Source organism: Rhipicephalus sanguineus, chromosome 8 (genome assembly GCF_013339695.2).
Source record: "Rhipicephalus sanguineus isolate Rsan-2018 chromosome 8, BIME_Rsan_1.4, whole genome shotgun sequence".
In the NCBI taxonomy this organism is placed as follows: domain Eukaryota; kingdom Metazoa; phylum Arthropoda; class Arachnida; order Ixodida; family Ixodidae; genus Rhipicephalus; species Rhipicephalus sanguineus.
Genome location: NC_051183.1, coordinates 49,564,037 through 49,825,105, shown reverse-complemented (window position 1 = coordinate 49,825,105; position 261,069 = coordinate 49,564,037). Strand labels below are relative to the sequence as shown.

At 45.0% G+C, this 261,069-nt stretch overlaps 13 protein-coding genes and 2 long non-coding RNA genes across 19 annotated transcripts; 1 reads left to right on the top strand and 14 right to left on the bottom strand.

Moving 5' to 3' along the window:
- Positions 1-20,016: 20,016 nt before the first annotated feature.
- LOC119403216 (uncharacterized) lies at positions 20,017-27,921 on the bottom strand. Its single transcript, XM_037670162.2, has 5 exons — positions 27,575-27,921; positions 25,260-25,400; positions 22,611-22,692; positions 21,942-22,037; positions 20,017-20,163 (listed from the first exon to the last, which is right to left on the bottom strand). Exons 1-5 carry the CDS (start codon positions 27,910-27,912, stop codon positions 20,017-20,019), a joined length of 804 nt encoding a protein of 267 aa, XP_037526090.2. The 5' UTR covers positions 27,913-27,921.
- An 8,429-nt stretch (positions 27,922-36,350) lies between these two features.
- On the bottom strand, positions 36,351-60,262 carry LOC119401863 (uncharacterized). Of its 3 annotated transcripts, XM_037668860.2 has the most exons (7): positions 59,734-60,262; positions 56,578-56,613; positions 53,561-53,701; positions 52,149-52,224; positions 50,955-51,053; positions 45,013-45,086; positions 36,351-41,067 (listed from the first exon to the last, which is right to left on the bottom strand). In XM_037668860.2, exons 1-7 carry the CDS (start codon positions 60,072-60,074, stop codon positions 40,935-40,937), a joined length of 900 nt encoding a protein of 299 aa, XP_037524788.1. In that variant the 5' UTR covers positions 60,075-60,262; the 3' UTR covers positions 36,351-40,934. The 3 variants fall into 3 exon arrangements, with proteins under 3 accessions (XP_037524788.1, XP_037524791.1, XP_037524789.1); XM_037668863.2 differs by lacking the exon at positions 45,013-45,086 and having other exon boundaries at positions 59,734-60,260; XM_037668861.2 differs by lacking the exon at positions 56,578-56,613 and having other exon boundaries at positions 59,734-60,259.
- A 6,154-nt stretch (positions 60,263-66,416) lies between these two features.
- Positions 66,417-69,255, bottom strand: LOC119401867 (uncharacterized). Its single transcript, XM_037668875.2, has 3 exons — positions 69,235-69,255; positions 67,286-67,785; positions 66,417-66,506 (listed from the first exon to the last, which is right to left on the bottom strand). Exons 1-2 carry the CDS (start codon positions 69,238-69,240, stop codon positions 67,288-67,290), a joined length of 504 nt encoding a protein of 167 aa, XP_037524803.1. The 5' UTR covers positions 69,241-69,255; the 3' UTR covers positions 66,417-66,506; positions 67,286-67,287.
- A 9,101-nt stretch (positions 69,256-78,356) lies between these two features.
- Positions 78,357-111,120, bottom strand: LOC119401866 (uncharacterized). The gene is made up of 4 exons (XM_049418412.1): positions 111,057-111,120; positions 90,091-90,223; positions 79,346-79,688; positions 78,357-78,457 (listed from the first exon to the last, which is right to left on the bottom strand). Exons 1-3 carry the CDS (start codon positions 111,060-111,062, stop codon positions 79,348-79,350), a joined length of 480 nt encoding a protein of 159 aa, XP_049274369.1. The 5' UTR covers positions 111,063-111,120; the 3' UTR covers positions 78,357-78,457; positions 79,346-79,347.
- Positions 88,890-109,503, bottom strand: LOC125756210 (uncharacterized). The gene is made up of 2 exons (XM_049418411.1): positions 108,982-109,503; positions 88,890-88,978 (listed from the first exon to the last, which is right to left on the bottom strand). The coding sequence occupies exon 1, from the start codon at positions 109,491-109,493 to the stop codon at positions 108,984-108,986; it is 510 nt and encodes a 169-aa protein (XP_049274368.1). The 5' UTR covers positions 109,494-109,503; the 3' UTR covers positions 88,890-88,978; positions 108,982-108,983.
- On the bottom strand, positions 103,875-105,920 carry LOC125756181 (uncharacterized). Its single transcript, XM_037668867.2, has 2 exons — positions 105,733-105,920; positions 103,875-104,374 (listed from the first exon to the last, which is right to left on the bottom strand). The coding sequence occupies exons 1-2, from the start codon at positions 105,736-105,738 to the stop codon at positions 103,877-103,879; spliced, it is 504 nt and encodes a 167-aa protein (XP_037524795.1). The 5' UTR covers positions 105,739-105,920; the 3' UTR covers positions 103,875-103,876.
- A 4,998-nt stretch (positions 111,121-116,118) lies between the features above and the next one.
- LOC119401868 (uncharacterized) lies at positions 116,119-119,290 on the bottom strand. The gene is made up of 3 exons (XM_049418410.1): positions 119,061-119,290; positions 117,151-117,858; positions 116,119-116,217 (listed from the first exon to the last, which is right to left on the bottom strand). Exons 1-3 carry the CDS (start codon positions 119,064-119,066, stop codon positions 116,170-116,172), a joined length of 762 nt encoding a protein of 253 aa, XP_049274367.1. The 5' UTR covers positions 119,067-119,290; the 3' UTR covers positions 116,119-116,169.
- A 5,338-nt stretch (positions 119,291-124,628) lies between these two features.
- On the bottom strand, positions 124,629-138,173 carry LOC119403215 (spidroin-1-like). The gene is made up of 4 exons (XM_049418230.1): positions 137,852-138,173; positions 135,063-137,083; positions 134,662-134,961; positions 124,629-125,367 (listed from the first exon to the last, which is right to left on the bottom strand). Exons 1-4 carry the CDS (start codon positions 137,855-137,857, stop codon positions 124,629-124,631), a joined length of 3,066 nt encoding a protein of 1,021 aa, XP_049274187.1. The 5' UTR covers positions 137,858-138,173.
- A 3,803-nt stretch (positions 138,174-141,976) lies between these two features.
- On the bottom strand, positions 141,977-142,694 carry LOC119401865 (acanthoscurrin-2). Its single transcript, XM_037668864.2, has one exon. The coding sequence runs from the start codon at positions 142,680-142,682 to the stop codon at positions 141,978-141,980; it is 705 nt and encodes a 234-aa protein (XP_037524792.2). The 5' UTR covers positions 142,683-142,694; the 3' UTR covers position 141,977.
- Positions 142,695-150,919: 8,225 nt separating this feature from the next.
- Positions 150,920-193,323, top strand: LOC125759532 (uncharacterized). Its single transcript, XR_007417099.1, has 3 exons — positions 150,920-150,945; positions 156,478-156,628; positions 193,170-193,323. It is a non-coding gene; the product is annotated as an uncharacterized LOC125759532 (long non-coding RNA).
- Positions 156,452-194,991, bottom strand: LOC119403213 (acanthoscurrin-1-like). Of its 3 annotated transcripts, XM_037670158.2 has the most exons (3): positions 194,971-194,991; positions 193,513-193,714; positions 180,022-180,557 (listed from the first exon to the last, which is right to left on the bottom strand). In XM_037670158.2, the coding sequence occupies exons 1-3, from the start codon at positions 194,974-194,976 to the stop codon at positions 180,040-180,042; spliced, it is 726 nt and encodes a 241-aa protein (XP_037526086.2). In that variant the 5' UTR covers positions 194,977-194,991; the 3' UTR covers positions 180,022-180,039. The 3 variants fall into 3 exon arrangements, with proteins under 3 accessions (XP_049274366.1, XP_049274365.1, XP_037526086.2); XM_049418409.1 differs by lacking the exons at positions 180,022-180,557; positions 193,513-193,714; positions 194,971-194,991 and adding exons at positions 156,452-156,932; positions 172,238-172,554; XM_049418408.1 differs by lacking the exons at positions 180,022-180,557; positions 193,513-193,714; positions 194,971-194,991 and adding exons at positions 156,452-157,004; positions 172,265-172,554.
- Positions 194,992-198,455: 3,464 nt separating this feature from the next.
- LOC119403211 (acanthoscurrin-1-like) lies at positions 198,456-200,514 on the bottom strand. Its single transcript, XM_037670157.1, has 2 exons — positions 200,509-200,514; positions 198,456-199,067 (listed from the first exon to the last, which is right to left on the bottom strand). The coding sequence occupies exons 1-2, from the start codon at positions 200,512-200,514 to the stop codon at positions 198,456-198,458; spliced, it is 618 nt and encodes a 205-aa protein (XP_037526085.1).
- Positions 200,515-220,692: 20,178 nt separating this feature from the next.
- On the bottom strand, positions 220,693-230,301 carry LOC125759653 (endothelin-converting enzyme homolog). The gene is made up of 6 exons (XM_049418677.1): positions 230,235-230,301; positions 229,333-229,463; positions 225,883-225,948; positions 224,651-224,746; positions 222,992-223,059; positions 220,693-220,876 (listed from the first exon to the last, which is right to left on the bottom strand). The coding sequence occupies exons 1-6, from the start codon at positions 230,269-230,271 to the stop codon at positions 220,771-220,773; spliced, it is 504 nt and encodes a 167-aa protein (XP_049274634.1). The 5' UTR covers positions 230,272-230,301; the 3' UTR covers positions 220,693-220,770.
- A 5,345-nt stretch (positions 230,302-235,646) lies between these two features.
- Positions 235,647-254,103, bottom strand: LOC119401862 (membrane metallo-endopeptidase-like 1). Its single transcript, XM_037668858.2, has 8 exons — positions 253,956-254,103; positions 252,661-252,791; positions 248,908-249,118; positions 247,374-247,472; positions 244,363-244,440; positions 238,717-238,826; positions 237,525-237,586; positions 235,647-235,702 (listed from the first exon to the last, which is right to left on the bottom strand). Exons 2-8 carry the CDS (start codon positions 252,672-252,674, stop codon positions 235,647-235,649), a joined length of 630 nt encoding a protein of 209 aa, XP_037524786.2. The 5' UTR covers positions 252,675-252,791; positions 253,956-254,103.
- A 3,961-nt stretch (positions 254,104-258,064) lies between these two features.
- LOC125759531 (uncharacterized) lies at positions 258,065-260,052 on the bottom strand. The gene is made up of 3 exons (XR_007417098.1): positions 259,901-260,052; positions 259,533-259,619; positions 258,065-258,174 (listed from the first exon to the last, which is right to left on the bottom strand). It is a non-coding gene; the product is annotated as an uncharacterized LOC125759531 (long non-coding RNA).
- Between the last annotated feature and the right edge of the window lie 1,017 nt (positions 260,053-261,069).

Genomic DNA, 261,069 nt, shown 5'->3' with positions numbered 1-261,069 from the left:
CGTGACTAAAATCACGTAACATCACGTTGCATCTATTCGCGTGACTAAAAATCAGGCAACATCGCGGAAAAAACTATTCACGTGACTAAAACTTGGTAACATCACGTAAAGTACCACGTGAACATGTTCCCACCATAAACCACGTAAAATAACTAACGCGACTAAAATCACGTAAGAGCTAGTCACGTTACAGATTCCTGCCAGAAACAATGTAGCAGCTTGTCACGCGACTAAATCACGTAACATGTAGTCACGTGAATAATCACGTAACACACGTAACATCTAGTCACGTGACTAAAAAATCACGTAACGCCACATAACAAATAGTCACGCGACAAAAATTAGGTGACATCACGTGACAGCTAGTCACTTGAGTAAAACCACGTCACATCCGGAACAGCTAGTCACGCGAATAAAACAACGTGACATCACGTAACAGTTCGTCACCTCACTAAAATAACGTAACACCACGCACCATCTAGTCATGTGAGTAAATTACGTAATATCACGTAACCACTAGTAACGTGACTAAAATCGCGTAACATCACGTAACAATTAGTCGCGTGACTACAATCACATTACGTAACAGCTAGTCACGTGACAGTTCCTGCCAGAAACACGTGCGTAGTGTTGGGAAGCGACCGAATCCAAAGAATGGCCAAGCCTAGCCATACCTAGGGCTGCTAGCAGGAACTTGAAAAAATCCGTAAACGGGGTGGGTGCTCCAGCCGACTTTTCGACAAGTGGACTTTTCTTCAAGGCTGGAACTGGTTTCCTTAGCGCTCGTGTGTATATGCTTCGTGCCCTCCACACCACAGGGAGAAGGGGAGGGCAACTGCGAAAGTGAGGGTGAGGGGGGGAGGTCGTCTCATTAGAGTCAGTTGAGACTCCGGCAAGGATCGATAGAGGAGGGCAGTCTCCCATGCCTCATGGGAAGGGGTAGAAAAATAGGGCAGGTGGGAATTTTTTTGTACATGCCCACCAGCATGTGGAAGATGTCACAGCTCTCCCCACAGTGTGGGCCCCGCCCATCTGTGTTCGGATCAAGATGTTTTATAATGGCAGGACAGAGTAGAGTGCCTGTCTTCAGGCGCCTTAAAGTTCGCTCCTCCGCCTTACTCAGCCCCTTTGCAGGAGCCGGGAAAAGGCGGTGAGTGTCCCGATAATAGGAAATAATTCCTCTGAACCGCAGCAGCGGTTTATCGAGTCATAAAAGCTGGGGTGAGAAGACCGGTGGATAAGCGCTCGGGCGGCCGCGTCAGCGGCCTTATTACCTCGTAAGCCCTGATGGCCAGGAACCCAAGTTATGCGTTTCGGGTTGGATCAGTGGCAGCCTGTCTTAGAATTTGGCTGGCTAAGGGAGATATGTGCCCTGCCGTAGGGAGAGCTCCGTAAATTCTGACCTCCCGGGGTTCTTTAACGTGCACCTAAATCTGAGCACACGGGCCTCTATAGAGCATTTTGCCTCTATCGAAATGTGGCCGCCGTGGCCGGTATTCGATCATGCAGCCTTCGGATCAGCCGTCAAGCACCCAAACCACTAGTCCACCGCGGTGGGTGCAGCGCCAACTCCACTGGCGCATTACAAAATGTGGCGTTAACTGACACACCAAAAAATTTAAGGCAGCTTCGCCCTAGTGGTGCCAAGCCTTAAAGGACCCCTGACACCAAAATTGAAACCTCGAGATGTTTGTGTTGTTGACTTCCTGTATACGGGGACACATCTGACCGATTATTAGCGACGAACATTGCCTTTAAGATATCTTAATTGGTTTTAAAGTAAGGATGAGTGCTCACTTGAGTTGGCTGCACTTGCGACATCCTGGTATGACGTAGATAGAGGCCCCGCGTGACGTTCCACGAGTAAAGCGAGTATTGTGGACGTCACAGAAGGTTTGCGGGGCGCACGTGCACAATACGACGACTGGCACCCGGCGAGGCCCATTGTTCCGCACCCCTCTCGCTCTGTTGTCGGGCTGCTCTCGAGGTAGTTTTCGTGAGGGGTCACCCACATACTTTCAATCTCTACCGCGCGCGGGGCCCCGATTTGAAAACCGCGCCTTCTACGTCACCACAGCTTGAGTGCACGTGGTCTTTGACGCTCCCCGCATGGGTCGCTAGTTTCTTGTGGTATTTAGGCGGGCGTTTTGAAGTGACGCTAAAATGCTCACAATTAACTACGCTAGAATTAGTTATAAGATACGCTAGAGCATTTACGATTTAACTTAGGGATTACCAGACCCAAAGCTACAAATTACAGTAAAAAAGTCACCAACAAAAATTTTGCTGTCAGGGGAAGTGCGGAGCCGGACGGCCTGCCTTGATTCTCTTTATTTTTCTGTTTCTTTCGTTTTCTCTATTCCTCGCTTCCTCTTTCATTCCATCTCCTTCTCTTATTCTCTATTTCTTTCTCTCTTTTTTTTTGATTATCTCTCTTTCTCTCTGCTTTTCTCTTTCTGTGTTGCTCTCCCTGTTTCCTATCTCTTTTTAGATGCGAAGTATCTTATGGCGGAGTTCAATCCGGTGGTGGTGGTGTGCGGCGTGACCACCCTTACTGCGCATGCGCATACCCTCTCCACACACCTCCTCTCCACTCCCCCTCACCATTCCGCCTGTCCTCTTCCCCTCTCCCCTTTCTTCTCTCCACACGCCCTCTGCACTTCCCCTCTCCCATTTCCACCTCCCCTTTCCCCCCTCCACTTCCCCTCTCCCCTCCCCTTTCCGCTCTTCCTCTGAAACGCGGGCTAGACATGCCGAAATTCTCTCCTGCGCAACGCCGCCATGAGCACCAGCGCATGCGCGTCCCCTCCCCCTCTCTCTCCTCTCTTACGCTGCCCCCCTCTCGCACGCCTGTCGACCGCGTTCCCCGCTAGCCCTGTGACAATTAACGGCCAGGCTAGAGGGAAGACAAGACGCGCGTAGCGTCCCTCTTGGCGTTCCACGACGCGAGGTCATGTAGCATGCCCAACGAACGCCAACGGAGCGCGATCGTGCAAGTGCTCCGGCTTCGCATCGCCTCATGGTCCCCTTTAGCGGTAAATGGTGTAATTTTTTGTGTGTGTTTCTCTCTCTATATCTCTCTCTGTCTTTCTCTCTTTTTCTGTCTTTCTTCCCTTTCTTTGAGTTGCGAAGCACCTCAAGTGCTCGGCTTGTCGGCGCCTAATGTCGTCACGGTGTGTCAGGCAATCACGGTCCATCAAAAAACGGATATGCGGCACAAATATTTCGTAAATCCGGTCCACTAAAGGTGAAGAAGGCAACAAACCGGTCCACTAAAGGTGAAGAAGGCAACAGTTAGTCCAACAAATAGCCGACGACGTTATTGTAGCTAAAACGCCCTTCCCTACATGCCGTAAGGCACTGAAACCAAGCATGTAGGGGAGAAGGAGAAGAAGAAAAAGAAGAAGAAGCACCGCCTTACCCCCGAATGCAGAGATATTACTTGTCTCGTACTTGACTCTTACTTGACTCAAGACAGCTTTGCCGCTCGCCATAAATCGTTCTCGAACTTGCGGACGACTTGCGGGCGACTTGGCTCGGTCGAAGTCAGGACGAGTTTCAAGTCTGCTGCGGGGCTAGCTTGAAACAGTCTTGATGCGTTATTCCAACATGGCCGCCTCTCGAATGGACGTCGCGCGGAGGTTGTCCGCTTTTGAATTTGCTTGCCACGCTATGGACGTAGCATTTTCTGCGGTACATTGCCTGCCGAAGATTCCGCGACCCGCCTTACGTGACCGAGGAAATCCGATGGAGTTGTACGACGAGGAACAATTCCACGCTCGCTACAGGTTCGCCAAGAACGCCGTGCGGCATCTTCTGGCTATGTTGCAGCTCCAAGAAAGCGGGAACAACCGAGGACAGCCTCTGCCTCCCATGTTGCAGCTACTGATGGCGCTCAGGTTTTACGGCGCTGGCACATTCCAGACAGTCACCGGGGATCTCGTCCGCATTCCGCAGTCGACAGTGTGCCGCGCAGTCGGAAAAGTGACCCTACTCATCGCAAAGCGCTTGTACTCGATGCTGGTGCGCTTCCCGCAGCCGGCGGGATTTCCTAAAGTTATGCGGGACTTTTATGAAGTGGCCGAATTCCCTGGCGTTACAGGATGTGTCGACTGCACACACGTGCGCATTAATAGCCCCGGTGTATTTACGCTCACCAATCACTCATCTCCCGAATACAAAACATGTGGAAGGTCACAAGAATAATAGCTCAAGTGAACGCAAAAAAATGGTGTTCTTACCAGTTTTGTGGCGCTCTCGCTTTTCTCTTGCAACTTCCTCTTTCCATTTCTGCTTGAGGTTATTCCAGCATTTCTTGAGCTGCAGGTGGTGGCGCCTGGTAATCCCGTGGTTGGCGTTGTAGCGCTTGGCTATTTCTTTCCACGTTTCATTTTTTTTCGCCACTGACGCAACATCAGTTTTTTTCCCACTCGATAATGTGCCTGAACTGCCTCACACGATCGATCAGCACACTTTTTTCGTCCTCAGTGAAGCGCGGGGCCGCCTTGCGCTGAGGTGTCTCTTGGGACCACAACGTGCCTTGCTGCGACATCTCAGCGAATGGTTCTTTCTCCTTGATTCGACGACTTCGCTTCGAAAAGTGACGTGGGGGACGTAGCATGAGCCGAAAAATGTTTTCATAGTACACAACATTTTACGTCGTTTTTGTCTCGTTCGGTGCAGCTGTGTGGGATTGACAAACTTGACAGGCATCAGTTTGCAGCACAACGATACGAAAAATTCTTAAGCTATTCACAGAAGAAAAAAAAAAGCTTCCCCTAGTGCGGGTTTAATCCACGGACCAGCACAACTTTTTTGGTGACAAGGCGAAGCTTTTCTTGGGACTTCCTCGTAGCTTTGTATTACAAACAGGTGCTCTCGTACAAATACGTGGATGAGCTCTTCGTTCACCTAGCAGGACGCACATGACAGGCCTGTGTCTTTTTCGTTGTTCGCGACAAAGCTTCCAGAAGATCACATATCTTGACCATGTGCGTACCCCCCCCCCCTACCCTCACCAACATGCAGCGCGGCATTGCTGCACCCGCGAGGCAAAATTCCGCCGAGGCCCATGATCCCGACGCCCGCTTCTTGTCTTGTTTACCAAGAATCAGATGTTCAACGAAAGCAGACAAATAATTAGCATTTCCAGTTCTATTCTTTAGCTTCTTTTGTTGGGTGGCGGCACCCACATGGGCCTGAACAAGGACTTTGTACACTTTGTTTCCAGAGCTTGTTGCATTTTTTATTTATTCATATATAACTGCGACCTAGCTCGCTAAGTACCTTGAAAATTCGCGATACCTCGCTTAAAACTTGTGAGCCAGGGCAGCGCATATACACTCCGCGTTCGATAAGAAAAAAAAAACGACGAAAAGACACAACGCAAACCATGCCTTGTTTCGCATCTTTATGGGAAATTCTATTAGCGCGCAGACCAAAACAAGCAAACTTGGAGTAACGCGCCGCGCTTGGGCGGCCATTGAAACCAGCGGGCAACGGACCCTTTACACAAGCAACACTGCGCATCGCTGCGGCGGCGGGAACCACGTGCCGCTCGTTCGCAGTAAAATGACAAAAATATGCTTGTAGCACTTTGATGTGACAGTTCTTTTCAAATATACAAACTTTTCTTGCTGTAACACGTGCCTTACGCCAACAACTCCATTATTAACCTCGGTACCAGGCGAGCAACGTGTTTCTGCATTGAAGCTCGTTCTTGACTTGACCAAGCAAGACAGCCTAACGTCTACGAAACGCGAAGGCCGACTTGGGCGTTTTCAAGTCCGCTGCTTGCTTCGGGCCGACTTGCTCAAGTCAAGTTGAAGGCACGAGCCAAGTAACATCTCTGCATTCGGGGGTAAGGTCGTCGGAAAACTGCGTCGGAATGCAGCTTACCGTAAGGTGCTCCTTCTCTGTCTTTTTCTTCTTCATCTTCTGCTTCTCTACATGTCTGGTTTCAGTTAAACTCTAACCCCCGAATGCAGAGATGTTACTTGGCTCGTGCCTTCAACTTGACTTGAGCAAGTCGGCCCGAAGCAAGCAGCGGACTTGAAAACGCCCAAGTCGGCCTTCGCGTTTCGTAGACGTTAGGCTGTCTTGCTTGGTCAAGTCAAGAACGAGCTTCAATGCAGAAACACGTTGCTCGCCTGGTACCGAGGTTAATAATGGAGTTGTTGGCGTAAGGCACGTGTTACAGCAAGAAAAGTTTGTATATTTGAAAAGAACTGTCACATCAAAGTGCTACAAGCATATTTTTTGTCATTTTACTGCGAACGAGCGGCACGTGGTTCCCGCCGCCGCAGCGATGCGCAGTGTTGCTTGTGTAAAGGGTCCGTTGCCCGCTGGTTTCAATGGCCGCCCAAGCGCGGCGCGTTACTCCAAGTTTGCTTGTTTTGGTCTGCGCGCTAATAGAATTTCCCATAAAGATGCAAAACAAGGCATGGTATGCGTTGTGTCTTTTCGTCGTTTTTTTTTTCTTATCGAACGCGGAGTGTATATGCGCTGCCCTGGCTCACAAGTTTTAAGCGAGGTATCGCGAATTTTCAAGGTACTTAGCGAGCTAGGTCGCAGTTATATATGAATAAATAAAAAATGCAACAAGCTCTGGAAACAAAGTGTACAAAGTCCTTGTTCAGGCCCATGTGGGTGCCGCCACCCAACAAAAGAAGCTAAAGAATAGAACTGGAAATGCTAATTATTTGTCTGCTTTCGTTGAACATCTGATTCTTGGTAAACAAGACAAGAAGCGGGCGTCGGGATCATGGGCCTCGGCGGAATTTTGCCTCGCGGGGTGCAGCAATGCCGCGCTGCATGTTGGTGAGGGTAGGGGGGGGGGGTACGCACATGGTCAAGATATGTGATCTTCTGGAAGCTTTGTCGCGAACAACGAAAAAGACACAGGCCTGTCATGTGCGTCCTGCTAGGTGAACGAAGAGCTCATCCACGTATTTGTACGAGAGCACCTGTTTGTAATACAAAGCTACGAGGAAGTCCCAAGAAAAGCTTCGCCTTGTCACCAAAAAAGTTGTGCTGGTCCGTGGATTAAACCCGCACTAGGGGAAGCTTTTTTTTTTCTTCTGTGAATAGCTTAAGAAATTTTTCGTATCGTTGTGCTGCAAACTGATGCCTGTCAAGTTTGTCAATCCCACACAGCTGCACCGAACGAGACAAAAACGACGTAAAATGTTGTGTACTATGAAAACATTTTTCGGCTTATGCTACGTCCCCCACCTAACTTTTCGAAGCGAAGTCGTCGAATCAAGGAGAAAGAACCATTCGCTGAGATGTCGCAGCAAGGCACGTTGTGGTCCCAAGAGACACCTCAGCGCAAGGCGGCCCCGCGCTTCACTGAGGACGAAAAAAGTGTGCTGATCGATCGTGTGAGGCAGTTCAGGCACATTATCGAGTGGGAAAAAACTGATGTTGCGTCAGTGGCGAAAAAAAAATGAAACGTGGAAAGAAATAGCCAAGCGCTACAACGCCAACCACGGGATTACCAGGCGCCACCACCTGCAGCTCAAGAAATGCTGGAATAACCTCAAGCAGAAATGGAAAGAGGAAGTTGCAAGAGAAAAGCGAGAGCGCCACAAAACTGGTAAGAACACCATTTTTTTGCGTTCACTTGAGCTATTATTCTTGTGACCTTCCACATGTTTTGTATTCGGGAGATGAGTGATTGGTGAGCGTAAATACACCGGGGCTATTAATGCGCACGTGTGTGCAGTCGACACATCCTGTAACGCCAGGGAGATCGGCCACTTCATAAAAGTCCCGCATAACTTTAGGAAATCCCGCCGGCTGCGGGAAGCGCACCAGCATCGAGTACAAGCGCTTTGCGATGAGTAGGGTCACTTTTCCGACTGCGCGGCACACTGTCGACTGCGGAATGCGGACGAGATCCCCGGTGACTGTCTGGAATGTGCCAGCGCCGTAAAACCTGAGCGCCATCAGTAGCTGCAACATGGGAGGCAGAGGCTGTCCTCGGTTGTTCCCGCTTTCTTGGAGCTGCAACATAGCCAGAAGATGCCGCACGGCGTTCTTGGCGAACCTGTAGCGAGCGTGGAATTGTTCCTCGTCGTACAACTCCATCGGATTTCCTCGGTCACGTAAGGCGGGTCGCGGAATCTTCGGCAGGCAATGTACCGCAGAAAATGCTACGTCCATAGCGTGGCAAGCAAATTCAAAAGCGGACAACCTCCGCGCGACGTCCATTCGAGAGGCGGCCATGTTGGAATAACGCATCAAGACTGTTTCAAGCTAGCCCCGCAGCAGACTTGAAACTCGTCCTGACTTCGACCGAGCCAAGTCGCCCGCAAGTCGTCCGCAAGTTCGAGAACGATTTATGGCGAGCGGCAAAGCTGTCTTGAGTCAAGTAAGAGTCAAGTACGAGACAAGTAATATCTCTGCATTCGGGGGTTAGTGGAGCGGAAACAGCCTTCGTGCCCGGTTTCAGGCTTGACACCACTAGTGCCTCATCAAGGAAATCTCTCTCAAAATACTGCATGCTTCGCACCTTCCCAGGTTTCACGTTAACGGAGCTGAAACACCCTTGCCTGCTTGCTTCGCACCTCCTTAGTTAAATATAAGCCTGTAAAAAAATTTCTTTCAATTTCTCTCTTTTTATTTTTTTCTATCTCTTTCTTTCCCTCTCTCTGTACTCGTTCTCTCGCCCATCAGTTATTGCATCCCACGCCGGACAAATCGACGCACGTGTTCTGGGAGCGAAGCAGAAGATGGCGCGATTTTTTTTATACTATGCTATGAGCTGCTTGAGTTTTCTGGTGACGCGAACCGGCCAAACGAAAAGCTTAACAGCTGCGCTTTTGAAACGAATTGCTCTACGTCTCTTCCCAAGAAGATTCTGAAATAAAGTATTTTTTTTTTCAACAATGAGGTCTGCGGAATTCTGGTAGTTAGCTTTACTTTTGTCGGAACCTTATAAACCAAAAGCACCAGTGTAGCAATTCTGCTGCCTGTACATGTGTTGCTGTAATATACTTACGAAACCGCAGTCTTATCAAGGCTCATGTCAATTAAAAGCGTATTTGTACATATAACATGCACTATTGAAACACGGTGATAAGGCATTCGTTTTGTTTCGCTACACTCACATTATTCAGCTGCAGCGTTTCGTTTCTTCTGGAACACGATGTGTTATGTCATCAGCTTTTGCCAGAAAGCAAAAGCAACTTTCACCGACCTCTAACACGGTGATCACGTAAATTTCCGCCTTCTACAGCATCTTTTTTCAGCAGCATTAGCACTATGAGGTTAAGTGAAGCCGGTGGACCTCGCTGGGTCTCTAACCAATGCACATAATGGCGCGGCCGCTAGGGTGAGTTCGTCACATTTGACACATTATAATTTGTTAGTCGCGGAGTAACCGCGGAGCCGAACCATGAGAGTGAAATAACTAGAAGAATAAGGATGGGATGGGGCTCATTCGGCAAGCATTATCAAATCATTAATGGTAATCAACCACTATCCCTCAAGAGGAAGGTATATAACAGCTGCATCTTACCGGTACTTACCTACGGAGCAGAAACCTGGAGACTTACAAAGAGGGTTCAACTTAAATTGAGGACGACGCAGCGAGCGATGCAAAGGAAAATGATAGGTGTAACCTTAAGAGACAGGAAGAGAGCAGAGTGGGTCAGGGAACAAACGGGGGTTAAGGACATCATAGTTGAAATCAAGAAGAAATGGATGTGGGCCGGGCACGTAGCACGCCGGCAGGATAACCGGTGGTCATTAAGGTTAACTGGCTGGATTCCAAGAGATGGCAAACGCGTGAGGGGGAGACAGAAAATTAGGTGGGTAGATGAGATTAAGTTTGTAGGTATAACGTGGCAACAGAAAGCACAGGACCGGGTTGATTGGCGGAACATGGAAGAGGCCTTTGCCCTGCAGTGGGCGTAGACAGGCTGATGATGATGATGATGATGATGATTATGATGATGATGAATTTGTTAGCAACCGAAATAACGCAAAGTTTTTTTTGTTTTTTTTTAACGCAGAATGGTAGACAACGTCCTTGACTTCAGTAAGATACTAACAAAAAATAAAAATGGCCTTCTTGAGAAAACACTTTTTAAACTTCGGCATTTTTAATAAACCGCATACGTTTCAGCAAAATTTCGAAGTATAACGGTGAGAGCGAAAACCATGAACCTTTTTTATAAGAAGGCTTGAATACCGAAGTCAGCACCTACCAAGATTTATTGTCCTTAGTTTAAATTGTCTGCCGCAATAATTTTCTGAAAGGTAGGTATTTGGTGCAGTTCACCATGCGTGTGATTTTTTTTCTCGATAGTACTTCGTCAGCAAAGGGAAATAAAATAGTCGTAAGATTGAAATAAGTACACCGCTTTTCTCTTTTTCGGTAGGTGTGCTCGCGACTTTGGCCGTGAGCGCTGGCGCACGCGCTAACTCGACAGACATCGGTAGGTGCCTCGTAGACCCTTGTACGTGTTGCGCTTTTGCCGCTTACATCGCGTTGACAAGACAGACAGCACGAAAGCCGCTTCGCTCCTTGAAGCGGCCGTATTGTCTTACACCAGCGTTTTGTAGAGTTACGCGATATCGGATCCAAAAGAGTTAGCAGCTAGCCTTACTTCGTATAACATTACAATTTCTTGCTATAGCATTGTTTCACTCTTGCGTCCAAATTGTATTTTTTTAACAAACGTAAGCTTTCTGGCTCTTCTACATGTTTCCTGAGTTTAAATAAACATCTTTCCATTCTATCATAACAAAAAGTCACAGTTTCGCCGCAAGGGCGAATCAATAAATGCTATAGCAACAAAAGCGGCCCGCGAGGGAAGCGCTGCTACGCTGCAGAAACATCTGTCCCCCGGCAGCAACTACCACGCGAGCATACAGCGGAGGAACAAGGTTTCCCTGCGCAAATAGTAGAAGTACAGTGGCTAGAATACTAGAAGTGTGATCACCGCCAAGCGGCAGCAATGGGAGGTAGTGAAGCCGCCTTACGATGTTTCCGCTAGGTGGCGCGCGCTGTCGTATACACGACAGCGCGCGACAAACGAGTTTTAATAGGGAAGTTCCCCGGACATAGGCTGGGATCAGTGATGAGACAAGCTAGCGCAAAACTCGCAACTAAGGCTAATGGACGTAACCTCGTGATAATCGCGGGAGGTCTAAACGACGTCTTGAATAAAGAATCAGCCGAACTAGCGACCACATTGGCGAAAGGGGTCGAGGACATGCGCGCCATTTCCTCTCAGGTGCAGATAGTGGTATGCACAATACCGGAAGTACCAGTAAGAAATATCAACTTGCAAAGAGCGGTTGTCGACGCAAACAAAGAGATATGGCGAATTAGTCGAGAGAAGGGCTTCGAGGTAGTGGATATAAACAGGGAGGTGCACAGGTGGGGCGGTTTCCAAAGAGACAGAATTCACTTCGATAAGAGGCTTGGTCATGAGGTGGGCTGGCGACTGGCAGGACGCGCAGTAGCTTTTTTGGGGGGCACGCGGGCCCTTCGGTGCCCACGGTAGCTTGTAATGAGGAAAACAACCAGGGGGACTCTTTGACAGGCAGTATAGAGAAAAACCAGAGAAAAAGTAAAAGAAGGGAGAAGGCGCGTGTTGCAATTAGTTACATAAACAAGCAGGGTGGCAGAAAAAAAGGCAAAATGGTTAGAGATTGAGGAGCAGTTAAGCAAGGAACAGATAGGTGTTTATGCGGTTACAGAAACACACCTTAGAGACTTGGAAGAGCCACCACATATTGACAATTATATTTGGGAAGGATGTAACAGGATCACCTCAGAAAGGAGAGGTGGGGGTGTTGGAATGCTAATTCATAGCAGAACAAAATTGGATAGAGTGAAACAAACGTGTTCAGAGCACATGTGGGTTTCGGGCACAGTAGGTGGAAAGAAAACGTGGCTAGGTGTAGCTTACTTGTGGACAGGCAATAACTGCAGAGAAAAGAATCTGGAGATAGTGAAATGCATAAGCACCGATATTAAAGAATTTGGTCATGATGCCGAAATAATCCTTCTAGGGGACATGAACGCTCACATTCATGACCTTGACGGATATTCAGACACCAATGGCAAGTTATTGCTAGATCTCTGCGAGCAACGTAGTCTTGAGATAGTTAACTAAGTGTGAGGGGCAGATCACGTGGGAAGTCGGAAACCGGCAATCGAGCATTGATTATTGTCTCATGACAGAAGGAATATATGACAAACTTAGAGAGATGAGAATAGGCGAGGAAGGCATTAACAGCTTGGGTAGTGATCATAAACGCATAATATTACAAATGGGATATAAAACTGAAAATAAGAACATAGAATCAAAGTTTGGCAGCTTGTATCTAAATGACAAACAGATAACAAATATAGCCGCAAGAGTCGAGGAAAAAGTAGACGAACTACCAGGCAAAGACTGGAAGTATAGTGAGCTGCTACATGTAATCACGAAAGAAATGGAAAAAGAGAAGAAAACTATTTGTTGGAAAGGAAAGAGAAAGCCAAAACGTTGGTGGAACAAAGAAATCCGGGAGGCGATCGAGAAGCGACGTGAGGCATCACGGGAGCACAGACAAGCAAAAAAGGAGAAGCGGCCACAGGACGAAGTCAACCAAATATGGGAAATATATTTAGAGCAAAAATCCATTGTGCAGAAATTAGTCGAGGCAAAAATTAAAGGTGAAAGTGAACGCTGGATGACAGAGATTCGCGAAAAGAAGAAGGCCGCGCCTAGGATATTTTGGAGCCACCTAAAAGCGCTGGGTAGGAAGTCTGTCATAATGCAACAACATATGGTAGATGAAGGAGGAAATCAATTGGAAGGGTATGAAGCGCTAGGTTACATCCGAAAGATAACAGCTGATTCGTTTAAAAAGGTCGCCCAGGGGATTCCCCCAGTGAGTAAAAGTACGCAAAGGAGTGCAACCGACGCAGATGTAGTACTAGAGAATTTCAATTGGAAGAAGGCCGAAGGAAAAATTCCTAAGCGCACTACTCCGGGCTTAGATGGGGTTCCCGTCAGCCTCATTAACGAACTCGGACATAAAACTAAAGAAGCACTGCTGAAAGCCGTAGAAAAGTGCTTACAGGAGAGGGAAATACCAGACAGTTGGCGAAAAAGTAGAATGAACTTAATCTATAAGGGCAAGGGAGAAAAGGATAACATTCGCTCGTATAGACCGCTAACCATTACATCGGTGCTATACAGGTTGGCGATGCAGGCAGTAAAATTAAAAATAGAAGCGTGGGTAGAATAAAATGATATTTTGGGAGAACTTCAGAATGGATTTCGAATTGACAGGCGGTTAGACGATAATCTCTTTGTTCTTACCCAGTGTATAGAAATATCGAAAATAGAAAACAGGCCCTTATACGTAGCTTATCTAGATATTACCGGGGCGTATGACAACGTTAATCAGGAAATTTTGTTGGATATACTGAAAGAAGTGGGCATAGGTGACGACTGTATACAGCTTTTGAGGGACATATACCGAGAAAATACAGTTTGTATAGAATGGGAAGGAATAAGTAGTAAGGACAGCGTTGAAATTAGCAAGGGGCTGAAACAGGGATGTCCTTTGTCCCCGCTGTTATTCATGCTGTACATGGTGAGGTTGGAAAAAGCGCTAGAAGGTAGCAACATTGGATTTAATTTGTCACACAAGCAGGTCGGCACGATGGTTGAGCAGAAGCTTCCAGGTATATTTTATGCTGACGATATTGTCTTATTTGCGGACAGTCAAGATGATATACAGCGACTGGCAGATATATGCGGAAGGGAATGTGAGGCTCTAGGACTAGGATTTAGTGCAACAAAATGTGGATTGAAAGTATTCAATGATCACGAGGACCATGCGGTCTTTATACAGGGCCAAAAAATACCGAGGGTAAGCGAGTACAAGTACCTCGGAGTATGGGTAAATGAGGGGGATAGATATATGGAGGTACAAGAGAAAGCATCGGTAGCAAAGGGAAAGAGGAATGCTGCAATTATGAAGCACAGAGCTTTATGGGGATACAATAGGTACGAGGTGCTTCGAGGGCTGTGGAAGGGTGTGATGGTCCCGGGGCTTACATTTGGGAACTCAGTAGTGTACATGAAGTCAGAGGTACAATCAGGAATGGATGTAAATCAAAGGACGGTGGGCCGCCTCGCGTTGGGCGCTCACGGGAAGACGACAAATGAGGCTGTAAAGGGTGATATGGGATGGACAGGCTTTGAAGTGAGGGAAGCTCAGAGCAAAATGAGATTCGAAGAGAGGCTGAGGAAAATGAACAATAGATGGGCAGAGAAGGTTTTCAGGTATTTGTATAGAAAAAGCGTTGACACGCAGTGGAGAAAAAGAACTAGGAGGCTCACCAGTAAATATACGGCTGGCAGTGTGGGCGATATGGCAACAAGGAGCATTAAGCGGAAGGTCAGAGAGGCGGAGAGGACTTATTGGATGGCAGCGATGGAAAAGAAGCCGGCTCTGAGTAACTACCGAAAGGCAAAAAACGAAATAAGGAGGGAAAGGTTTTATGATAATTCAAGGGGAAGCGCTTTACTGTTTGAAGCAAGGTCGGGCTGCCTTAGAACGCGTAGTTATAAAGCGAGATTCAGTAACGAAGAACAATGTACATGCTGCGGGGGAACTAAGGAAACGATGGAACATGTACTGATTGAATGTGGCGATATTCACCCAGGTATACGTGTGGGCACGAGTCTGCATGAAGCCTTGGGTTTTAGGGACAACAATGGAAAGCTGCACACGTCCGCGATAGAAATAAGAGACGGTTAGAGTATTGGTGGCAGAAAAGTAGAGATAAAGAAAAATAAATAATGGGGGAAAAATAAGGTCATTCTGCCTTAAGAGGCAGAGAGATGGACCGTGAATTTATATTTTTTTTTTGGTATAATAACATAGATTTAATCAATGTAGATAAGGTATTAGGCCAACATGAAACAAGGAAGCTTTTTTTTTTTTCTTCGAGCCTGGTGGCAGACATGTCACCGCCCCGTTTTAAAGGGGACGCTCATAGCATCCATCCATCCACGTCAGGCTCTCAGGCTGAACACGTTGTTCAACGCTGCATCTCGCCGGTCAAACGTGATTCTCTTGCATGTTTACGCTGTTCTTTCGTGCTGCATTTGCTGGTCGGACAGCCTTGTCATGTTTACGTTATGTCTTTTGCGGGGTGTGTGCCACGAGCAGACGTCAGAGCCACTGTTTTGTGCCCAGATGCTCAACTGGGTAGAAATCGTGCAAGCAGAGGCATTCATTGCTTGGAGTTCCGACAGACGACCATTTGTTCCAGCAGTGGCAGCGTAATATACCAAGAGCAGACAAGCCTTTGGAAAAGAATGCTGTCGTTCCAATCGCCAAGATCCAATCGAAAAGCTATTCGGCATAATTCGTCAGTTATCCGGGTGCAATGATCATCCCACATCGACCCAGTTCCTTACTGCCGTGAATTCCCTTAGCTTTTACAATTTGGTAAAAGCAGCAGGCACGGGCAACTGTGCAGGTGACATACTTACGTCATTAGTTGGAACTGATGAAGTGGCCATCCATGTCTACAATTTACTGGACACTGGAAACCTGGACGAATGTTCAAGTCTACTACAGGCATCGACTCTCCTTTCTGACCATGTGTATCCTGTGCAAGTCAGTGACGGAAGACTGGTGCACTATTTGGCCGGCTATGTGGCACGGAGGAAAGTTATGGCAACGAAATGTCGGGACTGTTTTGAGCAGCTGCTCACATCCCTCGACAACGCAGATAAGGATCTTGCGTCATTCACAGCATTCTGTGATGTTGGAGGGCTTTTGTACCTGTCACCGGAACTATTTTCATTTGTGGAGGCACTGGAGGACACGTTCACATTGTGGTTCAGTTATAATAAGCTCCAAAGGGACACTATAGTCGAACTTTCTAACTCAATGCAGACCGTACCATCCGTAGGGTGCGACTTGCACAAGCAAGATCTGACGAGCAACATATAATCAAGTTTTTTGTTCTCACACGGCTTCACTTCTTCACGAAACCTCTAAACAAACAGAAAAGTTCTGCAAGAGGAAGATAAAAGCACCTCAAGCTTCGAAGAGCGATGCTATGTGCATCACCCTGTAGTGTGCTAGCTTTCTTCCCTACTTTCACTTTAAATAAAATGTGTGAGAAGAGTGAAATGCTCTCCGATTTTCTGTGCAGTTGTTAATTGAAATATATTTCCAGTGTGAATACGCAAGAATAATTAAATCCTTAAGAACTATCTCATGCAAATTTTAAGTATACTGTATAACAACATGAAGAAAATGAATATCAATGTCATAGTAGCGTTTTTTCGTGCTGCTTGAGGTTGCGTATAGCCTTGTGAAATGGCAATCCCCTCAATATGTTAATCGGTTACATTTCTCAGCATCAAGGAATGATCACACGCAGTGGCAAGCTTAGCTGGCCGCGATGTTTGCGAATGTAAAGCTTCACTTATGATACTGTGCGTACGGTCCATGGGCGTCCGGAGGGGGTGCAAGGGGGGGCGGCTGCCCTCCCCTGGAATTTCGGATAATATCTTTCTATGCAGTAGCAAAAAGCTGCACACGTTGGTTAGCACACAAAAGGTCCGCATATCCGTGTGAAACGGCATTCAGGACTGCCAGCCAACTTTGCACGTTATTACACATTATTGATTAACCTTGCCGGTCAAGTCACGGTAGTGAACACCCCCCCCCCCCCCCCCATGGATGCACCCCCCTGGAAAAATTTCTGCGGACGCCCTTGGTACGGTCATACCATACGGTGATAATGTTTGATAACATCTGCCGCGAATTTCATTTATTTATGAGACTCTTACGCCCAGCAATAGAGTATAGTAAATTTACGGCGCAAACTAAACCATATCCGCCACAAATCAGCCTTGACATGGCAGCTTCGCTGCAGCGAGCCGAGCGAGCGATGTGTAAGCTACAACCAGCGCCACCTAGACAGTGCCGGTCGAGGCATCGGTGGAGAGCGTCAGCGCAGGCGGCGCGGTCTTCACACTTCCCTATTCTAGCCACTGTAGTAGAAGCGAGCGAGCTGCCCGACGCCCGTTGCGCTCCTCGCGCCATCTCGCTAGTAATGAAGAAGCGCTTATAAGCGCCTGCCGTCTCTGAGTACTGCGGTAAAGGGTGTGTACATAACGCTCGCCGTTAGCTACCTGAAGGATCTGCGTGTTATGGCGTAGTGGTTAGCGCCACGCGCTGCGGAGCGAGAGGTCGCTGGCTCGATTCCGCGCTTCGGGAGCATCTTTCTGACTTATTTTTCTTTGGGACTTTTATATACACGTACTTATACATATACGGTGCATGACGGGGGTGACGACGACGGCAAAAACCAGCCGAGACTGTGCATATAATTGCTATCGCACTAAAAAAAGTACGCCTGTTGGATATTGCGAAAACAAAGCTGTTCTTGATATTTATAAAATAAGCACTGCTTACAATCACCTCCTATTTTGCGGTATCTAACCTTTTTCGCCTGAACTAAGGGGGGCTGCATGATTGTGAGCTGCTGTTCAAAGAAAGTACGCTGCACAAGTACCTTACAGCAGCCAGACACAATGTCGTAATCACTACATTTAAAAGAAAATAACACGTGATTGGTAATGCATTTCCTCACTCTTCTTCGTTAAATTTGCGCTGTCACAACCAGATACACAGCTAGCAAAGAGACCATTTGTATTTCGACATGTCAGATCTTGTAGTTAAACCAAAGACATGACTTAACAGTGTCTTGAGTGACGCAGTTATTTCACTTGTACGCGCCAGAAGCTACACTTTACAAATCAGACAACACCCTTGCGTTTAACTCGGCATGTTGGTATAAGGAACCTCTGGAGGTTTCCGTGAATTACGAGAGAAATATGCAACGACATCACTTCAGTGAGGAACAAGATTTCTTGTATTTACATGACGCCTCGTGGCCTAACAACTTCTTTGCGGTAATCACACATTGATGTTAAGAAAAAGCACGAATCTCAATGTAAAATAGCGCGTCCAGGACGCTACAAATCTACAGAGCTTGCAGCATCGTCTACACCCTGGCACAGGATTGGAACGAGTCTTCCGATTCCTCGACTGTTGTCACCTAGAGAGGCGAAAAAGAGAGAGAAAGAGCTTTATTAGTTTAAGGAAAAGCCGTAGGGTCCTTCGGCCATCTCTGGCCGTGGGTGGAGCCCTGAGTCTAAAGACCAATGAGTAGCAGCCGCCCGGCGCGCTCTCCTTGAGAGATCTACCCTGTCCCAAGATTTGAAGCTAGGCAGCGATGCTTCCCACTGCTACGTGCTGCTGATCATCATCAGCAGCAACAGCCGCATTACGTCCAATGCGGGGCAAAGGCCTGTGCCATGTTTTGCCAGTTAACCCTGTCCGGAGCTTGCTGCCGGCCACGCTGTCCCCGCAAACTTCTTAGTCTCAGCTGCCCACGTAACTTCCTGCCTCCCCCTCGCGGCCCTGTCTTCTCTTGCAATGCAGTTTGTAGCTCTTCATGACCAGTGGTTATGCCCTGCACTAAAGAACTGGCATGCCATGAGGTATGGTGTGAGAGGTAACGGTGCACTACAATTTCGCACTTGCTGCGGGTATTTTGTCAGGCACATGGTAAGATATATTGTGCTGTGTGGAGAGATGTTAGGAAGTACCTTCGTCGAACTTCGGTGTGCGTGAGGAGGTCACACACATCCTCGCTGTACTCCGAGTTCGTAGTGTTGAAGTACGACGTGATATTATTGTGTGTGGATCGGTTCCGACCTCTACACATGACAGGTGTCTCGCAGCGAGGTTCAGTGAGCGTCAGCAAAAATAAAAATATTACGAAGGCAGCGTTTTTAATTGTTCTAGATAGCTTTATCAAAATTCGTTGAACAGGGAGCGTCGCTAGAACAAACGTTTTTCACAGGGCAGCAACTGACCAAGGCAAGTTCACTTATCGAAACATTTTCTCGAGCAACATTATCTGTTCAACGATTTCTCATTGCTTCGAGCCTCAGCTTCCCCCGAATTTCTCTCTTGCTTGGCTTCCTACAACAAAGTATTCTCTATCTCTATCTTTCCTGTGTGTAGCGTGTGCGATGGCCTACACAAAGTGAACGCCTAACAACTACCAAAAAGAAATCTGCGCTCGCTGGGTCACTGGAGCATACACAGCAAGAAGAGCATCTTACCTATTGTACGTCTGGTCAGGACGGCTCATTTGTGTAAAATCTGCAGACTTGCAATGTCTATGCGTGTACACGAGCTTTGTAGCAGAAAGAGTTATTCTCAAACGTGAGTAAACTTTGAGAAGCAGATTTTTCGAGCCACGCTGTTCTTGTACCTTGCACGAGATATCTCGCACAATCAAGGGCGTTCGCAGAACTTTTTCCAGGGGGGTGCATCAGCAGAGGGTGGGGGAGGGGGAGGGGGGCATACAGCATAGGTAGCTTTTGTTTCATTGCCGTGACATGACCGGCAAGATTCGTCCATAGCAACATGTAACGTGCAAAGTTGGCTGGTAGTCCTGAATGATATTTCACGCGGATATGCGGGACTGGAGTGTGCTAATCAAGCTGTGTAGCTTACTGCTACTGCATAGAAAATTATTATCCAAAATTCCAAGGGGGCGCAGCTGCCCCCCCTTGCACTCCCCTCCGGACGCCCATGCGCACAATGTAGAATATCTTGTTTGGAGAACAGGCCCTAGCAGGGCACCGGTTGCTTACTTTTGTTTGTGTTTACAATTCTGTAATTTCGTATATACGTTGACTTCGCGTGCATTACGACTCCATCAATTCGTTCACTATCTCTGCCACCTGGACGGGCATGATGGGTGCACTGCCAGACGAATAGCTACATTGAAGTGCGTACGTGTATCTATCTCAACTCTGTCAGTTCTTAACCATGTTTGCAGGAAAAAGCTTACATGTCCCTGTGTAGCTATACGCTGTAAACACCGCTAAATATGACCTGTTGCTGTTCTGTAAGCACGGCAAAAATAAAGAGGTGCACTGTTCTTACTCACACCTGCCCTCGCTGCTCCTGCGTAGGACGCGGCCTGGCGGTCACCTGGGCGACGGCAACTGTGGGCTGCCGACCGGCACGGTAGAGCGAAGACACAAGGCCACCCAAGTAGGTCACCATTTCGCCACCAGGGTGCTGAGTGCTCTGCGGCGCGCACAATGGAAAAAATGCGACAATGCGACAATCTAGTATCAACCAACTCAGTAAATCCAGAGACTTACTCCGACTTTTGTGTCATTCCTCTTTGTTCTTTTCCTAAGAGACCAGTCTAACCCCCTTCGAGCGGCACGGGCTGCTGCCATCATCATGTCATCAGTTAGAGTGTTTGTATAGTGTAGATGTGCATTTATATAGTCAAGACTCGGGATGAGTTCCTCATTGAATTTGACTTTGACGGTGACAAATAGTCCCGTAGCCCGTTAAAGCTGATCAGGTTTTACCACATCTATGGCAGCCTATAATTTTCGTTCCCTCTGCAGTCATATTGTTTCTTTATTCTGGGGTACACACTGGTCTGTGAGGTGGAAAAATTTGCAGAAAATCACTTTTCTAAAACATTTGTTTTTGCGTGACCTAGAAGAACTAAAAAGCATTTCTAAAATATTACAAACATTCATTGCGTACTTATTAGGTTATTTGGTTCTTAGGTAATGTTCATGGCCACTTTTGCTCACCAAAGAACCTCAAAAAGTGATATTCTACAGTGCACTGGGCAGGAGCCATGCTAAGTGACGCGGCCATTCGGTCTCATTTCAAAGGCGCTCTCTTCTACGGGGTTCTAGCTTTATTCTAATCAATCATTTGTTGACGCTCCATGATCTCTGAATTCAAGTGCTACTGGAAAATGAACGTTCCCCATGGCCTTGGCTGGGATAACATTCTATCACTTCATTGAAGTGTCACGAGTCATCCCTGGACTGCACATGTGCCGCAGTGGTCATCCATAAGACAGAAAGCTTGGACCAAGTTTCGTGTTCTGATTCGTTGATCATAGCCTTAGTAAATCTGACCTGGAAATTCTGGTTTCTAAATTGTGCACCCGATTTACAGCCTCCTATTCTATAACATTAAGCCTCCAAGTAGTATTATGACGGTACACATTGACAGGCGCCAGTATGCGAAAATTAAAATTAAACGTAATACATCACAGAAAAATTTATAGCAGTGTGAACAAAGTGCAACAGGAACATAGAAAATGAAAGCATTTAATCCGTAACCAACTATTCAATACGAAATCAAAGGAACACGAAATGTAGCGACTTAAAACAAATTAATAATTGATTCCGCCTTATAGACTACGTAAACCTATGTCTTCCTGCACTGTGCTTACCTTCGATATAGGCATTCATTTTCATCGAAGCTATCAGGTACTACCATTTACTAATTTATACACGTCTTTCTTCTTGTGTCATTTAATATTACACTCAACTCTTTTTTGTTGTACCGCTCACTGTACGATCTTCAGTAAGCCCTTGTGCATATTTGTCGATTTTTCAAGTATAACTACACCTTCAAGGTTTCGCTCAAACATCAATCTGCCTCGTACCTCAACAGCTTAGTGGAATCAAACAATTATATTCACGGGCATAGGCGTGCGCAGGGTTCCCCTTCAGAGGGGGCGAAGGTTCATCGCGGCGTCCCCCTCCCTAATAAGTGAATGCATGGCGCAGACTTTGCGCCCCCCTCTTCTTAGGTGACTGGGGGGAGGCGCCCCCCTGCCCCCCTCCCCCCCTCTGCGCACGCCTATGTTCACGGGAGTTGCGATTTCGGCGAGTTGGAACGAATCATTTATAATGGTACTAAGCGCAAACATAAGACGATAGACGTCCTTGTATCACTTGTCTATCGTCTTGTGTTTGCGCTCGATCAGCACCACTATGAATGAACTATTCTCGATTCGACAGAAAGCCTCCGTTTCTCACATCTCCGCTTGTGCCGAAGTCGGCAGCCGTCATGCAGCGGCAGACAAGGGACAGGGTCGCCATCACCCAACACAGCACGATCAGCCACACGAAGATCTAAGATGAAAAAAGAGAAAAGGGTATCACTAGCCAAATACGCAAGACTACGTTGGCTTTCCAAGACATTCATGGTTGGAAAACTGTACCATCGGCGAGCAGCCAAAGTAGAGTTCCCTCGCGCAAAATCACATTGGAAGTATGTAAAGTCATGTACAAAAATTTTTTCCGAGATGTAGGTTCCAGAAGATATGCGCATTTCTGCTCTTCTAAAGCGTGGCGCTTATTTAAGTGGTCGCTGCGTAGACCGCTAAATATATTTACATGCAGGAGCTTTGAATTGCAGACTGTGTGGCCCAGAGTTCGCAAGTGTTTCGTTTTCTCAGCACGTGATGAGAAATTCGCGACTGAATGCATGTATGACTGAGCGATCAACATAATCTCCTTTAGAACAAACAGGAGAAATATAGTGATTGGCACTTTATTGAGTGCCCATGAACTGTTTGAATGAACGGGATATTTTCAGATACAAAACATTTATACAAAGACAGGTCCCACGAATGGAACACGAAGAGCACATCGAATAACTCTGCAGCTTATCACTGCTATCTCTGTATTCGGCTTGCAACGCACCTGCGTGGTGAGTCTCTCGTTGTAGAGTGTAGCCACGCTATCGTTTTCCCAGGCTGCAGGTCCGCCCGCACGGGTGGTGCAACTGGAGTAGAATTGGAAAATCAAAACAAAACTCGCTAAAGGGGAGAAAACTGTCAACATACACAATGTGCTAATGTGAAATTTATCATGTTCCTGTTCTCAAAAAATCATCTTGAAGAAACATTTTCTCGTCTATTTTAGCACAGGAGTGCAGAAAGTTGTGCACCGTAAACAGAACCGGGATTATAATAACGTTTACCAAAAGGCTGAACGTCACAATATACGTGCCCGAAAGTGGTGGTACCACGATCATGTGACGCTGACACGTTAACTATCGCAACATTTATTTTTCTACGTACCAGCTAGTTTAAGGGAACAATCATAGTGCAGATCTTTCTCCGTACTCTTTGTGAGAAACCCACGATAATGCTTGCCCCAGAACCGATGATACGACAGACTTCACTCCTCGTGCTCAAGATACAGGGAAAGTTGGTTGAGGAACAACACCAGGCTGAATTGGAGCAAGGAAAGAAACGGGCAGGACATAATGTGGAACGTCTGCATTAGCAGACAGGAAGTGAGGTGCGATTGGCAAGCGTGGAGAGCCATCTGCAGGAGTTGTCCTAGGCAGTGGGAACGCACGATCAATTAGGCATTCAAGACCATGCGGCCATCCGGCAGATGTGAGAGCGTCTCGCGCAGCTCGTCCAAAAACAGGGATCCTTAGATAATGTATTGTGGGCCGCGATACCAAGGCGGCTGTACTCCCTTCCCATGACAACAACCTGGATATAGGAGTGCGTAGGGTTCCCCATCAGGCGGGCGGCGAAGGTTCATCGCAGCGCCCCCCCCCCCTACGAAGTCAATGTACGAGGCAGATTTTGCGCTCCCCCCCTCTTGGGTGACTATACTTCGTTTCATACATCAGGTGCAACGCTGTGGAAGCTATGCAAGTAGTTCGGCCAGCAAAATGTGTATATCCGCGTGTCTTTTGCTTGGCCTCCGCGATTAGTTCCTGCAGCGCGCTGCCAGTGCCAATCGCGGAGGCCACGATACCAAAAAAGAGACGCTAAGCGATGCAGAACAAACTATCGACAGTACTGCAAATAACGGGGTACGTTGATTTCTTGGGCACAAATCACCTTCTTTTATTATAAAGCCCAAGGAGGGAAACAAAACCACATTACGGGTGGTAAATTCAGTGAACTGTTTCTTCGCGCGAAAGCATCTACGGCAAGAAGTCTCGCTAGCTTCCATAGCTTTGCACCTGATGTATGAAACGGAGTATAGGGGGTCATTGTATGGGGCAGATTTTGCGCCCCCCCTCTTAGGTGACCAGAGGGGCGGCCGCCCCCCTGCCCCCCCCCCCTCTCCCTTCCCCCTGTGCGCACGCCTATGAACCTGGACATGAAGGACTTCCTGGAATGTTCTAGCAAGAAGCGGCTGCTGCTGAAAGACAGCAGGATAAGAAGCCTCGTGGCCTGAATGCCTACTTCAGCGAGCTGGCAGGAAAGGGAGTCCTCGGTCTCGTGGAGTCTCGACGAAGCTTCTTTCGGCCAAGTGCCGAGAGAAGCTTCGCCAAATGAAATACGAGTTTGAGCAGAAGAAGGCTCATAACAATTCGACAAGGTAGCATCGAGGAAACAACGATCAACGCGTGCGGAGGCCGTCCACAGAATGCAGTAGAGACAGCGCCTGACTGAAATCCTTTGGAAATGAAAGAACAAGCTAAAACGGCTGCTCGGGCGAGTTGGTTCATGATTAAGATTAAGCAGCGCTATGTGTGTGTGTCCTTCCTAAATGTCCCGTCTTTTTTGCGCTGGTAAATCTATAGAAAGAACAAGGAATGCTAACTCCAACGCCAATCTGAGTCGACCAGCCACGGATTTAAAGAAAGGCGACGTCGTTATCGTGCATTCCCAGGCGTCCCGTTAACTATGGAAACTAGCAAGAATCATTCAGTTCTATAGAAGTCAGATGGTCATGTCTATCTTTGCAAGATGAAACTGTAAAGGGGCCTTATCATAACAAGGCCTGTAAAAAAGCTATATCCGCTGGAACTCCGTGATTAACTTCACTGCGTGGCCGGGAATGTTTCCATCGCAAGCACCAGCTCTTCAGCAGAAGAATAGGCGTCGGCAAGCACGAGAGGAGAAAGCGGGGACTCTCAACTGCTAGCAGGGTCTTTAAGGCCTCATTATATGTGGTACTGAAACTTGCTGTACGCCCTATTCCGCATCTCTGTTACCTGATTGGTCACTTGGATGTGGTCTATTGTAAAGAACCCCTTCCTAAAGCCGGCCTACTCTCTAGGTTGGTTGAAATCTAGCGTTGCTCCTATCCTGTTTGAAAACATTTTCGCAAATATGCGCATAATACTGAAAGTAAGCTGATGGGTCTGGAGTTCTTTAAATGTTTAACATCTCGTTTCTTGTGTATAATGCTGGCATTTTTCCAACCAACTGGTGCACTTGAAGTTTTAAATGACACTGCCTCGTTCTTCTTTGATTGGAATGATAACAAATACCTGCTTTCATTCAAGCAACCTTCTGGGAGTCAGGAACAGTTATCGTATTTTCGTTAATGTTTTGTTCTTAATCGAAACTTTCTTGTCTTGGCACTGCTCACTTCCTCAGGACGCGTAGCTCGAGCTCGTAGAAGAAGGTGTTCACACCGCTTGTCACCAGCCAGGCCATGATGAGAGTAAGTAGCGCGAGCACGGTGCTCAGAGTCGTGGCCGGTGGCACTATCTTCCACACGTGCACGATGCTGCGAGAAATCAACGAAACTCATCTAATTAAGTACGTCATACACGTTTCTCCATTCCCACCATGTTACGGTAATGTACTCGATGCGAGGAATAAATTGCCATTAATGAAATGAATTGAATTGATTTTTGTTAAAGTAAATATGGTTAAACAAAAACATGCTACAAGCATCTGAATCCTTAGCAGAATGCTAGTATGGATCCATGCAACTATAACTATACAACAGTTTAACGGTATTTTAGTTTTGCATGCGAAACATAATTAAAACATAATATTTTTAACATCCATTCAATTGCATTTCTCGTTACCACACAAAACAATTTAGTTTAACAGCGTGTCATGTTATATAGCAAAACGTGTGCATATGCTCATACAGTTCCCTGTTATGAGGTTTAACCATAAAATGAAAGCATTGTGTTGTTTTACATTGACTGGTAGGTCGTTCCACAATGGCGTGCCAACACTAGAAGGTCGCCTTTTCCTGTATACATTTTTAACCAGTGGTTTTAGGATTATCGGCAACTAGCGGGAAAGTACTCGTTACATCAGAGGTATGAAACAAACGGAAGAACGGAAATGACGCAGGTTACCATAGTGGATTAGGTGATGTGGAGAAGTTGGAAAGTTTGCAATCCCATGACACTCAGCAGGCACTATGCAGGAGCACTGTGATCCGAAATCAACGTCACTGAACGTCGCTTAGGGACAACTTGGCTAGCGGTAGAGTATTATAATGACGATGATGACAGTGAAGACGATATTGTTAGGGTCGATTCCTATTACTTACACCCATTCGTCATGTAATACTTCGCACAGATGTTATTCGGATGTAATGAGTGGTTATTGATTATTTACTGACGCCCCAGTGTAAGAAACGCATTATTCCGGAAGTAGAAGGTTTCAAAGTAACCATGATATTGTCCCGATGGTAAACAAACACTCGCCTCACGACACAAAGAGCAAATAATGTTTTGCTTTTGTTTCATTGCTAAGCATTATCGAAGAATCTGTCCCCTATGCCGGATCAAGATAGTTACAGAATAAGCGTGCTTTTACCCTGACTGTAAACGAGCACTCGCCACAAAAAACAAAGAACAAAGAAAAAAATATAATTTCCCTTTCTTGTTGTGTTCTCTGTAGCCAAAATTTGTTTACCGTCAAACAATGTATACACCCCAGACAATATTTTATACAATGATTGGATAAGAAACACGGCGCTTGCGCGCTCTGTGAAGCAATGCAGTCGGCCGATTGAACTAAGAGAATAATTTCTAATGATACTTTATGATACACGTGGAGTGCGTCAGCAGCTCTGAAGTATGTCCTCTTTTGATCGAGGCGAAGTCGCGACGGTGAAGATCGCAGCAGTCAAACCAGGAAATATTCAAATATTAATTGGGAAAATATGTGCCCAGCAAAACTAAATGCTCACAACTGATGGCGGCGAGCATGGTCGCCGGTCGAAAATAACAACTGACGGTCCCCTCATCTTTAGTGAAATAAGTAAGCTATTATACGTGCGTCATTGCACGCTCTAGTGTTTCTGCACGTACCCGCGTGGCAGACATAATAATAATTGTTAGGGTTTTATGTCCCCAAACAACGATATAATGAAGGGCTCCGGAAATTTCGAACATCTGGTGTTCTTTAACGGGCACCTAAATGTAAGTACACGGGCCTCTAGCATTTCGACTCTATCGAAATGCGGCCGCCGCGGCCGGGATTCAAATCTGCGACCTTCGGGTCAGCAGTTGAGCACCATAAACCGCTATACCACCCTCGCGAGTACGTGCCAGACATGGCAGTAGTGACATTACAGTAATGAAGTTACAGGAATTAATTACTTTTGCTGTAATGAGTTGTACAATGAATGACTGTTGCAGCCTGATACTTTAGCTATGTAATGAATTGTATTAAGCGAGTAACTTCATTAAAGTCACTCATTACTTTCGCCATTACTCGTGAGTGAAATATAGCGTCTCCGCTTATTCTTATTCCATAAAATGCTGACCGGAAAGGAAGAAAAGAATAACAAACACAACTTCATCTGAGGACCGGACTCTACCATCAATGACAAAACCCAGCGTTGGAGGAACAGCGGCATCGCTGAGCTGTCCATCCACGCCATCTGCCTGGACCTCACCCTAAAAGGTTGCCGTAAAAAGCTCGTCTCACCTGTCGTCCTCGGGTAGGTGCCGGCTGGGCGCGCACATGATGAAGAACCAGACGGAGATGATGCCGTACACGAACGAGGCGAGCATGGAGAAGAGCACGAAGTTGCAGAGCACGTCGCCTCCCCACTCGGTGCGCGCCAGGTCGATGCGGCAGTTGCCCGTCTTGACGTTCAGCTCGACCCAGGGCTGCGTGTAGAGCATGCATTTGCCCATGGTGGTCTCCAGGCTGGAGTTCATGTTGCGGTAGCTCAGCAGCGCGCCCAGCGACGTCCCGATCGAGCAGATGTAGATGAGGATGTGCGTGGCACGCCACACGTTCAGGTTCCGGTGCTCGGCCATGGTCTGAGGATGACGGGGGTGTCCGACAGCGAGACCACATCAGAGCCTCGACCGACCAGGACGGTGCAAATCTTCTTCTTCTTCAATGATCGCAGCCGCGAGCGCGTGACAATGATGATAATTTTCTATCTCACGTGACAGCAACCCACAGTGCGAGATAGCCAAAGAATGGGGTTGCTGAACTTTCTTTTAATAACATAAAATAACGATAACATCAAAAATAAAAAAGACATATGCAGGTATATAACAACGTGTGTTGTCCAACCTGTCGAACCCCACATATGGAAGTTAATCTCTAACGCATAACTAAATACTGATTGCAGAAGTTCCGCAATAGTCCGTCGGATATCCTAAATATACCTCTACATCACGAGCCCGAACTGGTCATTCAGTAGACGAACGCGGGACATTCTTTTCCGGCATACAATAAAGCCCCATTGCTTGTTTCAGTAGAGGTCCGATGCGTTGTATATCCCGTGATTTTTGCGCCCTTGATTGTTCGTCCATTGTATATCGGCATTTTCTTTCTACAAATAATATTGCGTGTAACTCTGCACCCGTCATCAAAAGTTTACGGGACGCAGGCCCCACTACAAATGAGAATTTCTGTTCCGTTATTGCGCAACACTTCTACTTCTACTCGAGCTAATGACTATCGGTTGCAATATGAACTACAGGCTGGGGTATTTATTAGGATTTCATGTTCCCATATAAATCGAAAATATTGCCTTTTCGAAAATTTCGCGTCCCGTAAACTTTTGCTGACGGGTGTACATATACCGAAGTACTTGAAAATAATTAAGACTGGCCGCTTAATATATATATCTTTTAGCCTGTTAAAAGGTACATATATTGAGCTGATATGTATGATTAAGGAAGAAGTTCCTCCACAAATAAACTCTCGCCTCTCTGTTTCCTGAGCGAAAAGGAAACGAATGCGAACTGAAATTGCCAGTGATGGACTTCGTGAGAATGTTGTTTTTTAAAGGTAGCTGTGGTGGCGCCTCTCTTTTGCTGAAGTGGAGTCAAGTAGTTGCGCACGTGCCATTTCCGAAATAAGGGCGCGAGCGTCGCTTCCTGTCTTCTTGTGACTGTTACCTGTCACGCCGGCACCACGACAGCTAACAGATCACTGCGCTTCCCCGTGATAGAACGAACTATTCGTTACTTCATGAAGCGAACTGAGAATCGAGGAGTGGGCTTTGTTACCTAACTGAGGTTTCAACGTGACGGACCTCTCACCACTACTATGCTTCGATTTCGTTACACTCTGCTCTCGCCGCCCACGCGGTGCGACATGCGTCGACCGCTTTGGCTAGCCACGTGGTGCCAGCTATCCCAGCATTCCCCCATAACAGTCCTTGCGAACCAGTTTCAAACTAACTTCGCTAAAACACTAGGTAGGGTCCCTAGCATCTGCTATGGACACTGTTTTTTGCTCCAGCAGACCTGGCGACAGCAGGGGCGTAGCCAGAATTTTTTTTTTTTTTTTTTTGGGGGGGGGGGCACCTCCTTGATCAGAAGTGGGGGTCAGGCAGGCAAATGTGATCAAGTGTCATTTTGAGCTCTGTATGCCATAGCAAAAAAAAAAATTCTGGGGGGGGGGGGGGCACGGGCCCGGTGTGCCCCCCCCCCCCCCTCCCTGGCTACGCCTCGGGGCGACAGTGACGTTTGGCGCAGGACTCTTTACCTCTTTCTGGTATTTCTCGCTGTAACTTCTCGATATGCAGCTAATTTATATGCGCTGTAATTTTCTCGATATGCAGCTAATTTTAGACTTGTGTAGCTAATATTTCAAAATATCCCAGTAAGCACATCCCTGATTCCTCACACATCACTGTCAGAGCATGACCTCCGAGACGGTGGATGTCTAAAGCTCGACGTCTGTAACGTTTTCCTTGCTCTAAAGTGGTTTCTCTCGCATGTAGCCAGCATAAAAGCGGCCTCTGTGATCTGCGTAGATGGCTCGCACTGACGTCACTGAAACTGCCATGTTGGAGTACCAACATATTGGAGCGATGTATGTGATGTCACGTTGATGTTATCGGCACATCGTATGCAGGTTTTTACAGCGAAAGCTGTTATGAGATCATTTCACCGGCCGTTTTTGGCGCCGTAGTTGTCCGCCGCCGCCGCCGCCGGTGTCCGTAACCACTATCGCTCGAAATAAGAAAAAAAAACGAAATAAGAAAAAATTCCAGGATGGAACGAGGTTCGAACCTCGGCCCTCTGCGTGGGAGCCAAGTATTCAACCCCTGAGCCATACCGGTGCTTGAAGCTGCTTTGCAAAAAGGTCCTATACAGGCTTCATGTCGGGAAGGAACCACATTAACATATGCAATATAGCGTGGTAGAAGAGTAAAACAACAACCAAGCGTCACACAACGCGAATTCTGTAACCAGGTGTCAAACAATGCGAATCGCGCAACGAGTAGGTTGTTGAATGCTTCCAACCCATTACAAAGTGCTCCGCCATAATTCTTCATCGTCATCAGGCACAGCATCAACAAAGTGCGCATAATGCCTTACATGTGTTTAGCAGGTACCACGGCTCTCCGTAGAATGACGAAAAAGGCATAATGCCTGCTTTCCTACTTCTCAAAAATTACAATGATTTATAGCATAGTGGGTTCCTCGCAAATGCACTTGTATTAGTTGCCAAGGAAGCCCATAAGCGCATGATCCATTTCCTCGGGGTCTCAGTAAAGTTGTTCCCCCCCCCCCCCTACCTCTCTCTCCCACGTCAACGTATGTTATACCGCATGGCGGGAGAGGGACATAGCGACGGGGCGTCACCTAATGCAAATTACATAACTGGTGGGCCGTTTAAAGCTTCCAACCCACTACAAAGGGTTGAGCCATAATTCTTCATCGTCATCAGTCGTCGCGTCAACAAAGTGCACATAATGCTTACAGACGTGTAGCTGGTGCCTCGCTTCTCCGCGCTTAGTAGGTGCTTCCGAACTTCACAAAAATTGTTATTTATGGCGTAGTGGGTACCTTGCTAGTGTACTTGTATTGGTAGCCCCAAGAGAGCTTACAACGAGCTCTAGAAACGCCGCTCTTCCAGCTTTCGCTGTGACTGTGCTGCGTTTTCAGCGCAGGCCTGGGGTTTTTATCGTTATTCGGGCGCACAGGTCAGAAACGTTGCAACGGCATCGTTATCACAGTACAGCAAGTTAATCGCCATGTGATTATGCTGCCTCGACGTCATCAGCGTCGCCTTGTTGGCCGTGTTGAATGCCAGTGCGTACCTGCGATGACGTGACATGCAGGCTATCAATTTCACTTTGAATACCAACTGTTTGAAGGAGCGCCGAAGACAACGTTCTTGGTGCAGAACGATGCATTGAAGCTATTAAAAACCACCACAACGCGTATTTCTTGTTTCTGATCTTAGCTCTAAGATTATCGATCGGCGTTTTCAACACACTCTTCCAGGAGCGCTCCTGTATGTTCCGCTACAGGGAAATTTGCGGAGATTTTTCTAAATAGAAACCTGCTGCCTTGTATGGAAGTTCACTGCTCTCGTGCCGCACGACCCGGTGATGGCTGCTGCGTGGCAGCGATGTTTGGTTCCATCGTTACAGGTGTTCTATGTTGGTGTGCGAGGAGACCTCTTCTGCAAAAAATTGAGTATTTTCTTAGCCTTGTTGATCATATTAAGGTTTAAATTTCGTTGAAAATACCGCTATTACTGCGCCTAATTGGTACAGTTTCGAAGTTTTTGCGTGTTTACGTACGCCCGCGCCAGGGGCGTAGCCAGGGGGGGGGGGGGGCGGTTGGGGTGTGCAAAACCCCCGAAATTTTTCAGTTTTTCTTTTGTATATATACACGCACACATACAAACGCACACACGAACATACATAATCCCTTCAGTCACTGTGTACACAATTGTGCACGCGAGCTTAAGGCGCGTCACACGCCGCGTGTTTCTTCAAATGGCCTGAACCTCAGTGTGCACATTCGTGCAGGCTTCCTGAGTGGACAACTATTGGTCATTTAACTTCATTGTGCTGCTTATTGCTGCAGAGGATCACTTTGCTGGAGGCACTACTATGTTAGACGATCGTTCGATGTGCCGCGTTTCAGGATCAATGCCGAGAGTACATTTTTTCTCCGTTCGAAACGAATACAACCAAAAAAACGAACTGCGCATGCATTTCGGGCCTACTAGTTTAATCTTTTTATGCAAGTACTGAAGCTGACTGATGGCATAGTAATTAGATAATTAGTTACACGCTAATTAATATTACTTACTGAAACTCACACAAAACAACACATTCCTTCATTTTCTTTCTTGGAATGTAATGCTGAGTGCCTTTGAATTATGCCATGTGAATTTGACGCATTTGAAGACAGTGCATCATAATTCGTGACTGAAGGGGATAAAGTATGGTTGAACCCCCCCCCCCCCCCCCCGAAAAAATTTTCTGGCTACGCCCCTGGCCAGCGCGACACGTTCTGTCGCGGAATGAGAGCGCATTCGATGTCACGGACCGTAAGACTACGTATAATCAGTGGCGTAGGCAATTTTTTTCCGGGCGGGTGGGGGGGCCATCTCCTTGATCCGACATTGGGTCTGGGCAGATAAGTGGGGTCGGGTGTCATTTTGTGCTCTGTATCCCATAGGAAAAACAATTTGGGGGGGGGGGGGGGGGGGGGGGCAACGGGCCCGATGTGCCCCCCCTCCCTGGCTATGCCACTGTACGTAATATTTAATGTAAAGAAGTACTTCAGATTTCAACGCCCATCCCGTGTATATTTCAAAGGAAAAGCACTTCATTTTAATGTCCTATGCAGAACAACTGCGAACGTCCGTGATCGACGTACGCCGGCCGTCCATTTATAGCTTTTTTTTTTCTTGATACGTGCCACAGAAGTCTGCTACATGTCATACGACTTCTGATCTTTGCTGGGTTTCGAAACGTCTGGCGCTGGACATATCCTTCCATGCCGTTTGACACCTGCGGTTCATACGGTAGTAGTAGTGGTGATTTCAGGAAAGACGGTTCTGCAACCCAGCACGGCGCAGCGTTATTGTGGGGATGGGAGAGGGGAGTGATAGAGCAGAGTCGAAAGGAGAGCGAATGATGCCAACAGCTCCTAACCCTCCCCCTCTCCTCTCTTGTCTTTTTCCGGGCCTCACCTGACCGTCATCCATGCTCGCTGCATCGGCGCTTGTTTGTACTGGCTATACAGGTGGTCGTACTAACTACATGAGACTGGCCGGAGCGCACCATACGATCCTTATCCCCGCTTTTGAAACGGAGCAGAGACAAACACACACGCGGTCTGCTTGCATGGCCTTCCTGCTTCACATTTGTCATAGCATTTTGCCTATTTCATCTTGACCTTTTCATTCCTCACGATTACCCTTGACTCTGCACTGTACAAATATATTTTATCCACGTTTCTGCACGAGTACTCGATATGCCTCTTGTGCGAAATGGCAGAGGCCTGTGAGCTTAGTTAGGTGCATGCTAAAAGAACCCTGGGAGGTCAAAATTTCCGGTGCCCTCCTCTACGGCGTCTCATAATCATATTGTGATTGGGACCTAAAACCCTAACAGTTATTATTATGTTGCCTCTTGCCTGGCTGTTTTGAATAGGTCTTGCAGGGAATATCTTGGGCAAGTTCATATATGTTGAGTTATTTGCTGAGCAGATGCACGCATCATTTCGTTGCGAATATTTCCTCTGATATGTTTTGTCCTCAAAGCTCATGACCTCAAATAGAAGTTTTCGCGCTGCCTGTTGTGTTATATTGCACAAATTTTTGTTCCCGATTTGGAAAGTACCATTGTCAGATCATTGTCAAAGTGTAATGGCCAGTCGCAAGAACATTTCCATGTTACTACAACAAAAAACACGAACAAAATTGTCAACCAACAAAACATTTTAATCCGATTGGCGAAATAAGATACAACAATGTTCGATATGCTTCAAACAACATGAACACCTGTATCTGATGCATGCAACACCTAATAGAACACTTTCTCTGACAGTTCAGTTTTCTTTGCATCATAGCGAACATTTATGCACAGATGCACAAAACATGAAAACAAGAACACATAAGCTCCGTCATGAAGGCAACAGCCACACTACAAGCATTCATTGTCAAGCTCTATCACAATATGTGCTTCTACTATTCTGACGGACAGCACCGGAGGACCTGAATATACACTCAAACCTCATTATAACAAAGTTGCATCTGCCAAGAAAATAACTTCGTTATATCCAAAAATTCGTTATAAACGTTTATTTGTAACACTGTAGCTATGACAAGACTATTCTTCATTTACTTCGTTGTAACCGATAATTCGTTATATCCGTGTTCGTTATAACGAGGTTTGAGTGTATGTTCCTAGCACACTGATAACCTAAAAAATAAAAGGTGCCATGAACCTTGAACTTAAATATATTTGTAATAGTCCAAAGTCGTTTTAACAATGTTGCATGCAAGATGAACATACGTTTGTCGTATTTTATTTTCGTTGTAGGCATATAATGTCCTGCTATCAGTGTCAAATGTTTTAGAAGTGCTTCGTTATATGCAAATTATTTTTATATCTTGAATAATTACATCAAAATGTCACTGAAACTTCATGGCCTATGTGAACTTTTACTATTTAACATATTATTTGCACATTAAAGACACATTACAGTGGCAATCGCACAATCAAACTAAATTCTCTTGCCAACAGCACAAAAAAGAAACAACATAGTATTGCAAGTTTTAAAATGCTTCCTGAACAATCTATAGTGCCATAGTCGAAGAAGCGCATTTGGTCCGAACCATAAGATTTTCATTCTAACAATGCCACCAACCTGACTGGTGGGTAGCCCTTATAAACATTTCTTCACTGATACGGAAGGTAAAACGCTTCAATCCAAATAAACAGCAGCGTACGAGATCAACGATTTGAATTGTTTACTTTCAAACCACAAACCCACTACTCGGGTGTTGGCTTGCGCTTCGATGGTTACAATACACACAGATGTAACGCAAGTTCAACATACCATTTTCAAATGATCACTGGCTTTTCAGCATTTGAACAATTCTTTAGTATTTTTTGCATACACAAATGCAGTGAACAGTTTAGTTGGTTGCAAAAATTTTTTTTTCCATTGAAGGTATGTCTTTTATTTTCTAAGCAACACTACACTGTAGTGGTCTAGTGAAAAAATATGGAATCCAAGCTAGGCTCCCAAGCTCGGGAACTGAACTCCATAAAGATCAGACGCTGACTGTAACAGGCATTAGTGTTAAAGCATAAATGAGCATAAACATAATCAGGGGAGAGGGGTGAATTCAGGATGAATGATCAGCTCCATAAGGAGACAAGGATAGTGAATCAGCCTACAATATAAACATGTTAACTGATTTTACGACGACACTGCTTCAGCTACTGGTATCTTCTGTAAATTTCCCATTGGGATGTCAATAGATTCTTACGCATGCTAGAGAATTGAGCAAAACAGACATATAAAAGTTCACTGACTCATACATCAGTTAGGGAAACAAACTTTCTGATAAGTTCATTTGTCTATCTGCACCAAAGAAATATGTACCCTGGAGCATAGACCAATAGTGAGCAATTGTCCTACTATTTGGCCAGTGGATTAGTTGCAGCAAGGCTACACTGGCATTGTCCTGAAACTGGGTAGCCCTATATAACTAGAGCAAGACTACACATGAGGTATAGTCGAGGACAGAACAGCCTTTGTCAAAATCTTTAAGGCCTGCCAAAAGTTTCAAAGAGCCTGCTCTGTCCTGTGGTGGTAGGATGTGTAGCAGCTCTATGTTATCAATGGTAGCCATCATTTCTTTCATCATCTATAGCTTGCAGTAGACAAGTTTTTGTAAGAGCCCCACTGTATATCCCAACGAGAACTTTACAGACACTAAACATTTTCGAACCTTTTAACAAAATATGTATTTATTCTGCAAATCAGTTCTGCGGAAACCCGCAAGGTGGCGGAAGGGTTAAGAAAGGGAAAATAGACAACCACCCGTTTGTAGCACGAAGCCACAAGGAAATCCATACGGATTTCTCAGAAAGAAAGCCTCTTAGTTGCCGAAAAATTCGTCCTGGTCCGGGGATCGAACCCGGGACCAACGCCTATCCGGGGCGGTCGCTCTACCAATTGAGCTAACCAGGAAGCTAGCAATTGGCAGCGCGAGGGCGAATCCATCGACAACTCGAAGCAACTGGATACATATTGCAAATCAGTTCTGCGGAAACCCGCAAGGTGGCGGAAGGGTTAAGAAAGGGAAAATAGACAACCACCCGTTTGTAGCACGAAGCCACAAGGAAATCCATACGGATTTCTCAGAAAGAAAGCCTCTTAGTTGCCGAAAAATTCGTCCTGGTCCGGGGATCGAACCCGGGACCAACGCCTATCCGGGGCGGTCGCTCTACCATCGGATGTATTTATTCTCATCCGTTTTCACTTCTGCGGTACTAAGAAATGAGCATCCCTATGAGCACTGAAGGATACACAGCGATTCTCAATCAGATTTTGACAGCGGCACAAGTCTTTCGCTGTGGCAGCTCGAGAAAAAAGTTATATACCGTGAGCTGTACCAGTAGAAGGCAACAAAAACCTCTCGTGATAACGCCTGTTTTGTACATCAATTATGCCTGAACCAATGGCCCCTGAGCTGCGCAGAGATATTTTCAAAACACGTGAAGTCTGGTCCATGCAACATCTACTGAACACAGATTAGGCTAAAACAGATGGTTAGCTGAGTTGGTTCGGATTAGGCACAGCATAGATTAGCAAAGAGCTTAGGCTTATGATACACTGTTAAGCCTGAAACAATGTTAGCTGTGAATAATAAATTATGACATTGGTTACGACACACTCTCTATAAAAGTCTACAATATTTCTGTAATAGCGTGAGACTGGGTGTGTGCTCTTAAATGTAGTAGAGGGAGTGCTAGATCAAGAACACATTTGTGCAACAAATGCTAGGAAGAAAATTTTTAAAACTTCTGATATCTCATGTAGTATCTGTACATTTCTTTCTGTACACTTCTACAATTACATACAAATGCCACCTTTCATGGCATAGTTTCTGCTACAATTGTGCAAGACATCTGGTCTAGGTAGTTAAGCATGAGCAGGAAAGGTCTGTGCTCAGCGGAGAAGTAACGAAGAAAAAAAGTGAGCGAGAAATGTGAGCCTGGCTACATAAACCTCGTTGTCATCCTCAAGGGCATAGAGTGAGCATAACAGTTGTGAGCTGCAGTGAGCTAAACTACCATGACACAGCGCACCATGAGAGACAAAGTAGACATGGTGATCAACTTTTCAGAAATTTTCATGCCCTCCAGCATCTTGAAAACATTCGTTAATTAACCATTTAGGTGAATAGTGCCACACTGAGGTAGCTTCCTCGGCGTATTTTTGCACGATATATCTTGTGCTTGTACACTGCTTTCAAAAAAGCCACATGTAAAATTTTCAAAACTCCTCACTTCATGAGAATGACCCCATGTTTGCAGTTAAGTACAGAGCACGTAATATATATGATACCCAGCACTGGAGCCTTTGTACTACTGCATTCTTACCTTGCTACTTGCCACAACACTAGTCTGTGGCAATATTTTCACACCTGCCCAAAAGAAAAGTTCAGAAAAGCAACAAACTTCCATGAATATTTTTGGAAGCTCTTGAAATCTAAGCATACATGCATACACTAGGGAAAAACTGTGGAACTCTTTTGATTCCACATTTAAAGTCACTTCTACATGCCTAATGAGCCTTTTGAGAACTTCTGAGCCTTTTGAGAAGTTTTGAGACGAGGCGCTCCAGTAACAGGTCAATTGTCAAGGCACATTAATTCAACCATGTGTCAGCAAAGATATGAGCTTTGGTAAAGCTACACTGAAATAGAAGTCAATAGATTTAACTGGGTAATTATTCTGCAGTTTGCCAAGTCTCATGTCACTGGGCTAGCACGAAATTCAGCATAAGAGAAACAGCACAAAAAATTGAAGAGTGCAATGCAAGGAATGAACAGTTTGCAAGATTTTACTTATCTGCATTACTAACACAGAAATTTCAAGTGAAAAAGAAGAACTTGTTTCTTTAAATCCTCCCTCAACTAATAGAACTACATTGCCAGCAATGATGGAAGTTCCATTCTGGATTTCAATGATACCTCACTCTCTATTAGCAGGCAAACAAAACAAAAAGCTAACAAAAAAGTACCACACAGTACACGCAATACTAGACAATACAACTACGACAAGGTAAGAGCATTACTACACACAAGTTGTGGTAAACAAGGCACTACTATCACTGCATAACTAACCATCTTCTCAACATTGCAGAGACATGAAAGATGAGATGATTACAAGAGACAGAGAAAAAAATTGAGGCATATGAACATGAAGACACTATATGAAAAGATTACTTATGTATTCAACGAATGGTAATTATTGCATTTCATGCAATGTACAAAAAAGACAGCTTACTTTGAATGTGAGCAACATTTTGCTTGACTATGTTATGAAGTTTTGCACGGCACAATATACAATAGTCCCATCCCTTCATACAAAAACAGCCTACCCTGTCAAGCAACTAAGGACACAGATGTTCAGCGAGTACCAAAGCCCATGTACCACAGCCCAGGTACCACATTCAAGCTCGTCAAAGCTATGGTAGACAATAAATAACTTGCTTTTATTGACTCAAACTAGTACTCTGGTGTGAAGTTGTTAAGCAAAATACATTTTACATTCATAACAGACAAAACTCTCAGTCAGTGCCGCTACACAGCTCTTGTGCAGTTGTTCCCCAGGACATGCACCAATTTCCTGAAGTTAACTGATGCTAGGACATGCTATCTCAGAGAAAAAGTGTGCAAGAATCACAAACATGGATTTGAGAGAGCTATGAGATGTGCGTTTTTTAATCCCCCACCTCTCAAGTGTTTGCTCACACCAATTTTCATCCAACTGTGCATCTTTTTCGTATAACAGCATTGTTCTTAATCACATCATTATGTTCCCTGTTCCTCCTGCTCCAATGTGTAGTAATAATATTAAGCATGGTTAGTTAGGCTAACTTCTCACTTTACTTCAAATGAAACACCACACCATGTTTCCTAGTTTCCAACCTGAAAATTATGACCCACGAAATGGCCAAGTTATCATTCCATCATGACACATTACTCGCTTGATTTCAGATCAGCGATAGCTCCAGTGGCGAAAGCTTCATTTAAACTTTTGTATACAGCAATGCTCAGGGACAATGATCCAAGCTAAACACTTCACGCAATAAACACACAGCTCCACCTCAATGACTGTCACCTCAATCTCAAATGTTTACAAATTAGAAACGACACATGCTTACTTGTAATGGGCACCATATGAATAAAACGAAATGACATGAAGAAACTGCTCTGTACACACTTTGGCTCAACCCTGTAGCCACGTTAAAAAGCTTGTTCAAAAGACTTAAGTCATCCTTTGCTTAAGTAACTAGCGTGTACCTCGTGTTTCAGTCTAAAGTAGGTAACTTAAATTTCTCATAGGTTGTGAAAGCTGCCATAATAATAACAAACTATCCAGTCAGACCAAATGCAAACAGAACTTACACACTAGGTGAAACGTGGTGCCTGTTTTTGTTGAAAAGAAAAATGTGCGGTAATTCTAATAATGAAAAACGAAGGCACTGAACACCGGAGAATTTATTTTTCTGTCTATCAGCCTTGATAGCAAAATTAGTCTCTTTGCATACATCACAAATGCATATTGGACATGCTTTTCCATATGCACAGTGTTTTTGAAGTCTTTTTTTACGTGGACAAAACAGACAACATTTAAAAAAATGATGACAAACTGTTTACTGCTCAATTATTCTTCACAGCGATCACATCTCGAAATTTTCTCCATGCAGTATGATAGCTTTTGTCATAAGGAACATGAGCGTTATAATGTCAAGTTGCATTATTACAAAAGTAATGGTCTGTGTTACCAATAGTGATACCAGCTATGGAAAAGAACACAGCTATGCAAGTGATCTAGTATGAGCCAGTAATAGCAGGTCAAAATAATCTAGAAGTAATCAGAACATTGTCTTTGAGCAACCAAAGGCACTGCTTGCATAAAACAGCCAGTCAGTCAGGATCTCACATAGACCCGAACACCCTAACATCTGCCAAATCAGTCAGAAATGTGTCAACGAACGCAAGGAACGGTAGTTGAAGGGCACTTTAAATGTGATTAAAATCATTCTAAACAGGTTTCGAACATTTCTTCAACAGATCATTAGTGAATGAGTAAAGCATCACTTAAACTTGACTAAATTTTACATCAACAACGACAAATACTTTATGGAGATGTATTATTGCGGACTTCTGTACTGCACCCCAGATGCAAATACCTTGGAACACTTGCCTGCTGATTTCAGCAATAATCTCTACGATTGAGCACCAGTGAAGACTATATAAATGAATGCATTACAAAGAGAGGTGATTGAGATGGAACATCAGAACAGTTTTGGAGAAAAACTTCGCTAAATTCACTCACTTGCTAGCAGGTTTCTTAGGTTCCTTCATGTTCCTTGAAATAGTGTATTGCAGCTTTTCTTTCAATATAAAGGTCACTGGAAGGCTAACAAAACTGAGCACCTAGCCACTAACCCAGTGCTAGCAGTGTAAGTTTTGCAGAATGTTTGAACAGAGAACTGAAACAAAGAACACTGAAAAGATGCTCTTACAAACATTCGTTAATGTTACGATTCGGGTTTATAGATTTTACCATAACTTTCATGGTAGCTCGATATGCGTCAAAAAGGGACAGTCCACGGGATAGTTAACGCATTACATCGTCACTTCAACAATGAAAATAAGAATATACATACAGAATACAACATTGTGTTGTCCATTAGGAACAAGGCCGCGTGCAATAAGTAGACTAGAACACCGGTGCACGCCCGACGTGGACGATGAGACCAGTCCGATTGGACGTCGTCCAGTCAGGATTCAGTCAGGCAGTCAGGATTCAGAGCGAGGATGTCTGGTACAAGCCTTCGTAAGGCTGGTCCTGGCTAGGTGTGCTGTGAGCTTGATCCGTCAAGGGAGGTTTGGCAAGTGGAGCTGCTCGTGGCTTCATCGCAAATAGGTTCATACTGGAACTAAAGGACACAAAGAAAGAAAGACCGATGAATTGTTTCGTTCGGCAACAGTGCCTACATTTTGGAGACACAACTTGTTTCATTCAAGCCAATGGTGAAAACAAGGCAGAGTGAGTAAAAAAAAGGAAAGGGGGCGGTTAAAACATGCAATTGGCACAACCCACAAGTGAAAAGTGGCCTCATGTCAAGTAAGAGTGCAGAAGCATGCATTAAAGAAATGCAGTGTTGCGTGCCTTGCCAAGGAACTCAGAGTGACCAGATGAGCTGCAAGCTCTTTTGTTTTGCAATGCCTACCAAGCTGCTCGAAAAAGAATGGAAGCAAGCAGTTCACTATGGTAACACCGGGTTCACGGATGTAGTAAAACCTTGCTGAAAAATGTGTAAAAGGAGCTCAACTTCACAGTTATATACACCTTACTTCCGTATTACTAATTACTCATCATATATATATATATATATATATATATATATATACTATATGTCTTAATTCATTGTTATATGCTTACTATATCCGTTACTATATCCCCTTCAGGCGTGAATTATGATGCACTGTCTGCAAATGCATCCAATTCGCTTAGCATAGTTCCAAGGTGCTCAATAATACATTCGAAAAAATAAAATGAAGGAAGGCGTTGTTTTGTGCGAGTTTCAGTAATTAAGCTGTATTAGCGTCTTATTAAATATCTAATTATTCTGCAATCAGTCACCTTAAATTCTTGCATAAAAATAATCAGATATTAGGCCCAAAATGCATGCCTAGTTTGCTTTTCGGTTGTATTCGTTTCGAGCAAAGAAAAAATAATAACTCCTGACGTTGGTCCTGGAACGCGGCACGTCGAACAATCATTCAACATGATAGTGTCTCTAGCAAAGTAATCCTCTGCAGCATTACACAGCATAATTCAATTCAATTCAATTCAATTCAATTTTTTATTCAACATCTGACAGATGTTTGGTGCACGGACAAAAAGCCTGAAAAGGCTTGACCAGATCCGTGCACCAGACTATGGTATACAGTGGTGTGAAATTACAACAACAATAGAGGTAGAAAGCAACGCGTAAAGGAAAATAATGAAGTTACATGACTGCAAGTTGTCTATTCATGAAGCCCGCACTAATGTTCACACTGCACTTCAAGCCCTTTCAAGAAACGCGTGGTGCGTGACACGCCTCCGAAGTTGATGTGTACAATTGTACACACCGCCGCTGATGGGGATAATTGCTACTTCATTGTTTATCCCCTGAATGACATTGACAAAAGAAAAAAAAAGAAATGTGAAGTTCCTGTCAATAAAAATTAATAAGCCACTTCGAAAGCTAACTGCACACCATCAAAGAATCAGTACTGGGGTTCTATTTTGTCATGTCACTGTCAGTGAAAAAATTACTTTCTTGAAGAGCAGTTGTCAATGCTAATCCGTCTTCATCGCCATATGTGCTCACAAAGCAGAACTCAACGAGCCCTACAGTGTTTCATGGGCAGCCTGGCAGAGCGCTGCAAGCACCTGGTTTCTTCCAATATAGGCGAGTGGATGCTTAACAACAAACAAATGAAACATTTGTAAATAAGAAAAACGGCGCAAAAGGAGACCTGCGTGTTCCTTCACTTGTGCTATGTTTCCTTTCGTGCGCTTGGAATATTTGAATGAATATTACAGTATTCGAAATCGCTTCGACACGAATGTAAAGTACTTGAAATGAATGAATAGACATATATTTGACCGCATGTAACCCCTTGAAACGGTGGTTTCACTGCAGCATAGACCTGCTATGCCATGAAACTACCTTTCCAGGCAAATTTTGCACTGCCGTGAAGCCACACTTAAGGTTAAAGTGTATACATTACCTGCACCTCGATTATTTTGTTTTAAGCTTAAAAGCATGTTAAGAGGACTTAGTATGCTATAAGTATAGCAAATTTTAAACTGAGCATATTTTACCGCTTACAACTTCGGCCCTATTACTATTCATCTTGCCACTTTGCGAAGTTGCTTCCACTTCACTTCAAACCAAAAAAGTGACACTCGCACACGCCTAGTTCCACTTCTTAAAAATATTGTGCAGGTTAGTTGGGTCATGACAAAAGATGCTCAGTTTTCTCTATAGTATGTGACAGATACTATTCTAACTGTTCGATTCGAAACTGTTCGACAAAATCACTATTCGCTTCGAACCTCGAATCTACTATTTGCCCATCCCTACAACAAGCCCAATGAACCACACTTCTGAAATAAAACAACTTTGTGCAGTTATCCAGCAGTAAGCATTGCACAAAGTCAGAGTCAAGCAGCACCCTGCCTCCCATCATGTACAGCGATAAGTGTTTTAAGGAAAGACACATCCATAACTTTGCAAGCGTGTTTACGAAATGCTAAGAACCAAGCAAATGCTGAGTTCATGAGAAGAAATTTTATTTGATAACAGTCTGTTTGACTTTGCATTTGGTCCACTCACTGCAACTTGTGCTCAATCCCAACAATAACAATGGTGCAACCTTGCCTTTGCCAATTATGAAAAATAAGGACAAGGAATTGTTATGACATATATTCCGAGCATGCAAAGAACGCCTCAAATGTATGTGTGTAGCAGTTTAGCAGGACTGAAGATAGCAGAGCATGCATTGAAACAGCATATCCCTCTGAACACTGTAGACCATGGTCCCTGCTGCACGTTTTTCCTTCTGCCGTAATATGAGACATATCCTGAGTGAGCGTAGCACGATTCATGAATTAAGCAAAACTGGTAGAATGCAGCACAAAATTACAATATGGAAAATAAGACTACAATAAGACTACAACAATAAGACTGCAATGAGACTACAACTTCATTTAAGTAGACAACTTTGTGCATTGCCTGCTGGCCGACAGCTTGAAGTGTCGAGTCATATCAATTACAAGTGCCATTGTGTGTTGCCCGATTTCAGCTAAATCAGCACAAAACGCTCATCCAACTATCATTTGGAACTAATGAAGTTTGCCATTTATAGAAAATTAATGCATTTATAACAAAATTTTCAAAGTATTGATTTCTATGAGAACTTTAGGGTAATTACGGCTATAGCCGGTTGCTTGGTTGATTTATTCGGTGCGATTTCCCAAATCGACTCGGGCAATGAGAAACGCCAGAATGGAGGGCTCCAGATAATTTGGACCACTTGGGGTTCATTAATGTGCACAAAAATCGCACAGTACACTGGGCCTATAGCATTCCGCCTCCGTCGAAATGCAAACGCCGCAGCCGGGATCGAACCCATGTCTTTCCGAGGTCAGCAGGCGAGCACCGTAACCACTGAGCCACTGCAGCAGCTACAAATACAGCGTTGCCTCATGACTACAGTATTGCCTTATGTTGAGTGTGTTGGTGTTCGTACTTAACATAATTAGCACCGGCATACAAGAACAGAAGGAAGACGGTGACAACACAATTTACTAACATTAGCAATTTTTTCATACATAAACAATAGACATCACGCACAGTTACGCCACACTTATGCCCAGACTTATGCCCGCACAAATATGCCCAGAAGCTGCCAATGTGAGGACTGGAATGCAGACAACACTGTCATGATGATTTATATTGTTCTACTCCTACTAAATGTTTGCTGGAGGTAAAAAAAATGATGGTATAGGGTGCTAATCCCTCTGGCTTTAACCATGGTGATCAAGTTTGGGCACAAGAAAATGTTAAAAGTAAAAATAAAACAGCAAACATGATGAATGCTATAGCCAGATTATTAGGCAATAATCGACTCATCGCAACACCAAAAATAAAGTTGGATTAATTGAAGCCGACTGTTTAGGTCGCCTCAGGACTTCCTCGGGGGTTAAACATCAGACAGGGTGTGGTGCGCAGCATATTGAACGCCTGACTATAAGCTCCGAAACGTGTAGCCAAGACACTGGTTCAGGCAAATCCCATAATTAGTGCACAGCAGTCTTTGCCTACCTCCGCGAACTTTGCAAGAGCTTCTTTTCGGTGCTGTCCTGCTCCAATGTACCAGAGGAGGCCGCAACAGTCACCTGTCACGGAGCACACAACGTGTCTACTGAGGGTAGAGGAGGATGCGACTGGCAAGAAGCATTGTGACGGGCAATGCAGATTGTGGTACGACACGAAGAAGGGCGAAGAGTGACAGCACCAACTGGAGTGGAAGCCTGAGCTGAGGAGCGGCTGCGCTGGCTTGCGCAAAAGCGTAGAGTTCGCGCAAAAGTGTCAAGCTGAAAGTGAACGGTGGCTCTGCTGAGAAACGTTACACAAGCAGAGCAAAAGGAAAGCGTCATGTTGAGCATGAGTGAGTGGCTGTACCATCAGGAGGCGAACAGGAAGCACATTTGGCAGAAAAGTGCAACGCTTCAGTAGGAACAAGTGACCGCACTCCCACGAGAATAGCACGAAGCACCTTTGGCAGAAAAGCGTCAAACGGAGCGTGAATGAGTGACAGCATTTCACGAAATAACATAAAGCCAAGTCAACAAAAGAAACCCACGTTGAGCATGAACATGAACAAGTGGTGGCAGTAACATGAAATAACACGAAGCCAAGCTGACAGAATTGCATCAAGAAGAGCCTGAACAAGCGGCTGCACTATCAAGAGAATAACATGAAGCACATCTTGGCAGAATAGTGTCAAGCTGAGTGTGAACGAGTGGCTGTACTATCATGAGACGAACAGAAAGCACATGAGGCACAAAGGGTAAGGTTGAGTGCGAACGAATCACTGCACTAGTGTGAAGCGACATGAAGCCCTGTTAGCAGAAAAGCATCACGCTGGGCGTGAATGATTGACCAGCACTAGCTTGAGGCTAACCCGAAGCAGAGTTGGCACAAAAGCGCCAAACTGAGCACAAGCAAATGGCCAGACTCGCATGAAAAGAATGTGACACGAAAATGGCAAAGCAGCGGCACAGTACACAGAAGACCACTTCTTCAAAACAACAGTCATCTCATATGCACACAATTTGTCTCGGAATGAACAGATGTTGCCAGCCTGCATGAAGCGCAGCACTTTATTCTGCTTAGGCTAGACTGAAATGTGTGTTCTGGTGTAACATGTGAAAGCTCCACAAATAGATGACGTGGCAGCTGTGGAATCAGACGCTACACCCCATGCGAGGTTGGCATGGTCTTGGTAATAGTCAGACTGGAAAAATGCACATGACATGGTGTTCACAATAGAGGTGAGACGCTGGGTGTACAGCCACCTAAATCTTTTACTAGCATGTGTGAGCGACGACTTTGCTGTGCGCGAGCCCTATATGATGAAGTCAAGTTGCAAGCAGGGCAAGGGTAAAGACATGCCCGCAAAGCGAGTTCAAATGGGCCCATCATCTGTTAGGCTTTTCCTTCTCGATGACTCCCCATATTAGTGTAGTTCAGACGAAAAGTCAACGTGAGCAGGTGAATAATTTTGCTCGTATTTTATGTTCCGGAGAGATGCAGCAAGCACTCAAGGAAGTAAAATTTAAAGATACACCACACACCCCCATCATGAGATAACCCGAAGGGCGGTAATATTATGGGGTGATGTCGTTAAAAGGAACAGCTTAGCAGACAATGGGCCCAGCTGAGCACACCTTGTGGACATGCGCTTGCCCTCACCTTGTTTGCAACTTCGCTCCATCATATGGCGCTGACGCACAGAATTGCACACGCTAGTTAAAGATTTGGTCGGCTGTACATTAGCAGTAATCTAAATCCTCTGAGCCTTTAGCTGTGCATTGCTGTAAACTCAGGTGACAGCACATTCTTAAGGACGCAAAAATATTTTGCAGCAATGTTGTACAAGAAAGCTTCACAATAGTCTTTGTACAATGACATAGAAAGTGTCAAGGACGTACAAGTGCATTGTAGAAAGTGGAGATTTTTAATACATTAAGTTCTAAGGAACTTGGTCCGACTGTGCCATTTAGTTTGAATTATCAAAAATTTCTAAGTATTTAGTTGCTAATGAGCTTTTACTATATTGTCTTAGCCTGCAGTCACCCATATTGGTTGCCTTTCACATGTGTCAAGTTTAGCTGTGCATGACAGCGTTTATAACACTGTGTGGGCAACAATTCCTCTTAACTTATCACATGCAAGCAAATAGGCAAACATAAAAGGCATCAAACGAACACGGATTTTGTGCAGTTTTCAAAACAGAAACAAGGAAGTGTAAAAAAGGATTATAGAGTGCAATTTCAAAACGTCCACGTATCTGGCAACCGAAGACGGTCCTGACCCAATATACAAGCACAGAAGCCAAAATCATGCCGCGATCACACAAAGTGACCAAAATGAATATGGAAAAATGCATTTTCATTAGGCCAAACTTTCTCATTCCATTTGCTTAGGAGCACAGGATGGTGCATGTGATTATCATGCATGTGAAAAGTTAACAAAGATCACGTGTTTAGCGCATCATGCAAGTGACTATTATCTGCACTCTGAGTGAAAGCTTCAACGCTTTCGTCAGAATATGCGGCATATTTTTTTTAGAGTACATTAGTTCTGGCCCCTGCATCTTTCTTCAGAAAAAAGACTAAATCTGACGTTGATTCACCTGCATAACAAAATTACCCAGATTAAAGTAATTTTTTTTAGTTAAACGAGATCTTAATTACCTGTGGACTCCCTCAAGATAACACAGCGTGAGAATTCCTTGGAGTTTGACGTCAAAGGAGCTGTGGTAGTGTCCCACAGACATTAATGAGTTTCTAACAAAAGCCACCAGTGATCCATTAGGGCACGACCCAAACCCTTTGTGCTGGTATTTCCTTAAGCCTAGCCTACTGTTTCGAAACAGATGGTTCATGCTTCTTCACCGGCCAATCACACTTCCACAAATCATATGGTGAAAGTTAAATGCTTGTAGTAAGTAAAATTCCAGGAGAAAGACCCCATGCTTCAAGAAAACTATCACTCACCTTCCCTTAGAGATTAAACACACAGAATTAAAGAAATTTTGGTAAAATAAGTAAACAAGAACTTAAAATACAATCTTTCTGTTCACAGAAAAAAAAAAGAAACATCAGAATTCATTGCGCAGCTAAAGCTTTGGTTTTGGTCACTGAAGCATGTGCTGCGATAACCTGTTGCTCTAGCTACCATATAAACTTTGACGGAAGTGCTGGTACACTACCAGGCATCCATCCTAAAACTCCGGTCCTGTACATTACAGCTTGCTATGCATCACGATGCAACCACAGCACACCACACTCGCAACTCATTATCTGCTCAAGTATGCCTCACCAGCCGTACCGAGTGGTCTTCGGAGGTACAACTGAATGCAGTGATGGTGAAGGCTGGATCTGATCACATAGGGGGGGCAAGAAGCGCTCATATTAAGTTGAACGACAGCACTGAGTAGTCTAACATTATTTTCAACAGTTAGAGTTGATTTCAAAAACATTAGATTTTTCACCCTGTTCTGCGTCCAAGCCTGCTTTGCCAAGCTGTTCCCACGCCTCACCGTACCACAGCTGTAAGAACAACAGTATGCCAGGTGCACACAGAATAAACCACCTAGCACATGCCACCTGTGCTAGTTCCTTATCAGAAAGAGGACCTCCAAATTGCTTTGAGAATTTGAAAAGGCTTCTGATCTGACAGGCAAATTTCTTAAGGCAGTGATGAAAAATAATGGTAGAATTACTGTGACACTGATGTAGCTTCTGAGAAAAAAAAACATCATTAAATTTCTGTTTATCATTAGTATTCCCATTGAGTGTTTGAGATGTGGACTATTTTCAGATAGGGGTATCTTGTATTTGTATAGTCTATTTATTCAACTATTCTGCAAAGGTCTGAGTAAGATATACCACAGTTTGACAGTAATACTACATGCCACTGAAGCTGCACGCAGGTCAGGAAAATTATACAGCTTATTTTTGTTCAACGTAATGTCCTACAGCTTTAGGTAAACAAGTCTGGAAGTCCAAGCAGAATTGATAATTGAAAGCGGTCGAGGACGCTTCATATGCCTACTGTACGAGGTTGAAAAAAGTTTAGGAGAAAAGGTGACCGAATAGATATGTTGTGGCAAGAGACGAATGTATATCAGACTACATCACACTCATCCTCACACCCATCACACCCAACTTCAAGCGAAAGCTAAAAAAATTTGACGTACGGTTGAAAACTGATGATTTAATGTGCAGTGTATTTCTAATCACCCAGCTACTTCAGAGATTCGCCCTATATAAACCTCCACTTCAAACTTCCAAAATATTACAAAAGGAAACTGATAACATAGGAAATCACACACAGGCATTGCCAGTATTCACCAAGATCAGTGCTTTCTGTCCATTCACCACAGTGTCATTTATGTAAGGCATCAGCATTACAGGTCAAACAGAAAAAAATACGTCTAGATCCCTGTAATATTGGCAATATTACCTATGGTGTTATTTACCTATTTCAATTACGTTTTTTACCTATTACCTATGTATTATGTTTTTACCTACACACCTATTACATTTTTTGCCTATTTCAATAGGTAAAGAACAAAGAGAAGGGTTTCGACAAGTTACGATGCCAGCACAAGATGAGAGACACACAAGACAAAGCCTTTGTCATGCGTGTTCCTTCTCTTGAGCTCACGTCACAGCTTGTCGGAACCCTTCACTTTGTCATCATGTACAAACTGGCCCAGAAAATCGCACTGCTAAAGGTAAAAGCAACACTATGTACAGTTGCATCCACAGCTGTTAGTAACACTCTACAGAATCAGCTGCCTGCGTATAATGATTGCATCACTGTCCTCTTCTTCACAACCATGGTAGCTTGTTCCTGCTCTGTAATAACTGTTCTGTAGCATTACTCCCGGCAGTAAAAGCATCATCACGGGGCATCTAGACAGGTTCAACTGAAGCACATGTGTATGTAAGACTTCAGGCTTGAGACATGGATCATGTAAGTGAGACTGGATAAATGGGGAATTTCGTAGGTGACAGTAACTTTCAAAACTCTCTATTTGCATCAGTTTTCACGATCCTCAAATGTTAACTCTACACTTAAGCCCATTTCATAACTGTAAAGCCAACTTTTTGCAAAAGGCTGCTGAGTGAGCTAATGGCAACACATTTAGGCAACCAGCATTGATTACAATGACAAGAGCAGATTGTCCGTGTTATGCCACAGAAAGTATAGACATGTTTTTCATTAGGAAACCATTCACAAGATACTAAAAGCCTAAGCATGAGCGGCTAGCACTTCATCTTCAGTTGAATGATGACTGGTGCAGCCCATACTTGTATAAAACACTACGTAGTCACTTATAAGGGCTGCCCTTTCATTTTTCAACAAGGTGGGGCTCTTACAGCGGACCAAACTATCTGGTCTAATTTTTCCGATTGCGAGTATGAAATCCATTATAATACTATGCGATTTCTCGCCGTCAAAATAGCAAATGCAATCTTTTTCACAAGAAACGCATTCATTGCTACTTTCACACACGTCACACAATTGGCTACTTATCTTTGCTATCACTGTCATTCGCGGTCAGTTTGACAGCATATTTGTTGATTAAACTGTCTTCAAGCCATCCATTGCATTAGAGATCCCTGCTATAACAAAGCTCATCACAAATAACTGTAATTTGGCAATGGGATCACCTCAATGCTTGGAATGCAGTTTTCATTGTCAGTTCAAATTTTATCCAAATTTCAGGCTGCCAAGTCAGCAGTGCAGCCTCTACGCGAGTGTATACAATATTCATCACAGAGATGCGCACACAGAAACTGGGGAATGGGAATATTGTAGCAGCAGTGCTAGAAAGAGCTGAGGCAGGTAGTGCCATAAATGTGAGAAGCGAGCATGAAAAAGGATATGTGAAATGAAAGGCGAAAATAATGAAATGAGGAATCGTGAGCACAGTGCCAGTGAGATGTCAAGTGAGCCCCACTCACATCCCGCTTGTTCTCGCTGAAGTCGGCAGCCGTGGCGCATCGTATCACGAGTGCCATCGTCGCAAACATCCAACAGAAAAACACGAGCCACACAAAGATCTGCAATGATCAAAAAAAGAAAGCGATGTGATGAGCAGAAATTCAGCTTTCAACTGCATTTTACATCTAAGATTGTGAACAACAAGAAGCAGTAGCTAAGAGAAAAAGAAACAGAAGCAGAGAGCAATCACTTCATTTATGAACTTGGCACGTCAAGGGGTGCTTACTATGGCCTCCAAAAATGAGCTGTCCATTTGCTCACTGCTTGTCACTATTTTTGCACAGAGATAACTTAGCAAAGAGAAGTGTTGTTGTCGTATAGCAAATACACGTAATTCCTAGAAATATTGGCAGCCAGCCATGAAATGCTACTACGTCAGGCTATGCAAATGCTCTTCAATCTGCTCCGTTTAAATCAACCTGTGCCACTCACCGCACTGTCAAGATTTCTCAAAATGGTACAAGATGGAACAACATTTTCATAAATAATTTTCATAATTTGTTACACAAGCACAGACATCACGCCTAGTGTAAGAAGCCGACAAAAGTGAATGATTTTTTATCACAGTGAGAGAAAGCATAATACTAGACATACTATTTTTAATGAATTCATTATCTGAAGAGATGGAATAAACTTCAACTTTGCATTGTCGTGCCACCGGGATGCTATCATCACTGCCAACATGCTACCTTCACAGCCGATACGCTAAGTTGCCTGCCTACTCTTAAACACCAGTTGATTTACACACATTTGCATGTAAAATGTGAGTTGCTTATGCACAATAGAGCTGTTTGATACTTTGCAGAAACAGCTGTCAGCATAAGATATGTGCGTGGTGCACATAATACGCGCTAGTCAACAAACATGAGCAGAGGGAAGCTGATGCCTGAGATCACCTGCACCCGCCACGGTGGTCCTGTAGTCCCGGTGCTCGAATGTTGACCCAAAGGTCGCAGGATCGAACGCCGGCAGTGGTGGCCGCATTCACGGAGGCGAAATGCTTGAGGCCCGTGTACTTAGATATAGGTACATGTTAAAGAACCCCAGGCAGTCGAAATATCCGGAGCCCTCTACTACGGCGTCCCTTATACTCATATCATGGTTTTGGGATGTAAAACACCGACAGTTAATATTATTGGAATGAGTTCACCCACCTTTGTTGGTACACGGTCGGCAAGAAGCAAGGCCACTGTGTTGTCTTTCCAGCCTATCATGCTGCTGGTGCTGCAACTGAAATGGTGTAGAAGAAACTTCAATACAATATGATGAACACTAACGAAGCAGGACATACCTCTCTCTACAAATGCACAATCATATAGCCCTACTAGTGCAACTTAAAAGGTTAAAATATAGCACAAAACATATGAGAAGACTAAAAAGACAGAGACAACACATATGCTAACAGTTCATATGAAAGGCATGTGCATATGAATGAAAAAAAACATTTCGACCTTCTGTGATACTTCTCGCATATGCCTCTTCACTACCGAACAAAGATGCGGGCAAGAAAAATAGATGCAGCTTGCAAAATCATACCTCTCGTGGTTCTACATGTGAAAAAAAAAACATTGCGAAAAAATCTAATTTTCAAAGGGTAAAAATGGTCTCCACAAACGGGAACTTTAGTAGCAAATATGATGAAAACACCACTGATAAATGCGAATTCTGGCTTTCAGTGCTTCAAATATTTTTTTCAACGATTCCCATATACCAATAGCATAACTTCTGTTCAGACTACTTTGTATGCATAAGAAATATTAACTGCAAAACTTTAAGAAGTTAGGCCTAAGCAACTGTGCGCTGCGTGATCTACCCACTGCCATTTTGTTCTATTTGCAAACCAACGTCTAATGCTGGCTGCTGCGGCTCACTCTTGAAATATGGGTAAAGGACACTCTGAGCGATGGAGGCGAGAGTTTTCAATGGCATCTGGCAATTTGCTGTTGTGTAATTTTCTTAAAGGAAAACTAAAGTGGAAATAATGAATTGGTTTAGATTGATAACTTGTGCTCTAAAAGCTCTAACGATGCTAATTCTACAATCATAGGTTTATTAATATAGGAAAGAATCAACGTCAAAGTTTCGTTCTTAAATTTTTCACCAAAATCACCACACGTGATGTCGCGGATTTCAAAGTGTATTTTTTGTATTTTGGCAACTTTGGCTCAACGAAATTTCTTGCAACTTGGTATGTTAAGTCTCTGGCCACCGCAGGGGACAGTCTACTTCATTTTTACCAATTAGGAACTACATAGGGCCTAGTGGACATCGTCAAAATCTATGATGTCACAGCGATTGGTGCGCGAATTTCAAAGGTGACGTCGCCACCCCCATTTTCTTTTTGCACATTTTGTCGCTTACCAAGCGTCTTATCGCAGCGAGCACGGTGATTTTGGAATTCTGAAAGAGTAACTTACTGGTACGAGAAAAAGTGTTTTTCCCTTTAGTGTCCCTTTAAGAAATCATGTCCACAAATGCTAACGCACTTAGCAAAGAGGTTAAAGCTAACGAAGCAAAGCAGATCAAATCAAGGCACAAGGATTCAGGCAAAGTGGTATTCTCTCACTTTCTCTGCACGCCCATGTTGAGGTCGTGGAAGAAGATGTTCATGCCGTTGGTGACCTTCCAGGCCATGACGAGGGTGATGAGGGCCATCACGCCGCTCAGCAACGACGCCGGTGCCACTATCTTCCACACGTGCACGATGCTATGCCAAGCGTTTAACGTGTTGGCAAAAAAGAGCATGATTGAAAGAAACAAACTTCACAATGAAACAGCACTGCCAACAAAGCCAATGACTTTCATGCATGACAAAAAACAGTGTAAATACTGGGCTTTTTGAAAGATAGACAAATGCTCGGTTCTTAAAATATCTTGACTCAATTTAACCATCTGAAAGTAATATTTTGACTTGAACGGCTGACTTGAATGGCTTGACGGAACCCTATGATACATGATGAATTACTGTGGAAAGCTACCAAATTGTGCTTTCTACTGCGACACAAAAACTAAAGATAATTTATTTAGGAATAGCTTACTGCTCTCTTATATTAGAGTACTTGTCCCTTGTTCAGGCAATGTTTAACACATCCTGATCAAAATAAAAATGAAAGAAAACAGACATTCTCCACACTTGTCTGGCATGACACTTATTATAGTAATTCTGCCAACTAAATGCAAATATCTTAGAACTTTCTGTGTTTGTTCATGTAGTTGAATAATACAGAACAGAAAAGAGTAGATATTAACTGGAGGAAGTTATAGCGAAAGCCTTTCTGGTTAAGATTAAATGATGACACAAAAGTTCACAATTAAGGAAGCTTTCATCTGTTTTGATAAGGCCATGAGCTCATGACAATTAATCACACTGCATTCAAGCATCACTTTTCATGGGCTGCTTAATGACAGCCCTGTGCAAGGTTTAAACGCGCAGCATTACATCTGCACAACAGGGTCTCAACAAGTTGACAATGGTCACAGTGGCAATGACACAGACAAGTACAATTCATCATGCACTGCATGTATAAGAGACAGACTGGTACCACAGAAGACACGAAAACATGGAGGCTAGTTGGACACAAACGTGGACACAAACACTGATATAATGAACTTCGTGTCTCTCCTTAAATTTAATTCAAATGATGAATTCTCATCGTTCTGGAGCAGCTAATCACCAAGTGAGCACTCAGATCAAACTTAGATTTTGCAAAACTACAAGTGTGTGTGTGTGTGTGTGTGTGTGTGTGTGTGTGTGTATATATATATATATATATATATATATATATATATATATATATATATATATATATATATATATATATATATATATATATATATATACATACATATAGGTATAACAGTGCAAAATTTCAATTGAAGCATTCAAGTGCTGAAGCAGTGAATAAATTGATGCATTCCAGTATTTACATTCCTATGTTAATTAATAATTACGTATTGCCGACATCTGTGCATTTTTCATTGTTACTCGCTGCAGATTACATACGCCTTAACAATGAGAATCTGCAAGCCTGCCTTGTTGTGAGTGCCTTCACTGTCTGTTAAGGTGTACTGCTGTCTTGTCAAGCTGTCATTTACGGAAGCTTTTTCGACTGGACCTTCCGCATCTCGTAAGGTGCGACTTGATGCATACGTAGCACAATGCTTAAAGGTCTAGCCATATTTATGCTCTAATGGTGCCACGAGAGACAGCATGCTGCAGCCTAGTGAGTTGATCCAAAGGGGGCTAACGGAAAAATGTGAGCCTGCTTGGACTTGAACGAATAACAAGTTCCAAGCTTCCAAGCAAAAGTCAAGTGTTACGGCTAAACACCAAGTAAACCATGTTACAATTATGTATGGTTCATGCTGGTCCACATTGTAATCAATATTGTTAGCTGAGAAACTCCTCTAATGAATCTTTGTTTGATTATATCCCAGCGACAAACTTTCGCCAGTGTTGTTGAAGGTTATTTGATTTTAAAACTTGGCACATAACCAAATTCGGGCTTGCAGGAAACTGCAATGATCACAATCGTCTGCTCATCGGTCACGACACAGCTGCATTGTATTTTTGGGTGCCTCCAAAACTTAACCCTTTGAGGCACTACCTGTGAAGAATTGTTTGTAATATGTCAAATTTACACATTACTCCAAGGCACTCGATATTCAATAGCAACAAAAAATGGCCTCAGAATAATATGATTTATGCATTTTATGGTAACTAACCTTCATTATTCGTAATTAAATATCTATCCTGAAGCCATTCATGTCCGGTTTTTGCATAAACAGAATCAAATCTCAGGCTAGAAATTTGGTGCAATTTCGTTTGCGGTTATATTCACGTTGAGTGAAGAAAAATTACACTTTTGACGAGGCTCGTGTAGGGCAGCACGTCGAACGACTCGTCAAACATGGTAGTACCCTCAGCAAAATTATCATTTACAAGAATACGCTGCAAAATTAAGTTACATAGAAACATATTTATTACTCAGGAGGTTCAATTCATCCAAACCTCAGTGTGTCATGGTCTTTCTTAGCGACTAGTCGACACAACTAGCATGAACATGTTGTGTACACAACTGCATAAAAAGCGCCTCAAAGGGTTAAACAGCACAACTAGGTTTTAAGGTAGTGTTATCAGCTTGGTAACAAACGGAAAGCAGGAAGACCTCACAAAATAATTAAGTGCTACCCCGACCCCTTCCTTTGCAGTCGGCTACAAAAAGAAAGAGTGGCAGTGCTTGAGCACTGATGCTCAAACAATAATAATAAGATAAAAGAAGCCATGAATTATCTGCATAAACAAAGACAAAGAGAAAAAAACGAATTATAGAACAAATAAAAGATGCACATTTGCAGTGCATAAAGCTGTGCAGGCACTTAAGGCAACAAGGTCAGAAAACATGCGTTGTTAAACAAAAATAAAGAGAAGAAAATTGCGGTGGAAGCTACATCAAGCAAAACGAGGGACAAAATAAAGGATGGTGAAAGTGCTGGAGGCTCAATGCAGCATGCTTTCTTTTTTCCCCCACGTGACCTCCAAGAAAGCAGGCAATAAGTGAACATTCCGGTCTCCGGTGTTACCTCAGCATCGTGTGGCCATTTACTGCGTAAGTTTCGCTGAAAGGGAAGGGGAACGTTTAGAAGACTTTTTTTGGTGCATCAAACATCAGCAACATAAACCATTTACAGCGGCTGAAGAGCAAGGAACACTTGGGAGGAAACGTAACATAATAATAATTCTTCGGGTTTTACGTCCCAACACCACGATATGATTAACGTCGGAGGAAACAACTGCTACAACAGCCTGGCAGCTATGGCAACCTGCTGGTGAGCCCATGGTCATGGGTTTGACTACCAATGGCGGGCTGCTTGTGCACAGGTGAATTATGCAAAAAAGATCATGTAAGCATGTAGAAAAACCTTGAGGATGGTCAAGAATCATCCGCAGCCACCCAGTGTGCTTCCTCCAAGAGCGTGTTCTCTGAACCCAGCATTTCTTTTGCTGAAATCAACAGATATTCTAACAAATCACATCCCACTAAAAAGTTTGTCTGTACTAATACACCTGACTAAAAGACATGATCATTCTGATGTAGGATGCTTTCATCACGTGTTAATGAAACACGTGGCTTAAATTGATTGGGTTCCTCCAATATGGTGTCCCTCATAATTTGTAAGTGGTTTTGAGACGTCAGATCTAATAATATTACTTCATTTTTCTTTCTACAAAAAGCAACCCACTTTCAAGCATGCTGATCGGCAGCTTTTTGTTTCCTTCCAAGTGCTCCTTGATCTGTGGTCACAGCAACTGAGGGACACAAGAAAAAAAAACCCATCATATTTAGTGACATTATGAAATAATGCTTCTTTCTGTCCAAGTATCAAAGGCTAACTTTTGACAGTTGCAAGACGATAATTTGCTCTTCTCCTTCAGAGCGTGTGAATATCCTCTAGTACAGCGTTACACAAAATATGAAATGTCACATATCAACAGTGACCAAATATAATGTATAGTTGCCTTAAATAGAAAGCTGTCACCAGTGCAGCGAGCTTTGCCATTTCAGCTTCACCACATCTAAAGTATCACTCTAGACAGATGATGTGCTTGCACTCGTATTTCGTCTGTCACTCTGTCAATTCGTATTTTGCTTAGTGTTGCAACTCCTGCCAGTAGCTGTGACACTTATATCGCTGTATCCAGTACACTTAGACTGTTTGAAAACTGCAGAACAAGATTAAATAGCTTTTTTTTCTTATGTACATTCACAACAAATGAAACTGATTAATGTAAAACCACCTCGCACCACACAGAGGTTTAAAGAAAAATATGCTCTTCTGCAGTACCTACAACAGTTTCTTACCATCCTGTGTTGTAAAAGAAAAACAGTTCCATCGCATCAGCCACGTTTTCCAGTACACACTGTGCTTGCTGCAATGACAGGTGTGTCGTATCTGTGTGGCCGTAGGCTTGTAGCTGCGCTTGGACGACAGCAGCCAGATGCCCTAATGTACATCAATCGTAAACAACCTACGCTACTGCACGACCTTCTACAACGCATACGGTGTGCATTACATAATGTCGAACAACGATATCAAACATGCAAGTTGAACGGTAGTGCACGAATTAATTGTCCTATTAGCGTAAATTTCTGGGCAAGTCAGATTGAAACGGTGATTTCAACACTGAGCTGAATGTGTGACGCTTTCGAATATGTCCTTCTGCTCATTAAGTCACAAGATTTGTCAGAACAGAACTTTACTGCCGCATCACAGGCTGCTATAGTCTTACAACAGCTGCACTTAGTGTTCTTTACGTTTTAATTTCTTCAACAGCCTCCAACAGTTAATGGCACGATCATCTAGTACCGCATGAAAATAGGCTTTTCTTATCCAGCTACAACGCCCTAATTTTCTCGCTACGTCCTTGAGCTGAGGCACATTATTTTTCTAGGTTTTTTTCGAGGCACATTATGTCCCGTGACAGCGGCCCCTTCTGATTTTTGGTATGCTTCACAGCATAAAACAGCTGCATTGCAGCGAGGCCGACTTACGTTTCCCCTTATCCGTGAGATGGCTGTATAGCTTTTGTAGCAGTTTTTTACTACACATGCACGCGAGCACACTTTTTCTAGGATTGCATATTTGAAGAGCAAATATGTAGCTCTAAACACGTTAATGTGGCTGCACACCACACAACTTATTGACAAGTTGTCGAGATATGAATTAGCGTGGCACTTTAGTTTGACCTTTCTTTGCCAGGGAGAAATAAAAGGCACCTATTTCATGCTGCATGTTGTGTTAACTTATGACCCCCCTTCCACCGCTTTCTCTCACTGCAAAGTGTTACTCATCACTTCTACCGATCCACAAGGGGTCCCAGAGACATCCATGGCTGAGAACCACTGTGTTACGGGAAAACCAGATACTTTTTGATTCGTGTAGCTTGTAAATGCTAATTGCTGCTTCCTTTTACCGGTAACGGCAACAGTTGCTAAAACGCGCATGGCTGTGTCAACAAATACCGTCTTGGCATGCAAAGAAAAGCAAGAAACCCTGCGTTAATGTTGTTCTTGTGTAGGTCTTGGTGTAGTTCTAACTCTTGCGCTTAATGAAGCTCCACTACCATCAAACCTGAGGAAGTGCATAGCGCGGGCAACCCAGGCACATGCGACCCTTGGCGCTTGCCACCCCCTTGTCAATCGCGCGCTTGCCGAGGCGGCGGCGCCCTCTCTTGCGCGGCACGGGTATCAGCCGCACGTTTCAGAAGCGTTTTTCGCGATTTTAGGTAAACTGCTGCAATTAAGTCTTGGTTGATTCTGCAGTTTATATTATTTTAGACATTGTTAGTTTCTTCTGCACTGGTTTTGAGCATTGTCAGCCTTGTTTTAGGCCTATATTGACCACTGCGTGACCATGCGACATGAGACCATGAATGGACGACAAGCCGAGCCCCTAATGTGCTACACACTTAAAAGAAACAAAAGTGGATAACACATGAGATTATCAGTTTCTGCCTTCAGCACCAATAAAGTCTATCGCTAGCGTGCGTGGCATTTTATTCGTTGCTTTTACGATAACGGAAAAATAATGACGTTACATGATCGGCAGTGCCAAGTTACTTTGTTATGATTGCGGATTTGCGTCAAAACTTGCGGCAGTAATAGTGTTGCTTCTTAGTACCAGGTGACGTTGTCACTTTTCGCTGGTAGCGTGACACCGTCACTGGGCGATACTCACCTGTCATGCAGCTGCGATCCGCGGCTGGGCGCGCACATGACGAAAAACCACACGGCGACGATGCTGTACACGAAGGAGGCGAGCAGAGCGAAGGTGACGTAGTTGCACAGCTTGTCGCTGCTCCACTCGATGCGGGTGTAGTCGATCTGGCACTTGCCCGTAGACGAGTCCACGTCTATCCAGGGTTTCGTGAACAGCAGGCACTTGTCCACCGTGGTGTGAAGCCTGGCGTTCATTTTGCGATAGCACACGAGAGCAGCGATGGAGGTCCCCATCGCCAACAGGTAGGCGACTACGTGCGTCGCGCGCCAGCCTGTGACGCTACGCTGACGTTCGGGCATCGTCGAAGTCCTTTTCGCCGATACTGCGTGCGGCGGCTAACGCGATCGACGAAAATCACGAGATGTAGTAAACACACCTGCTGGGCGAGTCCGACACCGCGATGAAAGGTGCCATAACAGCTGACGGCGGACTGGATCGGATTGGATCGGCGTTGGATTTGCGACAGGTATTTCAAATTCTGCCTTGTTGTCGAACTCCGCCATCGGTCAACCCTTATTGTCCCAAATGTCTACTACGGTCTCTTTGATTGGCCTAAAATGCCGCTAATGCAAAACTTGACATTGTTCAGAGAAGAGCTACTGTCTCTAGATTAGTACTGCGGTTTCCGGAGCTAATCGCAGAGGCAACGCTAGAGGCCATAGAGTCTAGGAACCATAATAATCCCGATCCCCGAGTCTTTTGAGCCAGTGTTGCTCAAACGCCGTTCGGAAGCGCTAATTTATTGTAAATGTGGTGTGTAAATGCTGTGTGATACAGAAGCGGGTCTTCGAGACCCGCTTCTTCATTTCGCAAGACTTGTCGTTGAGGCTTGCTCGGTGACTTTTGTGCGTTTCTGATTCTACCGTAAAGAGTTGCGTTCGGCGCGTGCGAAATTCATTGCCTTCGAGATTTTTGATTACACGCTTGAAGCCAACTATCTCGGAGGCGGTAGCGGAAAATTCGAAAAACTGATTCGCGCGTTCGAAATTCGATGCTACACGAGCGCACATCTCATAAAAATCGCATATGTTGGACCAATATTTCGGCACATTTGATTCAATAACCGCTAAATTCTGATCAGACAACGCGTATGACCTGTTCGAGAGAACAGCGCTTCGAGCACATCATCGAGCCTGAAGCCGCGTCACAGCTTGTTGAGATTTCTCAGCATAGTAGTAGTAGAAGTAGAAAAACTTTATTATGTACAGAAACCGGACAGGCTCCTACCCCAGTGCTCCACGGGCAATACGTGGGTGAAAAACGTAGTTTGACCGGCAGGACGGTCCCCCTATTCCACGGCCCCACCGGCACGGGTCATCCGTTCAGCTTTAGATAAAAAAAAAAAAGTGTGTCGAAACCTCAACTGGTAGTTGCTTCGTGCAACAACGCCTACCATAGTGTCGGTACCCCGCAGTATTGTGGACTGTCACAAATTAGCGTGTTATAAAGCGCGCGCGCGGCCGCTTTCAAGCAGCTGCGAGACAGAACGGCGCGAGCCGCGCGCCCAACAAGCGCGAAAGACGAAAAAAAAAAAAAGACATCAAAAGACGCCGGCGCGCCGCATCCTCCTCACCCACTGGAGCCAGAAGCAGACAACACGATCAACGCCCGGCAAAGCCTGGATGTTTCTAGAAGGAAGAGGTGACGCATCCGCGAGCGATGCCGCCGCGATTCGAACCTACGAGAAAGCTCTCGCCCTTTTCCCAAGCTTAGCTGTACTACGCGCCGGAGAACACTCCCGACGCTTCTAGAAACCAGGGGAGAAGGGATAAAAGCATGCGACGACGAGCAGTGAAGCAGTAGTGCAGTCAGTGAGAGAGTCGAGAGAGGAGTGAGTCAGTCGGCCCGGATGGTGAAGTTATGCTACGTGTGGCTTCGTTAGCCAAAGAAGACGTGTTTATGATGGTGTGCGGTCAGTCGATCGTCGATCTGGAAGAATCCGGTGACGACACCGTGTGAGCCGTGACAAGTCACGACGACGGTTGAGCTACGACGATCAACGCTGGAGCTGGCGTGAGTGTTTCCTTGAAGAGAAGCATTCGATTACCGTCCAAGTATTGTGGACTGGATACGCCATTATCTATTCAGGACTTTAACTGTCGTTGAATAGTTGTAATGCATGCAATTGCATTCGTAGCATGTGATCTGTTTGTTTAGCTCCCGTTGTGTAAATACCATCTGAATTGTATTGTGAAGTTGTAACTGGTACCAGCCGAGTGTGCATGTGTTTGTATTATTTGTATTGCCTTAACTGAGAATATATTTCGTTTTCGTTTGTGTTGTCGTATCTCGGCTCTGACTCGGTCTTTGGACCACAACCGGCGTTCACTGGCGCACCAAAGGACCAACTCTAAATTGTCCGCGCTTTCGTGGTGCGTTTTCGGAGGGCCTTGACGCCAGCCCTTAGAATCCACCCGGCGATAGCCGTCCCCATTAACGGGATTAGTGACAATTATTCTGGCGTCCGCGACACAGGACCTTTTTGGTGCACAGTGTGTCCAAGGTAGGGAGAAAGAGCCTTGAGACGTTGATAGTGCTTGCGAACAATTTTGAGTGTTGCACCGCGTTCTCGCTAACCTGTGTGCAGAGAGTGTTTTGGAATTCGAAGTTAGGCAGATATTTTGTGCACGCGGCTAGGTTTTGTTTGACGGGCATCATGGATCTCGAAAAATTAGTTGCCCTTGGTGAGAAGATGGGTTTGTCTGGGGCCGAACTACGAAAGTGGGTCAGCCAAAAGGAAAAAGAAGAAAGAGAACGAGCTAAGGAAGAAAGAGAGATGAAGGAACAACAGCTGAAAGCAGAGCTTGAAAGAGAGAAGTTGGCGGTTGAGAGGGCCAACAAAGAGAGAGAAGCAGAACTTGAAAAAGAGAGGTTGGCAGCTGAAAGGGTCAAGGAAGAGAGAGCAGCAGAGCTGGAGAGAGAGAGGCTAGCAGCTGAGAGGGAGAAAGAAGAAAGAGAGGCGCAGATGGCTGAGAGAGAAAGGCAACGGCAGCACGAATTGGAACTCGAACGGCTCCGGTTGCAGCAGCGCACAGAGACTCCCGTACAGGCTAGAGCCGAGAGCAGTGAAAGGGAAGATCATAGCTTCCGTTTGAACCCAAGCAAACTGCTTGTGGTGTTTGATGGAAGGAAAGATGACCTTGATGCATACTCGTACCTGCACAGGTTTGAGACGATAGCTAGAAGCCAAAATTGGCCGGAGCAGCAATGGGCAACTGCTTTGAGCACTTGTTTGAGTGGCGAAGCGCTCAGTGTGTACGGTAGGGTGACACCTACCGATGCAGCTAATTACACGAAAGTGAAAGCTGCTTTGCTGAAGCGATTTCGATTCACCGTGGAAGGCTTCCGCGATCGGTTCCGTACGGGAAAGCCAGCTGATGGCGAGACGGCAACGCAGTATGCCGCGCGGCTCAGCCATTATTTTGACAGGTGGATCGAACTTTCAGAGACGGCACAGGAGTATGGTGAGCTTAGAGAGCTTTTAATCAGAGAGCAATTTCTCACCAGTTGCCACCCGAGCCTGTCGCTGTATCTGAAAGAGAGGAGAGCCAAATCGCTCGAGGACATGCTTGAGTTGGCCGATCAATTCTTAGAAGCGCAAGGTGGCACGAATCTGACCAAAGTAAAAAAGGAAGTTCACGAGGAGTCGAAGAAATCGGCACCTGAAGAAAACAAGCGTGCACCGGAGAGTGTTCCGCGATGCTTTCTGTGTAACCGGGTGGGCCATCGCGCTAACAGTTGTCGGACTAACTTCTCACGCCCCAGTGTGATGAAGTGTTTTAAATGTGGACAAACTGGCCACAAAGCAGACGCATGTCGAATCGATGCGAGTAAAGCCCACCAAGCAGCTTGTGCGTATGCCCCGCCAAAAGAGGAAACAGAAGCGATAAAAGATGAATTGGCCGATCTGAAAAGCGGGAAGAAGATGCATTTCATTGGTGCTGCGGTGACAACAGACACAACTAAAGGAATGCCGACAGTAAAAGGGGAAAGTTGGTGGAAAGGAAGTCACGGTATTAAGAGATAGTGGGTGCACCACTGTTATCGTACGAAAGAAATTGGTCCGAGAGAGTGATTTCACAGGCAATATATATACCCAACCGGTTCGCTTGCTTGATAGTTCTATTCGAATGCTTCCCGAAGCCAAGATTGAGGTTGAGACCCCTTACTTCAGCGGGAGTGTTACTGCCCTGTGCATGGATAAACCCCTGTTTGACCTAATCGTGGGAAACATCGATGGAGCTCGAGGGCCATACGATCCTGAACGTTTGGGAGAAGCCCCAAAGATGGAGCCCTCGTCAGTTCAGGAACCGCGACGAAAAGAAACCGCGGAAGAGAATCTCAGGAAAGATGTCACCGGAGCTCATATTGAAGCTGAGGCGTCAGAGAATGGCAACAATGGAACACCAACGGTCGCTGTACCGCCAGTGAAGACGCGCCGAGCAGGTGACATTGCAACTGAGCGGCCACCGTCATCTGCGGCTCAAAAGATGACGAAGGTGGTCGTCCAAGCAAAACACCACGGCGCGCAGAAGTCGGCGAAGCACCGCGAACGTTCTAACGAACGCGACCACGCCTTGCCGGTGTCGAATGTGTCGACGGCAGCAGAGACGGCCCCTCCGGCACCGTCAAATGGAACGGCTCGCAAGAAAAAGAAGAGGAACAAAAAGAGAGCGAGCGAGCACCGAAAGAAGGAGCGCAAGCGCGACACGATGATGACAGGATAGGGTGTTGGAATTGAGTTTGTTGGCGTTTTTGAGTTTGAATGTGGTTGAAGTGTTTTGAATGTGTTGTATTATTATACCCAGTGTCGAGTGTGTATAGCTAGTGAGAAGAAGAGCTACTTGCGTTATTTTATGTGTACAATGCTATTGATATATAACTGTATAAGCGTTGTAAACGAAGAGCTTTGTTTTGTGCGTTCGCATTGTTTATATGAAATGTATGATGGCGTTTTGTACTTATGTACTTGTGTTTATCTTTCATATGTTGTGACATTGAAATGCCCTGTGAATTGTATTGATATTTCTATTATGAATGTGACGCGCATTTTGTGTGGACTGAATTATGGACTCTGTATGTGGGACACTTTTGGTTATGTGTATGTGCGCGCTAATTTGTGTTGTTTGAATATTATGTGATAATATTCTTGAAGTGGGGGGCAGTGTCACGAATTAGCGTGTTATAAAGCGCGCGCGCGGCCGCTTTCAAGCAGCTGCGAGACAGAACGGCGCGAGCCGCGCGCCCAACAAGCGCGAAAGACGAAAAAAAAAAACAAACATCAAAAGACGCCGGCGCGCCGCATCCTCCTCACCCACTGGAGCCAGAAGCAGACAACACGATCAACGCCCGGCAAAGCCTGGATGTTTCTAGAAGGAAGAGGTGACGCATCCGCGAGCGATGCCGCCGCGATTCGAACCTACGAGAAAGCTCTCGCCCTTTCCCCAAGCTTAGCTGTACTACGCGCCGGAGAACACTCCCGACGCTTCTAGAAACCAGGGGAGAAGGGATAAAAGCATGCGACGACGAGCAGTGAAGCAGTAGTGCAGTCAGTGAGAGAGTCGAGAGAGGAGTGAGTCAGTCGGCCCGGATGGTGAAGTTATGCTACGTGTGGCTTCGTTAGCCAAAGAAGACGTGTTTATGATGGTGTGCGGTCAGTCGATCGTCGATTTGGAAGAATCCGATGACGACACCGTGTGAGCCGTGACAAGTCACGACGACGGTTGAGCTACGACGATCAACGCTGGAGCTGGCGTGAGTGTTTCCTTGAAGAGAAGCATTCGATTACCGTCCAAGTATTGTGGACTGGATACGCCATTATCTATTCAGGACTTTAACTGTCGTTGAATAGTTGTAATGCATGCAATTGCATTCGTAGCGTGTGATCTGTTTGTTTAGCTCCCGTTGTGTAAACACCATCTGAATTGTATTGTGAAGTTGTAACTGGTACCAGCCGAGTGTGCATGTGTTTGTATTATTTGTATTGCCTTAACTGAGAATATATTTTGTTTTCGTTTGTGTTGTCGACTCTCGGCTCTGACTCGGTCTTTGGACCACAACCGGCGTTCGCTGGCGCACCAAAGGACCAACTCTAAATTGTCCGCGCTTTCGTGGTGCGTTTTCGGAGGTCCTTGACGCCAGCCCTTAGAATCCGCCCGGCGATAGCCGTCCCCATTAACGGGATTAGTGACATGGACACAGCGCACACAATGCTTGAGCGAGAAAGCAGTGACGCATGCAGGTGCATTGATGACAATGGATCACGTGACACACGTTTCCCGGCCAAAATATGGCATTCTGTTTTTCCGACAGAGTCCGCAGGCAGGTCACTACCCCGATTTCATTGCACATAGGTTTTCGGCTCTTATACGTAGTTGATATATGCACTGCAAGCAGCACGAATCGACAGCCGTAGAACTGTTCTTCCAGTTCGGATGTATGTGCGGGTATTTCTGAGTGATACCGGCGTGAAAACGATGCGATATATATTGTCATGTGTGACCCTCTCTGCCACTATCATATTCCTTCAGTGACGGCTCCATTCGTCCATGCTGTGTTCCATCCTTTGTCCCATCATATATCTGTGTAGTGACAGCACATTGTGGAGTATCGCTTGAGGCGTATGAGACCGAGAAAAATGCCATTTGTTCTCAAGAAAAATGGCCGTTTATTTCCACCTCCGATCTTCCTGGGGTATAAGCCATCGACGCACTTCTCGTAAAGCATACACTCTGCAAAAAAAAAAAAAAGAATGGTGGTTATATGCACTGTTATTGGAAGTACCGACAACGAATTAGCTCCACTTACATTACGTCGGTTCTAATACAAAACAAGGACATATTGAGCGCATTCATGATGAGTGGTGTGTAGAAATAGATTAAATATAAGCATGGCAATCATTCTTCATATTCCCATATGAACTGTTACCGCTTGTTCTTCTTACTGTGTTTGATTTCATACTCGATACGAATGGTTCACAAAGGAAGGTTTTCCTTAACTCAAGACTATCCTGCCTCCTAATGGCAGTTCGATCTGCCCTTTGATCTTACTTTTGGTCTCCCGCGGACAATATGAAACAATATTGTTGCACCCCGTAGTACTCCATGTGTTTACTAGAAGTGCAGCTTTTTTTTGCGTTATTAGTGAAGAAGCCTGTTCGAGAGCTTCACAATGTCCATTTATGGGTCCCCTATTTGACGTCTTCTAATGAAACAAGTCGCATATATATTTCGAAATTACCACTGTGCGATTCTTGCTTTCTGAATGACAACTCACAAAGAAAGTGCAACTCACGTCCGTGGGATTGCTTTCTCGGATAAAATAACGCTTCTTCTCAACATGAAAAGCCCTGCACAATGCCTCCCTTTGTCCAAGCCGCTAGCACACCGCTTTTATCAGTACGCCGCCACAATGTAGTCGGGAACTTTCGTTTTGCAAATATTATATGCAAAGGCTTCCGTCTTTGTTGTGGTGGTCACGTGACATTACAAGGTTGTCCTCTGCAACTCACATCTATCCAAGGTATCCGCCACCGTAGCCGGTTCCGGCGTTGTGTCCGAATGACTGCTGTCCGAAGCCTCCCTGCTGTCCGGCAGCGCCACCTTGGAAGCCAGATGATCCCTGCTTGTGTCCAGAGCCGAAGTTCTTGCTGTCAGAGGACGAGAAGCCCGAACTGTGGCTGTAGCCCTTGTTGTCGTTGTAGGCGTTCACATTCCTGTTGGAGGCACCGCCAGCGAATGCTCCTGAGCCCTGGTTATACCCGCCAGCGCCACGCTGGAATCCACCCTGGTGGCCACCGGCAGAAGAGCCGTAGCCGGACTGGAAGCCTCCTCCATGTCCGCCGAGACCAACGCCTCCGAGACCAGCACCGACAAGACCGGGTCCTCCGACACCGGCGCCGTAGCCACCGAGACCAGCGCCCAAGAGGCCACCGCGTGCTTCGACCTTCTCGTCCTTCTTGTCAGCGTAAATGCTGCAGACTAGGAGGGCGCAGACAGCGGCGACGAATGTCTGCGTTTTCAAAGGATGCATCCACCGTTACTAGCTGTCATGATCGTGCTCACAAATGCACTGTGTTCATACTATACAGCCTATCTTCCTTATGGACAACAGTGCTCATTCTGAAACATCAAATAGGTTCTTCTATGGCAAGCTGCGTTCAACGCCACGGTGGTGTGGTTATCATCATTTTAATGATAATTTGAATTTGGTGCAGTGCACTAGGGTGGCTAGCATGACCCGTGTTTGTGTACTACACTAAAACCATATTATGCTACATGTAGACGAATTAGAAGTTAGAAATTGTGAAAAAATTTTACGTTTTGACAATACAGCATTGTCGATGTTCTAAAACAGTAGGTTCTTGCGGCACATCGCTCCGGGCTTCGGGTTAACGATAATGACACGTCTAAGGGTGTCATATAGAACCAGAGCCTCACAGTACAATGTCCCGATTCTGGACAGGCAGCAACGTGCAACATGCAACAGCATGGATTCCCCACTGCGTGTTGGATTTGTACAATTATTTCTTGATTTTCCGAGATGTCTCGACATCTTGCTCACGTACCGGGTCAGTCCTGAGCCCCATTTCCAGAAAAAGAAGGCCTCACCGCGAACTCGTGTATCAATTATGTACTGCACAATCTGGCGCTAACAAAAATGAGGGGATATAATAAATTACTGCACGGTAACGTAGCGTTTCAATGTTAGAGAAATTAATGTGGTCTTAAAGGCCAACTCCGGCGATTTTTTGGCCATGTCAAAGTAATGGTGCTTTTATGTTCCTGAGACGCTCCTGTTACGGGCCCGATATCAGAAATACTCGGCAAATTGGAGAATAATTTTAAATAAGCAAAAAAGCGTGACACCGAAACCGATACCCAACCGAGTGTACTGTCTACGTATGACGTAGACGTTGTTACGAACAAACCGGAAGTCGTGCAAGGCATGCCGGTCACGCCGGCACGGAGTATGAAAACTGTGACAGCCGGGACGACCAGCGAAGCGCCGGCCAAACCAACGCCGTCTGTCGCCTTGTGCACGGGAGACGCTCGCTGTAGCGGCCGAAGCGCCGAAGTTAGCGGTGCCCTCGGCAGCGTCACTTCCGCCGCCTTCCCAATACTGACGTCACAGACGCAATGTTGCCAATAATTGTGGGAAGCCAGGAGGGTGTTTGCAAACAATCTTTAAAATTCATTTGCAAACAATGTGCGCATGTCTCAAGCCTGTAATTTGGCATAAATGACGGAAACGTGCAAAGGAATGTACCCAGCGAATTTCATTGAGATCCATCGACCTCGAAAAATCGCCGGAGTTGGCCTTTAACGCAGCATAAGAGTATGCATCGCAATACAAGAAGAATACTGTTCGTCACTTTATACCAAGCTGTCAGCGGACTTATATAACAAACCAAGAGAACTGTCAAATGCCTCTAGTTCAAGCAAGTGGCCGAACACATACCTTCATCTTGGAGGAGATGGGTGTCTTCTGTGAAGATACTTGGAAGTGCGGGTGCACTGTTAGAGGGTGGCTGTCCTTTTATAGCGGACTCGAGGGAAGCGTCGAGTCTTCGGCTTGAAACAAAAAACAACTTGAATCCGCCGGTGTATAGAGAGGAAGTGACGTAGTAGCAGTTCTGCGAGCCTGCAGTTGCTGTTAGTTACCTGTCACACTAGAAAGAATCAACAAATCCAGGCCGCAAGAAATCGTCGTTATCGGCTAGGGCTCCAAGCACAACCCGCGGGGAGCGGCTTTCCCCGGCAGTTTCGCCACTTCCGCCCATCCCTGCTCCCCGGCGTGTTGCCGTTTCTATCTCGAAACTTTCACTTGTTGCTTGCTTTTTGTTGTCGTTGTACCGGTGATATGGAACGCTGGTTCGTCGCTCCTTTAGGATATCCGAAGGTGTTAGAGTGCTGCGCTACTACGGGTGCTTGAAAAGACTTTCTCGAAGTCTCAAACCGTTAGAAAATAGTTATCTTGCATGACAAGACGCGGGAAAGAGCAGTGTTTGTAGCGAAAATAAAATTTGATTGATTGATTGATTTATCCTGTTATGCACATCGGTAGTTTAGAAATGGGATCGCTTGCTCATTTTGCCAGGCATAATTGTTATTGAGAATGGTATCGTTCTTCTTTCGTAGGGAGCGCATATATATATATACATATGTAGTATTCGTGGACAACTTAATCATTGCGTTGAAATTAAATGAAGACAATGTCAGGTTGGTATTATTTCTCAAATAGCCCCGCCACGGTGGTCTAGTGGTTATAGCGCTCGACTGCTAACCCGAAGGTCGCGGGATCGAATCCCGGCTGCGGCGGCTGCATTTTCGATGGAGGCGAAAATGCTTGAGGCCCGTTTACTTAGATTTAACTGCACGTTAAAGAACCCCAGGTGGTCGAAATTTCCGGAGCCCTCCACTACGGCGTCTCTCATAATCATATCGTGGTTTTGGGACGTTAAACCCCAGATATTATTGTTATTCTTTCTCAAATATGCGTTGTCGCCTAACGAAAATTCATAAAGTAGGTTGATCCTTTAGAAAGAAACAATGTAGAATAAAATTTTAGAAATGTCACGCAGATGATTTCATTTATTCACACAAACTGTACCTGTCTTAGTTATGCAACTGGGCTGCAGTGTGTAAAGTGACTACAGATAAAGAAGAAATCTCTTGCAGACAAGTTCAATTTGGCTGGAATTCGCCTCTACGGTCCCATTAAATCTTCAAACATTACCACCTTATATACATTTAGTGCTCTGTTGATCACCTGTAACTTCATCGCGCGTATGGCTGCTTTTTCTATAAGCCAAATGCTTTTATACCTTGTTAGAGAAAGTTCCTAAGATCAATTCAGCATGATTGAGTTGATTTTAAGAGCCAGTACAAGACTGTTTTTACAGATTTAGGCATATGACATTTTATTGATCCACTGTAACTACGTTTGTCTTCCTTTGAAACAATTATCTGTCATATGTCACTCGCTTCTCCGACCAAGATAACTCCAGGCTGCTGGCTAAGTGCTCATTTTTTGCCGTTGTCATGAAAACAGTGTTCCATATCACGTTAGACGGTTGTTTCTCACTTGCAAGTTTTCCCGTTTGCAGGATTTTCTAGTTGGGAACGGAATTACACGTATTTGCCAAATAATCTAAAATAGCCCTTTGTCTCCCCCTTTGCTCCCAGAGAAACATCACGCAAATTTTGATGGCTTTCGGTTTGTTCAGGAATACTGGAGTTCGATTTTATGCTTGGGTGCCATTTTTGTTGAGCAGTTTCATTTCATCGGAATGAAATATTTTCACAGGGACAGTATCCTTATTAAATTTTAGGTGTGAAATTTCATCGTCAACTTAAATTTCACCTTCACATTGCTAACGTTATAAAGAAAATGACATATGGAATACGTGTTCTCATTAAAGCTCGTTTATATTTCTTTGTAATATCGCTTTATTACGCCTTTTCTCATTGTCTCATTAACTATAACGGTGAATCGTGGGGGAAGCACACATATCAGTCTCCTAACGTCATTGCAAGAGCCACTCGGAGGAGCTCTCGCCGATCGGTTCGTCGTCCACAGCTCTTCTAACCGCTCTCTGTCTGTCCTCACTGTTCTTTTAAGTATTCCTTCCCTTGCGCACTACTGCTGAGGTGTCTTCCCCCGAGAGAGACCGTTGAGGGCTGTACTTTTCTCTTCATATCCTGTTATTTTATTTTAATAATCATCCCCCCGCCTCCCCACGTCATTTCAAGTAACTCGAAATCGAGCAATTCGTTTAATAACATTTTCATCCCGCCGCATTAGCACGGATGAATTATTAGATGCACATACTTTGTGGGTGACCGATATTCTTAACAATATCCTCGTGATTTTCATTGTGAGGGTGTAAAACAAAAGCTCACAGGGTGCCTTATCCATTCGCCTAAGACGACTCGAAGGTGAAAGCCATCTTCTTTTTCTTCTCACTCGATGTATTGATCCTCTCCCACCCCCCTCTGAAAGCTTTCTGCATCTAACATGATATTGGACACTGCCTCCAGGATCAGAGGCATTACAAGCTTTCTGCACCTCACCCGGTTTTTCCACTGCCTCCGTGATCGGCCAACCTTTGATCAAATCATACCCAAACTTTACGGCGCTTGGCTAACTTGAGCATCGTGTGCTGCATAGTTACCGTGGCCACCACGGGGTGCCGCCACGTGCCTGTGATCGCTCGCGATCACACGGAAAGTAAGCCGCGCGTGCGAAGAAAAAATGAAAATAAAGTGGTCAAGGTCACGACACGCGCTGACGAAGGGACGCATCTTCCTGGCCCCCTGTCCTTCCCCTCCAGCGCGCTCGCTGGTACGAAAGGAGAAAGAAAGCGCTTAAAGGGGTATTCACACGAGGGAGAAATCGGCGGGGGACACGGGGGGATTGCGGATCACGTGACCACGTCGTCACGGATTAGTGAGTGGGCGCGACCCCCCGCGACTCCTCGGAGAGACGGGGACCTTTTCCCCGACAGGACAAATGATCCCCCGGTGGTGGGGGATATGGCGGAATTTAGAGCTCTTCATCATTGGCCACATTGTCGCACTTGCTCCTGCAGAGAGCGGCAGTGGGTGTCCAGTCTGCAGCTGCATGGTCGCCTGTAGCTCGTCAAACGGGTGGTGCAAGCCACCAGAGTAATCTAGTAACACTGGTCTCCCCCTCCGCGCGCCTCGTCCGTGTGAGTGTGGGGCACTTGTGGAGACTTCTCCTCGCGAGCTGACGTCACTGAGCTCCGCCTTTATCCCCCGAGCATTTCTCCCCCGTCTGAATACCCGCCTTTATCCCCCAAGCATTTCTCCCCCGTCTGAATAACCCTTGGGGTATTCAGACGGAGGAGAAATGCTCGGGGGATAAAGGCGGAGCTCCTTGACGTCAGCTCGCGAGGAGAAGTCTCCACAAATGCCCCCCACTCACACGGACGAGGCGAACGGAGGGGGAGACCAGTGTTACTAGACTACTCTGGTGGCTTGCACCACCCGTTTGACGAGCTACTGACGACGAGCTGCAGACGACCATGCAGCTGCAGACAACCATGCTAACCATGCAGCTGCAGACTGTGCACCCGTTGCCGCTCTCTGCAGGAGCAAGTGCAACAATGTGGCCAAACAAGAGCCCGAAATTTCACTATATCCCCCACCGCCGGGGGATTGTTTGTCCTTTCGGGGAAAAGGTCCCCGTCTCCTCCGAGGAGGCTCGGGGGGTTCATGCCCACTCGCTAATCCGTGACGTCGCGGTCACGTGATCCGCAATCCCCCGTCTCCCCGAGCATTTCTCCCCCGTCTGAATACCCCTTAAAGCGTGCGACAAATCCCTGTAACTTCGCTCGTACTTAACGGACTGTAAAAATTTTGCGGCAGTCGATTCATGAAGGTAATAAGCTCTTTTAATTAAGCTATTAGACGATTACTTGGAAAAGTGTTGCAGAGCTCCTTTAAAGTTAAATACATGTTCCAGAGTGAAAATGCTAGTGGTGCCGAGCCTGAAAGAAGTGCGGAGCTCGGCGGCCTTCTTTTTTTCCTTTTTATTGTTCTCTTTCTCTCTTTTCCTCTCTTTTTTGTCTGTGCTTATTTCTATTACTTCCTCTGCTCTCTTCATGTATTTCTTTGTCTTTCTCGCTCTTTCTTGCCTTTCTTTCTCCCTCTCTCTCTATTTCTCACTTCCTCTTTCTTTCCATTTCTTCTCCTCACTCTTTAGTTCTTTCACTTTCTTTTATTTCTCTTCCTTTCTTCTCCTTGCTTTATATGTTATGCTTTACTCTCCCCACTCCCGCTCACTTATCTTTCCCACCTCCTTACTATGCTATAATATAGAAGGCTATGCTATGCCCTGCTAGCGTGCCTGGATAGCCGAGTTGTTACAAAGATCGCCTTCGAATCGCGGGTACGCGGGTTCGAATCCCGCCTTACCAAGATTCTTTATCGCCAAGAATTTCTCTCTTTCTCTTTCCTTCCGTCTCTTTCTCTTTTTTTCTCTCTGTACCCGTTTTTCGGCCATCAGAGCTATTGAATCCCACGCCGGACAAAGCGGTGCACGTGTTCTGGGAGTGAAGCAGAATATGAAGAAGAGGAGGAAGAGAGCGCGCGTGCCGGTTCAGGATTATGAGCTTTCTGTTCGCTCGGCATGGACTAACGGTCGGCTTAAACGGCTCCGTCTTAAAATGTGAGGCCTGTTTGCTGCGATTTGTGCGAACGCTTCGTAAAATAAAGGTAAAGTTTTAAGCAAATCTAGTGATGTTAATGTTAAAGGGGCCATGACATGGTCACACAGCCATTTGCGGTTGTCCGCGAAAAATAGAAGCAGAGAGAGTCTATTGTGCCTGTGCATATTTGAAAAATGGACTGTAAAATAGCATTTCAGTACAATATGAGCCCTAGAAGTCGCCTGCTACAAACCCCGCCCACCGCCGGCAACCGCCATTTTTCTATGACGTGTGTGACGTCACGTGCTGCATAGAGCGGAGCCGTCGTCTTTTTCTGTAGAAAAGAGCGCTAAAAGACGGGACGAAGAAAGGACACAAACCAGGGCGCTGACTAACTACCAAATGTGTTCTCAGTGATATTTTACTTGCCAGCTGTGACGTTATAATCTCGAGAGAAAGCTCAGACTGACTAGCACGGTAAAGGTGATGCGATACGTGGGCGACTTTTTAATCTTTTGTAACACTAACTCTCGTGATGTGCAGCCTGCTGCGGAAATCTTTGACGTGTTGCTCACTGAATTAAGTCCATTTGAATTGACCACTGACCATCCTTCAGACAATAGGCTACGGTTCTTGGACTTGGAACTCTCGTTCTCAAACAACCATCTACGTTGGGGTTATGCGCCTAGGTCTCAAAAGAGCCTTCTCCCTTTTTCTTCGGCGCATTAAAAAAATTGTCAAGCGCGGCATTGCAAGGACTTGCATGAACGCGGCGCTTGAGAGGTCCTGTGACCACCAAGTTGAAGCGAGTTTTTGTTCCAAGTAGCACGCCTAAGCTTGCAGGTTTCTCCAAGAACGCTTTTGACCAGCATCGCAGAAAGCCTCGTTTATGGTTATAAAGGTAAGTGCTCATCAGCTGTTCAATCAGTGACACACCCGCAAAAAACAGTAGTGGTCATTCCTTATGTGCACAAGGTGGCGCATAATCATAGGAAAGTGGTCAGCAGGGCAGGCGTTAGGTTGTTGTTTTTTTTTGCCAGAGATAAGCTTGGTAGCCTGTGTCAGCAAGTAAATCGAGAGATCAAGACGAAAAGATGTAGCAAGAAGCATCGCCAGAAGTATGTTTAATGTTGTAATAGCGTTGTGTATAAGATACCTCTTTTTTTGCAGGCGTTACTATGTTGGTCAAACGGGGCGGTGCGCTAATGACCGCATGCGCGAGCATGCGAACAACGTCCGTAAACAAGCCAGAGATAGTCAACTGCTCTCTTCGCTGTAACGAATGTTGTTGCCAGCCATCTTTTAAAGACTCGATTTTCCTGTTAAAGTGCCATAATGAACGCGCACGTGTCATTTCTGAAGCGTATCATATCTGTAACGGCGGAGAGGCATGTGTCAGCCTCCCCTCGATCTCCCTCCTTCCGAAGGAGTTAGCTTTTCTGTCTAATTGAGAATTTTCTTTTCGGCCTCTGTGCAGGCTAATCATCATTTTTTTTTGCTTTTCTGTTCCTTAAGATTGTGTGGAGTCTATATACGCGACTGGAAGAATAAAACACATTTTATTGTTAGTCAGCGCCGTGGTTGGTGTCCTTTCTTTGTCCCGTCTTTCAGCGCTGTTTTCTACCGTTAATCATGAACCAACCAGCGCAAAATGCGTACCTTACCGTCGTCTTCTACCAAAGTTTCAGCCGCTGCCAATCTTTCAATTTCAATGCCACGCTGAAGAAAGCTGAAATAGTTTGTCTGCACGCGCAGATGACCACGGAACAAAATTGTTCGCCGGAATGCAGGCGCTCGCAAAGCAAGCATGTCAAAGCAAGCATCGCAAACAAGTATTTCGCTTGTGCGTATGTTTTTTAGATGCGAAGTATCTTCAGGCGGAGCTCAATCCGGTGGTGGTGGTGGTGGTGTGCGGCGTGACCACCCTTACTGCCCATGCGCATACTCTCTCCACACACCTCCTCTCCACTCACCTTCTCCCCTTCCCCTCTCCACTTTCCCTCTCCCTCTCCCCTCCCCCTTTCCACTCTTCCTCTGAAACGCGGGCTAGACATGCCGAAATTCTCTCCTGCGCAACGCCGTGATGCGCTCGAGCGCATGCGCGTCCCCTCCCCTTCTCTCTCCTCTCCTACGCTGCCCCCCCTCTCGCCCGCCTGTCGACCGCGTTCCCCGCTCACCCTGTGAGAATTAACGGCCTGGCTAGATGGAAGATACGACGCGCGTAGTGCCCCTCTTCGCGTTCCACGACACGAGGTCGGTAGCATGCCCAACGAACGCCAACGGAACGCGATCGTGCAAGTGCTCCGCCTTCGCATCGCCTCATGGTCCCCTTTAGCGGGAGATGGTGTAATTTTTGTGCATTCAAACCTGGAAAAAAAATGTGCTTCGTGTGTTTTGATGTCTTAGTATTCAGATATGAATTGACCTAAGATTTTGGGGTTTCTAGAATAATGCAAAACTCCGAATTTCGGAGAATTGGGGATTTACGAGAAATAAACTCCGATAAACGCCGAATTTCTGCCAAAAATATTAACTCCGATAAACACCCGCCGATGTTCAAGAAAAATAAACACCGTAAACACGGAGCTCTAGTTAGAGCTAACTGAGAATTAATTGTAAATTCCAGGCCGCGTGCGGCGCTATGTTGTTTGGCTCGCGTGATGTCAGGAGCTTCTACTGCCGATCGGCAGCGTTTTCTGACCATACTGAAAAAATGTTGCAGGCCCATTTTAAAATTAAGGAAAGCGCCCAGGTTCAATACAACACAGAAGCACTTTCTTTTCACTTCCTTAACTCATTTTCAACGTTTTAGTGTGCTTTCGTTTTGTTTCTTTGCGATCACTTACCCTGCTTTTCTAATTTCTTCCTCCATTTTTGTTTTTCTTTGAAAAATTTATCTTTGCAGTTTTCACTATTAATGATAAGTCCGCAGCCTTTTAATTTATGCATATAACTTGTTGTTCTGTTGATTTCTCCCGCGTCGGATAATTGACTTTATTAATGTTAAATTTACATGTTGCCAATATTGTTTGTTATATTAAATGGTGTCATAGCGCGTAGGGAAGAGCCCGTTTCTAATTACGGGACCTCCTTATGTAAATGTATGTCATGCAATTATGACAGCTTGTTAATGTGGAGATAAAAAATGTGGGCAGCTTGCATAGAGGCGCAACGATGAGTCACAGCAGAGCTGCTGATCTCCTAGCTAGTCGCGGCTTGACTCAGTTTCAGTTAGGATTAATTGGCCTAATTAACATACCTAGCATAATTAGGCCACGTGAAACTCAAGTTTACTGGGCGGGCTTGGTTCGATCACACACAACTGAATTAGCTTTAATTAGATATAATCTTAATTAGCAACAATTAGTTATAATGGGATTATTTAGGTTCGACTTCGTCAGTCTAATTCATATCTTCTTGAGCTTAGGTTCACTAGCCTCACTGGTATTTGACTTGTATAGCCAGCATTAATTGGACTTAATTAAGTTTGGCTTCATTAGACTTAATTATGCTCGGCTTATTTATTAAACACCATGCTCAACAATGCTTACTTAGATTTGGCTATACTTACCTTGGCTCAGCTATATTAGCTCATATAGGCTTAATTATCATAATTAGGCCACAAGAGACTCAAGTACCTCGGGTGCGCTAGGTTCGATCACACACAACTTAACCAGTCGTAATGGAGTATAGTAATAATTAGCACCAACTAGAATTAATTTGTCTTAATTAGACTCGGCTCGGAGGTATTTTCCTCAGCTTGGCTTCACTAGGCTCATTGGATATTCGACTTGGATTGCCCGCTTTCATCGGCTCATACCCGTTCCTGATGATAATAGTCTGGTGAGGTGAACCGGCATAACGAAAAGCTTATGCTCCGCAAAAAAAAAAAAAAGAAAGCTTCCCACTGTCTGTAAATCTCGGCTTCGCAACAGTAATGCAGTGTGTTGGGACAACGGATCACGGGGCGCACATTTGCTGGTCGAAATAGTGGATTCTGCCTATCCTGGAGATTCTGCAGATGGGTCGCTATGTCTATGTCGTGGCATATGTAGTATTTGCGGTTTTAAACGTCGGCCATGTCCTTGCTGAAAACCGCACAAAGTGAAGGAAAGCAGAACTGTGCTTCCGGTTCGCGTGCTTTACCTTGTTATCTGATCTCTGGTAAGGGTAACTAGTTCTTACTGGCTCAAACTTCTGATGTGAATTGTTGTTTGCATCCTCTGTATGCGCGGGTATTTCTCGTTTCTAGCGTGAAGACAATACGGTGTGCTGACCCGCCGTGCCTACTACGACAATCTTTCAGTGCGGACCCCATTCGCCAACTGTTCCATCTCAGGTTGTCAATGGAGTGATACGTACAGTATATTCGCGCTCGAGACATTTGAATTGAGCAAAAAAGAAGACATTTGTCCTCATGTTCAACAAGACCATTGTTTATTTACACATCTGATGTCCACGAAGAGAGGCATGGGCCATCGACATTCCTCCGCGTGTAAAGCATACATTCTGCAAGAAAGAAAAATATATAGTTATATGCGCTGTGATTAGAAGCACGCGACAAATAATTTGGCGCACGTATCCTACTTGGGTTAGAACATTAAACGCGGACTGATTGAGCGCGATCACGCAGTGCGGCAGGTATAAGTTAAATAGAAATGTGCGGATCTTTCTTCACATTCCTTGGCATGCATTTCCAAACGTCGCAATATTAATTTGTGTAATTTATTGTCTTACTATGATCTATTTGATACCTATTACAAGGAGTTTTTTCTTTAACATAAATCTATTCCGCACGCAAATGTGAGGTACCATCTTTTCCTTCTTTCATCTTCGTTGAAGTTTTCCCCGACAAAATAGAACAACATTATTACAACATGTATCTCGTGTTCCTAATACGTGCACAATTTCTGCTTTTTCACGTCAGACTAAAGACTGAGCTCGTTCAAGAATTTGAGACTGTCCAATAACGGTTTTATTCTGACGTCTTGCAATAAATATGTCGTGTATATTTCGGCGTTACTGCTACGCGATTATTCCATACCCGATGAGAATCCATGAAGGGAGCGCAAACCACGTCCGCTTCGTTGACAAAATAAGGCATTGATGGAAAGTCCTGCAGTGCCAGCTTATGTCCCAAGCCGCACAGCCTCACATTAATAAGGTCGTTGCAGCTCATTGATAAATACCACATAGAGTTAAATTAAATTTTAATTAAGCGCTCGGGACCTTCAAAACACATTGTGACACTGGTCACTTCGTTGTCGATGTTTTGCACCATAAAGCTCACAATAGAGGCGGGAACCTTCGTTATACAGGTAAATTGGTTGTAAAGACTTTAGTCTCTATTGAGGTGGTCATGGGACATTACAAGGTTTTACACTGAAGCGCACTCACATCTAACCAAGGTATCCACCACCGTAGCCGGTTCCGGCGTTGTGTCCGAAGGACTGCGCTCCGTAGCCTCCCTGGTGTCCGGCAGCACCTCCTTGGTAGCCAGATGATCCCTGATTGTGTCCAGAGCCGAAGTTCTTGCTGTCAGAGGACGAGAAGCCCGAGCTGTGGCTGTAGCCCTTGTTGTCGTTGTAGGCGTTCACGTTCCTGTTGGAGGCACCGCCAGCGAATGCTCCTGAGCCCTGGTTGTACCCGCCAGCGCCCTGCTGGAATCCGCCCTGGTGGCCACCGGCAGATGAGCCGTAGCCGGACTGGAAGCCTCCACCATATCCACCAAGACCAACTCCTCCGAGACCAGCACCGACAAGACCGGGACCTCCGACACCAGCGCCGTAGCCACCGAGACCAGCACCCAAAAGGCCACCACGGGCTTCGACCTTCTCGTCCTTTTTGTCAGCGTAAACGCTGCAGACTAGGAGGGCGCAGACAGCGGCGGCGAATAGTCTGCGTTTCGAAAGATGCATCCGCCGTTATTATCTATCGAAGAATAAGCGTGCTTACGACTGCACAGTGTGTCCCACAGCACATCTTTGTTATGGGCAACATCATTCTTAAACCGTATAAAGGTTCTTGCACGGCAACCTGATTTTACACGACGTTGTTGTACTTGGTGTCATCTTAGGGATAGTCTAAATTTAGAAAACATAAATCGTAACTCGCACTGAGGTGGTTAAGATGACCGCGTTTGCTGCCCCCGCTGTGCTCAACATTTGGTATACTACGTATGGACGAATGAACAGGTAGAATTCGTAAAATAAGTTTTACGTTCAGGCAATACATTATACTGCCTTTCTAAAACAATATCAATAGATTCGTGCGGTTTATCGCTGCGTGCTTCGTAAATAAAGATCCAAGAGCAAGGTGGAAGCGGAGCCTCCCGGTACAAAGGCGCGATACTGGACTGCCAGAAAATTGAACAATATGCCATAGCATAGCTTCCCTACAGTGCGTGGTATCTCCGCAATTAATATCTGCTGTGTTGCGAGATGTCTCAGTTTCTTCCCACTAAGTTGGTTCTCAGCATCATTTCCAGAAAAAGGCTTCACTACGAGCTCGTGTATACGACACGTAACATCTGACGCTATCGAAAACGAGAAATAATAATTATTAAAACATAAGTACGGTAACGTGGACATTTGGCAGAATTAGAGAAATATATTGTCTTAAAAAGCAGCAAAGGAGAATGCGCTATAATAACAGACTAAAATTTTTTTGTTTAGCTAACACCAAGCTATCACCGGTTTTATACTTGTCAAGATGGTCGTCAAATGCAACGCTAGTTCGAACCAGTGGCTCAACACATACCTTCATCTTGATGGAGATGTGTGTCTTTGGCGAAGATCTTTGGAAATGCTGTTGCCTCGTTCGTGAGCGGCTCTTCTTTTATATAGAACTCCAGGAAGCGCCTTGTCTTTGACTTGCAGCAAAAAAGACAACCCAAATCCGCTGGTGTAAAGGATGTGACGTGGTAACAGTTCTGCAAGCCCAGCGTCGCGGTTATTTACCTGCCGTAGTAGAAAGGATGTAGGCCGCAAGGAGAAGGCGTCGTTATCGGCCAGGACACTAAACACCACTCGCGGGGAGCGGCTTTCCCCGGCAATTTCGTCACTTTCCGCCCATCCCTGTTCCCCGGCGTGTTGCAGTTTCTATCTCGAAACTTTCACTTGTTGCTCGCTTCTTTTTTGTCCCTGTATACCGGCGACACGGAACGTTGGTTCGTCGCTCTCTTAGGATATTCGAAGGTGTTTGATTGCTGCGCCCACACGGCAACGGCGATGTGTTCAAAGGATCGCTTCGCCATCTCGAGCAGTTAGAAAATATTTTTTTTTTTGAATAAGCAGAAAGCGGGGAAGAGAAGATAACCTTTTCTGGACATCGGTGCTTTATAAATGGGATTCAGTGAAGGCTTAATTGAAGCTTAATTGAGTAGAGAGTGACGCTAGTCATTCAGTGAGGCTTTATTTTTACTGAGAATAGTAATCCTACGTTCATTGTACAAGGGTATATATTTTAAATCATCATTATCATAATCAGCCTGGCTACGCCCACTGCAGGGCAAAGGCCTCACCCTTGTTTCTCCAATCAACCCGCTCCTGTACTTGCTGTGGCCACGTTATACCCCAAACTTCTTGATCTTATCTGCTTACCTAACTTCCTGCATCGCCCTCGCGGGCTTGGCTTATCGCTGCATGCCCGACCCATGCCTTTTTCTTTTCTTGATTTCGATTAAGATATCCTTAACACACGCTTGTTCCCTACTCACTCTGTTCTGTTCTTGTCCCTTATGGTTACAGCTGTCATTTCCCTTTCCCGGGCTCGCTGTGTCGTCCTCAGTACGGTAGCTATAATTGTCCGAGTCGGCAATCTGCATCTTGTTGGTTTTTGCAAGCCTCTAGGTTTCTGCTTCATAATACCGCTAAGATGCAGCTGTTATATACTTTTCTCCGTCGGGATACCGGTAAGTTATCATTAACCATTTGAGAAAATATGCCAAATGCGCACCACGCCATTTTTATTATTTTAATTACTTCAGTGTCATGATTCAGATCCGTGGTCACTACCTGTCCTAAGTAGACGTATTCCTTAGCGCTGTTCTCTTCGGAGACTGTTGCACATTACTTTAGTTCTCTGCATATTCATTTTCAGACCCACAGTTCTTCTTTCCCTGTCCAATTCAGTAATCATGCTTTGCCATGCATCCCCTGAGTTACTGAGCAAGGCAATGCCATCAGCGAATCGAACGTTACTAAGGTACTCTTCATTAACTCGTATCCATAACTGTTCCCAATGCAGGCCTCTGAAAACCTCCTGTAAACAAGCAGTGAATAGTATCGGAAAGATCGCATCTCCATGTCATGCGCGTTGCTTTAATGGAAGGCCATGGTGGCTGTAGAGTCGCTGTAGATATCTTCCAGTTTTTTTATATGCGGTTCGTTTACACCCTGATTGCCTAATGCCTCATGAATGTTGAGGCTTCGGCCGAATCGAATGCTTTCTTATAATCTATGAACGCTACGTATAAAGGGGTTTGTTATGTTCCGTGCATGTCTTTATCACGTGATTCAGATTGCTAATGTGGTCTATTGCCGAGCACGCTGCGCGAGAATCCTCCTTGATGATTGGTTGATTGAGTTCTAAGGTGCCCATAATTCTATTAGCTATTACCTTTCTAAACAGCTTGTAGTCAACGGATAGTAAGCTGATGGCCTGTAACTTTTTTAAATCCTTGACGTGCCTTTTTTTTCATAAAATAAGATGATGTTAGCAGTCTTCCTAGATATTGGTACGCTCACAGTGAAGAAGCATTGCGTATACAGGGTTTAAATACAGGGCACACCTGTATTTAAAGGCACACTAAGGGCAAATCTTAAGTCGACGTTCATTGTTGAAACGGCGTTCTAGAAACTTCGCAGTGCTTGTTTCGTGCCAAGGAAATGCTTATTTTGCAAGAAAATCACGTTTTAGTGGTCCACATGGCGTTAGCCATGTGGACCACTAAAATCACCCACCTGAACGGGCCTTCTCACGTAGCATTTGCCTTGCCAAACATTGCTCGTCTTTACAGCCCGGCAGCCGATGCTCTGGTTTCTGCTCGGAAGGGGACATTACACACCATCACATGGACACAGCATTTTGTCCAAGTTTCCGTTAGAGCGACTTTCATGAGCGTGCAAGGCACACGCAGCAGTGCGCAATAACGAAACTACCACTGAGATGTGACCGCGCGAGAGGAGCGAAGCCCTGCGAAAATGGAACTTTTGCACAAACCGCGTTGTTCTCCACTGTCACGTCAAGATCTTTTTTCCATGAATGAAGCATAAAGGCACAAGCAGGATTTTATTACGTCTTCCAATGCTCTGAATGTTCTTTTTTTATCACAAGCAGCTTGAGTACTATTGATTAATTGCACTCGGGACTCTTGACGTCATCGGGCTGGTTCTAAAACGTCCCACTGGTGGCGCATATAGTGTCCTACCCTACGCAGTGGCGTAGCGAGGGGAGGGGAACACCGGGCCTGGTGTGCCCCCCCCCCTCGAATTTTTTTTCTACCATGGGATAGAGAGCACAAAATGACGCTCGACCACACTTACCCGCTCGGACCCCACGTTGGATCAAGGGTGAACCCCCCCCTAAACAAATTTCTGCCCACGCCACTGGTCCTACATTTACCCTAATTTCTCTATTACTAGAGCACTGCTATTGATAATATTGACGTTTTAGGCGTTCTCAAATATTGACGTTTCACTTTTTGATTTGCCCTTTAGTGTCCTTTTATACGTTATGTTGGTTACCTTACACCTGTTGATCAACTCTCAAAGCTCTGCCAGTTGAATACTGTTTTTATTCTTTTCTATTTATAAAATACTGCTTGAGAACTCAATCATGCAGTACTTCATTTCAATGAAGGCAACGCGTTATCAGTATTCTTTTATTGCGATAGCAATTATATGGACAGTCTCGGCTGGAAAATGTCCGTCCCCGTCGCCGTCATTCACCGTATATGTATAAGTATGTATATATATAGAAAGGCCACAAAGAAAAATAATTAAGAAATTCTTTCCGACGCGCGGAATCGAACGGGCGACCTCTCGCTTTGCAGCCCGCCGCGTTAAGGCCGTTTCACATGACACAAAGCAGAGCGATTTTCAGGCTGCGAATTCACTTGCAGCGAAAAAATCACAGCATATCCACGGAGTGAATGATGATGAGTGGGCGAAGCTGCGGAGGTTCATCGGTAAACCGTGAATCTTCCGTGAATTCTGCCCAGTACATCATCACCGACGTGAGATCGGGCGCGTTTATACTAAAGGTTCGATGAGTTATGACGACTTGCAGCTCACTTTAATTTTACATGTACGCTGTGAATTTTCATTGTTTAGAAAACCATTGCTTTAGAAAACATCTGGCGTCTTTCGTTAGGCAGCTGGCGTCTTTTCGTTTTGTTTCAGAAACATCTGGCGTTCTTTCGTTTTGCTTTTACAAAACATCTGGCGTCTTTCGTTGGTTTATTTCATCAATCAATGGCGTTTTGAACAAAATTTTTATTGTTTAATCACGCACAGGAGAAATCTCACCAGGCACTACCTTGGAGGTAAACAGTGGCTGCTAATGGGAATGAGAGAAGAAGAAGTCGGCTTTTAGTTAACGCGCACGCTGCGAATTTTTTATTGTTCAACAACGCACAGGAAAAATCTCCCACCGGCACCACCTTGGAGGTCAAAGCGTAAGACTGGTTACGCACTACGACTACTACGACTACGACTACGAGGGACGAACGGGTGCCGCCTTAAGGAGCTTCGCCCCTAAAAAACGGCCTATCGCTCTCGCCGCAGCGGTCAGCGGCGAGCGACCAACATGTTGGCAATTTTTCGCTCTGTTCGCAGCGGCGGAGCGATTTTACAGTCGAGACCCGTCGAAATTGCGCCGACGTGGCCGAGCCGTCGAAATTGCGCTAACGAGTTTGTTTAAGTTGTGGCCGTTGTTGCGTATTCTCAAGTGAATTTAGATTGTAAAGTGTTTTTAAAAGACAAGGCAGGCGTTCTCTTCGCTACCGGTGATGAAAAGTTAAGAATATAATAACGCACAGATTGTTACATTACATTCGAAATTTATGCAGTGTCTGCCACAAACAACGGCAGCAAGCGACTTTGTGCGCCGCGCCAGTCGCAGAGCGAAAATCGCAGACCATTCGCATGCCATTCGCTGTCCATGTGAAACGAAACCGCCATTAGCGGCGGTTGCGAATACAGCGAACCGAGCGATTTTCTTCGCTGCAATCGCGGCATGTGAAACAGCCTTTAGACGTTAGGTCACGACAGCACCGTCTCTTCAGCATGCCAACGGCGAGCTATTTATATACACCATGTAATTCAGCAGGCTTTCTTAGTGGCCACATAGATGGCGCGACGTGCGCGCGTATTGCGCGCTTTAAGGATCGTCGCCCCGCCCCTGCGAACGCCTTTGCTGTTCGCTCTACAGGGCGTCGTCGCTTTCGTACGCTTATCTCAAGGAAAGAAGGGGCGGCCGGTGGGGTGCTTCGCTTCGCTCGCTGCAGCGGCCGCGTTTGCGAAAGGAGCGCGCTGTTCAAACAGAAATAAGTAACAACTGTGACAATTAGTTCGCCCTCGTCTTGTGTGTATCTGTTCGTTTGTTTCGTGCGTCCTGCTTTATGTTTGAGCAGTGCGCTTCAAGTGTCGTGCTGTGACGCATTAGTTCGTGCTCGTCCTGTGTGCGTTCTTTTCGTGCGTTTTTTGGGCTCGAGCGATGCGCTGGCAGCTTCGAGCTGCTTTCCGTTCTTCGCGTTACATTACAATTTATTAGATGCGAAGTATCTTAAGGCGGAGCTCAATCCGATGGTGGTGTGCGGCGTGACCACCCTTACTGCGCATGCGCATACCCTCTCCACACACCTCCTCTCCACTCCCCCACACCATTCGCCCTGTATCTACCCTCTCCCATTCCTCTCTCTACTTTCCCTCTCCCCTCCCCCTTTCCACTATTCCTTTGAAACGCGGGCTAGACATGCCGAAATTCTCTCCTGCGCAACGCCGCGATCAGCTCGAGCGCATGCACGTCCCCTCCCCTTCTCTCTCCTCTCCTACGCTGCCCCCTCTCGCCCGCCTGTCGACCGCGTTCCCCGCTCGCCCTGTGAGAATTAACGGCCAGGCTAGATGGAAGATACGACGCGCGTAGCGTCGCTCTTCGCGTTCCCCGACGCGAGCTCGGTAGCATGCCCAACGAACGCCAACGGAACGCGATCGTGCAAGTGCTCCGGCTTCGCATCTACTCATGGTCCCCTTTAGCGGGAGATGGTGCAATTTTTTGCTATCGCAATCATTGCTTCGCCGTTGCGGCGAAACTGTGACTTTTTGAGGTACTCACTGTCGCCTCGTGAAAAATTCCAAATAGTAGGTTTGCCCTACAGAATGAAACAAAGTGCAATAAATTTGTAGTAATGCCTGAAGCTAGAGAAGTGGTCAAGTTGGGAATTATGCATATTTGGAAAACCAGCGCGAACGCGACGGAGGCACAAGACGAGAAGTACACAGGGTGATGAGGCACAAGACGAGAAGTACACAGGGTGATGACACAAAACTAAGCACATGAAAAACCAAATACAGCGCGTGCGCGGGAATTTTATTCGGGCTGGTCCTGTGTCGTCGCGTTCGCGCTGGTTTTCCCTGTATGTATAGTAATGCCGCGCAATAGTTTGCTTTTTTCATGCTAAATGTACCTGTTTTATTTCACAATATTATTGAGAACTAAGAGACAATAACGCCAAGGAAAGTATAGGGGGTGTTATTTGTAGTATTTAGAATATAGAGAGAGAAAGAAAGAAAGAAAGAAAGAAGAAAGAAAGAAGAAAGAAAGAAAGAAAGAAAGAAAGAAAGAAATAAAGAAAGAAGAAAGAAGAAAGAGCGAGCCCTTAAAAAAGTCACCTTCTTTCCTTCATTCATAGCGAGGGTCTCGTTCTGGCAGACTTGATGCCTTCAGGTAGTATGCGAGGGATTATTGGTCAGCTGCTAGATCGTAAAAAGATCACGTGCTACGTGACGCCAACGGGCAGAAAAAGAGTGTTCCACACTCGCCGTCATGGCTGCGATCGGCGCTGACTAACACTCCTAGGGTTTAAATGCACATATATACCCCAAAAAGTGGACGAGAGGATGACCGCCGCCGTAGCTCAGTGGTAGAGCATCGGACGCGTTATTCGAAGGTCGCAGGTTCGGTCCCTGCCGGCGGCAAGTTATCTTTTCGTCCACTACAGATAACACAGATAAATACTACAAATACTACAGATAACACCCCCTATACTTTCCTTGGCATTATTGTCTGTTAGTTCTCATTAATATTGTGTGTAATAAAGAAAAACGATCCCTTAAGAGTCTCTCCTGTTTTATTTCAGTTATGCAACTAGCTTGAGTAAAGCGACTAGAGACAAAGAAAGAAAATCTTATGCGGGCAAGAAAAATTTGCTTGGAATTCGCATCTCTGAGTTCATTATTTTTTCAAACGTCACAACTTTGTTCGTATTCACTCCTCTGTGAATCTCGTGGAACAGCATTGCTCGGATCAATTGGTTTTGCTTTGACGCAAGTCGTTTTATACCCTGTTAAAGAAAGCTCCTAAAATCAATTCAGTATGATTGAATTCATTGTAGAAGCCAAGAAGCCAATGTAAGACGGTGTCTATTGATTTAAAAAACGGCAGGAAGTGGAAGATGGAAGCTTGCGGTGAAAAAAATCCGTAAACCGGGGGTGGGTGCTCGTGCCGACGCTTCCACAAGTGGACTTGTCTGCTTCAAGCTGAAACTTGAAGAAGACAAGTTTGTCGAAACGTCGGCTCGAGCACCCACACCTGTTTACGGATTATTTCTACTGATTTAGAGATATAAGTTTATTCCTGAGCCGCTGTGCCTACGTATGCATTCCTTTGAAACTATTCTCTGTAATAAGACCCACCCTCTTCTCCAAGGAGGATAACTCTCCACGCGCATCTACTTACGTGTTGTTCCGTTATTGCCAGTGTCATGGTCACACTGTACCGTATAACAATAGACAGGTGTTTCTCGTTTGCGAATTTTTCAGTTGGCAGTAATTAATTATTGGGAGTGGCATTACACGAAATTGCCAAATAATGTAAAATGAGCTTTTCTCACCTTTGCTGTCGGACAGACACCAGTGAAATTTTATTGCATTTCGGTCAGTTAAAAATTTGGTATTCCATTCGATTTGGGCCTCCTTTTCGTTGAGTATTCTTATTCTTATGAAATCGTAATTCTTCAGAACTACAGCATGCATATTTATTTTATAATTATCATTATTTTAGGCTCATTAAACCTGAAGTCTTCATTGACAGTACAACGAAATTTAACCGAACAGCGGGCCCAGGTGTTCGTGTAACAACTCAAATTATTATTTTCTCCATTCTAATCTGTAGGCTCATTAACTGTTGCGCCATACGATCTCTAACTGCATTCGGACGGAAGCCGTTCGCTGGAAGGAGTTAATAACCACCGAGTTCATTTTCAAATGACATGCCTTCACTTTCATAGAAGTCCAGGCGGTCTGTAGTGGCGGTCCAGGAGGAATATAGGTGCATGGGCGACAAAATATCGCATGATATCACATGATACACGTTTCCAGGTCAAAAGAGGGTATTCGGTCTCTCCTGCACGCTTCGCGTGCGGGATGCTGGCGCCACATCGTGGCATATAGATTTGCGACTGCTTACGACGACCATGTCAGCACTGCTTCCACACCAATAAACAGCCTAGAACTATATATGTTTCCGGTTCGGATGCATGCATAAATATTTCCGACAAATACCATGAAAACAATACGATGTATTGTAACGTTCCACTAGGACATTCCTTAATTAAGGGTCCCATTCGCCAACTGTTCTATTACATCTTATCAATGAGGCGATAGCTAAAAGGTAGTCTCGCCTGAGACATCAATAGAGAGGAAGAAGAAAATTCCTCAAATCTAAGACGGCCACCGTTTATTTCCACCTCTGATGACCCTGTAGCAAGGCATAGGATTTCGACGTTCCTCTCCGTTTAAAGCATACAATCTGAAAGAGAAAAAGAGCAATTATTATATGAAATGCGAATATGAGTATCCGACAACAAATTTGTTGCCCTTATTTTTCTTCGGCTCTAATATGAAACACGACCTTACTGAGAACAATCATGCAGCGCAGCGTAAAGCAAAAGAATTAAATATAAGTTTGAAAACATTTTTTTAGATCCCTTGGTATTGGTATTTTTATACGTCGGGGAAGGTCGCCGCTGATTACAGCATGTATCCCGCGTTCTTTCTGCGCGTACAGTTTTGGGTATAACGCCAGCATGAGGAATAAGGTTGCTCGCAAGTTTCGCAGTGTATATTAATAGATCTCCTATTCTGATGCGTTCAAATAAACGAAGTCCCGCGTATATTTCGAAGTCACTGCTATACGAATATTACATTTTTCATGAGAACGATCATAGGAGCACAAAGCACGTTCTAAAGATTGTTGGGTGTAACAAAATAAGCCATTTACACAGAGCCCCGTAGGGCTAGCCTAAATCCCTAGCCGCACGCGCCCTACTTAAGTTACTACGGCACCGTTTACTGATAATTGTTTTATAGCTGAGTTAAATACATTTCTGGAGAAGTGCTTCGCACCTAGATAACACTTTCTTTTATTAGTTACTTTGTTGTGAATGTCGCGCACCGTAAAGCTGCCAACAAGCCGAGAACCCTTTTGGTTATAGAAGTCATTTCCTTTAAAAGGCGCTCGACTGTATTGCGAAGGCTCCCATGTGACATTACGAGATTAGCTTCTGCGACGTACTCACATTCAGCCAAGGTATCCACCGCCGTAGCCACTTCCGGCGTTGTGTCCGAATGACTGCTGTCCAAAGCCTCCCTGCTGTCCGGCAGCGCCACCTTGGTAGCCAGATGATCCCTGCTTATTTCCAGCGCCGAAGCTGTTGCTGTCAGAGGACGAGAAGCCCGAGCTGTGGCTGTAGCCCTTGTTGTCGTTGTAAGCGTTCACATTCCTGTTAGAGGCACCACCAGCGAATGCTCCTGAGCCCTGCTGGTGTCCGGCAGCTCCACCCCGAAATCCAGACTGGTGGCCACCGGCCGCATTGCCGTAGCCGGACTGGAAGCCTCCGCCATATCCGCCGAGACCAACACCTCCGAGACCAGCACCGGCTCCGTAGCCACCGAGACCAGCACCCAGGAGGCCACCGCGGGCTTCGACCTTCTCGTCCTTCTTGTCAGCGTAAACGCCGCAGACTAGGAGGGCGCAGACAGCGGCGGCGAATGCCTGCGTTTTCGAAGGATGCATGAACAGTTAGTATCCGTGAAAAAATTATCGTGCTCATGATTGCACTGTGTCCCCCCGTACGCGGTGGAGCATACCTTCTTTATGTATAATAACGCTCATTGTTAATGCGAAAGCCTTATGCGGCTTACGAGGTAAAAAATCCAGACGTCCGGCGTCCGTCCTCACGGGAGACTCAGTCACGGGAAAGCGTGAACGCGAAAGGCATACTTAGTGACGTGACGGCGACGCGGTACGCGGAAAATTTTCGCAGAGGGAGCAGCGCCGGCGTGGGTATAAAAAAAATGGGGGGAGGGGGGGCCCTGCCTATGCCGACGGCCATTAGCAGGTGCCCGATGGAGTGACGGGATGGTGGAAAGGTACACGTCAACGTTTAATGCATCGGCACTAAGGCTTTAGCCTTAGAGTCTTCGTAACAATAGTGTGTGCGGCCCCGTAGAGTTATTCTGAAGCAGTAAGGGTTCTTACAGTGCAACCTGTACCATACATCAAATTCTTGTAGTTAGGGTCATTTTGATTGTAGTACAGTACATTGTTGCTCTTTTTTAAACAATATCAATGGGCTACTGCGGCATATCATTTTTCTCTTCCTAAAAAATGTTAACAAGTCTGAAGGAGGGATGCATCCAGAGCCTCCCGATACAAAGGGAAGACGCTGGACAGCTAACAAAATTTAAGATGGTGTAGCATAGATTCCTCAAAGCTTGGGGGATCTCCACAACTATATATTATGTTACGAGATGTCTCGAAGTCGTCCTTCGGTTATTAGTTGGCCCTGAGCATCACTTCCAGGTAAATGCCTCAGTGTAAATTCATGTACACGACCTACATCTGAAGCAAGCTTACCAGAACAAATTACAAGTAAGATTAAAATACACTACGGTACCGTAAGTAGAATTTTGATACGATTAGAGAAGCTAGTCGGTTCGTATATTTACGCAGCAAAAAAGAATGTTTGCAATGTAGAAGTGGAATGGGTCGTTCTCTAAACAAGCTGTCAACTGTTCTATACTATAACATGCCAAGATGACTGTCAAAGCTCGAACAAGGGGCGGAACACGTACCTTCATCTTGGCGGAGATGGGTGTCTTCGATGAAGCTACTTCGAAGTGCGGGTGCACCTTTAGAGGGTGGTTCTTCTTTTATAGAAGACTTGAGGGAAGCGTCGTGTCTTGGAAACAAAAAAAAATGAATCCGCTGGTGTAGAGGAAGTCACGTGGTAACATTCCTGCGAGCCCGCCATTGCAGTTATTTACACCTGCCGCACTCAAAAGAATGAACGAATGTAGAGGCCACAAGAAGAAGGTGTCGTTATCGGCTCGGGCTCTAAGCACCATACGCGAGGTGTGGCTCTGTCACTTTCGGCCGTCCTTGTTTCCCGGCATGTTGCCGTTTCTATCTCAAGTCTTTGATTTGTTGCTTGCTCGTATTTGTCGGTGTGCCGGTGATACGGAACGCTGGTTCGTCGCTCTTTTAGGATATCCGAAGGCGTTCGAGTGCTGCGCCCATACGGGAGCTGTGATGAGCTCAAGACTTTTTTCAAAAGCCTTAGCCAAACGCGTGTCCCGCGGACCTCTCGCTAGGGGCTCTGCCCGCACGAGACTCTCTTCGTCCCATATGTTTTTTTTTTTGTTTCTGAATTATTGTGTTCATAAGCTACATAACGTGGCTGGTCTCAAGCATTTTTTCACGAGGCATCCCATACGGTCACCATGTGTGCAAACGTAGCCGTGGAACAAACACTCTATATTAAGAATCGGCGTACAGCTTTCATTTAATCTGGATATCAGTATTGATATGCGGAAATAACCCTGTATAATATAGGGAAGGCTTTCTTTCAAATGGCAACGTTAGCTAACATTTTGTGCAACCTCAACGCTCAAGTACAATCATTGATGCCGATTGAAAGAAAAGCTAGCCAGAAAAGATCTTCCAACTTATAGTCATACGTCACTTGAAACTCGATTCGAAAAACTTACCAACGCATGAACCGATTACGGCACCTTACTTAACGACATTCCTTCGATCAACACTTTCATTCCCGCAGCTTTCTCAGGCGTACATAAGCGATAGTTTAGAGACCAAATAGGGCTAGGCTAGTGCTTGAACACAAATTGGTCAAATTTGTAGGCACATTTTAATTTCGCAGAAAGTGAAATACAACTTCTTGATTCCACAGAAAACCAGACGAGTATTTTTGAAGACTCGCATTAGAATTTTGCCCTAAGTACCATAAAGTATTTCGTTGGCTCACAAGTTCTTCATCCAGCCACCCTAGGGGGAGCGACTGGAATATTAAAATCCAACAAAAGTTATCTTAATTCCCAGTGGATTCAGTATGCTGTCCAATTTATACCAACGAAAATTGTCATAATGCTAGTTAAACCCACACTGATGTCCATATTCCGAGGATTCGGGGACATCTGTACGTGACGCCAACTCTCGGCGGCAGCAACGGCGTCATGTTATAACTGAATGGAAAACAGGCGAAAATAAAATCACATCTCTTGAAAAAAGCTAGTTATCAAAAACGACTCCGAGTTCTATACAGCAGAGACCCACTGGAACATTTTAGTAAATTTGCAGTATCGCTCTAGAAAGCGTGTGGCTTCCCAGGGGAATTGAACACCGCCCATTAGAAACATATGGGGCCCCATTGTAAAAAATCAACATTCTGGAAAGCCACGCGGTTTGTAGTGCGACACTGTAACTTTAACAGAATGTTCAAATAAGTGTTTGCTGTATAGGACCGGGAGCCATTTTTTTGAAAGCTAGCCTTTTTCGTCAGATATGATTTTTTCCCGCTTATTTTGATTCAGTTACGGCAGGCCACCGCTGTCACAGCCGAGAGATGGCGCTACGTGGACATGTACCCAAATCCGCAACGTAGTACTCAACGTGTTTACTACAAGTGCTGTTTTTTTTTGTCTTTTGTTACGTTAGTAATGAAAAAGCCTGTTCGAGAGTTTGACGATGTCCATTTATGGGTCTCCTATTTGACGTCTTCGAATAAGTGAAGTCGTACGGATATTTCGAAATCTGCGCTATGCGATTCTTGCTTCCGTGATGAGAAATCACCCTGGGATTAAAATTCACGTTCGTGGGATTGTTTTCTCGGACAAAATAAAGCTTCCTGTAAGCATGGAAAGACTTGCACAATGCCCGCCTATGTCGAAAAACGTAAGCACGCCGCTTCAGTAGGTCGCCACAGTATAGTGGGAACCCTTCGTTTTGCAAGTAATTTTTCTCGTAAGGACTTCTGTCTTTGTTGTGGTGGTCACGTGAAATTACAAGGTTGCGCTCTGCAACTCACATCTAGCCAAGGTATCGACCACCATAGTCGGTCCCGCCGTTGTGTCCGAATGACTGCTGTCCCAAGCCTCCCTGCTGTCCGGCAGCACCTCCTTGGAAGCCAGATGATTCCTGCTTGTGTCCAGAGCCGAAGTTCTTGCTGTCAGAGGACGAGAAGCCCGAGCTGTGCCTGTAGCCCTTGTTGTCGTTGTAGGCGCTGACGTTCCTGTTGGAGGCACCGCCAGCGAATGCTCCTGAGTCCTGGTTGTACCCACCAGCGCCACGCTGGAATCTACCCTGGTGTCCACCGGCAGAAGAGCCGCAGTCGGACTGGAAGCATCCTCCATGTCCGCCGAGACCAACACCTCCGAGACCAGCACCGACAAGCCCGGGTCGTCCGACACCGGCGCCGTATAGCCTCCGAGACCAGCACCCAAGAGGCTACCACGGGCGTCGACCTTCTTGTCAGCGTAAACGCTGCAGACTAGGAGGGCACAGACGGCGGCAGTGAATGCATGCGTTTTCGAAAGGTGAATCCACCGTTAGTATCTGCAAAATAATTATTGTGCTCCGATTGCACTATGTTCAAGGGGTACTGACACGAAAATTTCCAGTTGTCGTTTCTTTTTTTTTTTTGCGTCAACTGAGAGAACAATAAAGTCCCCAAGAGCCTAGAAAATCTACAGGTAACCATGAGTGCACCCTGATAAATTAATGACCACATGTCTGTATAGTTTCGGTTCTTAAGGTACCCTAAAATCACGACACGGTATGAACTTCTCGTTACGTGTTCGCACAAGATATCCTGACGTTTCCACGGCCGCTCCGCTGCGTGTTTCCTTTTGGTAACACAGAAGTGGTCATCTTGATTAGTTTTGGTGGCGCGCTAGCGGCCACATTGTATGTTTTGGTGCCCGTCGTCGTCAAAACTAGCCATACTGGTGCGTGAAGTCCCCAGAATTCGGGATGTAGCTTGACGTCATGGTAGATTCGATGTCAGTAGGTGTGCCACGCGGAAATTGACTTCATGCAGTATCGAAATAAAATATGTTATGTGCATTTACTGAGCTTCACACATGCTCAAAGGGTCTATGATGGAGTAATCTCAGCTCCGAAAATTAATGTCAGTGCCCCTTTCACGCTCTACAGAATATTAGAATAACAGAGAGCTGAGCTAGTTGGTAAGTATTCATTCTAAAAAGACAGGGCGTGCAAACACGGACACAAGAAAGAAGTCAGGACACCACAATCGCCGACTAACAACTGAAGAGACGCACAACGGCTGAAAAGAAAGAAGGCACGAAAACTTATCTGCGCATGCCCATGCAACAGGCGAACCTATCAATCCGGCACGCGTGGCGGTCTACGTGGAAGATAACTGTTAAGGCATTTGATTTCATCTTTATGCAAGTTAATCGACGGTTGGCTCACGCATGCACTACCACTATTCTCGATATGCCATGCTTCAATCATCAGGCGCGTTTCTTCATTTCTATGCCGGTACAACACTGCGCATTCATCAAATTTTTCGTGCACTTACAATCTCGACAATGTAAAGACAAATTAGAAGGTGAGCCTCCTGTAAGCGTTCTCTTATGTTCCAACAATCTCTGGTTGATGCATCGGCCCGTCTGTCCTACGTAGAAGCGGCCGCAGCTGAAAGGAATCTTATACACCACACTCGTACGGCAATCAGTGAATTTGTTGGTGTGTTTTACGAAACAAATATCGGTCCGCTTCTTGTCTTTTACTCCCTCAATCTTCCTCTGCACAGCGGCACAAATCTTACCTAGCTTATTGGCAGCTGTGAAAACAACATTAACGCCGTATCTAGTTCCTACTTTTTTTAGCCTGTGAGATACGCGATGAATGTACGGTATACCTACGACACGTTTCTTCCTATCGCTTTCTGCAACCATGCTTGGACTTAACACAATAGACTTCTTTAAACGTTCAGCGACCGTGGCCACTGCATCACGAGGATACCCTACATCTAAAAGACGTGTAACCTGTGCGTTAAAGCTATCACTCATTTTGTGCTCACACGACTTGGTGAGGGCTGACTTAAGGCAAGACATGGCGATGCCGTTTTTTACAACTTTCGAGTGCTTTGACGAAAAATTTAACAGCGGTTTCGAAGATCTAGGAGAATACTGCCAACACACGTGGTTCTTCTGGAACGTTAAGAATATGTCTAAAATTGTATTGCATTATTCTGAGGCACCTCTTTAGTAAAGCTTAGTCCTCCTCCATTTAATTCAAATTTTTTGCTCACGGAAGTTACCACCTTTTCAAAGTCCTCACCACTACAAAAAATGAAGTAATCGTCCACATAACGAAAAACCTTAATAACCGAATTACCTAAGGCGCCTTCCAAAAGATTGTCAATCTTGCTAAGGTATAAATCACTAAGAACCGGAGCAACTTTAGAACCAATACATATCCCTGATTTCTGCACATAAACGCCTTCCTTCCAACCTACCAGCGTCGACTTTAAATACATGGAAAGGATTTCTATAAATGCACCGGTAGAAACACCACATGTTTCGGTGAAAACCGTCTGGTGCTCTTGTTCGTTAATACATTCATTTACACATTTTAACAATCATCATGCGGCAAAGAATAATACAGGTCTTCAATATCCATACTAAAGGCCTTACAACAGCCGGGGTTCTCCTCTGAGAGGAACTGAACTAGCACCTGAGAATTACGCATACGAAAAGGGTCTGAAAAACTCAATGAGGTTAAGCAGTTCTGCAAATAACTAGATACAGCGACTTGCCAGGTGCCTTGCTCTGAAACGATTGCTCGAAACGGAATCTCGTTCTTATGTATTTTGGCTGAAAAAAACAATTCTAAAGTAAGTGATTTGGCCTTCTTGACATTACAAGCTATTCTCTCAAGATTATGTCTTAACAAAAGGTCGACAGCACGTTGCCTAACTACGGATGGCTTAAGTTTTACCGTCCTAAAATTCTTTTCTATGGCTGTTAATGCTTTTTCTGAGAACAAACTGTCCGGCATAATTACAAAATACCCTTCCTTATCTGAAACTACTGGCCTGAGTTTCTTCTCGACACAGTAAATAACCAAAGGCCGGATAGGATCAGAACACTTGAGATGCATATTAGAACCCTTGATTCTAGCAACGCAGTCTGATATGCAGTTGGAACGCTCTTCTTCAGGAACAAGTCTAGTGATTGTACGCGGCAAACTTAAAACGTCTATTGGTTTCAGGTTCGGCTTAAAACAGTATTTAGGACCTAAGGCTAGGGTTTTGCAGTGACTATAATCTAAGGCAGCTCCTCCAAGGACTAGCAAGTTATTCTGCGGTAAAACAGTAGAAATCATCTTCCTCTTACATGGTTGAAGTTCTCGAAGTTTTACCCTCCATATGAATTCCGCATGCTGGTTAGCTATGTAACAAAATGGCTAGGTGGGCTAGTTGGTAACGCATGATTAAAAACTTTGAGCGCGCAAAAGGACGTGTGTGTGTTTCTTCTGGTCCTACGTCCTTTTGCGCGCTCAAAGTTTTTAATCTGGTTAGCTACCCTCATCCAGTCGGCGTACATCTGCTTCTGGCGGCGATCGTCACGCGAAGTCGAGCAACGGACCTTGAGGCATTCCTGGTAAAATCTCACTTGACGCCATGATTCCGCGGTCAATATGGCACATATCCTCCTGGCATGTCCGGTCGGCGTTTAGTCGGTTAGTCGGCGTTTGTGGTGTCCTGACTTCTTTCTTGTGTCCGTGTTTGCACGCCCTGTCTTTTTAGAATGACTGCAGAATATCTTGCATATGGACAACAATGCTGATTTTGAAACAGCAATGGTCCTTGTATAGAAATCTGTGCTTCACACCACGTTTGGGTAATTATCGTTTTAACTATAATTTGAATTTTGCGCAATTCGGATAGCGCTGCCTTAGGTGTACTTTCCTGTATATGAAGCATAAATCATAAAGTGCAGTAATATGGCTAGCATGGCCAGTGTTTGTGGCGTTGCTCAATAACTATCGATACTCAACAACTATCGTCACTACGTAGATGAATTAGAAGATAGAAATTGGAAAATAAATTTTGCGTTTAGACAATACAACATGCTCGGCATTCTAAAACAGTAGGTTCCTGTTGCGCATCGCTCCGGGCTTCCAGTTAACGATAATGACACGTCTAGGAACGGTGTATCTAGAACCAGAGCCTCATGGCACGAGGGCCCGATCCTGGACAGCCAGAAACATGCAAAATGCGATACCATAGATTCCCCACAGCATGCGGAATTTCTACAATTATTTCTTCGTTTTCGGAGATCTCTCAATATCTTGCTCACTTACCGAGTTGGCCGTGAGCACCATTTCAGAAAGAAAAGGCTTCACAGCGAACTCGTGTATGCCACCTGTTTACTGTGAAATTTGACGCTAACAAAAATGACGGGAAGTAATAAATTACAGCGCGGTAACGTAGCGGCTTAATATTAGAGAAATTAATCACCTCGTAATGCAGTAAAAGAGAATGAATCGCAATAAAAGAGTAATACTGTTCGTTATTTAATACCAAGCTGTTAGTGGTCTTATATAACAAACCAAGAGGACTGTCAAATGCCACTCTAGTTCAAGCAAGTGGCGGAACACATACCTTCATCTTGAAGAAGATGGGTGTCTTCTGTGAAGGTACTTGGAAGTTCGGGTGCACTGTTAGAGGGTGGCTCTCCTTTTATAGGGGACTCGAGGGAAGCGTGGAGTCTTCTGCTTGAAACAAAAAACAACTTGAATCCGATTGTGTATACAGAGGAAGTGACGTAGTAGCAGCTCTGCGAGCCTGTCGTTGTTGTTATTTACCTGTCACGCTCGAAAGAATGAACAAATGTAGTCCGAAAGAAGTCGTCGTTATCGGCTAGGCTTCTAAACACCACCCGCGGGGAGCGGCTTTCCCCGGCAGTTTTGCCACTTCAGCCCATCCCTGCTCTCCGGCCGTGTTGCCGCTTCTATCTCGAAACTTTCACTTGTTGCTTGCTTTTTCTTGCCGTTGAACCGGTTCATCGCTCTTTTAGGACATCCGATGGTGTTTGACTTCTGCTCCAATACGGGAGCTCTAAAAGATTCTTTTGCGAAATCCCAAGCCGTTAGAAAATAGTTCTTTTGCATAAGCCACGGCTGGGCAAGGATACCTTGAAATTATATCGCGATACGATACAAGATACTCGAGCAGGCAGTATTTGAGATACAGATGCAAGATACTACTTGAATTATCCTATCCGATACGATACCTTCCGATTGTATCTTAAGACATTTCGACACATTTCCAAATTTGTTATTATACCTCTATATAGTGAAGCAGCAAACGCCTATGTACAAAATGTTTGCTTGAAAATTTCTTAAATGGGAACAACTTTGTTTAATTTGAACAAAATATCCGTTAGTATCTCAACAGTTCTGTCGTTCTTGGTCAAAGTATATGAGTTTCATTCCGAAACAACTTATTGGGATTTATTTGGCTGCTTAACATGACAGCTTTTATACGCTAGGCTGCCAGTGGTTTTTGCTTGTCACTTTTCTAATTGACGGCTGTCACTGCTCTACCTACCGACTATCTATCGAGTTGCCATCTCCTTACATGGACGTCAACAAAAAGCCTTCGAGCGATGGTGCAAATACCGCTGTACAGTCTTATCTTGTCAGCAAACAATTACCGTTTTCGCAATACCGGATCACCCGACAGGTGCCTAGCAGAAAGAACGCTGGTAGCGAGATTTTCTTGTGCCACATCGTTTATACATAGAGGACATAAAACGGCAAGGACTCTTCATATTCTTTTTAAGTGCTGGCGCAAAGCGTTCGTTAGCAGCATATCCACTAACGCGCAATCTTTTAGCATTTCTTCTCCGACAGCTTGTGCCGCCCAGAAACGTCCCAAACATATTCAAGTGACACAAAGCATCGCATGATACCACTGCTATTCACACTATTGGCACTTTTGGCTCCAATGGCCTGGTGATTTGTAGCAGTAAATAAACTTTACGGTGACCTAACATAAGAAAACGAATATATCTAAGTAAAATAGCAAGGCGGGTCTGTATTAAAAAATCACAGTGAATAAGTATACAGGGTGTTTCACGTAAAAACTAGTACAAGTATTTTAAAAAAAGGTGGTTAACCGCAGCTGAATGAAATCAACATATGCTTTACCGTCATGTGACGCTCGTTATGGTATTTTATGTGGCGCCTAATTGATTAATTAACGAAGGTCAATTATGCAAAATGTTTAACGTTTACTTTAGGGCCAAGTGCGGTTCGTTGCGTTGTAGAGGGCATTCCAAAACGACTGATCCAAATTTTTATGACGGCACATATGCTACGTGGTGATTTTTTTCGGCTTTTAAAGAAAGTCCGCGAGATACGAAATAAAACGATCTGACAGTGCTCATGCGCTACCTTACTGCAGCGCTTTCAAACGTGCTTCGAGCGAAACAACCGGCGCGTGGACCGTCAGCCTGTCGCTTCTCAGGGACGATGGCATTTCCTTACCATGTGCGGCCGTCAAAAAGCTGACGCACTAGAAAGCCGATGTTTAGAGCCGCGGCCGCTCATTTCCCCGCTGTCCACGCGCCGGTTGTTTCGCTCGAAGCACGCTTGAGAGCTCTGCAGTATGGTAGCACACCAGCCCAATCACGTGGTCATAATACAGCGGCTTTCTTTAAACGCCAAAAAAAAATGGGTCGGTTGTTCTCGAATGGCATCTGCAACGTACCGAAACGCACTTGTCCCTATAGTGTAATTAGAAAATATTGCAGAATTAATCTCGGTTAATTAATCCAATAAGGGCAATATAAAAATACCCTATCGAGTTCCACATGGCGTCAAACCATATGTCGTTTAGATACAGCGGTCGAACAAAGATACAATACGCCAACATGTCTTCAGTTACGTAAATGTTTGTTCTATAGGCTATTTAATGGACTATTTTACTATTTTATGTCACCTTCATATTCCTAACGTAACAAAGAAAATGGCATATGGAATACGTGTTTTCATTAGAGCTCATTCATGAAATTTTTGTTGTTTCTGATATCGCTTTATTATGCTTTTGCTCATTGACTTATTAACTCTAACACTGAATCATGAGGAAACACATATAAAAGTCTGCTAACGTGACTGCAAGTTATTCAAAAGCGAGTAAATAGTTTAATAAAAGTTCATTGCGCAGCGTAAGCGCGATCGACTTATTATGTGAGCATACTTTGTGCGTGACTGATGTTCTTAAATATAACCTCGCAATTTTTATTGATAGGGTATTAAATTATAATATTGCAGTACCCGCCATTCCACAGACATCCCTTATTAACACCAACATTGCTAGATTTGCTGAAAACTTGAATTTTATTGTACCTAGCGTTCAAACTATCTGCAACAAAGAGGATTTACATTTTTTCAGCGTTACCGTTCTGGAACACTTTAACATTAACTTTTATATTGAGGAACGCGCCCAGGTTCAATACAACACTGAAGTACTTTCTTTTCACTTCCCCAGACTCATTTTTATCATTGGGGTATGTTTTTTTTCCTTTGCGATCACTTACGCGGCTCTTTTATTTTTTGCCGCATTTTTCTTGAAAAATTTATCTTTGCAGTTTTCACTATAACTGATAAATCCGCAGCCCTGTAATTATTTATACATGTAACTTTTTTCTGTTCATTTATCCCACGTTCGATTATTGATTTTAATATTGTTAAATTTACATGTTGCCATTATTGGTTGTTGTAATAAATCTTGTCATATCATGCGTAGGACATCCCATTACAGTTTCTAACTACGGGACCTCCTTTTGTATGCACATGTCATGCAATTATCAGCGTTTATTAACATGAGAAAAGAAAAAGTTCATGCTGTCTGTAAATCTTGGCTGCCCAACAGGAATGCAAGTGTGTTGGTGACAGCATATCACGGGACGCATATTTCCTGATCAAAATAATAGATTCTGTCTGTTCTGGAGAATCCGCAGATGGGTGGCTATGTCTATGTCATGGCGTATATTGCAGGGTGTTTCAGCTATCTGGCGCCTATAGTATTACAAAAACAAACACATACGCTACGCTTGTGGAATTGGCCTAGTATTGTTCTGAGGCGTACGTAGCATGTCACGATATCTTTACCGATCCTCCAAGGTGGGTAATTAACAAAAATTGCTTAATTACTATTTATTTAGTAACTCAAGTGAAAAGTCTTCACTGCAAATGTTGTAGCGCTCGTTCTGAAACGTCCGAATATTTCAACCATGCTAAAATAACTGCCAGTCCGATAAGCTGTGTAATTAGCAACTATTGCTTAATTAACGTTTGGAATAGTAACCTTAACGAAAAATACTGAATATAAAAGTTGTAACGTTTGTTCAGCAACGTCGGATTATTTCATCTATGCTAATAAAGCTGCCCTGTTTTAATATTTTTGCAGCTTTTCCTTTAGAGGGCGCGCAATTAAAAGGAATACTTGGCCCCACTTAGCTGAAACAGCCTGTATTTGCGACTGTAAACCTCCGCCATGGCTGTGCTGAAACCCGCACCAATCAGGGACCGCGAAACTGTGCTTCCGGTTCGCGTACTTGCCGTTTTTTGTCTGCTCTCTCGTAAGTCTAAGTAGTTCTCATTGGCTGAAACTACTGAAGGGAATTAGTGTTTGCATCCTCTGTATGCGCGGATGTTTCTGTTTTCTGATGTGAAAACAGTACGATGTGCTGGCCAACTCGGCCACTATGACAATCCGTGAGTGCGGGTCCCAATCGTCAACTGTTCCATCGCAGTTTGTCAGGGGAGTAATAGGCACAAGATAAAGCCAAGTCTCGCTCGAGACATCTGAATTGAGAGAGAGAAAAAAGACACTTGGGCTCAAGTACAGCAAGACTATCATTTATTTACACCTCTGATGTCCCTGTAGCGACGCATGGGCCCTTCACGTTCATCCGCGTGGGAAGCCTACATTCTGAAAGAAAAAATAAATGATTGTTACATGCGCTGCGATTAGAAGTATCCGAGAAATAATTTTGCGTACTTTTTTTTTTTGGGGGGGGGGGGGTCCAACATGAAACACAGACTCGTTGAGCGCAATCACGAAGTGCGGCGGGTATAAGTTCAATATAGAAGTGCACGAATCTTTCTTCACATTTCTTGGTACGCACTTCCAAACATTGAAATATCAATCTCTGTAATTTATTTGCTTACTATGTTCTATTTCATACCCTTACGAAAAGGCTAGAAATATTTTGTTTTCCACAAAAATCTACTGTGCACGCGAATGCGAGGTACCATCTTTTCCTTTTTTGTTCTTCGTTTAAGTTTTCCGCGACAAAAGGGAACGATATTATCACAACATGTAGTTCATGTTCCTACTACAGTACCATTTCTGCTTTTTCACGTCAAAATGAAGAATAAGCTTGTTCAAAGGTTCGACACTGTTCATCAATGGTTCTAGTCTGGCGTCTTTGATTGAAAGTCATATGTATATTTCGGCGTCAGTGCTATGTGATTATTCCATTCTTGATTAGAACTCATGCAGGGAACACAAACCATGTTCATGTAGTTGACAAAATAAAAGCATTAACGGAAAGTCTTGCAGTGCCAGCCTAGGTCCCAAGCTGCACACATTAATCAGTACGTTGCCTTTTATTGATAACTATCCCATAAAGTTAAATGCAATTTAGAGGAGCGCTCGGGACCTTCAAAACAATATGACACGGGTCAACTCGTTGTAGAGCCGGGAACCTTCATTATACATGCGATTTTGTTGTAAAGGCTGTAGTTTATTAAATGGCCTCAAAACCACCATGTATAAATTTTAGCGCTTCAAGTAAACGCGCATCCAGTTCAGAATGCTGTCGCGATAAACAATGCCAAACCCGGCAACGCTACCAACGGCGAGCGCGCCACAAATACCGAGAAACAATCGCTTCTTCTCTCCGGGCATTTCGGTAATCCCTAGCGTTGGCTCTGACGTCAATATTCGCGTATGGTCATGTCATCCGCTAGAAGAACCTGTTTTTCTGCTCTCAGGTACGCGCGCTCGCTAGTCTTCCTCCTCGCCGTGCGAGGAGGAGCACTCGGCCGGGAGGAGAGACCAGCCGATGAACGGAGTTTAGTGAAGGAAAGAGCGAAATGGGCGGGGGCCGCTTTTAGACGATCAAACTCGCGTAGCCCCGCTATCACAGCACCGTTTCGAAAAATTCTTGCGGCTGCGGGTTTGTTGAAGGCTTGTGCACGACTGCAACATCACAACTAAATTGCGACCTCTGGGAGGTTTAGGGCCCTTTAAGGAGGTCACGTGATATTACAAGGCTTTCCCCTCAAGTGCACTCACATCTATCCAAGGTATCCGCCACCATAGCCGGTTCCTGCGTTGTGTCCGAATGACTGTGCTCCGTATCCTCCCTGGTGCCCGGCAGCGCCTCCTTGGAAGCCAGATGATCCCTGCTTGTTTCCAGCGCCGTAGCTGTTGCTGTCAGAGGACGAGAAGCCCGAGCTGTGGCTGTAGCCCTTGTTGTCGTTGTAGGCGTTCACATTCCTGTTAGAGGCACCGCCAGCGAATGCTCCTGAGCCCTGGTTGTACCCGCTAGCGCCACCCTGGAATCCACCCTGGTGGCCGCCGGCAGAAGAGCCATAGCCGGACTGGAAGCCTCCGCCATATCCGCCGAGACCAGCGCCTCCGAGACCAGCACCGACAAGACCGGGACCTCCGACGCCAGCGCCGTAGCCACCGAGACCAGCGCCCAAAAGGCCACCACGCGCTTCGACCTTCTCGTCCTTCTTGTCAGCGAAAACGCTGCAGACTAGGAGGGCGCAGACAGCGGCGGCGAATGTCTGCGTTTCGAAAGATGCACCCGCCATTAATATCTGTTAGAGTTATCGTCCTCACGATTGGATTGTGTTCACGCACTACTGCGTATCTTCCTTATGGGAAACATGATTCTTGAACAGAAAGGGTTCTTGCAGGGCAACCTGTATTTCACGCAACGTTGTTTTAGTTTGTGTCATCTTAATGATAGTTTGAGTTTAGCAAATATAAATGCTGACCGGCTTGAGACGGTTAAGATGGCCACATTCCCTTTCCCACCTGCGCTTAACAATATTTGGTATGCTACGCATACACGAATGAAGATATAGCACTTGTAAAATAAATCTTACGTTCAGGTAATGCAGTATTGCCCTTCTAAAGCAATAAGAGTAAATTTCTGCGGCTGGCCGCTCTGAGCTTCGTAAATAAAGATAATTACTTCTCTAAGAGAAGGATAGAAGCAGAGCCTCCCGGTAAAAGGACTCGATGCTGGACTGTCTGAAAAGTAAAAAATGGTACAGCATGGATTCCTGCAGTATGTGGGTTCTCCGCAACTTTTAGATGCGAAGTATCGTATGGCGGAGTTCAATCCGGTGGTGGTGGTGTGCGGCGTGACCACCCTTACTGCGCGTGCGCATACCCTCTCCACTCACAATCTCCCCTCCCCCTCTCCCCTCCCCTCTCCACTTCCCCTCTCCACTTTCTCCCCTTCCCCTTTCCACGGTTCCTCTGAAACGCGGGCTAGACATGCCGAAATTCTCTCCTGCGCAACGCCGCGATGAGCACCAGCGCATGCGCGTCCCCTCCCCCTCTCTCTCCTCTCCTACGCTGCCCTCCTCTCGCATGCCTACCAACCGCGTTCCCCGCTCGCCCTGTGAGAATTAACGGCCAGGCTAAAAGACAAGACGCGCGTAGCGTTCCTCTTCGCGTTCCACGACGCGAGGTCGGTAGCATGCCCAAAGAACGCCAACAGAACGCGATCGTGCAAGTGCTCCGGCTTCGCATCGCCTCATGGTCCCCTTTAGCGGGAAATGGTGTAATTTTTTTCTTTGTGTTACGATACTTCTCAATTTCTTACCACTAAATTTTGAGCATCATTTGCAGGAAAAATGCTTCACTACGAAATCGTGTATACAACCTGGAACATCTGATGCCCTCATTGAAATGCGAGCAATAATTAAGACTAAAATATAAGTATGATAAGGTTGTGTTTTTATTGTAATTAGAGAAATTATACAGTTCATAAAGAAGCAAAGGCGAATGCAATGTAATAAGAGATTATAATTTTTTGTTCAATTAACACCAAGCTCTAGGCGGTTTTATATAACCTGCCAGGATGACAGCCAAATGTAGCGCAAGTTCAAACAAGTGGCCCAACACATACCTTCATCTTGGTGGAGATGTGTGTCTTCTGCGAAGATCTTTGGAAATGCCGTTGCCCCGCTCGAGAGCAGCTCTACTTTTATAGTAGAATCGAGGGAAGTGCCGCGTCTTCTACTTGAAACAAAAAAGACAACCCAAATCCGCTGGAGTAAAGGAAGCGACATGGTAGCAATTCTGTGAGCCAAACGTCGCGGTTATTTACCTGCCGTAGCCGAAAGAATGTAGGCCGCAAGGAGAAGGCATTGTTATCGTCTAGGACACCCGCGGGGAGCGGCTTTCCCCGGCAATTGCGTCACTTCCACCCATCCCTGTTCCCCGGCCTGTTGCAGTTTCTATCTCGAAACTTTCACTTGTTGCCTGCGTCTTTTTTGCCGCTGTATACGGGCGATACGGAACGCTGGTTCGTCGCTTTCATAGGATATCCGAAGGTGTTTGATTGCTGCGCCCACACCAACGGCGATGTGTTCAAAGGATTCCTTCCACATCTCGAGCCGTTAGAAAATATTTTTTTGAATATGCAGAAAGTGGGGAGAGCAGATAACCTGTTGTGCACATCGGTACATCATAAATGAAATTCAGAGATGCTTACTTGAGGCTTAATTGAGTGAGGGAGTGACGCTTGGTCATTCAGCGAGGCTTAATTTTTATTGAGAATAGTAATCCTACGTTTATTGTACAAGGGTATACCTTTACACTCATCATTATCATAATCAGCCTCACTACGCCCACTGCAAGGCAAAGGCCTTACCCTTGTTTCTTCAATCAACCCGCTCCTGTACTTGCTGTGGCCTCGTTAACCCCCCAACTTCTTCATCTTATCTGCTTACTTAACTTCCTGCCTCTCCCTCGCGCGCTTGGCTTCTCGCTACCTGCCCGGCCCTTGCCTATTTTTTTTCCTAATTTCAATTAAGATATCCTTAACACACGTTTGTCCCCTACCCACCCTGTTCTGTTCTTGTCCCTTATGGTTACGCCTGTAATTCTCCTTTCCCGGGCTCGCTGTGTCGTCCTCAATTTAGGTTGAACCCTTTTCATTAGTACGGTAGCCATAATTGGCCGAGTCGGTAAATCTGCATCTTGTTGCTTTGTTCACATCTTTTCGTAAGCCTCCAGGTTTCTGTTCCATAGGTAATATCACTAAGATGCATCTGTTATATACCTTTCTTCATCGGGATAGCGGTAAATTATCATTAATCATTTGAGAATATCTGCTAAACGCGCCCCACTCCATTTTTATCACTTTTAGTTACTTCAGTGTCATGATTCGGATCCGTGGTCACTACCTGTACTAAGCAGGCGTATTCCTTTACCACTTTCAGTGCCTCGCTACTTATCGCGACGCGCTGTTCTCTAGCGAGAATGTTGCATTGCTTTAGTTTTCTGCATATTAATTTTCATACCTACAGTTATCCTGTCCCTGTCCAATTCAGTAACCATGCTTTGCACTTCGTCCCCTAAGTTAACCAGCAAGGCAATGCCATCAGCGAATCGAAGGTTACTAAGGTGTTTTTCATTAACTCTTGTCTCTAGAAGAGTCTGGTGTTGGGCCTGTTGGTACATAGCTTGAAAGCAAGGAACCCAGCCTTCAGCAGACACGTACACAAGAAGAGAACAAAGACGACCACACACGCTGGGACTTACAACAGTTTAATAAAAAACATCTACTCGAAAAGGAAACCCACAAAACGCGCATGTGTTCTACAAGATATCTTAGGTGGGAGGGGGGAAAAAGGCGGTGGTGAGCATGTGACAATCGACGAAACACACCCATAACGCTGGAGTGCTTTAAAAACCTTGCAGATAAAACGCCGATTGTGGCACCTTCTACTTACGTTTGTCTAAAAACGTCACCTCTTTACGTGATAGCGAGAGGGAAGGTGTGCTTACGCAACGAGCCGGACCGTGTTTTTGCATTTAATATGCTCAATTATTTCCCTCTGATATTTCAGGATCCTTTACCAATAATTTCAGTGTCGTTAAAAATGGCTGAACACCCGCACGCTCTGCAATGCGCAGGCAAGCTCGCGCCTCCTCCTGAAGTGACTGATGTCTGATGTTCTTTCAGGCGCGTGTTCACACAGTGCCCCGTCTGTCCTATATACAACCTACCACATGAAAGTATAATGCGATGCACTACATTTCATATCATATGCAAAAACATGGTCCGGCTCGTTGCGTATATATATATATATTCGGAACATGATGGCGACGGCAAAAATCTGCCGAGAGTGTCCATATAATTGCTATCGCAATAATACGGTGTATTGTGATGCTGGCCTGCTTTGCCACTAGGACATTCACTTATTAAGAGTCTCATTCGCCAACTGTTCCATCACATGTTATTAACGGAGTGATAGGTAAAAGATATAGTCTCACCTGAGACATCAATACAGAGAAAGAAAGAAATTCCTCAAGTTTAAGAAGGCCACCGTTTATTTCCACCTCTGATGACCCTGTAGCGAGGCATAGGCAATCGACGTTCCTCTCCATGCATATATAGTCTGAAAGATAAAAATAACAATAATTATATGCACTGTGATTATGAGTATCCGACAACAAATTTGTTGCCCTTATTTTCCTTCTGTTCTAATATGAAACACGACCATATTGAGAACAATCATGCAGCGCATCGTATAGGAATAGAATGAAATATAAGTTTGAAAATCATTTTTTACACCACCTGGTATCGGTATTTTTAAACATCGGGGGCTGGCCGCCGTTGGTTATAGCGTGTATCCCACGCTCTTCCTACATGTAGTTTTTGGTTATAACGGCAGCAATGAGGAATAAGCTTGTTCGCGAGTTTCACAGTGTCTAATAATGAATCCGCTATTCTGATGCGTTCGAATAAACGAAGTCATATGTATATTTCGAAGTCACTGCTATGCGGCCTTACATTCTAATGAGAACCCATACCAAGGACACAAAGCACGTTTTAAAGATTGTTGGGTGTAACAAAACGAGGCTTTAGTCCCAATTTAGTCACTACGCCACTTTAGACCCCACTTTAGTCACTACGCCACCGTTTACTGATAACTGTTTTATATTGTTAAATATTTCTTTGAAGAAGTGCTTGGCACCTTCATAACACTTTCTTATACTGGTTACTTTGTTGTGAATGTCGTGCACCGTAAAGCTAACAAGCCGAGAACCCTTTACGTTATAGAAGTGATTTCCTGGCTAAGGCGCTGGACTCTATTGCGAAGGCTCCTATGTAACATTACGAGTTTTGCTTCTGCGGCGTACTCACATCTAGCCAAGGTATCCACCGCCGTATCCAGTTCCGGCGTTGTGTCCGAATGACTGCTGTCCAAAGCCTCCCTGGTGTCCAGCAGCGCCTCCTTGGAAGCCAGATGATCCCTGCTTGTTTCCAGCGCCGAAGCGGTTGCTGTCAGAGGACGAGAAGCCCGAGCTGTGGCTGTAGCCCTTCTGGTCGTTGTAGGCGTTCACGTTCCTGTTGGAGGCACCGCCAGCGAATGCTCCTGACCCCTGGTTGTGTCCGGAAGCTCCACCCCTGAATCCAGACTGGTGGCCACCTGCCGCATTGCCGTAGCCGGACTGGAAGCCTCCGCCGAGACCAGCGCCTCCGAGACCAGCACCGACAAGACCGGGTCCTCCGACACCGGCGCCGTAGCCACCGAGACCAGCGCCCAAGAGACCACCTCGTGCTTCGACCTTCTCGTCCTTCTTGTCAGCGTAAACGCTGCAGACTAGGAGGGCGCAGACAGCGGCGGCGAATGTCTGCATTTTTGAAAAGTGCATCCAACGTTAACATCTGTGAAATAATTATTCTGCTCACGATTGCGCTATGTGTCCACGTCATAGGCCTGGAAAAAATCTGGAGCTAACTGAGACTCGCTCAAGAAATATATTCGGCACTTAGGGCTCACTCGAACTCAGGCTCACCAACATTTTCCTTACCCGGACCCAGACTCACCGAAGTTCTTCTCAACCGGGCTCATTGGGACTCAATCTCACCACATTATTACTCAACCGGACTCACTTAGACTCAGACTTAAGGATCGATGTGTGTCTGACTGAGCCGATCCATAAGCGAGTTCGCCGACCTAAGGTCCACGTACGCTGTACATCATACCTCCCTTATTGAAAATAACGCATCTTATTAAGACGAAAGTCTTATATGTCTGACGAGGCGAAAAATTAGACGTCCGGCGTCACTGGTGGTGGCGCACTCAGTCACGTGACAACGTGAACGTGAAAGGTACACTTAGCCACATGATGGCGATGCGGTATGCGTTACGGGAAATCTTTTCGCGAAGGCAGCAACGCCAGCTTGTGAGTGTATATATATATATATATATATATATATATATATAATATATATATATATATATATATATATATATATATATATATATATATATATATATATATATATATATATATATATATATATATATATATATAAGGGTCACGCATATGCAGATGGCCGTTAGCAGGCGCCCGATGGAGTGAAAGGATGATGGAAAGCTACGTTTCAATCTCGTGCATCGGCACCAAGACTTTTGCCTTAGGGTCTTTGTAAGGATAGTTTATGAGGCCATGTAGATTTAGTCTGAAACACTAAGGGTTCTTAGAGGGCAGCCTGTATTACACACCACGTTCTTGTGGTTACCTTCATTTTGATTATAAGCAGGTAGTTTAACGCCATTCAGTTGGGGCCGTCTTCTGGCCACTTTCGCGTATATGGAATATAGTATTTTGTGACCTGTAGTGTGGTCAGGATGGCCATATTTTCGGCTCTACCTGCCCCGAACAAATACTAATATGCTATGTATAGATGAAATAAATAAATTTGACTTTCAGATAATACATTATTGCCCTTCTAAAACAATACCAGTATGTCGCCGCGGATTATTGTTCGGGGCTTCCTAAATAAAGATGACGACAAATTTCAGAGTGGGGTAGATGATGCTGGACAGCTAACAAATTGTAAGCTGGTATGCATGGATTCCCTACGGCGCGTGGGAACTTTAAATTATTTATTATTATATTACGAGATGTCTCAATGTCATCCGTCGGTACTAAGTTGGTTTTGAGCATCCCTTACTGGTAAATGGCTCACTAGGAACTCGTGTGCACGTCCTACATCTGAAGCTAATCAGAACAAAAGGCAAGTAAGATTAAAATACAGACCGGTACCGTTATAGAAAATGTGCTCATAAATTTACGCAACAAAAAGATTGCTTTGCGATGTAAGAGTAGAATGGGTTGTCTTAACACCAAGCTGTGAACAGTTTTATGTAACATGCCAAGATGACAGTAACATGCAACTCTAGTTCAAACAAGTGGTCGAACCCTTACCTTCATCTTGGTGGAGATGGGTGTCTTCTGTGAAGATACTTGGAAGTTCTGGTGCACCTTTAGGGGGTGTCTCTTCTTTTATAGTGGACTTGAGGGAAGCGTCGTGTCTTCGACTTAAAACAAAAACAAAAACAAAAACTCGAATCCGTTGGTGTAGAGGAAGTCACGTGGTAACATTTCTGCGAGCTCACTGTTGCGGGTTTTCACAAAGCATGAACTCCAAAGCATGAACGAATGTATAGACCACAAAAAAAAGACGCCGTTATCGGCTCGGGCGATAAGCACCACACGCGGGAAGCGGCTCTGTTACTTCCACCGATCCCTGTTTCCGGGCCTGTTGTCGTTTCTATCTCCATGACTTTCATTTGTTGCTTGCTTGTATTTGTCGTTGTAACGGTGATATGGAATGCTGGTTCGTCGCTCTTTCAGGATATCCGAAGGCGTTCGAGCAGTGCGCCTACACGGGAGCTACGATGTGTTCAAAAGACCTTTCATTCGAGAATCTACTCTGTTGGCAAACCTCGCTTTGCACGACTAGAAAGCGAAAATTCACAGATCGCCTAGTATGCATAGGCGTAACGCATATGGCTAACGCTACAGTCAAGCTTAGTGTATGGCGAAGTTTAACGCTTCTGGATTGATTGTGAACGTTTCAATAATAAATAAACCCCTCGCATCGTCCCGTTTTCCATTATTTATATGAAGCTCCGTTTCTCCCTGTGGTGGATTTAGTGCGTGAATGTTTATATTTCGTGAAAATAGAGCGTGGGTTGCGGGTAAATTCTGTAGCAACAATCACGATTACTAATCCATTCGGTTGGTCTTTCGAAAAGAGTTGTATCCATGTCAACAAATTGAACCAATCCGCTTGAATATAGGTATCTTTTTAACGAAAATAAAAAAAAACAGCGTGAAAGAAGCACAGACCAGTAAGGAAATGATGAGCACGAGCCCATCATAATTTGAGCATTTGTGTTCTTTACTTTCGGTGTTTCTTTCGTGCTGTTTTTTTTTCTTCAATAAACATGCATACACACGAACCCTTCCTGCCTTCAGCTTTAATAAAGGCATCTCAAATAGAACTGGGGATATCGAATGAAAATCACACAAACAAGAGAACTTATGTGGTCGACATAGCGGGTCATACAATACTTGAAACGCGATTAAAAATTACACCATTTCCCGCTAAAGGGGACCATGAGGCGATGCGAAGCCGGAGCACTTGCACGATCGCGTTCCGTTGGCGTTCTCTGGGCATGCTACCGACCTCGCGTCGTGGAACGCGAAGAGGAACGCTACGTGCGTCTTGTCTTCCCTTAGCGTGGCCGTTAATTCTCACAGGGCGAGCGGGGAACGCAGTCGGCAGGCGTGGGAGAGGGGGGCAGCGTAGGAGAGAGAGAGAGAGGAGGAGGGGACGCTCATGCGCTGGTGCTCATCGCGGCGTTGCGCAGGAGAGAATTTCGCCATGTCTAGCCCGCGCGTTTCAGAGGAACAGTGGAAAGGGGGAGGGGGAAGGGGAGAGGGGGAAAGGGGAGAGGGGGGAGAGGGAGAAAGGGGAGAGGGGGAAAGGGGAGAGGGGGATGGCAGAGAGAAAGTGGAGAGGGGGAGGGGAGTTGGGATGTGGAGAGGAGGAGGGGAGAGGGGATGCGCATGCGCATGAAGGGCGGTCACGCCGCACACCACCACCACCACCACCACCACCGGATTGAACTCCGCTATAAGATACTTCGCATCTAAAATGCTTACAAAAGCATGGACGCTCCATAACCCGTCAATTATATTCCCACTAATAATATTTTCATTATCAGAATACTCTCAGGTACAGTAGATAAAGAAAATTTTGGTGACAAAATGACGCTGTAGTGGTTCAGCACGAACAGGTGAAATTTAAAAGCTCACGTGAACTTCACAGAAAGTGAAAAATATTTCTGTGGTGATCCCATCAGAATATGTATATTCCTTATTTGAGGTGGCATTAAAATTACGTTCCAATTTTTATAGACTAGTCTGTTGTTACGCCCCTTACAATATCGGGAGCTGATACATACATTATGAGTCGTGAAAATTAGTCTTCATTTCTAGCGGACACAAAATGCTGTCCAATTTGAACCAACTGAAAATGTCTTCACGCCAGTTACGTACACAATGACGTCAAATTGGAGCCTATCGACAGAAGATTTTAGTATTTCCGCAAAGAATTAATGGGCTAGCGCTTTGAATAGCCTTTGTTTCATGTTAAGTTTGGATCACAGGTCTCGGCTTGTCGGCGGTGCATCGTCGTCTGCTGTCGCCGCGCGCATCGTCGTGACCCATTTGCTTGCTTGCATCGTCTTATCATGTCCACTTGCTTGAGCGCAAGTTAAATGTTGAGTTAAATGTTGCAGCTTGTGAACCTTGCCACGTGAGAGCTAAGCAAGTATTTCTTGTACTTCGCATGCGATTCAGCAAAAGAACGGAGTTCCCCGCTGTTAGAAGGAATGTATGTATCTCTGACGGATTTGGTCACCGTGTCTGCACCGTGTTTCTTTCGAAATAATGTGAAAGAAATCTTAGTGATACGCTCTGAAACATGTAGCGAATTCCACTTTCCATTTTTCGCAAGGCGTCGCTGCTAAATACGAAGAACTGCCTTAAATTCAAGAGCCGATCTGCTGTTCTAATGAACAGTAGATGTTGCGGCGTCCTTTAGCAACAAATACACATGAGAAAAATGTGGCAAACCCTTAGTGACGCTCTTGTGGCTGCGCAGCAGGGATATGTTTCTTTGCCAAAGTGACGGGAAAAGTGGATGGCATCGAACTGAGCTACGCATTCGTTAAAATTCAATGTGCATTCGCTGTATCTAGTCCGGTAAGCCTTTCCCGCTTAACAAACGATGACCTTGCCTTGCACACCAGTGCAGCAGTTCCTGTTTTCGTCAAAGCAAGTCCTTTACGAAATGTAATTCTGTAGAGTAAATGAATTCACTAGTCATTGGGTCTCCATGAATAGGCTTAAAACACAGGTCTAAATACATAAGTATCTGAAAAAATGTTACCTTTGTAGATTTTATGAATGCCAGCTGGCTCTCGCAATTTCGCCGCCCTAGTATCTCTAAAGAAGTGTCGGGTTCAATGGAGCGCCCACGTGCAATGCTTTCAAAAGAAAGAACGCAAAAAGGAAAAGATTCCGCTGTGTTTTTATCCTGTCGCTTGTGGCATGATAATCTAAACTTAGTAAATTATCGCGGGAACATTGTTAGTGTACTCTTATTAGGTGACAGGGTGACTGCGAATGGAGTTTCAGTCTGTCTTCTCATTATCATGAGGTTCCCACGCTGCATCTCTTCGTGTTGCCGTGTCAACACATAGCACTTGCTCAATACTATAAGTAATGGCTTACCGCTGAACGGTCATTACAAAAATTACGAGTCACGTGGTAGGGAAAGAAAGAGGTGCAGCACGAGGAATTTTTCTAACTTTTCTTGTGTGAGAGCCGATCCTTACGCGCATGTGAATATCTTTTTAGTTTGTGACTTCATGCAAAAGTGCCATCGCTACCAGTCGCGTGAGAAGCCCTCCCCCTCCTCCCCCCCCCAAAAAAAATTGGCTGCTCAGTTTTTGTGCAAATGAACACCTTTTCGTCTCTAAAAGAAGTACACTTAACAAGTCGTAACTTTAAAAAATAGTTTGCCAGATTAGACTAAGCGATGTTGCACAAGAAGTGCTTTGCGCAGTTCTGTTCGGATAAGAAGTCGCAGTGTTTAGGTAATAAAGTTGGTTGTTATAAATCGCCTGTCCTGGGTGTATCTCCCCTACGTCCCCGTGTTCTTCGCACTTCTTAAGTATGAACCGATTCCTAACTAGGCCAAATAGCTGTGTTGCTAACTAAGCGAGTCTTATCCTAAAGTGAACTGCCAATTTATGTTACTGTTCTGTTTTCGAAGGTTCAAACTGACGTCACCAGAGTGATCACGCGATCGTTTTGTGTAGAGCTGCTATTGCCGCCTACAATGCGGGATCTTACGAGAACTGAAATCTGGGCGAGTTTGTAAGATAGCGTACTTGGGCAGGTAGCGCAAAAAACGAGTCTCGTCTCGTGTGTCCGTTCCTCGCTTGTGTCTTAGTTTTTTGCGCTACCTGCTCAAGTATGCAATCCGAGATCTAAGCGACAATGCCATGATCCACGAGGCTCACGGTCCGAGAAGAACGCGGAAGACGACGACCAAAGAAAGCAAATGTCGCTAAATCGATCACGAAAAATTATCTGAATGAAAGCACTATTGGCGCAGCCGACAGGATCCGAACCTTTGTGGGGAAATTCTAATCGACTTTGGAATGTTTTAGTGCAGTCAGTGTTACTGCATTGATTTATTGCTGCATTTGTCTTCTTAGGTAATCTTCTATCCAGTTTTTCTCGGACAGCTTGCAATGCAAATCGCTACACTCACGCGCATTAATTGAATAATAAGACCCTTCAGTTTTGATGAAAATTCTTCATTCTGTACCATCTGCCGGCGTCGACTGCCATCATTAGTGACTTCAGTCCGTACGCTCCCTGACATTCTTAATCTATCTGTCCTGATTAGCAACAGCAACATGTCCTGATTAGCAACATGTCCTGATCAGCAACAGCTAACCTATAGGTAATTACATGAAAGTGAGACGTTTATTGGCTCTGTAACAGATTTTGAAGCATGTAATTGTATGGACTGTACTGTCGTGTCCAACATGAGTTGGTTGTAGCATGCTACCCGTGACCAAAGTGGCGCCAACACTGCACGGGGGCGCCGGCAAGGAAATCAATCAGTGACGTAAACACTGTTTCGGATTATGGTATTTCCGAAACCAATTTCACGTTTGCCGGTGTTACAGTATGGCCCCTTGAGCCATGGCCACCGTTTTGTAACTCATATTGAGCGTGCCACTGTGCATTTCGGAGTATCAATTAGGCTGTGGTAATTAATGAAGAAAAACCTGGAAACGACATATCAGAGTAGCTTTAAATTTGTCCACGGTGTTTCAATATTTTAGCACCATCGACTCGCGTCCAGGGTCTTGTTATCGAAAGACATGATAACTGTATTTTATGAAACAAGCTTTATTGTATGCTTGGATGCCTCCAAGAAACCAAATTACGGCAGTGACACCGACGACGCAGCTGCGTAGAGATCGTAGCAAAACTGGAAAAGAAAAAGTTGTTTGTTAGGTTGATATGCATCATCCCTTTGCGCTAAAAATATCGATGGTCACAAAAGTTGTCAGTAAATTGTCCTGCATACATAGGCAGCAGCCCTGTAATAAGCACTGCGTATACCTCTACCGGTAGTTCTTCTTACCGCATAGTGACTGTGTAGTCGCGCCAGGAATTTGCTGGCTTAGTGCACCAAAAGTTGCATTTCAGCCCACTTTGATCAAGCAGTCAGGAAAACCGTACTACATGCTGTACATGTACAGTTAAACAATACAACATCGTGTATGTCGCGTACAGTGATGCCCCTGGCAAAACCCAAATCTATGCTTCTTGTCTGAGTGAAGAAAATATTCAGGCTTTTTTCTTTGGCTTCGTAAAGTTTTGACGCTGCAAATGTGTCGAGCACATTTAAAAAGAAGTGGTGCGCATGCAAGCTGTTTTCGACATCTCCCACTCTATCTTTTAATGAAAGTATATGTCAAAATTGCATTTAAGACCTTCAAATAGGACGGAAAGATATCCACATTTGGCTAATCATGAAGCGAGTAGAATGAGATGTGTAGGGCTAATCGGCAAGTACATGGCACGCATAGAGTTATTAGTCCTTAATGTACTTGTAATTATGCACTTTTAGCGGTTTTAAGGCGTTCACTGAGTGGATACCACTGAACGCGTGAATATTTGGGGAGGCTTCCCGTTGGTCTCCATCGCAAGCATTTCGTGTACAATTAGAAGGAAACCTATTCTATGGAACGAAATGCATATATATCTCATAAAAAGCCGGAAAGTAACGAAGTGAATGGGGCTGACAGCGTTGTTTCATGGTAAAGTCCTCGCAGTTCCCGAAAGTAGTGCATTAGTTGTAGACTTGAAGCTGCTGAGACGTGCCCTTAGAGCTTGGTTGGTATGCTTCATAGCCTACCTTTAGCCGTGGTATCCTCCGCCAGCGCCTCCTCCGAAGCCAGCACCGGCACTGTGGCCATACGACGACTGTCCGTAGCCACCCTTGTGCCCAGAACCACCGACACCGAATCCGGACGATGCCTGCTGGTGGCCGGTGCCGTAAGGTGTTGCTGCTACTTGACGAGAATCCCGAGCTGTGACTGTATCCCTGGTTCTTGTTGTAAGCGTTGACATTCTTGTGGGAAGAACCACCGGCGAAGCCCGATGATCCTTTGTTGTAGCCGCCAGCGCCACCCTGGAAGCCTCCGTGATAGCCGCCTGAAGAACTGCCGTAGCCAGACTGGTAGCCTCCGCCGTAGCCGGCGCCACCTCCATAACCGTGACCACCGTAGCCGCTACCGCCTCCGTAACCGTGCCCGCCGGCGCCTCCAATAAGTTTAGTGCCAACAGCGGGGCCGCCGACACCAGGTACGCCATAACCGCCCACACCAGTGCCATAGCCGCCGCCGTATCCGCCGCCGTATCCGTGACCTCCACCCAAGTAGCCTCCACGTCCTTCGATGTCCCTTGTCCTTCCTTGGTACCGTCCTCCTTCTTGGGAACGTCCAACTTGTTGGCAACGTCCTTCTTGGGAACGTCCAATTTGTTGGCAACGTCCTTCTTGGGGGCGTCCGTCAGCAAGAACGCCCCTTGCCACCAGAGCAAGAACAATGGCTACGGCGAAGAACTGCAGTGAGGAGGGAAAGTTGAGCCGGCTGTTATCACTTATGTTGCGTAAGCATTGAGAATTCGGTTTTCATCTTTCAACACTCGTCTTGCTGAGAATGCTGCATGAACGCGATGATGGGCTCTAGAAAGCGCTCAAGAGAATTTGTGGCAATAAGCCAACGCCATCGTTACTGATCTTGTTTCATAAGCAGAAGGGTGAGGTATTGGGACTAGTTCGCTTTGTATGTTCGTTAAACTGTGCTACATTTACATGGCACACTATGTAAGGAAAGACACACGGAACGGGGACGACACCGCAAGCGCGAACTACGAACTTGATAGTCACAGGCGCTTGTTGTGTCGTCCTCATTCCGTGCCTCTTTCCTAATCTAGTGTACCTTGAGAGCTGCAGCACAGTTTAACGAGCCTTCACAAGCAGACCACAATAAATGAAGACCGTCAAGGCCAGCTTATAATAAATGAAGACTGCCTTCCCACGGTGAAAATATCATGCACATGGTAGTGTGTTCTGTATGCAGTGTATATTACTCTTTCCGGTGACATTTCATTTCAGCTATCCATATTTCGCATGGATGTGTTTGAGACGTTTGCAGTTTATTATGACAAGCATTTTTCTCCTGGATGATAACACTTGTATGTGTGCTGTGCGCAAACGCAGTACCCTTGCTTATATGATTTGTCGTATTATGTACTTTGTTTGGCATTCGACACACTGTCTGATACATTTCTATATGACTCACATAAAAAAACTAATAATAATAATATCTGGGGTTTAACGTCCCAAAACCACGATATGATTATGAGAGACGCCGTAGTGGAGGGCTCCGGAAATTTCGACCACTTGGGGTTCTTTAACGTGCACCTGAATCTAAGTACACGGGCCTCAGACATTTTCGCCTCCACCGAAAATGCAGCCGCCGCGGCCGGGATTCGATCCCGCGACCTTCGGGTCAGCAGTCGAGCGCCATAACCACTAGACCACCGTGGCGGGGCTCACATAAAAAAAAAACTGAGCAGCGAGTTCTACCTGCTCGTTCCCCTTCTTTACTCCTGTGTGCAGAAATGGCGATAGATTTAAGCGTCTGAGCGCATATTGCTGTGTGCGCCGTTCTCGTTTGAACAATAATATGTTCTAATGACACTCATCTGATCACCGCGCCGTACTGTAAAAGAATACCTTTCTCGCAGGTGCACTCTTACCTTCATAGCTGCCTTGGTCCGCGTAAAAACGTGGAGCCTTCCTTTCTGGAGTTCCCAGAATTCTTCGTAACAGAGAAGAGAGCCGAGATGCGTGTAGCTCTCAGTGTAGCAGCCAGATTGCTTTTTATACCAAGTGCAGCGGAAGCGGCGGGTCTTTGTTCCCAAACAAAAACTCGCAAACCGCTCGGTGCACAAGCCACTTGGTGCACTAACGTGGAGGTGCGGTTTAGACGATCCATTGGTCATTTTTATTTACCTGTAGAGCTCCGAAAAGCGCAACGAAGCATAGTCCAAGTATTGAGATGCCGCCTCACGTTCAGGGCGCGTCGCTAAACGCCGTGTTTTCCAGAAGATTGCGCCACTTCCGTTCCGGCCACCGCCGTTTTCCGGTTCGGCGCGCCATCCGCAGCACCTCGCGAAGGAACTGGCGACGGTCCGGACGCGCGTAGGATATCCGACGAGGCCCGAAGTGGGTGCCGCAGTATGTTAGCAAAGTGTTGAACTCTGGGTATCCGTTGCCCTGTTACGTTCGCATCGAAGAAAACAATTGCGTTGAATAACCGAAATAAAAGGCTGTGAGGGATACGAACATGCTAATTAAATAGGAATGATCTACCACCACTGACTAGGTGCTGAGCAACAAGAAAGTAGCGGTGAAAGCTGCAATTATAACCCTTTGCGACACGCATTACGATCGACTGTCCTTAAATGCCTGAAATTTACATATTTTGATGCCAAGCTTCTAAACACCAAGTTCAAAGTAAGTGGAAGTTTTAAAATGAGGTGTGTATTTTGAAGCAATTTATATGAATTACAATGCAACTAATTATGTAAATATTGTACACTCAGTCTTGCTATATTCAGTCATAAACAGAATTCAACGACTCACGCATATCACACGCGATAGTTGTCTGCGAGCATTCCTCAAAAGGCAAAAAAGAAAATTTGAAATTCTTACCGAACGAGCCCACGCCCAACGTTCCGGTAAACATGCTACTGCCTTCACCAAAGCCATCGTGTGTAGTAAAACATTTCAACCAGACGTTATGTTAAGGAACTTAAGGTAATAAGAATGCTTAATTTAGCATTAGCTCAGTATATGTGGTCTCTTCCTTGCCAATAGTATGCAGAAGTAAGCCGCGTCTCCAAATGGGGACACCGTTTATTAAAATGAAGAAGCGCGACCTATGCCCAGGGTTCCTCATAGCATAAATGCTGGTATGCAAGAGTCTGACTACCAGTGCTAATATACATGTAGATCGTTCCGACTCTTGAGCATGCGTTAGGCGGTTTTGTTGCGTGTGACAGATATGACAGCTACTGTAGGTCGGAGCTATCTTCTGCAGTTTGTTGAAACGTTTATACTTCCACTAAGCAAGACAACGTAGTGTCTTGTTCTTCGTAGCCACCGCGGTGGTATACACTGGTTGCGATGGTCGGCTGCTGACCCGAAAGTCGCGTGGTTCGATGCCGGCCGCGGCGGCCGCGGTATTTCGAGAGAGGCGAAATGGTAGAGGCCCGTGTACGTATATATAGGAGCACTCAAAGAATCGCAGATGGTCGACATTTCTGAAGCCCTACACTACATTCCTCATAAGCATATCGTGATTTCACTTTCGTTCTTCGCGATAACTGGCGTTAATCTCACTGCTTTGGACTTTGGATGTGTATTTGTAAGGTTTACTTTCCTAAATTCATACCCCGTATTTTGGCATGTTACACTGAGTAAGTGTTATTATTCAGTTTAACTTTTGCGGTATTGATCAAAGAAGAATTGCGCTCAAAGCTTTCTTCGATTCGGCGACAGGTCAGTAGTTATTTTTTCTTATATTTGGCAAATTACTTTAACTGAGAAACTTGAAAAAAATACAGAACAGAGCTGCAAGGTTTGTCCTAAGCCGGTATTCAAGAAATGACAGTTGTACAAAGATGAAAAATGAACTAGTATGCGAAATACTCTCACCCTGTCGAAGTAAACTGCGGTTTAAGCTCTTATATCAAATATTTCATGGGAAAATAGACATTGGAAAGGAAATGTACCTCTTGGCGCAATGATCATTCTTTTAGGATTTGAGAATACCGCGCAACATCTAATTTGTATGCTAATTCGTTTTTGGTTCCTTCCATCAGCGAATGGAATCGCTTATCAAGTGAACAGGTGTGCTGGAGCAATGAAGATGTGTTTTTGTCGACATTGTAACCCCACTGCTGCAGCGCCTTCGGGTTAAGCGGTGTAATCATTGAATAAAGAATAAAGAATGAAGAAAGAGTGTTAATACCGGCCGTGCTAGAAAGAAAGGTTAGGTGTTTTTAAGCGTCTTTTCCCCCTTAATTTTTGCTGTTGAGCTACTTGTAACACCGCTATTGCCGCTGCACGTCGCTTTAACAAGGAATTGAATTATGCCGGGTGATGTGCGGCAAAGATAATATCTCGCGAAGAGGGACAAGAAACCGACCTTGACGCCACGCCGCGGGCGGCGGGGCGATCACTACGCGGAGAAAAAGCAGGAAATTTTGAACGGCATCGGCGGCGAGTTTTCATTCATACGAAGCTCCGGTGACAACACATTCCACTTCACAGGGTAATTGCCGGTTATTCTAGGACGGAAGCCACGATTCGTCATGATTTACTCGAATACTGGGGAAAATCTTCAAAATTGTATTTGGCAATCATGCAACAACGTACGGGTGTGAAGTTAAATAGAAGAAGCGAACTGACCTCGAATGAGTAGCGCATAATAAACGGAGGCAAATTAAAGAGACTTAGACTGGAAAAGCGCTGAGTCACGCCTGTGTCTTTATTTTGTGCCTCCGTGTCTTATGCGCTACCCATTCGAAGTCATACAACCTGCCCAACTTGCCACACCTGTTAGAACAAGTGAATATAACGGGAGAATTCCTTGAAAGAAAGGTTTGGGAGAAAAGTTGAAAAGTACGCACCTAATGCACGGAGTGCGCTTCTATTAGATTCTTTTGTGATTTGAGAAATCAGCGCTCATAGACAGCCGCGCAGGCCCGTAGCCAGGAATATTTTTTGCGGGGGGGGGGGGGGGGGTGGGCACTTGCTGAAAACATCGACTGTTTGAGAAAAACACCTATTTTCATTATTTATTTTTGGTAAAAGCATCTGCTTCACCAAAAGTTAGAGGGGGGGGGGCTGGGCCTCCCCCCCCCTGGCTACGGGCCTGCAGCCTAGTATATTTTCATGCAAGCATTACTAATACAACCATACTACACCTGCAATATAGGTAGGTCTGCAGCACGAAAACTTTAGGAGACGCAGGTATTGAACAAATTTTGACTTGGTCGTGACGTCGCGAAAATTGGTGAATGATTCTATAAGGATGCATTGAATAGATAGGGCATATCACCGTTGCAAACCAGTGCGTTACTACAGGTTATAATAGTTTTGTCTTCACAATGACGAAATCTTTCTGTTCTGGACTTTGTCTACTTCCGTGGTAATATAGAGACGTGTACTTTCTCCTTTCCCGATCATCGTTTTGCAACAGGCAAAGAACTGTTAAGAAGTGGTAAAAGCACCGAGACGGTGCTTATACCGCCGGGGGCAATGTTACGTAGCTATCACATCAACGGTCAGATATTCTGGCTACTGAAGAGGACTGGCCTGTCGGGTGTGCGTGCTGTTCTCCATCTTGGTCGATGCTGTGCACATCAGTGTAAATACACTCGTAGCTAATCACGCCTCGTGTCATTTTGCGTGAGAATATGCCCTGTTATGTCTCGCCTCCACACCTGCATCCGGAGGCATGCCCATTTTCACACAGCGACTGCAGAGTTCCATCTATACTGTGAACCCAGGGGGGGGGGGTTGTGGTTTATAGTTTTTCTGGCTTGTAGACATGTTGGTAACTGCGACAGGTGGTATAACACGTGTATTGTAGCGCGTAAATGGCATAGACAAATAAGGAACGCAATGACACATGCGGGGTGCTCTGTGTGTGTCAATGTGTGTGTCGCTGTCTGTGTCCCCTACGCGCAGCGATATACGTGCTAAAAATGACCGAGCCCAAGGGGAAAGCCTACTGGGTTGGCATAAAATCCGTACATACTACTTCATTCGTTACCACTCCTATTGATCCAGTCAGAAACCTAAGCCCTTGCCAACCGGGCAAATTGAATGGAATTACAACTGTGGCTTCTTTCACTGCCCGCGTAGTTAAGAATGTCTCTTATATGCAATAAAAATTGTGTCACGTTAAGAGTAAGGGCGCCTATCCATGATACATATAGGCAACCTCAAGGAGGCAAACAATTTTACTTTGTAATGCGTACTAGAGTACAAGTTTAGTCACCTCGGGGGAATAAACATATCGTAGCATAGTCGAAGCATCTAGCGCTGGTCACCGAAAGTCAGCATCGAGACATGGCTGTAGTGTTTTATATTAGCTGCGAATCTAAAGCAAATGCATTATCTTAGAAGGTTCCCAGATTTGGGTTTTCGCGAACGTCTATTTCTGAAAAAGATAACGTCCTTATAATGCGTCCCTTATATTTCCACGCGAGTTCTTGTGCTAAAGATGACAGGCTTCAGGCTTACATTTGGTTTGTTAGACATGAAGTCGCACAGGTCTACATGTGAACAGGTGTTGTAAGGGCAGAGTGATCTCAGCCGGTAAGGCTGTAAGGAGGCTTCCTGTTAAGCAACGCAAAAGATAAAAATAGGAAGTATTGCCGCCCCGAAAATGTGCTCTGGAGCAACAAGCTTTATTGGCAGTTCTGGGAAGCAGCGAGAAACCATTTGTGACCACAAGTATCTGCGAAGCAAGGCTGGGAAAGATGACAAAGTTTCAATCTGAAAGAAAAAGAAAAGATTACCTTCGCATGATCACTCATATTATAATAATACCTGGTGTTTTACATGCCAAAACCACGATATGATTATGAGGCGCACGCCGTAGTGGTGGGCTCCGGAAATATTCGACCATCTGGTGCTCTTTAACGTGTACCTAAATCTAATTACACGCGCCTCTAGCACTTCGACTCCATCGAATCGCGGCCGCTGCGGCCGGGGTGGAAGCCGCGACCTTCGGGTTAGCACCCGAGAACCGTAACCGCTGTATCACGGAGGCGGACCGTATTATCGCTCAGAGATGTCGGAACACCGTGTTCGTTGCTGGTTGTATTGACAAAGCACAAATATGAGAATATCTCTATTTTTTATGTTTTGCGCACTTCTTTATCGGACCAAATCAACTTCGCCCATTATCTCAATGGTATGTTTTTGCTCAATAGCTTTTCTTTTATTTCTGCATATTTCGCATTTTCAGTAAATATCTGTCGTAAATCTGCAACATTTGGTGTCTTTTAGGGTCGTAGTAGTGGTAACGCTGTACTATATTATTGAAAGCATTTCTTGGTGTATGTATGTATGTATGTATGTATGTATGTATGTATGTATGTATGTATGTATGTATGTATGTATGTATGTATGTATGTATGTATGTATGTATGTATGTATGTATGTATGTATGTATGTATGTATGTATGTATCCACCGCACGACTAATATGCACGCCTAGACGGAAGCAGTGGTTTGTACCCACCTCTAGCCGTGGTATCCACCGCCGTAGCCCAAGCCGGCGTTCTGCCCGAACGACGTCTGGCCATATCCCGCCTGGAGTCCGCCAGCGCCGCTTCCGAATCCAGTGGAGCCTTGCTTAAGTCCGGAGCCGAAGCTCTTGCTGTCGCTCGACGAGAAGCCTGAGCTGTGACTGTAACCCTGCTTGTTGTTGTACGAGTCTACTTTGCTGACAGCAGCACCACCAGCGAAGCCTGCGGAACCCTGGTTGAGTCCACTAGCACCGCCCTTGTATCCTCCCTGCTGGCTTCCAAGGGAAGAGCCATAGCCTGACTGGTAGCCGCCACCATAGCCAAGACCGCTTCCGTAACCCAGACCACCATAACCCAGGCCACCGTAACCCAGACCGCCATAACCCAGACCGCCGTTAACCAGGCCGCCGTATCCAAGACCACCATAACCGCTTCCGTATCCGAGACCACCGTATCCGAGACGACCATATCCAAGACCACCGTAGCCGAGACTGCCGGTACCATATCCGAGGCCACTGGTTCCGATGAGTCCTGTTTTGGCCAACGCAGGACCAACGAGACCTGCTCCACTATAGCCGGCGCCAAGCCCACCAAGTCCAGCGCCTCCGAGACCCCCGCCGACGAGTACAGGCCCTACGCCCCCGCCGTAGCCGCCGACACCGAGACCACCGCCTAGAATACCGCCTCTTCCTTCGATGTCCTTGTCTTTCTTGGCGGCGTCTTCAGCGAAGGCGCTGCAGGCCACGAGCGTGCAAACGGCAGCCACGGAAAAGCACTGCGCTTGGAAGAACAGGAATCATCATCATCATCATCATCATCATCATCATCATTACCACTGTAGTTCATAAAAATCGGGGGACAAAGACCCATCTAATTCATATACAACCCGTGTTGCCTCAGCTTGTCATGTCGTATTTCTACAAACTTCATATTCCCAGCCTATCACCTAACTCTCACGCTACTCGGCTCAGCGTTTCTATTCTTTTGGCAGGCGCATGTTACAATAATATAGGCTGACCAACATCATCATTGTGCATTACTGTCGAAACTCCGCAAGCTTCATTAACCAGAATCTCTCGCCCTCTTGATGCATTACATACATAGTAGGAACCACCACATATTTTAATATTATTCTTGGTTTAAAATCAGTTCTGTAAATTTGCTCTAGCATCCATGTTTCGATATTTTCATTATCTACTTTTACTATTCTTTGCCCCATTTAGATAAGAGTGGAATGCACTAGCTGTATACTTTTTCTTTCTAAACGGATCTTGACTTAAGAGTCACTCATGTGCGCTTGAAAAATATTTCAGGCTGAAAGAGAGACTAGAGAGAAAAAGAAAAGGAGCTTCTTCAGTAAATTACTCTCTGACAGTTGGCAGACTTCTGCGGCAAAAAAATAATAATAATAAGGTTTGGCAAGTGCGGATTGTCAAAAACTTGAAATCATACTGGCGTTGCTTAGCTTTAGTGTCCCCGCAATAGCTTGCGATGATTCGATTTAAATTGAGGATTTTGTCCCAGCGTCTAGTAAGTGTTATGTCGATGCATAGAACCGAAAAGTGACCATGGGAAATTTTCGAAAACTTTCACAGTGCTAGCACGGCCAGAATGCGAGAAAATATTATCGGTTGAAACTCGTGATATCACGGTGACGCACTGACTTCGAAAGCTTGAAGAAGAAATGTTGTTAGATTGACTTTTGTTTCCCGTATAAAATTTTACCTGTTACTGCGAAGTTGACGTAATAATGCTTATAGAGATAATGGTAGGCCAGTCTACACTCGAAATTAGCTGCGATTTATGGGTGCCGTTTGGCGAAGCTGGCCGATAGACATGCAGATATGGCATGTCTCGCAGTGATTGTGTAAAGAAACGCAGCATGTTAAAAGACTGGGCGTGCAAACATAGACACAAGGGAGAAGTAAAGACACCAGAAACGTCGAATGACAAATGAAAAGGCGCACAGTAGCGAACCTAGGCAAGAGGCGAACTCGGACACGCGTGGTAGCCTACGTCGGAAGTAACTGTTCATGCATTTGATTTCTTCTTTAAGCAAGTTAATTGGCGGTTGGCTCACGCATGTACGGCCACTACTATCGATATGCCATGCCTTAACTATTACACGCGGTTCTTCATTCCTGCGCCTGTACAAAACAGCGCATTCATAGAATTTCGGCGCGCATTTACAGTTTCGATAATCGATAGATTAGACGGTGAGCCTCTGGTTAGCGGCCTCTTATGTTCCAATGTTCTCGGGTTAACAGCATTGAACATTAGTTAGCATATATACAAAGAATATGCAAAAATTACTTGTCGCAGTCTAAATAAGCACCGTGAAAAGGAACTACGAATGTTTCAAGTTATCAAATTTAGGAAGAATGAAGGACTATCATACAGAGTGTAAACATTGTCTCACCTTCATTGTTGGCAGATGTTGGCGACTTCAGCTGAACCTTGTGTGTGGGGAGCCGCCTTGTCCAGGACCAACAACGATGGACAGTAAGTGAATACCACGCCTACGGCCGGCTCCCGTTTTATAACCCGACGCAACGGAAGCGTCCTGTGCAAATGCGAAAGTTCAAAAGAGAACAACCGAGAAACCGTTGGTCTAAAGGAAATGCCGTTGCAACACCTTTCTCCTAGTGCGTCGTTCTCTAATTAATGTTTGGTTTTGCAATAACGGAGGTTACGTGAACAACACGGATCTCTATGCAAGCGACTTCTTCTACGGTCAGCGATGTGTTCGTACGAATTTCAGTGACACTTCCGCACAGGCGTCTTCCCGGAGCTTTCTTTAATCTCGCTTTTGCTTTTTTTTTCACATTGCGAATTAGATGCGGCGTCGCCTATATGCATTAGAGGCTCTGAAACGCGCGCAAAAGTATTCGAGAACCGGTCGGTACGAAAAGCCCCGCTTTAATTCTCGCGAATACGGGAAACTATGTGAGGGTTGTCCAAGGGCGCGAAGCTTCGGTCTGCCTACCCACGTTGCGGTGGCTGAGTGGTCAAGGCGACGCGTCGGTGAGCACGAAGTCGCGGGTCGAGTTCAGTTCAGTTCAGTTTATTCAACCACAGGCAGGTACATAAGAGTACAGGTGGGAAGAAAAAAAAAAGATGCATTTCACAGCTTCACTGGCCCCCTTCGCCCGCAAAACATATTCAGATGGGTCGAGTAGTGTGCATGATTGGGCTGGTTGCTGCACTGTAGACGACGAATGAAGCAGCACTTAAGATGGGACAAGTTTTCATCTTGTCCAGTCTTAAGCGCTGTTAGTCGTCTTCTTCAGATGGGTCATGTTCAGATGGGTCGGAATGCAAAAAGAAATCTTTCACTTTTTGAGCGCGCAATTGAACAAGGACGAAAAGCGACGCGGACACAGCGCTGCGCCCGCCTCGCTTTTCGTCCTTGTTCAGTTGTGCGCTCAAAAAGTGAAAGATGAATTACTAGTATGCCCAAGCATACTCTCTTTCAAGCAAAACAAAAATGAAAAAAAGAGGAAAGAAGTCATTCTGTGTGGCGCACTTTAATGTGCAAAACCTGAGGTGCTCTGATATCTTCATCGAGTCAAACTAGATCAAGTGGTTTATAATTACTTCCTCCTCACGGTGGCTTTCTTATTAACTCTCTGGCCAGTTTCGGCCCATTGCACCCCTCTCATCAATGTTTCGAAGGTTCGTGTATAATCTCCGATTTTGCATTTCGTTAGTTGGAAACATGAGCGAGTGGGTTGTTACAATAATTCTATTCTAATTTCGTGAGTTGCAAAGCAAAAATGCTGGGTGGTTACGCTGCGAAAAGCCTGCGCTGTAACGTGGGGTAACTTCGCTTTTAGCTTCGGTCCACAGTTTCAACAAAATGCTATAAGACGAATTTCTTATGCATGGCATGACGAAATTAAGAAACTCGATGGCACAAAATGGAATCAACTTGCAAAAGATAGGGTAAATTGGAGGTCATTGCGAGGGGCATTCATCCTGCAGTAGACAACCTAAAAATTATGGTGATGGGCACCTAGTTCACGCGTTCACTGGTTGCCCTTATATGGTAGTTTGGGAATGTGCTTTAGTTAGAATGTGAAGCGGCTACGAACGCTCAAGTGTTATATCATGTTCATTATGCTATGCGGCTCATTCGCTAACATCCCGTGTCAGTGACGTGTCTGCTGTCGCTTTTACGTTTCATAGGCAGCGTCATATTGAAGTGCAAATATTTTGGTACTTCCAAAAGTTGAATGAAGCTGTTGTTGTAAATGGAAGAATTATTAGGCTATGTGCATCCTCTCGCCTATAGTATAGTTCATTATGCAGCTAAGAACGGTAAACGATGCATACACAATCATGCGGTTGAAGTGCACCGTTTTGAGGCGTATTCACAAGAAAACAATATAACAGAATCTTGGCAGAACACGAAGGCCGATGCCAACCGATATCACATTGCACACGGAAATCCAGTAAAATCACCCTTATTCATTTTCCCTGCGCTCAAGTTATTTTTTGTGCTCCTTCCACAACGTCATCGGGAAATTGAAACTGAAAGGAGCCATTGGCTTTTCGTCCGAAGTGATTAAGCCTAAGCTGCAAGGGAAAGAAAACTAATAAATAAGAAAGCATTAAAATGAAAGACGCGCGAATTAAGATTCCTTGTCGAACAAATGGCCTCGCTCCTTGATTTTTCTTTCCTGGAAAACGTGGCAAAAGAGGGCAATAGGTGGCGATGTCGTGCAGGCTTAGCGTAAAACCCAGTAGTATTGCTCTTCTTTGGCCTCCATTGCCCAGTGTAGCTACGCGTTTCACATGCGTACGCTTTAAAGCTTTAGATGTGAGTAGCAAGTTTAAACATAGGATGGTTTCTCTTTAAGAGTTTGCCTTAGATCGCTGGTCGGGCATTGATCTTTGACGCAGGTGAATTAGACGCAGGTTGACAAGCTGGTAGAACGGGCGTTTTTTTTTTTCTTTTTTCAGGTTACGTCGTGATATAAAGGCAGGTTAAGGAAACAGATAAAGGGATACATAAGATATACAGTTGAACCTCGGTATAACGAACACCGGTATAGCGAATTATTTGTTCTAGCGAACTAAACACGAACTTCGGTTGCTCACGCTTCACTGCAGTGACACTTGTCGTTTCAAAACGAAACCAAAAGCTGGAGAGGCGCAGTGATATTGGCTGTAACGAAGACAGATTGAGTTCAGGCGAGTCTCGGAACTCGGAGGCTAGTCTCAGAAAGGTAGCATAAGAAGCAAAAAAATATTAACAGATATTTCACTACCATAGATATTTAATGTGGTTCTGACATTAAACAACTGGTTAAAAGTGACGATTACACCCTTCTTAAATATCAACATAGGCCTGTTTTGTCAACCGAACTTTGCTCTGTTGTAATCTCGCCTTCGCGTGTTCCCGTCTATTTTAGCTTGAAATGCCACTAGAAGACAGGTGAGGATTACCTCGTTTATAGTGAGTTTGAAGCCTAGAATAATGCGTTTTTGTAGCAAGAATTTTTACATGAGCCAGATTACCGAATTGTTGGAGCTGATTTCTCTCCGTAATGTAACAGCGAATATTGGATGTCATTGCTACTTTGTTATAAAAAATTTCGATTGTCAGCTGTGGGCTACAGCTGAGGCAAGAAATGATAAGAAAATGCACTTCAGTCACGACAGTTTGGATAGAAATTCACGACATAAACCTGCATGGAAGGGTCAGTCAAAATTCTTGGACAAGCGAGCGCGAGTCTCAGTGCCTGTGGCCCTCGGTTTACTCGCACGGGTTGGATGTTACCGTTGTTGTCCATCTCATTCAGTACCAGCTTTTTTTATAGCGCAGCTCTTAGGCGCCCGTTCCTTCGTTGAGCGGCGTCGCCGTCGCCGTGGCGTAACCGATAGACGTGAAAAAGTAACCGATAGACATAAAAAATAAAATGAGAAAAAATACCCAGGATCCAATGGGACTTCAACCCGATCTGTCTGAGTGGCATACGAGTATTCTACCACAGAGCCACGCTGGTGCTTCAAACTCATTTGCGAAAAGACCCTATACAGGCGTCATGTGGGGCAAGAAATCGCGTTAACCTACGTAATATAGTGTGGCAGAAGAGTAAGATAACAATCAGTCATCACACAATGCGAATCGCGCAACGAGTGTGTGGTTTAATGCTTTCCATCCACTGCAAAGTGCTCAGCCATAACTCTTCATCGTCATCAGCCACATGCAGCATCAACAAAGTGCACATAATACCTTACAGATGTGTAGCGCGGGTACCTCGCTTATCGACAGAAAGACGAATAATGGCGCAGTGGGTGCTGTCCTAGTTCACAAAAATTATGATTTATGGCGTAGTCGATACCTTGCGGAAAGCGAAAACTTAAAACACAGTTGGGCTTGCCCCAACACGAAGCTGCGCTCAGAATTCACATTAGGCAGTATAGTAATCGTCGGTGAAGTTTTTTATCGTAACGACAAGCACGCAGGTACGCTCATCTATGCATAACGATGCACGTGCATGTATTCAAGCATGTGTGCGCTTGTAAGTAGAGCCTTCGCGTACTCGTTGTCCGAATAATTAAAATATTTGCTGGAGTTTTACCTGCCAAAACCACGATATAATTTTAAGACACGCCGTAATGGAGGACTACGCAGTGATTTCGACCACCTGGGGTTCTTTTACGGGCACTTTATTCTACGCCCACGGTTGTTCTCTGTATTTTGCCCCCGTCACAAATGTGGCCGCCGAGGCTTGTAATCGAACCAGCGTATTCGCGTTCTGAGTCCTCCAGGATGTTCGGCTCCATTACCGATGAACAATAAAGTGCCATATGACCGTATGACAAGACAGTTCCATATGTCCTTGGCTTCATTGTCTGCTGGTTTCGTTACGTTCAGTCTATAATAATTGTTGGAATTTAACTTCCCAAAACCAGGATGTCATCGTTGGGGACTCCGCAGTGGAGGTATACGGATATTTAGACCACCAGGAGTTCGTTAACGTGCGTCTAAATCTAGGTACACGGGCATCAAGCAGTTTCGCCTCCATAGAAATGCGGCCGCCGCGGCCGGGATTCGAGTTACGTTGAGTCTAACATAAAAACGAGTCCTTGATCCATTCCCTCTCTTTCGTTCATTGTCTGAAATAGGAACACACATACATGCGGGCCGCCTAATCACTCTTTTGGTTTCCGTTGGTATCATTCGAGTCCGAATCACACTTCATTTCGCTGTTCTTGTTGAGATCCGTCGTGCCCCCATTTTATGCATTTTATGCACCCATTAAAATATTAAATTTATGCAGGACACACCATCATGAGGCAAAAGGCAATTACATAAAATTTCGAAAGAATTACGCATGTGGACCCGCTTCAGAGCCTCGTCCACTGCGTGAGCTATGCGTGTCGCCATGACGCACAGTGGATAAAATACTTCGGAGGTCTGCGTCTCATGCTCAATTTCTATACATTTCTTTTACTTTGAATACAATAACGAGAGAAAATTAAGTTAGCACTTAATGCGTTACAAGGCATGTGCTAAATTTGCGTCATAAATGTGCTTCCGAGAGTAGAAATTTTGTTGATGTGGCTATTAGAAACATTCCCTACGTAGAATATAGCCTACTACTAGGTTTAATGCAAGTATGAAAACTACCAGTCACAGTCAAATTCTCAGGTATGCCCTGTTCATTAAGTGCCGCATTGTGTTCCCCCAAAAAAGTTCAATTGCCAAATTTTGCAAGGAGCTTAGTTTATGAGGCTACGCAAAAAAAAAATTGGCCCATACATCATAGAACAGTACTGAATGACCAAAAATTCATCTACTTTTCGTTTGTGCGTAATATTGATCCAGTCAGAACATTGCAGGTTGAATGACTGAATAGTACGTTGCAAAGTGAAGCTGCACATTTGTAGAAGAAAAAAAAATCTGGAACCGAATTCGCAAAATTTCTCTTTCACAAGTGTGTTGTCCCATTGGTCAGCAGGCTTTGCTAATGATATGTCGCGAGTCGGGATTAGCTCAAATGTTTTCTTACGAAAATCCTCAGCGTAACGCGTTTTTACGTATACGGGCTCAGATATTTGTAGGAGTCACGAAAGTATATTTCACTTTTTTTTCAACGTACACAGCGTCACATCCCGTTCCTTCCATAGCTGCGTCTGATGGTTGTCAAATAAACTGCCGTAGGGCTGAAATGCTGCCAAGATTTCTTTAGCACCTGAAAAAGTCAATGCCGACAGCTGCTGTATATGAGGCTAGCGGGTATCCCTTTATGATTGCTTGTGCGCTAGCACACTTACTGACAAAACTTTACAAACACGCGCTGTGTTACCCCCAGTGTAGAGAGAGAGAGAGAGAGAGAGAGAAATCTTTTAATGAAAAGCTGGAGATGTTTGCCTGGCTATTCGCCTGACAAGCTTTTGCTACCTTACACTGGGGGTAAAGGACGAAGGGAATAAAAGAAAGAAAGAAAGAAAGAAAGAAAGAAAGAAAGAAAGAAAGAAAGAAAGAAAGAAAGAAAGAAAGAAAGAAAGAAAGAAAGAAAGAAAGAAAGAAAGAAAGAAAGAAAGAAAGAAAGCACTGTAAGGGTACATGTGCGCCTGTCCACTGCACGTCTACAAGCGGTCGCTTAACCCGGTCGAGTTTAAAAACAGTAGCAATGATCGCGTCGCCAAGAGAGAGAGAAATAGATGAAAAGGAAGAGGCAGGTAGGTTAACCTGGTGCGAGCGACCGGTTTGCAAACTTCTGTTGAAAGACTATGGCCTCAATTTTGATTCCTGTTGTCATTTTAGTCGTGTTTGGCAATCATCTTGCCATATCGCAATCATATTTTTCGTTTCGAACGTCAATAAATAAGACAATTAACATAACCGAGGAATCTATTTCGAAGAAAAGAAATATTAGTATTTCCCACATATTTGCGAAAACCGGTTATAACTTATTTTCAGCGTTGTTACCCTTGGTGACCATAATATCTGACATATACTGAAATGTACTCATTCCCCTGATAACTTTTAAATCTAATGCTTTCTATCAAATGCATGTTATGGATTTGGTCCCATTTTATACATTTAACTGTTCCCATCAATGGGTCACATAATAAACCGACTTGATCACTTTTCTGTAGCACACGTCTTCCACATTTTTTTGCTGCCGGTCTCTTGTATGTTTTTCTGCTGTTCTAGCAGCCATAAAACCAGTGGCACACATCCAATCTGGCGTTTCCTTTATTCCAAGATGCGTGCTACCATTCCCAGTTGTACATGCCTGGTGAAACAATACGTCGATTCCGGTACATACGCACTAAAACATGCACTGCGAGCTACGTTATTTACTACACAGGACAGCAGCAAATAGCATCCGCAAAATGGTGAGAAGATATAAAAGAAAGTTCAGTTTATAAATCTTTAAGCACCACCCATCTATCGATGTTTGTCACAGTCGATGCGTATCGCACTGTGTTTGTTGAAGAGTTTCTTAGGTACCCGTCGGCACCTGCATTCTATTTGATGGCGATTTGACGACACTCCATCTGCGTTGGGAAACATGACAAACACCTCCACGCGTTACCTTGAAAAGAAGGAGTTTCTGGAGGCAACTGTAGTGTTGTTGAAGATGTGCGAAACGTTTCAAAACGTTTGCTTGCGTGTGGTACATTCTTAAAGGCGTTCAATCTCGCAGCAGGTCTGGGTACCAGAGTCCTGCAGGTCACATCCAGCCGCCGTCGGATGTCATTTAATAGCTTTATTGGTGTTTTATCCTGTGTAGATATGCGCAACGCTGACGCCAAGCACTCGCGTTTTTGCGCATTCAAACCGCATCCAGTCCTATAGGTGCCTGGTCGGTTGTTTATTCAAAGTGGCGGGGAAGTAGCTAAAGAAGTACTAGATGCACCTAACACAGTATTTATTTACAGTGTATAGCTATCAGCCGACATATCCATCACCGAAGCCTCATCTAGCATTCTTTCCGAATGATGACTGTCCGCGCATTCCCTAATTACTGGCAACTTCGTTTTCGTATCCAGCTGATCCCCACGTGTGTCTGGAGCCGAACTTTTTGTAGTCGGTCGTCGTGAATCCCGAGCTGGATTTGTGACCCCGGTTGTTGTTATATGTTTTCAGATTCTTGTCGACAGTTCCGCCCGCGAAACGAGCCGATCCGTGGCTGTGTCCGGCACCGCCACCCTGGTCTCCTTCATGATGACCGCCGGTCGAAGAACCGTAGCCAGACTGCCGTTCACCAACGTAGCCGAAGGGGTCGTACTTAACACCACTGTATCCGATACCACCGGTGCCGATGAGACCAGTGCTGATTGCAGCCCTTCCATGATGGCCGCTGGTCGAAGAATCGTACCCAGACTGGCGTTCACCACCGTTGCCGAAGGGGTCGTACTTAACACCAATACCACCGGTGCCGATGAGACCAATACCAATTACAGCCCTTCATGATGGCCGACGGTCGAAGAACCGTAGCCAGACTGGCGTCCACCACCGTAGACGAGGGGGTCGTACTTAACACCACTGTATCCGATACCACCGGTGCCGATACGACCATTGCTGATTGCAGCCCTTCCATGATGGCCACCGGTCGAAGAACCGTAGCCAGACTGGCGTCCACCACCGTAGCCGAGGGGGTCGTACTTAACACCACTGTATCCGATACCACCGGTGTCGATGAGACCAGTGCTGATTACAGCCCTTCCATGAAGGTCGCCGGTCGAAGAACCGTAGCCAGACTGTCGTCCACCACCGTAGCCGAGGTGGTCGTACTTAACATCACTGTATCCAATACCACCAGTGCCGATGAGACCAGTGTTGATTGGAGCCCTTCCATGATGGCCGCCGGTCAAAGAATCGTACCCAGACTGGCGTTCACCACCGTAGCCGAAGGGGTCGTACTTAACACCACTGTATCCGATACCACCGGTGCCGATGAGACCAGTGCTGATTGTAGCTCTTCCAAGATGGCCTCCGGTCGAAAAATCGTACCCAGACTGCCGTTCACCACCGTAGCCGAGGGGGTCGTACTTAACACCGCTGTATTCGAGACCACCTGTGCCGATGAGACCAGTGCCGATACCAGCCCCTCCATGATGGCCTCCAGTTGAAGAACCATACCCAGACTGGCGTCCACCACCGTAGCCGAGGAGGTCGTACTTAACACCACTGTATCCGATACCACCGGTGCCGATGATACCAATGCCGATTACAGCCCTTCCATGATGGCCGCCGGTCGAAGAACCGTAGCCAGACTGGCGTCCACCACCGTAGCCGAGGGGGTCGTACTTAACACCACTGTATCCGATACCACCGGTGCCGATGAGACCAGTGCTGATTGCAGCCTTTCCATGATGGCCGCCGGTCGAGAAACTGTAGCCAGACTGGCGTCCACCACCGTAGCCAAGGGGGTCGTACTTAACACCACTGTATCCGATACCACCGGTGCCGATGAGACCAGTGCTGATTGCAGCCCTTCCGTGATGGCCGCCGGTCGAAGAATCGTACCCAGACTGGCGTTCACCACCGTAGCCGAGGGGCTCGTACTTAACACCACTGTATCCGATACCACCGGTGCCGATGAGACCAGTGCTGATTGTAGCTCTTCCAAGATGGCCTCCGGTCGAAAAATCGTACCCAGACTGCCGTTCACCACCGTAGCCGAGGGGGTCGTACTTAACACCGCTGTATTCTAGACCACCTGTGCCGATGAGACCAGTGCCGATACCAGCCCCTCCATGATGGCCTCCAGTTGAAGAACCATACCCAGACTGGCGTCCACCACCGTAGCCGAGGAGGTCGTACTTAACACCACTGTATCCGATACCACCGGTGCCGATGATACCAATGCCGATTACAGCCCTTCCATGATGGCCGCCGGTCGAAGAACCGTAGCCAGACTGGCGTCCACCACCGTAGCCGAGGGGGTCGTACTTAACACCACTGTATCCGATACCACCGGTGCCGATGAGACCAGTGCTGATTGCAGCCTTTCCATGATGGCCGCCGGTCGAGAAACTGTAGCCAGACTGGCGTCCACCACCGTAGCCAAGGGGGTCGTACTTAACACCACTGTATCCGATACCACCGGTGCCGATGAGACCAGTGCTGATTGCAGCCCTTCCGTGATGGCCGCCGGTCGAAGAATCGTACCCAGACTGGCGTTCACCACCGTAGCCGAGGGGCTCGTACTTAACACCACTGTATCCCAGACCACCGGTGCCGATGAGACCAGTTCCGAAAAATGACGGCCCGGCGAGACTCCTTCTAAGGCTTCCGATCCCAGCATCTCCGATGGCCGCACCACTGAGACCACCGATGGGGTATCTAGGCCACAGGCCCAAGATACCGTAACCATCTTCACCCGGAAGCCTTCCGTAACTTCCTGCTTTTTTCTTGGCGTATTTTTTGGCGAAAGCTCCGTAGGTCATCAAGGCGCAAACAGCGGCGGTTATGAAGAACTGCATATGGAAGAAAGTAAGGTGCCTATGAGGTCTAGGTCAAAACAGTTTGGTTAAAAAGAACTTGCAGATACAACTGGGCGCTTGACTGAGTATGAGGCTAAGTAGTCCGCAAAGCGAGGTGTGCATTGTGGAAATAAGTACGCTTTTGAAAGTAGTACTGAATGTATTATAAGCCTTCTAGACAACCCATCAGTGTAAGCGCTGCAAGCGAAGAAGGAGGGCTCTCAGGGCACTAGCAATTGAGAAAAAATGTTTTGCTTTCGTGCTGTGATTGTCGAGGCAGTGTTAGGAATTGGTGGCACTGAGCTGATCCGTGATACTTAAGAGAAGCGAGCCGGGAGAATGAACTTAAACTGCTGAGCGCAATTTTAGGTGACCTTGCAAATTTTTTTGGAGAACAGTAGCAAATGTGAAACTAAGAAAAGTGTATTATGAAGGTAGCGCACAAAATTCTTTTCAAGACTTGACTTGGTAACAAAATAGCATGTCTACGGTTAAGATAAGCCTTTGTAGCGGCACTTTGTTTTCCTTACGTTCAACCTACATGCAAGTATTCCAGGTACGTGCATTGTATGATTATAGTAATAAATATCTTCATTTACTGGCAAAATCTCCTTGTGAATAGTTTTAATAAAGTTTTAATTAATGATAGCTGATTTTTACGCACCGGTGTTACTCCGAATCCGGCGCGCTTTCTTACCGGTGTGTGTCATTACGTATTCTTTGAATTAACATAATCAAGTTAGGCCGAAATGATCCACCTACCTTCATTTCTGTCGAGATTTACGTACTACCGATGTTCAAGATGAACTATGAGACTCGGAGTATCCTTACGCCTCGGGATCGATCGTTGAGACTGAACGTTTGTCGTTTAATGGCTTCTTTCTTATACGCACCACAAAGCTGGCACCTAAGCGCGGATTAAAGAAAACAAACACGAAAAGCCAAAAAAGGAAGTGACACAGAATTGTTTCTAATGGCCAACCGTTCTCGTTGTGCCTTCTGATGCTACCCAGCTGCGAAGGAGCCTACATACTAGCAAGGAGGCCTCGAATACGTTCCCTCTCAATTGAAGTGCGTCTCAGCCTCCAAAGTGCCTTCCCCGTTACATGAGACCTACGTTTATTGCGTCCAATGTTGATGTCCGTACGCTCTCTTTCTCGGCTATCATCCTCTCCTGCAAACGTAATCCTGCTCCGTCCCCATTTTTTTCTTAATTTCTTATGCTATGAGGATAAAATTAGCACATTCGGAATTGAAATGAATTGAAAACGGCTTTATTAGATCCTGCAGAGAATGCCTATTGCACTAGAGGTCTTGACTTCTCTAGCGCGCTTGGAAATCGTGTCCTATATATTAACGAAGTAAACGCGTCCAGGGATTTCGAAGCGACGTTGGTTGCTTCTGCCTTCTATGTAGAGGATAGCGTTTACACCCGCATGCGTGACAGTCGCAGATACGACAGATACTATTGTGAAACAATGCTATAAAGGAGCTCAGCTTTCTTGAGCGTGTATGCACTCGGCCATCAACAGCGGGGATACACTTTGCCCTGTCAAACGTATCAAACCAGGGGCGTAGCGAGCAATTTTTTGGGGTTTGTGTGTGTGCGTCTACACACATACAAAATGTAAAAAAATGGGGTGGGGGATGTAGGCAAAATGTCATTTTTTTCTGGGGGCCGGAGTGCTAGTTATGTGCTGCAGAGTTCTCCGCAGTTGTCCACTTTTCTGGTGTGTATTTGTAACCGCTGTGCGGTTTGACGTCACAGACGAAAAAATACTCGTAGTTCTACAGAAAATGTCGCTGAGGCCAACGTTCGACAAGCGGGCTTGGTCCTCTTGTCAAAAAACTTGCTTCTGATCTTGACAGATTTTTGCATCGGTGGTTTTAGTATTATTTATGGATGCAAAGCATAGGATATACACCAAACTACCGCGCCAAATAAAATAAATACATATGACTGACACATCTGTTTGCACGTATCTTGAGACTGCGGATATTTTTGTGAGCAAAGCTGTATTGTCTGCCGCGCTTCGCGACAACATACGAAATAAGGGTAAGAATAGTTTGATGACCGTGACATTTGTCGTACAGGTCTCTAGCTGAAAGGGACTGCAAGCTGTTGTCACGTGCGGCTGCTTTCTCCGTGTATAACCTGAAGCGCGCGATTACGTAATCACAGTTTTGTATTCATCTCACGCGCCTGTATTTTCCTTTTCATGTGCGCTGTAGCCTCGAAGTCTCCTTAGCGATTCAGCTCGCAGCTCCCGTTGCCAATGGCGATCGAATGTGTTAGCAACCCAGCTCTCACTTTCGTGATCATGAAGCAATCCTGTGAGCCGGGTCGCTCGTGTAAGAACAGCGCTCAGTTTTCCTGTTTATGAATGAAAGTTATTGTTGACAACAAGACGGAAAACAATATCTCCACGCTCGGAATGGCAGAAGCGTGAGCAAGTTGGCAGAGGTTCGTGCTAAAAGACGGTAGGCGTGCAAACACGGACACAAGAGAGAGAAGTCGGGACAGGGCATTTGTGCTGTCCGTGAGTACATGTTTGTACGTCTACCATAGGCGCGCGCACGGGGGGTGGGGGGGGGGGGGGCATGGGGGCGCCCCTCTAGTCACCTAAAAAGGAGGGGGGGGGGGGCAAAGTCTGTCCCATGCATTGATTAATAGGGAAGGGGGGCGCCACGATGAACCTTCGCACCCCCTGATGGGGAACACTGCGCACGCCTATGACGTCTACCGCCTTTCATCACGAATGCCTCTAAGTTGCATTCAAAGAGCCTGATAGCTCTGTGGATGCCATTCAAGTGCAGAAGGGTTCTTAGGTGCGCTATAGTTGGTTCATGAACATTGTGGCAGAACAGCGCAGACAACGGGATGACGAACATACAAGATACAGCGCTGACTATCAACTGACTTCTTTATTGGAAAGGCAGATAATATGTAGTTAGGTGAACAAAAATGAAAAATGGCACAAACGCCATCGAGTTACTCGGCCAGCCGGCATTACTATCAATTTGGATAAGGGTTTTCAATGTGCGGCAAAAGCAGATTTCATGAAAACGTATACACGAGCGAAAAATGGCAAAAAAGAACCATGACTTGGTGGTTGGTACAAAACTGATTAAAACAGCTAAAACTGGACATTCGAAAATCAACAAAAACCGAGACCAAAGTCTAACAAAAAGGGCTTGTAAGCAAGTTACGACAAGGCTAGATAACTGCAAACACGAACAATAAGTGCGCCATCAGTAGCACTCTCTGACAATGAAATTAGCTACCTTCAGCCTCAATTGTGTTCACAAGCTTGCTGTCACATGCTTTTGTTTCTTGGGTTTTTTATATGGTTCATGGTTGCAGTTTTCTGGCTTTGTTGTCGCTTGCTTACAAGCATTTTTCGTTAGACTTTGACTCTTGGTTGTTGTGGATTTTTTAATGTCCGGTTTTAGCTCTTTTTAATGAGTTTTGTACCGACCGCCAAGTCATGGTCCTTTTTGCCATTTTTTGCTCGTGTTTACAGTTTCATGAAACCTGCTTTTACCGCATCTTGTAAACGCTTATACAAATTGATAGTAATGCCGGCCGGCGGAATCACTCGATGGCGCTTGTGCCATTTTTAGATTGTTGTTCACCTGCCTATATATTCTCTGCCTTTCCAATAAAGAAATCAGTTGATAGTAGCGCTGTGTCCTCCTCTAAGTTCTTCGTCCCGTTGTCTCCGCTGTTCTGCCACAACACTCAGGTACCGTCGGCTGCTCATAACGTTGCGGCAATAGAGATCAAAGTTTGGACATTATTTGGGAGAGCGGAACGTCGGTACAGTCTGACTCAACGGCATTGCCACTTCATCCCCAGAATGAGCAGGCTCTAGGTCAGTCACATATAACATGCACACGAACGACACAGAACAGAGACATGAATGAGCCCAGTAAGCGTAAACGAGGTAATGGACGTCATGGAGGCTTACCACTTTATAAGGAGCGTTAAGTTACTTAACCACCACGGTGGACTTGTAGTTATTGTGCTCGACTGGTGACCCAAAGGCCGCGGGATCGAATCCCGGGCCTGGTGGCCGCATTTAGATGGAGGCACAATTGCTAGAGGCCCGTTTACTTAGATTTAGGCGCAGGTTAAAGAACCCCACGCGGTCGCAATTACCGGAGCCCTCCACTACGGCGTCTTTCGTAATCATATTGTGGTTTTGCGACGTAAAACTTCAGCAAAATCTCCGAGTTCCTTGATAAGATCAACGGGAGGGCCTCGATCAGGGCATTGTTTCTACATATTAATGTTTTTTAACAAGAATCAAAGCCCAGCTTTAACTCGGATTTAACTCGTGATGGTCAGCGTGTCAGAATGAATGGCGTGGGATGCATATAGACAACGTGCGCGCAACGCGTTTTTAGTGGGTACTTAAGGCTGTATTGGTGGCTTTCCAAGATACGTACCTCAGTGTTGTCTACTTGCATTATGGCATTTCTGATTTTATAACTGTGTACTCGGGCTGTCTTTTCTTCTCGATTTTGCGCGCTTTCTCTATTTTTTCTCTTTACTAAATTCCTTATCGCTTTATTGGACTCAAACTTTCTTATGCAATATGGCAATTTTGGTGAAAACTTCCGTTTCAGACACACTCCTAAACGCCAAGTTTGTCAAAACGAGAGATACCATGGAGAAAGGCGGGCGGATATATAATACATTGATATAGTAGCCTTGACAAGTATGAGCTATAGCAGAATACCAACTCGAACTGTCCACTCGACAATCTTTTTCTTGCGATAACACACCACATGCATTTGAGAAAACGGTGCTAGTTCTATAGTTCTGGAAAGGAATAAAGAGGACGATATGTATAGTGAGATCGGTTTTATTCACTACGCTCTTTCAGCCGAGGTATCCTCCACCGAAGCCGGTACCGGCGGTATGTCCGAAATTCTGCAGTCCGTATCCTCCCTGGTGACCAGCGCCTCCACTTCCGAATCCAGCAGATCCCTGCTTCTGTCCGGTTCCAAAGACCTTGCTGTCACTGGCAGAGAATCCTGAGGTGTGGCTGTACCCCTGGTTGTTGTTGTAGGCGTTCACGTTCCTCGTGGCAGCTCCTCCCGCGAAACCAGCAGACCCCTGGTTGTGTCCGGCAGCGCCACCCTGGTATCCTCCCTGCTGGCCACCGGCCGAAGCACCGTATCCAGACTGGTAGCCGCCACCGTAACCCAGACCGCTACCATAGCCCAACCCACCAAGACGACCGTATCCAATACCGCCGTATCCAAGACCACCGTATCCGAGACCGCCGGTTCCGATGAGACCAGCGCCAGCAACTACCGGGCCGTAGCCACCTCCGTAGCCGCCAAGTCCACCTCCGTAGCCGCCAAGTCCAGCTGCTCCGATGCCTGCACCTCCGAGACCAACGCCTCCAAGACCAGCTGCTCCGATGCCGGCGCCTCCGAGACCAGCGCCGTAGCCGCCGACTCCGAGACCACCACCCAGAAGGCCTCCGCGCCCTTCGACCTTTTCCTTCTTAGCGGCTTCCTCGGCGAAGGCACCGCAAGCCACGAGGGCGCAGACAGCAGTGGCGATGAAGAACTGCATTTAGCAAAGAGTAACCTAAGTGCTTATTGTGGACTTGATAGTACAGTTGCGTTCAATGCAACGTAATCATTTACATTTTTAGTAACGCCTCGTTATCTACAATGCTGCAACAGCGCGACTAAAAAGGAATTGAATAACTCGTTAGAAAAGGAAAGGCTCTTCGCTGTCGACAAGTTTGTCTATTCTTAACTATATTATAGGAGGGACAGATTAAATTTCATTTGGTGGGACAGTTGCCTTGAAGGTACGTTGATCTCGGTAAAGCTTTGACATTAGCAGGAATGCACAGTATTACGCCTGAATTGCCAGTTCATAGAGACAATTTGCATGTTAATTTTGCTCCAACTGTATATTGCTTGACCTGCCTATCTTATAATATTTTTTAATGAGTATATAATTAAAGGGCACGTAGAATAAGCGCTAACTCTTGGTTGTTCTTTGTTCATCTGTTGCACGCATGAAAGTGCTCCGAAGCAAGAAAACCCTGCATTTTTTTATTTCTTAGTCCTACTTCCAAGGACGCATGCAGTGTGCGTTGACATATGATATGAGTTACTCACTGAACTGAACTGTAAGACAAAATGTAATACACAAAGTTTAGTATAACATTGAACCAGCACCTGAAGTGACGAATGTGTTCAGGAAGCTTGACCGTCACCAAACATATTTCCAAATAAGTGCGTTTTGACACATATGCCGGTCATATTTAGCGGTCCCTTTTATATTTCCGAAATTTCTGTTCACACATTTTTTACACATGGCACATCATGCGAAGGTGTTCATCATTGTGTTTCGACAAGAAAATTGCTGTCTTGAGCAAAATGCCTTTTTAGAATGCACTCTAGAGTTTTCAATGCTTCCCAATGGTCAATCCTTCAGAAACGGTTTTTTGTGTCCTGATACACGAAAATAAGACAAATACTGCTACAATTACAGCTGCCATTTGTCGACATTAGCGTAGACTACAACGCAGAAATACCCTTACCTTCATTGTTGACGGGATATTCGTCCTCTCTCCGATCTCCCCGCGGAACCACGGACCTCGAGGCTCGACCGTTGGCAGTGACTGAATTTCTGCCCCAATGTACCGCTCCATATATAGTCGACCCAAGCGTGTCGTGATCCAGTAAATGGAAGCAACAACAAAACAGGAAATGACGTATTAATTGTTTCTACGAGTCGATCATTGTCGCCCACGTCGTGTTCCCATCCTCGAAGGGGCCACATTCAAGAAATCGAGGCGTTATCTTTCGAATCTGAGGGGTCCCGGCGATCTGCTACTCGGTGTTCTGCGAAATTTACGTCCCTTCCGGCCAACGTTGTAGCGCTCGCGTTTCCCCGGCTGTCAAGAATCCCGGCGCTCGGAATCCTCCCCTCCTCCATCCTACCTCGTCGTTTCTGAAGTTTACATAGTATGCGCTGAGTGTAAACGGAAAGGATATCCGCTCTCGCTGCAGGTTTTCAGGATCTTGGTTTTCGTGAAAGTGTCGTGAGACTCTCAATTCGGAAGCTGTTTCCGGCTCAAGGCAGCGCGACTTCGTTTTTCCTCGAAATGACAGCTAAAACAAATGGGCGCTTGTGCTATGAGAATAGCGCGCATATACATATACGCCATTATTATTATTATTATTATTATTATTATTATTATTATTACTATATGCCAACATTTTTTAGCAAGGAAGTTGAACCGGCCACCAAAACTACTAGAGACTAACATCTTTGCTTTGAAATCTAGCCTGAGCGTCAATATAGTTATGAGTAGTTTTACATTCAGAGCCGTTATGCTCGACGTTGGCCGTGTGTCGAAGATAGAAAATTATCATCATCATGAACCGGCACGCGCTCTTTTCTTCATTTTCTTCCGCTTCTTCCTCTTCTGTGACGCTCCCAGAACACGTACGCACGTTTCTCCGGCGAAGTAGGATTTGACCAATTTCTGTGGCAGACACGTTCTTGCCCGCCGACGGCTTCTTCGTTTTTAGTTGACAGGTGGTGAGTAGCGGAGCTTGCGCAATTCCTGTAGCACATACGCGCTAGGAGTTTGCAACAGAGCCGTTATGTTCGAGGTTGACCGTGTGTCGAAGATAGAAAATCATCATCATCATGAACCGGAACGCGCTCTCTTCTTCATTGCCGTCTTCTGCTTCGCTCCCAGAACACGTGTGCCCATTTCTCCAGCGTGGTATGCAATAACTCTGATGGGTGAGAAAACGAATGCAAAAAGAGATAAAAAACAAGAGAAATAAAGATAGAGAAAGAGAGAAATTATTGGCGAAAAGATTTCTTGGCGAGAGCAAGCGTACCTATGCATATTATAGCATGGCAAGGGGTGCGAAAAAGGAAGGTGAGAGGGTAGAAGCCTAGCCAAGCTAGGACCAGCTAGGCGCGCACCAGCTCTGCTGTAACCCACCCTTGCGCGACATTTTGGAAGGACGTCTCAAAATTGATTTGTGCCCTTGTGTCAGTTGCTAAATATGCAGATAGTCTTTTGATCAGTGAGCGGCTTATATTTCCTATAGTGTATTGTAACCAATTCAAATTTATTTAGCACAACTATTTTAGCTGGGCTGTTGCACTTGTAACTATTGCGTGTGCGTTTTTTTTTATTCTCTCTCTGTCTATCTACACCCTCTCTCCGACCCCGATTTCCGCACCCCAGTGCAGGGTAGGAAACCGGATACTAATATCACGTTAACATCCCACCCTCCCGGTTCATCGCTCGATCTCTCTCTCTCTCGCTCACTCTCTCTTGATGTAAATACTACTGTGCGCTTGTTAGGCGACTTAGCTGAACACACACAGCAACACCTATGCAAATTTTGCGAGGAATAATGAGCGCACTGACCAGACTTATGGTACGAATTTATACCCTCTGCCGTATGCATTTTTTAGCAATATTCCTCGGTTTGACTTTGTGAAGCACCAAGAAACAATTTATTGTAATCCGCTACTAATGTAGCGCCGGTGCTTGTCACTCATTGCCTGTAACCACTTCTCCCGAACGGGCGCTGTTATCAGCTTACAGCTGTTCCACAATTTGAGCCTGCTGTACCTGAAACGTCGTGAAAATTGTCACAGATTGACAATTTGGGGGATGTATAGTCGAATTGCTGCTGCTACGCCTAGCGCGAGCAGGACCACGTCAGGAGGTTAATCAACTCCTTTTATCCTGACCGCAAGCAATGCCTTGTATTGCCCGAAAAATGAATAAATATTAATAATTGCGGCTAGGCGCGCATAGCGGCCTACCACCACAAAACTACGAGAGCCGCTGCTTGTTGTTCACGAATCTGTACGCAGGCATGCACGTTCAAATACTGTTTTGATCTGTGCAGGAAAATTGGAGCATTTTGAAAATGACGCTCACAAAATGATTAGTTAGCGAACTATCCGGTACATTGATTGCAAATAGTGAGATGTAAAACAGACGGAACACGTAAGTTCATAAACAGTGCGTTCAATCGTCACTTGTGGGCCTGAATGTCCTTTCTGTCACTGCTACGAATACTCTTAGATTACATGGTGAACGTTGTGATAAAAGCGCCATATACATTTGAACTGTAGCCAGTGGCCTGTCAACGCTCGTTGTTGACACTAAGGAACACATTAGTTTTCAGAGACTCTCCATGAATGCGACGGGAAACATTCGACTTCTGCAATTGCCTTCAGTCCCTTAACTTCCTCTCAAATTAACCGCTCTTCTGAACAAATATACTTAATAAAAAAACGACAAATAAAGTCAAAATGACTTGTGTAGTCAGACAAGTAGAACTCCAAAGTGAAATTGAGAACGATGTCAATGGTGTTGCTTTACAGCGAAGATGTTTTTATCTAGGCTCTGGCAGATCGCGTCCTTGGTCTTACAGCCCCGACTTGGCACCGGCCGACTATTTCCTGTTCACAAAAGTGAAAATCCGCCCTCAAAGGACACCACCATGGAACCCTAAGTGCCGTCAAAGAAGCTAGTACGTGTGCCCTTAAAAGACCTTCCAAGATCAACCGACGGGGGGGCCTTCTAGTCTTGGAAAAGCCGTTGGTAATACCGTGTCGAAGCTCAGGGGATGTACATTGAAGACTTTTGAGGCATTATAGCGATATCACTAATGAATATATTTTTACGCAACTTTTCGAGATACGTACTATACAAACCCTGCATATCTGTTTATAACTTTCTATGAAGGCTACCTTGAATTTTGTGGTAGTGGAATGAAAGACGTCTGCAGGACATCGTGTAGAAACCCTCGTGCCCTTTCGTGCGTGTTTCGCCACGTCAGTCCAAGCTCCTCGAACGGGAGTGCACCCTCGATTTAGTTAATAATCATATTATATAAATTTTCTATGGCAATATTCACTATAGCGGACCCAACATAGTCACACATTCGCCGGCGTGCATCTTCACACGGCTCTGAATTCTTGTATTTTTCGCTTTCTCCTGCCGATCTCCTTGCAAGACCTTTTAGGGGCGAAGCTCCTTAAGGCGGCACCCGTTCGTCCCTCGTAGTCGTAGTCGTAGTCCGTAACCAGTCTTACGCTTTGACCTCCAAGGTGGTGCCGGTGGGAGATTTTTCCTGTGCGTTGTTGAACAATAAAAAATTCGCAGCGGTAGCTAAAAGCCGACTTCTTCTGTCTCTCATTCCCATTAGCAGCCATTCTTTACCTCCAAGGTAGTGCCTGGTGAGATTTCTCCTGTGCGTGATTAAACAATAAAAATTTTGTTCAAAACGCCGTTTATTGATGAAATAAACCAACGAAAGACGCCATATGTTTTGTAAAAGCAAAACGGAAGAACGCCAGATGTTTCTAAAGCAAAAGGAAAAGACGCCAGCTGCTTAACGAAAGACGCCAGATGTTTTCTAAAGCAATGGTTTTCTAAACAATGAAAATTCGCAGCGTACATGTAAAATTAAAGTGAGCTGCAAGTCGTCATAACTCATCGAACCTTTAGTATAAACGCGCCCTATCTCACGTCGGTGATGATGTACTGGGCAGAATTCACGGAAGATTCACGGTTTACCTATGAACCTCCGCAGCTTCGCCCACTCATCATCATTCACTCCGTGGATATGCTGTGATTTTTTTTCTTCCCTTTCCCAGTAGTATGTATACATGACCACTCTGCCCCGGAATACGTGTATTACTTTTTAAAAAACTTTATTTTTCTCTGCCTCTGTCACGTTCATTAATTAATTTATTTATTTCAATACAATAAATGCCAAAAGGCATCACAGAAGGGAGTGGTAGCTAAAACAAAAAATGCACATTTCTTATCGGCTAGTTCAAACAATAATCTTCAACAGCAGATTTAAAAGCAGGAACACTTGGAGTGATGACGCTGTAGGTGGACAGGTGGTCCCATTCTTTGGCAGCCTCGCACATGAAAGAATCGAAAAATAAGTCAGTACGACAAAGAGGGACTTCATCTTTATGACGCTGATTCGTACGACCCGAGAAATATGATGTCTCAGCAAAATCTGAGGGACTCTCGAGCTTCGCCTTCAAGATTAGAACGCGATAGTGTAATCGGGCCCCGCTCGCATCAGCTTCTTAATCGTTAGCCTGACTTCGTTTCTCGGTGGACAACTCAGCCGTGCCGAAATGAAAGGAAAGTCTGTGCGCGTAACATAGGCCCTTTCAAGCTATCCTAGAATGCCTATTGCAAGTACAGTTGCGAAGTGCCCACTACGCCATAATTCTTCCTTTTGCAAATTCGCAATGTACCCACTACGCCTCCGTAAGGAAACACGCGCACCTACCCATTTCGTGGATGCTGTTGCTGATGATGATGATTAATTATGCCTGAGCACTTTGTCATGGGCAGGCCTTTAAACAAGCCACTCGTTGCGCAACTCATATGTTTGAGTCCTGGTGAAATTCTACGCTACGGCCATGCATTATTACATGTGTTAATGGCACTCCTCACACTACTTAACATTCATATAGTGTTTTATTGCGATAGCAATTATATGGACAGTCTCGGCTGGATTTTGCCGTCGCCGTCGCCGTCGCCGCCGTCATGCACCGTATATGTATAAGTATGTATATATATATAAAAGCGCCAAAGAAAAATAATTCAGAAAAATGCTTCCGAAGCGCGGAATCGAACCAGGGACCTCTTGTTCCGCAGCGAGCGGCGCTATCCACTACGCCACGAAACGCAGATCCTCCACGTAGCTAACGGCGAGCGTTATATACACACCCTTTAGCGCTGGACGGACTCGGAGACAGCAGGCGATAATAAGCGTTTATTCATTACCAGCGAGATGGCGCTAGGAGCCCGACGGGCGCACTTAAAAGTCGTCGGCTCGCTCGCTCGCTTCTTCTTCTTATATTTGCGCATGGGAGAAGCTTGCGCTTCCGCTGTCCGCTCGCGCGGTTTTCTCGTGGTGAGGGGAAGAGGGATGTTTCACGCTTTCACCGTGATGTCCGCGCTCATGTTACGGAGCGTACGAAAGTCACTCGATCTCAAGGGACGCCGCTAAACGAAGAAACAGAAGATGAGCGCGAACTATCAAGTGGCACAGCTCGACACTTGAAGCACGCTAGTTTCCTTCGCTGCTTCGGCCGCCTTTGCAACAGAAGCGATGTTCAAACTGAGAGTATCCATTGGCGAGCCTCACTTCGTATAGCATTAGTTCCTTGCTATCGCATTCATTGCTTCGCCCTTGCGGCGAAACTGTGACTTTTTTTTTTCCCCGAAGCAATTTCGAGCACGGGCGTGGCTCCGCGGTAGAACACCTGCTTGCCACACAGAAGGTTTGGTTCGATTCCCACTTGATCTCGAAGGTTGTTTTATTGTTTATTTTTTGGCATCTCTATCAATTTTTCGGTCATGGGCAGCGGTGATTTTTCGCTCGCAACCAACGACACCGACACCGACGTCGACGCCCACACCAGAATTTCTGCGAAACGAGCTCTTTAATGCTATTGCGTTAATAAGTTCATTCTTCAGGTGTGGATTATGAAAAATCCTATTAAAATGATAAATCAGACACGTTCCCGCAGACAGAAAGCTCAGGAAGTCGCATAGTATGTTTCATGGGTGATACACTGGAAAAGGGGGGTGAGCATATTTCAGAAACAATATGATCGTTCAATAACAGCCCTCGTACAGGCGTTGAAAATTTACAGGGAGCGCCAAAATAGGGCACGGTGTAGAATTGTTTCATACTCTTTAAAAATTCTGCTCCTGCGAACACCTAATTACATTCTATTCGCCTCGTTTGTACGTATTTTCACTTTTTTACATAGGCGCGTCCGAGGAAGTTCTAAGTTTTATAATTTACAATTATTACGTTCCTTGATTTCACGGGTGCGGCAGGATGTGCTGGAATCCGTCTCACACTTCTCGCTGGTGAACACTAGCGTGACGTCTGCTGTTAACGTCGGCTTGCTCTTTTATAAATGAAGGTAATTACTTTGCGCCAGTTTTGTGCTTTGCACTGACCGCTGAAACGCGATGGCCAAGATTCGATGGTTGGAGCCTATTTGGCTGTGTGTGTCACCCCCCCCCCCAAACACACACACACATACACACAAAAAAAGAACCATTCATTGTTTCATACAAGATAAATATTTTTGATAAAGGAATGGCCTTGAAACACTCAGTGGTGAAAAAATAATCATATCACCTGGATGTAACACATAGTGACGTTGTCTGTGAATTCAAGATAACGAATTATTCGGAGCTTTCCAAAAACACAAATGAGAACTGTCAACGATACCACTGTGTTTCCTAAGACATTCTGAATATGTTGTGGATTTCTAGTGCTAGTTCAAAAATAATGACAGTGATCGGTTTGAGATCATACGTTCGATGTTGGCTTTCAAGCCCTATTCGAACACGTTCGCTTTATTTCAATCAGACTTTTGACAGCCTCGAATATGGAACAACCTAAACGATGTTGTTTCAATGTGATGTTTCGCCAGTCCTAACAGGAGGTACACTTTTACGGCGTCAAAATTCATGTAATGCTCTTGCAGATGCGAGTAGCCTTGGATCGCAAGTGACCTGTTATTCAAATAACCTATTAGGAAAAAAAACAAGCATTTTGAGCGCTTGAAAGTTAAATTTCTCATGGTAACTTTTCCTTCACATGTACGTGAGATGGAGTCGAAGTGCACTAAAAGATACTCGTTCCTCTTTTCTTCATATCCGGCGGGCTGATGCAACTTTTTCTGTTCCTGCCAACTCGAGCACCGAAACAGAGCACAGGAAAATGTGAAATAAAACAATTCGTTTTATTGTCTGTTAATTCTATCCGAGGTATCCTCCACCAAAGCCAGAACCGGCGTTGTGCCCGAAAGTGTTCTGTCTGAATCCTCCTTGGTTTCCAGCAGCTCCTTTTCCGAACCCGGCAGAACCCTGGTTATGTCCGGAACCGAAGTTCTTGCCGTCGCTGGCCGAAAATCCCGAGGTGTGGCTGTATCCCTGGTTGTTGTTGTAGGCGTTCACGTTCCTGTTGGCAGCACCACCGCCAAAGCCCACGGATCCCTGGTTGTGTCCGGCAGCACCACCCTGGTATCCACCTTGCTGGCCACCAGCCGAAGAGCCGTAGCCAGACTGGAATCCTCTGCCGTACCCGAGACCACCGCCATAGCCGAGTCCACCGTAACCAAGACGACCGAGTCCAATGCCGCTTCCGTATCCGAGACCACCGGTTCCGACGAGGCCAGCCCCTCCGTAGCCGCCAAGACCAGCTGCTCCGATGCCTGCACCTCCGAAACCAGCACCTCCGATACCACCGCCGACGAGACCGGGTCCCACACCGGCGCCGTAGCCGCCGACTCCGAGACCACCGCCCAGAAGGCCTCCGCGCCCTTCGACCTTTTCCTTCTTGGCGGCTTCCTTGGCGGGAGCTCCGCAAGCCACAACGGCGCAGAGAGCGGCGACAACGAATACCTGTTTTTAGGAGAAACAAATGGACATTGTTAAAATGTGTGGTCATGCTTTTTGATAATAATTGAATCAACACTTTTCTGATGGGAATTCATTACTTCCTCCGAAATGGTGAAATCTGCTTAGTGTTCTCCAGCCACACTGTTTTGACGAGCGTAACACAGAAGGACGCAACATTACTAAATCACATGTTCACCTTGGAGGAACCCTTACGGATGTTTTAACACTCCGAAGTTATGTACAATGTTGTACTGTGTACGATGTGCGACCTCAAAAGCATTATTAAAATTTATTTTTAAGGCGCAAAGCAGGACATACACAAGAAAGGACACGGGACGGAGCGCCCGTCCCGTGTCCTTTCTTGTGTATGTCCTGCTTTGCGCCTCAAAAATCAATTATGAACGTACACCAACTTGCCCAACAAAAAGTTCTCAAAAGTATGAGTTCACAATTTATAATTTTTTAGTGAGTGTGTGGAATGTGTATTATTTTTGTGACTCATTATAAGGACACCCGGAGTGAGAGCTCAGTATTGGTCAATTTTCATATGTTTGAATGTTGCACGCTTCAAAGTGCTCCTATTCAACGGAAAAGTTGCATGCGCTTTTACATATACAGTCTCTTTGAAAGCCGCATGTAAACATTTTTTTTATTATTTAGGACGAAGTGATCTAGTAACAGATCTAAAGCTAAACAGACAACACGAAAATGTTGTAGTATGAAGCTCATCAAGTACTTCGTGTCAACATCAACTTACAAAATTTCTCGCTGCCAAATACATTACGAAACCTATATCGATCACCTTTAGCGTTATATTTATTGCTCCGCTACCCTCGTTTAATGCTTCCTTGCAAGCCATTCTGTCGTTACGGTAACTTTTCTTGTCAATCACTTCTTCCTCGTTCTTGAACAAGGGGATTCCTATTAGAAAATACTGTTTATTAATTATTCTCAATGTTAGGTCCTTGAAAAATGCTTTTTATGCGAATATTAAACAAACACGCTTACAAACTTGTGAATGAGAAAAAACAGCTCAAAGGGAGACGTAGCACAAGCGAAGTTAACACACAGGACGAGCGCTGCGCTCGTCCTTTTGCGCTGTTTTTCCCACTTACAAATATGTGACCAACTAGCTCAACGAACCACACTTCCGCATGGTTACAGTCGTCGCTACACTTTATCTACGTTGCAGTGCTATCAGACTTATTCTTACCTTCATATTTGGCGGAATAGTCGTACTTTTCAGAAAGTCCTCGCTGAAATGCGGACCTGAGGATCGACCGTTAGCAGTGACTGAATCTCCGCAGTACAGTGCCGCCGTATTTATACCACGTTTAGAAGTGCCGTACAAACGCGCTAAATAAAAACACAAAGAAAACAGGAAATGACGACTAATTGTTTCTACGAGGCCGTCGTGATGCTTCCATCCTCAAAGAAATCTTGGCTGAAAAAGTCGAAGGCACTATCTATGAAACGATCTATCCTGGGGTTCGCAGAAACTTACGCCTCTTCCTCTCAGTGCTTCGGTGTTCGCGTTCCCCGCGCGTCAACCGCTCCAGCGCGAACAACTCTCCCCTCCTCCTTCCCTTGTCCTCCTTCCCAGCTATTTCATTTCTAAAACTCGTAGTATGTGGGAAGGGAGAGGATGTCCGCTTCTGCCGAAGGCTTCCAGCTTTACAGTGCACTTTTGGGAGATGTCGTGTAATTTTGGAACTTCAGTTTTTCGCTAGAAATTGTTCAACTCGTCGCTAGTTTTTCTCTCGAAATCAGTAAATACGTGACAGATGTCGTCTTCTCCTGTCTGAATGACACAAGCGCGCGTCTACTTTTGCCCTTCTTGGGCGTTGTTGATCATTTGAAACACTACGAGTTAGTTTACTTTGGTGTAGCATGCTTTAAAAGAAAATATTTTTTTGCAAAGCTGGCTGTGACAGCTTCAGACTATAGGGTGAGGCATGCGCTGAGCATAGTGTGCAACAACGTGTTAAAGAGATGGAAAGGTTGTTCTGAGTTCAATAGTCATTTAACTTAACAGTGGTGGTTAGCAAGGGAAGTTAGCGAATGAACTGAACTTATTATTACCCCGAGAGAGCGTGTGATCCCCCATTGTATTATAATTTCGTTACATTTACCTTTTTGATGTATGTTGTGAGATTTCTAGATCAAGAGCAGCCGGTAGCGCCCGTAAAGGCCAATATCTTCATGGTTAATTACGTCGTTAGAGTTGCCTACATGGAACGTTAGCATAACTCACACCTCTTAAAAACTTCCAACATGCGTTGGTATCGGAATATTGCTTTTGCAATATTGCCTTTCATCAGTTAGAAATTTAAACCGTGCGCTCTTTGTGTAGCTCAGTGAACCCAACTGCAGACTGTTTCAGACTTTCTTTCGCTGGATGAATGCATTTTGTAATTTTGTTCATTTAGCTAATGATGCGCAGTCGTGTTTAGTAAGATCGGCTGAAGTCGCGAAAAATCGCTTATGCGAAAGTTATAAAAAAAGAATATTAGACACGCTGATAAGACCTCTTATGCGGTTACAGTCTTTGCCGTGCACATTTTTCCTCGTTATATTTGTTAGTGTTATTTCGTGCAAGCAAGAAAGAATCATTTTTGAAAGCCGTATAGTGCTGCTACGATTATGTTCTATTTTTGTTTGTGACCGTCATTCCTGGATCATCGCTGTTATCATGTTATCACACCTGCGCAATTTGTGCTGCCTAACTTTAACTCAAACATAGCGAACCGCAAATTGACAGTCCCTCAGGTGCATGAGGTCAAACTGTATGCGATACGATCACTGACGTATCATACGTAAAATCTATGTGAAAAGCAGGGCTTGTTTGGGGATGACCCTGTTCGAGGAGCGATGTTGAATTCGAGGATGACAGAATATGCAGAATATGCTCAACAAACTAATTACCAGGGGAGTGTTTACTCCTTTTACTGACCTGTGTTCGCTTGATGAGAAGTTTGATTGCATAATACGTCTTACAATTCTTGCCCGTTCTTGAATGTTTTATATCTTGAAAACTCGCGTAGACAAAGATTAGTTTATGGACTCATTAGTACAAAGTTGCTAGTGAGTGCGTTAGTCAAATAGAAGGCCACGAAGCTACACGAACAGCACCCTTCAAATGTTGGTTGCATGACTTTGTGTGCTGCCTGTTGCTTCTACAAATACTATTAGACCGTAGAGCTTGTATACCGTTGTTACGGGGCGACATAGAAGACAACTATGACAACAATTTGTCAACACCCACAGACACTACCGTTTGGTTTCTGGGATTTAACGTCTCAAAGAGACTGAGGTTATGAGAGACACCGCAGTGGGGTATCCGGAGAATTTCTGCCACCTGGAGTTCATTACCTTGCACTGACATCGCAAACTACACGAGGCTCTAGTATTTTGCCTCCATTGAAATGTGATGGCCGCGGCCGGGATCGAACCCCACTGACACTAAGGAGCATACTAAGTTGATGTGGCTCTGTGTCAATGTGGGGTCAAGCATACAATTTTTGTTTCCCATAAATCAATTGGCCTCCCTTCAAAATAAGCTTTCATTCAGTCTAGACACAGGGTTCAAATCCCATCTGATCATGAGTATTTTTTATTTATTTTTTTTGCTCTTATTTCGTTCGATAGCGATTACGGACACCGACAGCGGCGGCGGTGGACAACTACGGCACTGTTTTGATCTCGTAACAGCTTTCGCTGTAAAAAGCCTTGAATGAAAGATGGGATAGCGAAATTCCAATGTCTAGTGCGGATAGCCGAAATATTATAACGCAAGGATTTAACGACTGTTCCATGGGAACGTGGGTTGATAGTACTAAATCAAAGCAACCATTACTACATGAAGTCGATTCACAAAGAAAATTATCAGTAGCAGAAGATCTCCACGGCACGGAGAGACGCTACTTGACAGACTTCGACTGGAACTAGCGCACAGAAAGTTTCCTGTAGAAAATGAACCGGCCAAACTACCATGAGTTCTGCTGTGGTCATGAAGATGGCAATGTTGATCACATTCTTCTGGAATGCGTAAAGTACGTAAATGAAAAGAAGAAGTTAGATAATAGACTAGCAAGTATGGGCAGGCTCCCCCTCAGATTACAAAAATTACTTGAACCGTGGTATTGGCATGAAAGCAACTTTGGCCAAAGGCGATCATCTTAAAAGATTCCTTAGTGGACACTGAACTAGATAAGCGTTTGTGTTGAGCAGCTATGTGTAGCTATATGCGAAGTGATGTCTTAGATCGTGTACTGTGGCTAGAACTTCTACAGAAATGCGTGTGAACGTCCTAATGAAAAGTCAACGCCTGCAACTGAACTACATATTTCCATGGTACTTCTTATTTGTTTCAGTTTGCTATATGTATTGTATTGTTCATTTTCGTTTTTGCGGTAACCACTTTCTTTTTTTCGCTGCATAACTTATCGAAACGGAGCAGCAGAGGTACTATAAACCTCAACCTCTCCACAGCAAGCGAGTTAGAACACAGCAGAACTGAACAATCATTTTTGCAGCGCGCTGCCTATATAGGCCTGATAGTTAGTGGGTGGCCTAAATGTGGAACGTGCGTGTAGGGTTTTCTACAGCGAATGGTTAGCTATGGTCCATGGATAATCTTGAAATGGAAAGGACCTATTCAAGTAACTTAAAGGGAAGACAACTGTCATTTTCAGTGCTGAAGGGTATATCGACAATAATAACTTTTTATCCTCTAGATGAACTTGAGTAAAAGTGCAGTAAATGACACTCGTTGCGCGCTTCCGGTCCAGTTGGCTGATGCAACTTTTTATATTTCTGCCAACTCGAGCACCAAAACTATAGCACAAGAACAGCATGTCAAACAAAAGCAGGTTTTATTGTCTGTGAATTTTAACCAAGGTATCCTCCACCGAAGCCAGAGCCAGCGTTCTGTCCGAATGTCGATTGCCCGTACCCTCCCTGCTGACCAGCAGCTCCTTTTCCGAACCCGGTAGAACCCTGGTTATGACCGGAACCGAAGTTCTTGCTGTCGCTGGCCGAGAATCCCGAAGTGTGGCTGTATCCCCGGTTGTTGTTGTAGGCGTTCACGTTCCTGTTGGCAGCACCACCCCCGAAGCCCACGGATCCCTGGTTGTGTCCGGCAGCACCGCCCTGGTATCCACCCTGCTGACCACCAGCCGATGAGCCGTAGCCGGACTGGAATCCTCTGCCGTAGCCGAGACCGCCCCCGTAACCGAGACCACCATACCCGAGACGACCGAGCCCGATGCCGCTTCCGTATCCGAGACCACCGGTTCCGACGAGACCAGTGCCTGCCACTGCCGGGGCGGCGATACCAGCTCCTCCGTAGCCGCCTAGCCCAGCTGCCCCGATGCCTGCACCTCCGAGACCAGCACCTCCAAAACCAGCTGCTCCGATGCCTGCACCTCCGAGACCAGCACCGACGAGACCGGGTCCTACACCAGCGCCGTAGCCGCCGACTCCAAGACCACCGCCCAGAAGGCCTCCGCGCCCTTCGACCTTTTCCTTCTTGGCAGATTCCTTGGCGGAAGCTCCGCAAGCCACGAGGGTGCAGAGAGCGGCGACAGCGAAGAACTGTGTTTAGAAGAAAAAAATTTACATGGTAATGTAGGTGGTCATGGCTAACTATTGTAATTTATGCATGATACTACTAATGAAAGGGAATTCATTATTTCAGTCGAGAAGGTGAAGCCAGTTTAGTGCTTTTCATCCTCTCAGTTAATGTAACACTGTGAACGAGGACAAGTCATTAATAATTCATCCTCTCAGTTAATGTAACACTGTGAACGAGGACAAGTCATTAATAATTTTTTGCTTGCCTTGCAGGAACTCACAGTTGTGTTGGTAATAAAAAAGGCACTGTGTTATAGTTTATCCGAAGTGCGCCTTAAAGAACATATCGCACTTGAAAACTCGGTGAAACTGCGCATTGTGGCATCTACGTATGTATATCACTCCTGGGTGCGCACAATACGTAGTGTACGACGGTTGCTTTTATTGAAATATGGCAATACCGAGTGCGCTCCTAACAGCTATAGCTCCATGAACTTTTATATCTATGCACGTTCTTCAGAGGCATATTTGAACTTTGATTTGAAGACATAGAATGAAATGATGCTTTAATGGGTTTAACACTAAACAAAGAAAACGATGAAGTTGTAATACAAAAGTGACGAAGGAGCTCGTGATCATCTTTCCCTTCAAACATTTTAAACCTTGCCAAATAATTCTCAAATGTATGTCGGTCATGGTAAGCGGTAAACTTTTTGTACTCATCTACTCTTAGATTATACACTTCTAAGTATTGTCTTGCGCACGTAATTCGCTTCCAGCACGTAGCATCTGGTGTCAAAAGCGCTTTTCATAGTTTTTCAAAAAGAAAAATACTTATTTTAAAGAAAATTGTTTTTACAAAATGCTCTTTTAATCTTTCCCGATGTCTAACAGTTGAGAACTGTTGTTTCTCTTGTTTGAAACACAAATGTTAAACAAAGACTTTCACAAATACCACTGCACATTACGTATATTACCGCGCCACAACAGACAAATATTCTTACCTTCATTCTTGGCGGATTTTACAGCGAAAGCTGTTATGAGATCATTTCACCGGCCGTTTTTGGCGCGTTGTCCGCCGCCGCCGCCGCCGCCGCCGGTGTCCGTAACCAGTATCGCTCGAAATAAGAAAAAAAAACGAAATAGAAAAATATTCCAGGATGGAACGAGGTTCGAACCTGGGCCCTCTGCGTGGGAGCCCAGTATTCAACCTCTGAGCCATGCCGGTGCTTGAAACTGCTTTGCAAAAAGGTCCTATACAGGCTTCATGTCGGGAAGGAACCACATTAGCATATGCAATATAGCGTGGTAGAAGAGTAAAGTAAGCACCAAGCATCGCACAACGCGAATTCTGTAACCAGGCGTCACACAATGCGAAATGCGCAACGAGTAGGTTGTTGAATGCTTCCAACCTATTACAGAGGACTCTGCCATAATTTTTCATCGTCATCAGGCACAGCATCAACAAAGTGCGCATAATGCCTTACATGGGTTTAGCAGGTACCAACGCTCTACGTAGAATGACGAAAAATGGCACAGTGCCTGTTGCCCTACTTCTCAAAAATTACAATGATTTATAGCGTAGTGGGTTCCTCGCAAGAGCACTTGTATTGGTTGCCAAGGAAGCCCATAAGCGCATGATCCACTTCCTCGGGGTCTCAGTAAAATTACAATGATTTATAGCGTAGTGGGTTCCTCGCAAGTGCACTTGTTTTGGTTGCCAAGGAGGCCCATAAGCACATGATTCATTTCCTCGGAGTCTCAGTAAAGTTCTTCGCCCCCCTCCCCCCCCCCGTCTCTCTCCCACGTCAACGTATGTTATACAGCATGATGGGGAGGGAAATAGCGACCGGGCGTCACCCAATGCAAATTACCTAACTGGTGGGCCGTTTAAAGATTCCAACCCGTTACAAAGGGCTGAGCCATAATTCTTCATCGTCATCAGTCGTAGCGTCAACAAAGTGCACATAATGCCTTACAGACGTGTAGCTGGTGCCTCGCTTCTCCGCAGAATGACGAATATTGGCTTAGTAGGTGCTTCCCAACTTCACAAAAATTGTGATTTATGGCGTAGTGGGTACCTTTCTAGTCGCAAGGCTAACCAACAGGAAATGACGAATAATTGTTTCTATGAGGCGATCACCATGAGTTACGTGAGGCGTCCCTCCTCGAAGAAACCCAGGCTGAAGAATTAGAGACGTTATCTCTCAACCACAGTGGGTCTCGGCGATCTATCTGGTGTTCGTAGAACCTTGCGTCTCTTCCCTGCCATGGTGCAGTGCTCTCGCTTCCCGTCCTGTCAACCAGCTCAGTGCGCACGGTCCTCCCCTTTCGCTTCCTATCGTTTTTCTTTAACTCCTACTATACGCGCGGAATGTCGCCAGAAAGGATATCCGCTACTGTTGTATGTCATGATCTCTTCAGTGCACTTCAGCGATGTCTAGTAATATCCGAACTTCAAAGAAAGTATTTGACATCCAAAGGTATTGCGATCGGTTTTCTTCGAAATAGGAAAAAAAAGTACGCAGCGCACATGTTGGGGTCCCCTCCGTTTTACCAGCACAGTTTTTTGTCTGCCATGTCCGGTCGAGACTGTTGTTCGCCATATGTGAAGTGTTTCAGATCTTTATCTTTAAGACAATGTGCTTCACTAAGGCACTACTTCGCAGAGCCAACGAAGCTTTAAGCTATGTAGTGTTGGGTGCATTTAGAAAAGAGTTTTGTAACAGTGCAGGAAAGATGAACAAGCATGTCGCGCTTCAATACTCGTAATATTTGACAACAACGGTTAAAAAGGCGATAAAGCGAATTCTTCGAACTCAATACTATTGTCAAATACCCTATTTTACCACGGTTCTCATTTAAGTTTTCTTGTTTCCTATTTTTGGCTTTATAATGTGAAATTTTTGCATCTACACGTTAATAGCGTCAACAAGAGTAGCGAAAACCGTATATATGTTGGAACGTCGTATTTATTCACATAAATAAACAAATGTACAATGAACTGTGGTGTATGTATCCGCATAATAGAACCGCTTCAAAAGGGGTCTATTTTTTATTATGTCCGTAAAGGCGGATGTGCTTCTATAATTGAAATGTTTAAATTAACGTTCTCTTGGCGTAGTGCATCAAATTCAAGAGATAAGTGTACCGGAAATATTTCAACTGGCACACTGCCTTTTGTAATTTGTAGTGCTGTAATCACAATGCGTGCATGTTTAAGTCATCTCAACCTGTGGAGGGGCACTTATTCAACATTTATGTAGTAATATCGAGTGCGTTGTTGAGAGGTTTGATATGCGACTGTTACTCTTTGCCACGCATTTGTGTGCGCGCGCGTGTGTGTGTGTGTGTGTGTGTGTGTGTGTGTGTGTGTGTGTGTGTGTGTGTGTGTGTGTGTGTGTGTGTGTGTGTGTGTGTGTGCGTGCGTGCGTGCGCGCGTGTGTGTGTGTCTGTGTGTGTGTGTGTGCGTGTGCGTGTGCGTGCGCGCGCGTGTGAGTGAGTGAGTAAGTGAGTGAGTGAGTGAGTGAGCGAGTGAGTGAGTGAGTGAGTGAGTGAGTGAGTGAGTGAGTGAGTGAGTGAGTGAGTGAGTGAGTGAGTGAGTGAGTGAGTGAGTGAGTGAGTGAGTGAGTGAGTGAGTGAGTGAGTGAGTGAGTGAGTGAGTGAGTGAGTGAGTGAGTGAGTGAGTGAGTGAGTGAGTGAGTGAGTGAGTGATATCCACAAGGGTCATTTTCCTCAAGAAAAAACATAACAGGAATTCACGGGAACCTGATAATACGGCGAGTATTTCTCTGTACTACTTTTTCCGCGACTTCTCCCGAATTATTGCTGCTATCAGGTTTTCGCACATGCACAATTCAATCTACATCACTTTATGAGAAAGGTCGTGAATATTGCCGCAAATTGTAATTTCGATAAGTGCATTGCCAAATTTCACTATGACACAAATACTGATGTGCCATATCACAAATCGAAGTGAACGCAAGAGCTCGTTTCGGAATGAATCAGTTTGGTCAGCGACATTGATTTCTATGGCAATCGAGAGAGAGAGAACATTTTAATGGAAAGGTGGATATGATGTTCGTCTGGCTATTCGCCTGACATGCTACTCCAGGTGCTTGGTGACGATTATGATATATACACTGATAAACGCATAACAAAGAAAACGAGCCCTTGAAACGCATAACAAAGAAAACGAGCCCTTGAAATTAACACTTCTTTCCTTCATTCATAGCGAGGGTCTCGTTCTGGCAGACTTGATGCTTTCAGGTAGTATGCGAGGGATTATTGGTCAGCTGCCAGCTCGTAATAAGTTCACGTGCTACGTGACGCCAACAGGCAAAAAAGGGTGTGCCACACTCGCCGTCATGGCTACTGGCGGCGCTAACGCTCCCACGTTTAAATGTACATATATACCCTATAAAGTGCACGGGGGGATGGCCGCCGCGGTAGCTCAGTTGGTAGAGCATCGGACGCGTTATTCGAAGGTCGCAGGTTCGGTCCCTGCCCGCGGCAAGCTATCCTTTCGTCCACTTTTCTTTCTTCACATTTACCTTACATTTACTAGTAAAAACATCCCCTATACTTTCCTTGGCATTATTGTCTGTTAGTGCTCATTAGCATAACACATACAGCCACACAAGTTAAGAAAGTGTCGTTCAGGCTCGTGGGCCGCAAGAAAGTCAACAGCACTTTCATGGCACGTAGCGCACAGGTGCTGCAATCGAATATACTGAAGTCAGTCATTGCTTTTGGGGCGTTCGTATTCTTTTCTGAGGTATGCTCACTGGTTACATTTCGCGCTATACCACAAATGTAACTTCGCACCATTCGATCTCTCACCGTGCAGCAATGTGCAACAAAGGTTAGTGAAGTTGCCTAGTAAAATGCTTGTGTATTGTGTTAATATGTATTAAAAATATGTCTAATAATTTTGGTATAGCTCATTACATATGCTAATTTATAAAATCTATGATACCTCATAGCAACTGCGCATTGCTCAAAATTTTCCACCATAGAACTTTTCCGGGGTGTGTAGCGCACATGCAGCTGTACGTCTTATAATCGCAATAGCAACTATCCTGCACTTGTATTTAGCCCTTAGCTTGATCGTTGTTATTGAGATGTACGCTTCTACGAAGTCAAATTGACTTCCTCTTTTATTGTTGCTGAGAATTCGTGTTCACTTTTGTTTACCCACATAATCTATTTTCTCCTTTGCTATTTCAGGATTTCATTGCTTTTTTCTTTATCGGACCTTCAACTATCCTTTGGCTGCAAGTCCGACAAGTGTTTGCAATGTGTCATTTGTAATAACTTAAAAAAACACTCATGCATTCATTATCACGAAGGCAAATGCTTATACGGCAGAAAACGTCCTCGCTCTTAAATGAAGAGCAATGATAATTTAAGAACAATGTCATCGTTCTGAAGCTTTATATAAGCCCTATACTTGGCGTGTGTGCCGAACGCGGGTCCCATACGTTTACTTTAGTAGCATGTGAATATATTGCGCTGAATATAGCTATTTTAAATCTCTATTCGTCTCGTAGTCATACGCATATTTTGCTTTTGATTGAGAGCTGAAGGCCACAACGCTTTTACGGGCTTTACCGTTCAGCTCGCCGCTCCGTCTTCAAGCTATAAAGACTGCGTTGCAATCCATCCCGCACTATTCACTTGGCGATGCCGCCAAGTGTGAGAGCTGGTACGCCGCCTGAGTGAAGGTGGCCACGCAACTTTATCAGGTGGCAACCTTGTTAGAAATTAACAGCTTTTACTTATAGTAATGACAAATTCCTTAGTTCATTCACCCTCTGAGCGTCGTTTTCATCGCGATAACGAAGCTCGCCCGCAATCGAAGCGGCACTGGTAATGTGAGCGCCTGCAGCGTCGGGTAGCCGCTGCTACGGGTCGTCACTCAAGCTTGCCATGCAGCCGATCACGAGACAAAGCGTGGCGCACCATGCAATCTGTCGGCGCATTTGTTGTTTTGGGACAGCGGCTATGTTATTATACAGCGCGCAATTATTTTGAACAGCTCGCTCTCGATTTGCAACACACTATTGTTGGCGTGGCCGCTAGGCTTACTTAGTCATATTCTACGCATTATAACTTGTTAGCAGCTCAACTGAAACCCAAGGCCCTTTGAGTCTATCTATCTATCTATCTATCTATCTATCTATCTATCTATCTATCTATCTATCTATCTATCTATCTATCTATCTATCTATCTATCTATCTATCTATCTATCTATCTATCTATCTATCTATCTATCTATCTATCTATCTATCTATCTATCTATCTATCTATCTATCTATCTATGCTTGTGTATTGTGTTATGTGTGTGGTGAATAAAAGAAAATTCAGTTGATAGTCAGCGCTCGTGTCGTCGTTTCCTTATTCTTCTGTGTTCGTGTGTGTGCGCTGTGTTAAGATGGCTATCTATCTATCTATCTATCTATCTATCTATCTATCTATCTATCTATCTATCTATCTATCTATCTATCTATCTATCTATCTATCTATCTATCTATCTATCTATCTATCTATCTATCTAGCCGCCTACGTCTGGGTGATCGCCTCCTTAACTCGGTGTAGACCAAAATTGGCATGGCAGCGTAAGAGCACTTGACGAATATGACTGTCTGCTCATGGCATGAATAACGTGAAAATCCTTTCGCGAACGCCGTAAAACCCTTTCCCTTAGACACGTGTGACACATGTCCGTTTACCACGGGCCGTGGTGTAGGGGTATGCGCCACAGGTGATTCACATTTTATATCTACCCAGGAACGGCGAGAACTGACGTTGGTAATTTAAATGCGAGAACGTTAAGAAAGACAGACATCGGCAGCGTCGACCCGACCAATGCGAAGAATAAAAACTAGGATCCCAGCAGGAATCGAACCCAAGCATTTTGCTTGACAGTGAGGTTTTCTACAACAGAGCCACGCCAGGTCCAAAAACTGCTTTGGAAAAACACCCTATGCAGGCGTAGTGTCGGTGCAACGTCAATTGTGGTTGTGGTGCTGGCTATATAATTTTATCACAACGCAATAAACTGTACATATATACTCCTACGATACAGGCGTCATTTCAGGTTAACGTCTGTGGTTCCAGTGTTTGCTCTGCTTTTATAAGCAGTCTAATAGACATCACGAAATATATGCCTATGATTCAACAAGCTATACTCAAACGTTGCTCGACCACGGAGGAATAAGCTAACGGAAGTTACGTATGATATTCACATCACCCCACCGTAAAGTGCACTTCGTTTCGATGATACTGACGTACGTGCTCTAACTTGAGTGCAGACAGTACTGACGTTACGTCAGACCATAAGTTATCCCTTAAACGCCACTGTTATCAATACGCCTGGTAAGCAGACTATGTGCGCACAACTACGACACTTACAAAAGGCACGTCGATCCACCTCGTAACGCTTGCCTCAAAGCCAAAAAATGGAATCTTTTTGACAGCAGTCATATAAAGCTGCTTCGCGTGAAACTGATTCTCACAAGGCGAGGGATCTGCCGAATTTTTACGCATATTGGTAGACAACGTCCTTGACTTCAATCAGAGAGACATCTAAGAAAATTAAAAATGGTCCTTTTGAGATGGTCCTTTTGAGAAAACTATTTACTAACTTCGGCATTATTGGAAAACGCCATACTTTTCCGCAAAATTTTGAAGTATAACGGTGAGTGTGAAAAGCACGAAATTTTCAAAAAAGCTGAGATATCAAAGTAAATATTTACCGGGTTTTATTACTCTAAGTTTGAGTTGCCTGCAGCAATAAATTCCTGAAATACAGGCATTTTGTTCAGTTTACCTTGTTTGTAATATTTTTCTCAATAGTACTTCCACTGCAAAGAGCAGAAAATACTCATCAGACTGCATTTCAATTGCTCTTTGATGAATTTAAATATTGCGGCCAAAGTTTTTTTCTATAGGTGCGCTCAATGATCAAGAATTGCGAAAGGGGCGCAAAAGTTTTTTTTTCGGCCAAAATTTGTATATTTCTAGGCCGTGAAATTTATTTTCGCAGAACTAACTTTGAGATTATTGTTGGGTTTACAGCATGCGCCAAAAGAAAATTTCATGAAAAATAAAAATGGTGACCAGAACAGCATGTTCGTTCACCTGAACACACCCCGTGTTCTTTTCTGTTGCCTCCGTTTGCCCGAACCGAATCTGAAGGCAAAAAGCCATTTATCGTCATTGTTTTTGTGTATGTTTTGTGCATTTATTCTCTTGGGGATGCTAACCCTATATGTCAATTAGAACTCAAAGTAAAGAGCACAAGAATGGAATATCACAGACAAGAAATGTTTATTGGCTGTCAATTCTGTCCGAGGTATCCTCCACCAAAGCCACAACCAGCGTTGTGTTCGAACAACGACTGTCCGTACCCTCCCTGCTGACTAGCAGCTCCTTTTCGGAACCCGGCAGAACCCTGGTTATGTCCGGAACCGAAGGTTTTGCTGTAGCTGGCCGAGAATCTCGAGGTGTGGCTGTATTCCCGGTTGTTGTAGGCGTTCACGTTCCTGTTCGCAGCACCACTGCCAAAGCCCACAGATCCCTGGGGGTGCCCAGCCGCACCACCCTGGAATCCACCCTGCTGGCCGCCAGCCGAAGAGCCCTAGCCCGACTGAAATCCTCGACCATAGCGGAGACCGCCGCCGTAGCCTAGACCACCGTAACCGAGACGCCCGAGTCCGATGCCGCTTCCGTACCCTAGACCACCGGTTCCAATGAGACCAGTGCCAACCACTGCAGGACCGGCGAAGCCAGCTCCACCATAGCCTCCGAGTCCAGCTGCGCCGATGCCTGCACCTCCAAGACCAGCTGCTCCGATGCCTGCACTTCCGAGAGCAGCACCTCCTAGACCAGCTGCTCCGATGCCTGCACCTGCGAGACCAGCACCTCCTAGACCAGCTGCTCCAATGCCTGCACCTCCGAGGCCAGCACCTCCAAGACCAGCTGCTCCGATGCCTGCGCCTCCGAGAGCAGCACCTCCTAGACCAGCTGCTCCGATGCCTGCACCTCCGAGAGCAGCACCTCCAAGACCAGCTGCTCCGATGCCTGCCCCTCCGAGAGCAGCACCTCCAAGAGCAGCTGCCCCGATGCCTGCACTTCCGAGACCAACGCCTCCTAGACCAGCTGCCCCGATACCTGCGCCTCCGAGACCAGCGCCGATGAGACCGGGTCCCACACCAGCGCCGTAGCCACCGACTCCGAGACCACCGCCCAGAAGGCCTCCGCGCCCTTCGACCTTCTCTTTCTTAGCGGCTTCCTCAGCGAAGGCTCCGCAAGCCACGAGGGCGCAGAGAGCGGCGGCGACAAAGAACTGTTGCGAAGAAATAAATGCGTATAGTTGAAATAGGCTGTAATGGCTCAATATTAAATCATTGTATCAAGAACAATAATGGCGAAGAATTCATTACTTCTATTGTTACTTCTATATACTTCTATATATTACTTCTGTGTATTGCAGGACTAAACATTGCGGTATAATATGTTCGCATTGCCGGAACGCTCACAGATACTTTATAATCCAAAAAGGCACAGTATTATTTTGTGTCCCAAGTTTGTCCTAGAAGCATATGGGAGTTTAAATTCAGTGGGACTGCGCACTGTTGCCTATACGTACGTGTATCACTTATGGCCACACAAAATGCAAATTGTAGGATGGTTGCTTTTTTTCTTTTAGTATTGCACTCCTAAGTGTGATGCTAACTGAGACAACTCTACCAACTGTTATGTGTATACACTTTCGTCAAAGCTCCATGTTAACAATTGGTTGAGGAAATAGGATCACATGATACATTAATGATTTTAGACTACACAAATAAAATGATGTAGTAGAAAAGCGATGAAGTAACTCGCATCACTGCTGCCTGCAATCATATTTAACATTTCCAGAAAATTCTCAAATGTATCTCGGTCATCGTTACCAGCATATAATTCTCTACTCTTAGCTTGTACACTTCCTTTCAATTCATTCGCTGGCCACGCGCAACATCTCGTGCCAAAATGGCTTTTCATTTTTTTTTTTGAAAGTGAAAAATATTAAGATTAGGAAAATGGCTTTTTTATAAAGTACGCTTCTTCAGTTCTTGCCGAAGTCTAATTCTTGAAATGTACCTTTTTCTTTTGCTGCGAAAATTATAGAAACACTGCCACAAATATCAGTGCACGTTACCTACATTAGCGTGCTACAACAGAGAAATCTTGTTACCTTCATTGTTCGAGGGTTCTTGGGTTTTACGCAATCTCTTTGCTTAACCAAAAACCTGTGAATCGAGCGCTGGCAGTGACTGAATTCTACCGTGCGGGGTCGTCCTATTTATACCCCATTCGAAAGAGTCTTCAGAAAAGCCATATAAAAACACAAACAAAACAGGAAATGACGGATAATGGTTTCTACGAGGCGATCAGCGTTGCGGACGCGTTGCTTCCATCTTCGAAAAAATCCTGGCTGAAAAGTAGGGGACGTTATCTCTCAAGCTCAACGCGTCTTGGTCATTTATGTGGTATTCGTAGAAACTTGCTTCTGTTCCCCGGGATGGTGCAGTGCTCTCATTTCCCCTCCTATCAACCGGCTCAATTCACACAGTCTTCCCCTCTTCCTTCCTATCTATTTCGTATTTCTTTAACTCGTAATATATGTGCGGAATGTTGCCAGAAAGGATATCCACTACCGTAGTATGTTATGATCTCTTCAGTGTTCTTCAAAGCGGTGTCGAGTAATTTCCTACCCTCATAGTAAGAATACCCAAAGGTTTCGAGGTTGATTTTCTTCGAAATACAAAAAAAGCACGCAGAGGACAGATTTGAACCTCTTCTATTTCAATAGCACAAATTTGTGTCTGTGTTATCCCATCGGGATTGTTGTTGACCGTGTAAAACGTTTCAGACTTTTAACGTTACGACAACGTGCTTCACTAAGGCACTAATTCGTCGAGCCCTCAAAGCCTTCAGTTATCTGATGTTGGGCTCATTTAGCAAAAATCTTTGTAACAATGCAGGAAAATGCAACGAGAAGCATGTCACGTTTTCAATACTCGTTTTCTTTGACAACGATCGTTAAAATGGGAAGGACCGAATCGCTTCAACTCAATATTATCGTGAGATAACATGTTTTGCAATGGCACAGTTATCATTTCATTTTGTTATATCATATCTTCAGCTTTGTACTTTGAGTATATTTCCATACCTACACGCTACTACCGTCAAAAAGAGTAGTAACAACAGTCCATACATCCGAATATCTTATTCATATAAGTAAAGAGAAGCTATTTTGAACGTTAGCGTATGTACCTGCATAATAGAACCGTCTCAAAACGTGTCGCTTTCGGATTATTACTGTTAAGGCGGATAGTCTTTTGGTGTAGTCCAGCAAACTCGAGTGGTAACTGCAGCTGAAATATTTAGCTGGCCATCGGGATTTTATCATTTTTAGAGCTGCTAATGACAATGCGTGCATGTTTATTTGAAGTGAACCCGTGGAGGTGCATTTATGCAACATTTTTATAGTAATATCGGGTGCACTGGTAGGACATTTGATATGCGGCTGTCGCCTCTCTGCCGCGCATTCTTTTCATTTTTTTTTTCTGATGACCGCCAGTGTCATTTTCGCTAAAAAAAAGAAATAAACAAATATACGAGAAGCTGATAACCCTTGGCGATTGCGTTGTATTAGTTTCTCCCCATGACCACTTCTTCAGTATTATTATTATCAGATTATCGCTGTCGCACAGCTTATTCTGCGTATTTTTCTGTGTTTTATTGTGTAGTACTTGTGTATTTTGTTAATATGCTTTAACAATGTGTAGTATTGTTTGTGGTATTGGTATTGTATATGCTAATTTCTCAAACCTATGATACACAACAGCAACTCCGCATTACTCAAAAATTTGCCCCGCACCTTTCCTGGTGTATGTAACGAATATGCAATTGTACTCCTTATATTCGGGAGAGGAACTATCATGTATTGGTATGTAACCCTTAACTTGATCATTGGTATCGAGAAGTACGCTTCTACAAATTTATTTTGCCTTTTGATTGCTGCTGAGGCTGCGCCCTCATTTATGTTTACCCAATTATTTGCGTTGTCTTTTAGGATTTACTTCCTTTTCGTTTATCGGAGCTTCAGCTAGCCTTTGGCTACAAGTCCGACGAGTGTTTGCAATATGTAAATATGTGATATGGAAATGTGAACATGGAAATATGTGAATATGTGATATGAAACAAAAACGCTCAGTCATTCATTATCACGAAGGCAAATGCTTCTACGGCGGCAAGGCCCTTTGCTCTTATGTGAAAAGCTCCTTTGCGTTGTCAATATTTTAAAAAATGCGCAGCATGCACTAGGGGCGCAAGGCTGGAACCATCAGCGGAGCTAGTGTTCGACCTAGCTGAGTTTTGCTAGTAAGGCCAACCTTTTGGTGAGAGGCTAAGTTTTCGCTAGTAGCATAAGTATGTCTAGACTTGGCTAGACATGTAACGTGACTACGTGTTACGTGATGTTGTGATTTTAGTCACGCGACTAGCTGTTAGGCAGTTTATGGTGGGGACATATCAAGTGACTAGCTATTACGCAACGTTGCGTGATTTTAGTCGCGTGACAAAATGTTTCGTGATTCTTAATCACTTGACCAAAGATTGCGTGATGTTACGTTATTTTTAATCGCGCGAGTAGTCCCACGATGTTACATGATTCTAGTGATGTGGCTAGTTGCGTCATGTTACGTCATTTTAGTCACGTGAGTGTTACGTGGTTTTACTCATCTGACTGGATGTTACGTGATGTTACGTGATTGTAGTCACGTGACTAGATAAATCAGTCACTTGACTGTTATTACGCAATGCTTCGCACTAGTGTTGCCAAGCCTCAAGGAAACGCGGAGCGGGACGGCCATCTTTGCTTCTCTTTATTTTTCTATTTCTTCGTTCATCTCTTGTTTCTTTTTCTTTCATATCTCTGTTTATTCTATGCCTTTTTTTTGTCTCTGTTTATTTCTACTTTTTTCTTTCTCTCTCTATGTATCTCTTTGTCTTTCTCGCTCTTTCTATCTTTCTCATTCTTGCCCGTCTTTCTTTCTCTAGATTTATCGCTTCCTTTTTCTTTCTATGTGTTTCTCTCTGTTCATACTGCCTCTATCTCACTTTCTCTGTCTTTTTTCCCTTTCTTTCTCTCTATGCTATGTTTTACTATCTCCCCTCCTCCTTTCTCTCCTCCTCACCCTCCCTCCCCTTCCCGCCATCTTGCTATACAATACTCTAAAAGTATATGCTATGCTCTGCTAGCATGCCTGGATAGCCAGGACATTCGCCATTGGATCGTAGGTACGCGGGTTCGAATCCCGCCGCCTCATCAGAATTGTTTTCGCCATGATTTTCTCTTTCTTTATATCCCTTTTTATGCCTCTCTGTTTCTTTCACTATTTATTTATGTCTCTCTCTCTCTGTACTCGCTTTCGCATCTCTCCCATCAGGGTTATTACAGGCCACGCTGGAGAAATCGGTGCGCGTGTTTCGGGAGTATTGGGAGTTATGCGCCTCAGTAATGCTGCTAGAGCCGAGATCAGAAGTTTAAATTTGACCTGACTGCGAAGCAAACTCCTGAGATAGGAAATGAAACTTTCTTGTACATGCACTGTAAACATACTTGGTGAAAATGCCGGCACCAGTGTACAAAAATGGAAAAACGCAACATGAGGGTTGTGTAGCCTCAAGACTATGCGCCTCAAGACTATGCGAAAGTATTTCGAGCTTACAAGAAGCACGACTGAAAACAGCCAGAGATGGCAATATCTTTTAATAAATTGTCACAATAACACCTCACATGCAATATATAGTCATAACTGACGAAGTGTCATAGTGATCATTAAAAACGAATATTAAATACGAGATCAACTTTTTAAAAAATGTGTCGCTGTATGTGGCACCATCGCACTAATAAGTTTCTCCGCATTTTTTTTTTCGCAAAGCGCCTCATTTATTACTCAAGGATGAGTCTGAAGTAGTTCTGCATAATTTTTTATAAAGATAAAAATGTGTTCAGTTTAGTATGTGTTTAGAGTTGTAAGGGTGTCCTTGTGAAATACTGCGACGCGATAGAAACAGAAAAAAAATAATAGAAGAACATAGGGCCAGTATATATTAGATATCTAATTCTTTTTGCTCTTATGCAGACGTTTGTAGAGCTTTTCAAGTGTATCAGAATATTTCACTGACTCAATTATTCACGCCGTCAAATATTTTGAATGCACTACTTTGGTCTACGTGCTTCAGGTATACTTGTCGTATGTCAAAAATAATCTAGTGCTCCTTCGGGCGCACATACAAGACCTGTGACACTAACCACACAAAATGAGACAAGGCGGCGTTGGCACTCTTCACGAGGTAAACCGACCGTGGTTAATCCTGCTGCTTTCATGTACGTGAACCGAACTTGAAAGCCAAGCAATGCCCTTAATCATCACTGTATTATATGTGTTCGGTGTATTTGCTCGGTTGGGGATGCTTGCCCTATTTTTGTCAATTAGAACAACAAGTGAAGGGCACAAGAATGGTATATCACAGAGCAGAAACGTTTTATTGGCTGTAAATTTTATCCGAGGTATCCTCCACCGAAGCCAGAACCGGCGTTGTGTCCGAACGTCGACTGACCGTATCCGCCCTGGTTTCCAGCAGCTCCACTTCCGAATCCAGCAGAGCCCTGCTTGTGTCCGGAACCGAAGTTCTTGCTATCGCTGGCCGAGAATCCTGAAGTGTGGCTGTATCCCCGGTTGTTGTTGTAGGCGTTTACGTTCCTGTTGGCAGCACCACCGCCAAAGCCCACAGATCCCTGGTTGTGTCCGGCAGCGCCACCCTGGTATCCGCCCTGCTGACCACCAGCCGAAGATCCGTAGCCGGACTGGAATCCTCTGCCGTAGCCGAGACCGCCGCCATAGCCGAGACCACCGTAACCAAGACGACCGAGTCCGATACCGCTTCCGTATCCGAGACCACCGGTTCCGACGAGACCAGTGCCTGCCACAGCAGGGCCAGCGAAACCTGCTCCTCCATAGCCACCGAGCCCAGCTGCTCCAATGCCTGCACCTCCGAGACCAGCCCCTCCAAGACCAGCTGCTCCGATGCCTGCACCTCCGAGACCAGCGCCGACGAGACCGGGTCCAACACCGGCGCCGTAGCCGCCGACTCCGAGGCCACCGCCCAGAAGGCCTCCACGCCCTTCGACCTTCTCCTTTTTGGCAGCTTCCTTGGCGTAAGCTCCGTAAGCCACGAGGGCGCAGATAGCGACGACGACGTAGAACTGTTGAGAAGAAACAAACGGGCATGATTGAAATAGGCCTTCATGGCTGAATATTAAGATCATTGTGTCAGGAATAATAATGAGAGGGAGTTCATTTCTTCTGTCGAGATCCTGAAGCATGTAAGTTCTTAGACTAGAACGAAACATTCCTAAATTATATGTTCGCATTGACGGTACTCACACAGATGTTTTCATAATCGAAAAGGTCACTTTTGTGCTTTTGGAGGATGACGGGCTTGTACGAACGCCTCTGACATGTGGTGCAGTCCCGCACGCTGCAGTGAATTCGCTGCTCCTCTTTTTTGTCTTTTTGCCTTTTATTCCTTCTCTTGCCTCCTCTCTCTTTCTTATCTTTCTATTCCCTTTCTCTAATCCCTAAGTGTAGGTTAGCAAACAGAAAGTATTTCTGGTTAACCTAGTTGCCCTCTCCCTTTCTGGTCCCTTCCTTCCTTCCAAGTGTGTCATAAAAACATGTGGTGGTTGGAATTCGTGGGACTGGGCATCGTTGCGTCTACGTACGTGTATCCCTCCTGAATACACAGAATACGACGTGTACGGTGGTTGCTTTTCTGTATTTTTTTAATCATTGCACTCCTCAGTGTGATCCTCCCTGAGAAGACTCTAAGCTCTATTGCATGAATGAACTTTCGTCAAAGGCATATCTGAACAGTGATTCAGGGAAATTGGATGAATGGACGCATTTGTTGTTTTAAGACAGGGGAAACAAAATGACGAAGTTATAGTACCAAAGCTCTAAACTAGTTCGCATCACTGTTGCCTTCGATCATTTCGAACGTCGCCAAATAATTCTCAAATGTACAGCGGTCATCTTTAGCAGTATGCGTCTTCTTTATCCTCTATACTTAGATTATATGCTTCCTTCAAAGTTATTCGCTTGCTAGGCGTAACATCTCGTGTCAAAAGGGCTTTTCATATAAAAATACTTTTCAAGAAAAATACTTATTCTGGAGAAAAGTTTTTACAAAATATTCTTTTGCAATCCTTGCCGATGTGTAACACTTGGTAACTGCTCTTTCTTTTTGTGCGAAAATAAAAAAAAAATTTACAGATACCACTGCACATTGCCTATATTACCGTGCTAAAAGAAAGAAATATGCTTACCTTCATTTTTGGCGGTATCTTCGTCCTTTAGACAATCTCCTCGCTGAACCAAAAATCTGATGATCGAGTGTTTGCAGTTACTGAATCTATGCCGGGCGGTGTCGCCGTATTTATACCCCATTCGGTAGAGTCGTCAGAACGGCTAAATAAAAACACAAACAAAAGGGGAAATGACGGATAATTGTTTCCACGAGACGGCCACCGTCGCCGACGTGATGCTTCCCTCGTTGAAGAAATCCAGGCTGAAGAACTGGAGACGTTATCTCTCAATCTGAAAGTGTCTCGCCGGTGTATGTGGTGTTCGTAGAATCTTGCTTCTCTTCCGCCAAATGCTGCACTGTTCACACTCTGTGTCCTATCAACCAGCTCAGTGCACAAAAGCCACCCCTCTCCCTTTCTACCTATTTCATCTTTAAACTCGTAGTATGTGCGTGAAATGCATCCCAGAAAGGATGTCCGCTAGCGCACTGCGTTACGATCGTTTCGACGTACTTGAAAGAGATTTTATGTGATACCTACGCCTCAAAGGAAACGTTTCATGTCTAAAAGTGGGCAGGTGAGTTTCTTCGAAATACAAAAAAAAAGGAGGACAGATACAAGGAGGGTACGAGAAGGGCAGATTCGAGACTCTTTCACTGCAATGCCACAAACTGGTGTCCCTCGTCTCCTGTCAGAATTTTCGTTCACCATCTAAGACGTTTCGGGTCTTTACCTTTAGAACAACGTGCTTCACGAAGACAGTATTTCGCAAAACCCTCAAATGTTCAAGCTCTCTCAAGTTCGGCGCATTGGACAGATAGCTTTGTAACAGAGTCGAAAATTAAAATTAGAAGCATGTCGCGCTTTCAATACTTGTCTTATCTGACAACAATCCTTAGAATGGGAGGAATTTTACATACTTTAGGTTATTACCGCCAACAAGAGCTGTTAACCGTCTATTTGTCCGAATACCATCTTATTCTTATTTATGAGAATAAGAGAGAATAACACTTATAAGTAAAATGACTCAACATTGAACGTTAGTGTATATATCTGCACATTAGAAGCGTGCCAAAACGCGTCTATTTCGTATTTTTACTGTACAGGTGGGTAGACATTTATCAAGTGAAATGTTTAAATTGGCGTTCTCTAGGTGTAGTCTAGCAAACTCTAGAGGTAACTGCATTTTGAAATTTGTGGTGCGGTAATGACAATATGTGCACGTTTAAGTGAACTGAACCTGTGGAGGGACATCTATGCAACATTTCTGTAGGGATATTGAGTGCGTTGGTTAAGACGTTAGATACGCTGCCGTGAACTCTCTGCCACGTAGTTTTTTGTTCTTGGTGTGACATCCGTCAGTGCCATTTTCCTCAAGCAAAATAAAGAAGATCCATGAGAACCTAATAATGCTGCGACGATTGTGTTGCATTACTTATTGCCCGTGACAAGTTTTCGCCATTTGTTGCTGTTATCAGGTTATCGCTCTTGCACAGCTTAATCAACATTATTTTATCTGAAACGTGATGAGATCTTGCCGCAAATTGACAATTTCATAAGTTCACAGAGTCAGATCTCACTGGGATAAAAATAGTGATGTGCGGTAACACAAATTGAAGTGGCGCCTGAGCTTGTTTAGGAAGGAACCAGCTTGAGGAGAGACAATGATTTTTATGGCCATCGAATATTCGTAAGTCAGTCATTGCTATCGTAGCGGCGATACCATTATCTGACATCGGTTCACTCGTCACATTTCGCGCTACGCAGGAAATATTAAACCAGACCATTTTAATTTCTCGCCGTGCAGCAATGTAAACGGAAAACGCCTGATGCATTTTGCAGGCATCCATACTCGAAGTAGTCCTTTTGTGCAAGCTATGATCTCTTAAAACTTCCATAACGTCCTCAAACACCATTTCCTTTGTTTGTTAATGGCATAACGAATCAATAACTTGCTTAATATAGCTCTTTACAAATGAATAAGAGCTATATTTTAGACTCCGTATTGCAGATGGTTAAAGCTCGTGCAAAGATTGTGCGTTTTGTTATATGTATTGTCAACATGTCTTATATTTTTATTATTGTTCCTTATGTGCGCTAATTTCTCAAACCTATGATCCATCAAGGCAGGTGTGCGTTGCTCGAAAATTTGCACCGCACCTTTTGTGAGGTACACAATGCACATGCAATTGTACGTTTTACAATAGCGATAGTAACTATCCTGTATATGTGTATATAACCCTGAACTTTATAATTGTTATCAAAATGTACGTTTCTACGAATATAATTTGAATACTTTTTGACTGTTGCTTAAAATTCACCCTCATTTATGTTTACTCAATTGTTTACTTTCCTGCCTTGCTATATTAGGATTCACTTGATTTTTATTCATCGCACTTTCAACTAGCCGTTACCTCGAAGTCCGACAAGTGCTTGCAATATGTGTATTGCAATATGGAAATTAACACCAATTCATTTATTATCACGTAGGCGAAAGCTTCTACGACGGCAAACCTCTTTGCTCTTAAATAATAACTCTTCTTCGTTCTTAATATTTAAGAATAATGTCGTCCTTCTACAGCCCTTCTCTTATATACATTCTTAATCATGTCCCGCTTAAAGTGCTAGATATAGCCAGGAAATCGGACATTTTTCGTCTGGTTTCCTGGACATAGCCATCATTTAACCAGGACCTGATTAAGAGTGTAGGCCCTATACTTGGCAGGTGTCCCAAACGCGGGCCCCATGTGTTGTCTTCCATACAGTTTTAGGACCTCACTCAGAGAGAGAGAAAAAAACTTTATTGGAAAATCAGTCAATGCACGTCAGGAGAAAGTCCCCCTCCCGCGTCGCCCGCAGCCGTCGGCCGGAACCCCTTGCAACGCTGCAGCAGAAAGGGCTTCACTGATGATTTCCCGCTGGACGTTGGAGTCTGGACTGCGGAGCAGAGCCTCCCAGGATTCTAGAATGTGCGAGCTATCATACTGAGTCTGACATGTGCCCACCATGTGGACCAAATTTTCTGCCGCATCACAAATTTTGCACTGTGACCTGAATACTTCTGGATGCCACTTGCCGTAGAGTAGGGGGTTTGGAAAAACCCCGTCTGTAATTACCGCCACATAACCTCCTCTTTTTTACGGAGCCAACTTCCAAAGTCACTGAAATTACAAACAGAAGAGAGAATATGCGCCCGTACCAAGAAATCGCGGTATACTACAGAATAAATCGGCAAATATACACGGGAGCGGACACCTCACTCAGAATATGCCTATTATAAACCCATTATTCACCCCGTAATCATATGTTTATTTTTCTTTGCACTAAAAGCTGAACTTCAATACGACTGCTCAACAAAAAAGACACGGACAACAGAGAAGGCACACGCAGCCTAAACTTTCAGCTTAATTTATTGTGCCACTGAATCTGTGTATATATACTGACACAGTATACATTACGAATGCGTGTACATGGTTATATATTGACGCAGTATACACTTCACATTCGACTACACTGAATAAAACAATTAAGAGTTGGAAGATGCCGTCACCAAGAAGACATGTTCTTTGTCGCTCAGAGCCCGTGAAGATGAACTAACGAATTTATCGCCCCAATTTGCAAGCGTCTCAACCTCAGTCACTTCGCGAATCAGCTGCTTTCTACCACGGGATACAATCAGGCAAAGAATAAATGAAGGTAGGCACCCACAATCCCAACAATGTAGCGCTAAGAAACTACAGGTGCCATTTCATACGTTGTCCTGGTGATCACGTAGCCTGTCATTGAGGCGCCGCCTGGTTTGCCCAATTTATCGCTTCAGACACGAAAGTGGGAGTCTGTACACCACACGTTAAGCATACTCAACGAACGTGTTTCGGTACCATTTAATGCACTTCTCTGGCGTAATGGCATTGGATCCGTCAGCTTGCATAGCTTCCCGAGCTTGTTGGGAGCAGAAAACACAACCTTTTACGTTTGCCTTCTGGGCTATATTCTTCAATTTATGGGTTGTCCCGTGCACCTACTTTGGGGCGACCTTCTGTGTTACTGCCCGACATACGCAAACGAGAGGCTTCACCTCAGCACTGCACTAAATCAAATGGACGGAAGCGCTTCCACTGTCGCGAAAATATTGGGATCATGGGGCTGCCCATCGCAGTTCCGAAAGGCAACGAAAGCGCTGTTGCGTTTTCTCAAGGATACCGGACTGATTCGCCGTTTGTAATGTCAAACACGGAACTGTTACGCCGGCTGAAAGAGTGACTTTTCTCTCCTCCTCTCTCTAGCTTTCCTTTCCCCTTTCCCAGTGCAGGGTAGCCTACCGGGCTCAGCCCTGGTTAACCTCCCCGCCTTTCTTTTATTCTTATTCTCTCTCTCTCTCTCTCTTTGGGGCGCTTGCCGGAAGCAGCATCAGCAACGGGCTTTCGCGCGCAGGTTCACGCTTCTCTTATAATTCGCTCCGCGACTGACACCAGCACTAGATAGCCTGCCAAGGACAAACGTTCAGTTTGCTGCTCAAAACCTGCGCCCACCACGTGGCATCAAGACTTTCTGAGGGCATTCTTAAAGCACAAACTGGCTATGGCCCGCTTAACAAGCTTGCAGTGTGAAGACGCTGTATTGCAAAAGTGATTTGTTGGTTCGCGGCTCGCACGACCTACACGTGTGGCTATGCTGAAAGCTTAAGCGATGACCACGGAAGCGAACAGCGCGGCTTGTACGACCACACGTGTAGGATCACGACTATTGTAAGGCATTGCGGAAGCACAAATTAACAATACCTTTCCTTACGAGTTTTGTATGAGCGGAATCAAAGGCAGAGGTCTGTTGCTCCCAGGCTGGTACGCCCAGAAGGTACACTCTTGGTGAAAAGTTAAAGCTATGACTAAAAATCTGAGAGTATTCTTAGTAACTATTTAAACCCGTCTCTCTAACTCACAAGTTGCCAACTAACAATACTCTCAGATTTTAAGACATAGCTTTCACTTTTCACCAAGACCGTACCTTCTGGGCATGCCAGCCTAGGAGCAACAAACCTCGTCTTCCGTACCATTCCGCTCATACAAAACACGTAAGAAAAGGTATTGTTAATTTGTGCTTCCGCAATGACTTACAAAAGTCGCGCCCACATTTAATGGCCGCTGGTTTTAATGAGAAAGCAGAGCGTCTTTCGAATGCCGGCTGCCCCTCCCACATACAGGTTTCAGTAGCAGAATCATTGATCAAGAAGCTTCAAGGCGCGCAACAAGTTCTTCCGCAAGTAGAGTCAGTAAGGCCTCAGAAGCTTGTCGTTGTTCCGTATATGCAAGGAGTTTCCCACAACTTGAAGAAGGTGGGAGCGCGGTCCAGTGTGAAGGTGTTTTTTTCTGCCCCGAAAAACTGTCGTACTTGTGCAAAAGAGGGTTTCAACAGCAAAACGAGGTTGTTCTAAGAGGCACAAAAATCTGTTCGTCACGTGTGCAGCAAATATATAATCTGTCAGATACCTCTTTCATGTGACAAGCAGTACATAGGACAAACTGGCCGCTGTATTAATGACAGGCTCCGGGAATATGCTTGTAACGTCAAGAATGGTTGCGGTGATTTCTTGGCCTTGCACTGCAGCACGTGTAGCTCAGGCCCGTAGCCAGGGGGGGGGGGGGCTAGGGGCCCGGGGCCCCCCCGAAATTTTGAATTTTGGTGAAGTACGCGTTTTTACCAAGGATAAATAATAAAAATAGGTGTTTTTCTGAAATAGTTAATGTTTTCAGCAAGTGTCTCCTCCCCCCCCCCCCCGAAAAAAAATTTCTGGCTACGGGCCTGGTGTAGCAACAAGCCGCTTTTGCATGACACCGAAATAAACTAACGAGAGAAATTGTCGAGGCCGAAAGGATTTGTAGATTAGCGCCTGACTGCGTCAGCACTCCTTCCTTCGGCCTTTGTCAAAAAGAATTTCCTTTCCTGAGATTGTAAGATGTTCGCGCATGGCGAGTGTGTGCTTTTAGAATGATTTTGTTTGTTTTTTGAAATTCGAGAGTATATATCTGTACGATCTAAGAAATAAACTTCGTTGGAAGTTAGCACTCGTTTTTGTCGCCTCTCTTGTTCCTTTTTGTCAAATTATTGCTCTCCGTGATCAAGTATGCATTACTTTGGTCCACACACTGCAAGTATACTTATGGTATATCAAAATTGGTCTGGCGCCTTTCGGGTGTACGTGCGAGATGTCTGACACTATCCACACAAGGTGAGTCAAAGCGGCGTTGGCTTTTTTCATGAGGTAAATCCCCTGTAATCACATCTGCGGACTCCGTATGCGTGAACCGAAGGACACCAAGGAAAGTCATTGTTTATCACTGTATTATGTGTGTTTTGTGGATTTCTTCGGCTGGGGATGCTGACCCTGAACCTATAATTAGAAGAGCAAGTAAAGAGCACAAGAATAATATATCACAAAGATACGCTTTATTGGCTGCCAATTTTATCCGAGATATCCTCCACCGAAGCCAGAACCGGCGTTGTGGCCGAACGTCGACTGCCCGTAGCCTCCCTGCTGACCAGCAGCTCCTTTTCCGAACCCGGCAGAACCCTGGTTATGTCCGGAACCGAAGTTCTTGCTGTCGCTGGCCGAGAATCCCGAGGTGTGGCTGTATCCCTGGTTGTTGTTGTAGGCGTTCACGTTCCTGTTGGCAGCACCACCGCCAAAGCCCGCGGAACCCTGGTTGTGTCCGGCAGCACCACCCTGGTATCCACCTTGCTGGCCACCAGCTGAAGAGCCATAGCCGGACTGGAATCCTCTACCGTAGCCGAGACCGCCGCCATAACCAAGACCACCGTAACCAAGACGACCGAGTCCGATGCCGCTTCCGTATCCGAGGCCACCAGTTCCGCCGAGACCAGTGCCTGCCACTGCCGGACCGGCGAATCCAGCCCCTCCGTAGCCGCCGAGACCAGCAGCTCCGATGCCTGCGCCTCCGATGCCCGCCCCTCCGAGACCAGCTCCGAGGAGACCGGGGCCCACACCAGCACCGTAGCCACCGACTCCTGGACCACCACCCAGAAGGCCTCCGCGCCCTTCAACCTTCTCCTTCTTGGTACCTTCCTTGGCAAAAGCTCCACAGGCCACAAGCGCACACACGGTAGCAACAACGAACTGCGTTTGCAAAGAAAGGTAACGAATGTGTGAAAAATAAACTTAGTAACATGTATACAACACTGCAAATTCACCATGCGAAAATCGGCAATTCTTGTGTTGCCGAATGGTGGCTACAACTGCATCAGAAGTATAGCACGGAAGTATCATTACCTCGATTGGGAAGACCAATTTTATTCGCAATTCTTCTTGTTATTGATGGTAAAATACGAGGACACTAATGAAGTGAACGCTGTTTGGTCTACTTTTTGACACCTTAGAGCTTCATCAGATGTTATATTATTTGAGATAGTACACCGTTTTTGCGGTGCTAGATTTGCAAACTTCACAGTGTAGGTGTGCGGAATGAGGTTATAGCAAGTGTTCCCTGGTAAGCGTGTATATGTCATATAATCTGCTCACAGTTTTCACAATGTCGAGGAACGTAACACACAAGCTAACTGATCGTAGATTGTTATCTGTTGACGTGCTCAAAGGCCAAGGAGATCCTAAATAAGAAAAGCATACGCGATTTTTCAAGCTTGCGGTGCCATAACCCGGTTCACAATGTGTTTCTTTTTTATAAAGTATCAATGCGTGAAGAAGAAGTCGTTTTACACGTAAAGCTGAGGCACGAAAAACGGCCAGTATTAAAGTGGGGCAATTCATGACATCGCAGTTGTGTAGAATAGTTTCGAAGGTCACCAAATATATATTCAAGCATATTTAGGTCGTGTCTTCTTTTGCGAAACCATTTCACATTGCTTTTAATACCAATGTTGCAATTTTAAACAAATCATTTTGCAGACAAACTTCTTTGAATGCTTAACAATACTGAATCCTTGACAAACGTTGTTATATTTAATAAGTTAACAAATATTGTTGGGTTTACTGCAGCGCACTACCAAAACAACTGTGCTTTGAAGAAGAAATATATACGCTCACCTTCATGATTGAGGCGATTCTCGTGCTCCACCAAAACACTTTGAAACACGAACTTGGAGATCGACAGCTGGCAGTGAGTGAATTTTCTGCCACGGAGTGGTACGCTATATATACCCGGCTCCTAGCTGTCGTCAACACCGAAGTATAAACAAAACAGGAAATGACAAATAAACGCTTCTGCGAGTCGATCTTTGTCGCCGACGTGAAGTTTCCGCACCCGAAGAAATACAGACTCAGAATACGTCGAGACGTTATCTTTCAACTTGAACGCGTCTAGGTGATCTGCGCGTCGTTCTTCGAATATTACGTTTCTTCCATCGAGTGCGACGCTGTTGGCCTTTCCCAGCAATCATCCACCACTGCACACACTGTCTTCCCCTCTCCCATCCTACCAATAAGCTTTTGAAGCTTCTAGAGTGTCTACAGAGCGGGAACGCAAACGATGTTCATCACCACTTAAAACTTACAACTTTTCGGTCTGCCTAACTGTCCTCGTGGAATTCCGACCTTCAAGGGAGTTATGAAGCACAAAGCTTAGTAATGTCGAAAGTTGGGCGAGTTGGTGATAGTTCATGATTACATATGAAGCAGCGCACGACGACAGGCACAGAAGGCATTTCGTTCCTTCTGTGCCTGTCGTCGTGCGCTGCTTCATATGTAATCATGACAAAGCTTAACTGCTGCTTCATTCTCTCTAGGCATCAGTAAACACAACACAGGTGCTTACCTCCACAAGTTATGCCTACATTGCACTACTGTGTGTGAAACACTCCAGATTGTAAGCATTCTTTCAGGCAGCATAAGACAATATTTTACAAAGGCCGTTTTTCCGTAGACTGATTTTCAAAAGGTATTGCTACAGAAGATGTAATATTCTTCGTTGTTTGTTCAAATGTAGGCATAACAATGCATGTTCGCACGCCCAACCCATAAGGTACTTGTGTAAATAAATAAATAAATAAATTACGGGAAGCATTTGCTGAAGAACTTCTCTGAACGTGCCAATGACGGGGTATCTCTAAAAGGGCATATAATATTAGTTAGAAGCCTAAATGATTAACTTGTTAGCGGTAGTCTTTATTCTGTAAACTAGAATTGCACTCAATAATATCAATCTCATTGCACTCATCCCTGTAGTACCATATATATATATATATATGTGTGTGTGTGTGTGTGTGTGTGTGTGTGTGTGTGTGTGTGTGTGTGTGTGTGTGTGTGTGTGTGTGTGTGTGTGTGTGTGTGTGTGTGTGTGTGTGTGTGTGTGTGTGTGTGTGTGTGTGTGTGTGTGTGTGTGTGTGTGTGTGTGTGTGTGTGTGTGTGTGTGTGTGTGTGTGTGTGTGTGTGTGTGTGTGTGTGTGTGTGACGCCTTCAACCAGTCCGGTGTGGGATGCATTTGCCAACGATCCATGTAGCGAAGTTGGGTCAATAAATGTAAGAAACTTGTGCATTCAGCAGCCACCAAAGTTGTCAGTGATAGTTAAAATCAGGTTAGCAAATGAGTTGAACTCAGTATTCTCCCCCGCGTCTCATTTTGTCAGATTTATTTTTACTTTTGTATTGTTGAGAGACTGTTTTTTAACTCTACCTGGAATGTCACTTTAGCTAAAATCTTTTTTTTTAAAGAATATGTACAAAAGTGCCAATGTCTTAGTATTGCTAAAAGAGCGTGTAATATGTTATTAGGAGGAAGCCAAGTTGTGCAATTTACACTTTTGACAGAAGTTAATCTATTCGAGACGTAAGTGGCATAATTATTTTTTTCCGGAATTGCATTTCACGCTTCTTGGGATAACACGTGGTTGTTCACGTATACGTCAGTTTATCCTTATCGAGAAGAATTCACGCGAAAGTTGTTGAGGTGTTTCGGACAGGCTTTCAAGATCAGACAAATTCGATATAGTCTCCTGTTATGCATTTCACTCCGCGCAACAGTCATGCGCGCATGGTTTCGTAAAATCATCAACATTATAATATGAGAGAATGATAGCATTGTGACGAGCGCAGTGGCTGTTATTTTTTTCGAATCTGCGCTGTTACTACGTTGGAGTCCTTTCTCAATTTGACATCGCTTTATCCGGAACGTCTTCCATATACACTGCCGACAATTGACAATGAAATAGGTGTATGGTTAGATTGCACGCACGTGCACTGCGGCGGGAAAGCTGTCGTATGATCAAAGTCGACAGATGCTGCCGAGCTAATAAGCAAATAATAGTCGCAAAAGAAGCCCATAAGTAGCGGAAATTTAATGGATTTTTGTATTCTTGAAAATATTTTTAAATATATACCAAAAAATTTCCGTAACATACGAATTGGAGTTCAAAAAATAACTATATATTGCACAGCCAAAATATGCGCTACTATGAGCGCAAGCACATATTCACTTTTAACATTGCCTCGAGGGTAGTCTCCATTTTGTTGAAGGCTCGTTTGCCAGTGCGTGATTAAGGTTAATTGGTGATTCCCCCAACGTATGTATGACTTGAACACTCAAGTACACAAAGTCGTCGACAAATGCGCTGTTAATGAATGACAAACGCGTTATTGGCGAAAATAACTGTATTTTCTAGGGAAATACAAATGAGCCCAAGAAGCGCGACAAGCGACTGGAAAATTGTACAAGCGACTCGGTGAAAAAAGACGCCGAAATCCGCTTATTATAAACGGAGTTGCCAACTCTGCGTATGATCCAAAAGTGCTTGTTCTGGAATGTACGCAGACGTAAGCCAAAATATCGGAACGACTTGAGCACTCAGATTGGTTTCTATGGTAACTGGCGTACATTGCTGCTGCGAAACACTCAGTGACACTTGTTGATAGGACATCACAGTGTGCAAACGTCTTCCATATAATATCGCGTCTGTGCCTTAACCTTCTGCCTATTGGTTGGTTGGTTGGTTGAAAAACTTTGTTTGGGTCCTGCAAGGCGCGCGTCAGCGCGCAGCGGGCGACTCCCACGTCGGGACCGTCAGGCCAAGCCTGCCGGCCGCTCCGCGGGCCTGCTTGACGGCCCGGAGCTGGTGTTGTAAATAATCTTGCTATGTTGAACGCATACAGTGATGAAAATGTCCCAGGGAAGACAACTATGGCAACGGCGCGCCAATGTATCCTCTCACACTAAGACACGCGGCTAGGGCTCATCATCAATGTAACTTCGATAACTTGATTTATTGTTCAATTTTCTCTACCAATTGACCTTCTCACTGCATATCTCTCGTTCTGGCTATGTACAGTCGAGCGCAATATTTTAGATACCACACCAGCGCGTGCCAAACTGCGTTGCTGCGCCTTCCGGCGGCGTCACTGCTAAGTTCGAGTGTTTACAGCCAAAGCGCGTCTTCTTATTCCTGCCGGTATGCTCAATCACTCGCTGCAACCGCGTGCGTGTCAGATTAGCGGGAGAAAGCGCAAGGGGCCACTTCACTTGTACAGTAATCACGGATTGAAACAGGACAATGCAGGGCTAGGAAACGCACATACTTTCCTTCCCACCATCTTCAATTCAGACCATATAGGCGTAATTTCGATTCGAACGCGTAGATCAGGGCCAACGTTATCTTTAGAGACTAGATTGGTTCCGACATGACATGGTTATCTCGAGCAATTGCGCATGCCAGTCGGTACATTAAAAAAATTGATGTGGCGTTTGAATCCGTGAGTACTGTATAAACAAGGTATTTTCCTCGCGACATCGTCCCTCAGGCGCTTCCGCAGCCACTGCAGGACGCGCGTGCGCTGTACAGGCACTCAAAGTTCGCCCTGAAACAGCCAAAAGGCGCAGTGATGTATTGTGGCACGCGCGCTCCCGTTGTTCCTGGAATTTCGCACTTGACTGAACATATTATTTAATGTCACCAGGGAAACGACTTATACATCCGAACAGGTAAGAATTGCCCTACTTTTCAGAATAAAATGGGAACGAATACTGCCGGCAAATCTCCTTGCATGTATCCAACTCTTTCTTTCGCTTCAAGAACAATATGGTTGATCTGCGAAAACCCTTGTCGTAGTTTCCGTACACTTGGCAAGTGTCCAAAAAATTACAGCATATCCACGGGTGAATGATGAAGAGCTTGGGCGAAGCTGCTGAAGCAATCATGGTTACACCGTGAAATGTTCAGTGGTTTCGCCCAGCAGTAATCAAAGCGATACGCCGCTTTGGTTATTTTTTCTTTTTCATTTTTTCTTTTTTTATTTTGTTTTTATTTTTTGTTTTCTTTTATTTATTGTTTTTTTTGCTTTTTTTATTTTCCTAAATATTATTTTTTTATTTTTTTATTTTTTTCTGGATGGATGGATGCTATGAGCGTCCCCTTTGTAACGGGGCGGTGACATGTCTGCCACCAGGCCTCGAAAAAAAAAAAAGCTTCCTTGTTTTATGTTGGCCTAATACCTTATTTACATTGATTAAATCTATGTTATTATATCAAAAAAAATATAAATTCACGGTCTATCTCTCTGCCTCTTAAGGCAGAATGACCTTATTTTTCCCCCCATTATTTATTTTTGTTCTTTATCTCTACTTTTCTGCCACCAATACTCTAACCGTCTCTTACTTATTTCTATCGCGGACGTGTTCAGCTTTCCATTGTTGTCCCTAAAACCCAAGGCTTCATGTAGACTCGTGCCCACACGTATAGCTGGGTGAATATCGCCACATTCAATCAGTACATGTTCCATCGTTTCCTTAGTTCCCCCGCAGCATGTACATTGTTCTTCTTCGTTACTGAATCTCGCTTTATAACTACGCGTTCTAAGGCAGCCCGACCTTGCTTCAAACAGTAAAGCACTTCCCCTTGAATTATCATAAAACCTTTCCCTCCTTATTTCGTTTTTTCCCTTTCGGTAGTTACTCAGAACCGGCTTCTTTTCCATCGCTGCCATCCAATAAGTCCTCTCCGCCTCTCTGACCTTCCGCTTAATGCTCCTTGTTGCCATATCGCCCGCACTGCTAGCCGTATATTTACTGGTGAGCCTCCTAGTTCTTTTTCTCCACTGCGTGTCAACGCTTTTTCTATACAAATACCTGAAAACCTTCTCTGCCCATCTACTCTTCTTCATTTTCCTCAGCCTCTCTTCGAATCTCATTTTGCTCTGAGCTTCCCGCACTTCAAAGCCTGTCCATCCCATATCACCCTTTACAGCCTCATTTGTCGTCTTCCCGTGAGCGCCCAACGCGAGGCGGCCCACCGTCCTTTGATTTACATCCATTCCTGATTGTACCTCTGACTTCATGCACACCACTGAGTTCCCAAATGTAAGCCCCGGGACCATCACACCCTTCCACAGCCCTCGAAGCACCTCGTACCTATTGTACCCCCATAAAGCCCTGTGCTTCATAATTGCAGCATTCCTCTTTCCCTTTGCTACCGATGCTTTCTCTTGTACCTCCATATATCTATCCCCCTCATTTACCCATACTCCGAGGTACTTGTACTCGCTTACCCTCGGTATTTTTTGGCCCTGTATAAAGACCGCATGGCCTTCGTGATCATTGAATACCATCAATCCACATTTTGTTGCACTAAATCCTAGTCCTAAAGCCTCACATTCCCTTCCGCATATATCTGCCAGTCGCTGTATATCATCTTGACTGTCCGCAAATAAGACAATATCATCAGCATAAAATAGACCTGGAAGCTTCTGCTCAACCATCGTGCCGACCTGTTTGTGTGACAAATTAAATCCAATGTTGCTACCTTCTAGCGCTTTTTCCATCCTCACCATGTACAGCATGAATAGCAGCGGGGACAAAGGACATCCCTGTCTCAGCTCCTTGCTAATTTCAACGCTGTCCTTGCTACTTATTCCTTCCCATTCTATACAAACTGTATTTTCTCGGTATATTTCCCTCAAAAGCTGTATACAGTCCTCACCTATGCCCACTTCTTTCAGTATATCCCACAAAATTTCCTGATTAACGTTGTCATACGCCCCGGTAATATCTAGATAAGCTACGTATAAGGGCCTGTTTTCTATTTTCGATATTTCTATACACTGGGTAAGAACAAACAGATTATCGTCTAACCGCCTGTCGATTCGAAATCCATTCTGAAGTTCTCCCAAAATATCATTTTGTTCTACCCACGCTTCTATTTTTAATTTTACTGCCTGCATCGCCAACCTGTATAGCACCGATGTAATCGTTAGCGGTCTATACGAGCGAATTTTATCCTTTTCTCCCCTGCCTTTATAGATTAAGTTCATTCTACTTTTTCGCCAACTGTCTGGTATTTCCCTCTCCTGTAAGCACTTTTCTACGGCTTTCAGCCAGCGCCATCTAGTATATCGTCACCCAACTGCAGTTTGCATGCATCTCTATGGGACAGCGCCATCTATTGAATGATACGGGAGACGCGACGGCGGGGAGACGCCGCATGGATCAACGACCGACCAGGTGATGCTATAAGGAGCTTCGCCCCTAAAATCCTTCCTATACACGGGGACAACTTTCTGTGGCAATGAAGAGAAAGCTACGGGGGCGGAGCGTCTGCACATGTACTGCTACGCGAAGTAGTCCGGTTTGGCGCGCGTCTCGTAACGCCGTGGATAGTGATGGCTAGCGTTGCATTTCGACGCAAACGCTGCTTATTGCTAAGGTACGGGTAAAAGGCGCGACTTTTAGATGCGAAGAAGCTTTTACGCTGGGCTTTGTCCGTACTTCCGTTGGCGACCGTCCGCTTTCTAAAACCTACCATAGCCATCCGTAACACATTGAGCGCGCGCTCGCGCCAAGGAGAAGTCTTCGTCTTTTTCTTCGACCGCCTTGATGATGATACGTGCAGAGCACGCGCTCTCCTCACGGAGCCGTCTTCTTCGTCTTGTTTTTCGACCACCTGGATGATGATACGTGCAGAGCACTTTAGGGGCCCGGGCTGCCGTATGTAGTCCTAGCTTGGCGTAACGCAGACAAAACCACGTGTGCTGGCACTCGCTAGCGCGTTCGGGCCTGTGTAAGGGGCTGGGTAAGACGCTGTGGCCTCTCCCCTTACACTTTCTCAGCAATCATGTGATGGCGTCGGCGAACGAGATTCTGCAGAGGCGCGATGAACCAACGCGTTGTATCCTAGTCAGAACGCGCTGGCACGCGCTAACGCGTTCGGGCCTGTGTAAGGGGCTGGGTAAGGGGCTGGGTAAGGGGCTGGGTAAGGGGCTGGGCCACGTGGCCTCTCCCCCTTACACTCTCTTAGCAATCACGTGATGGCGTCGGGGAACGAGATTCTGCAGACGCGCGATGAACCCGCGTGGCGTGCTCCAACAAGAGTTTAGGGACGAGTAACAGCAACAGCAACTACAGTGAATTCATGGTGTGCTCCACATGCAAGGACGCGTTAACATCGGGCAAGGTGCCCGTGATGAACGGAACTTTAAGTCGGCCCATGCGCTCCTTCGCATCCCCACACGGTTCCCTTTAGTGGGAGATGGTGAAATTTTTTCAAGCACGCAAAAACGCAAAGTGACAACGTATAAAGTAAAAGAAATACAAATATCTCGCTTATGTGCGCTGCGTTCCGTCTCAAAAAGCTACACGTAGAAAATGAAGGAGTATTTTATATATCTCACGCAGAAAATACGGACGCAATTGTGGGACTACATTCATTAGCGATAGGATACGCGCATTGTGGCTATGTAGCTTTCCTTTCATTGCCACAGAAAGTTGTCACCGAGTATAGTGAGGCTGCCTGCATAACGCGCCAGGAAACTGGCCTAATTATAGCTCGTCCTTCGACCAGTCCACGTGTAAATCTTTATTATATAGGGCTGCAGCCCACATCACGGTTCACACTTGAGACTTTGCTCTTGAGTTTAATAGGTGTCGATAGGTGTCGCACTTATACATGGGTCACTCTGTGAATTCGTTTGTAATGTAAGAGATAGGGAGAATACCAAGAATACCGTCAGCACCGTAAGTTCAAGTAAAATGCGAAGGTTGTCTGCGTTAAGCAGTGCCGCACGGTTCCAAGTGACAATACTCAAAGGCGAGTAAGTTTTCAAGAATACCTTGTGCTCACTACAAAAGGCTGAGCGATTTAGATTACTACATGTAGTCTACCATGGGAGATCAGCAAGCCATCCGCTACAAAAATTATATCATCGCATACAAAGGGAAGTTTTATTGTACATGAAACTTGTACATGAAGAAACAAAGCAATGCCACAAAGGAAAGTTTATTGAACCGGTACACGCAAGCGCTAGAGACGCGTATAAACTAAATACTTTTAAATTGAGTCAGTGTAACTTACACAAACGCTAGACGCAATCTTATGCAGACTGCAGTAACACTCTACGCTACCATGCAACTATACAACAGCAAACATGCTAACTAAAAGCATCGTACTTCTCAAAGAGATGGGGGAAGGGAAAAAAAGAAAGAAAAGGGGAAAAAAATCACAGCATATCCACGGAGTGAATGATGATGAGTGGGCGAAGCTGCGGAGGTTCATCGGTAAACCGTGAATCTTCCGTGAATTCTGCCCAGTACATCATCACCGACGTGAGATCGGGCGCGTTTCTACTAAAGGTTCGATGAGTTATGACGACTTGCAGCTCACTTTAATTTTACATGTACACTGTGAATTTTCATTGTTTAGAAAACCATTGCTTTAGAAAACATCTGGCGTCTTTCGTTAAGCATCTGGCGTCTTTTCGCTTTGCTTTAGAAACATCTGGCGTTCTTTCGTTTTGCTTTTACAAAACATCTGGCGTCTTTCGTAGGTTTATTTCATCAATCAACGGCGTTTTGAACAAAATTTTTATTGTTTAATCACGCACAGGAGAAATCTCACCAGGCACTACCTTGGAGGTAAACAATGGCTGCTAATGGGAATGAGAGACAGAAGAAGTCGGCTTTTAGCTAACGCTGCGAATTTTTTATTGTTCAACAACGCACAGGAAAAATCTCCCACCGGCACCACCTTGGAGGTCAAAGCGTAAGACTCGTTACGCACTACGACTACGACTACGAGGGACGAACGGGTGCCGCCTTAAGGAGCTTCGCCCCTAAAACAGCGGGAGGGGGGAGGTGTAGCACGGGGAGTCGAGTAACTTGTTTCTTTTTCTGAACTCAGTATGGCGCTGCTGGAAATTCCAGTTGCCCCCCACGTGATGCGAAACACCGAGTGTGCCAGCGCCTTAAGAAGGCATAAACAAATGTTGAAGGTGGTTCTGAAGTATATCCTTACTCAAGGCGCGTACAACAGACTACCAGGTCAAAACGTTTGACAGTCTCGAATCCGTAACAGCTTCAGGGAAGTTGATTCAATACATTCCTTTGACTCTAAAGCTGAAGATTCATTTTCCTGTGCAGTAAACGGGCTAGTTCCTCGTGGTGCAAGTAACCTTTTATCACAATCAACGTTTGTATTTAATCTTGCATTGCGACAAAAGCTGGCGTATCTGGTATTGAAAACTTACATCAAAGTCCGTAGTTTTAGGTAAGAAGCACCTTATGCGCTCGGGCTGTCGGCGTCTCCTGTCGTCGTAGCCCGTCAGGGTAAACCAAGTGGCAAATAAAGACGGCGCGTTCGCTCGGGAAAAGCTCGCGAGAACGCGCGCTCGCCCGTAAGAGACAACGCCACACGCGCTTCTCCGAGTGAAAAATAAGACGGCGCGTTGGCTCAGGAAAGCTTTGTTTCTGCGATGGACGCTGTCTGCGACGCTGTCTGTAGCAACGAGAGGACCCTGGCCTCTCATCGTTATTTTCGTGTCCCTATGGGAAACACGGGTGCTTAGCACCTCCCCAGGTTTTACGTTAGTGGCCTCCAAGATGCCTTCCAAGCTGAAATTTAGCTGACGTACCGAACACAGGCCGCAGTTGTGTTCGTGCTTGGCACACTGAGAGCCTTTAAGGAGCTTATTTAAGGCTGAAGCCTCAGATGCATCATCAAACGCGACATTTGACCGTCGGCATCGGCAGCGTCAACACGAGGGATGCAAAAAATCATCATCGCGTGGTGACGTGACCATATGACCTCATCATGACGTCACAGATCGAGAAAATTGATGACGTCATGTAACGTCACATAACGTGATGTCGCATGATGATGTCATCACATGCCATCGTCGCTTGGTCATGGTTTAGCCGATCCCTGAGGTACGTGATGTGTAGAAAGATTGCAATGCTCCGATCCTGGAGATGGTAAGGCGCAGAAAGCTTTCGGAGGCGGGGGATCAGTTTAGTTGACTGAGAAGAAGAAAACAAACACAAGATGGCTTTTGCCTTTCAGTCATTCTAGGCTGATACATAAGGCACCCTGTGAGTTTTTTACAATCGAAAGCTCTTATGAGATCATTTCACCAGCCGTTTTTGGCGCCGTAGTTGTCCGCCGCCGCCGCCGCCTCCGGTGTCCGTAACCAGTATCGCTCGAAATAAGAAAAAAAGACGAAATAAGAAAAAAATTCTTCATCGTCATCAGGCACAGCATCAACAAAGTGCGCATAATGCCTTACATGCGTTTAGCAGGTACCACGGCTCTCCGTAGAATGACGAAAAATGGCACAGCGCCTGCTGCCCTACTTCTAAAAAATTACAATGATTTATAGCAATGGGTTCCTCGCAAGTGCACTTGTAATGGTTGGCAAGGAAGCCCATAAGCGCATGATCCATTACCTAGGGGTCCCAGTAAAATTACACTGATTTATAGCATAGTGGGTTCCTCGCAAGTGCACTTGTATTGGTTGCCAAGGAAGCCCATAAGCGCATGATCCATTTCCTCGGGGCTTCAGTAAAATTACAATGATTTATAGCGTAGTGGGTTCCTCGCACGTGCACTTGTATTGGTTGCCAAGGAAGCCCATAAGCGCATGATCCATTTCCTCGGGGTCTCAGTAAAGTTCTTCGCTACCCCCACCCCGTCTCTCTCCCACGTCATCGTATGTTATACATCATGACGGGAGAATGAAATAGCGACCGGGCGTCACCCAATGCAAATTACATAACTGGTGGGCCGTTTAAAGCTTCCAACCCATTACAAAGGGCTGAGCCATAATTCTTCATCGTCATCAGTCGTCGTGTCAACAAAGTGCACATAATGCCTTACAGACGTGTTAGCTGGTGGCTTAGTAGGTGCTTAGTAGGTGCTTAGTAGGTGCTTAGTGGTGCTTAGTGCTTAATAATGGCTTAGTAGGTGCTTCCCAACTTCACAAAAATTGTTATTTATGGCGTAGTGGGTACCTTTCTAGTGTACTTGTATTGTAGCCCCAAGAGAGCTTAGAACGGGCTCTAGAAACGCCGCTCTTCCAGCTTTCGCTGTGACTGTGCTGCGGTTTCAGCGCAGGCCTGGCGTTTTTTTTTTTCTTTTGATTAGAACGGCAAGGAAATAGTACAAGAAATGTGTATCAGACAAAAAAGGACAGTCTTTATTCACTGCGAATTTTAGCCGAGGTATCCTCCGCCGAAGCCAGAACCAGCGTTGTGCCCGAACGTTGACTGACCGTACCCTCCTTGCTGACCAGCACCGCCGCTACCAAATCCAGCAGAGCCCTGCTTTTGACCAGAACCGAAGTTCTTGCCGTCGATGGCCGAGAATCCCGAGGTGTGGCTGTACCCCTGGTTGTTGTTGTAGGCGTTCACGTTCCTGTTGGCAGCACCACCGCCAAAGCCCAAGGATCCCTGGTTGAGACCGGTAGCACCACCCTGGTAACCACCCTGCTGGCCGCCAGCCGAAGAGCCGTATCCGGACTGGAATCCTCTGCCGTAACCGAGACCGCCGCCATAGCCGAGACCACCGTAACCAAGACGACCGAGTCCAATGCCGTTTCCGTATCCGAGACCACCGGTTCCAATGAGACCAGTGCCTGCCACTGCCGGGCCGGCGAAACCAGCTCCTCCGTAGCCGCCGAGACCAGCTGCTCCGATACCTGCGCCTCCGAGAGTACCACCTCCAAGACCAGCTGCTCCGATGCCTGCACCTCCGATACCAGCGCCGACGAGACCGGGTCCTACACCAGCGCCGTAGCCACCGACTCCGAGCCCACCACCTAGAAGACCTCCCCGACCTTCGACCTTCTCCTTCTTGGCGGCTTCCTCAGCGTAGGCTCCACAGGCCATGAGGGCGCACACAGCGGCGGTGACAAAGAACTGTGATTGGATAATACGAATGGCAGCAGTTAACACCGATTGCGCTGTATAGTTTGAGATGGAGAAAGAAATGAGTATAGAGCTCAGTGCAGAATGGAAGTCTATGGTGGTGGTCTTGGCCTGTCTACCACGTCTGCAGCATGGCCGATTACAGGTCCTTTGAATTCACGGAGAAAGCAAGTCTGTCTCGCTGTTATATGCGAGATATAATCGTGGAAATATTTATTTCGCGCATCTACTGGATGTCCTTGGGTCATACATGTTTTGCGTATACGAGATTCTCGGGTTATGAGTCTGAACATTTTCCATTACCTCATGGTTTTTCGATGTTCGAACTCGACATATTTGATTACCCGGTCTCTTTGAATCTAACAGCGTTTATGAATGGCTTGTGGCCCCCATAATACCCTTTAAATAATAATAATAATAATAATAATAATAATAATAATAATAATTATTATTATTATTATTATTATTATTATTATTATTATTATTATTATTATTATTATTATTATTATTATTATTATTATTATTATTATTTTGTTTAGGCTAAACGTTGGACGTTCTTGGAGATAATGGTGCACTTACACCTTTAACTTCCGCGTGTGATGGACCTTAATAATTATTTATTGGTTATATGAAGCCGCAAGTTGTTCCTACATAAAGTAATCACTTTAGCGTTATCGCTTGTATTGTTAATGTCAAGTGCAGTTTTATCGATAATGTTTTAGTGCAAGCGTTGAGAGGATCTTCCTCCACTATAAAAAAAAAAAAACAGATTATTGATATACCTGAGAAGACCTTCATTAGCATTTCCTAAATTGATTCACAAACGCGTACGTAAACGTCATTTTTCGAAGGATACTTCAGATAATAACGCAGAGTAAATATAAAATGGTATATCATTGCGTCGCAAGTAAACACAAAAGTAGATCAACGAATATACTTTAAGTCTAATGCGGCTCCTAGTCCGACCCGTACGTATCTATATATCAATTATATTACATTCAATTAAGATTGAAATTCGAGGTCCTTCACATGCAGTAAATTCCATTACGTAGCCGCTCACCGTTGTTTTAACAAAAACACTAAAAAATATGAATCACCAAGTTGTTCGAAGGTGCTCTAGTTGAGAACGCAATGTAGTGTGTTACTTTAAAAATGTCTAATTCTATTATTTGCAAGACATCAAACACATGCGTAAACCATATTCGATTCACACTGAACTCATTACCAGCCTTCGTGCGTTACCTTACCTTCATTGTAGCCTAAGTTGTCCTTCACCGAGCTTCACGCTGATGTGCAGAAGCAGTGTTGCTTAGATGGGAGGATGGGCAGCTGGGCAGTGACTGAATCCCCGTCGCTCAGTGGCCGCCTTTTTATACCTTATTCAGAGCTTCAGTAAAACCCTGAGTTAACAAAAAACAATAAAACGAAAACATCAAAGGAAATGACACAGAATTCTTTCTACGAGTCGACGGTCGTTGTCGGACCTATTGCTCCCAGAACCGTAGGAACTCCGTGCATGAGGTATTGAGATGTTATCTCTAAACCTAAAAGCATCTCGACGATCCACACAGTGTTCCGAGAAATTTACCGTCTCTTTCCTTCAACGAGCGCTCGCGCTCCTCGGTTGTGAACCTCTCCGAAAAACCGAACTTCCCCTTCATATCCGTTTTGTTTTAGAGTCTGTGGAAGAAGGGCTATGCAGTGGTCGTCCGCTACCGCTGTCACGATTGTCGCCGCCATGTTACTTAAGCAGCAGTCTCGCTTTGCTGTTACACGCATGAGGCTGCAGGTTCGACTGCCGGATTGGGCTGCTCTATTCTAAGAGGCCAGAGTGAAAAAAAGAAACATGGCTGATCTCTCCGTCATAGGAATCGGTATAACACGAAAGTAAAACGTATCTACACAGAAGTAGTGCTTATTCTGTAATGATACATGAGAGCTTGTACAATGTCTATTCGTGTTTGGCAGCTATAACACCGATTGGCGTAGATGCGCCCATGTTGACGCCTAGTTCTAAGAGGTTCTTAGCTTGAGCCGCAAACGCGTGCTTGTGGCTGGCCTCTGTCTCGCTCCACCACGGCACGACATTCGCCCATTGAAATCGTGTCCTTTCTGCAACACGTGTTGCAGCAGTTTTTTTGTTGCTCTCGGAGAAATCCCGTTGGTGCATGTGGAAGCTGCACTACTCCGATGAGCCGGCGCACGCTCACACGAAGCGAAAGGCAAAGAACGTAACGGCGTCTAGGGTGCCCCGGCGACGCCAGCGCGGCCAGTGTCCCTCGCTGGTATCGAGGCGCTTTAACCATGACCTCTGATATCGCACTTAATCTCGGAGTAAGCGCCAGTAAGTGTCGATCGGGACGCATTACTTCTTTTCACCCCTCACAGACGGCGGAACCACACCCCGCTCCGACCCGCCTGTCTACACCGCCAACAAAGAGCACCGTGCGAGAGAGAATGCGTGAAAGATATAAGGCGCGTTCGTGAGGTGTTCAGCATCTGCCAAGCTAGCTTAGTTGGTTTCGCGTCGGCCGCTTACCGTCGCGGCCGCAGCGTCGTGGGTTCGATTCCCAGCGGCGGATCTTTTTCAGGTTTCTTTCTTTCTCACCCGTTGACGTCCATTTTATGAACGTCATAGCCGGTAACAGAAGTACTTGGTGGACCCCGGCATGAAACACTTTCGTGTTAAAAATGGCAACAATCGTGAACTTAGATTTAGCGACATGCAAAGAGCCACAGGTGGTCCGTAATAATCCGAGTGCCACACGCACTGCGTCTGTAGTGGTGGGCGAACCATGACATTATGCCCAAACGATTTAATTTTGACCTTATAGACCTCCCATTTCAATAATCTCACGTTCATGATCTCGCGTTGGGATTTTTCATGTACATTGCAACGCATGATAGAAGCAGTAAATTTTGGTAATCACCTTATCGCTCTATCCCCGCGCTGATCTAGTGGCTATGGCGCTCGACTGCTGACCCGAAGGTCGCGAGATCGAATATCGGCCCCGGCTGCTGCATTTTGGATGGAGACGAAAATGCATGAGGCCCGTGTACTACGTTAAGAACCCCAGGTGTTCGAAATTTCTGGAGCCCTCCACTACGGCATCTCTAATAATCATATCGTGGTTTTGGGACGTTAAATCCCAACAATTATTGTTATTACCTCATAGCTGAACACTTTAGTGTATACGCGCTTTCAAGTTACAATGCTGCGCTTCTTGCCCGTTTTTATTGGCCCCGCCACAATTTATGCAGAAGAGAAGTGTTATCTTTCATAACGGCATCATTTTTCAATCTACCTGAGCCACCTATGATGCTAATCAATCACTCCGTCAATAGTCGGTCTTTTGCTTATAAGTTGCTCTGTAGGCATTATATACGCTTTGACCGTGGTGCAAGAATGCTTTCCTCAAAAAAAAAAAAAAGGGTGGCTCTCGGCACCATTAGGAAAAATAACCTGGAAATAAGGTAATGGGCTTATTGCAGGTATAACTATACTCAAAATGAAGTTAAATTGGGGTTTTACATGCAGAAATCACGATATGCTTGTGAGGCAAGTCGCAGAGAAGCTGCAAGAATTTTGGCCACTTGGGTTTCTTTAACGTTTGCACGCGCGTTATTGAATGCTGTGCTCATTTAAATGTGGCTGCCATGTCGCGGATTCGAGTGTTTGTGTTTAGCAGTTAACGCCGAAGCCGACTTTTAATCAACCCACCATGGTGTAGGTCGATGTATCCTAAGTTTTTCATAAATGACATATGTATGTGTTTATTAACCAGACTCTGAAAAAAAAATAATCGAAATGTGCGAGAAAATTGGGCATACTTTGAGCGATGTTGCCTGCCGGAATGCGTTTACATAACCTCACACAGATGTATTCAAGGACCTTAAGGACATCTTTCATGATGTCTTGGCTAATTTGCTTGCCAGTAACCTTACATGGTCATGAACAACAACGGGAATTTCTACGTAGCAATCAAATTCACTTAGTATTTCTGCTTGCGCGTGACATTATAGCTAGCCTTGGCTTCAAATGCATCATACTCCAAGTAAGCGCGATCCTTCTTTTCTGCCTTCATACGTACGAGCTAGTACTGACGTTTTAAATAAAGTTCGGGTTATGTACCAACTCAACAAAATATTAACTGAGTCTTTCACCACAAGAACATCTAATGAAAGGACCACCTTCCCGATCAACAGTCGCCAGCACTTATCGCGAGCAGTTTCCCTGCTGCACTAGCTAAAATAATTCATTAAAAGGTCCGCTTATCTGTGCACTGAACGTATGCGCCTCTTAGCTGATGCTCTAATAACTCAGTATCTATAAGCCATTGCAATGACTTAACCACTTCCTTCCTTAATATCATAGGCCCAGATGCATTACAGAGATAAAGTAAGTAATATAATCAAAAACGGCACTCCTCATTCTTTTTCTCGTCTTTGTCACGTTGCCGCATTTGGATAAACTTGGTTTCTGTCTTGTCGCATCGCCTTAATGAGAAAAAAATGTTCCAAAAGCCAGGGGAATCCATATTCAACGTTTTGTATCGCTGGCTTTACTCAACAATAAAAATAACAAAACATAGACGTTTCGCCACATCTGCGGGTGGCATTTTCAGAGCGTCAGAGTAGAGGCAGTGATACAAAACATTGAATAAGCAAAAACAAGGGCACGAGAATACTATTTGGAAGTGAGGAATGGACAAACTTTATTGGTTCCACGCTATTAGCCAAGGTATCCACCGCCGAAGCCAGCACCGGCATTCTGACCGTGTATGGAGTGTCCGTATCCACCCCGGTGTCCAGCAGCGCCACCCCCGAAACCAGCGGAGCTCTGCCTGTGTCCTGAGCCGAAGGTATTGGCGCCAGATGACGAGAAGCCCGAGGTGTGACTGTAACCTCGGTTGTTGTTGAAAGCGCTGACGTGCCTGTTGGCAGCGCCGCCTGCGAAACCCGCGGACCCTTGGTTGTAGCCTGCAGCGCCCGCTCTGTATCCTCCCAGGTGGCCGCCTGCCAGAGATCCGTAGCCGGACTGGTAGCCACCGCCGTAGCCCAGGCCGCTGCCGTAGCCAAGCCCGCTGTGTCCGAGACCACCGGTGCCAACGAGACCAGCGCCACCCACTGGTGCACCGACGAAACCGGGTCTGCGGTAACCGCCGAGCCCAGCCGCCCCGTAACCTGCTCCTCCGTAACCCGCGCCCACGAGTCCGGGTCTAAGACCGGCGCCGTAGCCGTAGCCGCCGAGTCCAGTACCCACAAGGGTGCGTCCTTCGACATTTTCTTTCTGCGCGAAGGCTCCGCTGGCCACAAGGGCACAGACAGTGATGGCGATGACGCACTGCGTTTGAAAGATAGCAATCAGGGCTATTCGATAACATCGGCAGGAATTTGACATTGAAGACAGCGTGCAAATGTCCTGCTTTTCATGTAGCTTAGCATACCAACCACTGTACCAACAGAGCGACCTATGAAGGGCAAGATGGAACACTGGACGAGTAGGTGAAGCTTCATTGTAGCTACAGCGCGACAGACACAGACGGAAAGCAAAGAAACGGACGCAACACGGCATAAATAAACTTCAGCACAGCAAAAATAAACCAATGAACTTCAGTTGATAGAAGGCGCCGTGCTGAGTCCGTTTCTTTGCCTTTCGTGTGTGTCTGTCGCGCTGCAGTCACAATGGATCTATGAGGCGTTCATTGAATTGGTGGAGGTCGTGTAAGTGGAGGCTATTATTGCACATATCGCAACAGACTAAACCGAGGTTCTTGCAAGCGATGTTTATCCTTTAGTGTCGTAAATGCTGTGGTCCCATATATGGCATTTCGCTTGATTCGAGACATTGAATTAGCCTCGGTTGACAGCTTGACAAGGCAGCCTTGCAGGTCAATTTTACTGCAGCTAAACTTTAATGCGCCGGTATCTCATGAAAGTCATATTCGCTTTTGAATGATCATAGAGGCTGCAATGTGCCCGAACAACGCTCCCGAGCCGAATCACGAGCTTTCTTTGTTATTCTTTTAAAGTAGCACATCTAACGACGATCTTAAGAAATGAATTAAAGCTCTTTTATTTTGAGGCGTAGGTTCAGTTTTATAGAACTTTTGAGACAAAAGCTAAGCTACAAATGTTTCAGATATGACAGGGTTTGTTAAAAACTAGCTGATCAGTGCTACTATGTGCATGCAGTCCGTAAAACTGCGACAGTTCCTTATAAAATAAAATAAAAAAATCTCAGGGCAATGGTGAAATTGTGATTTGCATGATACTCATTAATGAATATTTAGAAGTTCAACTTTTCTAAAAATTATGGGTCATCTAGAGGTGTGTAGGACGTGCTTATTTAGATAGTTTAGAAAATGGGATTCATCTCTATGTATGTTCCATGCGGCTGCAGATGCTGTTCAAATGGTTTCGGAATCTATCGCGTGTACTCGTTTTTTACACTCCTAAAAATGCAATAGCAATAAAAACAAGCGACGCCGTAATCATTACGACCTTTTGCAATGAACTTGCTCGCAACAGAATTAAGAAGAATTCCTATACCGAACAAAGGATTAGTCGAAGGCCGTCTGCCAGTGGTGTAGAATACTTGCGAGGAAATGAATCGTCAATCTGGCTCCAAGTTACTTCAAGAAAGCTTCGTCGTTATTTCAGGGAATCAGCTGTTTGTAGGAAGCCGATTTTGCTGTAGTATTGGTAAGAAACAAAATGAAATAGCAGTAAAATTTGCTGCATACTAACGGCGCCAGCTTGCTGTCAAGTAGAAATACCCTTACCTTCATTGTTGCGGTGATTCTCAATGTCTTCCAAGCTCCTCGCTTAACGCCAAACTCAGGGATCATCAGGCGGGACGACCAACCGCTGGCAGCGATCAGGTCTCTGTCACTCAGTGGTCTGCGCTTTATACCCTGCTCAGGGGTGGCGTGAGGTGGTCAAGTGAGCCCAAGACCAGCAGAGGAAGTGGCGGAGTCTTGTTTCTACAAGTCGGTTGGACGTTACTGCCACCCTGTGACCCCTGCCCTAAAGGAATCTAGTCCCAAGAAGGCAAGGCTTTATCGGTCAACTTGAACGTGTCTAGCTATCTAAGCAATCTACAGCAAAACTTCTCGCCCAAAATACTGCTTCGTTGCACCCTTTGTGCTGTGAAGCTCTGAATATGCGATCGCTGCACATGCGCCATCAGCCTACATACATCGCCTGGGGATCTTTATATTGTACTTCTCAATGATATGCTGATTCGAAAACGAACGCTTCAAAGGGTTCCTAGCTGGAGCAGTCGGTTTTAGTCCAAAGTGGTGGTGAACAGCGAAGATGAGACAAGAGGTGCACAAACAGTAAAGATACGTGTTGTTGAAACAGCAGATACGCGCATCTGCCCCGTGTGAATTTTCCTTCGCTCGCTGTCTGCTCTTCTAGGCTATAGTTAGAGGCAGGCTTCGCATCTTGGACGTTCGCGACGACAATTTAACAAACGACAACAAGTGCAAAAGTTGCCTGCGAAAGCTGTGAGCCTAGGACTTAGTGATTCGTTTAGCGAAGTGCCGTGTAACTGCAGAAAAGAAGGAAGAGTTCGACAATCGCTAGAATGTAAACGGCGACTTGGTCAGACTTTCATTTCGCTGTTCAAATAAATTCTTTTTCCTTGTCATCCCAATACCCACCGCGCTGGTCTAGTGGTCATGGTGCTCGACTGCTGACCCGAAGGTCTCGGGACCAAATCCAGGCCGTGGCGACCGCATTTCGATGGAAGCAATACGTTAGAGGCCAGTGTGCTATGATGTAGGCGCAGGGTAAACAACCCCGTGTGATTAAAACTTTATTACCCTCCACTTCGGCGTCCCTCATAATCATATCGTGGTTTCGGCACGTAAAAACCCGACATGTACTATTACCGCGATATGATTATGATGTAGGAAGGAAGGAAGGAATCAACAGGGCAGAAGGCAGAGACGCTAACCTGGCACATGTCGGGTTGGCTACCGCAGGCTGGCAAAATGGAAAACGAGAAGAGGAAGATGAGAAGGAGGAGGAGGAAAGGAAAGAAAGAAATGAGCAAGAATGCGCTGACGCCGACGTGTGAGTTGCACTACATCATTCAAAGACGTTCACCCAGGCCTATCGTCCTCAAAAAGCACAAAAGTGCATTCACTGCCTTGTGGTCCAACGAGCGATGAGGACCCGGCTCCAGCAGTACCTGCACGGAGAACGGCCGATCGTCCAGTTCTCTATACCGTAGTGGAAGAGTAGAGACTACGGGGCAATATTGACAGTCTAGGGTGCCATTATGGGTACCGTCGAATTCCGCGTCTTTGTCTAATTCGTTATCTTGTCAGCTCCGATTCGCTTAGAGGGCTTCAACGACCTCTCTGGTTGGTTTAAAATACAACAATTACGAAATTCGACATTATGTCGGAATTTGAAAATGTCCGGAACAGAACTCCTAGACTCTATCAGCGGAATCTTCATTGCCATGTGCATGAGAGCATTCTGCAATTCAAGTTACCAATGAAAGTATCTCACTGAACTAATTATGAACTCCATTATTTTCCTCTCTATGCGAACATTTTGTATTGTATCTATACGCTTGTAAATTTTGAACCACCTTTCATATGTTTTATTCCTCCAGATATTCGACACCATGTGGCACACCCTGCAACATTTGCCCGCATGTTATATTTGTATACGTCCCTTCTACACATGTGGACATTATTTATGATCTCTAAATCTCCTACTTCAGTTTGATGGAAGATTGTTATTTTTTAAGATTAAGATTTATTTTCGATACTCTCATGTGAAAACAAGCAGGCATCAATACTACAATTGACAAAATATTTTTTTCTTTGAAAACTAGAACAAAAGCGGCGAAAACAATAAAAATGATCAGTACGAATTTTCCTAAGCCTCTGAGTGTTGGGTGGGTCCTCGTTTTAGATGCCGCTGTATTTCTTATTTTTTTTATTTTATTTATTTTATTTTTTATTTTGTTTAAAACATTGGCTAGCCCGATTATTCGGATGTCGCTTAATCGGTGCGATTGACGCTTTTTAAACAACATATCGTAATATAAAGACTTCCTCCGCTAATATGACTAGCCTGAAGTAAGCCCTGAATATTCCCTGGTCATTTGAATGACAATCCCAAGTGTTATCTTGTGATCTAACTATAATTAAGCAACAGCACGTGTTTAGCTGCTAAAGAGGATAAAGATCATTAAAAAACATGGGGACAACTCTAAACAATATCGTTAGCGAGGAAAAGGTTTATTTATCAGTATTATTCCTCTTGTTCTTCGGGCGCCACCATGATGATATTAACGCAGACAAAACCACGTATAGCATGGCCAACTGTAGCATATTGAGCGCTCACTCGCGCCAAAGAGAAGCCTTCTTCACCTTTATCTTCGAGCGCAGGCAAAACAACTTATAAAAATTGAAAAGAAGAAGCAAGCGAAAACTAAAAAGAGAAAGAAATAAAAAATAGGGAGAAAAATAGAAATAAATAGAAACAAAGAGAAAAAGACAGCAAAACTGGAAAAGAGAAAAAGAAAGAAAGAGACGGAGGAAAGAAAGGGAAACCCGAAGAGAAACAAAGAAGGCTGCCCAGCTCCGCACTTCCTTCAGGCTTGGCACCCCCAGTGCGAAGCTGCGTTTTTTCACCTCTTGGGATTCTCCACTGCCTCCGGGATCGGCCCACCTTTCACCAAGGGATGATGTGACGTGATGACATCACCACGTGACGTGACGTTGCGCTGCCGTGATGGTGACGTCAAAAATTCTAGTGACAAGTGACGTCATGATAACGTAACAGGGTGACGTCATCACATGACGGTTTCTTGCATAACTCGTGTTGACGCCGAACCCGGCGGTCACTTTTCGAGTTTGATGAGGCATCTAAGGCTTTCGCCTTGAAATGTAGCGACGGCAAGCGCTTGGGTACAACGAAGCCATAACAGAGAGCTCGCTCCACCTTGTTGTTTTCGTCGATTCTGTCAATTTTATGGCGCCCTAAGTATCGATTCCGCAGCTAATCTTCAACTTACGTGGGCGCGAGTACTTGGCAGACATTCCAGCTTCGTGCCAAGTGAGAGTGCTTTCTTACGATCGCGAACCTTAGTGAAAGTCGACTGTTTTATTACACTATACGAAAACGTCGCCGCTCGCCAAAGTTTGCACGTGAGTCTATATTCGCCGCGGCTACGCTTTCTGCCCCTTCTATAGTCGAATGCTGCAGCCGAAGGCACCTCTAGCCTGTTTAGCATTCCGTTCGCCGCTCCCCTTTTCTTACTCGCGGTGATCACATATTTTGCAATCGGCTCATGCTTCCCGTTTAGATCGCGACGCAGTTGTGAAATGTATGCCGCCGATAGTATACGACAAGGCCTTGACTCCCTTTTTGAATGAAGCGGTGTAACGTGAACTGCATCTGAACCGCAAGCGTGCTGCGCGTGTCCAGCAATAGCTGAGGCCAAGTGCCGCGCGATGTCCTTCACCTTTGAACGTTTGCAACAACAAATACACGTCATACGGACAGAATATATATATATATATATATATATATATATATATATATATATATATGTGTGTGTGTGTGTGTGTGTGTGTGTGTGTGTGTGTGTGTGTGTGTGTGTGTGTGTGTGTGTGTGTGTGTGTACACGAGGCCAAGACGTCGCAGGAACCGGGAAGTACTATAAGACGCGGGTATTGACGTTCATAATACTGTCGTTTCGGCCGTGGGCCCGGCCTTCGTCAGAATACTGACGAGACGTCAATAAGTACACCTTACACTCGTTCGTCGGCACAGCACCCATATATATATATATATATATATATATATATATATAATTAGTGCCATTGTTACGATATGAAATATAGTAACAAGGGCATTTCGCAGCATCGTAAACCTCATGTCCTGCCACGGGGCAAAACGAAAAAAAAAATGAAATGGCGATTAATACTGAAGTGTTAGCTAAATAGTTGAGGCCCGTGTGCTTAGATTTAGGTGCACGTAAAGAACCCTATAGGTGCTCCAAATTTCCGGAACCCTTCACTACGGCGTCCCTCGTAATCACATCGTCGTTTTGGGACGTTAAACCGCAACAGTTGTTAATAATGAAGCGTTAGGAGTCATTTCGCAAGGTTTTGTTTTTTTTTTTTTTTGCTTTTCTTCTATATTGTGGAAAATCCACGAGACCCCCTAAATGGTTTGTTCATGTTATCAAAACAGGCTTTTTGACATTTAGATGATAGAGCAGGCGTTGAATGAATGAATGAATGAATGAAGACAACTCCTTTTTTCTAATATACGGTGTTATTGGCGGGCACTTAGTATTGGGAAAGCCAGTGCACAAAAAATATATGGCTTTGTCAACCAATTCGATCTCGCACTGCGACGCTTTAGCCTCCTGGTAGGATCAATTGGTAGAGCGACTGTACAAGAAATGCGTTTGTCCTGGGTGCGAGTACCAGACGAGGGCGAATGTGTTGGTAACTATAGAAAGCATTCTCAGTTGAGAAACTGATACGGATTTAAGTGGTAGGCTCGAGTCACAAGGAAATATACCATGTCTTTTTCTTTTTCTTTCATGAACAATCCCCTACCTCGCGGGCTTCCTTGAAACCGACTCGTCAAAAAAGTTATATTTATGCAAAGGAATTGCAATGATCATAATGTTCTTGTGTGTTCATGAGGTATGCTACAGGCCACTCGCTCTATTGTGATCGCTATTAACTGATATGTTACATGGCCAACGTTCAATACTGAAGCACTGAAACAAAGAGAGAGAGAGCAGAGACAGAAGGGTTAACCAGATAAGGTTTCCAGTTGGCAAACATCTACAGGAGGCGGGAAAAGGGGTATAAAAGTGTGATTAAGAAAAAAAAGGGGGTTTCATTAAATGTCATTGTCGCAGCTTTGCAAGCACTACCGAACATGCATTAGTTGCAGTTAACGCGTGTATGCACCAATGACACTAAAAAATGTCTTTAAACTATTCCATTAACATGCCATTCCAACGTGCCCTTAAAAACGCACAATCAAATTATATGTCAACAAAGTAATGAAGTAACGCTACCAAATTCTTGGATTTGGAATTCTGCCCACTAAAAGGCGGGATATTTTTGTCAGCTGATGCCATAAACTCATGGCACTGCGTCGTAGACGAAGTCTTCACCTTTTTCTCTGCACTCTAATGAGAGAGAGAGAGAGAGAGAACAACTTTATGGAAAATGCCTGCAGAGATGATGAGGCTCCCTCCACGCAGGGAGGACGAGCTTTCACCGCGACGCGGCCATTACGTCAGTCTCGTGCGTTGTGCTCCTCGAGGCCTTGCTTCCTCGCTGCACTCTAATGAATGGAAAAAAAATTTATTCCGGCAGATTAATGGACCGGCCTCAGGTTTCCCTTGTCGGGACGTAAAGGATTTGCCTCCCGCTTAAGCATATGCTCTGCGAATGCGCGGCTAAAGCTAACTGTAATAATCCCAATACTCTCTCGGTGAGTTGAGAAGCCGCTCCGAGCAGCTCCAAGCTGGCTGACCATCTCTTGACCATCTGCACTCAAAGGCAAAAAAACTTCTCTTGCTCCTTTTGGTAGGTGCAGACTTGCCACATGTATAACTCTATTTATTGATGAGATCGAAACTCCGTGAACATGGAGTGTCGCTAGAACATACGTTTCGACCAAGCGTACTGGTCTTCTTCGAGGCTGCAACCTTGAAGAAGACAAGTCCGCTTGTCGAAACGTCGGCTCCAGAGGCACTCAGTGTTGATGAATTTTTTAGGGGCGAAGCTCCTTAAGGCGGCACCCGTTCGTCCCTCGTAGTCGTAGTGCGTAACCAGTCGTAACGCTAGTACCAGATCTTGACCTCCAAGGTGGTGCCGGTGGGAGATTTTTCCTGTGCGTTGTTGAACAATAAAAAATTTGCAGCGTGCGCGTTAACTAAAAGCCGAATTCTTCTGTCTCTCATTCCCCATTAGCAGACATTGGCATGTTCCAGTAGGAAACGTTAGTAGAAGTAGAAGTGTAAGTATAAGCTAAAAGCCGACTTCTTCTGTCTCTCATTCCCATTAGCAGCCATTGCTTACCTCCAAGGTAGTGCCTGGTGAGATTTCTCCTGTGCGTGATTAAACAATAAAAATTTTGTTCAAAACGCCGTTGATTGATGAAATAAACCAACGAAAGACGCCAGATGTTTTCTAAAAGCAAAACGAAAGAACGCCAGATGTTTCTAAAGCAAAAAGAAAAGACGCCAGCTGCTTAACGAAAGACGCAAGGTGTTTTCTAAAGCAATGGTTTTCTAAACAATGAAAATTCACAGCGTACATGTAAAATTAAAGTGAGCTGCAAGTCGTCATAACTCTCATCGAACCTTTAGTATAAACGCGCCCGATCTCACCTCGGTGATAACGTACTGGGCAGAATTCACGGAAGATTCACGGTTTACCGATGAACCTCCGCAGCTTCGCCCACTCATCATCATTCACTCCGTGGATATGCTGCGATTTTTATTTCTTCAAGTTTCCATTTTCCCCTGAACTTCTGCCTTTTTGGATACACGTGAACTCTCTTTGGAGACTATTAATACTCTCTTCGGGGAGTTGCGGGAGGCGAGACTCTCCAAAAGAGAGTCAAGGTATATATCTTTCAACAGAGTTATACTTGTAGCATGTGAGGACTCTCCAAAAAGAGCGGAGAAGTTATACTCGAGCTTGGTCCGGTCTCGTCCGTGTTCGCAGCACAGCGAACAGTGTTTGTGCCACAGAAATCGGGCAACCCCACTACTCAGCTCCGGCCCACTAAAAATGAAGAAGCTGTTCATTTTTTTTTTCACTCGGTTACAGTGAAGCACACACGAGGACAATAGAAGGAAAACGGACAACACGGCGCTGTCAGTTCATAACTAGTCGGCTCATAAATAGTCAACCGTCAATACGTCAGTCATAGCTCAATACGTCAATGCGTCAGTTCATAACTAGTCAAGCGGGTATGTTTCAAGCCACGCATAACCTTTCTTTTTTGTTCTTTACAATGTGGAGGTGGTAAAACCCGAGACGTGCTCTCGGCCTTGGCTTTCGCTTTTGCGTCCGGTTGCTTCGGAGGTTCTTCCCCGGAGGTGGCAGGAAACCGCCCATGCCCGGTTCGACACCGTCCGTTGTTCCGACCCCCGGAAACGGTCGTCGGTGCAAAGGCGCAACTGCGGTGGCCACGGATGCGCTCACGTTGTACGTACGTGAGTCGCGGACGTGCCCGGACAAGAATCTGCTTCTGTGGGAAAGAAGGATTCCCCCCTCCCCCCTTCCTGTCAATTTTCGTCCTCCGCTTTCGCTTACGTTTCGTGTTATTCCTTCTTCCTCCAGGCTTGTTCTGCGACGCGTGGGAACTGTGTCGACTGTATTTCTTTTCCGCAGAAAAAAAATATTACTCCAACATCTAACGCTTTCGTTGGAACCAACGTAAAGGGGAGGTTTTGTCGACCATTTTGACTGAACTATATGCTGAGAACAACGCGATCCGCGCAACATAATTAAGGCGAAAGCCTTAGATGCCTCGTGAAACGAGAAAATTGACCGGCGTCCCGCGTCGGCGACAGCACGAGTTATGCAGAAAACCATCATCACGTGATGACGTCACCAAATTAGGTCGTCATGACGTGACAGATCAACAAAATTTGTGACGTCACGACACGTGGCGGAGTCATCCCATGACATTGTCGTTTGGTCAAAGGTGAGCCGATCACGGAGACCACACAAAACCAGGTGAAGGCTTCCTAACCTGGAGGAAGGGCAAAACCACGTTAGGTGCAGAATCTCTCGTAAAGAAGCAGGGGAGGATCTATACGTCGACTGAGAAGAACAAGACGAAGATGGCTTTCGCCTTCTAGTCGTCTTAGGCGAATGAATAAGGGACCTTGTGAGTTCATTTTTTTTGCGTGTAAGTACGTGTAAAGAACTGTTCCCGTGAATCTGATGAACTGGACTCTTTGGGACCGTTCTCGACCTAAATGACAAGCCTCTGCCCTATGGAAATCTTGTATTTTTCCGTTTTTCAAAGTTTAGTCGCATATTGAATCCGATTGTGGAACCATTTTCAGCCTACATGTTTAGCCTATTATAGCATTTGGAAATCTTTTTCTTTATCTCTTGTGCAAAGTGTCATCAAAGTTTTAAAAATTAGAGTACGCATGCGCAATTATGGACCCACCCCGAACGGACACCGGCGGCGGTGGCGGCGGCGGACAACTATATATATATATGTACGGCGCCAAAAACGGCCGTTGAAATGATCTCATAACAGCTTTCGCTGTAAAAGTCGGTGGTTCGAATCACAGCGCGGGCGTTGCTATCAAAAAGGACATGAAGTATCCCTCTGAATTCTTACCTCTTTTTCAATGTTTTTTAAGCTTCGTCATATTTTGATGAAACTGATGTGTTCCTCGGTGATTACTAGTACCCTCACCGTAGTGGTGGCGAAACGCTTGGACGTCACCTTTCGATACGGGAGGGACGGGGTTCGATCCCCAGTGCCGGACGGCCATCCACCAGTTTCCAATGAGTACAAGCGGGCATCGAGCTGGTGCCGCAGTGGTGCGAAGTTAAGACGCTTAGAGGACACCCAACTTGTTGCATGGGACCAATTGCCACGTCCCGTGAACTGGGGAGTCGTTTTTTCTATTCTCCCAAATTCAAGTAAAAAAAAAACAGAAACGAAAAGCCCTGACAGTGTTTATAAGGCCTGGCCAGCCCCTCTACTGCGTTGACGGGTCATTCAGAACGTTATTGCAGCCCGTGCTTAAAGTTTAAATGGTGGGCGTGTCAGTGCGAGCCTCCACGCTCACGCTGATCCTCAAACCACATCTTTTCAAAATGTTAACAGCGCATAGAACGATTAGGAAGGGACGAGACAACAAAGGTAAAGAGCGCTGACTTCCAACTAGTCTTTATTTCGATAAGAAGTGCATGTATACAATGGCAAGGGAGAGGGCGCTAGAAAAGAAAAGAAAGAAAGGATGAACAGGTGCTGCCATCGTTGCCTCATCATCTCCGATATAGCGCGCATATCACCACGTGTGCCCTAAAACCCAGCCAGGTAATCAATTTCTTGATTTAGAAGCGCAATAGAGGAAGCACTAACGCACATATCTCCTAGCTTATATATGAAATCAGCTTCAATAACTTCGCGAGTTAGCTGATCTCTATGCCTCGCCATCACTTTGCTCCGATTGAAGCCGGGTGTACACCCGCAGTCACGGCAATGAATACGGTCCAGGGTCCCATCAGCATTCATTGCCGTGACTGCGGGTGTACACCCGGCTTCACCCGCACTTCTATAAAATCGGTTTTATAAAAGTGCGGGTGTACAACCGCACTTTTATAAAACCGATTTTGGATGCATTTTCGACCAGAAAGGTAACCGTAAGGTAATCTTCAATTCTTTAGAGTTTAGCCGAATTTCAATAAAATGGAATTTGGGGTAGAAGAAACTTGAATATTTCTAGCTGGCTCGTAGCAAAGAAATTCTCAAGCGCGTAAAAAACAAGGACTAGATGAGATCCATGAAAAAAATGGGGCTTTTAATTTCAACCGACTGCTTCATCGCAAAATGCGACATATAAATGTTGTGGGAGCCACGCCATCGCCGGCCGGGTTCATAGCGCCTCGTGCTATGCATTAGCGGTGCGCACGGCCCATCCTGTGCCCTTGAAATGTCTTCGCCTTCGCGTATCCCAGGGAGAGGATCGCCTGGCTCCAAGAAGAACCACACGCTTCCTGGAGTTCCTGTTCTCCTGCTTCTCGCTTCCTGCCTGCCTGCCTTGCGCGCCTTCGGTCGTCTTGCTGACGAGTGAGCGTTAAATAAACTATTCTCCCTTGTTATGTGAAGTCTGCTTGAGCCTTGCTTTGAATAAGGACGGGATGCCGCAAGCCCAACACGCACAATGTGCGCCGTGACAGTGATGGCGTACCGAAAAGACTATACTTCACCCTTGTTTAAGGAAATATGCCTTAGTGCAGTACAGCTTACCACGCCGCCGTTCGAAAAGCGTCGTGGTACGGAAAAGAGCAGCGCATTCACACTGTTTACAATGAAAACGAATTGCACAAAAGATTAGTTCGTAACACCCAGTTTACGTTCACGCGCTTGCTGGTTCTTTTCCATAACACTACGTCTTCGTATGGGCCGCGTGATAACTTGGAACGCTAAATTATTGTAACATATTTTTTACCTTTATGCATGTACAGTATGTACGCCATGACTATCCCAACTGAAGGACGAAGTTGATTTCTTGATAGATCTCGTCTGATTTTTGGATGATGTGCGCACGCACATGTACGTCACGATTTCTAAAAAAAAAAAGACAGCATTCTGTGCAAAGTTAGCGCTCGCACCATCTTAGCATTTCTCTTAGACCTGCTTTGCTGGTGCTGCACAATTTCTTTGCCAATTTTAGGGTTTCTTCGGACGAAATAGTAAGCCTACAACCTATACAAATCTTGAACTTTTCGATTTTTCATAGTTTCGTCGCATTGTAATGAATTCTGTGATGGTGTGATGTGGGCCCAGGATCCGAAATAATTCAACCGGCAGTCAGGTGATTCTGTACACGCAACACAGACTTTAACACAACCGATAACTGACGATTCACACACAACACACTATAGCATTCTTTATTTACATTCTAAACGTCCTACGCGCCTCGGCACACAAACTGTCCTACTCGCCGTTATGCCTGTTGCCGCTGCGGCGAGGTCGGTCGTCACCGGTGTTCTTTGGGCAGTCAAGTCACGCTGCCTTGACCGTGGCGAGGTGGTGGTGGTGGTGATGGCGGCACTGCAGGCCGGTAGATCACCAGGCCACTGCAGTGCATGTTAACTGCCCGTCGCCAACATGAGCCGCGGCCACCTCGTGACACCACTCGAGCTCCAGGACCTCAGGCCAGGAACAGACTAGGCTGCCGGTCTCCGTGTCAGCACCGGGCACAGAGCGGGAATCAGGCTCACCAGGTCCGCAAGGCTGCCGGACACCTGGTTAAGCGATGTCGCGACCCGAACCGCCGACCAGCGGCTGCCGTTTGTTTGTTTGTTTGTTTGTTTGTTTGTTTGTTTGTTTGTTTGTTTGTTTGTTTGTTTGTTTGTTTGTTTGTTTGTTTGTTTGTTTGTTTGTTTGTTTGTTTGTTTGCCCTAAGGAGCCTGGCTCATACCGTGTCGCGCTCCAACTCCTCGAGCCGCACGCCCCGCTCGCGCTTCCTTTTCGTCGTCTTCTCCTCCAAGGCGTACCGCAGAGCAGAACTGCCGCTCCCTCTTCGCCCCGTCACGGGCCACACAATCCACATAATCACAAATTCGATTTCGAGACCATTTTCAACCTAAATGGCAAGCCTAGAGCTTGTGGAAAAGTTGTATTTTTCGATTTTTCAGTTTCGTTGTCTTAAGATGAATTCGATTTTGAGACCATTTTAAACCTGAACGTCAAGCCTATAGCCTTTGTAGATGTCTTTCTTTGAATTTATCAGTTCTCTCGAAGTTTGATGAAATATATGGTGTGAGCGCATTTTCAACCAAGAAAGCAAAGTTATAGGCTTAGCTAATCTATAGCTTATCGACTTGGCAAAGTATGGCTAAATGTCATTAAAATAGTTGCGACGGTTAATTCTCATCAAAACGTAAGGCTAGGCCTGCCTTTTGGTCGAAAATGCTTCAATGACTCTTTTCATAAGATTGCAACGATACTAAAAAACGAGAAAGACGAAATTCACAGAGGCTATAGCCTTCATCATGAATGACATCAATAATATTTTGAAGTGGTACCTGTGCCGAGGCTTGGACAAACAATCGTAGCGTTAAACATTTAGGATTAGGGGCCGCGATAATGTACAGACCAACTTATAAGCACGTTCGCCGTGCCGTTCCAGTAGCCGAGTAGCTAAGGCGTTAAGTTCGTAACCGAGAGTGCGGTGGTTCGAATCCCGGTGAGGGCATTTCTACCAAACAGGCAAGGCTATAACTCTCGGATTTGTTAACGAATGCGATTTCGGCTAGATGGTTGCTGGAAAAAGGGACTCGCAACCTAGAGTGACCCTGAATTCTATTTCATTCATTCCACTCTTTTAAATTTCGCCACTTTTTCACGAAACCTATATCTTGCACTTTGTTCACCAGTACCCTCACCGCAGCGGTGGCGAAACGCTTGGGCGTCAGCTTCCACTACGGGAGGTACCGGGTTCGATCCCAAGGGCCGGCCGCCCACCCAGCGGTATCAAGTGGGTACAACCGGGCTTCGTGGTGGCGCTTCTGTGCCGCAGTGGGCGAGGCTTAAGACGCTTGGAGGATTCCCAACGCGCTGCACGGGACCAAGGGTAGCTTCCCGTGCAGCGAACCGGGGGTCCTCTTTTTTGTTCTCCGAACTTCAATTAAAAGAAAAATAAAATAAAAACCCAGATAGTGCTTTTGAGGCACGGCAGGCACCTCTACTGCATTTAAGGGTCGGTGCGTACACAGTCGCAAGCGTTGGTTACTACTCCAATTGTGGGCGTGTCAGTGCGAGCCTCGATACACCCATGACGCCATCGTTGTATCCTGAGGAAAGCCGGCAGTGCGATTTGAACCACCAGTTTTTGGATTTACGAAGTGGCTTTTAGCCACGGTAACCGCGTCACTGCGGCATGGCTTTCCATTTTTTTTTTCAGTGAGGCCGCGAGCGGGATTCGAACCAGCGCCCTTTCGTTTCTGATCCAAACGCTCTACCATCTCGGCCACAATCACGGCACGGGAAATATTGTTTAGAAGTTGCTCTGCACATTATTGCAGTGCATACGTGTAAATTTACCGCTGCGCTTTCGTGTCCATTGTAACGCAAATTCAGAGCTTCATGAATAAAATGTGGTGTCATTTGTGACCAGAACGGTAAGAATATAGCGTCCGGCAATCTTTAATTTCGGGATTTTTGAGAGTTTCGTCGCGATATGATGGAATATGTTTTGTGGAAATTTTGGACTGAAAGGAGAAGTTTATAGCCTTTGGAAAATTTTACATGCTCCATTTTTTAGAGTTTCGTCGCATTTCAAAGAAATCGACCTCAGGGCTGAAGAATGTCCGAACTGTCTACCTTGTTTGTAACAAATAAATTCTTGAGCGCGAACGAAAAAGGACTAGATGAGGCACAAAGATACAGGATGAGCACTCCTTTAAACTGAACATAAAATTCGACATATATATGTTGCAGGAGCCACGCCCTCTCTGGCTGGCTTTATAGCACCACGTGATGGGCACTAGCTATGCGCATGACCCATCCCGTGTTCTTCAAATGTTGCCGCCTACGCGTGTCCCAGAGAAAGGATCGCCTGGCTCCAAGAAGAACCACACGCTTCCTGGAGTTCCTGTTCGCCTGCTTCTCGCTTCCTGCCTGCCTGCCTTGCGCGCCTTCAGTCGTCGTGCTGACCAGTGAGCGTTAAATAAATTAACCTCCCTTGTTATGTGAAGTCTGCTTGAGCCTTGGTTTGAATACGGACGGGATACCGCAAGCCCAACACGCACAATGTGCGCCGTGAGAGTGATGGCGTACCGAAAAGACTATACTTCATTCTTTAAGGAAGTATGCCTCAGTGCATTACAGCTTACCACGCATCCGTTGAAAAAATGTCGTTGTATGGAAAAGAGCAGCGCATTCACACTGTTTACAATGAAAAGGAATTGCACAAAAGATTAGTTCGTAACACCCAGTTTAAGTTCACGCGCTTGCTGTTTCTTTTCCATAACACTACGTTTCCGTATGGGCCGCGTGATAACTTGGAACGCTAGATTATTGTAGCATATTTTTTACCTATATGCATGGACAGTATGTACGCCGTGACTATCCCAACTGAAGGACGAAGTTGATTTCGTGATTGATCTCGTCTGATTTTTGGATTATGTGCGTACGCCCATATACGTCACGATTTTTTTTTAAAACACAGCATTCTGTGCAAAGTTAGCGCTTGTACCATCTTAGCGTTTCTCTTGTAGACCTGCTTTGTTGGTGCTGCACGATTTCTTTGCCAATTTTAGGGTTTCTTCGGACGAAATAGTAAGCCTACAGCCTATAGAAATCTAGATTTTTCGATTTTTCATAGTTTCGTCGCATTGTAATGAGTTCGATTTTGAGACCATTTTCAAACTGAACGTCAAGCCTATAGCCTGTGTAAATGTCTTTCTTTGAATTTATCAGTCTTCTTTCAGTTTGATGAAATATATGGTGTGAGCGCATTTTCAACCAAGAAAGCAAAGTTATAGGCTTAGCTAATATATAGCTTATCGACTTGGCAAAGTATTGCTAAATGTAATTAAAATAGTTGCGACGGTTCATTCTCATCAAAACGTGAGGCTAGGCCTGCCTTTTGGTCGAAAATGCTTCAATGACTCGTTTCATAAGATTGCAACGATACTGAAAAAACGAGAAAGACGAAATTCACAGAGGCTATAGCCTTTATGATGAATGACATCAATAATATTTTGAAGTGGTACCTGTGCCGAGGCTTGGACAAACAATCGTAGCGTTAAACCTTTAGGATTAGGGGCCGCGATAATGTACAGACCAACTTATAAGCACGTTCGCCGTGCCGTTCCTGTAGCCGAGTGGCTAAGGCGTTAAGTTCGTAACCGAGAGGGCGGTGGTTCGAATCCCGGTGAGGGCATTGCTACCAAACAGGTAAGGCTATAACTCTCGGATTTGTTAATGAATGCGATTTCGGCTAGATGGTTCCTGGAATAAGGGACCCGCAACCTAGAGTGACCCGGAAGTTTATTTCATTCATTCCACTCTTTTAAATTTCGCCACTTTTTCACGAAACCTATATCTTGCACTTTGTTCACCAGTACCCTCACCGCAGCGGTGGCGAAACGCTTGGGCGTCAGCTTCCACTACGGGAGGTACCGGGTTCGATCCCAAGGGCCGGCCGCCCACCCAGCGGTATCAAGTGGGTACAACCGGGCTTCGTGGTGGCGCTTCTGTGCCGCAGTGGGCGAGGCTTAAGACGCTTGGAGGATTCCCAACGCGCTGCACGGGACCAAGGGTAGCTTCCCGTGCAGCGAACCGGGGGTCCTCTTTTTTGTTCTCCGAACTTCAATTAAAAGAAAAATAAAATAAAAACCCAGAGAGTTCTTTTGAGGCACGGCAGGCACCTCTACTGCATTTAAGGGTCGGTGCGTACACAGTCGCAAGCGTTGGTTACAACTCCAATTGTGGGCCTGTCAGTGCGAGCCTCGATACACCCATGACGCCATCCTTGTATCCTGAGGAATGCCGGCAGTGCAATTTGAACCACCACTTTTTGTTATTTACGAAGTGGCTTTTAGACACGGTAACCGCGTCACTGCGGCATGGCTTTCCATTTCTTTTTTCAGTGAGGCCGCGAGCGGGATTCGAACCAGCGCCCTTTCGTTTCTGATCCAAACGCTCTACCATCTCGGCCACAATCACGGCACGGGAAATATTGTTTAGAAGTTGCTCTGCACATTATTGCAGTGCATACGTGTAAATTTACCGCTGCGCTTTCGTGTCCATTGTAACGCAAATTCAGAGCTTCATGAATAAAATGTGGTGTCATTTGTGACCAGAACGGTAAGAATATAGCGTCCTGCAATCTTTAATTTCGGGATTTTTGAGAGTTTCGTCGCGATATGATGGAATATGTTTTGTGGAAATTTTGGACTGAAAGGAGAAGTTTATAGCCTTTGGAAAATTTTACATGCTCCATTTTTGAGAGTTTCGTCGCATTTCAAAGAAATCGCACTCAGGGCTGAAGAATGTCCGAACTGTCTACCTTGTTTGTAACAAATAAATTCTTGAGCGCGAACGAAAAAGGACTAGATGAGGCACAAAGATACAGGATGAGCGCTCCTTTAAACTGAACATAAAATTCGACATATATATGTTGCAGGAGCCACGCCCTCACTGGCTGGCTTTATAGCACCACGTGATGGGCACTAGCTATGCGCATGACCCATCCCGTGTTCTTCAAATGTTGCCGCCTACGCGTGTCCCAGAGAAAGGATCGCCTGGCTCCAAGAAGAACCACACGCTTCCTGGAGTTCCTGTTCGCCTGCTTCTCGCTTCCTGCCTGCCTGCCTTGCGCGCCTTCAGTCGTCGTGCTGACCAGTGAGCGTTAAATAAATTAACCTCCCTTGTTATGTGAAGTCTGCTTGAGCCTTGGTTTGAATACGGACGGGATGCCGCAAGCCCAACACGCACAATGTGCGCCGTGAGAGTGATGGCGTACCGAAAAGACTATACTTCATTCTTTAAGGAAGTATGCCTCAGTACATTACAGCTTACCACGCATCCGTTGAAAAAATGTCGTGGTATGGAAAAGAGCAGCGCATTCACACTGTTTACAATGAAAAGGAATTGCACAAAAGATTAGTTCGTAACACCCAGTTTAAGTTCACGCGCTTGCTGGTTCTTTTCCATAACACTACGTTTCCGTATGGGCCGCGTGATAACTTGGAACGCTAGATTATTGTAGCATATTTTTTACCTATATGCATGTACAGTATGTACGCCGTGACTATCCCAACTGAAGGACGAAGTTGATTTCGTGATTGATCTCGTCTGATTTTTGGATGATGTGCGTACGCCCATATACGTCACGATTTTTTTTTTAAACACAGCATTCTGTGCAAAGTTAGCGCTTGTACCATCTTAGCGTTTCTCTTGTAGACCTGCTTTGTTGGTGCTGCACGATTTCTTTGCCAATTTTAGGGTTTCTTCGGACGAAATAGTAAGCCTACAGCCTATAGAAATCTAGATTTTTCGATTTTTCATAGTTTCGTCGCATTGTAATGAGTTCGATTTTGAGACCATTTTCAAAGTGAACGTCAAGCCTATAGCCTGTGTAAATGTCTTTCTTTGAATTTATCAGTCTTCTCGAAGTTTGATGAAATATATGGTGTGAGCGCATTTTCAACCAAGAAAGCAAAGTTATAGGCTTAGCTAATATATAGATTATCGACTTGGCAAAGTATTGCTAAATGTAATTAAAATAGTTGCGACGGTTCATTCTCATCAAAACGTAAGGCTAGGCCTGCCTTTTGGTCGAAAATGCTTCAATGACTCGTTTCATAAAATTGCAACGATACTGAAAAAACGAGAAAGACGAAATTCACAGAGGCTATAGCCTTTATGATGAATGACATCAATAATATTTTGAAGTGGTACCTGTGCCGAGGCTTCGACAAACAATCGTAGCGTTAAACCTTTAGGATTAGGGGCCGCGATAATGTACAGACCAACTTATAAGCACGTTCGCCGTGCCGTTCCAGTAGCCGAGTAGCTAAGGCGTTAAGTTCGTAACCGAGAGTGCGGTGGTTCGAATCCCGGTGAGGGCATTTCTACCAAACAGGTAAGGCTATAACTCTCGGATTTGTTAACGGATGCGATTTCGGCTAGATGGTTCCTGGAAAAAGGGACCCGCAACCTAGAGTGACCCTGAATTCTATTTCATTCATTCCACTCTTTTAAATTTCGCCAATTTTTCACGAAACCTATATCTTGCGCTTTGTTCACCAGTACCCTCACCGCAGCGGTGGCGAAACGCTTGGGCGTCAGCTTCCACTACGGGAGGTACCGGGTTCGATCCCAAGGGCCGGCCGCCCACCCAGCGGTATCAAGTGGGTACAACCGGGCTTCGTGGTGGCGCTTCTGTGCCGCAGTGGGCGAGGCTTAAGACGCTTGGAGGATTCCCAACGCGCTGCACGGGACCAAGGGTAGCTTCCCGTGCAGCGAACCGGGGGTCCTCTTTTTTGTTCTCCGAACTTCAATTAAAAGAAAAATAAAATAAAAACCCAGAGAGTTCTTTTGAGGCACGGCAGGCACCTCTGCTGCATTTAAGGGTCGGTGCGTACACAGTCGCAAGCGTTGCTTACAACTCCAATTGTGGGCGTGTCAGTGCGAGCCTCGATACACCCATGACGCCATCGTTGTATCCTGAGGAAAGCCGGCAGTGCGATTTGAACCACCAGTTTTTGGATTTACGAAGTGGCTTTTAGCCACGGTAACCGTGTCACTGCGGCATGGCTTTCCATTTCTTTTTTCAGTGAGGCCGCGAGCGGGATTCGAGCCAGCGCCCTTTCGTTTCTCAGCCGAACGCTTTACCATCTCGGCCACAATCACGGCACGGGAAACAGTGTTTAGAAGTTGCTCTGCACATTATTGTAGTGAAGACACGTAAATTAAACGCTACACCTACAAGTGTGCCGTGACAGCGGCGGACGAGCATGAATCAAACTGTCATTAGGAATTTGTAACACCACTGAGAGTACTGAAATGAGAGTACTGAAATAAAAAAAAAAATACGATCTCACGGGGTCCCTTATGCGTTTCCGTTAGACTACTCGAAGGCGAAAGCCATCTTTTTATTTTTCTTGTCAGTCGATGTATTGATATTTTCCCACGACCCTTCGAAAGCTTTCAGCACCTAACCTGGTTTTGCACTGCCTCCAAGATCGCAAGCATTGCAGGCTTTCCGCACCTCACCTGGTTTTGCACTGCCTCCGTGATCGACCGAACTTCGGCCAAGCTGCAATATCATATGGCCTTGCTGTATGTAACGTAATGACGATGTCAGAAATTTCCTGTTATGTGACGTCATCTGTGTTACGGTGACCTGATCACGTGATCATCTTCTGCATCATTCTTGTCGACGCCGCCGACGGCGGTGGTCGATGTTCGCTTTTCATGAGGCATCTAAGCCTTTAGCCTTAACCCATATATGCCAAGTGTCCTACATATAGGAGGCTTCTTTGATGCACTCGAACATCGCTATTTCTTTAGCTGATATGACAAGCAGGCCTCAATGAGGCCTGCTTGATGTGCTGTAGGTGGCGCTAGTCATCAGCTAAAGAAATAGCGGCGTTCGAGTGCATCAAAAAGAAGCGTCCTATATGTAGGACACTGGGCATATGGTTTAATAAATAAATGGATCACTGTAGGAAGGTATTAGTATAACAAATGGCGTCAAGCCCTTGCTAATTGCATCGTAAGCTCGCTTCGTGTAACCACTACAGTGCTGCTTGGCGATGCTGACGGTGTTCAGCATTTATAGCACATACCCATTAACAGGAAGTACCCAATAGTTAGGTCCCGAGGAGCAGTTCAAAATTGAAATTTTTATTTGAAAAACAGAAGCAAGAAGTACACGAGGAAAAAAGGAAAACATGCGGCTAAGTCTGTCCAAAGTTCAGTTAGGTTAAACCGTGTCGACAAAAAGACGTCATGCTTGTGTCGTCAAAATAGCAAAATCAAAAAAAGTTAAGGAACCTTAGACAAAATCAATAGCAACCGTAGAGTCTGTCACGATTTACCGTACTCAATTGCGGCACGCTAGACAGTTCTTTGAGGCATTTGTGAGCCCACTGATAAACTATTCTTCACACAGGCAGAATTTGACAATTTATAAAAATAGTGGGTGTCGTGATTACCACCACAGGCTTCATTCTTCTTGAATGCACAAGCAGTCCAAGCGAAATTTCGTTGCCGCGCTACCTCCCTCAATTTCTACTTGCGTAGATCAGGTTTAGTGCTTTCGCCTCTGGGCCTCTTCTATAATGAGGAGTAAACGATTGGTCGCTTCTTTCTATCCTGTCGCCGGTTCAATACAGTGAGGAAAAGATTACTAGTACCGCTTCTAAACTGGACCTGGAATTACCTGAACCGGTTATTTCTTTTGGGGCCAATACTTTGTGATAGAGCCACAGGGATGTTTTCTTCGCCATTGAAGAATTATTCATGGCGACTAGAAGATAAGCTTCCTAAATTCGGCTGGCTTTAAGTATTTCAATATTAATAATTGACACTACAAATTAATACATTATCTATAGCATCAAGGAATGATGCGCTACAAAAAAAAAATAATGGAAAAATTCAACGACTACTCGGTCAATCCCCTGCATTGGGTATGTAAATGCTCAGAGGACAACAACGTCAACAGTGCAAGCGCACGACAAGCCGGGACAGTGAAATGAAAAGCATTTTTTTTTTCTTATTCTATATGCGTGATGCGTATTTTCCGGGCATCACCACATTATGCATCTGTCCCCGTCCGAAAGTCGCATGGCGGAGCCTCGTGGACAGCGGAAGGCGGAAGCGAATTCTTCCATGTTCTGCAGGGGCACATTCACTCTGCAATCGAACAAAAGAACACTCGTTATCAAAAATTGGGTCATATGACTGACAAATAAAGAAACTCCGGGCTCGCTGCGCGGATCTCTCTTCAACTTGTGCGTGAATTTATTTAGCATAAAAGTGTACGCTACGCCTAGATTGTAGAAGGCGTTGGTTCCCGTTAACAGTGATGCGACACGAGAATAAAAAGGTTTCTGCAGGCCATATTCACGAGAAACTGGTTTATTCAAGCTGTTAAGAGTTCATTGCCTTAACTGGCAAGTCAGGGTGCCACACAAGTTCTTAATTCACAACTGTACTCGTCCAGGTATGTCGTTATGCTGCTGACCACCACGGTGCCGGCAAATTACCCTACATGTGCAAACAAGTAGGTGCGAAGAGGGCAAAGGACAGTGTAGAAATTGCCATTATTATTTCATATATTATTCTAAAATTTTACTATAGCTATAAAATTCACATGTCGCCATTGTTTCTAGAAATTTATTCGTTTATTGGTCATCCCGCTGACCGCATGTGAGCCAGTGATGTTGGTTATTATCATCACAATCATCAACAAGAGGACAAGTTTGAGTACTATTTGGACACTGTCAAAATACGCCATACTGTCAAATTTCGTAATGATGGTATCCTAAGCCAATCACAGAGGCCTTAGAAGCCCTCTGGGCCAGTCAGGGTTGACCAATGGCGGAATTTTTCAACAAGGCGGAACTTTGCGATGTCCAGAATACCACCCTGTGGCAGTTCGTTATCGTTGTCTTCTTCGCGCCTAGATGTTTGGCGTATATGTATAATCAGCTAGCTTGAACGAAAGCTTTCCTGAATCACCAGCTATGGTGGCCGGACTTCAACAGGTGTGTGAAAGGCAAAAGCATGCGTGTACCTAGATTTAGGTTACGTCATGTACTCCACGTGGGCAAAATTAATCCGAAGCACCTCACTACGACGCACCTCCGAATAATGTCGCGGTTTAAACATGTAAAACCCCTGAAGTTATTCGATTTATTGTAGACGGAGTTTGCTATGCCTAGCGCGTCGTGTACGGTTCCGAACTGCCGAGGTAATTTAAGGTAAAGCGCATACCTAGACCCTTATGGCTAGCGCTGTAATAAAGAGCGCGCACGTCCCGATAAGATTTCCCATCTCTACCAACACATTCTTCTTTCATGATAAGCATTCCCACCTTTCTCGTGCGCTCAATAATAATAGTTGTTGGTGTTTTGCGGCCCAAAATATGATTATGAGGGACGCCGTAGTTGAGGGTTCCGGATTTTTCGACCACCTGGCGGTTCTTTAATGTACGCCTAAATCGAAGCACACGGGCTTCTGTAGCATTTTGCATCCATCGAAATTCGGCCGCCGCGGCCGGGATTCGATATCCTACGCCCTTCGGGTCAACATTCGAGCGCCGTAACCACAATGGCGGGTTTTTCTGTACTCTTATACGTTACCCTTTTCAGTGAACCTTAGTTGAGTGTCAGTAACCGCCTTCTGGCCATCTGCCGTTTTTGTTTGAAAAACTCAGTGAAGCGTTTTGCATACCGAAAGACAAGTACCCGCCAGCTCGCTCGGTTTTCTGTCATGATACATGATATTGTAGCAACGCTTTAGTAAGCTTCACTCGAAATCATCGGGCTTTGCCGTCTTGCTTTCTTTTACTCCGAGTACAGTAGTACCAGTACAGCGCGAAGTGCAGTGCCTCTCGTCTACGCCTCATTTGCACTATATAACTATATACTTACTTTACTGGAACTATGTATATATAATGTCTGAGCGTGTGTGGTGATGATGCTGAAAACATTAGGGAAGTAGGCAGCGGTTCGCTTTACAGTGACGTACGTGATAGGTTGTGGGGATGACGCCACATCCTAGTGGGCCCATGCATTAGTCATGCAGTAACACAGCATGACAGTGTTCGCACTTTTTCCATGGTGTTCTTGAAATATCGGGGCTATCATGCGTTGCCCGAAAAACGTACGATAAAGTTAGCGGCTTCATTCTTGTGGCATATTTACAGCCGATACGGTATAGACACGGCAGCAGTACTAATATTTCTGTGCTGGAAGTCAGTTTTAGTGCCACATTTAAGCCACGCAATGGAATAGGAACTCTAACCTGAATCTGGTACGTGCGTGCCGGTCTCCAGGAGGCAAGAGTGGAACATCGTCTCTTTCGCACCATGCCTGCGTAAACAGAAACACAATTGTCATGTGCGGAACAATGCTGCGATGTGGTGCTCTCGCGAGCTTGGCAAAAAGATGAAAAAGACGGGAAAGAACTCGCGGTAAGGTAAGGACTTCTGAATAAGCGTTATTCCTTCTGCATACCGTATATACACGATTGTAGGTTGACTAGAATGTAGGTCGACCCCCCTATAATCGCACGGCAAAACAATGAAAAGCGCGAGCGCAATTCATAAAGGAAATATATTTACGGCGTACTCTAGAATTATAGGGATACTCTAAGCGAAAATTTTGCGCAGGCGTCGTCGTGATGTTCCGTATAAAGTCCAAGTGGGGTAAGAATCTTATGGTGTCTTCGTGTAGCATAAGCTTTGGGACCAAGAGGAGCGCGCCATTGTATGGAGGCATGCGGCCGACTACCAACCAGCTATATGGGGCTAGTTGGTGCATAGCTACGTGAAATACGTGCCACAAGGCTACGACCGAGAAGAAAAAAAATTCACAGCATATCCACGGGTGAATGATGAAGAGCTTGGGCGAAGCTCCTGAAGCAATCATGGTTACACCGTGAAACCTTCAGTGGTTTCGCCCAGCAGTAATCAAAGCGATAGCCCAGTACATCATAAAAGGGGTGACAAACACCGTATATGTTTATACAAGAAATTTTATTAATCGTAAGTGGTAGCTAGACGTGGCTTCCGTTCTCCCTTCATTATAACGGCTTTATGGTCGGTGAAGTGATGGATCGGTGATGGGTCGTAGTGGGATGTTTGCAAAGACGAAGTAGTGGGCAGTTTGCAAAGGTGGCTTCCGTTCCCCCTTCATTATAACGGCTTTATGGTCGGTGAAGTAATGGATCGGTGATGGAATCGCAGTGGGATGTTTGCAAAGACGAAGTAGTGGGCAGTTTGCAAAGGTGGTTACGCTGGACAACGGAGACGTGACAAGGTTAGACTAAGAGTAGCTTCGCCCCTAAAAACGATAGAAAGAGCGCCAACTCGCACTTGACAGTTGTGGGTTGGCGCTCTTTCAGTTGCTTCATTCTTCTCGTTCGTAACCTTGCGCCAAGCGGCCGATTACCCTTGTCGAGTATTTGTATTCCTTTTCATATTTTGTCACGATCACGTTCGCTTCCCCTACAATGCAATTGAGCAATTCCTCGTACAGCGTTGTGTTTCACTGTCGAGCCGAGGTGTTTATAGCCTTTGTTTATATTCTTTACCAACAAGGCTACCTCAGCGTCTACGCAAAACATCTAAAATGCTCAGACACTGGCATCATCTTGAAGTACCCATTCAGAGCATAGTGAGTGGATGCCCAATACTGCGAAAGACCCATTTCCATGGACAGCGCTATATATATATATGTGCTGACAGCGATTTGATGCTGCGCTGCGTTAATTAACTATAGAAATCCAACGTTGTTGAAGTAGTGACGTAAGAGTAACAAGATTGCAGGGCTTACTAATACTAGTTGTGAACCATGCCATCCCGCCGACGTTGCTGCGACTACTAGAGGCATCTTCCACCTCCGACCCCAAGCGAGAAACCCGTAACGACGCACCATTATGAACATCACAGTGCCGACTTACTGTAGCAAACGACAGAAAGAATAGCTGGTCTTGCGTGAAGTTCTGGAGACCCGGCAGCGTCACCTCTTGTTTGTCTTCCGTAAGTCTCAAGTATGCCTGAAAACGAACGCCGATGAGGAAGACACAGTGAGTGGAGGTTACCGTTTCAAACAGCGCACAACAATGTATATACCGGATTCTATGAACGTCATTCGCGCTGGACCCGACGTATTATATGCAAGGAATGGACGACGAAACTTTTTTGAAAGTAGATTTACTTAACGTTTTCAAGCAGTTTAAGAAAATGGGAAGGTTCACAGACATGACACGGTGTCATTTAGTGCAAGGAGGTATACCTAGACATTTTTGAATAGAGAATAGTCCTCGGATCGACATCAATCAGCAATAACGATGATGCTCGACTAGGTTACTTGGTTAATAGGTAGGATGATCTTGAACAGCGAAATATGAAAGATATAACGAAAATAATCGATGACTGTGTCTCCCGTCTTTCTTTCTCATATTGAGTGTGTTCCGCGGTTCAAGAACACCTTGGTGACGGCGATGTGTTACATTGAACAACTGCAGGCCCAGGATTGTGTCAGCTGGCTCAAGACATGGGTCCCTGTAGATGCACAAGAAGGACAATCGTGCCGCCATGGAGATATCAACAACCTGTTGATGTCCACCGCAGGACACAACTTCTCCCAACGAGGGTCCCATTCCATTCTAGTACTTTGGGACCATCATCTGCATATTTCATGCCGTGTAATTAACATGTCATGTATAAAACTCTTTGATTGATTGATTGATTGATTGATTGATTGATTGATTGATTGATTGATTGATTGATTGATTGATTGATTGATTGGTTGATTGATTGATTGATTGATTGATTGATTGATTGATTGATTGATTGATTCATTCATTCATTCATTCATTCATTCATTCATTCATTCATTCTTTTTTGGTTAGGATGTTCAGCGCTGGCTGGCACCATCCTATGTACTGTATGCTTACATATTTCATTGCAGCATCTAGTCGTATACCACGCTCCATAGCACGTCACTAACGTGTGTTCCTTCTTAACCGTAAGATATGGACAGAAAATCCTCCAGCTGCGGGACAGCAGTCACACCTCTAAAAAGCGATGTAGTTTTGAGCGGTACTCTCAAAAGTCGTGACGTTTCAGCTAATGAAGGAAAACAGTCCAACTTAAAGGAAACTTTGAAGAAAAATAGCTGCCTGCTCACCTGGTACGCCACTCGCATCCCGCCATTGTCAGCTATATTCTCTTCCATAGTTCTTACCCCGTCAACCTGCGAAAGAAGGGATACATTTTTTGTTTTGCAATTCATAGATGAAATAAGTTGGCCCACAAAAAAAAGAGAAAAAGATGCTTACACAATTCTCACTTCTGGACATACACTAACGTTTGTAGGAACGGCGGTGAACATATAATCGGCACGACAACAACGTGTCACTCTATATACAGTAACTATTTCCCCAAGGAAGCTATGTAGATTTCGTAATATTATTATTGGCGTATTTGAACTAACAATTACACGCATTTCGGCAGACGTATGTCACTCTCATTCTGCATCTACAAACAAGTTCATCAATTGGACCAATAATTGAGATAACTTTTTACGATAAGCTTCGTTCGTGCGCTCTAAATCATTTCTATGAACGTCAGCGTGGAAAATCTTCAATTGTTCTCCAATCAAAGTAACCCATCAAGTTTCGTAAGACTGAAACAGCATATCCACAAAGTGAATTATGATGAGTGGGCGAAGCTGCGGAGGTACATCAATAAACCGTGAATCTTCCGTGAATTCTGCCCAGTACATCATCACCGACGTGAGATCGGGCGCGTTTATACTAAAGGTTCGATGATAGTTATGACGACTTGCAGCTCACTTTAATTTTATATGTACGCTGTGAATTTTCATTGTTTATAAAACCATTGCTTAAGAAAACATCTGGCGTCTTTCGTTAAGCAGCTGGCGTCTTTTCGTTTTGCTTTAGAAATATCTGGCGTCTTTTCGTTTTGCTTTTAGAAAACATCTGGCGTCTTTCGTTGGTTTATTTCACCAATCAACGGCGTTTTGAACAAAATTTTTATTTGTTTAATCACGCACAGGAGAAATCTCACCAGGCACTACTTTGGAGGTAAACAATGGCTGCTAATGGGAATGAGAGACAGAAGAAGTCGGCTTTTAGACACTTCTACTTCTACTAACGTTTCCTACTGGAACATGCCAATGGCTGCTAATGGGGAATGAGAGACAGAAGAATTCGGCTTTTAGTTAACGCGCACGCTGCGAATTTTTTATTGTTCAACAACGCACAGGAGAAATCTCCCACCGGCACCACCTTGGAGGTCAAGATCTGGTACTAGCGTTACGACTGGTTACGCACTACGAGGGACGAACGGGTGCCGCTTTAAGGAGCTTCGCCCCTAAAATGTATCCGGAGCACTTTATGGGCCCGGGCTGTCGTATGCTGTTGTATGCTGTCGTCTCTCATGTAGCTTGGCGTAACGCTGGTTGGTTTCAAGATTGCGATAGCAGCAGCACGTATTGCACCCCAAGAAACTTCCGGTCACTTCAATTACCACTCACTAACGCTGAAGCAGAAAGCGTGTTTTTTAAGTGGTGCCAGAGTAAGAAAAGGCTCTTTTTCCGCTTTGAGATAAATGGAAGGCGCATAAAGTGAAAAATTAGCTCTTATATTGTGCTGTGTGCAGCTTCAAAGAATATATATTTAAAATATTTGGCCAGGCACAGGGAGAAAAGTGTTGAAAATGTGCCGGTTACTCGCCAAGCCTATTGTTCCTCGCCAACGCTACTACGCTGTGCCGGCGCACAAAACCGGAAGCCGTCCAGCAGCTGTGTTTGTAAACAGCGAAAGGGTTTATACACCATTTTCCAGACGCTCTCAAGCGCCGCCATCTCGAACTGATAACATTGCAGTTTTGTATCCGTGTCAAATAAACAAACAGTGCTACGGTGAACTAGCACCCACGAAAACACCTGGGCCGGTACAGTCAACGTTTAATGACCATGGTCATTTCATATTACGGCGTGGAAAACCGGCAAAACAATCGCTTATCAGTCCAAGATGGCGGCGCCCGTGAATCGAAAATAAAATCTTGCATAGCATTTTCATATGTAGCGTATTGAGCGCGTGCTCGCGCCAAGGAGAAGTCTTCTTCCTCTTGTTCTTGGAGCACCTTGATGATGATATCAAGTGCGGAGCACTTCAGGGACTCGGACTGTCGTATGCTGTCGTCCCTTGGCGCAACGCAGGCAAAACCACATATAAAAATAGACAAAAAGAGGAAGCAAGCGAGAAATAGCGAGAGAGAGGAAGTAAGGGAAGAAATAGAAATAAAGAGAGAAAAGAAGAGAGAAAATATTGTAAAAGAGAAAAGGAACGAAAGTGAGGAGGAAAGAAAGAAAAAAAAATCACAGCATATCCACGGAGTGAATGATGATGAGTGGGCGAAGCTGCGGAGGTTCATCGGTAAACCGTGAGTCTTCCGTGAATTCTGCCCAGTACATCATCACCGACGTGAGATCGGGCGCGTTTATACTAAAGGTTCGATGAGAGTTACGACGACTTGCAGCTCACTTTAATTTTACATGTACGCTGTGAATTTTCATTGTTTAGAAAACCATTGCTTTAGAATACATCTGGCGTCTTTCGTTAAGCAGCTGGCGTCTTTTCGTTTTGCTTTAGAAACATCTGGCGTTCTTTCGTTTTGTTTTTACAAAACATCTGGCGTCTTTCGTTGGTTTATTTCATCAATCAACGGCGTTTTGAACAAAATTTTTATTGTTTAATCACGCACAGGAGAAATCTCACCAGGCACTACCTTGGAGGTAAACAATGGCTGCTAATGGTAATGAGAGACAGAAGAAGTCGGCTTTTAGCTAACACTTACACTTATAATTCTACTAACGTTTCCTACTGGAACATGCCAATGGCTGCTAATGGGGAATGAGAGACAGAAGAATTCGGCTTTTAGTTAACGCGCACGCTGCGAATTTTTTATTGTTCAACAACGCACAGGAAAAATCTCCCACCGGCACCACCTTGGAGGTCAAGATCTGGTACTAGCGTTACGACTGGTTACGCACTACGACTACTACGACTACGAGGGACAAACGGGTGCCGCCTTAAGGAGCTTCGCCCCTAAAACCGAAGAGAAGCAAAGAAGGCTGCCCAGCTCCGCACTTCCTTCAGGCTTGGCACCACTAGAGTGAAGGTGCCTTAATTTTTCACATACTAATCCCTCATGTCAATGTAACTCAAAGGCAAAGTTTATGGCTTTCACGCTGCCACAGTGTCATTCGCATACAAAACAACAACGGACTTAGACGTTCATTCATCGGCCATAGAAAATTGCTGTTGAGTTTGTTTTGTTGTTGCTGTGTTTCTGGGGGAATCAATTCACTTCAACGTATACTAAATGCATTGACCTAACCAGCCTAAGATTAAGTGAATTCCAAAATATTCGCGAAATGAAGTTTCGCGACAACTGCTAACCGCAGGCTCAAATAAAGATAATTCATGCCACGAGGGTGAACGAATCTATGCTCACACTCTAGCGGCCATGTTGTTATTGTCACCGACGACTGTAACAATTCGAACGCACACGTATGAAGTCGTTTCATCGGTGTGTCGAGAAATCTCACCCAGTTGTCCGTCAAGTTGTCGAAGATGCTTCCGTATTGGTCCAAGAAACACTCCCTTTTCTCCTCAAACTTACTCGTCGCATAGTCCGTCCACCAGTTCACGTGTTTGCCGCTGCCGTCATACTTCCTTCCTGAAGAAGGAGATAGCTCTTAAATGGAGACAGCTCTTAAACATTTATTTAAATAGCGCACTTCCAAGTCACACAAGGATTCGGTAATCGCGAGTAACCCACTTATAGTGCATTAGTCAGCCAAAACGACTTCGCAAACTGAAGATATGCAATATAAAATATAATCGAAATGAGAACAAAGTTGTTATCGTTATTTATTGGCGTAGTTCGTTATAAACTAGTATTTTCGCACAGCCTTTGCGTCAAGTAAATAAGGTTACCAACTTTATAAACTCCATACGCTTCCATCAGAGGGCACCTAGTCTAACCCAGCACGATTTCCTTTCACAAGTTTCGTGTGTCTTAAGTAATTAATAATTCCATTACAGTTTTCACTTCACTCCTGTTTACATTGAATACTTAACCATTTTCAGACTCAACTTTTTTACTGCGAAAAGCAAACGGTGTTAAAGCGAATGTCTCATGGTAGTTATGTCTTCAATGAGGTGCAAAGCTCACTTTAATTTCTTTCGAATAATCCTAACATTGCAAGCTTTATTTTTTCTATTTTACGGTATGCCTCGTATACCACAAAATGGCACTGTAGTATACAATACTTCACCTAAGCGATACGTCATCAAAGGTTGCCGCCCATTCTATTACAGCGCGTAGCATATGCTCACTTCAGGTTCTTACGTTGCTGTGCCCTTAGTGTCTCTTTTCCGATTGGCTACTGAAGCATATTTACCTATCAGGTTTACCATATATTTTTCTTTCTGCAAATTTGTATACCTATAACGCCAAAGCCGTGGGTCATCTCGTGGGCCATAGTCCGTCCTAGAGTCGCTAGGTTTATAACCCTAGGGGAAGAAACAAGAACCACAAATTACTGTTTTTTGACGTGATTTTCCAATAAGAAGGGATGTACAGCGCAGGAAGTGATTACTGGGCGGTTTTAATGAGTATTACAGAACTTTTCAGTCGTGTTATATTATTCTGTTGAATAAAGGTCCAGCAGACGCTGGGTCCAGTCATCAAAATGTTCAACAAATAATGCTCGCTACCTTACATACTTTTCTGTGGTCGGTTGCAACCTAAGCGAAAACAAGAGCCCCGCTTGAAGCCACTGCTGTCCAAACAAAAAAGAATTTGCATAGATGACTCATTCAATTAGGTTCTCTCAGTTTCGCGATTTCAAACAGTTGTGCGTGCTTGAAATAGCCACTGCTGTCCAACCCAAAGGGAATTTGCATAGATGAATCATTCGTAAAGGGAAGTTTTATTTCTACGTAAATAAAAGGAACAACAAACACACAAATACGAGTACGTTTCACAATTATGCACAGACACGTTGTAATATAGCACAGTTCATCGACAAGCATACATATTTTAGAGGCAATGCATGCAATCGGCATTTTCGACTTTCCTGTGCTGCCCTCTGCCGTTTTGGTGGAGTTTTGGTAGGGGCCGGGACATACGGTATTGCCATAACGAAAGCCTCCGAGATCATGGGGCCTTTCGCGGCTTTTTCTAGCGGAAAAGCCACGAAAGGCCCCATGATCTCGGAGGCTTTCGTTATGCGCCGTGGCATCGAAAGGCACCTTGATCTCGGAGGTTTTCGCGATGCGCCATGGCATCGTTATGGTGTATTAGAATGGGGTAGTGTGCCGTCTGGCGCCGGAAACGTGGCTCTTTTTGCGAAGACAGCTTGCGGTGACAGAGCACACCGTACTGCTGTGTCGCCACCTGACGCCGCCCCCTGAAGTAATTTATGGTAAGCTGAGATACAAAGCCTCCGAGATCGGTAGTTGTAGTTGCCGCGCTGGTCGTGCGTGCACGTGGGAAACTTGTTGATTGTTCCCTTCTGCTTCTCATGACGCGTTAGCGAATTTTTTCGTGCGCGTGCAGACTTAGTGTTTGAGGAAGCCTGATGCATTCAAGTTTTTGCTGACCTGACTGGAATTACGGGCTTATTCACATAGGATAAATCCAACACCCCGAATACATCGCGGTGCATTTAGCTGCATTCCTGCGCTTTGGCGCCCCTTTGAGGAGTAAAATCTCTAAAGAAATGGAGTAGCATTCGTCATTGAGCGTTGTATTTTTCTAGTCCACAACCTTGCGACTGCTCTCCTGGTTAATGCAGGCTGTTCGTGCAACTCACCTGATGCTGTTAATGTTAGCCTTCCGGACCTCCTCGTGTGTTTCGACGCAGTAACTTCAAATTACTGTGATAAGCTAGACAGGCGTACATATGCATGGAATGAACAGCGATGTGCTTTTTTATGCCTTTTGCAATCAAAATAGTAAGCATGCAGACGATCCGGGACGCTGCTCTGCGATAGGAATTGCGCAACCTCAGACGACGCAGAAGCATATTTATTTATTGCAATAATGCAACCAAATGTGTTCAAGTGTTTAAATATTGCAAATATATTTAGTTTCAATCGTGTTACTTGATCATTTCACTCAAGAACGGCAGAAATTTTCGCAATTCCGATTGAAATTTTGCGCGCTGAGCACACCGTTCGATCGTGGCGCCGTGTTGGTGGCGTCATCGCAAAAGTGACCACAGTTCTTCAATGGGTTTGCTGCGAAGACGGCACACTACGCCATTCTAGTACACCATAGCATCGTTATGCGCCGTGGCATCGAAAGGCCCCTTGATCTCTGAGGCTTTGGTCATGCGCCATGGCATCGTGGTATGAGGTGGATTACGTTCTTTCATTTGTGACTTTTAGCACTTGTTCGTGCTCAGGGTAATTGATTTTACTATGCTGAGACACTCTTGTGTCGTTGCTTTTCAGGTCTAAACTTGAACGTCCCGGCAAACGTCATGAGAGATTGTGAGACCAATACTGCTCCAAATGAAGCATCCGAGACAGGAATGACAGTCGATAATCCTCTACTAATCTAGGACAAACGTAAGCACAAAGAAATCGCTTACGTTTTGATCTAAAACCAGCTGACATCACTCTCTTACAAAGCTGACGGGTAGGCGTACCACGGCTCCATGGTTGGAGCCTGTATTTTTGGATAAGTTGTAACCGGCTATAGTAGAGACAACTTATAGTTTGACTGTAGATCAAAATCCGTGGACGCAAAGCGCGCGCTACTATAGTCTCACGTATAATCCAAAGCTCCCATTTACTTCAGTGAATATAGGCAGAACTGCAAACATGCCTATACTAGGCTTACGCTTAATAGAGCACATGAAATAAAGTAAGAAATATGGGAATTGTCTGAGGGGCTCGTTTTTCTGTATTATACAAACATAATGAAACCGAAACACAATTAAGCCAGGGAAAGCATTACGGGACATTATTTGTGGTGTCTGAACTGTATTGTAATGATTTTCACTTAAATCGAGAGAGATTAAAGTGGACGAAAAGTCACCCTTTTCGTCGGCACGATGCCAACCCACAACCTTCGAATTACAAAGCAGCCATTCAGACGCCATACTTCCGGCGTTTTCAGCTTTAAATTAGGGAATGCGGATTCAGAACGTGTTTCAACGAAGTGAAGGCGTCGTCAAATGTTGCCCGGCCACATGGAGCAGTACACATACACAGTACACCCTCTGCCCTGCAACGTTTGCCTTAATTTTTACCGGAAGTCATCCGCAAGCATATAACAATTTTACTTTCAGTAAAAAAAAAACCTTCTGTTTCTTTCTTTTACAGGTATGTGTCCTACGTCATTGAAATCGTCCGGAAGAGTTTCACATGTGCTGAGGAACTAAGACGTGCGACCCTGCAGGAGTGGCTGGCGGACTCCTCCCCAGACATCATAAAGGCACTCATCGAAAACCTGAAGCTAATAGGCCTGTCTGACGACTAGGCCTTGCTCCTTTTAGTTAGGTCGGACTCGGGTTCTTCTAGAGTGCAGCTCTTAGGCGCCCATTCCAGCGTTGAACGGCGCCGCCGTTGGCGTGGTCGGTGTCATGGTAACTAATGAGCGAACGAGGACGAAATAGAGCGAACGAGAATGAAAGACTTCGAACGCGCAGTCTGTCAATATCGCGAGCCATTGTCCTCTAACCTCGCTTTCTTCCTATGTCACGCGTGCTGGCCCCTCAGTCGGAGCTCGTGCGTATGCAGGGCTGTCACGTGCACTGCGGCTGGCTTTCGCTTGTCATAACGGGGCTGTCGGCGTTTCATTTGGTTCGCGCCGCCTGCAATGCCCAGAGTGGTGTGCGTAGCACTCGAGCGCTGGCAGTTTCTGTGGCCATATGCAATACCCGTGTCACACGGACACTAAAAATTAAGCAAGAAGGCTTTTTCAAAGAGTTCCACTCGCTGTCACACGAAAGAGAGCGATCTCTTTTTCAGAAGCGGTCTTTTCTGGAAACAGCGTTCGACGAACTCTTTCACGGCGGTAAAAGAGTATATATAGCCTCGAAACCAGTGGGCGCCAGCATTTATGAAGTGGTAAAAAAAAAAAATCGGCAACTCCTTATTTCGCTGTCACTTGGGCTCACATAAAAATAAATTTCATTAGTCGTAAGCAGCGTAAGAAAAGCATTTAAACTTTATTTTTTGTGTACTCTCGTAAACAAAGCGAACGGGTTATGGTTATGGCCGCCCGCATAGACGCGAGCATGGACGCGAGTGAGCGCGGAAAGGCGAACGCCGGTATGCAATCAGCCCGAGAAAAAAAATGGACCATCTCCCCGAAGGGAACCCTGATGGGATGCGAAGCAGCAGCGTTGCGCACGGGTGGCGTCACGGATTGAACGGCGCTAACGCGGGTGCTGCGGTGAGCGCTGGAAGATTCGTTTGAAGGGCGAGACAGACGGTACGATTTTTCATGCGATTCGACGTCCGACACGGCGGAGGGGAAACCGGAATGGTGAGCTTTCATAGCATCGTACAGCCACCATTCCCTCTCCCCCACCGCGGCGTCGGCCGTCGGATCGCATGGAAAATCGGACCGTCTGTCCCCCGCTTTAAGCGAAACTCGGCGTAGCGTTTACTGGTGTAAACGTTTGTTTGAAACGCAGACACGGGAGGCGAGCGGGCGTTGGAGCCAGCAGCTGCGGGCGCTCCGGCGGGTGAGGGAGAGAGTGACGTACGCGCGCACCTGCGAGGGAAGCGTGCGAGGGGAGCGTGACGTCAACGCCCAGCTGCGGCGTGACCTACATGGCACCGCTCCAACACCTGCGCCGAGAGAAGCGCGTTGCCTCGCGTTTGTGCGGACGGAGGGACAGCGTTATACAGGCTAGTCAAAGAGCTGCTTCGCATCTAAAAGAAGCCCCGGGTACAGTCGTCTGAGAGGGACACCTGGACATTAATTAGACCATGGGACGATAACCTGCACGCGTCTCGCCGCGTCTGCCTCGTTTTCCAGAGAGATGGTACGCTACAAGGCTTCCGATTGTCACTTTTTCCTCTGTACGATCATCCATGGCGAGGTAGACAAGAGCGCTAACAAGGAAAACAGACGCCCACTGTTGCCAGAATAATATATAAAGGCCGCCAGTTGTGCAAACGCTTCTTGAGATACTACTGCGTGAACCTTTTTTTTTTCAACTGGAGTTGTTAAATTCATGTCAACAAACGTGCCATACAATAAATTTGGACATCATCTATCGAGATACATAATTTTCTTTTAGCTGGTTCTGTTTTGAATGCGAGCGCCACTCTTTCGGTAGCGCAGGGACGTAGCCGGGGGGGGGGGGGGGGGGATTCAAATTCCTCCGAAATTTTTCAATTTTGCTTGCGTATATATACACACCCGCTTACAAACGCACGCACGAACATACACAAAGTATGGTTGAACCCCCCCCCCCCCCCGAAAAAATTTCTGGCTACGCCCCTGCGGCAGCGCATTTCTACCACAGCGGAAAGCCAAAACTTCAAAAACAGTTGGCGTTTCCCCAACACGAAGCTGCTCTTAAAATTCGTATTAGGGAGTATCGTAATTGTCGGTGAATATTTTTTCTAATGAAGTTGTTCTATATATATCTCTCTCAGTGATGTTCAATTACTTGAACTTTGTTTACTTCATGGAAATCATCAAATCATCAACAAATCATCAACAAGCGCCTCTCAGCTAGCGAAAATTCTGCTACTCCATTAATACAGCAGCATTTACGTAAAACATGTAAAAGTTCTAAATATATACGGCATTTACGCTGTGAACAATTGCCTATGCAAGCATATGAGGGTTTGTGTGGCCACATGTCATAAGAGAAGTAGGAACTTACAAAGGCATAGTTTCATTGAAGAAAAAGTCCTGAAGAAAGCCCGCCTGGATCACTGCAAAATGGCGTGCAAAAGTGCATTCCTTAATAAAAAAGGATGCTTTTTGTGGCACATGTGGCAAGGCCAGGAACTAATATTTCAGCAAAGGGATACGTCCTCGTACCAACAGAAAACCTCTTTCTCTGGCACGCTCTAAGAAAGAAAATAGAGTCATTTGATTCTTCAGTGTGAGCCCAGACTTCCCATGTAAACGGCTCTCTTTAAAGAGACACGTGAAGTCTCATTGGACATCCTTATACTCTCTTCGGAGAGTCGTAGAACCTAAAAGAGAGTTATATACGTAGCAGGTCACGACTCACCGAAAACATTAACACGTGCACTTGTTTTTAGAGTGTAGCGTTTAGGGGAGCTCTATTCCTTCGTCAAGAGTAACACATATTTATGCTGTGGGGGATCATATGCGACAACAAACCTTTGCACACAGTGATCCAACATCTACTTAACACTGTGCCTACATCGCCACGAGGTGTGGGATGGGGTGGTAGCGTAGGTAGACGGAAGGTAGCATGAAACATAAACGCTGGTTTTACGTACGCACACTGCAATATATGATTATGAGGCACGATTATTAGGCAGGAATAATTTGAATGATCCGGGCTTCTTTAACGCACGCCTAAATTAAGATACACGGGTGCTTTTTCATTTCGCCTCCATTTTAATGTGGGCGCCTTCGCTGGGAATCGAACCCGCGTCCTTGGTCTTACAGAAGTGTAACACCTGAGCAGTTAAGATACCTCGGCTGATAGCAAGGAACTTGACAAAGCAGAAGTAGTAAAAATTTATATAGACAAATCTTAATTATTAAAATATGAAAAGTCGTTTAATATATCAAAAAACTGCCATGAAATACGATATGAGCAATAATACACACCGAGAACAGATGTTTTACCAATGTAGACTGTATCACTCGGACGAGCAAGAAATCAGTCTAAGTTATGGGAGTGCCTTAAATTCATTTAAGCCGTATGGTCAGCAATTACACAGCATATTTACCCCGTATACATTGCCAGAGGCACGATGACATGCGTGAAAGTGACTTGCTGCAGAGCTGACGCTGGCTTTCAAGAAATATGAAGCTCATTTTAGACAGGTCACTGCGCTATGACAGGCCAAGAAAAGCAACAATAAACTACACTTTTGATATCACAACGTAACGTGAAAACCAAGAGGCAGCGTGAACGTGAAAACTCAACACACGATAATCTATCTGCATACCTCTGCTTGTACAAAGGATAGAAAAATATTTTTGCCAAATATAAGTTGTGCGTAGATGGAGGTGAACTTCAGCATATCAAGTGGGCGTGCACCCTGATAAGTAGCCAAAAGCGTTCCAGCTGATTACACCCCCCCCCTACACAGCACCACCCTAACCAACTCTTTTTCTACCGCCACCACCACTACTACTACTACTACTGCTACTGCTACTACTACTATGTCCAAATCAAATATAGAGATACTCACCTACAACGAGACACTGCTTTTGGCACGTAACGCTGTCATTCGAAGAGATCGGTATTTTATTCCATGAGCGTGAAATGTTAGTTATTAATAACAATGAACTGATGCCCCTTAATCACTATGCACTAAAGGTGCATTTTCAAGTTTAAAGATAATATTCGCCGATTCTCATGAAAACTGCACTGCCTTTATCGACGGAACAGCCATCCCGTCGTTAATGTACCGAATGTTTTTGTTTTGTTTTTTCCTCAGAACAGCCACTGCAGTTCGTGGAATTTTTCGGAGTCGCGTATATTTGCTTACATTTATAAAAAAAAATTGCACAAATGGAACTGAGCTCGCATGTCGCGTCACTTACCCACAGTGTTGTAATTCACCATGTAACGACTGTTCCTCTCCGAGTAATCAAATTCGAAGTCCCTGAAAAATACGAATATCCCATGTGGTTGAAACAAATTTCACCACTGGAAGAATACGCGTCGCTTTTTTTTCTGAATTTGTCGAGTTGTTCAATAAGTAGCTTTGGTAACACTTTTGTGCAGACATTCAGTGATAAATTCTCGAAAATCGAGAAAGACCAGAACCTATTCGTTAGACTGTACAGCGTTAGCACTACAAGTCTTTCGCAAAATGAAAATATTCAATGAAGCACAAATGCATATTAATCAATAAATCAGCAATCAGTGTTTCGAGTGGCCGCAGCATTTCAGTAGCTACGTATCACACAAGGTTAAAGTAATCGCACGCTGGATTCCTGCAGCAGCAGAGGGCAAAACTGACGATGTTAAACTCTGATAAACTCTTTAAGTATATACCATTATGTAGCTAACAATCGCACTGATTTTCTTTCCCCAGATGACGACACTCTTAGGCTATTGTTTGCTGCTTTGTAGTTTTCAAAGCGGGACCTTTAGGATGACGAGAGTGAGATTTTAATTTAAGCCAATGAAAACACCAAGGGTGTTAACAGATTACTGGCGCTCTTAACGGAGCCATGTATGCTGCATCGTCGTAGGTCATGTTCAAAAATTTATACGTGACACAAGTTTACAACAAAATTGAGAGGCAAAATCATCGGCAGTAGTTCAACAAAAGGTGTTACCACAACTGGTGCTTCGCCTGTCGAGTTGCCTGCGTCAAGGGACATTTTCTCAAGAAAGAGAGTTACATGAGAGAGAGGCAGAGAGAAAATTGACGTCTTTATTTGAAAAGAGAGCTCAAGATCGGCGTCCTTAGCTCAAGATGCAAAGATTGTATCCAGCATCTTTTGTTAAACCACTCTAGTTCTCGCGATGACTAGGACTCACTAAACACAGCACTAGATCCATTTCCCGATGCAATTGAACTGGCGCTGTAGAGCTTCCTATTACAGCTACGGTGCGACAGGCCACCACAATTAAGCTTCAAGAATTGACTGGGGAGAGCACTATGCATCTTAGTGTCTTGATTTGAGCAAACGTTTTTTTTTTTTTTTTGCAGCTTAATACACACTGAACGTCTACCATTAAGAAAAATCAAGCCTTTCAGACGATTTTAAGGGGCACACCTACCGACTTAGCTTCACGCGTGATCTGATGTCAGACATCATCATGTACATGGCGTTGTAGTCAAAGCGGAGAATGATGGCAGACAGCGATTCGTTTCTGAATACCTTTCCGACCTGTAAAAAGGCGGTTCAACAATTAGAGCTCGAAGCACACGTAGTAAAGGCAGTTGTCGAATATACAATAAGCAAACGCGAACAACGCCAATGCTACTATAATATTTGGTCCCGTTTCAATATTTCAGTCTCCTTTAGTTACAGTTATATTTAGACTCGAAAACGCAGCCTTTCTTACTGAGCGATTACATGTTGCACTTGTATCCAAAGACACGTAACTGACCTCCCTATGAATTATTTTTTACTCGTTTAAATCTGTACTGATGGTACGTGCATAAACAAGCATTTCGTCAAATCCACCACAGCTATTAGGACATTTGCCAGACGATGTTTTTCTCGTAAGCAGATAATTATTGTCTGAAGAAGGATTCATCCCTTCTGAGAAATCGGCAGACACTTATTCAGAATCAGTTGCAAGCAAGAAAGGTGACAGAGTGAATTAGTAACTGCTGGTTTCGAGAATAGTATGAACGAAACAGTACAGCTGGGAATCATGAAACTGTTCACCTTTGGGATAGCACCTTGCAGCATAGCGGTTATGCAGCTACCTGGCAAGAAGGCGAGACCCTCAGATGACCACCCCCACGCAACCCATACAACCACCGATTCCGGGTCGTCCTTCTTTGGCGTGACGTTGCAGCCAGAGTCGGCCCACTATTTCTTACATCAGAACATGTCAATAGCCGAGAAACTGACCGACCCTACAATGGGCCCAGTCCCGCGAACGAAAAAAAAGATAAAAAGATCCACTTTCTTAAAGAACTTTAGCGCCTAAACTATTATGTTTACTGCAGTGACAATGTTACGGTACTCTCAGTTTCTTTTCATACCGTACAGAACAAATCCGACCACTATCATATGTGTAGGTGTATTAACTTACAGTCTACTGGAAGGTCGGGTGAATAGTAATTGCGTGAATATTAGTATATAATGATTGCCTGAACGGCTGAATATTAATTGCGTGTCGATCCACATTGGTTACAGTTAGGAATCGCGGTTTAGTGACTCCAGATGTACCCTTGTTAGATGGGTATGGACAGTGTCCTGGTGCTGCTTGTCGAACGTAAAGTTGGCGGGAGTCTGATAAAAGTAAATTTCGGCTTATGGTTTCGCCTCTGGAATTCATAGAAGGCTCGTAGTCTGCATTGTTAGCGGCAGACTTACAAACACCAACGCTCTTGACTCCGCCAAGATTCGCACTCTACCAGTGATCCCCTAGATGAATAGGGCCATAATTCATCAGCATTAACCATTTTGTTTAGTTAGGACGCTTTACATTGATTACGATGTTAACGTGAAATTTTTGTTCCTCTCCTGCCCCACTACTCTGGCGCTGACTTCCCTCTGTGTTATACCCACAAACTTCATAATCTCATCTGCCCACTTATAACTTTCTGTCTTCCCCCCGCACGTTTGCCTTCTCTTGGAATACAGTCAGTTACTCTTAATGACCGCTGTTATCTTGCCTATGCGCTACACACCCTGCCCATGCCCATTTATTCTTCTTGATTTCTACTAAGATGTCCTTACCCGTTTGTTCCCTGACCCACTCTGCTCTCTTTTTGTCCCTTAAGGTTACACCTATCATTTTCCGTTTCATTGCTCGCTGCGTCGTCCTCGATTTAAGTTGAACCCTCTTTGTGAGCCTCCAGGTTTCTGCTGCATAGGTAAGTACCTGTAAGGTGCAGATGTTATATACTTTCCACATGAATGATAGTGGCAAACTGCCAATCATGATTTGAGAGTCCTTGCCGAATGCTCTCCAACCCATCCTTATTCTCCTAGTTAGTAGTTACTTCATTCTAATGGTTCGGCTCCGCGGTAACTCCCTGTCCTAAGTAGACGTATTCCTTTACCACCTTCAGTGCCTCGCTACCCAACGCGAAGCGTTGTTCTCTTCCGAGACTCTTGTACATTACTTTAGTTTTCCGCATATTAATGCAATATGTGCCCCAATAGACACCGTATGCCATTTGGAAGTATGTCCGACTTGGCTGTAGAATTATGTAAAGCTTCATGGTCAGTTTCAGAATCAAGCGGCTGCATTTGGGTGGATGACCGAATAAACTAGCAAATCAAGAGGAAAGAACGGACAGCCAATATCGCTAAAGCTCAGGAGAGAAGAGGCTAAATCGTATACTCTCAAGAGCTGGTTAACTTAGCCCTTTACCCTGAAGCACGCCACCCGTTGTCGCACTACCACCGGAATCTGCCCACATTTGGCCGAGCGACTACGTCATGTGATGACGTCATATCACGAAACCATGATGCCGTCACAGATCACGGATGACGTAGTGGTCACGTCATCCGTGGTCCCGTGATACTTGTATCGTTTGGGTTGACGCCACGGTCTCAGCAGGTCTCACGAAGTATCGTAAGGCACTCTACAAGTCTCGCAAGTTCTCTTGACTCATGAGGCATATAAGTCTTTCGTGTTAAAAAAATTACGAAGTCTCTAACATGAAACTGAAGTTGTCGGCGGAATAGTGAAGAAGCCCCCAAGAGTGGAGAAAAAATCGACCTAAATAACAGTACTGGAACCGGAGCCTGTAGTAGGCGAGAATCATTGCAATACGTGAGACTGAAGGTATGAATGAAAGAAAAAAGGGCAATCGAAGGGCTCATTTTTCTTCGCCAGACACAACGTTAATGAGTACTAACAGACAATCAAACCAAGTATAAAGGATGTTATTTGTAGTAACCACGATATAAATTTGAAGGAAGTAAAGCGGACGAAAAGACAACTTGCTGCCGACAAGGACCAAACCTGCATACGCGTAAAATCCTCCCTTGTTTCACCCACTTAACCGAGCAGAGAGCGAACGGCGACAAAGAGGAAGACAACAAATTGTTAAAACGCAAGCATAATAAAGACGAGCAGAGGAAGAGGGCTAGAAGATGGCGGTCATTAAGCCTCGATAAACTATCGAAGGCTCTGCTCTTGTACACTTTTATATGACTGAAATACCTATACAGCAGGAGTACAAGTGTGTACCACCACACTGATACCCTCGTGCTGTGCCTTTGGGATCAAATAAAGCACGTGGAACTGTCAGGGTAACAACCATGCTAACTGACCTATTTTGCAAAGGCTTTGACACCCGCATTACACAGCGAATAGATTTCTTCTTTTTGTTGAGTTCTGCGAGAACGTCAAAGCAGCACGGACACTGTTCACGATGCGTTGTTAGGGAACAAAGAACAAGATACCACTGCTGCTGCTGTGGACGCCTTTGGTGTGCCGCACGCTGTAGCAAGCCTAAAGGGTCGTCAAGCCCATAGAGTTTCCTACAATGTTTACTAGAGGGAACTCTGGCGCTAGTGTCTATGGGAGCTGCAACGCATGGCGCTTCAGCCAGCATGGAAATTATGGGTAGTACACGGATTTGTCTGAACTTCGTTCTTTCGACTCCGTTTGGCTCCGCGTCGCCTGCATCCGCTTTGTCGCAAAACGAAGTTCAGCAAAAGTTAGCAGTTCCACTTCACCACTTTAGCCTTTTTAGGCTGACCAATTCAAACCTGGTCACGAAGTTCACAACGGTCTATTCTTTTATCCGGAACGAACGCCAAAACACGGCAATAAACAAAGCCACAAGTGCGTGCGAAGCTGTAAGCACGAAGGTTAGGCAAATCCGTGTAGGCCTACTACCCATCATTCCCATGGTGGCTCAACGATCGCAGCGCCAGAGTTCCCTCTAGGCAATTGTAGGAAACTATCAAGCCACCCTAAACTTTTTTGAACACTTGATTCATCTCTTGTTTTTTGGAAGCTATAACAACACAGTCAATGTGACTAGGAAACAGCGTAGCCAGGTTCCACACTCACTCTGCTGTACAATGATTCCATGAAGCTGTCGTTCAGATATCGTCCTGTGTCAATATTACCTGTCTTTTCAAAGGGACTCGAAAAAGTAATAAACTGTCGTATTGCGAAATTTACTACAAAATACAACCTATTAACAGATCACCAATTCGGCTTCAGAAAGGGACGTTGCACTGAGACAGCACTTCTAGTTCAAAAAGAGGAAATATTATACAATTTTGAAAATAAGGTCATGACACTGGGTATATTTCTAGATTTTAGTAAAGCTTTCGATAGGGTAAACCACTCAATTTTATTTGAAAAGTTAGAACATTATGGGTTACGTGGGACAGTATTACAACTTGTTAAATCTTATTTGAAAACGCGCTACCAATACGTTGAACTAAATAAATGTAAATCAAACTTCGGCCTATTGAATTTGGGGTTCCTCAGGGTAGCATACTAGGACCGATTCTCTTCCTTTTCTATATAATGATATTGTGAGAATCTATGAGGATTGTAAATATATTATATATGCCGACGATTGCTCGGTACTTCTTGAAGGAAGAGACTTGGAGACCATAAAACGAAAGGGTGACACATTCTGTCATAACTTACAGGCCTGGTGCAAGTTCAATAGGCTTACTTTAAACGAATCGAAAACTAAATGTGTGTTGTATCGTGCCCCGGGAATTTTAAGAAACATCGACGATTATATAATTCTCGGCCATTTCAAATCAAAGTAGAGAAACATATTAAGATTCTCGGCGTAATTTGTTCCGAAATATGTCCTGGAATGAACATGTGAAAACCTTACTGCCAAAATTAAGCATAGTAGCCGATGTATTAAGCCGGACCGTCACACTTTTCCTGTTAGCATTAAAGAATGTTATATTTCGCGCTCTTCAACTCTCACTTATATTATTGCACACTAATATGGGGAAACACAACATTATCAAACTTACAGCAAATATTCATGGCCCAGAAAAAAGCACTTCGTTCAATAGAAAACGCCTCGTTTCTAGAACACACAGAACCTCTATTCCACAAACATAAAATTATGAAGATTCACAACATATACAAACATAAACTACTGAGAACATACAAAAATGCCACATTAGGAAGAACAGAGCTATTCGAAGCAATAGCAAATCTCCGAGCAAATACAATTTCCTATCCTTTCAGGTATCACCCACCATACCACGTTCCTTTCTCGCGTACCCATTATGGAAAAGAAAAACTTGATTACGTACTCGCAACCACACTAAATGAACTAGAACAAAGAAATGTTGATGTTCTTAACTGTACTAAAAAACCTTACTAGATCTGTTTATATAAATGTGTTGGAACTACTCATGTTCGTATATTTACAGCAGCCGGTTTTACTAAAGTGATTGCACATTAAAACATACATTGGTGTTTTTTTTTCAGTTCAACAACGTAGATTAGGTAACTACTTTTGGTAGTAGCATTTGTATATACTGCGGCTACATAGACTTGCTTAGATGTTTCGTCCTGTCACTGCTGCTGTACGGGTGACCAGAGCTTAGTCAAGCTGCGCAAGCGCAGCTTTTTTCTCTGGTCCCCTATTTTCGCAGTGACAATACACTGTATTGTCTGAAGCGAAAATAAAATTTGATTTGATTGATTGATTGATTGATCTGTTGTTTTTTGGAAGCTATAACAACACAGTCAATGTGACTAGGAAACAGCGTAGCCAGGTTCCACACTCACTCTGCTGTACAATGATTCCATGAAGCTGTCGTTCAGATATTGAAGGGGATAGCCGACACGGGGCACCATCTTGCGCAGCTGCAAAGAAGGAAACGCCAGAAACAAAATAGCGAGTCGGGTTAGCACGTCGACTATACGAGTAACGCAGTATATTGCGCGCTTGTTTCGTAATCTAAGCGGCGTTTTACCAGCATTATCAGCGGGATCAACAGATCATGAATAGTAGATGATAACAGTGACGAGTAATCGAGTAGAACTCACCTCACGCTCATGCCGGCCTTGCCGAGTTTGTCTATGCAGTACGGCGGTGTGACCAGGATTTTGCTTCGGAGGGAGATTTCGGAGTTTTTATAAAGGAGGCGTTGAGGGGCCGGGGTATCGGCACAGTCTATAGTTGGTATTCCATATTAAACTTGCGTAGAGCGCAGGAAAAGACGAAGGGACAAAGAACCTACAAGGACGAGCGCTGACTTCCAGCCGGTTCTTTATTTCGAAAAACATGCATACATAACTGGGTACACGAGAAAGTATACGCCCCAGACCACAACACAATAGCCAACAACACAGTGCATGATAGTCCACAAGCCTACAAAAAACGCAAACATCACCTTAACCCGAACAAGTGCGCATGTGTGATTTTAGAAACGCCAGCTCTTTTTGTGTTAACGCAATTGTCGGCTTGCTAACAGAGTCACTTTCCGCGATTGCTCCTGCTTCAGCAATCATTCGCGTATTATCATTGCGATGCCTAGCCTAGCAGTTAGGACAAATCTAAGATGCGACCATGCCGCACCTCACTAGTCTGCCACGCCTTGAGAGTACTCTCCGTCCCAGACGCCGCATGAAGTCGCGGAGAAGGCCAGACAGAAGGGATGCCGTTATCGCCGCTCCATGAAACACGACTGGCACACGCCCGACGCGCTGAAGGAACCAGAGGGAGCAGCAGGGCTGCCGTTGTATCCCCAACGCTCTTTTCGAGAACATCTGTATCAGGACAAACCTACTGTGCGTGGCGATAAACTCCGCTGCCTTGAAATGAAATGTGAACGTTGCCACGTTAGGTACTTGTGGACCGGTATTTAGGTGAACGACCGGTGGCAAATAGCGTACCTTAGTGCCTAAGAAATAGCAGGCAGCTTCATGCCTTATTCTCTGATCATCGTGTAACGAGCGAACCAGAAATCGCAGAGCACCCGGCCGACAGTGGACAGACACGGATAGGAACACGAACCCATCGCTGGTGCGTGGTTGCCCAAGCACAGCGCGGCAGACCAGCTCGGTTCCACCTAACCAAACCAAAATAAAATAAAATAAATTAGGCAGACCTTGCCCTATCGTGCAAATTGGAGCAAGCGAAGCTTGGCGGGGGCATGCCTGAACTACTGTTTCTCTTCCTTTCTTTCTTTCTTTCTTTCTTTCTTTCTTTCTTTCTTTCTTTCTTTCTTTCTTTCTTTCTTTCTTTCTTTCTTTCTTTCTTTCTTTCTTTCTTTCTTTCTTTCTTTCTTTCTTTCTTCTTTCTTTCTTTCTTCTTTCTTTCTTTCTTTCTTTCTTTCTTTCTTTCTTTCTTTCTTCTTTCTTTCTTCTTTCTTTCTTTCTTTCTTCCTTTCTTCCTTTCTTTCTTCTTTCTTCCTTCTTTCTTTCTTTCTTTCTTTCTTTCTTCCTTCCTTTTCTTTTCTTTCTTTCTTTCTTTCTTTCTTTCTTCAGTCTTCCTCTTTCTTCCTTCCTTCCTCCTTTATTTCTTTCTTTCTTCCTTTCTTCTTTCCTTTCTTTCTTCCTTTCTTTCTTCCTTTCTTTCTTTCTTCCTTTCTTCCTTTCTTTCTTTCTTCCTTCCTTTCTTCCTTTCTTTCTTTCTTTCTTTCTTTCTTCCTTCCTTTCTTCCTTCATTTCTTTCTTCCTTTCTTCCTTTCTTTCTTTCTTTCTTTCTTTCTTTCTTCCTTCCTTTCTTCCTTTCTTTCTTTCTTTCTTTCTATCTTTCCATCGCCTTGCACAATGCTCCCTCCTGACTGTTTCCTTCCTCCACGTCAGGAATATTTTATGTACGGAATATTTAAACCAACCACTCGTAGTCACACGTGTTTACCAACCTGCCCAACTTTCCACACCTCTCATAATTACCATTACCAGCAACATCATCAACAACCAACGTGTACAGGTGCGCGTGTTACCTTACGGACGCGTAGTGGATACTTCGCAGAATTCGCAAAAGGAAGAATGATGTCGTCGTGGGCACTTCGCAACTGTACTTGCAGTAGGCGTTCCAGGATAGTCTGAAACGGCCAATTTAAACGCGCACAGACGTTCCTTTAATTGCTTTACGGTTGAGGTGTCCACCGAGAATCGAAGTCAGTGTAGCAATTAAGAAGGCGATGCAAACGGGGCCCGATTACGCTATCGCGTTCTACTCTTAAAGGCGAAGCTCAAGCGTCCTCCAATTTTTAGATGCGAAGCAGCTTATGTTCCGGGCTATGTCACTCCCTCCCTCCGCCGTTCGGCGTCCACACCCCCCACTGCGCATGCGCACCTCCTCCTTCTCCTCTCCTCTCCGAAGCTCCTCTCCGGGATTGCGCAACGAACCTGCGGCTCCGCACACGATACTGCGAATGGTTACAGGCTCGACGGTAAGCGCTGCATACTCCGCCGGGTGCGCAACTGTAGCTCCGCGGTATAAATGACGCGCGCGCGCGCGCGCTCAGCTCCCAGTTTGGTAGTTACCATGGAAACCAAACGGTAAATATAACGCTAGCTACGAACCTCAACTTAACGGAAACGACGAACTGGAACTAATGGGAACTTGTGTCGACCCCATGCTGCTTCGCATACTACTCAGGGTTCCCTACGGGAAGATGGTGTAATATTTTTTTTACATTTCTTTTGAACTGACTAAGGAAAAGCTTACAACTCTCCCGTATATAATAAGAGTGCATAGTGCTCTAAGTCATGTCCCGTTTGCTTCTAAACGCAAAAGTGAGTGGCGTAATCAAGCCGAGCAATGTCGCCAGTTTTATACACACCTTCATTCTGGCCTTCTTCTTCGTCCCCTCATCCATCCATGGTGTTCGTTTCAACTGACGGTCGAACGCGTCACCAATGTAGCTGAGGATGTATCGGGCCTTCGAAGAAAAATTGCAAGTTCACTCATACGTCACAGTCAAGGCAAAGAAAAACATCTCTTTGTTTTTCTCATGCGAAATAAAGTGTTACAAGCAAGGAACGAGTTATGCTGGCTAATATTATTTTCTGATTCTTTAAAACACACCGTTATATCACAGCGCTGGAAACATCTGCAAAATAAGTGAAATATGTTAGGAACAAAGCCTGTGAAAGATTCTCCAAGCATGAACTCTTACACCAAAGAACTCCAAATTAAAATGTCGCTTTCTTACAAATGACGTGCAGAACTATGGAAAAAATAATTGGCACGAATTACTTTCTCAGAATTGGAATACTGTGAACCTTTACTTACGCATGCTGTCCATCTTTCATGCACAAATCTCTACGCGCGCTTCTTATGTTGATAATTATTAACAACATCACTAACCGCCATATTTTCTTTCATAATTAGATTTTACTCACCCAAAGCCGAAGAAATTTAGGAGCTGTATTGGTTATTGCTAAATTTCTTCTTTTGACTGCCTGTTAATCAATCCCCTTCACGTCATATTCTTTTCAATCAGATATTTATTTCTTCAGAATACTTTACTTCTTTGTAATTGATCGCGTTCATTAAAAATACCGTGCTGACAACAAATATTGTTTTCATAACTGTTGCGAGAGGTATCAGAGCTCAAAATATACTTATCCTTTATACCATCGAAGCTGAGCGGGAAATGTGTTATACAATATAGACATGGAAGGCGGGATGTGTGTACTTTCATTTCGTAACGAGTCAGAGCAGAACATCTTCGTTGCCGATAGCCACGTATGCAGGCACACGTGATGGTTAATCTATACAAATAGTCAGGGATGCTTTACCACTTTGCTGCAGTAAAGCACACAGTCTTTGTACCGTCCCCCTGTTTTTCTGTAACCAGAAGGTTTCGTAACCAGGCAGTGCAAAACCAGGTGGCGTGCAGAAAGCTTGCAATGCCTCAGATCCTGGAGCCAGTGCAAAACCACCTTAGGTGCAGCGTAATCATTTCATCATCACCGTTTTTTTTAAATCCTTTTTGTAATCAAACATTTCACACATTGTTAATGACTCATTTACTACAGTGTATAGTTTTTCTTACATTTAACTGCTTTTTATTACTTATATTACTCATTTGTTATGGTAGGTCCCCTGTACAGTCTGTTGACTATGGGACTTCCCTGTGTATCTGTATGATCCCTATTTGAAATACTCTTATTATGCACAAAAAAGAACTCTGAACTGTCAAAGCTTTCGGAAGGGGGCGGGAGTGGATAAATACGTCGATTGATAAGAAAAAGAAGGTGTATTTTGCCTTTGAGTAATCCTAAGTGAGTGCATAAAGGAACCTGCTAGATTTAATTGTTTCTATAAAGTACAGGGTTGTGCTAACGAGCGCTACGCCAGCACGTGCTCACCTGCATTCTCGCGTGTGTTCCCAAGTAACGCTGGCCATACAACTTGCTCACAATGTGCCGCGCTCTGGGCCTCAAAAGAGTGATGCAGAAGCGCTCCCTGGTCGGCTCGGCTCCTTCGCACAAATACTCCGTGTTGTTCAGGAACTCCTTCGAGGAGTACCGGAGAAGTCTGGCAGCGTCTTTAACGCCGAAGTTATTGAAAACGACGTCCCTGTAAGACAAGATTGAACAATACCTTGGTTTGGGCGAGTTGGTCCATCATTAGTGAAAACTTGAAAGCGCGAACGACGAAGACGAAACACATACAACAGGACTTGCGCATAACTTGCAACGGGCGTTTATTGGAAACGAACATCCTGATATACCCCCGCATCAAGCTCATGCATATGCACTCGTCATCCCACAAAAGATAGCGTGGGTTTATTTTGAAAACATGATATTTGAAACAATCTACGGTGTATCAATGTACTTCGAAGAAAAGCCACTTCATTTTCTTTTAACAGCAAAGAGGGGCTGCTGACACACTTATCACCCGCTTTCTTTATCAAGTAAGCCTCGACGATTTCGCGTTCTGTTTTTGAACTGCTTTTTTTTTCAGAAAAGTGGTGTTGCAAAATAAAGGGGTACAAGCACATTTTTTGCAATGTTCTGCCAAGTGGCTACCGAATCCCTTTCTGACATCGTTATTGTGCTGTCTCGCCCTGTCATTGAAGCATTGACTAGTCTGTCCAACATAGACACGTCCACAACTCAAAGGAATATGGTACACTACGTTTGCAGTACACACAGTGTAGACAGTCTTATGATTGGTGTGACATTGCACGCGTTTCTTGGTCCTTTGAAGGTTACAGACAGCTGATAGTCTGCAAGCCGCTGAAAAAACTAGATTGATATTATGTCGGTTAGCTATCTTCTTAAAATTATGAGCAAGTCCTGTTGTATGTGTTTCGTCTTCGTCGTTCGCGCTTTCAAGTTTTCACAAGATTGAACGTGTAACGTTTCACCGCCACTTGTAGCAGTTTATTTATTTATTTATTTATTTATTTATTTATTTATTTATTTATTTATTTATTTATTATTTATTTATTTGCAGATACTGTCAGCCTTTACACGGGGCTATAACAGGAGTGGAAAACAATACATAATAACATAACAATCATAACAGACATACCTTGTACAATCAGAACTTACAGATAAAGGGACAAAATGAAGTACACCAAGAAACGCAACCAGATAATAAGATTAAATGCACTAGATGAAGTACAGACAAATAAATCTTTGTTAGCTACCAATGAGAATGTGATATATGTGTTTTAAGAATAAATCTACACATGAGCATGAAACGGCTTCTTCGGTCAAAGAATTCCAATCGTTGATAGCTCGTGGGAAGAAGCTATACTTAAAACAATCAGTGTAAACAGCAGGAGCACGAATGAACATTGAATGGCGATGTAAGTTTCACTACGAAGAATATCAAAATAGTCGGCATACCTTATATGAACATGGTGATTAATAATCAGGTAAAGATATTTAAGTCTTTCGTATTTAGTTCGAGCCTGAATCGTGGGTAGCTCGGATAGTGGACACAATTGAGATGGTGAATCAGTCCAACGATATTTATTGAATATGAACCGGACTGCTAGACGCTGAATTTTTTCAATTTTCGAGATGTTAGTAACAGAGAAAGGATCCCAGACAATTTTAGCATATTCTATGATGGGTCTAATAAGCGTCTTCTAGGCTAAACATTTTTTTCTTGCGTTGCAAACGGCAAACAGCGCCTAAGACACCAGAGAGACTTGTTTGCCCTTGCACATACATAATCTATGTGATGATTCCAGCGAAGATCACTTGTAAAAATCAAACCAAGGTACTTATGTTGTTCAACTCTTTTAAGTTCATGATTATTAATATAATACGTATAGTTAAAGTAATTTTTCTTTCGAGAGACTGTCATAACTACAGTTTTTAGAGGGTTTAGCACCATTTGCCATTCTTCACACTATTTCCTAATTTTCTCTGTATATGTATAAAGGCCGCACCAGTTGTTGCCCGTTTCAAGTGGTTCGCCAAACCGGCTTGGCGAAGCATCTCAGAAACATGTAATAGCTGGAAGAGTAAGACGTTATCATTCCATCATCTGTAGCCTACCGGAATGAACTAACATCATCTGCGGTGAACTGTGAAACGATAAAATCATTTGCTTAAGAAATGAATGATAGTGACTTTTTTTAAATATTGTATTAGCACCTGCATAAATTATGAACCGCACAAAGACAAAAGTACGGGCTACGCTGTTTATTATAAATGTAATTTCGTGTTACACATTGTATTGAGTTTGTACGTTCTCGCATGTGAAGTGGACATTTTATCTTCTATACTGCTGTTTACACTATACTCGACATTGAATTGTTTTCTTTGGATTGTGTTCGTCTCTTTCTGTGTGCGGTACCATTGTAAGTTATCTTGTGTACCACTCTTGCTTTTACCGAGAAGGTGTGCAGTATTTATTGGAATATACAAGTGTTACACTGTTTAGCCACGCTTAGCCACTCCCTTCCCGAAATTCCGAACAAAACTGATATGCAAAAGAAGACTAAAAGAATTTGGTGACCTGTATTTCTATAGCCACGAACAGTAGACACGCCTTCAGGAAAAAAAAAAACAGTAAAATTTTGCCTAAATTATGCACTAATTTAGATTGTACTTCGATAATTTTTCAACAATGATGTACGTTATTTATAAATTGCCTTTCTGAGGATCCACAACTGATATTACCTCCGAACACGCAAAAAATGTTTCTGTGTAGTTCTGCAATCAGAACGTTTTCACGTATATTTAAAATAACCGAGGTCAGCGATTCATAACGCTCTGAATTTTTTTAATTATACAGTGTTATTCTCTCGTGTGTTAAAGGAACACTAAAGAGCAAAACGAGTTTTCTCACAATAGGAAACTACACTTTCACGATACCAAAAACACCACGCTTGCTGCGAGAAGACGCTTAGTAAGCGAGAAAACGCGCAAAAACAAAATGTGGGTGGCGACGCCACCTTGACGTTTCCGCACCATTCGCCGTGACGTCTCATGTTTTGACGGCGCTTACTAGGAATTACGTAGTTCCTAATCGGTAAAAATGAAGTACATTGTCCTCTGAGGGGGGCATAGACTTAGCATATCAAGTTTGCGGTTATTTTGTAGAGCCAACGGCGCCAAAATACGATAAATACACATTGAAATCCGTGACGTCACGCGAGGAGATTTAAGCGCGAAATTTAAAAAATGAAACTTTGAACTTGATTTTATCCTCTATGAATAAACGTATGATGGTGAAATTAAGGACATTAGAGTTCTCAGAGCGCAATTTATCGATCTAAACCGATTCATTGCTTCTTTTTAGCGTCCCTTTAAGAACGCTCTACAGTAGGGTGACAATTAGCAGCTACGATGTAAGCTGCATTGCGCATATATATAACCGTTTCTTTTATGAGTCTCACACACCAGTGTTAGCACACAGGCCCTAGCTAAAAAAGGGAGAAGTTCAGGGGACGATGGAAACTTGAAGAGATGAAAAATTCGTGAACACAGGGTTGCCGCTGAAGGCGACGTTTCGACAAGCAGACTTGTATTCTTCAAGGCTGCAACAGCCTTGAAGAACACAAGTCCGCTTGTCGAAACGTCGGCTCCAGTGACAGCCCGTGTTCACTAATTTTTCAGAACCTACCTAAGTATTACTCACGAACAAATACTCACGGATCGTTGCCCATATAAAACTTCAACACTTCTTTCACCAACCCAATTTGACTGATGATTATCTCATCGGTCTCATTGAAGGTTATGTTCCAGAGGCGAAACTGGCTGTTCAGAACACTTAGCAGAGGAAACTGCGTGCCAGAAAAAGATTATTGATATAAATCGCAAATTGATTTAGCTGTGTCCATCTTTGCTTCTATGAATAAATCGAAATACTCGTGAAAAGCGTAACACGTATACATATAAACGAAACCAACGCCCCCCTCCTCGCCATCACCCAAAGTGTCTTTCTGCCATAACTGACACACAAGATTATAGCCAAACATGGGCGCTAAACTCCGACCAATAAAGGTTTCCAGTAATCTGAACTGTCTCCATCGCCCTATTGCAAATATTTTATCAGGCCTGCTAGCTGACTTCACAAGATATCTTTTACGGCCTGACCTTTTCGAAAAAAGCCTGTCACATCATGGTGAATGCAGCAACTAATGGAATTAAAATTTGTCTAGGGACACGGTTTTTTTAGCCTTTCTCCAAGTGAACTAGTTTTTCCTAGATTTTACAAGAAACACGTAAAGCTGACCATACTCTTTGCATTGGATTCAGTGGTCACGGTTATTGTCTAAAACAAGGTTTTGCATCTTTTTAGGTGAAGATCCACTGAAAGAGCATAGTGGATAAGGCATTATGTTGCCGAGCTTGAAGTCGCGGGTTCGACTACCGGAGATGTATGGCACATTTCAGTAGGGGGCAATGTGCAAAAACACCCATGCACTAGCTTAACTTAGGACACGTTAAGCAACCGCTGGTCGCCGCCATTAATCTGCGGCATGCCCCTATTATATCGCGATTTTGGACGCAGAAAACTCCAGCATTACATGTGAGTTTTTTTAAAAGTGGTATTTAAACATTGCGAATTCCGATCTTCTTCGTCGATTCCTACGTCGCCTTCAATTTTGTGCCTGGATTTTTTTGCTTGGTCTTTCATCCACCTACACCATTGGTTTATTAAGGTTTATTCGCAGAAATGAGTTTACGTGCCTATCGCGTATGGTGCCACATCTGCACCTGCTTGCCTCTTTGCTTATTCAACGTATTCCCCACACAAGACACATTTTTTCAGGGAATTCCAGTAGGGCGTCAAATTATTATATGCAGCCGCCTTTTCGAGCCGCTCTATTCTTAGTAAGGGCTTACAGTGAAGCCCTCAATATAACCTTCAAATTTGACAGTATTTTTCCCGGTGTACACGAACAGACTCTCTAATAATGCAAACACCAAGTTGCGTTTCTCACCTGATCTAACGCGTCCTCGAACTGTCCAATAGTTGCTTGTATTGTAGTCGTATTTGGCCTCTCTGTACCATTCTTCGGTCTTAGCAAGTTAATGAGAAACTGCAGAATAGAGTCGAAATTATTCGCACCATGCCTCTGTAACTATACAAAAATATTACGGTACTGCACCTTTATTTCTTGCCCGGAGAAAACAGTTATGTCGTCAACGATCTTTGTGCGCTCTTCTTCAGGTAGGTCCGGTTTCAGTATCCGCGTGATCATCGTCACGAAGGATTCTAAGTACGCAGTTTCGTTGTTTCCAACGTATTCTAGGAGCAGCGCTTTCTCGCAAACTTCGTAATTCCCAGTTTTATCCATTTCCAGCTGCAACAAAAACAACACAAAAAGTGACGCTACTATGTGAAATTCTGTATCGCCACTTACGCCGTTCAAGCCCAGCAATTCCTCAATAACCGAACTGCACTACAGAGTTCACTAAGCCTCCACACTCCGAAATATTGAGTCCGAGAGGCACCGTTCATTCAGATATGAAAAATCCTTCAACAGGGGTAATCGCAAGAGCAAGCGTTTCGAGAAGTGGTCTTTTCTTCTTCAAGGCAGCCACTGCCTACCACGGCGGTTGCATGTGCCTATGCTTCGTACACTGTGCCCTAACCACAAGAGCACAATAGGAGAGGGCAATTGCGAAACTGTGGAAGGTGTAAAACAGTCTCCTTAACTCTCGCCTCGTTTGTTCATGTAGGAACTTCGTTTAGCTTATTTTTGAACCATGCACAAACGACTATTGACAAAAGTTATCAAGAGGTTTATATGTCATACCGGTGTCATGCGATCACTTTTCATCGCGATCGCCCATGATCTGCATCGAATTTCTTCATCGTGATTGGCTTCTTCACGCGAGCTACATCAGGCAGCCAATGAATGTTGTGAAATTTGATCACGATTTGGTTCAATCGCGATCAGCAGCGCACCATTTGACATTTGTGTTATAGAAAAATCAAATTTAAATCTCGATATAACAAACATCAATTGTATGGAATCCCCGATATAACGAAGTATATTTTGTCAAACTGTTGAAGGCGCCCTCTGAAGCTTGCCTTCGTTTCTTTGAGGAGGAATTCCTTTTTTTTCCTGGATCACACGGTCACGCGTTGCTGAATTGCCGATTGACAACTGTTAGTGAGGTGAAAAACGACAGCGCCTTTTATGACAAGTTCTAGAAGAACGAGAGCGAGAGAATGTAGTAAAACCGTCAGTAAAAACAAAAATACCAGTAGTACTTCTAATGTAGATTTTAATTTCAACATCTTTAGATGACATTCTAATTTCTATGCAGAGAAGGACGCACATAAAGCTCTCTTTGCCAGCAAACTAATACGCTTCTAGTTAACGGCTACTCTTCAATTAAGCCCTGCAAATAACGCCTGCTAGTTCTTGTTCTTGTTCACCTCTAACTGCTATGCATTTCTAGCCGTCATCATCTTCTTCGTCATGTGGTTGTGTCTAACAAGAACAGGCCATTATATCGATTCCCAGTATTTTATTCCCTTGCAGAAAGATTTTCATTTTCCTGACAGTTTTCTTTTTCTTCACAGAAAGCGTCATAAAATAGAAAATGCTTTGAACTTTGTTATTACTGTAAGATGCTTTATTTTTTTCGTAGTTTCGAGCTTTGCTTTGCAAGGCGACACCATGTGCTTCCACATTAAGCTACGCTTTTGTATAGTGTACAGTAATCATAGATCGAAACACGACATCGAAATTTTCCGTATAACGACTGGTAAGCGCCATTTCTCGAGATCAGCAAGTCATGTCGCTACTGATCTGGCCTCTAAATATGAAGTTGGCTCTCATCTAAATGTTCGAGTTGAAGTTACGCCGATCTCATCCGAACTCAAGATGGTGGAAACGAAAGTATGTGCTCTGCTTAGCCCTAAATTTTCGTGTTGCAATCAGTGAGTACTGTGGATATTGTGTATAGCTTCTTTTTTACTGCGACAGCAATTATATGGACAGTCTCGGCTGGTTTTTGCCGTCGCCGTCGCCGCCGTCATGCTGCGTATATGTATAAGTATGTATATATATTTAAAAGTCCCAAAGAAAAATAATTCCGATAAAAGCTTCCGAAGCGCGGAATCGAACCAGCGACCTCCCGATCCGCAGCGCGTGGCTCTAACCACTATGCCACAAAGCGCAGATCGTTCAGTTGGCTATCGGCGAGCGTTATATACACACCCTTTACCGCAGTACTCAGAGACGACAGGTGCTTATAAGCGTTTCTTCAGTACCAGCGAGATGGCGCTAGGCGCGCAACGGGCGCGCTTAAAGGCGTCGGCCAGCTCGCTCACTTCTTCTAATATTTGCGCAGGGAGAACCTCCCTACTCGCGCGATAGTAGCTGCCGGGTAGTGATGGACGCGCGGTAGTTGCAGCGCGTCCATCACGGGCCGCTTTTCTTGCAATCGCATTCATTGCTTCGCCCTTGCGGTGAAACTGTGACTTTTTTATTTTTTGTTGCATATATTCTTTGCCATTCTCCTTGTAATATCTAAGCCCTAAACGTACAAATAAGTACAAAAATGTGGTTTATGTATCGATTAGTGTAGTTCTAAATCCTGCGCTAAATGCAGCTTCACTACTGTGAAACCTGAGCAAATCCGTAGCACGGACAACCAGCGATTCCCGTTCGTAGAGTTCCCGCTGCTCCATTTACCAAACCGTCGATGACGTCAATGTTTGAGGTAAGCATGTAGAGTTTCCACGGCACGAGTAGAATCTTGTTAGGGAGATCCGCAAACCCTGTGCGTGACATGCGCGCTACTTTGTGTGACATGCCCGCAGTTTAGATACGTGTCGTCGGCAGCGTGTTTTGTCAGGTTGTTTCCCCCTTCAGATCTGGCGCCGGAGAAGCGCCCGTGGAAGGAGCAATCGCGCTCTTAACGAGGCGGTGGCGCCCTCTCTTGCGCAGCGCCGGAGTGAGCCGCATGGTTCCGGGCGCTTTTAGCAATTTTAAGTTAATTATTGCGATTACTTTTTGGTTATTTCTATTATAATATTTTAGACCTCCTTCATTTATTTTTATCCGGTTTTGAGCATCGTTAACTTTGTTTTAGGAATGTATTGGCCACTTGATTTTGAGCGTGATGACGCCATATGCAACCTATGGATGGAAGAGAAGCAGGGCCCCTAAAGTGCTGCGCATTTAAAATATCACTCCATCAACTCAAAGAAAAAGTATTAATATAGACTCACCCCAAGGAGGCGCACGTTAGAATCATCTGGGTCCGTTTTCATCGTACACTTCAGAACGGAACATATCCCTATCTGCAGGAAGACATTGGTCACGTTTTCAAAGTGCGGTTCCGTGGAGTTGTCGGTCAGCAGAGGCCACGACCCGAACCCCCTAGCGGTGAGCCCCGCCTTCACTGCCTCTACCTCCTGTTCTTCACTGAGCTCTGCGTTGTCAGGGAAACATACACAGTGAGGAAATATAACCCCTGCAAACGGACGAAAGCATTTTGTTATCTTAACACTTATAACAATGAATGCAAATATAGCTTAGTCGGTTTCAACTCAAGAATAAATGCAAGCTCTGCGTACAGCCGTTGCTGTCCCACACAGCTAAAATTTCTAACTTCAGTATGACTGCGCAAGAAAAAATCAGATCATCTCCCGCCAAATGGGGACCATGAGGCGATGCGAAGCAGCGTTTCGGCATGTCAAGCCGCGTGTCAGAGGGGTAGTGGAGAGGGGGAGAAGAGAGTGGAGAGGGGAGTGGAGGAGTGGGGGGGAGGTGTGTGGAGAGGGATTGCACATGCGCAGTAAGGGTGGTCACGCCGCACACCACCACCACCACCGGTTTGAACTCCGCCATAAGATGCTTTGTATCTAGAAAGACACGGACAACAGACAAGAAGACACACCCACCGCTGTGTCCGTGTCTTTTTAGAGAGCAACTCTTAGGCGCCCGTTCCTGCGTTGAGCGGCGTCGCCGTTGTTGTCTGGCGTCGGCCTAACGGACAGAGCGAACTAGGACGAAAGAGAGTGAACGCGGAGTCTGTCGATATCACGAGCCACTGGCGTCTAACCTCGCTTTCTTCCTCCGTCACCCGCGCTGGCCCCTCGGTCGGAGCTCGTGTGCATGCAGGGCGGGCACGTGCACTGCGGCTGGCTTCGCTTGTTTTAACGGGGCTGTCGGCGTTTCGCTTGGTGCGCGACGCCTGTGCGTAGCGCTCGAGCGCTGGCAGTTGCTGTGGCAATATGTAACGAATGCTGACATTGCTACAACTACGGATAGCCAAAACTTCAAACATAGTTGGCGTTAGGCCGAACACGAAGCTGCACTCAGAATTCCCATTAGGCAGTTTCGTAATCGTCGGTGAATTTTTCTCTTCCGCAGTCGTACTGAAGTTACGAATTACCAACTTGCCCAAAATGCTGCGCTCATTGAGCGAAAATTTTCATAGATGCCCCATCCAATCGCATTTGCTCATTTCCGTGACGTCAAGCACCTTTCGCGCGTTTCAGGTAGGTGATTTTTCACACACAGACATAAGTTCCTGTCGCTGGTTTTCGGGCGAAAAACTTGAACTTCCTGAAAATTTTCAACAAAGATTCTGATATCACTGTCGGGAAAGCGCAACATTTTATGTAGGGAAGGCGAACTTTTAGTTATTAATATACGTAGTACTTACATTAGCAGCGAAAAAGTACTTGTGGTTATAATAGAAACCCCCTAGCACGACTCCCTTGCAACGATGAATGGCAGACACGTCGCAGGGCTGGGGGCGGAGCTTGTATTGTATTTATGTTTAGGTTGCAACTGACTAAAAAAGAAGTAATGACAAACCCACGCCAAGAGGAGCCTACAAATTACGCTGCCGACAACGGTAAAGCACGCTACTTAATATTATTTCCGCTTCCGTTAACGTACATTTTGTCACTTATGCGGTAATATCCATCTCTAACATGTACATTCGTTAGATGTGTATGGCTGCCGTGAGTGCTCTAGTTTTACATCTTTAATGCCCGAGTGTTCAATGTTACATGCTACATCCTTGACGGTTTCAAGTGTTTTCTTTTTGTCACTGTATGTAGACACAGATAGCACCTTCCAGAACACAGGTTTTCTCAATTTACATTGCCTTTTTACACTAAGGCTCATTTCCTTGCTGATTGGACGATAGAAAGCTTTATTGTAATTACTGATTCATTGATTCGTTTATCAAATTGTCCTATGTTCACCTTTTCTTGTTCCTTGTCAGTTTTATTGTTAACAACGCATCCAACTCGTCCAGCTATCATAAGCCCGGCTTCAAAAATCAGTACATGAAAAAACAAAATATGTAAGTCTCCCGCCAAACTGTCGGCAGTTAATCACGTTACAGCGTAACAAAAGCGACTACTATATCATACATTGAAAGATACACGTCTACGTGCTTCGCCTGAGTTCATATTCATAACACTTCCTACACTACAAGCCCAAAATAATTACCCTAATTGTATTGTAATCGTTACCAACCTTTCTAGACATTCACTGCTTCCAGTTTTTATGAACGGGATTGTTTACTGTACGTACGGCTGTTAATGCAGACGTGATAGGCCACGGCGACTTTCTCCTCAGCATTGCGGGATTCGTTGATGTCGGGCAGCTCTCGAAATATGGCTGCGTTTGAAAGATGCAAGGAATAGTTAGTCTGTCGGGATGCCATTCTGGACCATTCGTCATATCGTAACAGTTTTTTCTAAAGCCAGCCCTCTGGGCCAATCAGAACGACCGTAGCAACCTTCACGGCCAATCTGAGTTGACAAGGTGGTCAATTAGCCAATGGACAATTTGACAGTGTCCATTTAGCGCGCCTTACCAGGGCTGAAAAAGTTTTCATAGGTAAAGAAACAATAGATAAGCTAACACAAAACTAGGATACCTCCAAGGTAGCAAATTACCATCGACGTTTTCTTGACTCTTTGCCTTCATTCTTGGTAGAGGGTACAGAGAAGGATCGGTATGGTTGGGCGAATTGTACAGACCTCCGCATGCGAAGGAATAGAAATCATCGCATGGGTTAACGCTGAAGTCAATGGATCGAAGCATAGCAGCACCTGCAGTGATTGAGAGAAAAAAAATTAGCCTAGTCTGGTACTGAATTAGCGGAAAGGTAAATTCGAATCTTGATTTTAGAAAAAAGAATGATATCTCGGTGAAATTTGGTGATCTCGTCTGGCGAATATAACATTCCCCTGATGTATGCAATGCCTTGAATGGAAGTTTAGGTACTGCTTGCAAAGAAGTGGGGCATTTCACGGAAGTGCCGTGCGATGCCCCAAAATGAAGCGGCTGATGCACGGTAATGGATCTTGTTATAATGTGCACTTTATAACAGATTGTGGCAAGAGCATAGTTTAATGAAAATGTGCGTTTAAAAACAATACTGGCACGAAATGGCTGGTCCTGGTTCAAGTTGAAGAGTTATATTGGATACATGTGATGCAGGGAGCATAACTTCACTTAAGATAAGAGCGAGCAATTAACTGTCAAGATAACTAATAAAAATGAACTGATTCCATAGAACAGATTGTGAGCAGCTGGCATCTTTGCGACACCGGGCGGAGCAGGTCTCGAGGCCGCGTTTCTTTCTACGCAGCCTCTCGAGATCCGTTTCTACAGCGCGCCAATACAATGTTATCCCAAGGAATACAACGGGACACACAAATGCCAATGTACGAGTGCTATTATCAGCACCTAAGTCAAAGATTAAGGTCGTCTCTAGAATTTTTTTCCGCCTTCGGCGCAACGGGAGTCTTTCAAAAACAATATCAAAGTGATTTATTTTTCTTGTCATAATTCGTCATGTCTTGTGCCAGACACAAAAAAAACATGGACATGGACATGATGATTGACATGGAAGATGAACATGGACATGAAACATGGACATGATGATTTAGCAATTCACGCTTAGTTTCAAGGCCGCCTTGAAACTAAGCGTGAATTGCTAAATCATCGGCGCCTGCAAATCAGGAAAGCTCCACAGACATGCAAAGGTAACACACGAAGTTTACCAGCCTGGACTCATTATGATCGTGTGCAGTAATATTTTGCGTGCCACTACGACACC

What these genes read in the sequence shown, in the direction of transcription:
- LOC119403216 (XM_037670162.2), bottom strand. Translation starts at nt 27,912, where the DNA reads ATGGCCGAGCACCGGAACCTGAACGTGTGGCGTGCCACGCACATCCTC. An exon ending in GAGCTACGCGTCCTGAGGAA is followed by an intron (nt 22,693 to 25,259) that starts GTGAGCAGTGCC and finishes ATTCTACTCCAG; the next exon opens with TTGCACCACCCGTGCGGGCG. An exon ending in ACTTCGGCACAAGCGGAGAT is followed by an intron (nt 20,164 to 21,941) that starts GTGAGAAACGGA and finishes TGCGCGCCGCAG; the next exon opens with AGCACTCAGCACCCTGGTGG.
- LOC119401863 (XM_037668860.2), bottom strand. Translation starts at nt 60,074, where the DNA reads ATGCCCGAACGTCAGCGTAGCGTCACAGGCTGGCGCGCGACGCACGTA. An exon ending in GGATCGCAGCTGCATGACAG is followed by an intron (nt 56,614 to 59,733) that starts GTGAGTATCGCC and finishes CTTCCCTTTCAG; the next exon opens with CGAAACTTACGCAGTAAATG. An exon ending in AACATGGGCGTGCAGAGAAA is followed by an intron (nt 52,225 to 53,560) that starts GTGAGAGAATAC and finishes ACACCATTTCAG; the next exon opens with TTGCAGCACCAGCAGCATGA.
- LOC125756210 (XM_049418411.1), bottom strand. Translation starts at nt 109,493, where the DNA reads ATGCACTTTTCAAAAATGCAGACATTCGCCGCCGCTGTCTGCGCCCTC.
- LOC119401866 (XM_049418412.1), bottom strand. An exon ending in AGCCGGTGCTGGTCTCGGAG is followed by an intron (nt 79,689 to 90,090) that starts GTGTTGGTCTCG and finishes CTGGTCTCGGAG; the next exon opens with GAGTTGGTCTTGGTGGATAT.
- LOC119401868 (XM_049418410.1), bottom strand. An exon ending in GGAGGATACCACGGCTAAAG is followed by an intron (nt 116,218 to 117,150) that starts GTAGGCTATGAA and finishes TTTCTTTTCCAG; the next exon opens with TTTTGCTACGATCTCTACGC.
- LOC119403215 (XM_049418230.1), bottom strand. An exon ending in GTCGGCCATCATGAAGGGCT is followed by an intron (nt 134,962 to 135,062) that starts GTAATTGGTATT and finishes TTCTTCGACCAG; the next exon opens with CGGCCATCATGGAAGGGCTG. An exon ending in AAGTTCGGCTCCAGACACAC is followed by an intron (nt 125,368 to 134,661) that starts GTGGGGATCAGC and finishes CGTGGCCTGCAG; the next exon opens with CGCCTTCGCTGAAGACGCCG.
- LOC119401865 (XM_037668864.2), bottom strand. Translation starts at nt 142,682, where the DNA reads ATGCAGTTCTTCATCGCCACTGCTGTCTGCGCCCTCGTGGCTTGCGGT.
- LOC119403213 (XM_049418408.1), bottom strand. Translation starts at nt 172,541, where the DNA reads ATGATCTTAATATTCAGCCATGAAGGCCTATTTCAATCATGCCCGTTT. An exon ending in TGGAGGGGCTGGTCTCGGAG is followed by an intron (nt 157,005 to 172,264) that starts GTGCAGGCATTG and finishes CTGGTCTCGGAG; the next exon opens with GTGCAGGCATCGGAGCAGCT.
- LOC125759653 (XM_049418677.1), bottom strand. Translation starts at nt 230,271, where the DNA reads ATGGCCCACGAGATGACCCACGGCTTTGGCGTTATAG. An exon ending in CCACGGCTTTGGCGTTATAG is followed by an intron (nt 229,464 to 230,234) that starts GTATACAAATTT and finishes CTCCTTCTTCAG; the next exon opens with GAAGGAAGTATGACGGCAGC. An exon ending in TCTTTCTGTCGTTTGCTACA is followed by an intron (nt 223,060 to 224,650) that starts GTAAGTCGGCAC and finishes CTGTTTACGCAG; the next exon opens with GCATGGTGCGAAAGAGACGA.
- LOC119401862 (XM_037668858.2), bottom strand. An exon ending in AGAAGAAGGCCAGAATGAAG is followed by an intron (nt 244,441 to 247,373) that starts GTGTGTATAAAA and finishes CCTTCTTTGCAG; the next exon opens with CTGCGCAAGATGGTGCCCCG. An exon ending in TGGAATCATTGTACAGCAGA is followed by an intron (nt 238,827 to 244,362) that starts GTGAGTGTGGAA and finishes GCCTTTTTACAG; the next exon opens with GTCGGAAAGGTATTCAGAAA.